The sequence below is a fragment of the Homalodisca vitripennis genome, chromosome 5 (assembly GCF_021130785.1).
Source record: "Homalodisca vitripennis isolate AUS2020 chromosome 5, UT_GWSS_2.1, whole genome shotgun sequence".
Taxonomy (NCBI): Eukaryota; Metazoa; Arthropoda; class Insecta; order Hemiptera; family Cicadellidae; genus Homalodisca; species Homalodisca vitripennis.
In genome coordinates, this window is record NC_060211.1 from 87,275,679 (window position 1) to 87,564,036 (window position 288,358).

General features: G+C 32.4%; 6 protein-coding genes across 13 annotated transcripts; 5 read left to right on the plus strand and 1 right to left on the minus strand.

Annotated features, from left to right (window-relative positions):
• The first annotated feature begins 213 nt into the window (after positions 1-213).
• Positions 214-108,631, plus strand: LOC124362473 (guanine nucleotide exchange factor DBS-like). 3 transcript variants are annotated; one of them, XM_046817006.1, is made up of 20 exons: positions 214-426; positions 2,138-2,271; positions 55,999-56,079; positions 59,526-59,640; positions 65,797-65,887; positions 70,920-71,033; positions 71,824-71,940; positions 73,150-73,430; positions 74,504-74,738; positions 76,592-76,786; positions 78,234-78,443; positions 84,541-84,807; positions 86,997-87,182; positions 89,898-90,086; positions 90,245-90,370; positions 91,596-91,793; positions 92,558-92,757; positions 95,352-95,523; positions 95,701-95,827; positions 101,973-108,631. In XM_046817006.1, the coding sequence occupies exons 2-20, from the start codon at positions 2,214-2,216 to the stop codon at positions 102,083-102,085; spliced, it is 3,075 nt and encodes a 1,024-aa protein (XP_046672962.1). In that variant the 5' UTR covers positions 214-426; positions 2,138-2,213; the 3' UTR covers positions 102,086-108,631. The 3 variants fall into 3 exon arrangements, with proteins under 3 accessions (XP_046672962.1, XP_046672963.1, XP_046672964.1); XM_046817007.1 differs by lacking the exon at positions 214-426 and having other exon boundaries at positions 1,998-2,271; XM_046817008.1 differs by lacking the exons at positions 214-426; positions 2,138-2,271 and adding an exon at positions 49,860-50,147.
• On the plus strand, positions 12,323-42,979 carry LOC124362474. Of its 2 annotated transcripts, none has more exons than XM_046817010.1 (7): positions 12,323-12,526; positions 14,978-15,088; positions 15,713-15,883; positions 26,200-26,471; positions 27,429-27,785; positions 35,230-35,405; positions 35,760-42,979. In XM_046817010.1, the coding sequence occupies exons 1-7, from the start codon at positions 12,485-12,487 to the stop codon at positions 36,026-36,028; spliced, it is 1,398 nt and encodes a 465-aa protein (XP_046672966.1). In that variant the 5' UTR covers positions 12,323-12,484; the 3' UTR covers positions 36,029-42,979. The 2 variants fall into 2 exon arrangements, with proteins under 2 accessions (XP_046672966.1, XP_046672965.1); XM_046817009.1 differs by lacking the exon at positions 12,323-12,526 and adding an exon at positions 12,610-12,808.
• Positions 108,632-127,429: 18,798 nt separating the features above from the next.
• Positions 127,430-181,149, plus strand: LOC124362475 (solute carrier organic anion transporter family member 74D-like). 2 transcript variants are annotated; one of them, XM_046817011.1, is made up of 14 exons: positions 127,430-127,582; positions 133,175-133,300; positions 135,933-136,099; positions 146,748-146,945; positions 148,374-148,559; positions 151,518-151,613; positions 152,706-152,819; positions 155,796-155,981; positions 158,754-158,943; positions 167,920-168,067; positions 169,324-169,484; positions 171,404-171,507; positions 175,806-175,892; positions 179,019-181,149. In XM_046817011.1, exons 2-14 carry the CDS (start codon positions 133,218-133,220, stop codon positions 179,447-179,449), a joined length of 2,151 nt encoding a protein of 716 aa, XP_046672967.1. In that variant the 5' UTR covers positions 127,430-127,582; positions 133,175-133,217; the 3' UTR covers positions 179,450-181,149. The 2 variants fall into 2 exon arrangements, with proteins under 2 accessions (XP_046672967.1, XP_046672968.1); XM_046817012.1 differs by lacking the exon at positions 127,430-127,582 and adding an exon at positions 133,046-133,098.
• On the minus strand, positions 162,920-192,170 carry LOC124362477 (protein ALP1-like). Of its 2 annotated transcripts, XM_046817014.1 has the most exons (3): positions 191,845-192,170; positions 165,402-165,636; positions 162,920-163,864 (listed from the first exon to the last, which is right to left on the minus strand). In XM_046817014.1, the coding sequence occupies exons 2-3, from the start codon at positions 165,593-165,595 to the stop codon at positions 162,970-162,972; spliced, it is 1,089 nt and encodes a 362-aa protein (XP_046672970.1). In that variant the 5' UTR covers positions 165,596-165,636; positions 191,845-192,170; the 3' UTR covers positions 162,920-162,969. The 2 variants fall into 2 exon arrangements, with proteins under 2 accessions (XP_046672970.1, XP_046672969.1); XM_046817013.1 differs by lacking the exon at positions 191,845-192,170 and having other exon boundaries at positions 165,402-166,405.
• Positions 192,171-192,224: 54 nt separating this feature from the next.
• Positions 192,225-239,552, plus strand: LOC124362478 (glycogenin-1-like). Its single transcript, XM_046817015.1, is given in 7 exon segments — positions 192,225-192,377; positions 216,922-217,057; positions 226,334-226,508; positions 231,556-231,630; positions 231,632-231,719; positions 233,519-233,645; positions 239,324-239,552. Coding segments are annotated over 7 exon segments (822 nt in total). The 5' UTR covers positions 192,225-192,370; the 3' UTR covers positions 239,538-239,552.
• A 3,859-nt stretch (positions 239,553-243,411) lies between these two features.
• On the plus strand, positions 243,412-277,420 carry LOC124362479 (glycogenin-1-like). Of its 3 annotated transcripts, XM_046817019.1 has the most exons (8): positions 243,412-243,587; positions 252,765-252,939; positions 257,970-258,132; positions 259,925-260,051; positions 264,669-264,849; positions 272,209-272,862; positions 275,063-275,368; positions 275,481-275,568. In XM_046817019.1, the coding sequence occupies exons 1-8, from the start codon at positions 243,427-243,429 to the stop codon at positions 275,484-275,486; spliced, it is 1,773 nt and encodes a 590-aa protein (XP_046672975.1). In that variant the 5' UTR covers positions 243,412-243,426; the 3' UTR covers positions 275,487-275,568. The 3 variants fall into 3 exon arrangements, with proteins under 3 accessions (XP_046672975.1, XP_046672973.1, XP_046672974.1); XM_046817017.1 differs by having other exon boundaries at positions 275,063-277,420; XM_046817018.1 differs by lacking the exon at positions 272,209-272,862 and having other exon boundaries at positions 275,063-277,420.
• The last annotated feature ends 10,938 nt before the right edge of the window (positions 277,421-288,358 follow it).

Consider the following 288,358-nt stretch of genomic DNA (forward strand, 5'->3'; position numbering starts at 1 on the left):
GGGACGTCGATCGTGAAGGTCCACAGGCGACTGGTGTGACATCGCATTGTGAAACGATCATACTTTCATCTCTGAAAGGCGTGTAATAGAGTCTAGATGTGGGAACGAGGGCAGGCCAGAAAACAGCTGCGGTGGCGGCTTGTCGCATCGAACAGCACTGTGAACCGTGCTTGTATTGACGTGGGTGGAGTGCGTGTGTTACCATGCGGCTGCGTGTGTCGTGTCGTGTCGTCTGCTAGTGTTAGTGTTACACCATGGCTGCGGATAGTGCCGGCCTACTACTATTACTAACAACAGTGCGTCAGTGAGTTAACACGGTGTTGTCAGTTGTCGTAGTAGTGGCTCGAACTGAACAGTTATTATTTTCGGTTTAGGGGAAGTGTATTTGAGTTTCGTTTTATAACCTCACACCAGCAATAAATACAGGTAGTTCATTTATCACGACCTGTATGACAGATTAGTCAACTTTTTTCGGTCTTGGGCCAATAGCAAATATATAAGAAAACCAACATTTTTTAAATTTACAGATGAGATTTAATTATTTGTAACTAAATGTTAAAACTTTATTAACAGGATTGTTGTGGCTTTAAGCTATCAACAATTTTATGTTACTAATTTAATTAATATTTTCTCAAACAAATCTCTGCTTATCAAACTTTAACTTATATAACACTACAATTTTTTCCCAATTTTAGTACACAATTATTAGAAACCCATTACACTTATTTCAGGACAATTAATTATTACTTATTTATTGATGTCAATTTAGTGCTTATTAAATAAAAGTATTGAAAAATACGTCTTAGAGAGTCAAGATAACTTAGAAAAGTAAAAAAGTGTAATAATTTATAAGAATTTCATGAATACACAATTTAAAAAAAAACTATATACAAACAACGTTTCATGTACTTTCTGCAATAAATAAAGATAATTTTATCTCCTACGTTTTAAAGTTTAAATCATTAATTTTTCAATTTTTGATCATACAAAGGCACTAAAACTGTCAAAAAACCAAATACCAAATAATAAAACTTTTTTGTGTTAAAACTATTTGGCAATAAAATATAGGAAAATGTCAGCTACATTTCTCAGAAGTCCTCATTATTGATGTGTTAAAAGATTTAAAAAGTTTCACATATCGTAACATACTACATACAAAAGACAAGACGAAACCTTATTTATAAATTTATCAATTCTTTTACATGTTGATCATTCACAGTCAAATATAGCAAGAATAATCTCAGTGAGAAACTCATTCATTGAGTTCCTAGCAATTTATTATTTTCAAAGTGCTTCTGGTCTTGTTCGAGGACTTGATAACTGTATGATAATTGAAGGGGTGAGTGCATGAAGGGGCTATGTAACAAAAAGTAAGTTTTGAGATATTTGGCCTCAAAGTTTTTTTTGTTGGAGGTTTTTAAGTGTACACTAAAGTGTCACATAGCCCTTTCTTCCATTTGGTAATGGCTTTAAATAGTTACATGACTCTTTCTTCAATTTGATATTGTTCATATTAGTGTACATGGCCCCTTCTGCATCTGGGTATCTAGCTCAATATAATTATTAGGCTTACCAGGACCTCACCAAAAGGTAGATTGACACATACCCCATTCTTCCATACTAATAACTCCAAATTTTCAAAAATGTTACATAGCCCCTTCATGCACTCACTCCTTCAATTATAAAACTATATATACCAATCAAATAATTTTTATTTCCATAAGATTTGGTTTACAGCAAAGGTCAAATACATTTTGTGCACGGTATACTTAAGTTAAAAATAAAATTGTTGGTAATGCATACAATTCTCTTAAAACTTACTTTTTATACATAATTTTGAAAAGATTTTTCAAGCTATTTGTAAATATTAGAAAGTTACAATAGATATTACGCTGATAAAACTTTTATATTTGGTTGACCAGTGAACACACAATGGTGAAAAGTATTTTGAAGATATGGAGAGGTCTTATTTATTTGAATCAATGGAGGTGACACATAAATTCTGCCTTCAAAACAAAACAAAAGTTAGTCATCAGCGTTTTGTACATTTTAATTTGCTAAAAGTAACATTGGTAAGATAGGCCTGCCAAGTCCCCTTATGGCACACTAAATCAATCCTTAAAATCTGTGTTTTTAGTTCAAACTCAGCCCTAGAACATAGTGACTGTGAGAACTGTTGGGATGTGTTGTGGTAAGAAGTGACCTATATAGTAATGGAAGCTCAAGATCAACACAGCAGTCAAGTCTCTCTGGCCGATGAAGCCACACCTGGTAAGTCCAAAACATCAACATAATTATCTTTTACAAATTTAGTTTTGAAGTTTCAATGGTTATGTTTACAATTGAAAGTTTACATTTTCCTCTTTGTAATGTCTCATCTAAGCTAGTTTCTTACAACTGTACGGGCTTATGAATACGATAAATACCGTAACTTAGCAAATCTCAATTAATAACAATTTCAAGATGGCAGCCATTTGAATTTGTACAGAATTTTGATCTCAACTATTTCACAACATAACTAAACATGACACATTTTAGATATTTAAGCAACTTTTTACACATTTATCAATATCTTTCAACAAGATGACAGCTGTTCGAAATTTGAAGTAGGAAAGGGTATATCTCAATTAGTTTGCATCGTAAAGTAAAATGGAAGTGTTTTAAATTCTCAGGTAATGTACAACAATGTTTGTTCTTATATTGATATCTCATATAGTTTCAACATAGCGGCAGAACTAAGTTTTGAGAAGTTTAGAATAATATTGCAGAAAAATGGGTGAATTTGATAGTTGCCATAATTTTGAACTGAACTAATCAAACTAATCTGTGTACAGATATAATACTTACATATGGCATGAATGATTTTGTTAGCAAGTCTGAACAAACTAATGTTTTGGCTAATTTTTGCAAAATTTATATGTACACTGTTTTAGAATATAGACATAAAATGACACATTTTATAGAGATTGTTATAGGGTTGTTCCCAAGAAATTTTAAACAAATTTTTTCTGATACATTTTTTACATCTCTTAATTTTTTGATATGGCACTTGTTCAAATTTTGAAAAATTAATGACTATGTACCGTTACAAACGGGGTGAATAGGAACACATTTTAACTTTGGATCTATTAAATAGGTAGTAAATTTAATAACAAATAAATCATACCATACTCATCTTTCCGGTCTTGCCTTCTCCTTTCAAAATATACATGGCTTTTGTATTTATACATTACAAAAAAAATAAAATATGGGTGTTCCTATTCACCCCATTAGGCGGGATGAATGGGAACAGACTTCGTTTTATATGTTTTTTTTTCGATTCACCAATGCGGTGAGAGAATGGAAACATAAGTTAATGGTTTGATGCATAATTTAAAGACTAACATTTTCTGCATAAAATTGTATTTTATTGTACAGTTCGAGGACTTTAGCTGCGCGCGTGACCTTGAATGTGTGGCGATAGGCGGGAGGGGTGGCGGGGTAGCATTATGCGCTGCGTCCCGAAAACATTTCCTGTGACTCATGGGTAAAACCCTCCTTTCAGGAATCGTATTGAGCCAAATAACTCATCCACACTCACTACAATCAGTCTGTTTTGTGACAGTGCTGATTTTTTATGGAATTAAATAATAAGAGAATACCAAATAATAGCAATAATAGGACTTATCCTTGTTTTTCAGTTGTTAAAGTGTTGTTTAACGTGTTTTTAAAAATAACATATTTGTCAATACTAATCTGCAAATCGAAATCGTGAGTTTAAAGTCGTTAAAGAGATTGTTGAGCCTTCATCTCAGCGGCTAGCACATAAACGCAACCCGCCACACAGATAGCGTTTATTTGTTGAAAGGGTAGTATTAGGACCCTACGAGCACAGCTAAATTTCTCCAACTGTACAAACGTGAGAAATGGCATAGAAAAAATCAATCGTTCAGTAAATTGAGAGTCCAGTCAAGTCATCTTCCTCAAAAAAAATAATGTTATTATATCGGGAAGATCCTAAAGCTGTGACAGGCAAATCAAGCTTCTTAACAACATCTATCTTTCTCACAAAAGATTCTTCCTCTGTAGGAACAAATTTCTTGGCAAAAGGAACTTTCTTAAAAAATTGACAAATGTAACCACCTTCTTCGTAGTCTTTAACTTTGCACACATACAACCTACACTTAACTTTGGTTTTTCCAAAGACTTTCACAACTACAAAATCTTTTGGAAATAACGTTAGTTGAGTGTTTAAGTTATCGGTATTAATATTCAATTGGTCATCACCCTCATCTGACTCAGAAATGCTAAAGTTGTCATCACTATCTTGGAGGGAGTAGTCAGATGAATCGTCTTCAGAGGATGGAGCTGAGATTTTCTTTTTTGTTGTCTTAGGAGCACCTTTTTTAAAGGCAACAGTACCGGTACTGGTACTTGGTTGGGATTGTGGGATTGTAGGTTCATCAAAATCTTTGGCAGTAACACTTTTACCAGCTGCAACTGAAATCTTAACCCTTTTTTTTTGTCTTTGGTAAATAGTTCAATAGTTCATTAAAGACATCATCAATCTCTTGAACGGGTGATTCAGAAGTGTTGGTTGCTTGGTTAGAGGTGTTAGTGAAGGATGTCTTTGGTAGCCTGTCAAGAACTTTTGTACGATCTAGAGGGCTGATTCCACATTTTTTAAAGCCAGCTAAGACATTCTCAGATTTACAGGTTTCGAACACCTTTTTCAATAAAGAGGGGAATTTGTCTTTTGGAATTGTCGCTTCTTATCTACCAGGCCCAATTTTCCACTCTTCAAGGATCTTCCGCCAAGACATCTTTAGAGGACGGAAAAAAGCCATGTCCAGTGGCTGAGTAAGATGAGTCGAGTTTTTGGGTAGAAAAATGAACTTGATATTATTATCTTCACATTTCTTTATCATGTCGAGTGATAAGTGGCTAGACAAGTTGTCACCAATAAGGTATTTTACTCCATCAAGGCATCTGAGATAAGGTATAGCTATAGTTTCAACCCAGTCAGAAAAGGTAAATAAATCAAACCATCCATTTTTAGTTCCATTGTATCTCGAATTGCATGGCCCTCCTTCCCTCCAGCTCTCATATAAATGCTGTGCCTTGTACACTATGTAGGGAGGTAATATAGTGCCATCACCACTAGCTGAAAACATGACTGAAGTGGATGCTTTTGTTGAATTTATTATTCTTTCTGGATATTTGTGACCTCTCCGGGTTATAACTTTTTTACGACCCGGGTCATCGGCCAGGTTTGTCTCGTCATAATTCAAAAGGTTTGATGCAGGTACATCCTTCAGCTCAGTTTGGAGGTTGTCAAAGTAATTGTTAATGACTTCTTCGGATATTTCCGCTCATGATCTCTTAATGTTTTGACAAAGCCTATGAGACAGCTCAGTTTTATAGCGTCGTAAAAATGAATGGACAAAGTCTTTGCCTGGGAGGTTGTTCTTAAATTTCTTCACATTCTTACCCTTCCGATTAAGAAAATCTTTTACTAAAAGTCTTAAAGTGAAAGAATCTATTGGGTAACCCCACTCACTGCAAATTTGGAGCCTATTTACAATTAATTTCTCTTCTTCACTTGATAGTACAGTTTGACCACCTTTTTTCTTGATAGTGTTGCCAAATTTTTTACGTCGAAACAGTACAGTTAAACTTATACCTGTAGTTTCTGCCGCCAGTCTTAAACTCATTCCATCATTTACCAATTGTAGGGCGTTTTTGATATCTTCTGGCAAGTAAGTTTTGTGTTTCATCAAACTCTGATATTTCCTCGGCATCCTTAAAATAAAAGAAGAGTTAGGTCTATCTACGATACCTAATTTATAAACACAAAACAAGAAAACATGAAAAAATAAAAGTTTTATGGAGTGGGGTGAATGGGAACATAACAAATCTCTGTTTCCATTCACCCCACTATTTGAAAAATGCTGTTGTTATGACAACAAAAATTTTTACAGTGGTAAATGATCTAAATTAATAGTTTTAACACATATGAATAATCTTATAGTTAATTATTAATAAAAAAAATAACAAAATGGTTGATATACGGATCTTAATTATGGTACTTACGTGAGAAGTTTAGAAAATAACAAAATATGAGGTTATTTTGTCATCTGCTTTCTTCATCACTACAAGGAGCTGCAGTGTTACCAACAGGCCAAACTTATTTTCCCCTGTAAATATCAGTATTACCCTAAAAGTAAACCAAATTTACCTAATGGGAATTTTGTTTTGTTCCTATTTGATAAAACATTGAACATTTCTTGAAGTTTTGTTTCTATTCACCCCACTGTTCCTATTCACCCCGTTTTACGGTATACATTATTAGGCATTGTAGATCAGAATGGAAAGTGTCATAAAATATTCAGGTCATATTCAGTGATGTTTGTCCTTGTGTAATTTTTTTATATCTGGAAGAGTCCTGCACCTTCCACTTAATCCTAAAAGGACCTTGGCATCTTTCTAACTTGTATTTAACCTCAAATCTTAGTCTTCTGTAAAATAAAATGATATTTGTGGATCCCTTTCTCTATTGTCCTTTGGGGTTTAAAAGATAAGCATTTAAGTATTTCTCCTGGTCATAAAGGCTTCTCTGATGCTTTTTCCCCTCTTTAGATTCTGCATTCATCAGTCTGTTCAGAGGGCCATGCCCTGTTAGCATCCCAAGTACTAGTTGTATATCCTCCTTTCTTAGATCTAGAAGTCTAGTCCAATCTTTAGCATGTAGAGAGATGTTTTTGATTGCTTGAGTTCTGAGTTTTGATCGCATATAAGTTTTTAGAGATCTGATCCTCATTTCCCAGGCATTTACTAGGGCTTTACTATCATAGAAGGATACATCACAACCCAGCTCTGACTCTTTTCAAAAGGCTTTCAGAGCCTATTTTGGCCAAGGCATCAGCTGTTTCATTCGCAGAAACGCTTTTATGAACCAGCACCCAACCAAGGACAACTTTGTTCCTCTTTACCAATTTCATTAGAGCATTCCTGCATTCCCATACTACTTTTGAGTCAAAAGAGCAGGTGTCAAGTGCCATTACGACACCCTTAGGTCCATTCTGTACGAGTCTTCTGGTACATGTTTCAATTGCCATTACTTTTAATTGAAACGCTGTGGCATATTTTTCTAAGAATACCACCCATATACACCAAATACCTTGAGTTTAGTTGTGAACCATCAATATGAAACTTCAGAACACCCTTGGTAGGGTAGATCTCCTTTGCACTCTATTTATCTCTAATTGTATGAAGACATTGCGTGTTTTACTAAAGGAGTATGTTCTTACCATAAACTCTGACACGTTTTTTAATCATTTTAGCTTCAGGAAACTTGTTTGTTATTGCCATGTGTCCTTTTGAGGAAGTTAACATTATAACTTTTATGCCCAGGAGCTTCATTGCACTTTTTGCAACTGCCTTGCTAAACTCCTGTCCCAAAGGACTGTGCCACAGTTGGACAGGAGGTCATTCCCCTAGTAATACACCAAGGCAACAGTAACCCTCCTTGCGGTTACCCATCCTGGACCTTAATTGTGGCTGTTTCCTCTCTGAGCTTTTCTCTAACTTGATGATTGTTTAAGAAGTTACTTCACAACATCTAGAGCAACTTCTTTCTTTTTCAGTTTTGCCTCCATGGAACTGTAAGCTATCCTGTTGAAACCTCTCACGGTGTCCATGAAGACACTAATTAGAGCTTCCTTTTTTAAGGTGTCTTCTTCTTCCACTAGACTATGGAGAGTGGTAGGAATTAACATTCCTTCGACATATACATGTTGAAATACTCTTTTAATTAAATTAAAAATTATAATTAGCATGCATTTGGATACTCAATTGTTACCTCAATCAAATAAATAATGGAATGAAGGAAAATAATTGAGGTAAAGGCAAAAACTCCTGTTTGGTTTGAAAAAATAGGTATGAAGACGTCCACGGAGGTGACTTTTTCTCCACATATATTAATATAAATATGTTATAAATAATAATTTTAGGTATTACATTCATGGTACCAAATATAATACAAGATTAGGTATCCAAATAAATAAAAAAAGTGCAAATGAGTTTCTTGCACCTTTTTTATTGCCTTGGGACCAGGAATGTGCCTGTAAGTTGATAATGACCCACATGTCAAATCATTCTTGAAATATTTTGCGGACAGTAGACTTCACTTAGTGTAATATTAACAAACAGAAAAAGAACATTTTATTCCACAATATGGGAGACATCTTGAGAGGTTTAATAAACTTTAACACCTTCACTATAACAAGAGTCATGTACCGATTTAAAACAGTCGGAATAGTAGTAATGTGCATGCACCGCAGATAAGTGTATCCAAAGGGGGTCTTGGGAGTTGTAACCTTCTCCCCATTGATGAAATATCCAAGGTATCTTTTAACTTGTGTTAAACTGAAATTATACTCGTATTAACCATGTATTTTATCTATAACAGCTGACATGTAGTACAACACAAAATACGCTCTTAGTATTTTTTCATATAGTATAGTAATGAACTAAATTAGTATAATGTAATCCATACTAGATTGTATGTTACGTTTTCTCAAATATTTTAGAAAAAAAGTTGGAGTAATTGATATTAATCTGAAGCTATTAAGATTAAAATATCTTTTTTTAGAATGGGAACAGCTTTTTTTAATAATTTGTTCAAAATCTGTTTGTTAATAATCTTCAAATTTGTTGTGGAGACGCCTTGAGCTATAAAGGATTTGGGCAAGAAAGTCAAGATAGGGAATAGCTCAAACCATATTCTTTCATAAGTAAAGGAGACAAGTAAAATAATCAGTTTCAATAATCTTTTTAAGAGAAATCAATGCATCCAGAGATTCAAAGAACTGGATTTCGTAGAAGAAAATTGATTTCAATATATTAATTAGTAATGAGAAATTTAACAAACTTGGATTGTTACTAATTGAATGGGGTATGGGAGGAAGAGGATTTAGATTTCAGTGTATCAGAGTCACTGTCGATAAAGTAATTTTGTAAACATTTCTTGGAGATCGTGTGTGATATCCCGTTCCGTTTCAATTCACCCACCTCACAGTTAGATGGAGAATTTTAAAGTGTTTTAGATTGCCCTCAAAGGGCTACAAATGACAACAATTGAGACCTTGGCATGGTCAGATTTTACTCTGGCAATAAATTGTTATGTTCAAACATCTTTAACTTTTAATAGTTCTTCAATTTTGGTGAGCCATTAATATAATAAGTTATATCTAAGCGTCTTGAATTTTTTGTCCGTTATTTCTATTTTTATGATTTAACAATTTTTGGCTTGTTATAAACTTATTGATTTGTAAATTAAAATGAAAGCACTGGTTTTCAACATCTGTTTCATCAAAAACACCAATCCAATATTCTTGTAGCTATATTTTCCGAAAGTTTTACAAGGATTTCCTAATAAAAATGTTTACTTTTATTTCTTTAGGTTCAGCATACTTGCTACTGAGAAACTACTAAATAAAAGGCATTCAGTACGAAACATCTGAGATTGGAGAGTATATAAATTTGTTATGTCAAAGATGTTTAAAAAATACTATCAACACTATACCCCCTCTATCAGATCTCAGGTTGATGCCTGTAATAGTTTGTCTTAAACTGTAACAAAAAAAAAAAAAACAGGAATCCAATATATTATTAGAGCCTTTGTTATGACGAGTAACATAGTATTAAAATCTCAAAACAAAACTGATAGATTTTTTGTCCATTTATATTCGTGTAACCTGCGTTCGTTTATTATTATGAAAGTTACCTGATCACTTACATGTCTTTGTAACGAACATTGTGTATGATAACCCAAATTAGATAACCAAAGTAACAAAAAAATCATGCTTTGTAAATATGTACGGTAACTAGAAGTTTTTATTTTCTATGTCTATTTTTTTGTTCATCACGATGGTGTCCCATGCATGTCATGTCATACATGGACATCAACTGCTCAGCTGTAAAAGAAACACGATTATTTTTTAAAATTATGATTAATTGTGTTATTGTTTATACAGTATGCTAAATATATCCTGTAAATAAATAAATATATATTGGCTTAAATACCAGTACCTTTAATCATGAATGTTATGATTTGAAATTAAAATACATTTAAATATACAATACTTATTTTTTAAATAGTAAAAATACATTCCCGTTCTCAAGCAAAAGACACATATTCTCATTTAATAATCTATAAATTCAGAGCAAAAGATAAAGGATGTAACTTGTAGTTCTTAAGATACAACAATATTCTAGAGCCTTTGTAAATCCATGTAAAATAATGTAGTTTTTTCATGTTGGGTGATAACCAACTGGACTTCAGTTATAACCGTTTTGAGGGGTACAAAATAAGAATAATACACTCTCAGAAGGCTCTCAAACTTAGAATTTCTAATATTATAGCATTTAAACATATTCCGGAGGAGTGTTCCCGGACCGTAACATGCCTGGAAGGTATGGAAAATACCCAAATTTCCCGGTAGTGCTAACCCTTCCATTAGGTCATCCTAGACACGCCTATGACATGATAGTAAATGTCCCTGTCCAATCCCAATTCAGTGAATGTTCCTTATCTGGCCAGAATATTGCTGAGGATACCCACTGGCTTTCAAGAGTGGGGGGTCCATTAGGACAGCAGTACTTATTACATGATTATAGAAATGCTTAACGTCACGTTTGGATAGTAGTAAGGTCAAGACCACTTTTCAGATGATTAGATGAATTATATATAAACAGGATGCCAGTGAGATAACACCTATGGCCGTGAAACTTAGTGAAGCCTCATATGTGACACGTGGTCTTGTATACTCCTTCCGTGTTGTATTGTTTTTAGATACAACAGGACGGGACAGGAATCGTTGCCTGTCCATTCCTGTGTATTTATTTTTAAAATAACCTGCAAGCTGTGTTGTTTGCAGGTTATCTTGTTAACAGTTCCAACATACAATAATATCAAATAGCTTTACTTATTGTAACTTCACTGGTGCGATAAACAACCGTATTATATTAAGCAACGTGTTAATTCAGGTATCACTTAAATAATACTGTGGTAGACTAACAGTCCTATATTATATTTATTCTATAATTTCAGTATAAAGAGTATTAATTTTGTTTGAATTTGGGAAAAGAAAAATGAAGATGAATGAAGAATAAGGAAAGGTAAGAAACTATAATATTTCAGACTTTATTAGTGTAAATTTCTTGGCTATTGATATGGCTGATTAGAGAATTTGTTTTAAAGAGCCACTACTGTTATATAACACTTAGCTTTGTGTAGAAAATAAGGTGTGAGATTATATATTTGTGTTAACAAAGTAAAACATTATTTTAATGTGGATTTAGTGGGTTTTTTGTGTGAATAGGTACAATTATATAAAATCAGTAGGTTTATTGCAATGTTACATTAGTTTTGCCTGCTAACTGAAATATTGCAATTTTATTTTTGATTTATTCAATCCCTAACCCCATTATGCTTGAAAAAATCATGAGCTAATATTAAAATAGTATCAGTTTAAATTTTGTTCTATATATAATTTTGCAATAAAAAGATCAGATAAATGTAATAGGAATAATGTAAATAATAAATTAACTTCAATGGACCAACACTGTTTATTTTGGAACTATTCAAGTTCTTAGATTACTGGCTTCTTAGATATCTACCATTTGATTTGTTTCATTATTTAAACAATACAATGGAATTTTTTTATTTTCTCAATAATTACTTAATAAAAATGTAGTGTTCACTTTGAAATAACAATGGTATTTCTTTCACTAACTGCATTTTCATTAAAGTAATTTATAATTCTGTTGTTTGAAATCTAAAACTAATTATTACCAGTAAATAGATAGGACAGGAAATTTCAACAATTAACCTCCTTTTGTGTGATCGTAGTTTATTTATGGCTTATAATTTCAGGTACAGTCAAAAAATGTTTACCAAACGATGTTTATAGTTTTCACCTGTCAGTAGAACCTACACTATGTAAAGCAAAACCAATGTCACATCAGGGTTACCCAATGAATGTCTCAGAAGTGGGACATTACTAAACTTAAAAGTTGAGACAATAAGGTAGACAATAATCATTTCAGTTTTTATGTATAAAAAATAGTTCCAGACATGTATATTGCATTTAGGTTTTCAGTTTAATCCTTTCCCTACCATTATGAAACACTATTTCATTATTTATATTAAAATATTTCTTTGTGGTGTTACTTTAAAATATTGATTTCTTTCCAATGTCGAATAATATAAAGTTTGAACATAATAGATTGTTTATCATTTAAATTTGCCGCTACATAACGATCGAACGAGCTATCGGTGACGTAATCGCCAACGGCGCAGCAGAAGTAAGTGAAAACGCCATGTTGTGTCTGTGTTTTAATGTGAATCTCTCTGTATTTTCACAGTTATTGCTAAATATATGAGAGTTTAACGTGCTTTGTTTGGTTAATTTTGAAACTTCTAAACATTATCTATGTAAATATGTCAGAATCAACAAATAATACGGTTCACTTTGTTAATAAGGTACGTAGAACTTTTATCATGAATCTGGTTCAATAGAGGTGAATTTTGCAATTCTTGCTGAGGCGAGCGGATATGAGCCTTGTTTCTTGCCTTTAAGGTTGATTATCGCTAGCTGATGTGATGTTAATTTCCTGTCTCTTCATTCAAAATAATCAAGTTTGGGTTAGGGAGAGAGGTTAAAAACGTTAGAAGGCAATTTGAATTACGGCATAACTCATTTGTTTTTAATCCATGTTAATTTTTATTTTCATCATTAAAAGATATTTACCTTTGACCTTTGAGGTGGGCCTAAAACTTATTTTCTGTAAAAGTATTATTTTTCTATAGGGCTTGAACCAAGAAACAGACTAGATCTTATAAGAAGCTTATTACAATGACTTCATAAATAATTTATTGAAAACAATTAACAGGAAATAGCTGATTAGTTTGCTAAATAGTATTAGATAAATTCATAAAACCTTCCTGCTAATTATCAGAAAATAACTGATTGAGTTTGCTACAATGGTATTCACAAATGAACTATGCAAGTTTGTTTATGCATTGACAGACACTTCAATTCATATAAATTATATTTTTGTATTCTCACACCAAAACAGTTAATTAAATTGTTTATGATTAATGAACATACAAAATGCTGTATATAACCTAGGGCAGGTGTACTGTATGCCGATATGTGGATAAAATCGTCCTAAAAAATTGGGCAAGCAGTCTTTCTTTCATTTTCTCAGGCAATAGTTTATCTGTTTGAAGTAGTAGGCTATACCTAACCTGCACTTGTAGTGGTATTTTGAGATTAAACTGCTTCGTTACAAAGTTTAGTAGAAAGAATACTTTCCTTAACATCTTCACTATGAGATATAAGGACAGCCAGAATAGTAGCTTGGTACTCCATTGCAGTTACTGTGTTAAACTACGAAATCTTTCTGACAATATTATTATATTACTAGGATCCGAAATATATGACAACTTTGGGATAATATCAAGGTGCATCCATCACAGTTTCCGTGTTAAACTATAAATAATATTTCTTTATCAATATTAGGCCTATAGCCTACATTACTTAATACCATTACTGTGGTCAAAAACATACATTGGCTTAAAGACAGTCAGGAACTAGATGTACCTGCCGCAGTCAACATGTTAACCTACAGTATGGATATTTTCTATACTCTCTCCCAGGAACGCTGCACATAAATGCACTTGGATATTAATTCAAGAACAATTTTTGTTTCACTATTCCTAATCTTTTTCTGAATGGCATGTGAAGACGCTCTAATTCTCATTTTAGATAAATTACAAGATAATGTGCTTGCAAAGTGTTTAAACAGATTTTGATGGCAGATAATGCTGTAAGTTAAGTTATCTATTTTAAATTACCTTCTCAGAAATTTGCATTACTGTATTTCAAATAACAATTTTATTTGATAATAACTATACCTATACAGCCATACAGCCTTGTAGTGAGACAATCTGCCTCCTGAATAGATTATAGGAAATTGACCATCATTAAACACTGTTACCTGTAAACCATGTATATACTTTTATTATCTGTAAAAACAATAAAGACACACATAGTATAGTAAAACAATAATGTGTGTATGATTATACAAATTATAAATAAAATAACAAATAATCTAATGAAAAGTTAGATTAGGTTTGTATCTTTAATGCAGAAAACCGATCTAGCACAGGTAAAAATCAACCCAAAACATCTTACAGTCAGATTTGTAACTACTTCTGACAAACAGTTTTTTTAAGCAGAAAATCTCAATGCTGGCATGGGACGAAGTGAGGATATAGCTTACTACTATTAGGATGATTAAGAATTAAAACTAATCAGTTTAGATAGATGTACATCATCTTAAGAGAATGGCATTATCTACTGGTAGAAATGTACACCACTGACTATTTTGCAGATGAATGAAACACTGCAGACTAATAATTTGTACTAAACAAAGTAGGTAATCACTTTTATTTTGTCTATACAATAGGCAGTATTTACTAAACAGTAAACATGTTACTAGGTTTATCCTAAGTAAGCCTATTTTATTTCTCACAAATGTCACCTACAGGCCTATTACTTTTTGTGTTAAGTAAATGGTTCATATGGCAATTTCCAAATTTCATCAAAATCGGATTATTTTAAAGAATCAATCTACAGTTGTTTTAATTGTGTGGAACACATATGTGAGATAAATCTGAGAACATTAATTTTGTTCTGTAAGTAAATGGTGCCTATACAAAAGTGATAGACACATTTGATCAATATTGAATTGGCTACATGTAGTCTGTAAAGTAAATGGTCCCAAAATGTACTGCTGTTCTTTATAATGAATCATACCATACATCATATGAACAAATACGAAGAAACTTCTATATTATTAGTAGTTGGTCAAAATAGTGATATTTTGTTGGTATAAAGTAAAAGCTTGACTACTTATGTTTGTCCAGGTTCCAAGAGTTGTAGATGAAGCAGAGAAAGAAGCAAGTGAAGTTTTACATTCACTTCTCTCTGTAGAAAGGATTGAGAAACCAGATAATTTACATAACATCCAGCATCAGGTTAGTTATTGACACAGTTATGTAGGTATGGCAAGTGTTTGTTCAACTGAACTTCTGAATTCCTATGAATGAATTTCAGTGTCATTTTCATGCTGAAATGTTTCCTAATGTCCAAGCAAGTGCTGGCAACCAGTTACAAAAAAATACTTCTTTAAGATTATGTTTTAATTCTCAGTAAGTTTTTAAATTTGTTTTATCTTTCAAAAAGATTTTGATTAACTATTTTTAAATGTTATTATTAATTGTACTTATAGACTACTATAATGTGGTAATTGTATCTTACTATTATTATTGTATCCTTTAGATAATGCTTCTTTGATAACATTATAAAAAAATCAGTATAAAGCCTAACATCTCATTAAAATTCATACAAAATCATAAATTTAATGTTTACATTTTGAGGAGTGAAAACCCCACAATCAATGCTTCTAGTATCAAAATATTAATGTTTTGCTACAAGCTTCTTGAACCGTTCATTTAGCGGTATTTAGATTTCTCAAGCAATTAGAGTACATAAATTATTTCACAGTTAAAAATAGATTGCTAACAACCCTAGTAGCTACTGTTATATTTATTTCTTTAGTAGTTATGATTGAATAAATTATTCCTGCTTTTACCTGACAGGTGGTTGTGCTGAACAGTAATGATGATAATATTCAGTGGGACAACGGAGGCCACTGCGGTGTGTACACACTTGATGGTGGCCACCACACCTACAGCCACACCGAGAACACAGTGGTGTGGGATAACACACTGACATTAGATGTGGAGACAACACCACCATCTGACCACTATGTAAATATCAACATATATATTATTATCAACATATCAATAGTAATTACACTGAGCTCGATGACCAGTGATAGTTATTAGGATCTGCGCATATCAATCACGAATCAAACCAGAAGAAAACAGTACTGTACGAAAAAGAGGTTTAACTAAATTAGTATTACAAAAACAGTCAGATTTATCTCAAGGTTCACATTTTTGTCATGCCTTGTAAATAGTAACTAATGTTTTTATTGGCTGGGCGTTAATGAAGCTTATCACTTGAAGGGCTAAATAAATTTCATTCCTGTCTGTCAGTCTGCACGATATCTCAAGAACAAACTAACATAACAGGGTGGCCACCTGATCACTTAAACCGGGAATTTAACGCACCAGGGAATAAGCCAGGCATCTTCATATAGAACCATGAAAATCTCAAAAACAATGTTTCGTCTAAGAACTTACAAAATCAAGATATAATTTGACAACCCCTTGAATCAGGAGTTTATTAATTCCAAAAATTGTATTTTATAAGACTTGATCCATGAAACTGTGAAATGAAGATCCGAGGTAGCCTCCATTAGTGTAATGGAGTTGTTTATTTTAGGTTAGTTATACCCCTATACATGTAATAATCCATTGAAACGATTAAAATTGGCTGACCAATCTTCTTAGTTTGGTCTGTAAACACTCATTCAGATTGCTCGTCAGATTACATAGGTTAAAACAAAACAAAATTCTGGTTCAGTTTTGATATCACAGATATACATTCTACCAGCTCCTTCTTATTGGATTCAGATGCTTAATTTATGAACAAACACTCCAATAATTAAGAAATTTTATTTTTGTGAGGCCTTTCGTATTCAATGAAGACATCATCAGACCCACAAAATACAGACAATTTAGCCTTAAATTAAAACACATGTCATTAAAATTACAAAGAGATAAAAAGACCAGGAAGTATGCCTACTGTATATGTAAAAATTAATATTTAATTAGATTTAAGGCAGTAACAATGAATTTTGGAAAGGTCCAGGATCATTATTTATTAAACTCAATTGTAGTAACAAAATAACGTAATGTAAAAATAATATTTTATTTAAAGTTTGTATTGTCTGTCTATGAGGCTGCCAATGCCTGTGTTTGTGCTGGTTCTGTAGGAGGATGTCAACAGTTCAGCGGTAAACTTACAGTTATTACACTAATTCATATACAGGGCCTTAGAAAATTCCTGCACGGCCATATAATTCCCGAATGATTAGAAGTAAAGCAATAAAACTTGGTAAATCATTACTGCATCTATAAATCTTCTTTTTGAAGAAACTACAATTGTATGTCGGGGAATGGCTCACAAGAAGTAAGAAGGAAATCTTAAATGAGAGCATATGTCGAGTATTACATCAAATTATAGGTCTTTATTAGTAGAGTACAATGCTGCAAATCCGACCTAAAAAGGTCCTCTCTTTAAGAAATCACTCTGGTTTAAATTTTGAAACATTTAAAATGTAGGTCTTGTTATAGATGGTTTAATATTTTTGTATAGGCTCAAGTTGAGACAGTTAAATTTAGTAAATTAATAGTTGACTTAAGAAATAGTTTTTAAAGTACTTAGTGACTCTTCCAATGGAGGATGGTCTACAAGGAGTTGGGCAAAAAGATTTAACATAAGCATAGCTAAATATGTACATTATTATAAAGGTGTTGTTTAGCAGATATGAACAATAAAAAGGAAAACCTGGTATCAGTTGCTATAATAGAAAGTTCTTATTTTTAGTTTGGGCTTTGGACTTTACGTGATGTACATCTTAGATTACACTTTAAAATGTTGTACCTCTTGAGATATGCTTACGTTACATTTTTTTGCAGAACCCCTTGTATAACATCCTCCATTGGATTTGTAGTTACTAACTATTTTAAAAACTATTTCTTAAGTCCAGTATTCGTTCATTAAGTTGAACTTTCACAATTTAAGCCAAGACATTAAACCATCTATCTGAACATGAGCTACATTGTAAATTTTTAACCCATTGAGGAAGCAATTACCGTAGCCTGTCTAGGACTGAATGTTTGAATTGATTTTGGCAAAAATGCATGCGTCCTAAAATATTAATACAGATAAATTAGTCAAATTTTCAGGACATTTTAGTCTTATTTGGTTGCTCTGCAATTGTGTTTGTTGCTTTCTCCAAATAATTTTTTATTTAATTTATTTATTATATATTTACAAATATTTTAGTAAGAAAAACAAAATATTTAAAAGCAACTGTCAATATTTTATTACTTTTTTGTTTTATCTGTCAATATTTTTTTATTCAAAATAGCACAATGTTTTTTTACGTGGAAAACCAATTTTATTGGATTACTTAACCCTTTTAGTGCCAAGCCAATTGAGCAAGTCACGTTGTATGACGCCAGAGTTACTGGTCCGGATCGTCCCTGTTGAGCGCCAGGCCTTTGATGCGGGGTATGTCGCAGAAGCGCCAGGCCAATTCAGCACTTTTTACTCGTGTACACATAAACGGTCATAGTTTTTGTATCTTTTGTGATAAAATTATGTTTTTTACTTTGTTTATTTCATTATTAGTAGGTGTATGTCTATGCATATGCACATTTAAGATACCTAGATTTAAAAGCATCGTTTTTATAAAATAAATGTGAAGTTTTTAAAATTATGTTTCAATTTTTTAATTTTTAAGTTACTAGAGTACATGGAAATTTTTTTACCTATGAAAATTTCTATATTATATTAAAGTACATGTATTTAGTAATGAGATGTGCAAGTTTGGAAAAATAACACTACAATTTCATAAATATATATATTTATTATAAAACAAAGTATAAAAACTACTCTTGCCATCAAAGGAATTGATCTCTTGGTTTTTGAATTTTATGAATTGTAGATAAATATGTTTTAATTATATTAATAAAACTTAACCTACAACATTTAAAACATAAGGTACTGTTTAAAATGATTTAGTAAATCTTATATGAAAAATTAAAATCCTTTAAAGTAAGAAGGAACATTAATATTGTGTACCTATAATAACGAGTACTTATAACCATGTAAAAAAAAATCTACTGTTATGAAAAACAAATGGTTTAATTGATAAAATAAGATTAAAAGAGTTATAAACTATAAAATATAATAATAAACTTAAACTAAAACAGACTATGTGCATCCTCCGGGTGCATCTCCACCACCTCTTCCTGTCAGCTTGTCAGCAGCCAGTGACTCAATGACCTCAACCATAACATCATAGCGAGTGAGAGGTTTCTGGATGTTTAATTTATATAAAACATGAGAATTCAGGACCATCCATCCAATAATGTTAAAAATATAATATAAAAAATAATGTAAAAACTTTTTTCCAGGGTTTGAGGTACTTACACTCGTCTAAATAAGTATATAATATTTGGTCGGTGGTGTTAATTCCACTCATCCCCATGTTATATTGATGTACGAGCATCGGCTTAGTTTTGATAATAAGTCTCCTGTTTCTGTTAACTGTATATCTAACAGTTTTTGCTTCACATTTGGTCGACATAACAATAAATTGTGATTTGTTGGAGCAGTAGGACATGTCGTGTGACAGCCAGTGCCACTGTCTTCTAAATAATGCAAATTTATTCACCATTTAAACTAAACACAGTAATGGAGATATAATAAATCAAGAATATTCTTGAAGCAAATATTGCTTTGCAACAACTACATTGATTTTATTAAAATTGGTTGGTAAATTGTCGTGCATTTAACGAAAATGTTGAGAGCCAATATAATGGCCCTCGGCGCTCAAGGTCTGACCCTGCCTGAGCCACCATATTGGCCCTTGGCGCTCCACCACCAACCTAGCTAGAGCCAATATATTGGCCCTTGGCGTTTCATGACTTGACCGGTAGGGCCAATATATTGGCCCTTGGCGCTAAAAGGGTTAATTATAAAGCATAGTAACAAAACAATGAAAATTCACTTACATTTTTCATTTTTGTATAATTTTACGACAAGCTCCTGAATTAGTTGTCTGGGAGATGTGATAAAATGGTTTGTTACATTCAATTGTTATTATTCAAATGATAATTAAAATAAATGATTTATATCTACTGTACAATGACCATTCATTTACTTTTTATAATTCACTTTTGTGTCAGTCTTTGATATCTCAATATCACTGTCCAAGTATCTGTCTACTTCTGAAGTATGCAAATTGTCTTGTTCCATGGAGTAGCGGAAGAACAAAATACTCATTCAACAACTACATACAGTTAAACACTATACATTGAGAACACAATACATAGAATGTAAGCAGAACATTGAATTGACGAAAATTGATCATATGGCAAAATGTAAACAAAGACAAACCAAATTATTATTTGTGGTACCAGTGTGCAAACATAACACATCAAAACAGAATAATTGCTTATAATGATGCATGAGGGCAAAAAACTGTGATCTAGTGAAAAAACAAACAAATATGTGACTGTTAACGTCTAGAAAGGGCACGAGTGCTGCTCGGGAAAGATTATTCAGTCCCGCTCGGCCACAACGAGTGACGTTCGGGCAATTTCCCCAATGGGTTAAACCAGGATAATTTTTTAAATAGTAAAGTTTTTGAGGTTGAATTTGCAGCATTGTATTCTGATAATAAATACCTTTAATTCAAAGTACTACTCAACCTATTCTCTCATTTATGATTTCCATTTGACTCCTTGCTGGTAAATAAATGTCAAAATCCTTCCTCTACATGTCAAAATGAATGGTAGTTTCTTCAATTTATAAGTGCAGTAATGATGTAGCAAGTGTTATTGCTTTACCTGTATTCATTCGGGAATTATCAAGCCTTTTTGGGACTTTTAACACCCTATATATACTCGCCTTTCGGCTACGCCCCCAGGCACCTAAGTGGGTTGTTAGCGAATTCGGGGATGAGAGGAATTGAGTATTGTTTGAATTTGGAGATGAGGTTTTCCAAATTTCATATTCACAGCTGTATCCGTTCTCGAGAATCATGTGGGTCGTAATGCTTCACTAATGCTCCGAAACCAAATGATGCGTGATGTTTAAAAATAATCAACGGATTACATAGGAAAATGTTACTGGGGGTTTAGACACACGTGGTTCTTTCTTTATGTAGTGTCTGTGAACATAAATAGAATTCACTCTGTCCCTGTTTACTATTGATGCTTCACTAACGCTTAGCTAGTTCCTGTGGGGCAATATAGCCTGTAATTGAACTATGTCTTGTTAACATAAAGTTAAAGTAAAATGCAAAAATTTCATGTTTTTGTAGAAATATCGTACTACACTAAACTTCACTGATGCTCAGCCGATTCCATGGAAGTACATATACCTTATCTGAACGAAATATTTTCAGCGTATCCACAGCTCATTTGGTTATCGAGATATCCTACCAAATACTGGGTGGCGCAAAAAGGATGGTCGGATTTTAAATAACTATAACTCCATCAGTTTTACAAATTAATTTTATTCAATTACGTAACTAAATGCTCCCAAGCACCCAATTACAAGAAATAACCTCCAAAATTCATGTACGGAAAATAACTTCCGGAAGATGGTGTCCTTCCTCGGTGATGCATTCCACAAGTCTTTCCTTGAAATTTTCCATCACTTTCACTACAGTTTCTTCTTGAATTGCCATAATTTCCGCACTGATTGCCTCCTTCAGATCAATTAAGTTTCGGGGCTTGTTTACGTAGACTTTTGACTTTAGGTATCCCCAAAGAAAAATATCACAGGCTGAGAGGTCAGGTGATCTAGCGGGCCAGTGGACATCTCCAAAACGCGAGATGATGTGGTGGGGGAACATCTGCCTTAAGACACACATGGAGTCATTGGCTGTGTGGGCCGTCGCCTCGTCCTGTTAAAACCAAATTCGATCTCGATTTACACGTAACTCTCGCAGTTTCGGCCCCAAAAAGCTACGTAGCATGTTAACGTAACGTTCCGAGTTCACAGTGACTGTAGCGTTGTTCTCCTCAAAAAAATAAGGACCAACAATCCCCAATTTTGACATTCCACACCAGACTGTTACTTTAGCACTATGAAGAGGCTTTTGGTGCAAATCTCTGGGATTAGTTGCTGCCCAATACCTACAGTTTTGTTTGTTGACATAGCCGTCTAAATGGAAATGGGCTTCATCTGACATTAAAAGCACAACATCATTATTAGAGTACAAAATGTCCAACATTGTTTCACAAAATCGTCTTCGGTGCTCAAAATCACGATCATAGAGCTTTTGCGTGATCATAATTTTGTATGGGTGAAACTGTAACTCACGGCTTAAAATGTGCTGCAACGAACGACGGCTGAGGCCTAAAGTTTGAGCACGACACCTGGTGGAACGACGCGGACTGTGAAGCACTGACGCTCTAACATTCTCAATGTTCTGTGGAGTAACTACCGTACGTGGACGTCCAGTAGATTTACCACTCATGACAGACCCTGTTGTCCGGAATGCAGTCACCCAACGTGATATGGATCTGCGATCTGGAATGGGTTCATCACGCGCTACACCAAAACGTTGTCGAAACAATCGTTGCACAGTAATAAAAGATTCATTATTTCTGAAAAACTGTTCCACAGCAAAAACACGATGCTCGACCGTCCACTGCGCCATCTCGTGGCAAACTGGGTGTAATGGCCGACTTGCAGACGGCCGGCAATGGTCCCCCTCCTCACCTTCCACTGGTACTACGCAGTTCAAATCCGACCATCCTTTTTGCGCCACCCAGTACATATAGACAGACCAGCATTTACCACCAGATGGGTTACATCGACATACCAAAAGTTATAAAAATCACTCTTTTACAGAGTAATACAAGGTCATTCCAGAACTGGATAGAATTGTTCAAATTGGTCTCATAAACATTTAAAACTCCTAAAATTGTCAATTCACAGGAAAGATTTTGCCATTGAGAGCGTTTTTGGGGCATACGAAATGATATACAACAAAAAGCTATTTGACCTTTTTATGCATATCTCATCATTGCCTAGTTTTAAACATTTTTTAATTTTAGCTAGGACCAACAGTCTGGCCGCTATCGACTCCAGGAAAAAAAATTCTCATGTCAAAATTACAAAATATTAACATTTATTAGCCAAATTATTGAAGATAGAGCAAGCAACCACTGTATCTTTTTAGTAGATCGCATTATTTTGTATAGAAATCAAATTTTTATTTTTAGCTACTGTTAAATTTTTGGCTGAAATGCAGCCCAGAATTACAATTTTCAAGTAAAACTTAAAAACAACTAAATGCATTTTCTGGCCAAACCATTGAGGATAGGGCAAAATGTTTCTAGACCTTTTTTTGTAGATCACGTGGTTTCTTATATCCCATTGATTATTTGTTTCGAGCTACAACCTACGGTTCGGCCGCTATCGAACCTGGAAGGTAAATTTTTGTATTGCTATGAAATAATATTGCTTGGGCTACTAAATGCTAAATACTATACATACACACAGTAAGGTAAGACTATTGATGAGTGAAATATATTTCTTTAACCAATACATATATTTCTTAGTTTAATTAGTGAAATATGCTGTAAAATATTACTTTGTAAAAATGTTGCTTTATGTATATTGCTTTAGTAATGGTTGTCAAAAATGCTGTTAAAGGTTATTGATTTTTTGCTTCAAACGTCACTGAAAGTCACTGATTTTCATTATACCTCATTAGTAGACAGTGAAATATATACCTACTAGCAGTTACTCGCGGCTGCACATGCATTTTGTAGGTTTGCACCTGTATGAGCACTTCTGGTTCAAGGGAATTATATTTCCGACGCCAATTTTGAGTTTGCTTTGTTGCCATGATCAAGAAAATACGTCAAAAGTTTATATTTATGTTCTTTGTAATTTACTTTGTTCTTAATATGTTTTGTTACAGTCTTGATTTTGTCCGTATACATAATTTGTCTTGTTTTGTGATCAAGAAAATATAAATCACAGATCAGAGAAGCCTACTTCTGTCAAATGTGAACTGAGATGGGGTTTTATATCATAAGATGGGTTTTTAAATTTATAGTAAATGTTAGATAGTAACTTTGTCTTTTATATCTAATACTTAATATTTGTTCAAATGTACAGTTAAAGTACATTAACAATGACACTACGCCTTTGTTTTTTTATAAACTGAAAAATATTTTTAGAGATCTAAAACCTTTAGAGCTATAATTGGTGTATTAGTTCAAAAGCACAGTTCAGCGAACTTCCATCTATCATAGTTCTTGCTGACTGCTTCTAATTGGAGTCAAATTCTGGCTATCTTATGTTTTAGGGCATTTTCTAAGGTAGATGACTCCTTACCTAATCGTTGAAATCTAAAACAGCTTTTAAACTCACTCTCTCTGAAACTCACTATAAATGTAAACAAATAGAAAATAATAAACAACAGAACAATTGATTACATTTGACAGGCTCAATTAATATTTCCCAACTTTAGAGACCAAGATAGCATTTTTTGCTACTTTAAATACTAGTGGAGCGTAGCCAAGAGGGACTTTCGAAATCAGAATAGGCCTATTTTTATCCTTGGGATCGTAAGAATGTCCATTAAAAATTTCAGTACAATCGGTTGAATAGTTTACACGTGAAAGCAAAACAAACAAATGCACTTTCATATTTATAATATTATCAGGATATATTTGATGTAAATGTAATATACTCTGGCAGCCCATTTTTATAATCTACCATTTCTAATATTTAAAAATTGACATTAAAGGATATGATTTGTAGTTTTAACAATATATCCGTTTCCCTGAACCTCTATATTGGTTGTGAATTCCTTTGGTTGTGTGATATTCTTAGGCTTGCTTTCCCTCAAAAGAACAATCAAAATGAAAAATAGAATACTAATGAACATTTCTTTTGTTTATTTTCTGTTTATACCGAACTCGCATTACATACCGGCAAAATTGTGATCTCGTACCGAAAGTTAATGCACTGCAGACCTCTCACCTGTAGTGCTAGACTGCAGTCTACCTCACAGAAGCGCATGTTGGCAATTATTTGTTTTCTCTATTTTCCCTAATTGTATACATTTATTTTCCAAACTCCACAGAAAAAAGTTATTAGTTATGCATGATGATATGTCCACAAATTGAAAGATACAGAGACATAGACAAAGGAGGTTAAAGTAGGTAGTAGCGTTGAATCGTCTCAATATGTTCTTATATACCACTAGCACCTAAATTTGCTAGTCCACAGTCCACCACAAGTTTGAGGCATTTTCTGCAAATACAGCTGGTTACGAAAAACCAACTCTGTTTCACTCAGCGTAAGGGTTAAATACTGTATTACAGCTATTTATATTTTGTTTGAAAATGGACTAGAGAATGGGAAATTTTTTTATCAGGAAAAACTGGGAATTTGAAAAAAGATTTTGAGTGGCCACCCTGTTATAGATTTGAACATTTTCAAGAGCTTCATATATTAATATTATATATAAATATTAAGTTAAATTATGACACAGTCACTCCATAGTATTTGGCTGATCATGGGTGAACATTTTTACATTTGTCTTATCAGTAACCATGATGACACGAAAAAATCACAGAATGAATAAATTTGTTAAAAAACTGAATATAATCACATACATTTTTAACACGTGACACAATAACGTTTGTAGCCTAATGAAATAAGCTATAGACTTTAAATTGCGCAAGTAAAGTCTGTTACACGACACATGGTGATAATCTATTCATTGTTTCCCAGGCCTTCAAACACATGCTTGTACTTGATCATGATTTGAGAAGATAGAATTTTCTGTTGAACATAACATTCTTGGAATATCTGATGAGGTTCAACTGCTTGCATGCTTCTGCTGACAACAAAGGGCAGTGGTCATGTTCCATCACTTTTAACACTAAATCTTGAACCTTGTTGTGTTGTGTGGGAATCTTGAAAGTGTAACTCTTATTTGAGATCCATCAAATACTCTAAGTACTGCTCTGTATTCACTAAGATTTAAAGATTTTTGACACCAATCAAAGTTTTGAGACCGACAGTGTTACAAGATGCACACTTGTGTCCAGCTGAAAACGGACGTACATCACTCCTCTATCTTTTCGGATGACTTTCAGAGTGGTAAATACTCCTACTCCATAATGGTTTTCTATTTTCAGAACAGCTTGGTCATCTACAGAGACTTGCTTGATTTTATGTTTGTAAAAAAAAAAACTTGTAAGTTTTATGTTTGAGTCAAATTGTTAACATTTTCAATAAAATAATGAACGCATTTAACTTTGTTTTAATAAATTCATTGTATAAACTTAATTTTGAACATTTTATCCAAAAAAATGAAACTAACTGAAACATCTATTTGTAGGTTGTACCAGAAGCTATACCTCAGCAAACACATATGCAGTCTGAATCACCTAAAAATCAAAGACTGAATAGTAACAAAACTGGTGTGAAGAAATCCAGTTATAAATGGCAGAAAAAGTCAGCAAAGCCTGCTGAGAGTACTCCAGAAAGTTCAGGAGAAGAAATTATTGTTGAAGGGGATGGCGCAAGTGATGTGAGACAAAGGTTCCGTATGGGCTGTGAATGTCAAGATGTCAGCTGCTTTCGTGGTCTCAATCCAGATAGCGTTTATAAGTAAGTACTTACACCATGAGCCTGAAATAGATAATTGCGAGTACTTGAAATTTTGAGTTGAAGCTGTTGAGATTCACCCAGTTATTATTACATGATGGATATTCAGAAATTTTTTCTAGTCTTGCCACAATCAGTTACAACAGTGGTGGTAGTGCTTCACACATTCACACAACAAAAAACTACAACACAAAGACTATTTAACAAGAAGTAATGGCCATGGAAGCACATACAAGTACAAAACTTGTGCACAAAAAGCCAACTTTTACCAAATAGCCGAGACATATTGCTATTGATTCATGGTTGTTTACCTAAGAACTAATGGAGCACTAAAAACATTTAGTTTTTTCATATGTTCTTGACCACATGTATTTTTTTAATCTTAATTCCTTATTTTTATATGAATTGATATTCTGGGTTATTCCTGTGATTCTTATGGAGTCTTCCTGCAAACCCATTTTTTTGTTACGGGTGTCAAGTCCTGAATAACTGTTGCACACTAACTATTTTGTTATGATATGCATTTGTATCACTGTCTACGTATTGTAATATTTGCTGCTGATCTACCTGTTTCTTTATTTTGCTTGCTAAAAATTTCTAATTAGTAGTGGTCCAGTGGGGACTGATGGAATAAACCAAATTTTAACGTTTGAATACGTTTGAATTTATTTGGTTCGCCAATTATTTTTAAGAGTTATAAAAACTTTAATCTTTACCCACACAAAACCCCTTCTTTGTAAGATTTTATAATGCTTTAGTTTGAATTTATCTGACTCCTTCCCTGGCAAGAAACATCTTAATTGTGATTATTGAAATTGGTTTTGCAGAATTTAATAAAAAATGTTGTTATAACACTTTAGAATGGCTTAGTTAGTTTTTTAATAAATTGTATGCCTTCATAAATAATATATATATAATTGAATTTGCATGTTCCTGACACTTGTTGTTTGTTGATGATAGGCATCGGTTGAACATTGCTGAATTAACCAAAGAGGAGCATGATATGTACCTGATGGGTGTAACAATGGCCTGCATGTCTGACCCTGGTGTGACAGTAAAACACAAGGAGCGACGAAGACTTCGTGCTCAATACGTGTACCAAGGCCGTCGGGTCTGTCTCTCCGCCTTCCTTTACCTGGAGAACTGTACCCTCTACCAGCTCAAGCGGATACGGAAACATGTTATGACTCATGGGGTCACCCCTAGAGTGCATGGTAACCACGGAAAGAAGCCACATAATGTTTTTTCACTAGAGACGTACAGGCGGGCAACAGACTTTCTCAAGGGATATATTGAACAGCATAATACAACCACTGGGTATGTTGTTTATCTTTTGTCTACCAGTGTATGTAATAATAATATAACAAACAAGAGAACCATTTGGAGAAATAATCTTGCATCTTCTTCTCTTTTCCTGTTTATAACAAGAAAACGCTCCTGTCCATTATCCATTTACACGCACTAGTTTTTGTCCATTTATCAACCTTCGAGAGTGGATCAGAGTTAAGTATTGGATATAAAAGACAAAATTATTATCTAACTTTAACTACAAATTTAAAGACAATTATAAAACCCTTCCTAGTTGTCTTTAAAAAATTAGGTTTCTTAGATCTGTGTTTATATTTTTTTATTCATGATCGGGAAATGCAGAATCAACTTATGGCACTGAAAATATCTTAGACCCTATATAAATTACATGGGCCGAAAATAATCACTTTTGATCGAAGTTGGTTTTTTTTGTATACATATTTTCTTTATCTTGGGGACAACAAGGCTGACTCAACTATATTACTCAAAATAGCTTAGACTGAAAGTGAATTTGAACAGCCGAGAAATGTCATTTATTTAAACTAGTGATGCATGATCTTATACATCCATATCCTGAAATAAGATCCAAGAACATTATAATAACTATTGCATCTCATAATAATGGACACTAAATTATCATATTTGTGCCTACTTCTGTTTGAAAAACATCATATAGCTTCATCATTTAATATCATAAATGCTTTGACAAAGAAGACTTTGCCCTTCGATTTTGATAATTTCATGTCAAGCTGCGGGTAACTGCTAGTATAATTAATTATAACTTTTAAATAAAGATTTTCACAATGACATCTTAGTTTCATTTGCACAAGGTAAGTAATAGTACATTTGATATTGATATAACTCAAAGAAATTACCTGAAATTAGGTTTAATTAAACACAATTGAGCTATGCCCTATATAAAACAAACAGTCAGGGTTACAGAAATTTCATAAAAATATTCAAGATAAACAAAACTATTCATTCAAAGGATAAAACATATAATAACAAATTAACATACAATCTATTACATTCTTCCCAGCTACTGTTTTAGTTTAATTTATAATCTGAGAGATAAGCTGAAAGATGTCTGACTCTTAAGCTCCTTCACTCTCAAGGAAGAGGTAGTTTATGACTGGAAATTTTGGTTCTGTCGTTGGGTAGGTGGGTCTGGTTGATCTCCAGTGGGATCTTCTCTAGCAGTAATGTCTTCTTCATTATGCCTTGGAGTAGGCATGTCTCGTGAGCCCTTTGATAAATCGTAGTCACCTGCAGGAGCTAAGTGTCTTGTTGATATTGTAGTTTTTTGACCATCAGGAAGACGAATGTAAGCATAATTACCGTTTCTAATTATCAACATTATGTCTTGCACTAAAGGGTTATATTTAGAGTTACGAATATGGTGCTTTATCAAACTATGGCCCAGATTTCATAATCCAAGTTTAGTGTTGATACTTCACTGCCAGATCGCCCAAGCATAAAATAATTACCGCTTTCTTTTTTATCAACATTATGTCTTGCACTAAAGGGTTATATTTTAGAGTTACGAATATGGTGCTATATCAAAACTGGCCCAGATTTCATAATCCAAGTTAGTGTTGATACTTCACTGCCAGATCGCCCAAGCATAATTACCGTTTTGTAATTATGGTTTGGGTGTGGGGGGGGGGCTTACAATTAACATTATGTCTTGCACTAAAGGGTTATATTTAGAGTTACGAATATGGTGCTTTATCAAAACTGGCCCAGATTTCATAATTCCAATTTAGTGTTGATACTTCACTGCCAAAAAAAAATAAAAAAAAAGAAAATGAAAAAAAAAAAAAGGGGGTAAAAAAAAAGATCGCCAAGCATAATTACCGTTTTCTAATTATCAACATTATGTCTTGCACTAAAGGGTTATATTTAGAGTTATGAAATATTGTGCTATCAAAACTGGCCCAGATTTCATAATCCAAGTTAGTGTTGATACTTCACTGCCAGATCGCCCAAGCATAATTACCGTTTCTAAATTATCAACATTATGTCTTGCACTAAATGGGTTATATTTAGAGTTTATGAATATGGTGCATATCAAAAACTGGCCCAGATTTCATAATCCAAGTTAGTGTTGATACTTCACTGCCAGATCGCCCAAGCATAATTACCGTTTCTAATTATCAACATTAATGTCTTGCACTAAAGGGTTATATTTAGAGTTACGAATATGGGGCTTTAATCAAAAACTGGCCCAGATTTCATAATCCAAGTTAGTGTTGATACTTCACTGCCCAGATCGCCCTAAGCATAATTACCGTATTTCTAATTATCAACATTATGTCTTGCACTAAAGGGTTATATTTTAGAGTTATGAATATGGTGCTATCAAAAACTGGCCCCAGATTTCATTAATTCCAAGTTAGTGTTGATACTTCACTGCCAGATCGCCCAAGCATAATTACCGTTTCCGTTATTATTATCAACATTATGTCTTGCACTAATAGGGTTATATTTAGAGTTAGACGAATATGGTGCTATCAAAAACAAAAACCTGGCACCAGATTAGTGTTCATAATCCAAGTTAGTGTTGATAACTTCACTCCCAGATCGCCCAAGCATAATTACCGTTTCTCTAATTATCAACATTATTCCTTTAGCACTAAAGGGGTTATATTTTAGAGTTACGAATATGGTGCTTTTTATCAACTGGCCCAACTGGCCCATGATTTAAGTGTTGTAATCCCATTTAGTAAGTGATTGATACTTCACTTGCCCAGATCAGCCCAAGGCATAATTACCGTTTCTAATTATCAACATTATGTCTTGCACTAAAGGGTTATAATTTAGAGTTATGAAATATGGTGCTATATCAAAACTGGCCCGCAGATTATCAATATCCAAGTTAGTGTTGATACTTCACTGCCAGATCGCCCAAAGCATAATTACCGTTTCTAAATTAACCTTTCAATTATCTATGTCCTTGCACTAAAGGGTTATATTTTAGGAGTTACTAATATGGTGCTATATCAAAACAGGCCCCAGATTTCATAATCCAAGATAGAATACTTTCACTGCCAGAGCATAATTACCGATCATCTTCAATGCAGCAAAAGGGTTGTTATTTTAGAATTTATGAGTTATGAATATGGGTGCTATCCTGCCCAGATGTTCATAATCCAAGTTAGTTGATAATTCACAGCCAGATCTCGCCCAAGCATTTAATTACCGATTTCTAATTTATCAACATTATGTCTTGCACTAAAGAGTTACGAATATGTGTGCTTTAAATCAAAACTGGCCCAAGATTTCATAATCCAAGTTATGTTGTTGAAACTTCACTGCCAATCGCCCAAGCATAAGTTACCGTTATGTCTTGCACTAAAGGTATAGGGTTAATATTATAAGTTACGAATATGGTGCTTTATCAAAACTGGCCCAGATTTCAATAAACCAAGTTTAGTGTTTGATATATTTCTACTGCCAGATCGCCCCCAAGCATTAACCAGTTTTCTAATTTCAACAACTATGTCTTGCACTAATAGTGCCTATCATGATTTCATAATCCAAAGTTAGTGTTGATACTTCACTGCCAGATCGCCCAAGCATAATTACCGCATTATGTCTTGCACTAAAGGTTAAAATTTTAGAGTTACGAATATGGTGCTTTATCAAAACTGGGCCCAGATTTTCATAATCCAAGTTAGTTGTTGATAACTTTTGGGGGCCTTCACGTGTCCAGATCGCCCCAAAGGCATAATTACCTGTTTCTAATTATCAACATTAATGTCTTGCACTAAAGGGTTATATTTAGAGTTATGAATATGGTGCTATCAAAACTGGCCCAGAATTTCATAATCCAAGTTAGTGTTGATACTTCACTGCCAGATCGCCCAGGATGTTCAAACATTCTCTCATGAGAAGTGCAGTTTGTGGAAGTACATAAGAGAGATCTCACTGCGGCGAAACTAATTCCTATTTAGAAATATCTAAATTCTTATTTTTGAGAGCCAGTTGTACAGTTTTTGCCAGGAAAACTGTTCCACACAATCCCATTACCTTGAAGATTTGTAAGGAGTGGTGTGACTAGTGGCAATTCCATTGCCAAATAAGTTCTCCTTTATGTCTTGTGACATAAATGAGGTTCCTCGATCAGAATGAATGAATGAATGCAGGTGTGCCAAATGCTGTAAATGGTCGCTTGAATTTTGATGTCACAGTTTCTGATCTGAGTAAGAAAATGCAATATACGAATCTTGAATACTCGTCTAAAATAGTAAGAATGTAGCGGTTTCTTAAAGATGTTGGCAAGGGCCCTATAAAGTCAACATCAAGTCATTCAAATGGAGTTCTTGATTTGACGAGTCTTCCTTTATTTGTACAAAATGTAGGTTTTACTTCTGCTCAAACTGTACAAGAAGATTTAAATTTCCTTATTTCTTCTAGGGTGTATGATAAATACTTACTCCTAACCCGGTGATACATTCGACTTTCACCTGGATGGCATAGTAAATTATGGAAACTTCTAAGCTGATCAAAGTTTTCATGAATACACTTTCATGAATAGACTGATAGAACTACAAATTCCGGCATGTGTTAAGGTGTCAGCAGCAACATTTTCTCAGCCAGGTCTATAAATTATGTCTTAGCTGTAAAATGAAAATTCAAGTCTCCATATCATGATCTTCTCATTTTTTATTTTACTAAGCAACTTTGAATGGAATATAAAAGAAACAGATTTCTGATCTGTAACCAACTTAAAAAGTCCCCCAAGTAAATAGTGTTGCCACTTCTGGACAGCCTCTATGATAGGATCTAGGCTTCTTTTTCTAGAGAACTATGTTTCAATGCACTTGAATTGAGACCTCTTGAAAAGAACGCTATTGGACGTCAATCTTGAGTGAGGGTTGCAGCTATATTGTAATATCAGAAGCATGCGTCTATACAGTAAATGGGCAAATAGGGAACATAGATGTGTTTTCAGCCTCTTTCTTAAGCTTCTTTAAAACAGAGATAGCCTTTGGTGTCAGGAGGAACCCATTCTTTGTAAGTGATTGGATTTTTTCTAAAAGTTTGGGTATGAATGAATGAGAAATGAGAAAACATGCCAATTGTTCACCAGAGAGAAGCAGTATTTGTATAAAGAGGGAGATTCTTTAGGGGCAGAAGACGATCCATGTCTGGTGTGATCACCCCATTACTGATTGAGTAACCCAAAAAATTAATTGTGGTCATTGAAAACGAACTTTCGGTTTTGTTAACAGTTGCATCATATTTGATGATTCTGTCCAGATTTTTATTGTGGTCTTACTGAGTCTTGCCAAATATTGTAATGTCATCTAGATAATCAAATGTATCGTTACGATTTTCAAGCTGAATTATTTCATATATGACAAGTTGGAATGCAGTAACACTGTTACTGACACCAAATGGGATCTTTTGAATAGATACAGTCATCCACATACTTCAAAAGCTGTATAATTTTTATCTTCTTCTTTAATTGGAATCTGATGATATGCTTTAAGTAGATTGTACTAAATATACAATAATTAACTACCTTTTTTACTATGTCTTCAATCTTTGAGAGTGGATAAGCATAAAGAAGAATGAACTTATTTATAGAAAGAGAGTTTATAGTTTAATAGCAGCTAAATATTTTTTTGTGTTCAAATACTTAGATAATTTAATACTGAGATTACAAGATGCAGCATTAGACTTACGAAGGGATCCTACTTTTGGAGTCATTCGACATACTCAATGGAGTGGCCTTTCTTACCACAAGCCTTGCATATGGCATTCCTGGATGGACAAATGTTCCTCTGGTGTCTGTCATAGCCGCAAAACTTATACATGAGAGCAGCGGCAGCAGTTATATGCATGCCGCTTCTGAGAGGTTCATCAGTTTCTTCACTTTTCTTGTTAGTTGTTATCTTGTTTATGTATACTGGTTGGCATTTGATACATATTAACATTATGCTGTGCTATTTCTAAGCAACACGTTTATTCATAAGCATCCTTTAGAGACAGATTAAAGTTTTCCAGAGGTCCTTGTCTAATTTGAGGCGATATTAGTCCATTTTGAAACATGTCTCAGATTCAGTCATCTCTATTTGTTTCAGTCAACACAAATTTGAGATGACACTCTTTACTCGGTGCTTTAAGTTCTTCTAAAACCTGATCAAATTTTCTCCAAGCTGCTTTTTCCGACTTAACAGTTTATAATGAGCAAATACTTCATTAACTGGTTTACAGTAGAGTTTTTGTAGACTAGTCAAAGCATAATTGAGAGTTAAACATTCACTTATGTGCACAAACACTGAAGGTGTAGCAAGATTTGTTAATAATTTTAGTTCTTTACCTCCATCAACTTTTGGCACTTCCAAAATGTCTTAAATGTTTTGTACCAAAGGTCCCAATCTTGGGAAAAAGTGAAGCTATTTGAATATACATTTTGTTTTTCAGACTTGAAGAGTTGTTCTGTTTTATAGTGTTTTGATATAGATATAACACAAAGCGTTTACTTGAAATTAGGTTTAATTAAACTCAATTGAGCTAGGCTCTGATAAAAAAACAAACGTAATCTGAGTTACAACAAAGTCATAAAAATATTCATGATAAACAAAACTGTTTATATAGAGAATATAACATATAACAAATTAACTATGATCTATTACAACTATGATCTATAATAACTATATATTACAACATTATTAGGTATTCATATAACTGGCAAGTTATAGCTTTCTCAAATTTATCTTTTTTGGGCATACATTAGAAAGTACCCAATATGAAGGTACATATGTAGAAACACCTCTGCAAAAATAACATTAAAAAGTAAGGAAGATGGATTGGGAGGAATCACTTAAGAGAGACGAACTCAAGTGGTTACCCATCTGATGTAGGTAATCATTGACAAATTGAGTATGAAATGGTGCATACAAAGAATTCTGAAATGACAAAAAGCAATTTCAGTGATGGTCTTGTTTCTTAACTTTTTGTAGTTTAATCAATTTTTTATTATGTTTATTTTTATAGTAAATCCTAATTTTGTTGTATATACAACTTCAAATTGTATTCATTATTCTTACTGCTCTACAACATATAGCCTCTATTTATTACTTAAATGGAATATTTACATTGACTCAAGGGCCTGTGTCATATTCATATATGTTTATGTGTGAACACCCATAAATAGTAAGACTTAGTGTATACATTAAGTCTTAAGAGTCTTATATAGTGAGAACATCATTTGGGAAATTGAATTGAATTAAATTTATTCACATAACTATATGTTACAATCAGTTGACAAAATTACTGGTCATATCATAAAACTAAATATGTCATAAGTTGATGTAATACAACACTTAAAAATAAAACTTACAGGAATCTAACATTAGATAAAATTTCAGACTATGTACAGAATTTTTCATCCCACAAAAATGTCACATCTATAAATTCAAAATTGTGTTTTTATTTCCAGGAACTGCAAAAACACAGTTATATTTCCACCAGAAATCAGTCGTAAAACAATTCACAATTTATACCAAGAGTACATGAAGACTTGTGCACCTGAAGAGAAAACTATGGGATACTCAACGTTTCGCCATTTCATGAAAGAACAATTCCCACATGTCAGATTCTGTAAAGTGGAATTAGGTATGTATTTGTGATAGAATTTTTTTGTATTTCAACTACAAATAATACATGTTTCAATTTTTTAGTAAAGATTTATTAATGTAACAGCTAATACTTTTGTACTATTTCTGTCAAATTTATACTTGAACAAAAACCAGATTTGTATGTTTTATTGAATACTGGTTACTATATGTAAACATTTTAATGCAATGAACTCTTTAAATATTATACTTCAAAGCCTGAATCCAACCATATCCTCTGTACCTAAAGTCCTAACTATTGTACTGTGAAATTATTATCATGATATACCTCCATATACATATCCAAGATTTTTCTTTGCTGCAATATGAAAATTGACTCTTTTTTATCTAACAGGATCCCAGATTTGTAACAATTCATCAAACGTAACATTGAAACATCGAGAGCCTCAGAGTCACCGAGGGACCAACACAGAGGCAGTGTCGATATCTGAGACAGTGGCGGTGATGCCTGCTCCTGTGACTACCATCCCCGTTCTGATACAGGAGCAGAGCAAGCCATCCCAGACATACATTGTCACCCCTGTGTCACAGCTGGTGCAACCCTACCCTACTGGAGCCATTACTGTCACTCCCATCACTAACTATGCATTCACTACGCTTTGAACTCCACACACAATTTCTTTTCTAATCTACTTCAATGTTCACCTAAAGTAGGTAGTCAAGAAAGGGTTCCAAAGTTTCTGGACTCGTATGGAGTTGGTTCCTATCTAAGACGTTAGTCTTTGAGGAATAATTTAAATGAGTGATTGAATAGTCTTTAAAACATTGTGATAAGGTAATCAAATAAAATATTTGATTAGTTGTTACCCCCGAATATGCCAGGAATATTTTACAGTATATTGGAACAAGGATTCATTAAATATAAGTAAAATGATTTCATTACTTAAGCACCTGTCTGTAAATAATTTCTGTTGCCCAAGGACACCAGTATTCTCTATATCTCATTTAAATTATTTATGTAATGCTTTAAAGAACAGAATATGTGTAATGAAAGTGTGTATTTACATTGGTAAAACATGAATAAAACTCTTTGAACATGACTTAAAATTGATGACACGCATCATGAAATCAAGTTCAAACGCTATGAAGAAAGGAAACTCCTAATCTCTAAGTTGGTTTAAAGGATTTTATATTTAAAAAATTTCATGTTTTTCTTCAAAGAATCTCATTCTAACTAAAAAGAGAAAAAGGTTAGATAGGTTTTACATTCACAAAAAAACCATACAAGCTCTGTGACACTTTGTATTATTTTTTATTATTACATTATTAAATAGTAGCATAAGAGGTAGCTTGAGTTTGAGCATGTGATGAGTTTAAACAATAATAGTCTATAATGGCCAGAATGCTCTATGATTTTTAATGAAATATAGTAAATATCATTAGTTTCACCAATGTAATAGAGACTTGAGTATTACTTTTTAACACTAAACTTTAGTATTTATTACATAAGTATTTTATTGCAGAAATTCTTATAATTCTGACTTGGTTTAAAGTATATTACTAAATTAATATAATAAACAAATTACACCTATATTTAAATATTTGAAAAATGATTCTCAGAAAGTTAAAATTCGTCATTTTCTACATAAACATTATATACAAAAGCAAACTAGAGATAAAGGTAAAGTTAATGGTGTAATACAGTATTCTATATAAAAATAAAATTGTTCAAATTCAAGTTCAATGCTATGACTGTCATAATTAATGAATTCAATAAGATTTTAGAAATAAAAGTAATGTTTATCATCCACTATTCATGAAAGATGAGTATATTTTAAAGTATTTCAATTCTTTGTTTAAAGTTTGTTATCGACGATGGAAGGTATGATTCTTGGTGCGGACCCAGAACCAGTAAACAAATCAGTTAATTTGAAAACAGTTAAAAGTCAACTAAGCATTCCAACCATCTGACCTTTTTACATAAATGTAGGGATAAAAATCTAATGCCTAAGGGTTTCTCTCACCCATTTACAGCAAGAAAGCCAGCAAAATAATTTCATATGCATCTAAATCCTTACTTAAAGAAAGAATTGCTCATCACCACCGGGAATAAAACATCCTCCCAACTAGTATTGAAGTTAAAACAAAAATCCTCACAAATTTAATTGGCATTGAATTTACTAACATCCTTCAGAGCATCCAAGATAGATGTAAAAAAGTTTCAGATTCAATTAAGAAAAAAATCTCTAAACTTGAAAAAATTAGACCAACAAAAAATTGATCTCTCAACAACAAAAATATAATACGGATGGTGAATTAAATTCAAGTTTTATTTTAGGATGTTTTCTTTTATTAGATACATTCTATTTTGAAATGCAAAAAAATGTTATTTTAAATTTGAAAAGGTATATACTGTAATTTTTTCACGTGGAACTTCTTGCAAGCGTAAATTTTACATCAGTACTTGTAATATTTTTTTTTGTTGAGAAAGTTTTATATGCACATTATTTAAAGTAGTATATTCTGAGAGACAGTTCATCAAACTAATTGCAGGAATTTTTGAGAAGATTGCCTATTGGAAGAAAAACAAAAATAATAAAAAGCAAGTGTTAGCAAATGCCTTTACACGACTTCTCCCGTCTAGGAAGTAGGTGCAATGTCTCACATGATAATAAAGGTTCTAAAGAGCTACGGAGATACTACAATGCAAGAGTATGATAATATCAATTCTTGTCACTGAATTTAAACTTTGGCTTTCCATTCTATTGTTTTTTTTTTTGTTTTTTTTTTTTTACTCAATGAATAAAAATATTTTATGTTAAAATCTCATGTGATTTTAGCTCAGTTTGTTTACAAATTTATTTATTCTGCTATTTTCTCTTTGCCATCATGATTACCCAAAAAACCTATTCAAAAATACCTGTTAATGCTCAGCCAAATACCATGGAATGACATGCACCATCGTCAAACTCAGTGTTGCCTGTATAGAATTGAAGCTTCATGCAAAGTTTCAAGTCAATAGATCAGGTTGTTTTTGAGATATCATGCATACAGGCAGACAGAAATGACATATTTTCAGCTTTTTGAGTAATATGTTTTGTTAACTCTCAGTTAATTATAAATAATAAAAAGTTGTCAGTAATCCTCTGAGCACCCTTTGTTAGTTATTTAAGAATAAACTGAGGACAGCTGAGTCTTAATGCAGATATTATGCAAAACAATTCATTAGAGAAATGCATACCAGTGTTTATTATTATTATTTGCGTTGGAAGTACATAAATAGGGAAAAGGATGATAGAAAGGGAATTGTTACTCATAAAACTGATCTCTCTTATTCCACCCAACATGTACACATGGGTGGTTTATGCAAATTTGAACATCCTTCCCAAGAATAGATGACCTTGTAGGGTCACTCATAGTCAAACAGAACAAGTTTAAAGATGCCTTTTCTTTCCTTATAATTTACTTTTGTTCAATTCTTTAGCTAAGGCATTAAAACCTAAAAAGCAAATTAAAATTTGAATTGAACTTTATTTTTCAAATACAGAATACAGAAATCTTTATTCGTATACATGGAGTACAGAATTGTGTCAATATAATTTAGTTGTACAATCAGGTATTTAAAAATTCTTCTAGGGTGTAATATGGTTTCTGCAGCAGCCAGGCCTTAAGTGCTGTCTTGAAGTACTTCTCATCTCTGCGTCTCTTGAGGTCCTCTGGAAGTTGATTGAAAAGTTTTCTCCCCATGTATGTAGGTTTCTTTTCAAATAGGGTCAGGTGGTGTGTGGGGAGGGCATAGTCATAGGCGTTTCTGGTGTCATAGCTGTGTGTGTCACCTAGCTGGTCAGGTTTCTGAGCTATTGTGAAGCAGATGGTCTCGCAGATGTAGAGTGAGACAGCTGTCAAGATCGCTAGTTCTCCAAATGCCTGATGGCATGAGCCTTGAGGAGTCTGTCCCGCAAGAATTCAAATTGCTTTCTTTTGTAGAACCAGAACCCGCTCCCTGTTTCTTACTGAGGAGTTGCCCCACACGAGTAGTCCGTACCTCAGATGAGGTTCAAAAAGAGAGAAGTATGCTGTCCTGGTAGTATCATTGTTACAAGTACTTTTTACGTATTCTTTTAAGGGCATAGATACTAGAATTGAGCTTGCTGCAAAGACCATCAATGTGTGAGTTCCAAGAGAGATTGTCATCTATTGTTATGCCGAGATACTTGGTTTCATTATCTTGGATTATTTCAGGTAAGCCATAGTAGTCATTGGTTCTTCGGCCTTTCCATATTAATTGTTGTATTTTGCTCTCATTAAGAACTAGGTCATTATGTTGGCAGTATTGCTTTGTCATATTCAGGGCTATAAATGAATTTATTTCAAGAGATTCTGTGTCATTTTTTGCAATAAGAAGAGCGGTGTCATCTGCATATAACATAGCTTGGGCCCAGTCAAGAAGATAGCTTGGTAGGTCATTTGTCAGCAATATGAAGAGCACTGGTCCAAGTATAGATCCCTGGGGTACACCTCTAGTGATTGGGAGTAAGGTTGATCTTGCTTTATGGGATGTGTTGTTTCTGGTATAATTTACTTCCACTAGTTGCTGTCGATCTTTCAGGTAGCTAGCAAGCCAGTCATGTGATGCTCCCCTAATGCCCATATTCCCTACTTTTTGGAGCAGTAGAGAGTGGTTTAGGCAATCAAAAGCCTTGCTGAAGTCTAGTAGCATGGCGGTTGCTGTTGTAACTTCTTCAAGTTTCTCGATAATAAACTCTGTCAATTGAACTATAGCCGTGGTGGTGGATCTTCCTCGTAAGAAGAAGCCATGCTGTTGAGGCGTCAAGATGGTTTGAGTAGTCAGATGTGCTGTCAATTGATTCAGAAAGATTTTTTCAATTACTTTTGATATCGTTGGAAGAATCGATATAAGTCTATAGTTTTCCACTGATGTTGTATTGCCTTTCTTGTGGTTAGGAAATACTTTTGCAAGTTTCAGTTTCATAGGAAAGACACCTTGTGAAAATGACAGGTTAATTATGTGACATAAGGGATTTGCCATTTCATCCTTACAGTGTTTTAGGAGTGTGGAAGAGACTTCATCGACACCTGCGGCTGGTTTTGATTTAAGGGATGTGAGTATATGAAGGACTTCTTCGGGTGTGGTTGAGAGAGGGATGAAGTCAGGTACATCGCCATAGTCTTTCCATGTTGTTAGCTGATTATTTATGGCCTGGTTAGCGTTACAGAGAGTGATGTCAGCTATTTTTGTAAAGTAATGGTTGAAGTGTTCAGTTATTTCCAAAGGGTCCTGGATCAGTTTTTCATTGATTATAAGTTTAAGTGGTTCGTCCTTTTTACTGTTATTGCATTTTTCGTAGTTAATAACCTCCCAAACAGCCCTTTGTTTGTTATGTGAGTTATTAATGAAGTCTGAGGTTGACTGTTTCCTCAGTTTTTTCAAGTAGAGGTCATAGTTCTTTTTTCTGATAGCTGTTTCTATTTTATCACCCTCACTGCCAGTTGTTAATTCCATTTCCAGGGATCTTAGAAAATGTTTTCTCAACCTTTCAGATTCTTTATTGGTTGCTTTGAATTTTGATTTTATTTTCGGGCGGGATTTTTTGTGTGGACATGTTGCATTAAGAGTTTGAATGAGTATTTCATAAAAATATTCATAGGATTCTTCCACAGAAGGGGAGTTATATACATTTTGCCATGTCTCTAAATGAAGCAGGTTTTTGAAGTAATCTAGGTTTTTCTGTGAGAAATGTCTATTGGTTAAAATGGGCAAAGGTAATTTTTTGTTCGGAATACTTAATAAATATTTAATACAGAAATCTAATTCTTTTTGGGATAGGCCTATAGTTCAGTTTCTACTAAGCTGCTGCAATTGGTGTTAATATGGGTTAAATAGTGCACATTAACAAGCTAATAGACAGGATTTGAACCTGCACTATCTCTAACTCAGATCCAAAATCCAACATCTTGGACTGCTTGGGCATTGGCACTCCCATGGATCTCTCAGTTCATCTTGTGGCAATGCAAAAAAGACCGAAGAAAGGATATTAATTTTTACAACTTGTATTTGGAAAGTAACGATAAAGATTTTTATTTATAGAGCAATTTAATTTTTAAATGATAATTTATATTGCAAAATGTTATTTTCAAGTAAGTTTTGTATTAAAAATGTACTTATACTTTTATCATGTATTTTTTAAATATCACTGAAGTATGCATCATACAAAATGGTAAAACTTGTTGGCTTCTATTTATTTGGCCTAAATTCTATTTATTTACTATCTAGTTACCAAATTACACAAAATCCCTCCTACTGTAATACCTGTAATTTCTTATTGAGTGGTACAATACAAATTTCCACTTTTTTATCTTAGAGAAATTTAATTAAATGGAGTGTAACTCGGTAACTAAAATAAATATTTAACCAAAATAGATTGTACCACCTTAGTTTAAGTATTTTCAGATCCAGTACATTTTAATTTAAAACTATTTATCTTCAAAATTGTATATTTTTGTTGTAAAGGACTTCAAAAATAATATAATAATGGTCAATTCCCATTCAAAATATTAGCTGGTTTTACTTAATTTACAATTTGACTTAAATTGTATTAATTAGATACTCTAAATTTATGAAATAAATGTAACTTTTTATAGGAAACTGATTATGTTAAATGTCAGTTTCTACAACAATTCTTTAATAGATGATACGTGCAATCTAATATCCATTTCTCAGCAGATATCGTTACCAATAATTTGCTAGAGAATTAAAAAAAGATAACCTTGTTAAAACATAAATATATAGATAAGTTAGGTTTTTTTATGAAATTGTTTTTTAACAATGTAATACCACATCATCATTCAGTGATCATAATTATTTAAATATAGATTTAATGTGATTGAAAGAAGTATAATTTAATAAATCCTATTTTTCCATTTTATTAGACGAGTCACACTTTTTAAAACAATCGACTGACAAGTGGACTTCTTTATAAAAAATAAATAAAACAAGATATGTGACCATACTTAAATAAAACAAAGTCCCAACATGTTCTTTAATATAACCAAGTGGTTGGGCCATTGACCAACCTTCAACCTTTGAATCCAATTTGAGGTTCGTAATAAGTGACAAAATACAATCAGAGAGAGCTGGTATCGATGGTATCTCATAAATTGTTGTTTTTTAATTACGCATGTTTGTTTGAGTAATTTATGTTAATAAGTTATGAATGACTAAATTTTCACTTATTGTAAGAACCATTGATAACCAAAACGCAAATCTATAGAGTACTTAAATTCCAACATCTATTATTTCTTATTCACCTACATGTGTATAACACATAATGTATGTACAACTGTTGTGTTATTTAGTTTTAATTATGTAAATTTAGAGAGTCAATATTTATAGTTTGTGTCATTTGTATATATATATATATTTCTGATGTGTACATTTATCTTGTCTTAATAATCAGGAGCTAATTATCCTGGTCTGTATTCAGATCCCAGAATGGCAAAGACAAAATGTTATCTGTGATAAATATTGTATTGTTAGAGATTTGAGTGTTAAAATTATCTAAGTTATCTCTTAAATAAAGTTTTATACCATTATTATTGATTAGTCATTTTACCTATTTTTCATCGACATGTAAGTTACCAAAAGTACCAGGTATTTTTCATCTTACATCTTACCTATTACAGGACTAAGTAATACTGACATGTACTTGTATACATTAATTTACTTTGGTCATTTTCAAAATATTAAAATATCGTTACCAATATCGTTAAACTTTTATGAACAGCTTAGGTTTGTACATAAAGTTGTAGTAATTAATAATATCCATGAATGTTTTAACATTGTTTTTAGATAAAGTCATTTTACCTTGATTTGAAGCAGAACAGCTTTCTGCTAGCTATCTGAATGAAATAAGTTCTTTTGATATTTGCACAAAAAGCAATCCTCTGCACCTCAGAAATACATGACTTAATACCAAGTTTAGTTTGAATCAACAAGTAATTATAGTGTTTACCATTTTTAACACAATGTTACTGTACAGCCTACTGTTTAAAACTTATATTGCCATACACAGAAAAACCTTAAGAGGTATAAAAAACACATAAGAACAAACATTACTGTAAATGACCTGAGAAATCGAAACCACTGTTTGGTTTTGCTCTATGATGCATAATTGAACTATAAATATTTCTTTTCCAAAGTTTGAATGGCCACCATTTTCAACCTTAAGAGGTATAAAAAATGTTTGAAAGTAAAAACTGTTTAAATTTATTTAATATTTTTCAAACATTTGTCATTTGAGTCTATATTAAGAAACAGTTAAGTATAGTTTTTACAGAAATCTAAATGGCTACCACCTTGAAACTTCGTATTGATAAAAACTGGTTAAATTCACCCAAGCCATGTGCAAATTCTGTCTCTGAACTAAATTTAATCTGAATTTATAAAGAATTATGATAGTTATTGTGTTTACATTTGTATACCACAATGCTGTATACTGCTCAAAACTTTCACAAGATATGAAAAACACACAAGGACAAACATTATTGCAAACAACCTGAGAATTCTAAAACGCTTTTTTGGTTTTGCTCTATAATTTATAACAACTAAGATACCAAAAAGCAGTCTGGGAATGTAAGAATGCTTTTTCATGGAAATGAAAAAGCAGACATCCTTGCCAAAAAGGGAGCGCAGTCCATAATGGTGTGGCCTGAGCCAGGTTGCGGGATAGCTTTCTCCAATAGCTCTTGTCAAAGATTGGGAAAAGAGGATAAGAAACATTAATTGGAGTAGAGCCTCCGGATTAAGACTATCCAAAATGTTTATCTCTCCTTACGATAAAGGGTGGGCAGCTCTCTTGGTTCAGAGTAAGGAGGATATGACTGTTATTACGAATGTTGACAGGACATGGCCCCCTAAGAAAACATCTTATGAGGGTGGGCCTTAGCCAGACTGACGAATGTAGACTCTGTGGAGAAGAGGAGGAATCAGCAGAGCATATTTGGATAGATTGTTCTGCCATCTTAGAAACTTTGAAAAGATTCCTGGGAGCATATCTCCTCAGCCCCAAGGACATTAGAGAACAGGAGCCCTCAAATCTGATCGGCTTTTGCATAAGCCTCGGACTTTGACGACACACATTTAAGTAAGGGAGGCACAAAGGTCCTTTTAGGACTAAGCACGTAGACAAACCATCCTTTACCCTCAGGACAAAAAAAAGATATCAAAAAAGGACAAGAATAAAAGTTGTTTATTAAAGCTTAATATGTTTAAAATATATGTTATTTTTAGTCTACATTAAGAAATACCTGAGTTAAAACTTTTGTACAAATGCGAAAGGCCGCCATCTTGAAATATTTTGTTGGTTCTGGTTGGTTTTTATGAATGGGTAACGAACTCATCTATGTACAATTACTGTCTCTTTAATAGGTTTAATCTGGGTCTCATAAAAATTAATCTCATTGTGCTCAAGGAGATTGTGTTCACAAGCTCGAGTTATATTCTATAAGCCCTTACATACATACATACATACATACATATATATATATATATATATATATATATATATATATATAAAATAATTTTCATTATGGTACTGAATGGATGAACGTTACCTAATTTACAACAAATACAATTTTGACTGCTAGTAGTACAGTTACACTAGAGTTGCGGAGTGGTGAGCACATAATAGTCTGAGGGTAATTGGCCCAAGGGTAAGTTCCGTCATGAAGGTGATTGAAATAGGCAGATTTCTATGAAATCTACTTCAAAAAAGTATGTTTAGAATTTTAACATTTGATGTATTGTTACAGTTAACAGTCATGTATTTGTATGTTTACCCCTGTAATAGTTATTATATTATAACAAGGTTCCTATTATTGCTCTTTTATTATTTTTTGTTATGTATTAAAATGTTTTAGATACATTTTTTTCTGTACAGACAATTCCCTCATCATTTTTACAAAAATCAATACATTTTTGTACCAAAACCACAATCCATCCAAATTATTAAAAAAAACTTCAAAAGAAGAAAGTAGCAACTAGATTAAAACAGATTAAAGTACTTATAATAGTGCATTTCTCATAGCTCCTGAAAGCTTTGAGTGATTGTAAATTTGACATCTTACACCAATGTTATAAATTTGGCAAATCTGTTATTTTTGTGTCTGTCTGGAGAAGGAGTAAACAGAAACAAGATCTAAATAATTTATATGTATGATCTCTTGGGCAATTTTTAAAATTTTCCATGTACTTTTCACTATCAGATTTTTTTTAAATACTTTGATACTATAAAAAAACTAATATAATTTATATATTTACTTATTACAACATGTGTATTTAACTTTTGTTTGATTGCTATGGGAAGAGGGGTTCAGAGCCCCCAAATTCTCCTTTATTAAAACCATTCTTTTATGTACAAGCACAGATCTCCATGAAACCACTTTTATTATATGGGAGTTCCCAAAATAAATATTTCCACAGCACAATTATTTTCACACTACACATTAAACATAATTCTCAGTTTCCAAACCACATGAGAGCTCTAGGTTATGAGATTGTTTGGTGTTCTTTCCAATTATATTTTATACTAGATAAAAAACAAATCTATAAATAATAAAGCATTTTCATGCAGATGTGGTTTATGACACTTAAAACTGTGTGTTGTTTAATACTTATCATGTTTGAACTCAAAAAAGTACACAGCAACAACCAGGTATTCCAGTGATCAATCTTAAAAAATGTATAGTAGATATCACCAATAACTAGAATAATAGATATCACCTATAATGTAGTGTAAGTGTGATATGTGATTCTTCAGTCTGGAAGATATTTAACAAGATTGTGCAATTACTAATAATATTTTTCTGAAAGAAGATTGGATAATATTTGGGGAATAACAGAGTATGTTGCATAATAAGTTCTCTTTAAAAACCCATCTGTCTAGAAAATATAAATGCTAGGAAACATCATGATTCCACTGTATTTCAACCAAAAATCTATGAGGTTTTTGTAGGCAGAGTACCTATTGTATATAGATTGTTCTAGAGCTGTCAAACCTAATAGAGAAAGTATAGATAAAATAAACAGTAACACATAATAAGAACGGAAGTGTTTCTAAAGCTTAAAATAATGCAAAAGGAGAAGAACTAAGTTGAATAAATATGTTATTATGTGACTACAGTTCTTCGACTTAGCTTTCAATTTCCATTATTAAAGGTTTACAACAACAGTCAGTACAAGATCTATCCACAGAAAACTCCAGACATTCCATATTCTCCTCAATCTTGAAGAAAAGAGATTTTTCAGTATTTACCTCTTGATAAATGTGGCACTAAAACAGAAAGTTTGACTCTGTTAATCATTTTAATTCAATACAGACAGTTTTATAATAATATTATGTACTTATGGTGGCAGTATATAAAAGATTAGTTTTATATGCAAATAAATAATGATAGGTTCTCTCCCACATCCTTAAATGATGATAAATCTAGAATGAGCCTTGTGGAACTCCTATTCAAGATTACTTCACTTACAAATGTTACTAGTCGTATTTTAGGTAATCAAGCTAATCAACTTAAGATATGACCCCTGATGCAAAATCTATGCATTTTATATAAACTAGTTAAAAGTTTTCAACATCACAAGCTTTAATATTATAAACTAAAAAAATATTATAAGTATGCTTAGTATTCGCTTTCTTTCTTGAAGAGTGTAACTACAGTATATTTTAACAGAATTGAAGATAATAATTAAAACAGATTTTTACTATTCAATTCCAAACTGTTAAAGACATAAATAGTTGTTTGTGTTGTTCGCGTGAAACAGGAAGGTGAGAAACCTAACAGGTAAGGTTGGGGGGCAGGGTCCATTATCCTATCCGTCGTGTTGAAGATTGCAAAAAATCTGATACTAAGTGAGCCTCACCCGCTCTAACAATCATCCTCCGCAGTAAACAAAACCTTCCTTAGTCTTTCTTTGATATTGACAAACTAAAAATAGCTGCCTTTTTAGATAACAGCCAATAACAGATTACCACTATGATTATTTTCACTAAAGACGCAGCATACAACTTTAAAGTTGCAAGAAGCTTGTTTTGTTTGCCCTTTCAAACTAAGTTATTACACAGATGTAATCTTGTTGATATCAACAAAAAATGCTCTAAGCCGTTTTCAAGATTTTTAGAACTATTAAGACCTTTTCATTGGTAGCTGGTTGATTAAACTCTCAGAATAATTCATATTGATAATGAAATCAACAATAAAGTGCACATCTAAAATGTTATTTCATTGGCCATAAACATGTCAGCAGTTCATTATAAGATTCAGTTTGTCGTAAACTAAACTCAATAATTTTTAGGAATAAAAAGTATTTTCAGATTTTTAGGTGAAAGAGTTTTGTAGCATCTTAAATGACCTAGATTGTGTTCTCTCAATAGATGCAATAGTCTACTTTGGAATGATATGTAGAAATTTGTTTTGGTGCAACTGTTTGCAAGATAAAAATATGTTTCTTTCCCTCTATACTATTTTACAATATAAACATACAAATTTTCTATACGTATGAAAACAACACATGAGCACAGTCTTATGAAAATCAATTACACAATAACTTCATAGAATTAAACTTTAAAAAAATGTTAATCTGGTGGCAGACTGTTGAATTTGTTCCTAGAGCGGGAAACACTTTCTTCCAAGTTCACCGGTTCTTCGTACCACAGGTGCCTGTGCATGCCATGTGACATGAGCCTAAGGTTGTATTGGACTGACATATCTGACGATCGGATTCGGCTGTACGATGGGCACAGGATGATGCGCGATACTACCGTAACCCGCTGACGAGTATCTTGATGGCCTGATGGTGTAAACGGTACTGGAAATATATTTGGGAAATTTGTCAGTAGTAAATCATGCAAAAATTGTAGTGTAACATCGGAATTTTTTTGGTTATACTATCTTAATTAAACCAAAAATTCCATAACTAATTCTTAAAAATAACGATTGAGCCGGGCCCCTTTCGTGTGCGGGTTCTCTAGGTCCAGCAGCCCTTCCCAGTGCCTAGGCCTCTAGGGTCCTTGATGAGTTGACTACTCCCTGATCAGCTCTTACTCGGATTATTCCGCCGCAGAGTAGTCTTCCTCATCTCTCTGGTGCGGCAGTGAATGGCCGTGATTCTGAAAAGTAATGTTTTACAAGCAAACATTCCATATTTTGAATTTTTGACCTCCCACTAAAAAAGCTAGTCGTATTTTTGCTACAACGAAATATATTGTAGAATCTCAGTTGTGACTGATCTATAATTTTCTTACAATTTTCATGTAATTGTTTGCATGTTAGTTGCATAAGCTGTATGTGCGCTTATCCAGCCCTCGAAAAACTGAACAACTAACAACAACTATTTTATAGCATTCAACATTTCACTGTACAAGTCCCACAAAACCTGGTGAGGTTAACCAAGGGAAACATTTCTTGGATTAATTATTATAGAGAGGAAGAAACTGATTTTACATTGATTGGTCACGAAAATTAAACAAAAAGTTGTGGTATTTGGAGTGTGTGCGTGTTTTACTCAGTACATTGTTAACTAATACCATGAGTCACGAGTTTTAAAATTGGAATGCCAGATATATATATAAGCATTAATGTTTGTTACATCACATTACAGTTGTTTGAAATGATATAATATATATTTATTCTAATAATATATGTTTAGTTCTCTTAATAGTCAAGGGTTTTGTTTAAACCAAAGGCTCACTATTTTGGGTCTGTACTAGTGATTGGAGAATCGAATACTTAAAAGAATCGAATGCGGTGTATTCAAAAGCACCCTTATGTATTCGAATACTTTATCTGCGTTGAGTATTTATAACAGCCAAGTCTAGACCTGTCTTACTTCCTTCCCGTAATCTATTGTTTCTGGGTCATTTGGAATTGACCTGCCAAAAAGGTCGGAAAATCCTTTGCCTTTTTATGCCTCCTACAAACATGTCATACTCATGATTTATGAACTTCAGAAAAAATATGTGTTTACTTGCTACTTCAGTCCCGTCTGAAAGATTCTTTTCTACTGCAGGTTTTATCACCAATGATCGTAGAAATACATAGTAGCCAAAAACCTCAATTTTATTTGGTTTTTATACAACAACATGAAATAAACATTAATTTTTGTTTGTCTTTGTTGTTTACAATGTATTTATCAATTATCGTTGTACAGCTCTTGAATATTTTATTTTAATACTATTGGTACAATCGAATGAATACTGTAGGTTTGAATTCGATTCTTCTAAAGAAATTGTATTCGTTTTAAAAGTATTCAAATTCAATTTGAAGTATACGAATATGCGAATACCCGGGCTGTATTCGAATACTACTCGATTCTGTGTTCGATTCTTTCATCACTAGTCTGTACACAGATGGTATTGACATTTACTTTTTTTAGCAGATCGCCAAGAACAGACGAGAATCAGCTGTTTGGAAAAACAAACCGTTGAGCTCAAAAATGTCGGTTGTCAATAATAAAATAATACGTCGTGTAAACACAAACGCTAAACAGTAATATTTTGTTTCTTTACAGTGTTGTTTTGTTTTTTAATTATGTTTATTTATTGTTGAGTCAGTGAATTGTAGATTCGTTGTGTAAATGAACAATCGGCAGTTTTCTGGTTCGTACGTTATGAATTAGTATTGTATAATAAGTTTATCTTGAAGACAAGTAAATTCTTGAATATCCTACTACAATACTGATATCAAGAATCCTACTTGAAAAGTAAGTAATTGTAACGTAAATATATTCTTGTATACTTAGCCAAAGTATGCTACAAAATTATATTATATGTTTGTATAACCAAACTTTAATATTTTAGCCATTCAAGGAATTTCTATAAAATATCATGACCAGTATAATATGTTTTTAAAAATAATACTGAATTTGCTATTTATATACATAAAAACACATAAATAATGTAAGTTCTTAATAGTTTAGTAAAGTGTCAACTATTTAAATTTAGGCCAAATTATTTTAATTTCTACTTATACTTTTGATTTCCCAACCCTAATACACAGGGGCATGTGGGATATAGGAACTCTCCCTTTAAATCATAGAAAGAGGTAGACTATTTATTAACCACTTATCACAGCACCGTCTCGTGGCGGCCGACACTGTACCAAAACACTGATCACGAGACAGTACTGTGATGCCGACATACGTTATACAATATTTGTTTAAACGTAAGGGCTCAAATAATAAAGTGTATGTATTAAAATTAAACTAAAGAACATGTACTAGCCTATACATATAAATATGTATTAACCCCATAAAAACATGAGCATGATCGGCATGTTGATAAAAAATGTTTTTTTATAGACCAAGCAGATGTAGTACAATAATAAGATAATGTGTGTGTACTAGCGGCTATATCAATTTGTGATGTGTGTACTCTGGCTGTTGCTTGGTCAAGTACAACAGCGCACTGTTACTGGCTGTTGCTAGATCAAGTAGTGAATTCTTAGAATATGTATCCTCTTGACGTAGTTGTTGATTTATGATAGGTCGCTTGACGTTTGTTTGAAGGAAGCTCGTCTGAGCGTAGCCTATAGGAATGAACGGTACTTTGGGATTATACCGACCACACCAGTATGAAGAACACAAAAATATAAATTTATAGAAACAAATGTGATAGAACGAAAAAACAACTCTTTAATTACAAAATTACAAACTTACAAGCATTTCCAGGTATTGTGATCAGTATTTTTGTCGCTGTTATCTTATCTTTCTCGAGAATCCCGATTACAGTAGGCCGCGCGGCATCACATGATTTGCACGGTACATAATTGCCTTTCCATTACAATTCAATTTATATTTCTGATCAGACCCTTTAGAATTTGATATTTAACTGATAGGTACTATCTCGAGGGATGTTTTTCTTTCGTTGACATCAGCGGCGGCTTCGGCAGCACCTTCGGCCGGAGGCACTCGCAATTTGGGTGGCGGAGTGTGATCAAGAATAAAAACAAGTTTTGAGTGTTTTTTCAATAAAGAGTTTAGTTTTAGTTTGGTAATGTTTGTTTTTATTGAATTTTTGTGTTTGGAGAAATGTAGAGGTAAAACACGGAAGTACAACAAAGTGATGCACCAGCTGAACGGGCGGCGAGACTCTGCAATCATGTTATCTACTAGACCGCTCGACTTTGACCTCTGTCTGAGGATGGGGAGGGGTTTGCGATAAGACAATTCCTGTTTTATATTGATGAAATATTGTTCTACGCTAATCTAGTAATCAGTAGAAGCATAATGTCAAATAACGATTCATGTCTGGGTGTGGTCGGTATAATCCCAAAGTACCGAATGAACTTTCACTGAGTGACACAGCAATGTTACCATATTTCTGGAACGCCACAGACGTTTCTACTAGTCAGTTTGCACAAGTTATTTGGGTGTTTTCGTTTTGTTTTTTATTTTTGGTATAGTGGTCTACCCATGTTTTTAGCTGTGGAAAGTGTTCAGTGTTAGTGTTAGTGTGTAGCATGAGTGAAAAAAGAAAATGGCGTGTGATATCTCTGGTAGAAAAAATGAAAGCACTGAAACGTTTAGACAATGGTGAGACAATTAAGTTAAAACGGTAGCTGCAGATCTAGAAGATAGTGAAGTGACTGTTGGTGATTGGAGACGGAACCGACAAAACACTGAGAAATTTGTTAGTAAAAGTGTTTGTGTGGGTAGCGGTTTTTTGCGGAAAACAATGAAGAAAGTCGAATATGAGCTGACATCAGAACCCTTGTTTTTATGGTTTACTCAAATGCGGATTTGGGCAGCCCTATAACGGGCGTAATACTACAAGTGAAGACAATAGAATTTCATAAAAAGATGACAGTTTTACAGCCAGCGATAGATGGTTAGACATGTGGAAAAATTGGCATGGTATTAGACAAGTTAATATTGTTGGTGAAAAATTATCGGCAGATTCTTCAAAATTTCAAAATAAATTGGCAGGAATTGTTTTGAAGTCAAGTATAACATCTGACCAAATATTTAACTGCGATGAGACTGGGCTCAATTTTCGTATGCTGCTGACTAAAACTTTGGCGGCTAAATCTGAAAAATTCCCTCCAGGATTTAAGAAGAGCAAAGAGCTTGTTTCAATCTTAACTTGCTCCAATTCATCAGGAACATTTAAACTGAGAACTCTACTGATTGGAAAGGCCCACAAACCCAGGGCTTTTAAACACATCAATGTTAACTATTTGGCCACTATGTACCGAGACCAAAATAGTGCATGGATGAACAGTCAGATATTTATGGAATGGTTTTATTCATTCCCTATTGTCAAGGCATTAAACAAAAATAGACAGCTTCCCCGAAAACCAATCCTATTGATGGACAACGCACCTTCATACTCCGATGAGGACAAGCTTTGTAGTGGTGATATTAGTCATGTTTTAACCCTCTAATGTGACCTCGCTACTACAAATCAATCAGTTTTTGAGACCATGAATAAAAACTACAGACATAGAATTCTTCAAACGCTTATTTCATGTCTAGACAATGGGACGAGTGTTGTAGAATCTCTGAAAAAAAAAACAGTTAAAGATGCAGTTTTTTTGGATTGCAGCGCCATAGGGCGAAGTTAAAAAATTCAACACTACGAAAATCGTTGAGAAAACTTTTTAACTTGCTAAAGCTTAAAGAAAATGAATGTATCAGTTGAGGACAATGAAAGCCTATCTGAATTAGCGCAACTAGCTAATCAGCTTACTTGTGATCAGCAAATAGAAAATGAACATATCTGTGTGTGGTGCAATGAAGATGTTCAAATGGAACTTCGTGATGACGCAATTGTGCACATTGACAACTATCCGCAAGAACCTGACAATGATGATATCACCCCTGAAGTGTCTCATTCCAATGGACTGAAGGCAATCGAAGCTGCCATTACCTACATCTAACATAAAGAGGAGTCCACACCACTTGAACTCCTAACACTGCACCAGTGGTGCTACTTTGCGGGAACCAAAAGGGGAAAGAGGTTAGCACAAAAGTCAATCAAAGACTTTTTCACAGCTTAAAGATTTTTTTACATTTTCTATATTACTGTATATTATATAACAACTATCCCACTAATATTATAAATGCAAAAGTTTGAATATTTGGATGTTTGGAGGCATGTCCTCGAATCACGCTGAAACTGCTATACGGATTATGCTGAAATTTGGAACAGGTATAGCTTTTGGTCTGAATTAACACTTAGAGTGCTTTTTACCACCCATAACACATTCATTTCACCAAATAAAGTCGATTTCAAATTGAAAAATTAGTTTGTTTACATTCGAATATTATGATATTGGAGTGTTTTACGTTGGATCCGGCAGATTGCTATAAATTGAACTGATACTTAACAGCTGTTAACACTTTCAGCTGAAGTTCATCAAAGAGGCAGAAACATGTGTTTACATTTAAATTTTAGTAAATATTGAATTATTGTAAAGTGCTTAATCAGTAGTGTAATGCAGATTGCAAATACGAAGTTATTTAATTTTAAAATTAGATTGCGCCAATGATCAATAATCCTTCTAATACAATAGAAATGCTATTTATACGCTGTTATAACAACTACCTTATTGCATAAAGCTGTGAATGTAAGCTTGAATTTAGGTCATTCTTGATGGATGTTTTTGGTCTGTGCCAGATCTTCCAACTTGATCTCAACTTGGAAAAGTACTGATCATAAATGACCCTTGCCACAGAGCAGGCTTCAGGTGAAAAAAGAAAACCATTCCTCAACATAGTATCCATATTCAAGCTCAGACTATGTAAACGTTCTTAAAGATTAAATTTAACTTTTTTTGTATAATATGTAATGTATACCCCTACATCACATAATAACAATTATAGTAAATAAGGATAGAGGATTACAATGCTTCATGTTATGTTTTTGAAATAGTTTCTTTTTGGTTATTTCGTCACACTTGTAATCATCTAAAATTTTATAAAAAATTGCTAAATTTAATATATTTTAATTTTAAAAGAAAGTGAAGTTGCATATTCTGTAATATATTAATAAGATAGGGACAAAGGTTTACATTGTTTTATTTATTATTAGGTAAATTCTTCTTACACTTACAGTATTGTCATCTCAAATGTTGTTAAACACGTTTTTTTTTGTAATATATTTCAATAGTAAAAAATTTTCATTTGATATAATCACGTATTACAAATAGTGTATTACATTAGACAGAGGATTATATTATTTCTTCATTTTTTTGGTTATTTCATCTTTACGACACATGGTTTTTTCGTCTGTAATTTAACATGTTTGTTCTGTAATGTATTTCAATAGGCTATTAAAGAAATTGAAGTTATATTAGTTATAGAGCATTACCAAATTTAGATTTTACTGATAGGTACTATCTCTAAGTATTTCTCTTTTTGTTTGTTGCTAATATCGGGGGCTGTCCCACACTCTTAGCTAGCTGGATGCATTAATGTTAGTCCATTCAACTAAATACTAGTTTTTTGTTTTTTATTTTTAGAATAAAAAAGAATTTTCAGCTTTCCTATGTACCTCCATGTGCTTTGGGGACCGGATTACAGTTCCTTTTTATACTTCCCAAACAGCTTGAGAAGTCAATATCGGTGAAACACAACGTGTCCGTACATGATGTTTGTGCGGTTCAATTTGTCACTGTTTAATATTGTATCTTATTAGTTGAAATGAACATTTAGTATTTAGTCCTAGACTTCTAAGAATACCAACTTACTTTATTAATGCCTTAAAAGACTAATTTTTGTTTATCTCACCCAATTATTCATATTATTTATTTACAAAACTTTAAATCACTAACATCAATTAGATATAGTAGTTAAATAAATAAAAAATAGAAAAAATATGTAATATTATTGTATACCTTGTGGACTCCTTGTAGAAACTCTTAAAGTAAGGTATAAGACGGATGTTCAAGTAGCCAGCTGCTTAGCCTCTTCTTAAATGACTTGCTCGTTAAGTCCTTGATGTCACTGAGAGGTTGTTATGCAGCGTTGCTCCATTGTAAGAAGGCTTCTTTTCTGTCTGGGTCAGTCTGTGGATGAGTAGGTTGTAGTTTGAACCATACTGTGTGCTGTAGTTGTGAGCGGTGTATTGTGCATGGAGGTGTAAATCAGCTGCATGCAAGATCGATAACTGTTCTATGTATAGTGATGTGTACTATGTTACTGATTTTCTGTATCACTGAACGATGGCAAATGTCCGAAAAAAATCCTGTTTCCTTCACAATTCTTCCTTCGTAAAAAATAAACTTCAAAAAAAGTATAGCAATGTAGCCTTCATTTTGTAGCTCACATTAATCCTTAAAAATATCAGACTTTTATTGATAAATCAATTCAAATACCGTCTGTTTATATTCAGAATACCGCAAACGATATGTCATTCTGCATTTCAATAGATTCAATAACCTGTAGAGAATAGTTTAATTTTAGAACTATGGATGAAATTAGATCCAGGAGTCTCCAGATTGTGTGATAAATAATAGTGTAAACAAAAAATCAATGTTTTTCTGTTCATTATTGTGTATTGGAGTCTTTAGTACTATGTAGTACAACTGAAAGTATTGTTGGTTTGTTCTAGTGGAACCATCATCAGAGGAGAATGAAGTTTCAGTCAGTGATGTCGCAGATTTACTGCACCAACAGTATGCCATCATAACAGGTAAACATTGAAATATGTTGATTTTATATAATTTAATCCTTGAATTATTAGGTATTTAACAATAAACCCTTGTGCTCATGAATATTTTGCATTCAGCACACTCACTTTATAGCTTTGCATAACATTTTCATCTTAATTATTTCTTAGTTGGATATTCCCATATTTTCATTTAATTGTCATATATATTTGAACTTCAGCTACAAATGGGAGTACGGTAAAAGTTTGTTTTTTGACGTGTCAACATTTACTGTATCAGGTAATGTTATTTACTTTTAACTTCAGTAAGGTGTAAGTTAATCGATTTGATTCCATATTAGAACATTTTATCACTTTACTTGTAATATTAGTATTTTAGAATTCTTAACTTGGTGAAAGTGGAGTCAATCCAGATCGTGAGTATGCACGTTTGGACTCAGGTAATGTAAATATCTCTGTAAAAATCATGTCAAGTCAAATAATATGTCATATCATGCCATGTGATATCCTGCACCTGTGACATCCTTTGCAAGAAAGGAATTCCACATAGACAAGCTCCTCCCACACATCACATTGTGTCGGCCGATGGGGCTGTGTAGGAAGATAGATGGGGCTTTATTCCTTTACTGTAACCTTGCCGTGCTGTCTTTAGAAACAAAGACATGATAAAACTGTAATTAATATCAGTAATGTTTTATAAACTTTTGAATGCGTATTGGGAAGTATTGTAGTGGTGTGACAGGTATTTTGGACTTTTTTAGTTAATTAAGATATGAATTTTAAACATTGTACGTTACTGATTGTTCATTTTTTCTAAAATAATTTTATATTTATACCTTTTTATTGTACATACCCATCACATAAAAAACTTTCAGTGTATTAGGTTAGTTTTAAAGTATAATATAGAATAAACTTTTATAACATGAATTTATATAATTTCATAGGAAATAGTAATAGGGCAGTTTAGTATTCATTGTTTCCTTAACTAAGCAGTACCTTCAAGAAATAAACTGCAACATCATTTGCTACGAATAATACGTTCCTCATATCCCAATTCTATATCAGACTCTAACTCAAAACATTAGGCTTAAGATTCAAGATTCAAGATCTTAACAATATGGGTATTAATGTACAGTTCAATCCTTACTACTTGATTATGAAATTATTGTATACCAAATATAGCAATCATATTGTTTATCTTATGAAACATTAATGGAATAAATGGCTTCTTATTTAGTTACAATTGGAGAAAGAAAACAAGTAAAACTTTCGAGTAATGACAAGAAGTTGTAGAAATTAAGTACAGATCAGTCAAGATAGTGTCAATCTTATCACATAACTCATAAAATCTTATCTAAATTGTTTTGAATAATTGGTTGTTATTCACTTTATTGTCAGGATAACACTGTTAACTTTTGTTACTTGCAACAGTGAAAACATTAAAAGCAACTGAAAGCTATCAATTTGTGACAAGAGTGAAATTGCCAGGAAGGAACTTGAAATATCTCGTATAGTCTTTTCTGATTGCCTAAATATTACATCCAAAGACAGATAATATTAGAAATACTGTATACAGTTATAATAAATTAAAATGTTTTAAATGACAAAATCAGTAATTATGTGCTGCTGTCCCAATGATTTTATATGAATATTGTTTTAAAAAGGGTGTTTAAGATTATCAGACAAATAATATGTTTCTTTCCCTACAATCTGTCAATTTTGTAGCCTTAGTTTAGTGCAATGGTTTTATTTATTTATCTGTGGTACACGTACCCCTGCATTGCAGAGATTAAAGGGTTAAGCCGAGGGCTTCACAATCACATAGGGTGAGGACCTAAAGTTAGTCGATGTTTAGAGTTGACTCAAACAAATATTGGACCATTGGGGAAGCATTTTTAAAAAGCTCAAAGGTAGTCTTAAACCATTTCTAGGGTTAATAATAAAGTTTATTTGTCAAGAAGGGGTACACAACATTTTTACTTTTCAAAGAGGGTATAGATTTTGAAAAAGTTTGAGAATACCTGAGTTAGAGCATTGCGTGTAATATTTTTAATTAATTAAATCATGATTAGGCAAATGGAAAATAGAAGCCATAGTTCAATCATAGCTTTTGCATTTACATTTGGACATAATAAACATATTTTTTGTTTAGATTCCTTGACTATTTGTCTTAGTACAGGGATGCTACAGGTCAGGGAAATCAGGGAAGTCAGGGAAAAGTCAGGGAAAAAAAACAGGACTGGAAATCAGGGAAAAGTCAGGGAATCCAGTCTCAAGTCAGGGAAAAGTCAGGGAATTTCGACGTTGGTAAGGGAAAAATATAAAATCCCTTTACACAAATAAACTTACTGCCGCCATTAAGTCAATCTTTTTGTACGTATTAAACTGTGTTCACTTTATTTTTTGCTTTTTTATATTTGCCACCCTGTTAGCCTCAACACCGCTTTTTTCCACCCATTAATTGCCAAAAACCCTGGGGATTGCGTCGAAAAAAGTCAGGGAAAAATGAAAAATTTGGTCTGGAAATCAGGGAAAAGTCAGGGAATTTCATTATTGGACTCCTGTAGCACCCCTGTAGTATCTTACTGAAGCAGTTAAAACTATTATTTTTGTTATAGACTTGAACTCAGAATCTAGAGCTTAATTAATTGCAAGTGAAAAACATAATCAACTAAATACTTGCTTCTTCAACACACTCTTCATTAGGCTTTTCATCAGAAATGGGAAACATTTGCCAATGGGAGGTTGACAAATATTTGGCCATTGGACGTTGGAGTGTAAGGTGTAGGGGTAATGTGTGTTGCAATTTCAATTTTATGTTTGTTTCGTATCAGCTAGGTAAAGTTTATTGATCTAATTAATTTTAGCTTATAACTACGTATAATTGATTACCATCACCAATTGTTCATTGCCTAATAGAGAAATATTTAATGTTTGATTTTAATTCTAAAAGTAACTAAAAATATTTATGTGCATAGGGTTTCTTCAATTTAATAAAATAATTGGAAAATGGTGGGAACATTTATTTTAAACTGCAATAATAAATAACATTGTACACTTAAAATCTCAATATAATTAATTTAAAACAATTTTGTTTTTGAAAAGCAATTAAGATTATTTAAAACTTATATTTCTGAAAAATTATTCGTATTTTTGGGTTGAATGATTATTTTAACATACCATGACCAATAAATATAATTTATTTGTTTTGCTATGTATATACCTTTCTTGTATTTATTTAACTAATTGAAAAATTAAATTTTCTTCATTCTTCTCGTTTAATAATTTGACAATCTTTTTATAACTTAAAAATGAGTTGATGTTAGTAAGTTGATATTTTTTGTCGATTTTAATATGTTCAGCAGTTGTGTTAATTTTAGTTGTCTTTGTTGTTTGTTTGTTGTTTATTTCTTTGATGTTTTGTTGGTTTGCCAGTTGAGTTGGGTTGAGACCAAATGTAATGTTTACAGGAGGCAAATCACAGGAAGGGTTTCCCTTGATCAGTCTACCAGATCAGGGTAACTTTGCCAATCTGAGCGATGCAGATTATCAAAAGCTGGTGTTATACCTGACGTCAGTGCCTTCGTAAGTGACTCTGCCACTGCCACTACGCTTGCCGCACTCGCACCTTATCCGTTGGTAGCACAACCGAGCAACAATAGCCTACTGCCACTGATCATGTCACTTGTGCTTGTTAGTTACTGACCGAACCTCATCATAAGTGTACATTGTCGAACAACATTAATTCCTTTTACCATTTTGGATCCACCCAAGGGATTCAAAACGTTTTAAAATGCATATTTTGGCCTTTTTGTAACAGAGATGTTTTAGTTGTACTCACTTTAATATGTGTTAAGTTAACACATTGAATGTGTTTTTGTTTTCATTATGATTTTGGCACATTCCCTATTTGGCAAGGACTTGTGGCCTGTAATTTTGTTTGAGTTGTATAGACTTACTTTATTCACAATTGTACATAGCGATATCTTTCCTATTTTATACTATTTATTTTATTTATTTATTGGATATCTAAGTTTATTTCTTATATTACAAATAAAATACGTAACTTTAAAAAGTAACAATATTTATGTATTATTTATTCAATATGATCTCTAACTCAAATTATAATGATAAGCCATAAAATAAATCTAACTGCACTATTAAAAAAATATATGGTTATAACATACCGATTCTGTTTCATAAACCAAGTTTATTGAATTATGGGTGACATAGTTTCTTTCAAATTTCAACTTTCAAATTTTTTAAGTATCATTTAAGTTTAAATGTAAAAATCTTAATTTTGTATCATAAATCAGTGTTATCTTTAACTCCAATATTAATTATTATCAAATTAATTTAACTGCATTATTGTTATTTATCATAACATTTTTCAAAAGCCGGTTTTGCTTAATAGCAAAATAAATTATTGTTCAATTTTTGTATAATGTTTCTTTCAGAGTTTTATATTATCTTTAAGCCTAAATTTCTTTTTTATCTTACAAGTAAATTATTAGACATATGATAAGTTTCAATACAGTAATTTTGTAACACATTGTAATTTCATGCTATTTGTTTGAAAAAACAAATTACTTGAGTTGCAAAAACTATGCCTGGCCCAAATATTTTATCATATATAATTTGATGTGACATGAAGTGTAGATTACATTAGTAATATAATTGGTAGGTTATTTGTTTTTGAAAAAAAAATTTCCATCAAGATAAATTGAATTTTTTTAATTACAGTATGTACTGTTTTGTTTTTTTTACTTCAGAACTCTCTTTAGTTAGTGTTTTTACTCCATAATGATCTCAAAAGTTTTCTGATTATGAGTAGTACATCTTTAGTTGGAATAATCACACAGAAATGTTTGTAAGTGTTAAATCACTTGCATTAAAAAGATTATTTTCTATGTTTCTGCAAAAACCTTCAAAAACAAAATTATGTAAACTCTAAAATCTTCTTATAAAAAAATACATTTGTTCCAATATTTTAGTTTTTAAACATTTTTACAAAAATCTTGAAATTAGGTTAAAAGCAACATTTACAGTTTTTTTGCATTTATTCGGCAATAATGTGTTTTGTAAGCTGTAAGAAATTTTGAAGTGAATTAATTTATTACATAAAATATTTGTAATAATGGAAATACTAAGAAAAGTACTGAATCTGCCCATTTCAAATGTTTTATTTCTAACCCTAAGATAATATAGAAATGATTTTTAATTTTTTTTTTCCCAAACCGAAAGCTATGTTTTTAATATAATCAGTAAGGAATTAGTTTATCTAAACAGTGTCAGTATCGTCCAAACATAGGTAGTAGTAAAAATACAGATTTATAAAACAAAGTAATTATTTCATATAAAAATCAATATAACAGTCCGTAATATGTTTTTATTTTGAAGTTTATTAAGCAGTACAGAATTTTGTAATAAAAAAGGTTGTACGATTGTAGAATTCAGTCAAGGGACAAAGAATTATTGAGCAATAAACCATGATACAATATATACTATGATAAAAGGCATATACTATGATAATTATGTATCAACAAATTCCAATCTAAAAATACTAAATAATGTATGTGGTTGCAATTTTTTAAATACAAGTTTGGTATGGAAATTTAAAAAAAAAAAAAAAAAAAAAAAAAAAAAAAAAAAAAACGCTACAATATGCAAGTGTTATTTTTTTACATTTCTATTTACATTAGAGCTGCAATTGTTTATTGCTTGCCAGTTAGAGTTTCAATTGTAAGCATTTACAAAAAAGGTTGTAAACTAAAAGTAGTACATGAGAAGCAATTAGTTGTAGAAATGCAAAGAAAGACATTTTGTTTTACTATTGATTATAATAAAGAATTAATTTTATGTTATATCTTTGCAAACCAACTGATTTAAAATTGTGTTCTTTTTACATTCTGGACCAATGTAATTTGTGGAGAAAATGTTTTTCTTCCATTGAGCAAAAATTTGGATTATGAACATTCCCAAAGAAGGCCATAAAACAAAAAAATGCTTGAACAATTGTTGCATTTAAATATTGGGTGTTCCAGAATAAAGTGCAGATTTTTCTCGTGGAAATAGATGATACCCGAAAAATAGACAGGAACCATGAATCACATACACCGCTAGAAAGAAAATACTCTGTAAACATTCTGGCCGAGCTGTCCTGAATGCCTTTTACATCTAAAATGATCCTACCACTCAACTACACTCTGTTTTGGGCTGGGGTTTTCATACTACCCCAAAAACATATCTAGCAGTGTCTTTTCTTGGATGAAAATGCTTCCAGTGCACTGACCCACCACAATCAATCCAGCAACCTGCAATCTTTGTTCAAGTAGTCACAGACTGCTTGAGCGAAATGTGCTGTCTCACGATCATTTCCTCCTGAGGACATCCCAAGGAAATGAGATCAGGCAAAACATCTCGTAAAAAATTTAAGTAATCCTGACCATTTAGGCAGGGTGGAAGAATTAGTACTATCAAAGTTCTATCAGTCAATTACGAATTCCACCAGTTCAATCGTTTATTGAGAATATACCTCAAATTTAGACTCAGACCATTGGGATTTTCCTCTGTCCAAATGTAGCTGGCTATTTCTGGAGTTTAAAATAGAAGTTTCTGGAATATAATGTATGTATTACCATGCTTATCTTTATTTTATTTTGTAACCAATCATGATTCCTTTACATGTGTGAATTACTAAAATGAAAAGTTTTATTTCATGTTAAATAGTCTTTACAGACCCTTTGGAAAAGAAATTATCATGCATTTGCCCTGATTATCCTATCATTGTATTTGATTAATGGCCTATCTCAATGGTGTTATCTCAAAGTATTCATTTCTATCTAGCGATATTATAATGCATATACGACTCATGGTTTCTACCTAAAAATGTATGCTTAGGATATCATCTACTACCACATGAAAAACCTGCTTTATTTTGAAACACCCTGAATAGCATTGTTTTGAAGTTTGTAGCTCTTTTGCTTCATTAGATAATATTCTTTTTTCATTGTATTTTATTTGCTATTTTCTTCCTAAATAATAATTAGGTACATAACTAATTTTAATACTAAATATTAAAACATCCATTAACAACGCTAAAATTAAGTAAGGTGATACAAATATTGGTGCAAAATCTAGGGCTAAATTTACAATTTATCTAACACACACTGATAGGTGTTGGAAATTAAACACTACTATATTAGTTTTTTATATGAAGTTCAGTTAAAAAAACACTTTTGGTTTAAAAAATTAGGTAGCCCAGATCTTTCTAAATAATAATAAATTTTCTGTAACTAATTTCATAATTATAGCATTAGCAAATACTGACTGGATGAAACCCAGGAAGTTTTACACCAACACACATGCAGGTACTACACACAATCTAGTACACCGACCTACTACTTACTTTGTGCACCTCCCCCCCAATTAAACCCAGATATTTAAATTCGTAATTTTATCCCAAAGTGATTGGAATATATAGATTATAAACATCATAACAAGATAAATGATACCAAACAATGTATAATACACTGCAATAGTCGTAGAATATTGTTTAGTCTTGAATCTAAGATGTGAATTAATAACCTGGGATGCAAAGCTGCAGGGACTGGCACACCCTCTGCGCTTGTGAGTGTGTTTGGGTGCGCACGTGCAAGGCAACTACCTGGTCCCTTCAGCCGCAATCCCTGAGTATTAATACTGTACACATTTTTTTTTAAATAAAACACTTAAAGTGAGAACTTTTTAAAATTGTTATATTTCATTAAAATGTGACTTGCTTGTTCAAGTTCCAATTTGCTTGTTGCAGAGCTATCACAGCTATTAACAGAACTATCTATACCAATATCATCACACCAAGGGATTCAAAATATGTACATTTTCTTTCCCTTCAATCATTTTTATATATCTGCAATATGAAAAATTGCAGCTCGTTTAGGGATCAAACGTGTAATATCTATTTATTAATTATATTACAACAATTTTATTTTAATATTTTTAATACCTGCACATTTTCACTGAACACAATGAACAAGTAGCAACCTTAAAATAAAATACAAAATATTTTGTTTATCTGAATGAAAACATAATACAATAAATATTCTGTCATTATAAATTATTTGTTGGATTATTGCAATTTTATTGTATAAAAAGTTAATAATGGAATGTAGTATCCCTTTTATGATTTTCAATAGGACATAAAATGAATTAAATTTATACTTGATAACAGTTTTTGGAGTTACCATGATTTCACACCCTAAGAGTTGTTAGTAGTTAGTTAGATATCTTTACCAGTGTACAGAAAATATAAAGATGAAAGATCTGACTCTGGTGTTTGCCAATGAATAGGTTATGACAGGTGTGCTGTGAGATGTAATCATGAGAAACATTTTAAATCTGTCCTTTAATTTATTTTCGGGACATATTTGGGGGAAGAGTTTTATGTATCTGTTACAGTACAAGAACGAAAATTCTTTTTAAATCCATCTCAAAACTTACTGAAGTGAACGTTACCATACAAAGTATGCTTGTAGACTTCATAATCATACATATACTTACAGATACGTGAACATGTACTATGTACAATACACTCAGACAACATACTTGAATTTGAGATTATCAATCCAAAAATCGGATGTTTACTTTTTAAAGCTTTGGAAAAAGTATAAAATTCACTACCAAACTCACAGTGAATTTCAGTCAGTGTGTGCTTCATTTCCTGTAATTGAATACACACATTGATTTTGATAAAGTCAAGATATAAGGTCATCAGGCCTAAAACATAAAAATATATAACAAATTTTGAATTAACTTAATAATTTTAAATTTTATTTTTAGTGCAATATCATTGGTTTTCTCCTTAGTGTGAAAATGTACTCAATATTTGGTAAATGTTAAAAAGTTCAGGTATTAGGACAAAAAATTCAAATATATTAATTACGTACTAAGAGTTTAAACCAAATTTAAAGTTTTTAAACATACATAAATGGAATGCCTAATTAGTTATATTTATTAAATTTTAAAATAAACTTACTCCTAAAAAAACATGATTGGTGTTTCCAAGGTTTAAAAATATAAAAAGTATTCCCAATCTGGATTTTTTTTATTTGGAATGGTCTTGATTTTTTTAAATGTTATAAGTTGCAATAAATTATTATAAAAGCCTAAGAAAACAAAAAATATCATTTGTTGTTTTAAAATTTTAACTCTTTTCAAGTACTACTTATATAAATTTAATATAAAATCAGAGACTTTTTGTTACAAAAATTGAAAATGTCCTCAGTTTTTTTCAAATCAATAAGTTATTGTTACTAAAGCCTAAAATGGAAAAAAATATTCTTAATAATTCTGTTGTTTTATTGATATATTTTTTTCTTTCGAATAAAGTTAAATGATCCATTTACTAATCATAAATCTGTAGTACAATGTTTGTAGATGGACAGCTAGGATCCACTGATTTAAAACAATCATAATTCTATAAAAATTAATACATTTAGTTGTACAGTACATTACTTCTTAATAAATGGCTTTATGGTAGTTAAACCAAATGATTAACAATACGACATATACAGTTAGTCTAGTTCTACCATTAGCATTACGTAGTGCTCATTTCTTCACAAATATATTTTGCATAGTTGTTGTATTCCCCTTTGGCTAGAATAACATGAAGAAATTTACTTTAGACTAATATACTGTAATGTGTTTTACCTCAGTTTTGCACCATGTTTTTTTTTGCTTCAGGATGCAAGAAGCGGACATGGGCTTTGTGCTTGTTGTTGACCGCAGAAACGACAAATGGAGTTCTGTTAAAACTACTCTTCTTAAAATATCTGTAAGTTGTTTGTTTATAGACAATTTATGATTAGTTTTTCTTTTATCTTGGCTTTGAGCTATACAGGGAATTGTACTGCAGTAAAATGTACAGAGGACATTTAATCCAGGAATCAGCAGAACCTGATGTTTGGCGACAGCTGTAGCTCTGCTGTAATGTACAGGATTCTGTGAAAGGGAAATATTCAGTTCTGGGTCAGTGAAGCCTTTGGTTTTTGTGGATGAGGCTTTATTAGTGTCATCCACGTACCATCAGTTGGAGTATTTTCTCCTATTTATTTTCTCCCTCATTATTTACAATCTTGGAGTTGGAAAGGGTTTTATTGGTATCATGGTACCACTTCAAGGGATTGGAGTTTGATTTAGTAACTGTTAGTTCCTTGTGGGGGCAGGGCGTAAATACTTGTATCTACAGTGTAGTAGTCTCTACAGTGACAATTCAGGATGTGGGCTTGCAAATGTGACCTACAAAAGTTGTCATTCTGTGTATTTCATATAAAAGGTCTATTTTCCTTGTCATGCAATATCTTTCCTTTTTCTTGCTTATTCTCTTGTCCAAACTTCTTTCTAGCATGAAATTGGGCGGATCACTTATATTCCCCTCCTCAAGTATAGTAGATCCAGAAAGTGGACTACAACATCAGGTAAATTGTTTCATTAGCAGGTATTATTTTTTCAGCAATGTAATCACTATATTATGTTTCACTACATTTCCTCCTTTTCCTCTTGTCCAAATTTCTTCTGTGCACAATATTAAGTGGGGCATTTATTGGCCCTTCCCCAAATATAGTAGATCCAGGAGGTAAAACCCATCAGCAGGTAAAGTTGTTTAGTTTCCGTTTTTCTTATTAAGTTAATATCTTCTCTCTTTAAGAGTTTTGCACTGTTGAAGCTTCTAGAAGACTCTCGGGGTCTGAGGGGATTTCTTCTATTTTTTATCAGTTTGCTAATAGGGCTTATACAGGAGGACACTCCTTTATCCACAACCTGGAAGTTGATACCTTGGCTACTGAGTGCAACATTGTGTAATATTGGGAATGTGTTATCAGTCGCCTACAGTAAATTTATCAATAATAAAATTGTAATCCTTTTGGTGTTGGTAGGTAGAGAGCATGCCACCGGAACTATTGAAAGAAGTTCCATAAGCACACTCCATGCCAAATGGCACTTTATATACTCTACATTTTCCATGGAAATGTATTGGTTTCAGTCTTATATGGTAGTCAGAGTGTTTTACTTTAATTCAATATTACTCTTTGTAACCACCAAAAATATAATATTAATATTGATTGCTTGATTTTTTTATGTTTTCAATAGTTACATATTTTTTGTATGTTAGTAACTGATATATTATAGCTTAATGCTACTTTAGTTAGTCACATTATTGCCTTATAAATTTAAATAAAAATTAAAAGAAAAATGTCTTAAATGTTGTCATGTAATTAATTGAACATGATGTTTACAAAAACTAGCGATGGAGTGTCTTTTTATGTAGTAAGTATAAAATCCAAATAATTATGGCATGGAAGATCCTGTTTTCGATTATGCAATGTAATGGTAATAGATAGGAATATAGTTTGCCTTATAGGCATAACTATTCTCTTGAGGATAACAATCTTTTATTATAAAATACTATATAATACAATTTTAGAAATTTTTTAACGTTCTGAGATCAAGTAAACCAAGAAGTCCGTTCTTACTGATAAATATTCTATATAACTTTGTTATTTTCCATCCATTTTAATTTTTTTTACTAGATTTGAGGGTTTACTCTCTTGTTGATACTTGTACAAATGGTAATTACAAAGTAACCATCCATATTTGAGGTGCCACATTTGTTTTTGACTTGACTGAATAAACTATCTTAACCCTTTTAACCCCGACGTCCATAAAAATGGCGTCAACTCCTGACGTCCGTATAGTGCGGACGTGCACTTTTTATTACTTTACTGGCCACCTATTTCACCAAATGCTTTGAAATTTCACAGACTTGTGCACAAAGATATTTTGCATCGAAATATATTAGTTTGTAATGGTTTGACTTCGTATTTTGTCAGTCTGTGACAGAGCAATTGCAGTTCGTCTCGACTGACTGCTCACGCTTGTTGCAGACAGCTGTATATCACGTGGTTGTGAATATTCCGTTTTCTTCACAGTTTTAGGTTAAAGCAGTGTAAAGTACGGCAGTTAAAGTTTAGTTTATTATTTGTTTGATTTAAAAATGAGTAAAAGACATCGTTCAAAGTCTCCCGTAAGTGAAAACACACTTAATTAGTAACCTAGTTGCAAATGGTGTAGATGTGACGACGATTTGAGTGATGGATATCTTGAAAACATATTGTTTTATCTTGAAAATATTGTTTTAAAACTTTTTTTAAACTTAGATTATGAACAGTTTTAGTTATTTTGTCAGAAATAACTTTGGTTTTATGTTTATTTTAAGTACTGTGAATTTCAAAGGTCTTGTTACATTGCCTTGCCCAGAAATGGCAAAAAGAAAAATTTACACGGCTTTACAAAAATTGATGTTACTCCACTTGTAAATAAGGTAGACCTATAATTTTTGTTTCCTTTTATTAAGGATTAGATATATCATAAAGTAAATGGGTATTTTTGTGTCAAATATTTTTTTATCTATATTTTTTCCATGATCAAACTTGAAATTTTTTCATTTTTATTTATTTGTTATATACTGTATGTATGTAAAAAAATTACTTTCAAAATAATAATTTTATTTTTATATTTCTGTAAGCTACATGTATAAAGAAGTAAAACAAAAAAATAATTACCTAAATATCTTAAAAAATAACTGAGTTATGAATTTTTTACAAAACCCTTACATTTTGTCTGAAAATGGCTTGGGATTTCTGGCACATCACTTGATTTAATGGCCGGGGTTAAAAGGGTTAAAAATCTACAAGTTTAGAATACACCCAATTTAACAGACCTATTCGTTACTATGCGTAATTTTTTAATCGGGGGCCAAAAGGTCAAATACGTTAAAAGTGATCAATTTTTTTGAAGTTTGATACATCGGCTTGTAACACATGTTCATCCTTGTGAGAAGGATTATATTGATATAGTTACTGAACGGGAAGTCCTGTTTTGAATTTTATCAACTCGATAGTATAGAGTACAACACGATAGCCTTTATAACTATTCCAATAAACAGGAACAACAGTTTTTTATTTGATACCATATAGGACACAATTAAATTAGCCATTTTCCAAATAGAAAAAGGTGAGATAATTTGACAAAATGATTGGTGTTGGTCTAAAGTTTAAGTTAAGTTAATAATTTCAGCATTCTCTCAAAATAAATAAATTTAAAACTCTAAGTAGAAAATAATGTTAACAAAAATTCATAATTTCTATTTTATCCAAGTTGCTATGTTTGCATAACCTTGGGTTATTTTGATTTTGAGAACTACATATTGAAACTATCATCGAACTCTATTGTCTACAGTGTATACAAACAAGGTAGGAGTATTCCACACCACATGACGCATAATGCGTTTTGTTGAGGTTGTAGTCAAGTGACAGACAGACAAAAATTAATGACGACAAACCTCCGTCATTCTCAGGATTACTTATCAACGGATAATTCTCTTCGAGAAGTGATCAAGTAAAATAAATTTTTTATCACTTTACTGGAATTATAGACATTTAAAGTAAAAAATTCAGGCAATTGTGGAATCAGGCACAAATAAAAACTGCTGAAGATAAACATTGGAATGTTTTGCTGTATGTATGTGACTTAAACCTTTGATTGTATAATTTATTTTTATTTCCTATATTTACATTTATAGATAGATAATATATTAATAATTAGACGGTTAGAATATTTGTTCAAACCTGACACCTATTCCAATTAGAATAGAGTGGTTTTTATTATGTTTTATGTTATCAAAGAAGAACAATAATTTTATTATTCTTTTAATTATATAACAAAATTTTAAGCTAATAGCCCAGGTCACATAAAGTGCCCTTGCTAAGCATTGAAGTTTATTATTCAATCCATAGTAATTCACACACGAAAAAAATTTTGAATTGTTTATTTATTTGAAACTTATTAGTATAACATTATATGCATATTTTTTCATTCAGAATTTAATCAAATAACTGTGCTAAACTTAACACTAACAAAGACTCGGTGAGATTTGCGTTGTAAAACATTTTTTCTGGTTATGATAGAGTCAGGAACGGACACATTACTTACAGAGTGAAGGTAGGAAGGAACAGATGGAGTGGCAGAAGGGATAAGGGGATAAGGACTGTCAATGAGACTGCCGTTGGTGGGGGAGGAGTGAGTGTGCTCATGCACCCACGAGCAGCATCGCAGGAAACAAATTGAAAAACTGAAGGCGCGAGGTGTCTTAAAAGAAATCAACAAAGAGTCTATAGGAATACGTTTTTACAATTAAATAATGCCAGATTTTAGATATGATTCTCCCATAGAGGTTGACATTTTTTAAATTAAAGTTAATATTTTTTTTGTAGTATTTTATACAAGTTGAAAAAATAACTTGTGTTGTTTAAAATAAAAAAATATGTCAATCCCTCAAGTCATATATCACATAACTACTGTAAGTAATAGTTTGAAATCTTTATCTTGAGCAGTTTTCTATTTGTGTAGTGATGTTTTTTTTCTGTATTTAGGAAGAAAATCTTGAAGGGTTGCAACTATAATATTTTAAAAATTTACTGAACATAAAATCAATTGCACCATATTAAGTGATTTTTTTTAATATTTCTAAAACAAAAAAGCATTCCATCATACTTTATTAACTACTATTAATAATAAAAAACATAAAAATCTTTAACATACAATTACAAATACAGTTTTTTCTTGAAAAGTGTTATAATTTTAATTTTGTTTTAATTTTATACTGAAGATTGTATTCCTCAAACAGAATTTTGAAGTAAAGACCAATAATTTCGAACTACAGATGTCCAACATTTTAAAATTTTAGATCTATAAAATTACTTACTGCTGATCACTGTGAAGTAAAAAATAATTTGATTTTTTTCCAGAGTTTTTTCCCAGGAGTTTTAAACGTGGCTTATGTTGTCCGGCCATCAGGGTTTTTTCAGAAGGCCATATCTGAAGTTAGCAATAAGTTGTTCAAAGAGGAATTCAAATTTAAGGTGAGTTCCGTTTGTTAACTAATGAGCTATAAGAATATAAACTTTTGGTGTATCCTTGTGCAGTAATCTACATCCTGCCAGTTATCTCAGCTACCATTACAGATTACACTTTTGACCACTTCCTTACAGATGTCCACTTGACACAAGTCCTTACTAAGTGTTCTGTGTACTCATAACTTAGTAAAAATGTAGTGTTTTTGGTTTAATGTTAAAAATAATCTTATTTAGGAAGCAAAAATTATTTTTGTAGAAAGTTAGAAACTCAATACAATATCAATGTTGTTATCTTCTACTAATGATTATTTCTGAACATGAAGTGCTCAGTGATTCAAAAGTAATCTTGAAATGGATGGTTTTAACATTATTAACTCATTGACTGACTCTCACTAAAACATTAATTTATTCCTTGCCCATTATAGAGGATTTAAAAATAAATGATTGTAACAAGGAAATAATTGAACATTAAACACTTTAACAGTATAATTTAATTTAATTTCAAACACAATTTTATTGTTTTTATGTTAAATTTAACGATATTTAAGTTTTATTTATTATTTCCATGTACAAATCGTTTACAGTCAATGTTAATTAAACAAAACAAAATATGATAAAAAGTTGAACTAAAGTCAATAGTAATGAAATCTTTGAAGAGAAAAGACATGGATAAATAAGTAAACAATTTAGTTATCAAGTTTAATTCATGAGCATGAGGATCAATATAAATAACAAGATATGGCACAAGATTGCCTGAACATGTTGCCGATTCTACACAGCTGACGGTGTGTTGAAGGTGGTAGTGTGCAGCTGTGTGGAAGATCTCCATCAGTACGTGGACAAGACTGAATTGACCACCGATTTGGACGGAACCATGCCTTACAGCCATTCACATTGGATACAGCAGCGCATCGTGAGTAGTCTCAAGAAATCTATCAAAACTTTTAGTTTTCTGTCTAACTTTAGGTTTTCATTAAATGGTTGCTTGCCTTGAAGCAACAGTCAGGAATGGACCAAATATGCTGTTAAAATAAAGAACTGTTTAAAGGCCAGGATAGTTTTGCGTGAAGGATTCTTTTTAATCTTTTTGTATTTTCTAAAGGTCTCAAGGGCATATTGCAAACCCTGGAAGCATTAGGGCCTTTTCATATTTACTAAGAAAAATCTTTTAATGTTCTAATAATGTGTCTATTGACAAAAAAAAAAAAAAAAAAAAAAAAAAAAAAAAAAAAAAAAAAAAAAAAAAATGAAACCTGGGAAAAGTAAAAAAAAAATTTAAATATGGAAAAATCTTGGAAACTGAGAGAATTTTGTGATAAACCAGAAAAATTAGCTTGTTATACTTGTAATATAGTCTAAGAGCTAGTGGTCGGCTACCTGTATGTATTTGATGAGACCTGGGTTTTTATACAGTGAGGCCCCTATGCCCACTGTACATGAGATGGGGAGTCACTAAGCTCCAGGTGGCCGACTTGGCGGGCGCTCAGGTAAGACAGGTATCAATTTTTGGCCAATTTCATAAGTATTTGATGACGTCTGCCTTTTTGTAATTTGAAAAAATATTATTATTATCGGAAAATAACAATGGCAGACCATTATCGCGCGGATTTCATTGCGGCAGACTATTTTGAAAGTGCTAAAAAAAAATAATATTTTGAAAGTAATTGACGAGATCTGCCATTGATATATTTTATTTATTAGGGTCTTAAAAACTTATATTGATCATGGCAGACGTCTATATAGCGGACATACTTTAATAGAAAAGAAAATCTTAGCTACTATTCGGTCAGATGTATGCATAGACCTCTTAAACTATCTTCCTTTTTTCCCCTATGGATTACTATTGTACTCATTCTAGCCTATAATATTGTCTTGTATTGTTACTAGCATTCGCATAATTCAGGTTTTATACCTGAGAGGGCCAAATTGTATCCCCACGCTGACGGAGGTTTTTGACCGGAAGTATTAAAAAGAATTTTGTACTTTGCAAGTACAGAATTGCCATCCTACAACAGCAAAATTGCATTAGTACAATGCATTACATACAAATTCTGTTGAAGTGACTTTGATAGAGGTAATTGTAATTTTCAAGCCATAATCTGATTGGCTTAATGTGTTGCAGGCGCTGGAGCAGTTCTCTTGCCAGACACGGGCTGTGTCACTGTCGTTGGACGACTTTACACGGCGGCTGCGTGAGAGTGCGGTAGAGCTGGGAGGAGGAGGTACACTGGAGGTAGCGCAGGCCCTGCTGGTAGCACAGGGTGGCGAGTATACCCGACTGAAGGAGGAGATATTGCTTGCAGCCAAGCGAGGGGAATCATTGCTGGGAGATATTAGACAACGGTTGAGCCAGACACCCACAAAGGAACCATCGTCACTCGCCAACATCACTGCTGTTGAGAGGTACTGCATATTGTTTTCAAGTATTTCAGAAGCATTATGAACACTGGAATGAGGTCTAAATTCATTACTTTCTACTGTTGACAAGTTAATTTATTAATAGCCCAGTTTTATTTATAGATGATCTGAAGGCTCTGTTAGTGCCCACTTCACCACATTATTTCAGATGATTATTTTGTAGTTTGCATGGATCGAGATTTAAACCTGAAGCTATAAGCATAGTTACCAGGAACATTAATTGTCCAATAACCATGCAGAGAACCATTACATGCTCAGAGATAGGCTCCTAAATCACAATCTTCAAAACAATTTCTCAAATGTGAAAAATTGTTAAGTGGAGGATTAATAATTGTGCTTTTAACCCTTTGAGTGCTGAATTTTAATTGCTATGCACACATAATTAAAAGCAGTTGGAGTAAACATACAAACAAAAATTAATTTTATGTTAAATTTAATGATGCTACAAAATTCCCTAGAATATAAGAACCTTAACATATACAAACACAGTGTGTCAAACAAGCATTCAGACTGAGCTATGAATTGACAACACAGTAGGACTGGTTGGATTGAGAAGAGGGTGGCAGGAGGGATGGCGGTGGGGGACCGAATGTACTGGTCTTGATAGGAGAAAGTGAGTGAATCACAAAAGGGGGCAACAGCCAAACAAGTAAGACTTCATCCACCATCATTTTATACAATTACACACTAAATGACAGGATTATCCGTCAAACGCTCATTCAGCAGTGCGGATATATATATGCTCACTGCTCGTAAGGAAAAACTTTTTTTGCTCATATTCCCATCATACACTCTTGAAGGGTTAATATACCAAAATTATGAAAATGACACAACAAAACAGAAGTATTATGAGACTTCCAATATAAATCCTGATAATCCAATATTATAAAACTTCAAAAGAATTTGTTATATTTACATAATAAATATTTTCTCATATGGCTAAACCTTATTTATATGGGTCCTATTGATTTTTTGTACAGATGTTTCTTCCATTTCTATCCAATAAGAAAAAAATTAATGGAACCGTTCATCAAACTTAAGCTTGTGACCTCCCTCAGGCTGCTGGTCCAGCTGGAGGAGACAGAGAGGACTTTTGATGAGTTCTGGCAGCAACACTCTGCCCGCCTCCACCAGTATTTGGAGCTCAAAACATTTGAGCAGGACTTCAAGGCCATCCAGTGTGCGCTGGACCGTCACCTTAAGACTGTTAGTGAGCTGACTGAAGTTGGTGAGACAGTGGATAGAGTGGACACACTTATCAGGGATCTTGTTGCATTCCAGAAACTCTGTGTGGTAAGTGAAAATGTGTGTAACTCTCTATGCATTTATGATTGTTGTGTATGATGTCAGGTTTGCAATTCCAACTATGATCAAGCATGATCATTTAATGGAAATCATTTGCATTAAATTAATCAATTTTAGTAAAATAAATTTAAATGACATTTGATTTAAAAACACTTATATAAATTGGTCTATGATCACCGTTCTAAATAAACTGTTTTACTGTTCTTTATGGTGTCTAATAAATGAGATGTAACCACACATATGACAAAATTTGAAACCTTCAACGGATTCAAGAAAAGTGTATTTTTAAAAGTTGCTTGGAACTTCTTTAACATTTCTTAAAACATAATTCTTGGTCTAGTAATGAAACAGTTGAGATAAAAATTGCACAAATTCAATTAATCTAAAGCCACCATCTGGAATTTTTTTAGTTGAGGCTTGCAACAGATCTATCCAATTTATGTGTAATTACTTTCTCCTTATCAAGTTTATTTTAATCGATAAAAAATTGCAGCAGTTATCATATTTACAAGCTTGTGTTATCTTGCACAAGGTCAACATTCTATGACATATGTACAAAATGTTTTATATATGGTAGTTTTGGGTTTTGAAGACCTTTATTGGAAATTCTGTTTTTAGATTAATTGAAATAGACATATTTTCATGAAATCTGCCTAAAACAGTTAAAAATTATAAAATAAACATAAGACCCTGAAGGAGCAGCCTGTTCTGACTTCACCTGTTTCTTCACATCTTGTAGCAGTTGTAAATGATTTAAATATTACTCTGGTTTATTTGTGTGCTTGAAAACATAATTTCAACATGTCTTGTATGAAACAAATTGATAGAGAATGATAGTAACACAGTCCATGTGATAAGTGATTTGTGCTGTAGAGGTGAGAACTGTAGCGAACACTAACTAATTGGTCTGTGGCTGTTGTGACAGCTATTTATCCTTCACATCTGACAGGCTGTTTTTATACTTGCGTGTTGTGTATGAAGTATGAAATTTTTTGTTCATCATTTTTTTTCTGGTAATGTTGTGTTTGAATATTAGTGTTAAGCAATTATTAATTTAAAGATATTACCTATACTCCTGAATTGTGCCACCTAGCCCTAATCTAGCATATCTTTTTAAATTTTTATGGACTCCGCTTTTTTAAATAATTTTATATAGAAGATTTATTTTATCCAATTGTCTAATTGTCATAAGAGCTCCTGGATTTGAGTTGTACAAGTTTTTTTTGTTGTATAATGGAAGCAAATGTTTTGAATTAACAGTAACAATTCATGTTTTGCAAATTTTATGGCAAATAAAATATATTTCTATTATTTCTTCGTATATATGATTGTTTATACCAACTAGACTCTTCTAAAACTAATCAAATGACAGAATGTTAAGCTTTAAGAATTAATTCAAGATAAATTGTAGAGTAATTTATTATGTACTAATATAAAATTACTTGTTAAAAAACTTTGTTATTATATTAATTCAACAAAGTACTGTTGAAAATGTCTTGTTGAAAAACTAGGAATACTGAATAACATGTGTGTCTGTAATTGGGATTCTGTTCACTTAATAATCTTTTTGTTCACATTGCAATCTAGAGACTATCTAATTTTTATAATGGTAGATTAGGGTTTAAGGAACTGATGAATGATGAGGAGCAAGGAGATTGTAAAGAGCTTTCTGCAAATTTAAACTTAAGGCAGTGCAGCACATGTTAAATTTGATTTAATTATAGAGCTACAAGCAGAATTTCACCCTTGTCAAAAGATTGTATTTTTCTTGTAGCCGGTTTGGGATGCTGATAATGAGATTAAATTAACTTAATAGCAATGCATAATGTGCTGTTATACAGAGTGAGGTAGAAAGAGCGGAGGAACTGGTTAGCAGTGGAGAGCGGATGTTACGTGGGCGTCACTACCTCCACCTTGACTGTGTGGCTCCCAAGTGTGAGGAGCTACAGAGGATGAGTGTGACCTTGGCAGACAGGTTGCAGCGGAGGTCAGAGTTCCTGGCCAAATGTCGAGAACTGCAGGAGAGCATCGATAAGGTAAGCTCCACTACACACTTTATAGACTGTGCACAGAGCTCAGGTGCAGGTTATGTCTTGTTTAAACATATCCCTGCCTGCTCATCCTCTAACTGGTAGGGACTGGTGTTTTTTGTTCTCTTAGGACAAGAAGCGTAGAAAATTGCATCTAGACCTATAAGGACCTCTGCGCTACTTCCAGAGTGACAAGATATTTTGGTTGGGTTAGGAGTAGGGGCCATCTCCTGTCGAGATTCATGAGGAAAAGTTTAGGGCACTAATCTCAAGTCATATCCCCTCGAAAGAAGGAGAAGCCAGCTCTGAAACAGCCTCTCCAGTCAAAGCAGGCAGGGGGTGGCACACCCTGATGTCTACGCTGGCAAGAATCTTTGAATGTTACGGAACAAACACCCCACCAATCCCAACAGTCATCTCCCATAGTAGACTAGAGGGTTAGTAATCCTATCGAATTATCCTTGCGCCCCAGATTCTCAACATTTGTGGTTAGTGATGTGCCGCTCCTGGATATCTGACGGTAATATACCAGCCACAAGTGTACCTTCCTGGGGAAGGGACTGGTTGCTAGAGTGGTTATTGAGTACATAATAGAGTACTTTCATTTTGATATCTTTATTGATCATGTTTGAATGCGTTAAAAGTGTTCTAATATTGTATTCCTCATTTTTGTATCTTACTATCCACCAATTTTGACATTTCTTCAATCGAAGAGGATTTCAATTCAGTACCACACTTGAGTAAATTCAACACGTTTATGATAACAACTAATTTCCGGACTTTAGTTTTTATGTCGTTTTTCAATAATAATGCCAATGAACTATAATAGAGTTTTTAACATTTAACATCTAAGTATAATGAGAAAAGAATGTAGATAAAATGTTTGCACAAAAAATTATTTCAATAAGTTTTGTCAATGTTTCTCCATGTAACACAAGGGGTACCTAAAAAATTAAGCAATTGTGCACCTGACACGGGGACATGGGGTAGTCTGAGGTATTATTTAAGCATGGTGTCAAATTTAATGAACCACCAAGGCAGGCAAAGAATAAAAACTCAATAAGGAAATGGCAACATATACTCCATCGGTATGACACGCTTTATGAAAGTATACAACAACAGTTGTGTAAGATCCCGTGTATCCTACTTGATACATGCCTTTGTGAATGTGTTAAAAACTTTATTTTTCCAAATATTCAAAAAAGTTACATTTGCTCCAAGTGTAATTTTTATTTTTCCAAATATTACAAGGTAGATAAAATAAACCACATTTTTGGTACTTGTCGTAGAAGTATATGGGTATCATTTTTGCATCAAAATATTTAGTCCAGTTTCCATTGACTGTTTTAAAAAGTGTAATGGAGTAATATGGTTTCTCTTTTTTCTCTTTTATAACTTGACTTTTTGACTGTAGAGAAAAAATGATGGAAATGTTATCTGTTGGTGTATCCAGGCCAATAAGTGGTGTACTCAGGGTATTGACCTGCTGGCCTCCCAACACATAGAGAAGTGCTCATGCAGTGCAGAGAGTGCGGAGGCTGCATTAGCAGAGCTAGAAGCGTTCATGGCCAGCGCCTCTCAGTTCAAAGTGAGCAGTCCACGCCAGTTTCATGTCCTCTTCCAAGACTCCATCACACCAGAGACCAAGGCTTTGGTCACACAGGTCAGTCAACATAGAGAAGTGCTCATCAATCAGAGTGTACTCTTGTTGAGTATGAGTACTTTGTCTCATATTTGTACATAACTTGACATTTAGTGTTTTAAGAAATAAATAAACACATTCATGTGCTAGCAGACCGTTATGAGAAATGTTCTGTAAATGCTTACTTTAAACACCAAAATTTATCATAATTGTATTTTATTTAACATTATAGGCTATTTCTACATTGAAAGTTCAAGAAAATTCTGTGCAGAGCTTGCATACAACATGCTTTTAAATATTTATATCATCCAAGACTCGATCACATGCATGTGCCATGTTGTTTTCTAGTCTTGGAAGTCCTTTGTCAATACCACCTAGAATATAAAATCTGAGTGGTCTGAGTGGTTATCATTGTCTGTAAGCCTCATACAGATATAAGTTTGTATTTTCAATAAAATCTTTATACTTTGCAGCTTGAGTGTCTTGAAATTTACAATAGACAATATACAATATGCTTTATTCATAATCTTTGAGATTAGAATGGTGTCATTACATAGGTATACAAATAATATAAAATTGTATTAATTCAGGTCGGTTGAAAAGGTGTTGATTCATCATTTCTCCTCCAGTCCAGGAATTCCTCAATGGAGTAGTAAGGGCGGTAAAGAAGCCAGGTAGTCAGTTTTCTTCTGAGCTGCTGTTGTCTTGTGGTGTTTTTGGCCTCTTGTGGTAGGATGTTTAGAAATTTTGTTCCGGCATATGTGGGTTGTTTTTCAAAGAGGGTCAGTCGATGGGTGGGAAGTGTATAATTTTGAGCCGCCCTTGTGTTGTAGGAATGTACATCAGCCCCTCTTATCAGGTTTTGTTGACTGGCATAAATAACTGCTTCTAGGATGTACAGAGCTACTGCAGTCAGTAATTTTAGCTGTTTAAAGGCATCTCTACAGGATTCCTGGGGTCCTAATCCTGTTAATATACGGACTGCTTTTTTCTGTAGCACGAGTACCCTTTGCATGTTAATATTGGAGGAACTTCCCCATACATTTATCCCGTATTTGAGGTGGCTTTCAAACAGAGCAAAGTAAGCACATCTTACAACTTCCGCACTGGCAATCTGTTTTAGTCTTCTTAGTACATACAATGCCGAGCTAAGTTTTCCACATAATTGGTCAACCAGGTCGTTCCAGGAGAGAGTTTCATCTATGACTACTCCAAGGTAATTCACACTATCCACCCTTTCGGCCTCCGGCAGTTCCAGTACTTCATCTTTTCTTCTTCTTAATACTAGTTGCTGGGTCTTGGTATTGTTTAGTACTAGGTCATTTGCTTGACAATACTCTATTGCCAGATTTATTGTTATATAGGACTCTATTTCCAATTGTGATGGGTGTGTATTTTTTAGTAGGAGGACGTATCATCAGCATACATTTGCAAAGAGCAGTAGTTTGTAATATATTCAGGGAAATCACTGACAAAGATGATATAGAGAATAGGGCCCAGTACTGATCTTTGTGGGATGCCTCTGTCAACTGGCAATGCTTTGGAGACAGTTCTTTTTGTTACTCCATTATTTAAAGTTTTTATTTTGACTGCCTGAGTTCTGCCTGTTAAGTAACTCCTGAACCAATCTGCTGATGTTCCTCTGATCCCTTGGTCTTCTAGTTTTTTGAGTAGCAAGTCGTGACTCAAACAATCAAAAGCCTTAGTGAAGTCCAGGAATATTGCAGTTGTTGTATTTCCCACGTCTAAAGCTGACATTAGATATTCAGAAATGCTTGCCAGAGCTGTTGTCGTAGATTTTCCCTCAACAAAACCATGTTGATTGCTTGGTAGCAGGTTGTTTTTATTGAGATGGCCTAGAAGACGTAACAGTACAATTTTCTCAATAATTTTGGATACTACAGGGAGCAAGGAGATTGGCTGATAGTTACTGTTTTGAGTTGGGTCTCCTTTTTTAAACTTTGGATAGACTTTTGCTGATTTTAATTTTGATGGAAAAATGCCTTGTGCAAATGATTTATTGATTATGTCTGTTAGTGGGCATATTAGTGGCTCAATGCAGGTTTTTATCAGTTTTGTTGAAACTTCATCAAAGCCAGTTGCATTTTTTGATTTGATTTGCATTATGGTTGTTCTCACTTCATTTTGAGTTGTCGGCCAAAGAGCAAGTGTGCCATTTATTTTCAGCCTGGGAGGCGGTTTAACAGGCATTCCATCATAGACAGCTTGAGCAAGTGTGTTGTTGGCAATACTTCCAAAAAATTCATTGAGTTGTTCTGCTACTATCATGGGGTCTGATGTCAATGTACCATCGTTTTTAAGTTTTATTGGTTCATTTGTACACTTACTTTTGCACCTCTCTTGATTTATAACATTCCATATAGCTCTGCTTTTGTTGTCAGCATCATTAATGAACTTGGATGTCAGATGTTTTCTTTGGGCCTTGAGGTAAAGGTCATAGATCCTCTTCTTTCTGTTGCAATAGCTTTGTTTTCTTCTGTACCAGTTAGCAGGTATTCTTCTTGAGCTATAAGAAATTGTTCACGCTTGTATTTTGTTTCTTGGTCATATTTAATCCGTTGTCTTTTTTTCTTCTTAATGAGGGTATGGGTATAAGGGCATGCCACAAGTCCATGTTGTATGTCATGATTTCTAAAAATTTATTATAGGAGACTTCTGCTGATGTAGAGCCAAGTACGTCATTCCATCCTTCTTTTTTCAACAGATTATTAAGAAGTGCCAGGTTTCTGTCAGTGAGATGTCTGTTGTGTATAATTTGGTCAGATATATAGTTTTTAGAGTTTTTAGTTTCACAAGTTGTCCTGTGTGGTCAGAGATAAAAGGTGTTGATAACGGTAACTATTGGTTCGCAAGGAAGCTGATTAGAGCAGACCATATCAATGGAAGTTGCACTGTGTGTGGTAACTCGTGTAGGTGGTAGGTTAAGTCTTGTGATGTTGTGAGACTTAAGTGTGTCTTGGAGTTTTTTGTTGTTTCCGCTGGTCTCAAGACAGTCAATATTGATGTCACCCATAATTACAGTTGGGCTATTCCATGTACGTATAGAGTCAAGGGTGGTTGATAAAATCTCTAATGCTTCGTCAAAATTGTTATTAGGTCTGTAGATTCCAACAATGTAGAAAGAAGTTTTTCCAATTAATTTTATTGCAGACAGCTCACAGACAAGTTCTTGACTGTATTTATTTCCTCCCAGACCGGTTGCATAGTTTTTAATATAATCTTTCACCAAAATTGCTACTTCTCCTTTTTGGTGGTGTACTCGACAAAAACTTTCAATGGGTGTGTAGCCCTGTAGGCAAGTAGTTTCTAAATTTGTCTTTTTGAGCCCATGTTCTGTGATGATTACAATGTCTGGATTAGTAGTGCTGAGGAAGTGGTTCATTATGTCAATTTTATTGGACAACCGGTCAGCATTTTGATGAAAGATTGTTAATTCTGCATTTTCTCTTGTATAGATGGAGTTTTGAGTTTGTTGTCTTGCTCTTTCTGTTGTGGTGTGGTTTTTAGAGGTACGTCTAAAAAATGGTTGATCTCATTAGGGCTTTCAATGGCGTTTTTTGGGTAAGTAATAATACTGTCTGTTGTCCTCCTGGTACTTGGAGTACTGGTAACTACTAGGGCTGGAATTGAGGTCCCTTCAAACATTGGGGTTTTAGCGTGACTTAATGAGGCTGATGGTTTTTGGTGTTGAATGATGTCTTTGTAGTAATCTATATACTTCTTGTAAAAGTTATCTAAAGATTCTTGATCTTATATTTTGGCTGTCATAGGTGGAAGTCTCTCTTTTGGAGTAAGTTTTTTACTGGGAGTTTGGCTGTCTCTCCCTCTCATATCTGGGATCAGTTTTTTAGAAGGAGTTTGGCTGTCTCTCCTGGTCATAATCGGGTTCAGTTTTTTTAGAGGGAGTTTGGCTGTCTCTCCCAGTTATAATCGGGTTCAGTTTGTTTAGAAGGAGTTTGACTGTCTCTCCCGGTCATAATCAAGTTCAGTTTTTTAGGAGGAGTTTGGCTGTCTCTCCTGTTCACGGCCTGGTTTAGTTTTTTAATTTCGCCTGTCAAAATGTCAGTGCTTTTTTTTGTAGTATGTACCAGTGACATACACAGTGTTATGTTTTCTTCTACACCATCTATCAGTTGCTCATTGGTGGAATTACTGTGGACAGAAGTGCTATGTAACAGGATGTCAGGTGAAAGATTACTTTTGACATTGTTGAGGAAAATTGATATACATGATTTAATTTTTTCCTCTTGGTTTTTAAGTTTTATTGACACGAGATCATAATCTGCCCTCAAGGTCATAAGGTAGTTATCTTTGTCCTCCATTTCTCTTTTTAAATTTTCCTCAATGGAGAACAGATTTTCTATTTTAGATTTAAGGGAAGTAATGTCGTTTTCAGACTTAAGAGATTTTTCTTTCAGCTCTCTTTTTATATCTCTAAGAGTACTATTTGATATAAGCTTATAACTCTCTGCTTGATGGATGATTTCCTCTTTTAGAGATATTTCCTGGTTTAGTTTTCTGTTGAGATGCTGGACTTCGAGTTGTAGTTCTTGGATTCGATCTTGTTGGGTATAGACAGTCTCTTCAGAGAGTCTAAGAACATCTTCCAGGTCTTCCGAATTTTGTAAGGCAGTTTTAAATCTGCATACTACAGTTAACAGTCTCGCATTTTCATCCTGTTTAAGTTCATCATTTTCTTGAATTAGAAAGCTGCCGGCCTCAGCAGCTAGTGCTAGGGATGTTTCTAGGTCCTGTTCTCCTTGTTGGTCAAGATTTTTTATTTTCTTTTGTACTTCAATTAAGTTTTCACTGCCTAAGCAAGATTTATTGTGTGGAGAAGAGTTTTCTTTGTTGTAAAACCTCTCTGAAGCACTTCCTATTTTACAGTCGCTACAAACCCAAGATTCAACCTCTATCTTCGACATTTTTGTTATTTTATTTCCAGAAAGGTTGACACATGCTGAATGGTACCACATATGGCAGTGTCTTGTGCATAGTATTCCTGAGTATTTGACACCAATATTACATGTGCCACAAGGATATTTAGCTGGTGGCATTTTATGGTGTGGATGTTTTATAATATTTACAATTTACATTACATTTATTTTTACAAAAAAGTTGTCAACAGGGTAAATTTGGTTTAAATAAAAATTTTGATTGATTTAAGGATATCAATGTTCTTGTCAGAATTACAACTGGCATAACAAAGTATACAGTTGGTAGAAATGTTGATGTGAGGTAGGTCAGAATTGAGTGTTGAAAGCAAGATGTTTACTCAGCAGGTGTCGGGTCAACACTCCCGTCTGGTGAAACACTTGGTGATTGTTATTCACTTTGTGTGGCTTGATATATTGTATGTGTCTTGAGTTCTGATTGTTGTTCAGCTGTATAGAATTAGGTAATTTCTTAACTAATTTAAAATTATAAAGTAAATTACCTCTTGATATATCTTAGGGAATTTCTTGAGGTATACAGTAGAAAAAATATATTTATATTGGGTTTTCAAAAATTTTCAGATTGTTTAGCATTTATTCCAGTGAAGTAAATTTTGTTGTTTATTGCACGGTAAGAACAACCAATGTAGAGCTGTTAGTCAGTAGGCAGTTGTTTATGTGGGGACAGTTGAGGTAGGCTCTGTAGGTATGTGAGCCACCAATGCAGTGTCAGTGCAGGTGTCTGTCTGTCTGCAGCTGTGCTACTCTGGTGATGGTGTAGCTCAGGTGTCGAGTGTTGCAATAATACAATATGAAACAGTTCTCTTGTCTTGTATGAGAAATTGTGATTTTTATCTTTTACAGAGTTCTTGGTAAGTAATTGTTATTATATACTTATGGAACAGACTTACAGTTGTTACTTGCAAATGATGTGAGTATAGTTGTGAATATTTGTTGGTTAAAACACTACTAATACTACACTTTTTTAAGAGGTCACTTTCACTTAAATGTTACTTGTCGGCCATCTTGGGTTCGGTAAGGATTACCTAGTAATAGATTTACAACCAAACACCTACAATATATTTTTATACTTTATATCGCTCTCAAAGAATTAGGATTCAGTTTGAGAGAATAGCAACTAAAGTCCAGCTCTGGATGTGCAGGTGTTACAGAGGATAGACGATGTGACGACAATGTGTGACAAGCGACTGAGCAGCCTGCGGCGGTTAGCGCAGAAGCCTCCGCGCCCGGTCCAGACAGTGACACCGGAGCCACAGGCCCCAGCTCCGCTTAAGAAGGTTCCCTTGCCAGCTCCAGCTCTCTCTGAGGGTGGAGTAGTCGACACCATGCGCTCCAAGCGTAACCATGTGCTCACAGAACTCCTAGACACTGAGAGAATATATGTGTCTGAGCTTGGATCCATTCTTACAGTAAGTAGTTGTTCTCTCTGCATAATATAATACTTACGAGGTGTGTTCAAAAAGTATCGCGAATTTTGTGTATTTTCAAATTATTGATTTATTCGTGAATATCTATTTTGTCCCCTTCAAAGTAATCCCCCTGGGATATTATACACTTGTTCCAACGTTTTTTTCCAATCTTCGAAGCACTTCAAAAAATCATTTTTTTGTATCTTGTTCAGCTCCTCCTTCGATGCCGTCTCTATCTTGTCAATCGTGGCATAGCGTCGTCCTTTCATGGGCCTCTTCAGTTTCGGGAACAAGAAAAAGTCACAGGGGGCCAGATCTAGGGAATACGGTGGTGCGGTATCATTAGTGTGTTGTTTTTGGCCAAGAAGTCACGTACAAGCAGCGATGTGTGAGCAGGGGCGTTATCGTGGTGCAAAAGCCAATTTTTGTTTTTCCATAAATTCGGGCGTTTCTGGTGGATTGCTTCGCGCAAATTGCGCATAACTTGCAGGTAATATTCCTTATTCACCGTTCTACCTTGTGGCAAGAACTCATGATGCACCACGTCCCTGCAATCGAATCAGAATCAGAATCATTTTATTGTTGTCCAACAATTGCAAAATTGTATTGACAAGTCAAATATTGTAAAGAAGAAAACTTTAAGAAAAACTTTCACATTCGACCGAACTTGGCGTGCTTTTTTCGGTCTTGGTGCGTGCGGCAGCTTCCATTGAGATGATTGGGCTTTGGTTTCCACGTCATAACCATAAACCCACGATTCGTCACCAGTTATGACCCTCTGGAGCAAATTCGGGTCGTCGCGGACAGATTCCAACATCTCATTAGCAATGTTCATGCGATGCTGTTTTTGATCGAAATTGAGCAATTTTGGTACGAATTTTGTGGCGACCCATCTCATGCCCAAATTATCAATTAAAATCCAATGGCACGAGCCAATCGATATGCCTAGGTCCTCGGCAAATTCTCTAACGGTGATTCGACGATTGGCCAATATCATTTTCTTCACTTCATAAATTTTTTCGTTTATTGTTGAAGTGCTTGGGCGTCCGGCACGCTCTTCGTCGTTCACATCTTCTCGCCCTTCTGAAAACATTTTGTACCACCGATAAACGTTGCTTTTATCCAAAGTAGCTTCTCCGTATGCCACTGTCAACATTCGGAATGCATCCGCGCACTTAATTTAGTTTTTCACACAAAATTTAATACAGGTTCTTTGTTCCATTTTTTTGAAAAGGTAAAAATTGAAGACGAACCAAAACACGTGCAAGCAAAGCAGTTGTCAACAATTAACTGAACATTCAAAATGGCCGAAATTGTCAACATAAGTGAGAGACATATGTACCAACATAACGCCACAAAAAAAAAAATCGAAATTCGAATATACGCAACCCGCGAAAATTCAAAATTCGCGATACTTTTTGAACACACCGTATTTATATTATTTCACACGAACAAAAATATAATTAAAAAAGTATCACCTAAAAGTTATTAAACCTTTTACGTTCCATTTTGGCTTCAAAAGTAAAATAAACTATATTGAAAATTAAATGGACAGGATTATTTTCAGGTTATTTATAAAAGCTTCTGTTGAAATTGAAACAAATAAATTCCTTTATTATCATTTAACAACTTTTCTGAGTTGCTGTGCACAGTTATAAACAATTCTACGTACAGCAAAAATAGCAGGTCTGTAGATAACCTTTATGCATCACTGTGCATACTTAAAATGTTAAAGATAATTGAATTGTCCCCACGTGAGAGATTGTCAGTGATCAAAGGCAAGTGAAAGTCAAAATATCTTTATTACATGATCATTAAGAACAGTAGTTTGTCAGATTATAATACAAAGTTATAATACAATCATAATATAATAGTTGTGAGTTAAAAGTTGATGTCTAAATGTTGAACGTCATGTGGTTCTTGCATTTGCAGATTCCAGAAACTCTTCTATAGTGTAGACAGGTTTCTTAAGCAGAAATTCTCTCAGCAAGTTCTTCAGTCTGTCGCCTGTCAGGTTTCGGAGGAAGTCTGGAAGGAGGTTTTTAAATTTTCAGTCTATGTATAATGGCTTTTTTTCAAAGAGGGCTGTTCTGTGTTACATTTTTTGACCGCATGTATTTTGCATATACTAGGTGACAGAGTTGTAAACTTGACTCATGTACTTGATTGTCGGTAATGAAATATTGCAGGGCTACAAGTACACCATGAGCCAGGAGGACATGAAGCCTCTGCTGCCAGCAGGTCTGGAGGGCAAGGCTGATATCCTTTTCGGTAACTTGGAGGAGCTCTACAGGTTCCATGGAGAGGTTTTTCTTCAGGACCTGGAGAACTGTATATCCACAACAGAGCTTGTAGCTCTCTGCTTCACACACAGGGTTAGTCAAATTCACAGAATCGTTAACTTTGAACTTGTATGAAATTGTTGTGTAATAATCCAAGTGACATTGTTTTCTTCCACTACTTTTTTTTAAGGTAATTTAATAGAACATTTCTTTAAGCTGCATAGTGATAGTGATTGTTTTGTGGCAGTGTCTGATAGCACAAGCAGCTTTCGGCTCTAGTGGACTGATTATATGACCAACTGCAGTTTTAAACATCGATGTTGAGAATAGGACTGTTGAGAGTGGCAAACGTTTAACCTCAATTCAAGAAAGCTCAGCCAGTATATTCACACAGTTAATTACATACTCATCAGCACAGTTTCTAAAGTTGGTAACTTGTCTGTCCATACTAATCAAATCTTGTGTCTTTTGGGTTGTAATTAACCAACATAAAACTGGACAATCTTTACTATAAATTAACATATATAGTTCTAAAATACATGTAATATATTAGGTAGATAGTGATGGGCAAATCCAGAATGTTTCAACCTCAAGTCTGATTCTGAATCTTCAAAAATCAATTCTCAATTTTGACATTTCTAATCCTAATTGCTCTTTTTAGCCTAAGTGTTACTTAAACAAATATATCACCAATCCAATTTCTGCCATTCTTAAAAATTTGGAGACCGTCTGATTGCTTGAAAAGTAATCCAAACATACCACTATTTTAAAGGGATTTGCACAGGTTTAGGGAAATGGATATATTTTAAGAACTAAGTTAAATACTCTATCTTCTACTTTCAGTTGATAGATTATAATATGGGCTACGATAAAATGTCTTTAATCTGCAAAAAAATATGGGCATATGTATCACTTATAAAAAGTAATATTAAACTAAACATTTTTGAAAAATTTCAAACTAATCACTAGCCATGATAAAAATATCAAACTATAAACATAATATATTTTATAAGGAAAATATTTATACAACTACAATAGTCAAATGAAAACTTAACCATTTCTGGTTGGTGCCCATTGAGCAGCTGACGTCCACTCATAGACGCAGCAGATGTGCGGCTTTGCACAATCATAGTTATAGAAATTCGAACTAGAAGCAAAATATTGACAAAAACATGATAATTTGTTAATTTAGTGATCCATTTATATTTTTTAATATACAAAGTAAGACAAAAGCACATTTTAGTGATCGGTAATTTGCATATTGCGTCAGCTGCTGTTCTTGAATATATGCAGCAGACTCACAGTGGAGCACGTCGTAAATACAGAACTGTTGGCAATATATTATTTACAATACTCAGATAGTTTGTTAATTATTAGGGTAAAGTACATCAGAACCATGTATTTGGTAATTTGAGGACTTGTGGTGAAGCATGTATTTAAATATAGAACTGCAAGCAAAAATTATTTACTAAACTAGGATAACTTGTTAATTAGGTTATTTATTTATGATTTTTCAAACACAAGAATCAATTTGGTGGATTTGAGATTTGGGATTTGGCTTCGACACATTACTAATGCTAGATGTTTATAAGAATTCACTATTACACAATGTTACCCTGATACACACATAAAATCACTTTAAATACAAACGATCACTGCCATAATTTCAGAATACATCCCAATGCATGACAAGTAAATTTTTTTGACAATGCATGATTTGATTAGGATAATATGATTTTGGACATTTACCTTCATTATATATTACAAAAAATATAACACTACATATCAAGGACTGAAATCTATTCTCATTTTCAAGTGTCAAAAGAACGCAGATACGTAAACATGCATAACAATTTAAAAACTGTGCCAATGATCTGTTATTTAGAAAATCAAGTAATATTTTAATGATATATTGATATTGATCAATAACATGAAGTCTGGACTGTTGAGAATGAACCCAAGCGATACCATTCCACATAATCAAGAACACTAAACAACATCTCACTCACACTAGCGAAGGTGGAAGACTGATAAGAAAATCAATGTCAGCATTTCCTGTGGTATCGCGGCGTGCCATTGAAAGAAAGAGAACATAAAGGTAATTGTCGAGAGGGGGCGGGGTTAAGGTCAGCTGTCTCTGGCCTTATGGTTTGGTCCTGGACTCAATGTTATGGTGTGTGTAAAATATTATTGGCTGAAATTTTTTTGATTTTTTAATTCTTTTAGGTCATATTTAATTTGTTTGTTTATATTGTTAGCCAAAGTAGCCTAACTTCAAAATAAGGTTGACTTTGCTGTTGATTTGATGATATGTATAAGGCCTCAATAAATTTTTGTTTGAAAATTTTTCCTTGCAGTGTATTATGTTGGTTTCATTCCCTTTCATGGGATAATTTCAGACCAACAGTGTTGAGCAATTTTAGACTTTTCTACTAGCCCTTTTTTCATATTCTCTTTATGTTCTTTAAAAACACGTTTAGTAATCATTTTGTTTTGCGTATGTATTCCCAATTATAAGAATATTTTATATTGTACATACAGTTTTTTTTTTTAATTGTATGTGCCATTGTTTGTTTGGTTTTTATGAGATTTTGCCTAAGAATGTTTTGTGCATATTAAACAGAATTAACCTATGTAATGTTATCTAAATGGTGATTTTGTAGTTGCCTATCCTTTACTTGTTAGAGTTACAATCAGACAAATAAAGAACAACTTCATATGACTTACATAATTCATCTTTCTCTATCCTTTGGGTGATTTCCTACTTGTTATTATAATTTACAAAGTGATTTTTCTATTGGTTCACAGAGAGAATCTTTCTATCGGCTATACAGTTACTATTGCCAGAACAACCCGAGATCAGAACGATTGAGGGCCTCTCTTGGTGACAACACATTCTTTGTCACATGTCAGCGGAAACTGGGACACAAGCTACCTCTTGCTGCCTACTTGCTCAAACCTGTCCAGAGAATAACCAAGTATCAGCTCTTATTGAAGGTAAGGAACTGTCTTGATAAAGTATTTTCTGTTGGTTTTAAGGTTATGCTGATTTGGTTCATTACCGTTATGGGTGTAATTTCATAACTAGGATAGAGCTTGTTAATATTTTTCTTCTTGTCATGACTTCATTGTACTAATACCAAGTGTATATACAGGACTTGCTACATTACAGTGAGGGCCAAAAGTGGTGTGGGGAGTTACAGGAGGCTCTGGACTGTATGTTGGTGGTACTAAAATGCGTTAACGACAGCATGCACCAAATAGCTATCACTGGATATTGGGTAAGTTCTTATTCTATTTGTACATATCCAGTCATTTTGAGAGCTAAGGATAAATTCATAGTAACTGCAGGCTACAAATATAATAAAACTCTCTAATTTGAAAAAGCATTAAACAATCACCTTATTTTAACATTATACATAATACAAACATCAAGTAACATGAAAAAAATGTCAAATATCTGGTTTTCAAATTAAAAACCTTATATTATCCAAGTTCTAGTATACAAGCGGCAAGTAGTACCTGAATTCTTCTTTTACACTTGTTTACAAGGGCTTGCCAGAAATTAGATTACATTTCACTCTGTAGCCACTAGGGGTGGGACTATTGCTGCCATATTTTATGTCAAGGCATTTCTCAGTTCATTGGCTATATAGCTGTGCTAATGGAGGATATTGTCGCTTGTTGTTTTACAATAGCAGCTTAAAGTGTGTGACACAATTGAAAATCTCACGCGTTGTGAAGTTTGGTTGATAATGTGGATTTGTTGGCCAAGCACAATAAGCCAACTGACATTTATCACCAACTCTGTGAAGTTTATGGGAACGATGTGATTACTGAAGGTGGAGTGTGTCAGTGGTGCATTGGGTTTAAAAATGGCCGAACTAGTATGCATGATAATGAACGAAGTGGGCGGTTAAGCATTGTGACTTGTCTCTAAAGTCAATGAGAAGATTAAAAGAGACTGCTGATTCAAAATAACAGAACTCTCTCTTAGTTTCCCTCAAATTTCAAAGAGTTTGTTACACAAAATAGTTACACAGAAGTTAGGTTACCATACACAAAATACTTATGCAGAAGTTTGGTTGCCATACATTTTGTGTAAGGTGGGTACAGACCACACATGGCAAATTGGATTGAGAAGTCCTGGATACTTTTAAGTGGAAGGTGTATACATATCCGGCGTACATATGGGGCGTGGCACCCAGCGACTACCACCTGTTTCCAACAATGAAGACCTGGCTTTTAATACTAGCGCTTAGATGACAATATGGAACTGCAGGAGGGTGTGACTACCTGGTTGATTTCTCAAGCGGTAGAATTTTATAGCGCTGGAATTTCAAAATTAGTTCACCGCTATGGCAAGTGCCTAAATTTATATGGTGACTATGTTAAATAAATAGTGTTTTAGTGTCACTTTCAAATGTATATAATACAATTTTTTATATATAATAAAATTTTAGTATTATATGTATATCTTAGTAAGGAATGGTTACTCGACTGCAGGGGGAACTTTCTGAGCTGGGTGAGTTACTGATGCAAGGAAGTTTCTCGGTATCACCAGAGAGCAAGAAGGACAGATTACGTGATCTCAGGCTCAAGCCCATGCAGAGACACATCTTTCTCTACCAGAAGGCTTTGTTGTTCTGCAAGAAGTCAGCAGCTCATAACAAAGCTACCTATCATTTCAAGCGGATACTCAAGGTATGTCTGCACCTGAGTGTAGCCTTTAGCAAATAAAATTCGTTCAAACTTTTTAATTTTCTTTAAAAATTGTTCCAAAAGCGTTTCATAAAATATAAATATTAGAACAACTAATATATTAAAAAAATATATGATAAAAAATTGGGTTACTCTGGTACACTTCATTATTAATAGTTCTATTAATTGTGATCTCAACAATTTGTGTCTATGTTGTGTTAGCAATAGGTTTTTCCGCTGCTACTGTGGCAGAAATTCTTTCGTGAAGATCGGTAATGATTTTTAGGATAAATTCAGCTCTAAAACCTATGGTTTTGAATTTCTTATTTTTGTTTTTAATTTGACGGCTATGCGATCAAGTAAATGTGCTAATCAGTTACCACCTTCTAGAGTGGTATGATAGCTGTAACAAGGAGGAACATGCTCTGCATTGACATTTACTCAATCATCCCACACTAAATTAATTAAAAGGACCCTTTCTATAGTTGTATTAGAATTAGTTTTGATGTTACACTCAATGGTAAATCTTCAAATCATTTCTGGAAATAAATCAGCACTACCAACCGCCTGAATAGAACTTTGTATTTGCTTATCATGGATAGAATGATTTGAAATTTCATGACAGTTCATAGCTTATTTATTAATTTTTACATTTAAGAAGTTTTTTAAACACTAAATTTATCCATCTCCTATTTTCATATGACAGTATTAGATGCTACTATCAATGGTTGATACTTTTAGCCAGAAGAAAGATTTGTCTTTTATAGATGTCCCAGGTGGGTCTTACAGAGACGGTAAAAGGTGACGGGAAGTCATTTGAGGTATGGTTGCAAGGAAGACAAGAGGTATACATCATCCAAGCTGCAACCACGCAGCAGAAGTCTCTCTGGGTTGAGCAGATCAAGAAACTTCTGTTGGACCAACTGACTGAGCTCAAAATTAAACAGTTCAACAAATCTCAGCACATGTAAGTGTACTTTGGTTTTCACTGTTATTTAGGTAATCAAAATTTCAATTTGCTCCTAATTTTGTCAGGGTCATTCAGATACCAAAAAGTACCTGAATTTACATAACCATAAAATGGCTGTGGAGCTATTGTGTAGCAGCTCAATATCACCTTCAACAGCCGTGGAGCTATAAAGTAGTCATTTTGGCAGCCTTTGTTACAAATCAACATTTCATTGTGAAATACTGCTCCAAATGCAAAGTAATGCTTATCAATCGAAAGATAATTAAATGAACTTGTTATTTTAATTTTACAACCTCGTAATTTCAATTATTACAGTAAAAACTATTTACTATGTTCTCAAACATGAGAGTTTGTATGCCGCCAGCTGACGTTTACATAATAAAAAAAAATCACAGCTGGATTGCTTTTTAGATGATGACCAACCATACTGTACCAATGGAAAGCTCAAACCAAGCACTATATCATGCATGTTGTAAGTTATTGACTAGAATAAACTGTTTTCAAGTTATGAATTTCTTATTTTACTTCTGCAATCAGTATTTTAGTATATTTCTAAATTGCCATAAGAGTTACAAAAGTTTTTCTATCTAAAGTAGTTATTTTTTTATGTAATTTATAAGTTATCAAGTCAAATGCCATCATATGCAACTCGAGCTGGAGTTGCTCTAATTGGCTTGAACAAACTAGTTAGTTGTGTATTAGATTGCTGTTGTTTCTGCAAAACAAAGCCAAACTTAAGCTTTATAATTGAGTGAGTCGCCATTTCTTGAATGATCGGTTCGCGTCTGCTATATTCTCGGTGAAGGTGTATTGTAATTTTCACACATTAGAACCACTGGCCTGTGCGAGGATCTTTACAAATAGAATAGGGGGGAAAGTCGGTACAGAACAAGGTCAATGGATCTGATAAAAAGTTCCATGGTCACAGACAGGATTTGAACCTGTACTATCTCTAACTGACATCCAAAGTATAACGTTTTAGGCCACTCAACCATCTGTATTCTCAACAATATAGTACAATAATCTATATATATAAAAAATGAAACTGTTCGTGTGTAACAGCATCACTCACAAACGGCTGGACGGATTCGCCTAATTTTTTTTTTAATTTGTTCGTCTTGATCTGTAGAAGGTTATAGGATACTTTTTATCCCTTTCCCGATTCAGGATTCCGCCCCACTGGTTACAGAAATACCCGTAAGAAATGCATTGCAGCAAACATATGTTATTAAGTGAAAGAGTCTTTTCAAATTTTTAATCAGCTGTTCTTTGTAAACATATATAATGCGACAAAAAATATATTTATATATAAATTTCTTTACACTTATAGTTTTAAAGCATAGAGTAAGCTTAAGAGAAACGACAAATTTTGTTTAAACTGTTTCTGCAATCATAATATATAAAAATGAATGTTTGTGTGTTTGTCCTTTATAGACTCAGAAACTATTGGACCGATCACTATGAAAATTTGTATTTTTTCTATGTAGAAGGTTTATACGCAATGCCCATTGATGTAACTAACCACCAGGCTGTACTGCAAGATATAAAAGTTATCAAAGCGCCTGCACATTATAAACTGCAATTACAACACAGTAGTTACGTATATTAAAATATCCAAACACTATTTGAAGGCAAAGAAATATACGGGCAAAGCTTAAGAGACACGTGCGAAGCCGCGGGAAACAGCTAGTGTTTATTATAATACAGTTCAATAAATTGAAGTAATTTGTGCACAGCTTGAAATATTAGTTTTAATACTATTTGCATATTACTGTGAATAGATTACTACTTTTTACACACCAGGTGTTTCAAGCTTTTTGCACTCTGAATAAATCTTAGAAACTATAAAAGATACAGTGGTACTGTATGAAATTTAGTGACTATAAAAGATACAGTGGTACTGTATGAAATTTAGTGGTAGAGAGAGCTTGATAGCACGAATTTCGTCTCTTTAATAAAAGCATTTTTCATTACATTTCTTTCATTCAGCAAAGATTAAATTAACAAGTTTTATGTAATAGCAAGACCAACAAATTAATTTGGGTAAGTTAATTATTGGTTGCATTGTTTACTCGCTTTGCTCAAAACATTCTTTTTGGTCAAAATTTTCAAACTGTGCTCTCTTACAACCTATAATAGAACATTTTTTACATGGAATCTGTATCAATTTCCTTCTACTTTTTAAATATTAAAATGAACAATATTTCAAGGCCAGCAAGCAGCAGGTGTAGGGTTTAAGTCAATTTTTAAAATGGCAGTAACCATTTTTTTTACTCAATCAAGAGAACGTAGATTTTTACTGATTAAAAAATTCTCCATAAATGTTATACATACTTGTGGGTTTCGTCAAATAAGTCATAAAAACCCATTTTTTATAGTTGCTTGGAGAGAATTTTTATCCTACTATTCTGATAAATAAATTCTGGTAAATCTTTCTGATATTTCACTGCACACAGTTTTGGAATCAGCTGTTTAGTAGAGCAGAAATTATCTGACAGGGTCAATGATTTTTAGACTGACGACAATGTAGCTTGATCCTCAGACTACACCAATAGTTATTGTTGTACAACTTTGTCCGTATGTGTGTGCAGGCCGCTGAGACTGACCAGCTCATTGGACAGTTCCCAGGTTGTGATGCCACGCACTTTGAGTGCAGAGGATTCGATGCCTCACAGTCCAGCCCTCAGTCAGCCAGCAGACGACGATGTAGCCTGGTCCTCGGACTACACCAACAGTGAAGAAGACGAGCCAGTCACTGAACATGTGAGTTATTCTGTAATTCTGTTGTGACACTGTTCTTTCCTGCATACTACACTTTGACTTCTTACACATTTGAGTTTACAACAAAATTAAGATTTCAGACATTCAAGATGTGAAATCTCAGAATAAGGATGGACTGCTTGCTTGATCTAATGGCTTGATCTTGACTTGTGATGGTAGGGAGGCAGATTCACAGCACTGGCCGACTACTGCGCTGTGGGCCACAGTGAAGTGAACATGCGAGAAGGGGATACTGTGGAGCTACTCAAAGAGGGCTGTGCTGGCTGGTGGTACATCAAACATGTTGGTGAGTCACTTGGAATCTGATATCCAGAATAATTCAAATTCTTCTAATAGCCTTTTATCAGGATAGTAACAAGGACTAACAATAAAATTATAAGTTATTCCACTGATAATGAAAATGCATACAAATACTACCCATACTTCAATAATTTTGAAGTTGTTAATTTATCTATGATCAAGTTTGCAGTAGAGCTGTTCTTCATTGGATTGGTATTTTTTCAAATTAAATATTTATCAGTTCAAGTCATTATTAAACAAATATAGAAATTATGTAATAACGAATGAAAATAATTAAATAATAAACCAATACAACATAGTATCAAAGGACCCAACAGAATGTAACGAAGCTAAAAATGCTGAAAATTCTTTGTTTGAAGGTTATTTTTGACGATGGAAGGATTGTGAAGGAAACAGGATTTTTCCGGACATTTGCCATCGTTCAGTGAAACAAGAAAACAGTGACACTACGTTTCGAGATCTGCAATCTGATCTCTTCTTCAGGTATGAAACCAACCAATCCAAAGTTAGTTCATTACATATTTTGGTACTTACTGAAAACTGTAATATTGTTTAACTTTCACAGTATAATAAATTTGTTTCAACCTGTTTATTCTGTTTTTCTCATTGCCATCTTGGTTATTCTTAAGACCAATGTTAGAATTCCTTGGACTAAGAGGAATATATTTACCAAGTTTTAAGTCTTCATGCAATATCTTTATGTAATGTTCTAATTAACTGAGGCATTATTGGATTCAATATAGTGGCTCTCATGTCTCTCTTCATTTTTTACATTTCTTAGCAATATGTTACTAAAGCGTTGTGGCACGCCTAAGTCAGGAATCACAACCTACATGTTGTTTGTCAACTTCACTAACACTAAAGACATGCACTTAATACAAAACTATATAGTATCAAACGGATCGGATATTTGTAATAAACCAATGCGGAATCACAATATGGTTTTAAGAAGTTCATCTCGCATGAACCAATAATAACGAAAGGGCCCATTCCTGTCCCCCTTCCCTTGTATTTACGCCATCTTGTTTTAGCCAGCCGTCACGATTACCATTGGCTAGTCCCTCTGGTCAGTCGTAGGTGGTTAGTAGACGAGTGAAGACGTATTGTGACCTGTATTCCGTAGTTTAGTTTTATTGATTGGTGTTTTGTATAGTTTTGTATTAAGTGCATGTCTTTAGTGTTAGTGAAGTTGACAAACAACATGTAGGTTGTGATTCCTGACTTAGGCGTGCCACAACGCTTTAGTAAGATTTGTTTATTTTAACCTAGTTTGTAATTATATATTATGTTAGTTCTTTACCTGAAGAAGAGATCAGATTGCAGATCTCGAAACGTAGTGTTACTGTTTTCTTGTTTCACTGAACAATGGCAAATGTCCGGAAAAATCCTGTTTCCTTCAATGCTAAAAATGTTCAATCTTTTATGAAACCAACCAATCCAAAGTTAGTTCATCACATATGTTGGTACTTACTGAAAACTGTAATATTGTTAACTTTCACAGTATAATAAATTTGTTTCAACCTGTTTATTCTGTTTTTCTCATTGCCATCTTGGTTATTCTTAAGACCAATGTTAGAATTCCTTGAAAAAGCCTATGAAAGTTCTTAGTTTCTAGAACTCGTGACCTGTGATGATAGCTTTCAGTTTGTAAAGAAACCTGGCTTCAGAAATCTCAAGACATTTAATCTGAGCTGCAAATCTCTTGGAGCTCCAGGCCTCAGTTAACTCCAAGCATCTGGAAGCTTTTGTCCTATGGGTGGTGTTAAACTCTTATACTTCCAAGTTTCAGTTAGCTCCAAGCATCTGGAAGCTTTTGTCCTATGGGTGGTGTTAAACCCTTATACTTCCAAGTTTCAGTTAGCTCCAAGCATTTAGCAGTTTTTTTCCATTGACAGCTCCTAATTTCTGGTAGCTCCAGACCTCTGTTAACTCTAAGCATCTCTGTAAATTGAAGGTTTTTCCTTTCGGGAGCTGATAACCTCTTGGTTTCTGGTAGCTCCTGACTTTCGAGAATAACCTACCTATTTGTTTTCCTGGCCTATGGGAACTATTAATGTATGGGTGCATCCGGCCACTGCAACCCCCAGTCTCTGAGAGCTGTGTGCCTCTAGGAACTCTGAACCATTCCAGGATAGTTATGTGAAAACAACACTAACTCTAGAGCTCCATATGCTTTGCTCTAAAGTTCATAATAACATTTTTCAGTTAAAAGTAATATTTTCACAAAATATTTAAATGTAAATTTTGATTATAATGTACAGAGTTAAAATTCTTGCAAGACAATAGACAGTCCTCCTTATTTTCATATTGATTAAAAACAGAGATAGCGCTAACACATTATTTATAATTAAAATTTGAAAAATTCGTAGAAACTTATATTAATCATTGATGATAGTGTGAAAGTCCTCCAGTCACAACAACTTATTAAAATATTCTAATATTTCTTTTATACCATGAGCTGTAGTACTGTTGATGTTGAAGTGCCAGACTGTTACTGAGTCCTTTCTCTTTCATTTCCTTTTACTAATATTAATCCCATAGACAGCTTTACTTTTGTTTCCTGTCTCAGCTGTACTCAAACCTAAAAATGTTTAAAACGTCTTTTAGTTGTGCAATTAGGCTTTTCATTTCACAATTTATTTAAAGCTTGCTGAGCTGTCCAGTGTGATCTGAGAGCCCACTAGTGTCAACTTTGTCCAAGTCCAAATCAGTGCATACTACATCTATTGAAGTAGCAGTGATTGAGGTTATCCTAGTTGAAGGCTAAGGAATCCTTGCGACGTTGAAAGTTGCAAGCATTTCAATTACTACATTGTTTTCTCTTGATTGTGTCTGCAGTAAGCAACAATTAGAACATGAAAGAAGAAGGATTTTTCTGGACATTTGCTTTTATTCAGAAAAAAACCAGTAACACTATGTTTTGAAATCTGCAATCTGATCGCTTCCTCAGGTGAATACATAACCTAACACATAACTACAGTACAATCGAGGTTAAAATAAAAATATCGTACCAGAGTGCTGTGACACGCATAAGTCAGAAACCACAAAAGCCATGTTGTGTATCTACTCTATGCACACTAACTCTAAACATCTACTTAATGAAACTAAACACTAATTATTAAAACTGAACTACAGAAATTTATGTCACTGAACGATGGCAAATATCCAAAAAAATCCTATTTTCTTCACAATCCTTCCATTGTTAAAAACTTGAAACAAAGAATTCAAACATAGTTGTTTAAAAGGACATTATTCAGTGTTGAGAAATTTATGCAAAGCTATGTCTGGCTTATTTATGTTCAAAAATTTGTTTAACCTATCAATCTTGTTGCTATATCTGTGTATATTCTGGTAAAATACTACTAATTTATTTACCATTTTCGATTTGAGATTATTTTGTATCTGGTTTGTATTATTGCACTTTGATCTAAAAAGTTATCAGCAATACATTGTGTATTGGAGGAAGTGAAGATGAGTTCTTGAGATAAGGGAGTCGTCTCATGGATGCCTTGTCCATACAAAGTGATATTTGCAGATGAACTTGCCATTGTTATGTGAACTTTGTATTCATCTATGTATCGGTTTAAAAAAACCTTAAGACCTTCTCCCTCCTCTTGAATTTTTGTTCCAAGGCATTCGTCTAGAACATCTGGACGTGGAGCTCTATCACCTTGGTTCAATAGATGTTATATAAATGTTTTCAATTAAAATTGTTTTCAATATATGGTTTATGCATAATCTATACCCCAATAATGGATTCATAAGAAGGTCATGGTAGTGAAATTTGTACTGTATTTTGCCCTATGTCTACAGTTCATTGGCTTAAAAGTATTATAGAACTATCCTTGGTTTATTTATTTATTCTTAACGGATTACACGTTGTCTCAATAATTAGCCATAAAAAAGCAATCTCAAGAGGGTAGGATTACCTACAGCTACTTAAAATAAAAATAATTGAATGAAAACAATAATAACAATTTTGCCATACTGGCAGTCACATTAAGCAAAGAGAGCATCTATACTGTAATATTAGAACAGAACAAAACAAAACTAGAAAATTTTCAACAATAAAGAAAATAAATTAGTATTCAATACACTAAAAGATAATAATACAATAGTAACAATAATATAAAGTACCTATAAATATATATTGTATGTGTATTTATCACACAATATAATGATAACATTACAATAATATAATAACAATTAACAGCAAAAATTATAGCAGAAACAACTGATTAACAATATAAGAATAAAACAGCAGCAGCAGTAGAATAACAGTAACAAGTTAAAAAAATATATATAATATAAAACCATAAGGTCCAATAAATCCATAGGACTAGTAAGATAGTAATGTTGGAACTTGAGCTCAGCCTTTTGCCTTAAATAGAGCTGAGAAACTAATTCAGGTTAACATTCATTCTTTAGAATGTTCATATTAGTTTAACCCTTTTACTGCCGACGTGCGCGATTGCGCACGCTGCCGTTTGTGCGAAAATCGCCAACGTGCGCTATAAAAGCCGTCTCGTATTTGTTTTATACTGGTTTTCAATGTTGTCCAAATGCATCGAAATTCAGCTGTGTTATTCATTACTATATGGACAACACACAGAAAACAGGTTTTATAATCTATGGAAGCCATTTTTGTTACTGAACTTCTTTGGTTATAACTCGAGTTTGGTTTGATGAGGTTATGGTCGATCTCATTAGTTGTGAGTTCCACTTGTGTTGTTTCGTGTTTTACACTTTATTTGACATTTATATTTGTAAATCTACATATTTTTACGATTAATAAAATGAGTACTGGAGGGAAGAGGAAGAGAACCAGGACTGTCTGCAAAAACTGTAAAAAAGGTGTTCATCCCACAAGTTTTGGGGAACACAAGTGCTAATCAGCAGGCCTATGAACCTAAAAATGTATATATATTTTTGTAAATATTGATCAAAGTGTCTTTTAACTTTAATTTTCTATTATGTATTATATTTTCATATCAATGGACAGTGATTTATGTATTATAAAGTGATGTATGTATTATAAAGCGATATAGTGTAAAGTTATGTATCAATAAACGTGTTATCTTGAAATTCGAGGATATTGCACCAATTTCAAAAATTCATCACAGCTTCAGTATTTTTCAAGGTATGTTCCTAAAACTTTTTGGGAATGTTTATATATAATTACTATACAATAAAAAATTATAATTATGGTGGTGGTTTAATATTTAAATATAGTTGTTAAAGTGCAAACTCAAAAAATAATTTTTATTTATTTAAAATTTTTGTTTCATGACATAATATATATATTTTTTAAGGACAGAAAATGTTTAAATTATTTTTTGTAGCAAATTACAACTTATAAGGAAAAAAACAAGATAAAGTTTATCAATTTATGATAAAAAATAATGAATCCATGATGTTTTTAAAAAATCATTACATTTTAGTCAATTTCAGCCCGGCATTTTTCAACAAACTAAAAAAAAGGTGTCCGGCAGTAAAAGGGTTAATAAACATCCATATACACCTAGGGTGCCAAGACGGCCGTTTAGAAAACTAACAAGCTCTAACTAAACAGAGCTCTAGAGATCCTCCCCCCTGGATAATGTGTTCAAAAATAATTCTCATAAATGTTTATGACTATTTTGATTTAAAATTGTCAAAACTTTTCACTAACCATGAGAAGTTTGGTTAGATGTGCGAAAATGTCTTTGGCTTGAGAGTTCTTTAACTAAAAGAGGCTCAGTAATTAACTATCATAGCTTTTAATAAAAATTCATGCAACTGTAGTACCTCTAGGTAGCTGTGTAAAAAATTAATTTTATTCTAGGATTCCAAAGGTGCTTGAGAACTATCTTCGGATAACATTTATTCTATAGAATATATGTATAAATTTAGTTTAAAACCTATGTTAACATAAGCCATTTAGATTACTCGTAAGGACATTTTTGACACTGAAGCTACAACCCCTTTGTTCTATTAAATTGTAGAATGTCCTTGCCAATATTCTTTAAGCTTTGTTTCTTAGATTGAAGTTTCCACAAACACAGTAGGCCTACAATAGATGTTAAATTTACCTTTTATAAAAAATCTTCCTAAAAACTATGGATAAATTAGAGAACATTCTTTATTTGCAGGTGGAGGGGGAGAGGAGGGTTGGGTTCCCGCAGCATACCTGGAACACTGTTCTCGCAAGACCTCCCGCAGCAGTCAGTCTGTCAGCAGTCAGGTGTCTGTCAGTACTGAGTAAACATAACGTTTTACTGACAATTGTTTCTGTTCTATTATGTCAAGTTAATGTTTTCATTAGAACGTTATTGTACAGTAGTTTCTTTGATTTTAATTTTGTAATTTTCTTTTAACTTTACATGTGTATAGTGTATATTAGAATTATTGTTATTATTTTATTTATAATATTTTATGAAAAGTGAATATGAAATTATTCAATTGTCCTTTATTTCCAGACTGATATTTTAATGTGTTAAGTTTAACTGTTGTTCTCAATGAACTATTTAAAGTTTGTTTTAAAACCTCTATACAACATATGCAGTACGTGTAATTTTACTATTACCAAATGCGTTATCATTAGTTTTTTTTTCAAGTGTGATACTAAATCACCAGTTTTATAGCTGTGTGCTCTTAAGTGCTTATTGGAGATAATAACCTTGCCAATTTGACAATAACTTTATTGCCACTTTATTGTTGGCATTTTCTTCTTACCATTCCAGATTAGTGCTGGTACGCAGTATACAAAATATTCATACATTTTTACTTTTAGTCTAATAGTGTAACATTTTTGTGTTTTTAATGTCAATTACTATACACATAGTAGTTATGTATCTGTAAGCACAGGTAGCTAAAACTATGGATTCTGCATTATACCAAACATAAATAAAAAGAATTACTCAGTATAAATGTTACAGTAACTAATACAGTATAAAAGTTGTAAGTAATAAGTATCATGCAGTTAAATGAATTCAAAATAATTTTGTGGTTCATTGTTATACTTTTGTATGTACAGTGGACAGACCCTTTTAACTCATTGACTGTGGCAAACGCCTTATGGCACTTAATCACTGTGAGAGTAGTCGTTCTCTCACTCAGTATAGACCAGCAGTGAAAGTGTTAACTCGGTTCTCAGGGCGGTAAAATGAATCTCATTGACCCTGTGTAGTGCTCCATTACCCCATTCTGTTAACATTAATGGTACTGAGAGATTGTTGGAAGACAGCAACAACAGAGATTATGGCACACAAAGCAATTTTGTAACTAAAGGTGCCAGAAACTGTGACAAGAAAAACATTGAGAGCCTGTAGTCATGTAGGAGCAATGGCTTACTCAGATGAAAATTGTCTATTTTGAGTAAAAAGAAAATAACATTTTTATGTCATAAAGTAGACAGTACAGTATAGTTTATAAATTTTGTTTTTTGTTGTATGAAAATATTTTAAAGCTGTCTTTTACAAACATTCTCCGGTTATAAAAGATTTTCACATTTATATCTGATCAGTTGCAGATTTGCCTGGACCAGCTTAATGAAGTTCTAATGTATTGAATTATTAGAATTAGAATTAGAATTATTCGGGTTTTTATGACACCAAAATTGCAATCAGTTTACTTTTATGAGTTAAAATCATTATCAATCATTATTGCTTTTCATTTTGATTTTTATATTCAAATTTTTCATGTTTTGTGAACTGGGAAACTTCTAATACATTGATGCCTAGTTTTCAAATCATGAGTAAATAAAAACCACAATTTATCAAATGTTATTGAAACATTTAGGGTCCATTTCAAAAGCTTTGAGAGAATCAGACAATTGTTCACATGAGGTGTCTTTTTGCTCACTTGTAAGGTCCTTGAGCACCATTGTTTAATAAACTTTCCTCGTGTCATAATGTTCATGCAAAATCTGTTGAACTGTTTCTCTGTTCAATTCTTACAATCCCTGGTTTATGTTCACATAGGACAAGAATATAAGGAAATCACTTTTTGCACTTAGTTCTAAAAGGTGCTTATTATCTCGTGAACCACACTAATAGTCAATCGACAGTCTTTTGGTATTAAATCTAAAATAATTTTAATATTTTTATTCGTTATTGACATCAAGGGCCACCATGGATATTTAATCATTTAACCCATTGAGAAAGTATTTATTGAGGCCTCTGCAGGGCATGTAGCAGCAATTAAAATGGGCAAAAATGTAAGACTTTGGTTAAAATATAAACAAAATTCATAAAAGATAGATCAATAATTTTTTTTAACTATGTCTTTACAATAAAATCTGTATTGAATAAACTAAATTATATAAGTGTAATAAAAGTATTAATGAAAAATGTTAATTTTGTACAAATTGTTATATAAATGTTTAAAAACAAACGTTTCTATTATTTTTAGTTATTTTCTAACTAACTTCAAATATACTTTACCTAAAATATTAGATCTATAAAAATGTTCATCTTTATATTTAAAATAATTAGCACAAAAATAAAATAAAGGAAATATAAGTAATGTTTTTTATGATTTTGCTGGACATATATTTCTTAAATTTATTCTTTCCTAGGAAATTCAGATAATTCTACTCACTGTACACAAAATTAGTTTACAAATAATAAAACATACTGTACAATTGTAAAATAATCTAAATAACCTTCATTATGAAGTTCAAGTTCTTCATCCTCGTACAACTGTGAATTGGCAAACAGTTATTGAGCATGAGAAATATTTACGTCAAATGCTTTCATCACTATCTCTGATATCAAAATTGCACTTTTAATCACTGTCTAATATTAAAGCAACAAATCAACACACCTTAACCTCGCATGTGGTAGCTGACAATCGGAAACAATGTCAAAGCACAGCTGGTCTATTCAGTGCTGCCAGTGACAAAACGAAAATAAAATGCAATTTCCTTTTAGTAAAAGACCAGTGAAGACAATAGCAACAATACCTAGTGGATATTTCCAGAACTAGAACAGCCCATAAGATAAAGAATGGCTAAACCTAGACTACATAACCATCTCGTAGCTCGGCATTCATCCTAGAATGCTTGGTATGTAACCAGCTCGTATGTCTACCCCAATGGGTAAAACCACTCAAAAACTTGAGTATGTAATAAACATTCATTACCTTACACTTTTTTAACAAATAATGTGCATCTGTATCGGATTTTGCAAGTTCCACAGAAAATGTCACATTAATCATTGCTCTTTCAATATGTAAAGCATTTTTCCAATAGAAAACTGATACACAGTCTGACTGAGTGTCTACGAGTAGCCAGATAGCGGTAATGGAAAAAGGAGTTTGTCCTGGTTATTTCTTAGCTAGGCCTTGTTTGTATTTATTGATTGATGTCTCATTTATGCAAATCTCAGTGAAAATTGTAAAACCTATAACTAAATGCAGTAGATAACTTTTACTAGACCAAAGTCCTCTTTTGTGCATATGACATAGTGCAAGAAAAAATATATAATGGAATATAAAGTTGTTAGAAATTGTGTTGTATGTTTAATATTGTTTATCTTAATGTAAGTCAAACATATACGTGTTAAAATAGTCAACTAATCAGTTTTGTAACTACACCTCATCACTGAATACGATCCCCTACAACATAAACGTAGCTCCATACCTCCTGTATCTTTGTTTAATTGTCATTTATACTTAGCATAAACAATAATGTTATACATTTTACTATTCTGAACCATTTTATTTGTGAGTGTTCCCCAAAATATTAATGTCACAAAGTTTTCAAGGAAAATTTTTCTTTTACAGAAAGTACGATTTTTTTATGATAAAATTCCCTACAAAACAGTATTTTGAGGAACACTGCATATATTTTATACTTTTCATTTAATAATATTACTTTAGAATACCTCATTAGTGTGAATAGTATTAATAAAAATTATTTGTATCTCGTGTAAACCATGTACATTTAAAAATGGGCACAGAAATAAAAAAAATTATTGTACATATTTAAAAGCTGATATTGTGTTAAAAAAAGTTGGCTGTGAGATATCCTATACCTATCCAATTTCTTCTTTGCATTGTCCACAATGTAGTCATGTGCATGTGTTAATTATGTTATAAATAAAATAATTCTGATTAAAGTGCCAAAATGTACCAAGATAAATGACAATTTTGAAGAGTTTTCATTTATTATCAAATAGTATTTAGCAAGCGGAAAAATAAGCAAAGTTACATCTTGACTAATAAACTTATTATTATTACCTAATTTAGATAATAATATATTAATTAATTAAATAGTATCATACAGTTTAGTTCTACAACAATGAATTGACTACTAGTGTTGCCAATTTTATATATATATATATACTTAATGCTTAAAGAGTAGAACAAGTATGAAAGGTAAGGTATTACATTAATATTATGAATATCTATGGTAGTTAATATATCTAAATGTAACATGACTATTGTGTACATATTTCAAGACATACATTAACGGATGGAACAAAATAACATCCCTCCTGCTACCATTCTTTCATTTGTTTCATGAGTAACATCTGTCTTCAGTTATATTTATTAGACTACTGATTTTTTGTAACTATTTTTTATTTTATACCCTCTTCCAAAATGGGGGAGCAACTCAAACTTTTGAAGTATCCATCTTATGCAAATTAAAGAATGCAAAATAGTAAACTCAACAATTTAAAAAAAATGAAAATGACCATTTAAACTTATAAATTTAATTGTTTTTTAATAGTACATAATAAAGGTTTTACAATCAAATCACATTGTATTTATGGGACAACATAAAGTATTATTAAGTGGTTCCTGGCTTCATTTTTCAGTTTGATGGGTCACAAGATGGAGTTAATATATCAATACTTTAATTAGTACTCCCCTACAATTTTAATTAATCTAAAATAATTTAAATAAACCGTCTTCAGTTTTCTACATGGAGCTTTTTGTTTATTTGCACTAATCAATGTTCACTGTATTAAGACAACAAGGGAATATTTTTTTTTTGCTTACAAAACTCTAAACTTGTAATTAACCACTATGCTGCATGTGGGCCAGATGCAGTTTAATTTGTAAATAATACTGGTTTTTGTGTTTGCATTCTACTTTGGTGGGTCCCAAAATATGTAGAAGTTGCTATTTGAAAGTTTTGAGTGAGGGATTTATTAAAAAAATAACTTATTTACTAGTCTTATGAATATCTCCCAAAGGCTTAGATATTTTAAAATTGTTGTTATGTCTTGAAATTATTGCCATAGACAATTAAAATATAAACAGCAGTAAAATTAAAAATTTTAATATTTCATGTCTTTTACATTACTAGTTGTATAATAGCTCTCTAATATATATTATAGTTATGAGTGAGATTTTTATAAGTTAAAAAGTATTTTTTACAATCATGTAATAAAAAATATTCTTCAGTTATTGTCACATATTGTAAGCGATGTTACTTATCAAATAAAGCACTTTTTATTTTATATCTATAAAATACAATTTTGATCTTGTTTTGGTTTTTATTTTTTTTCATCCAGAATAGTAAACTCTTAAATTAAACTATACACCAATCCTAAATAACATGTAATGTAAACCATTACTTGAACTTGAATTTGTTGTGTTAAGTTATATATAAAGAATTCTGTGATTTTTGTTTTGCCCTAGCGTTTTATGATAAAATAAGTTACTAAAAATTTTCTAGGAAAATAAGTTACTAAAAATTTGCTAGAAAATCTGTCAAGTTAAATTGTTGTACAATTATACAATAAATAGTGAACACATGAGAAATATTGTTAATTTATTGTATATTGCACTGTTTGTTATGTTTGTTGCATTCATAACTGGTGTGCATTTATATATTTCCATGTTGTTACTATTTCTTAGTGTAAATTTCCAGAAAAGGAACATTTAGAAAAGGGCTTCCTTGGCTTTCAGAAGTGCATATAAATTTGCATTCTATGTCTTGTACATATATTACATGTTTTTACATGAATTTTAATATTTTTATAAAAGTATGCATAAGATGTGTCTCAAGGATAAGTAATGCCTTGCACATATTAATGGTAATTTTGTTATAAATTTCATCAGTCCACATTTTTTGTTCTTTATAAGGTCTAGGAAAAGTCTATTACTATTCTTCTTTAAAAGCTTTGTCTTCTTATCCAAATACTAGATAAATGTGGTTTCTATATCTTTATGTTCTGCTCACTGTTAAAAAAAATAGTAGAAAATTTCAATAACAGAAATATCTTATTTATTATTATATTGGAGTACTGAGGCAAGACATTTTAGTCTAATAAATTTCATTACTGAAAAAGACTTGTGACAAAAGAAAATTTTGAAAATTTGTATTAAAGTTTTCCTATGTATTTAAATATAATGAACAAAATTCTTTTGTTCAAAATTTTAATTTACATGTAATGTAAAACTGCAATTAAAAATAGGAATCCAAACAACACAACCATTCAAAACTTATCAGAACTATCTGGTATTATGGGAAAAAATTGTTATATTTAAGAGGGGAAGTATCGGGTATGTGAAGGGAGAAAGTTTGTGCCAGATTCTGGCACTATTTATTCTTTACGAGTTGATGACTTGTTGGGAAGTTGTGTGTAGAGGTTCAGGGAACACCCACAGGAAACAAATAAAACTGATCAACGTTCTAGAAATGTCAAACAACCATTGGCAAATGGTGTTTATGAGAATTCAAAACAATGTTCAAACGTTCTATTGTTGTATAAATGTGATCATTTTAGTGTTTTCTAAATTTTTTTTTTAGTTTTGCATTAACTTATATTTGTAATGAGTAGAATAACATTATACATCAAAGGAAAAAAAATAAACTTATAGTAAAGTTGTATTTTTACAGCTTTTTTTAAATTTTGTTGGGCTAATTAATTAAAATGAGTGGACATAGTTAAATTAAATCAATATTTTCCATTAGTTACAATTGTTTTTGAGAAAATGTTCTATAAACTTCCAAGGAATCAATAATAAAAGTACTACTAACTTTTACCTCGTTAAACTAGATTCTAAAATGTTCAAGGCTTTACTTTTTATGAAAAAAAAAATAGTAAACTTAAAAAGTACAATTTCCATTCCAGTTTGAACTGCCAAGATTGCTCTGACTAATATATGATGTGTTTTGTAAATATGTTTGTGTAGCTCATAGTGGACAGTTGTGCTGAACCCAATCATAACTTTACCGCTTACTACAGCTTATTCGTTATTTCTACTGTTGAATTATTTTGTAAAAGTTTCACAATGTGTTATTGTGTAAAATTAGCTATACATCAGAAGTATTGTGCTATAACTCATAGGTAGTTCCTACTGATTGTGCAATATTTTATTTGTTGTTCTGTGGATGTTGGTGTGTGTGTATTTTGTCAGTTGTACTTTTAATGTAAAGTGTTGAAACTATTGTTGCTGGTTTTATAGTTTAAAGTTTATTTATTTAATATTTTACTTTATTAATCACTCTGTCTTGAGTATTTGTCGGTTAACAAGTGAGAACTTAATTTCTTTTTTTTTCTTTTCTTTTTAACTTTAAACTTTTTTTTTTGGTACCCGGTGATGAGCCTAAAAACAAAAAAAAATCACTATGGTTCAAATGCCTGTTGGGTTAACTGATGATCTAAGGCACTAATTCCCAGACCCCAATGCAGGGACCGGTGGCATGGTGATGCAGACTCCAGAACCACTCTTGACACTTGTGTTTTGTGGTCTTCTGCAGTTATGTGAGGTCACAATATGTAATACAACCATAATACACCCCTGTTATTGTCTGGCCTTTTTTCCAAGTAGTCGATGAAAATGATATCCTGTGCATCCCAGAAGACTAGCCATCACCTTGCCTGCCGATTTCACTGTCTTTACATTCTTTGGCAACCATTCACCCTCAAATATTCACTGTTGTGACTGCTTTTTATCTCTGGAGTGTAATAGTGAATCCATATTTCATCGACAAAAATACTTGTAGGATTGTGATGCAGGATCGCCAAAATAGCCTCAGAGTCGACCACACAATTGTTCTTATTGTCCTCGGTTAGCAAACACGGTACCCATATTTCAGAATTATTTTAACTAACAATTTTTTATGCAAAATTAAATTGACTGAACCTTGTGATATCCCTGTAGCCTCACTATTTCTCGCACTGTAATTCGTCGATCATTCAAAATTATTTGACATTTTTTAAACACTTCCTCTGGTCATCCCGATCAATGTTCATCATTGTAGATGAACGGCCACCTTTAAACCCATTTACCCAATTGTAAAATGTTGAAAACACAAGAGCTGATGTGCCATGAAATGCATCCAACTCAGATTTGATTTCTTTCAGCGTTAAGCCTTACTAATAAAAATATTTTATCATCGATCAAAACTCACTTTTCTCCATTATTATAAACAAAGAAAAGTTGTTCACTTCAGTTGTCAGTAGCAACGAAATTACGTGATGAATCGAACTGAAATTTTGACAGCTGTCTAGTCAATAATGCTGCTTATGAACAACATTTTTTTATCAATCTTACAAGCACCATCTCTAGCATTTTTTAAGGACTTATTGAACGACCCTTGTTTATAACTCTACCAGGTCAAGACACACATTTTATATTTTCTTTCTTAACTTTTAAAGAAAACTGATCTGTGATCATTCGTTTATGTGACAGTACAGAACATGACCATGAAATCAAGTTTTATTGTGTAAATCTACAGTAAATAAGTCATAACAAAATCGAAAAATTAAAGAAATAACAATGTACAAAATATCACTTCTTAACCGACAAAATAATGCACTATTTCATTCACTCTTGAATAAAAAGTATTCAGTTTGTATTTCATTTTCATGGAAACATTCTAAAACTAAACATTCACTTCTCTTTCTGTCATATATAAAATTATAACAGGAATTAATTGAATATAAATTATTATAAGTAGAAATGTGTTATACATTTAGCGAATAGCTATTATAAAAAATTCAATTTTAGAGATGTTCTAACATCTCTATTTGTTCATATTTTCCTTGGTAAAATTAGATGTTGGATTATTTTAAAATGTGACTACTTTTACTAGCTACTTTCCTCTCAATCTATGGACATCTTTAATCAAGGGCTTCCTATTGTAGGAAAAGACTGGACAGTAGGTGTTCTACTCAAGCTCATGTTAGATAATAATCGTTATAACGTATATGTGGAGTAATTGTACAGGTAGGGCAATCATAAACTATGTCTACACTCATACTAGAAATATTTAAATTTGATAATTTGATACAATTTATAATGTAATGTGAACACTGTTACCTCTTTACTCTTTAACTAATGTTACACGTATAGTAAAGCTAAGCCATGATCATCACTCTCCTGTAACTTGTTTTCATTTATTTCTTTCAATGGATTCAGCTGTACAAGAATAAAATACAGTAGTATGTCCAGGTTTTTCAGAGAACTCCAAAGGAGTGCACGTTTTTACTTAAATTTTGATTTAGTGACCATTAAATGAAAGAATGCTATCACTGAACGCCATAAATTAAAGTATTTATTATATACTGTATTAAGATGAATGTCTTTAGGAAAACAGAAATTTCTTTGAAAAATTTTTCATTTTATAGGGGTTACTTGGAACAAAACACAAAACTTTGACTCTTGAATAAAGAGTTGATATTTTTGCAATTTTACTTTGTTAATTGATCAAAAATACCATATTTACAGATTGAGGCAAAAAGTATGGATATATTAGCATTTGTCAGCTGCATCTAGAAAAACAAAACTCAGTATACCTTTGTAGAGTGTAAACCTACTTGTTATATTTATAATTTTTTTAATTTTTCAAAATCTCCCATATTAGGAACAAGTTAACATTTTTTTAAATAAAGCCAATTCAATGGCACCATTGGAATGCTAATTTTGTAATGGCATTTTAGTGCCTAGGAATTTATATCATTTTTGTGGTTTTGCTAGTTTTACAAACAATTGCTTTAGTTCTGTAGGAGATACAGTTATGAACTTATGAATTACATTTGAACTGTTTAAATTCGTTATAAATAAAAAAACGTTTGTATACTATTACATACATATGATATACTCTCTTACTCCCAGGGCCATTTATATCGGAGGTGATATTTAGCCGCACCAACAAAGCTCCTCCATCTTGAACGGTCCTCTGCATCTTCCTCTGAAGCGCCCACCTTCTCCATATCAGCCTTCACCTGGTTCCACCATCTCACTTTCGGTCTCCCACGGGGTCGTCTTCCTTCTGGGTTACCGTACATTACCCTCCTCAGTTTGCATTCCTCTTCTCTTCTCAAAACATGGCCTGCTCAACGGAGTCTTCTGCACTTTATTTCTCCTATTACATCCGTACTATTGTAGAGCTCCCTGATTTCTCTACTATGTTTTCTTCTCCATACCCCTTGTTCATATGATGGCCCATAAATTTTACATAAAATTCTATTCTCGAAAACTAGAAGCTTTTTCTCATATGATATAAGCCATGCAAAATATATAACGTATATATAAGTATAGATGTCGCATTGAAAACATGTTTTGATTATGTTTCTTATTCATAATAACCTATATGAACAATATTTAGCTCTGATTGATATGAAGATGTCAATGTCATACTGATACAGATATTAGCATCTTTGTGATTGTCACAATTTGAATGATAATTTGTTTATAAAGACATTTTGTTTCATAAAGACATTTAGAAGAGAAAATACAACCAAATTTTAAATTGTTCTTATAATGAAAGATTTTGGAGAAACATGTAAAATTGTTGATTGCCAAAAAGTGCAGTTTTATACCCAACAAAGATGTATAAAATTAGTTTTTCTGTGTGCAGCTGTTAAAATGTCAACAAAGTTATGAACACTTTTAAAATAGTGATTTGAAGATAATCATAACTAATAAACAGATTTTAATACAAATTTCGTCTTGAATTAATAATTACAAATTTAAAAAAGAAGCAATTACAATAATGTTTAAAGCAATAACGTGTAATGTCAATAAATTTTTGTTTGTTAAACATTGGTATTGGTATTAGGTAACTGTGTGGTTTTATATCTTAGCCTGTCAAACAAAAGTTAAAATTTATTTGAAATTAGCTTTGTATTTAAACCACATAAATCATGGTTGTTTCTTTTATTAAAGGTACAGTTGCAGTATTTTTGCTAAAGTATGATATATTATTTCTAAGTATTATTTCAAAGAACAAACATGATGTTATTTTTATTTGCAAATATATCATGTAATTATTTTGCTGAGCTTGTGTGAAAGTATTGAAATTATATTATTTAAATGCCAGTGAGTGTTTTTTTTTTTTTTTTTACCTCCAAAGCTCCATTTAAATTACTATATTTGTTATTTTCTCAAAACAAGTAACTAACTAATAATTTTAAATGCAACATTTTTTAAATTTCAAAAACAGATGCAAGAATTTTACTGAAGGAGAAGTTCTTCCTTATTGGAGATTGCTATTGTATCATAGAAATTTTACAACTAACAACTATTTAATTGTAAATAAATAAACTGATAATAAATTAACTGTGTTGCTAAAACATTAAATTATTACAATTTAAAATACAAAACTAAATTGAATCGTAAAATATAATTTTATTTTATACTTTTGGACATTATGTAACTTCACTTTTACAATGCTTTTACTAAAATGTTAAAAAAAGGTTCGTAACAATTGAAATTTCTACATATTTGTGATTCCCACTGTTATATTTTCTGCTATCTTTTACAAAATTCTCCCAATAAGAATTAGCTATTTTAGTTACCAACATAGTATCGCTTAAGCCCCAGAAAAAATGAAAGGGGTTCTATTGTAATTATATAGACCAGATATGATTAAGGCTGCTTTAAAACTTCATATATATTATTGAAAGCAGCCCACACTCTGTGGATTTTGTTGTATGTGCAGAGAGCACTAGACACTCTAGACTGCATTTTTCAATGGATTCTTTCAGTATTTGGAAAACCTCTTCTGAATTATTGTTGATGTGTGATAACCAGTGAAATAGAATTAAAACAAGCCTGTCTACTGATTGCTGAGATATTCACATGTTTAATCATTGCCATTTGTCTTTTTTATACTTGTATAAATAAACTGTACAAATACAATGTGCTCAATTTGAGGTGGAATGCAATGGAACAGTGTTCTGGTACCTCCCTCTAAACAATAAGCACTTTTGGTTTGCGATGAAAACTTTTCCCTGCATCTCAGAAATGCATAAAAACACTATTGCAAGACTTCATATTTGCAAACTTTTCCCCAGATCCCCCTTTCTTCTGGAAGGTATTGAATATATCTCCTAGACTCCCAGGAAGTTATGGTTCTGCTATGTCTAATTATAGAAAATGAGCACTGTAAATACCTAACAGTTCTAAATGATAAAGATTAATGAGCTAAAAAGTACCTGCTCTGTCAGGATTCGTACTTGGATCTCTTGTGTAGCAGATGAATATGATGTAAACACCACAGAGTCTTTACATTTTGTTCATAAATAATTTTTTATTTGGTTTATCATGTCACTCATGTGTTACTGTAAAAATGTATTATTCATTAAATTTGTATATTTTCCACTTGTAACAATTTAATTAGTGTTACAAATAACATAAAAACTTTCCCAATATTGTTTATAAAATCATGATAAAATGATCACAATTAGGGGTTAAGGCCTACAACACATCAAAGTCATTTGTACCATATATTTCACTCCTATTGTAAAATAAATAATATTTAGAAAAACCAATAATTTTTAATGGACCAAAATTGACAATAAATTTCAATGAATAAAATATAACTAATTATTTAGAAGCTAAATGTAAACCTGAGCCAGTCAACAATAAAAATCAGACGCAAAATTGTTGAGCGTTGGAATGTTCAGCTGATTTGTCATATATTTGATTCCAGTTGTAAACAGCTAAGAAAAACAAACACTGAGTGTAGATACAAATATAGAATGAAATGCTCTGGTAACGCAGAAACTACTTGAAATAGTTTCAATTGAAGTCACTTTATTGCACAAGCATAATGGTCTGCATCATAACGTGAAATTGCAAGAAACCACAGCAGCGCTGCTATTTAGTCAGCAGAGATCGTAATGCTGAAATCATGTTTGATGGCTAAACAGGGTTGTTTATGATGCAGAAAAAGCGTTTGAAGCCAAGAGTTAATATATAAGCGTAACATATTATATTTTGAAGTCACTCTTATTGTATCAGTGCTTCTAAGCTGTTAAACAATAAATTTAATTATGTATTTAATTGTAACAGATGTTAACTTTGTTTATAAAAATAATTCGTTATGCACTTACTAGTAAATAATAGTTTAATTCTAGTGACAAACTTGGCTAATTTTGACCATTAAAATTGTTGGCTGCAGCTATTCTTGTATCAGCAGTTATTGGCATTCTGTTGTAAGACTCAAAATAAAACTATCATAATACAACATCTACTGGCCCATGCCAAAGCTACTTTTATTGAAGCTACTGTTGATTAATTTATTGGAGGGATATTTATTTATTTAGTTGGTTAAAAGATGTTCAGTGTTATCTTCAAATTCCCAAGTTTAATTGTTAAGAAAGCTTATGTAATTTCATGTAATTTACCCCATTCAATATCTTTTTGGGAATTGTTTTGCACAAAATAAGAATATCCAGTAATTATCTGATCATGTAAATATCATTTGTCAATGACTGTTTTGAATTCTTGACTAATTTTGTGTGACATCTAAACATAATTACAAATCTAAAAAATAAAATGCTAAATAGCTAAACCAATTAATTTTACTAATTTTTAAATCTAATTTTTTTGAAGTCCAAGGAAGGTTTCCTTGAAGAGAAAAATTTTAAAATTTAATTGGGATATGTTTTTAATTGAGGAAAATAAAAATACTCTAGAAACATAATCCAAATTTAGATGAAACCATACAGCTGTTGATGCTCTCAGGTGAAGTTTACCAAAGAGGCTGGACATTTGTTTACATTTAAATGTTATAAAATATTTAGTATACAATGCTTGATCACTTGTGTATGTAAATATCATAGACAGAGTTATTACTAACTGTTATTACAGACTCCGCCAGTGAAGAAATGAAACCATTTAATGCATTGGAAATACTGTTTAAACACTATTATAACTATTATAAAATCCCACTTTAAGATACCACTCTATTGGCGGCCATCTTGATTTTAGCCCCATAAGAACAATGTTAAAACTTGTGCTCTTTCACGACCTTATTTTAACTCTAAGTTTTGCTAAATATCTCATTTATTTTTACAAGTTCTAGACAGTCATAGGTGCGTGCTATTTTGATACAAACGATACCGAAAAGCGTAACTGTAATGAGAGAAATGAAATACCTTTTAAGAAACAAAAGATCTTAAATAGTAAAATTACAACAGTAATTTGCTACTGCCATTACTTACTATTATCGGCCCTCATTATGAACAAAAGTAAATAATACACGATTAGAGTCAACCACGTAAGCTATTAGAACAATGTTAACATAAAATGAATCATTCAATATCAGCCTTGAATGAGACGGCCGCGGCCGGTAAATTTTATTACCATTGTGGAAGTGTAGCATCTGCATTGTCCACCCACTACGGGTTGCAGATTAGGTCGCCTCCGTGAAAAAATTAGGTTCGAGTCTTAAGATAAACTGTATGCCTTCTGTTATAGTTGCAGTATCAAAACAAAACTTAACTGTATTAAGTTGTTCAGCTACGACAATTTTCAGTTTAAAACGAGTTTAAATGTAGCTTAAATATATCTATCAATGGGCGAGGAGGTTACAGCCCCCAAATACTTCCTCCGTATAAGTCTATTCCGTGGAAATATTCACAGCTTTGTTTATCATTAGCTAGTTCAGTGGTTTACCCACCAACCAAAGTAAAAAGTAAAACGTTAAATAATAATTGTATACCATCGTTTTTGTTCAATAATGTTTTAATTCTGGTCAAATGTGTGTTCAAAAATGTAAAGTGCCTATTACTGTTTTTTTGTCAGAAAAATACACTTTCAGCGTATTTTAAGCCTGATCTGTCGGGTGTATCGTTATCTCGGTACAGGCCGAGAAACGCCGCAACAGATTGAATCGGGTGGCATTCAAAATTTTTCTGGGTTGAGGCCCGGCCGCACCGCACAACACTCTCGTTTTGGTCTGAAAATGGAAAAAACCAAAATTTTCTTAATTACCAAAAATAACAAATGTTCTACACTTGTTATCTAAATGATGTACCGTCAAAACATTTTAACTGTTTAAATGCAATTATTCCAGTTTTATGTTGTATACAAGTTTGGAAAATCAGACATATGTCGGAAATACCAAACGGTGCATTTTTACTCGTCGACTTAGTACTTCAGTACTTTGTGTTGGATATTACAATTTTGCTCGAACTCTCTCCCTTACTTACAACTGTAGCTATATATAAGATATGAATAATACACAGTATTTATTTTACAGTGGTTTAGAAGTTTATAAATTAATTTGACATACACGGCAATAATGTGTAATACTGGAATTAAAAACTCATTACATATCTTTATCTTCAACATCGCAAACGTGCGCTAAAGTGAGCCTAAGGTAACTATGTTCATTAGGATATGTACATACAAAAAACGGGAAATTCCAGCTGCGGTAATCTGTGGCCTTGGTGGATTTATCTTTAGATAACTTTAGATACCTATCAGCTCTAACTGAAACGTCACCGTACAAAGATCGATTGCAATAAATCGATTTGACTGGATAACTCATTTAAATTTGGTTAGTTATTTTGTTAATTTGAGTCAGTGATTAGCTATAAAAGAAAATAGTGACAAATCTTCAGTGCTCTTCTGTAAATTAATTTGTGACTTTTAGAAGGTGATTGTGATGTACACAAATTATGCAATAAATCCAGCCGTGCAACGAAAAGCTAACCTCAAAGGATAGAAAGGTTACTTGCTCCAATATAAAGTAAAAAATTCCTCCGTCACTCTAATAGAACATGACAAGAAGTGGGTCGAAATAGAGAACTTTTCAATAATCATAAAAATGTATTTAAAACACATATTTTATCATAGAGCTCGGGTGCTGCATAAGTCGGTTGGCCGAGTAAACCTTTCGGGGCGTGTAAGCAAAATAAACAGGTTCTTGATACCGTTTCAGAGGAATTGATAACGTTCGCACATATAACATTAAAAGAAAGGAATATTTGTTTTAAAATAATAAGTTAAAAAGCATTGGCACTCCTTGCCAACGTAGGTCTAACACAAAACTATTACAGTTTACTCGTAGATTCATCCGATGAAATAGGAATTAACATTCATCCTACCTAGGATAAAGTTTTAAAAAGGAAAGAATAATTTTATTCACGTGGTATTTAAATTTATAAACTTTTTCTGGAGTGCCTTTACAATCGATGCTTGACCATATTATCGATTCCTTTTTTCACTGTCTCACAAATTAATAATCACAAATTAAATAAATTAGTAGTAATAATTAATATCGTGGTTTCCTCCACGATAAGTTTATCCCCCGAAACAAACTAGGAGTGTAAAAATTGGATCATCGAAAATGTTTACATGCGTAGCCTACGCAATTGATGCCAGTATGTTTCTAACATCTTTTCTAAACTCTGCGGACGCAGTGGGACAGCAATTTTCGCCGAATTCTGGCATTGGAGACCTTGCCCACAGTGACCACATTCGCCTGTGGCTGTAGGCTTTCGATCCAGAGGCTTCTAATAACGAAGACATCGGCGAACTTCCATGCTGAAGTTGCCGCCTCCATCTCCAAGCTGCGTCTTCGGAAAGCTGCTGGTCCCGATAATCTTGGTTTTGCAGCTCTTAAACGGCTCCCGGATTTGGCGTTGCATTGTGTTAATGCGATCTTGAAAACCTGTATCTCTCTTGGACACTTTCCGACATATGTACGAGTATGTGTGTATGTGAATAGCTCATACTTATTCCCAAAGCTGGCAAGGACCTGGTTCAACCTGACAACTACAGGCCGATTTCCCTAATCTCGACCTTCTCTAAGGTTTTAGAACGGTTTATACTAGCCAGGTTCTCTGAGGACCACCATCAGAAACGCAGTGATCAGTACGGTCTTCGTCGGGGTACTCTACCACGCTCCATCTGGCAAGGATTGTCACTACTCTTGTTGACATAACCGCCTGTTCACACTGCAGTTAGCCTGGATATTAGTAAGGCTATTGACAGGGTGTGGCACGAAGGTCTCCTATACAAGTTGGTCCAGAGTCCTCTCCCGCGAAAGTTGTTCCGACTGCTCCGCTCCTTCCTAACTGGACGCCGCTTCTCGGTCTCTGTAGGGACCACATCCTCCGTACGACCAGTAACTGCTGATATGCCACAGGAATCGGTTCTTGGGCTGATCCTCTTTCTGCGGTATATCAATGACATGCCTCTCTCGTCAATGATCTCCGCTGCCCTCTACAGTTCCGCTGCTCAATCCTGCATTGACATGCAGCGCCAAATTGATTGATCTGTTCTCCACGTGGTTCACTTGATAGAGAATCAAGAACAACACGGACAAATGTTAGTCGATCTGCTTCACCTGGAAGGACTATGGTCCGGTTCTTCCGGAAGTCCTGACTATCCAAGGGTGACAGACTCCGATAGACTCGTCGACAAGGTACCTCGGGATGGTGTTGATAAGGCGGCTCTCGACAAAGGTTACTGCAACCCTCAGGATCCTGACTGGCCTGTCGGCTTTCATGTCTCTTGCTCCACTCTTCACCGCTTGCCACCTCCACCAAGCTGCTCCTTTACACCTCGATCATCCATCATATACGCCAGCCCTGTGTGGTACAACCAGCTGGCCGCTATCCCCAGGAAACAACAGCTCGAATCATTCTAACAGGTTTGTTCTTTTCCTATTTGGAAGCCCTTGGTTTGTTCGGAAGACTTTCATGATGCGCCCCCTTGGCATCCCGATGCTGGGGGACAACATCAAAACGAAGCTCGGAACGTCTTTGACTCTGCTGATTCCTCGTTGTGGGATCACATCAGGGACTGTGTCTTTCCGCCGACTACATGCATCTTCTTCATTGTTCATCTACTTGTTAGCGATTTGACACCACTGACTGTGACTTCAGCACTGCACCATTCCCACCCAGCACTAAAGTGTATGCTGTAGTACAATGATGCTTTGCTCTCCAGCAGTCATTGGAACATGTTTTCATAAGAAGCTCTGAAGGGAACCACCCCGTCTTCCACAATTCAGTTCCGTTATCATATTTAACAAAAATTACTTGTAAAATATGTTGCTAAGCGCTAATCTCGAGAAGGGCAGGACAAACCTGGTTAATTCTTTTTCTTATAATCGTTTAATGTCACAGAAAGTTTATATGAAGAGAAAGACCGGAACAGTTTCCTAAAATAATTATTTCGAATAATTAATTCGAAAAAAACAATCATAATATTTACCTTTTATAATCCAAATGTAACTCACACTAAACAGCTGATGATATTTCCAGCTTAAGTTCATCAGAAAGGCACTACACGCTTTACGTCTGGATTACTCCAGTGGTAAATGTAAAACATCACTAATTCATTGGAACTACTATTAAAAACTGTTATAAAACCCACCTAAATAAAAAAAGCTGTGAATGTTTGCATATATGGTGCTCGAAACTGGTTGGCTTCCTTTACATTGTGATATGGAATTTCCACAACGGCTTAAGGAAAAACAGAGACATGAACATTAACAGGCCTCAACGTCATTCTTTCCCAGACTGCAATAGCACAATAAGACATCTATAATAACGCAAAACCTATTACATACAGTTACTTGAAATGTCACATGATCTTAGTAAGGATTTCCTCACATGCCGGAAGTAAATGCTTCTTCATTAGGACAAGGCGAACCCAACTATAGAACTGATATCTTAGACCGAAAGTAAATTACATGAGTCGGAAGTAGGCACTTTTGACAGAAGTAGACTTATCAGGCCTACGTATACAATATACGCATTTTCTTCATCGGGACTAGAACGAAAATCAAACAATGATAGTGAAAATATCTTAGACCGGAACTGGATTACAGGAGCTGGAAATCAAACATGTTTTGCGGAACAAAGGCAAAGTCAATCGTGACATTGGATATATCGTTAATTTGAACCAGAAAAACTCTTATACGCGCAAAACATATTACAAGAGCAGTTATTAACAATTTCCCTTCTGAAATTAGCCTCTGATCCCGATAACCATCTACACTGAAATAATATGTAGCCTACCTACTTCGTGGTGCTTACTTACGTTTGAAAAATATCAGAGGGCTCCTATGACATCTAATCCAAAATAATTTAAATAATTATATAGGTTTTCATTTCAGAGTTACAATTAAGTTTTATTAACTTTAACACTATCAAATTGTTCTTCATAATTGTCATTGCTAAAGTTTTAAGTTACATTTATAGCCCACCCTTGTCTGAGAATCATATTATTTTTTATAAACTGTTTTGCTTGGCCACTCTCCGAATACTCAGTCACATAATGTGGATTTCCGGACATTTACCATTGTTCAGTTATACCAAACATCAGTAACATCTATCTGTCTTACTGAATGATGACAAATGTCCGAAAGATACCCGCCAACATCTTAACCTTTCCATCGTCAAAGACTAACTACTTAGTACTATGTATAATATTAGTTTTATATCGTGTAAATTTGATCAAAGACATATTTTACTGATATTTCACCTCCATGAATGAGAATATTTGAACAAGCTAAGACCTATATTCCTTTTTGCAACATATCTGAGCACACAGGTCTCCCCGAGTCAATAACAACGTAACGAAGTAGTACGATGTTGCGGTAGTTGCAGTCGGTGAGTAGCCGCGCCCTCGCACCAGCTGCTTTTAATCACAGTCTTGGTTATCCTTCGTTGCTCGCGCAAACAAAGACATACAGGTCTTTCGGCAACATATCTGAGCACATAGGTCTCACGAGTAATAACAACGTAACGAAGTAATACGACGTTGCAGCAGAATCAGTGAGTGGGTAGCCGTGCCCTCGCCCCAGCTGCGTTTCATCACTTAATCTCGGCCATCCTTTGTTACGTGCGCGCACAAAGACGTATAGGTGTTTCTGCAACATATCTGAGCACATAGGTCTCACTGAGTAATAACAACGTAACGAAGTAGTACGATGTTGCGGCAGTTGCAGTCGGTGAGTAGCTACGCCCTCGCACTAGCTGCTTTTAATCACAGTCTTGGTTATCCCTAGTTGCTTGCACACACATACCTATATGCCTTTCTGTAACATATCTGAGCACACGGGTCTCCCCGTGTCGATAAAAAAGTAACGAAGTAGTACGATGTTGCGGCAGTTGCAGTCGGTGAGTAGCTACGCTCTCGCACCAGCTGCTTTTAATCACAGTCTTGGTTATCCCTAGTTGCTTGCACACACATACCTATATGCCTTTCTGTAACATATCTGAGCACACGGGTCTCCCCGAGTCGATAAAAAAGTAACGAAGTAGTACGATGTTGCGGCAGTTGCAGTCGGTGAGTAGCTACGCTCTCGCACCAGCTGCTTTTAATCACAGTCTTGGTTATCCCTAGTTGCTTGCACACACATACCTATATGCCTTTCTGCAACATATCTGAGCACACGGGTCTCCCCGAGTCAATAAAAACGTAACGAAGTAGTACGATGTTGCGGCAGTTGCAGTCGGTGAGTAGCTACGCCCTCGCACTAGCTGCTTTTAATCACAGTCTCGGTTATCCCTAGCTGCTTGCACACACAGACCTATATGCCTTTCTGCTACATATCTGAGCACATAGGTCTCCCCGAGTCAATAACAACGTAACGAAGTAGTACGACGTTGCAGCAGTTGCAGTGAGTGGGTAGCCGTGCCCTCGCCCCAGCTGCGTTTCATCACTTAATCTCGGCCATCCTTTGTTACGTGCGCGCACAAAGACGTATAGGTGTTTCTGCAACATATCTGAGCACACGGGTCTCCCCGAGTCAATGAGAACCTAACGAAGTAGTACGACGTTGCAGCAGAAGCAGTGAGTGGGTAGCCGTGCCCTCGCACTAGCTGCTTTTAATCACAGTCTCGGTTATCCCTAGCTGCTTGCACACACAGACCTATATGCCTTTCTGCAACATATCTGAGCACATAGGTCTCACCGAGTAATAACAACGTAACGAAGTAGTACGACGTTGCAGCAGAATCAGTGAGTGGGTAGCCGTGCCCTTGCACCAGCTGCTTTTAATTACAGTCTTGGTTATCCCTAGTTGCTTGCACACACATACCTATATGCTTTTCTGCAACATATCTGAGCACACGGGTCTCCCCGAGTCAATAAAAACGTAACGAAGTAGTACGATGTTGCGGCAGTTGCAGTCGGTGAGTAGCTACGCCCTCGCACTAGCTGCTTTTAATCACAGTCTTGGTTATCCCTAGCTGCTTGCACACACAGACCTATATGCCTTTCTGCAACATATCTGAGCACATAGGTCTCACCGAGTAATAACAACGTAACGAAGTAGTACGATGTTGCGGCAGTTGCAGTCGGTGAGTAGCTACGCCCTCGCACTAGCTGCTTTTAATCACAGTCTCGGTTATCCCTAGCTGCTTGCACACACAGACCTATATGCCTTTCTGCAACATATCTGAGCACATAGGTCTCACCGAGTAATAACAACGTAACGAAGTAGTACGATGTTGCGGCAGTTGCAGTCGGTGAGTAGCTACGCCCTCGCACTAGCTGCTTTTAATCACAGTCTCGGTTATCCCTAGCTGCTTGCACACACAGACTTATATGCCTTTCTGCAACATATCTGAGCACATAGGTCTCACCGAGTAATAACAACGTAACGAAGTAGTACGACGTTGCAGCAGAATCAGTGAGTGGGTAGCCGTGCCCTCGCACTAGCTGCTTTTAATCACAGTCTTGGTTATCCCTATTTGCTTGCACACACATACCTATATGCCTTTCTGCAACATGTCTGAGCACATGGGTCGCTCCGAGTCAATGACAACGTAACGAAGTAGTACGACGTTGCAGCAGTTGCAGTGAGTGGGTAGCCGCGCCCTCGCCCCAGCTGCTCTTAATCACTTAATCTCGGTTATCCCTCGTCGCTCGCGCGCTCTGCCTGTCTACTTGTTTGCCATGCCAAGCACGTCTTGTAGGCGACATATTAACCATATACTTGAATACATAAAGTGAAGTATTTTCACTCACATACATATCATTCCAGGTACTGTACCGGTGCTCGTGTACGTTTTATTATATCTGCAATTTTCCGAAATCAAATAGCTAAAAATGATATATTGAATTTAAAATTCAGACATGATGCGGTGTATTGCATGATAAACCTCTTACAATGAAGGAATCAAACTAATTACGCTTTGGCTTGAATGAAATAAGACTTTATTAGTACTTCCAAAATATCAAAAAATATGTTTTCTTAACGCATATTTTGTTTCTTACAAAATAAAAATGTGCACATGACATGTGTATGAGACATGTTTCAAAAATACAAAACTGAATTTTGTTGTAGCCTACCATTGCAAGCTAATCAATTTCAGTGAAGTCGAAAGGCAACCGTAACCGTTTACGTAAGGTTCCTGGTAATTCTGAGTGTAGTTTAAAAATTTAATGTAGTGTAAAATCTCACAACCCTCAGTCACGTCAAAGGCACAGAATACAATCAGCCTAGCGAGCATCTTATATATTTTCATCTGCTAGAACACGACAGCGTATTTAATAACAGTTTTCATCGCTAGGAGTAAAAGTTGCTGTTTTCGGTGCGCAATCGTGTTTTACGAACGAGGTGAAGACGATATCAAGCGTACAATTTAGCGCCTTCAGACAATTTTAGCGCCGTGCGATGAAAAACTTATTATACGGGAACAAAATTACTTTAATTTAATTTTTGTTACATAACAACTCAGCATAGTAATACTGTCTAGTTTACATATAAAAAGGCTGTTTTTGTATATTTATTAATATTTTTTGTCTGTTTACTGAAACAATAACAAAGTCTGAAGTGAACGCAATTAAAAATGTTGCCGATCTTTCAGATCTATATTATAAGGTAACGACGTTATGGACAAATTTAAACATAAAAACAGCTGCGCAGTAAGTTAAAAAAATAAATTTAAAAGTCATACACAGCCCTATAAAATTAATATTTCCATAATATCTAAAAAAATGTTTCATAACGAATACGTATTGTTACGTAATATGTAACAATCATTTATCTGTATCTGAGCCGTTGAAATTGAATGAGAAATTTCAATTATGGTCCAGTTCAAGTGCTATCTGTATAACTAAGAAACTGAATGTAATTAAATTTCAACTAACGAAACTACGCACTACAATCGCACAGTCAATTCGTCTGCCCCGCCCTGGAGTTGCGCTCATTTTCGGTAACTGACCAAAGACCACTATTAACGTTCAGTACAAGCCAGTTTCTAGTTTACTAGAAATGCAGATATAGACATAATTTGTAAAAGCTATTGAATTGTAAATTAACTTCTTTTCATGTTTATTTTATTCCTTGTCAAACTCGTATTGCTCAAATTAAAAGTGCAGTAGTGCTGTTGGTATCTAAATAGGATGTCCAAACCTTGGACTACACTAATTAGTTACCTAATGTAATATTTGCATATACATCTACCAACAAATAACTGTCGTATTAATTATTAAAACCTTTAACAGTGATCAAGTACTTATATATACGAGAAGAGAAACTACGACATTCGGTTGATAGTGAGAGGAATGAGTCACATTCACGCACAGGCGGGTATACGGCTGCCAGTCCCAGTGGGGTTCCCAAACCAGTGCCCAAGTGGGCCAAAAGTGCGCCATTTAATGCTTGGCGTATTTAATGCATCCATTTAATGGCATATTTCCCATTTAATATGACTGAGAGTTGCATCACATTGAAATAAACATTTTCCGCGTATGATTTGCAAGGCGATTCTTTTAATATTCAACACAAGTTTCAAACCATAATTATCCTAAATGAATAAATTTTTGATACTTGTATAGTTTATAACAGATTAGAAGTGTAAAAATGGAACTCACAATGAAATATAGACAATATCTTTTATTTCATACAGCTTCCATTTATACAGGGTAATAAATAAAGCCATCATATGGATTCGTGTCAATCACTGTGCAAAAAACTACTGCATTAAAATAATAAACTTATTGTAATGTAAAGATGTTATTGGAGCTATCGGTATCCAAATTCTTAACTGTTCTAGAATTTTGGTTTTATAGAAATAGTGAAATAAATTCAAGTTGTTGTAAAATAATTCAGTAAGGTCAGGATATATATTACTATCCAAAACGTACAATTTCAATGGCAAACATAAATCTTTAAATTACAGATTTTATTAAAACATTATATTTCATGTATAGTATAAACATATCCCTTATATATTATTTTATATAAACTCTAAAATTAAATAAACAACTTAAATATTACCAACTAAAATGTGCAATATGATTCAATTAGCACATTTAAAATCCAATTATTTTTAATCTAATCCTGAAAAATATTGATTTAGAATACACAAAATTTGCTTTGAAAAAGTGTTTAGGTCTTTATTAGAAGAATTCCAAAAGGTTTTATTTTTAGTTTGTTTTGTTACAGAATTCTAAAATTACAGTATATATGTATATATTATATAGTACACTTCTTTTTGTATAAATTTTAATTACTTTTTAATATATGAACAGGACAAAAACAAAATTTTCAACACAAGCTTTAGAATATTGTTTTATGTACCAAGAGGAGCTTGAAATTAAATGCAACCAATTGTCTATCTCTTTTCCTTTACTGCCTGTCTTATAAGATTGTAAAAATGTTTAAGAAATAATAAAAGTCGTGTAATTACAAACATTTTGACAACTAGATCATAAAAAGCGGTCAGTAAATAATGTATATACAAGCTTTTGTTATTCTTTAAAGTTTCATAACCTTGTTAATTTGTATGGTATCAAGCTCCAAAAACTTCATCCACCCACTATTTTAAAACATAATATAGAAATATAATATTAATTTTTCTCTTGATTTGAGATTGTAAGAAATAATTGTGGAAAATTTGAGTTTTTTTATCATTATTCAGGTTTTGAAATAAAAACTAAAAAAACAGGTACGTACAGACACAGACTGTAAATAATGTGTCTATAAAATGAATAGAGATGGACCATTGGTTTTGTTTAATTTTTAGCTCTTCTTGGTCCATGGAAAAATATCCTAAAGTATGTGTGTAGAGAGTTTTGTTACACCCTGTATACATAATTTGATATTGTAGACATTTTATAATTCGTTTTATTTGTTCATAATTTTCCATTAATTTGTTATTAATTTTGATAACTGTTATTTACATCTTAATGTGAAAGGATAGAAATGTAAATGCCAAAAAATTAAATTAATCATAATTATTTGTTATTGTGTTGATTAATATTGTTAACGATTCTAATGAACATTAATGCACAAGAATATTCATTATTTGTTATTAATACTGAATCTCAAAATTGTCTGCAAATAATATAATACAGTAATTAAGATGTATTAAACTATTATGAATCTGAGTTGTCACTGTCAGAGATAGGAAGTAGAAGTAGGGCAGAGAGGTGTAGAAAGTGGCAAGGCAAGGCAAGGCAGACCAGCCAGCAGAACAGTCTGTGAGTGTGTACTGTGTAGACAACACATTGTGCAAGCCGTGCTGTGATGGTAATGAGGCCTTCACACCAGTCAGTGTCAGTGTAACCTGTAACATGGCTTCCACCTCAGGTAACATAACCTATATCTCCTAGCAACTTGTTGATGCTACTACACCAATCTAGTATGTCCTCAGTTTGGCTACTTACTGTTGTTTACAACCTTATGGGTTGGTAGGGAATCTCTACTGATAATAAATGTTGTCAGCCAAGTGATAATTGATTATAATCACCAGTGTTTTTAATTAAAACTTGGTATCTATCATATCTTATTGTCAAAAGCTTAGTTTGTTTATCAGCTTGGTGGAGTTGAATCAAGTGTTCAGTGCCCAGTTCTGTTGCCAACCTATTAAAATAGCAGTACCCAGAGATAACAGTTGACAAAAGTATTCAGTAGCACCACTTTGTTGCTATTTTAATACACAGAGATCCTTCAATTTTTGACAATCCAAAGTTTTACATCAATAAATCAACTAAAAAAACTGCCATGTTATGAATTTATGTTACAGTACCTTACACTTTTTATCAAATAGTACAATTTAAAATGGACTGGTATTTCATAATTCTTGAAATAATGAGATATTTACTTTTTTAAATTTTATAAGTATACAAACACTTTTACATTTTCAAACAAAAATATCACAAAACCTTATTATATTTATTTGGTAGATTAAGTGAACAGGAAATAGCTATTATAAAAACTGTGGATTGATAGTCCTGCAAGTTTATAACATCTATAAAAATGTAACTGTGCTATAAGGAAAATAACATGTAGGAATAACCTGGGCTCCATGCCTACTCTACATTTGAATGTTGCAATGAAACTACAGTGATACAAACATACCACTTTAGATTTTGTAAGCTCACCTGTTCTAATTTCAGTTCAGTTTACATTGCTGCTTCTATATTAGTGTCACTTTGTATCAAGGTTTTGTATCAAGTTCATGTCTAATATCAATTTATTTATGCCTTCTTGCTGTTTTTATCTAATTATTTAATGTTACTGTTATATTTTTATTCCAATACCTGAAATAATTATTGTCTTAATACAAGAAGTCCTGAAAATTGTTACAAATATTTTTCATTTTACATTTTTATTTGCTATTAATTCTAGACGTTTTGCTTCAATAACTTCTTATAAAGTACAGTATATATTTTTGTGCATTTTAGTTCTATAAGCAAGAAATTTAATACATATGGTTTTATTTTGATTTAATACATTTATATGAGTTATATAATCCTGAATAGTTGTAAGATTGACAAAAACAATGATTTCAATTTAATTTAATTAAGTACCTAGTAATTGTAGAATAATATCATTAGTATATAAATTTATTTTACTTTTGCATTTCAAATGAGGAAATATAAAATTATAATTGGTTCCAAAATTTAACCAGACTCGTAAGAATGGACTTTTTTAAGATTATTAACATTTAGATAATTAAATTAGGTACACAACATTATGAAGTAACTATATTGTCTGTTCAGTATAATTTGAAAATTGTACTGTTTTTATACCTATTTCGTATTATATACATTGTCCAATGCTTTACCTATTACTTATTCATAATTTCCAAGTAATTCAGTTAATTATTGATTTATAGAACTCATTACATGTATAGTGGATTTTCCTTCTCTGAAACCACATTCACAAATAAGTTTGTTTTGTTCAAGGTATTCAATAAAATTGATTATTCACAATTCATTCATAGAGTTTATGAAAAGAGGATATAAGAGAAAATGGTCTTATAATTAATTTCATTTTCAGAATCACCCAATTTAAAAAGAAGTTATATTTTTGATGTTTTAAACTGTACAGTAATGGAAAAATCCCAGAAATAGTACACAAGTTAATGTTGAGATGAGTCAACATTTTGTTAAAAATATTTTGTAGCAAGCTTTATTATTGACATTAGAATTTCATCAATACTAGTTGTATATTTCTTATCAAATGATATCAGTAAGTTAGTCATGCCATTCTCAGATATGAGATTTTGGAGTAAAGGTCAGTTTTGTTTGATATGAATATTTACCATTATAATTAGAACTAATTGGAGAGTGATTTAACTTTCAACGTACTAGTATTTATTAAAGACTGCAAAACATGCTGGATATTATCAATCACCGTATGATTATGACAACCAGTGGCGTAGCTAGGATTTGAGTTTGGAGAGCCAATCCCATCAATGGGAAAGGGTTACATTATAGGCACTTTTAAAAAGTGTAAAAGTATTTGATGCCAATCCACCCTGTGAGTTTTGCTGCCTGAATAATGCTTATTTGTTGCATAAGTATTCAATTTTTATAAATACGCTTTTGAAGGAATAAAAATTCCATACTGATACAATAATAGGATTTCGATGTTTGTCATTGTTTGTTATAAAAATAGAACATTACATTTAAAATATTTTAATCTATCCACTTCTTCAGGTTTAAAGAATCTGAGAAATAAGTTATGTAAGCTCAAATCAATAACCCAGCAAACGCTCGCTTTGGCAATGAAGTCAACAAAGTAAAAAATTGGCTACAAAACAAATTTTTTTCTAAATATTCAATTATTCATACCTGAGGTTACAGGGTGGTTGAGAGCACGAACCAATGATTACACAATACAATCAGTACTACGTAATACAGTCACTCTATACAATACAGTCACACTACACAATTCATGCTGTAAACAATGGCAATCAATTTTCGAACATGTTCAGACATCTCATCTCAATTAGAGTTTGATTCCTAGAAAAACAAATACTTTTTGTGAATTAATCTTTATTGTATATATTAAATAATTAACAATGAATGGTTTAATAGGTCTTCCTCGCTTAACTATTATTTTCCTTGTTTTAGTAGTTTGAATCCATTCTTTAAATGTTGTATACAAGTTGTGATTCACATCTATAATACATCCCAAAAAATAAAAATAAGAGTAAAACTGTCTAAAAAATAGGGTAGTTCTAGCTATTGTTCTAGCTCAGGTAGTTGTAACCAAACAACAATTACAGGTTGCTGGACCTTCATATTGTTTTTCATGCCGACCTTGACCGTACCTAATATATAATAACAGATATAGGCTGAATAGTCAAGGAGCTGATTCACAACTTGTTTGTTTTGAAACCAATAAAGAAATTTCCTCGAAGAAAAAATTGAATATTAGCCGATATAATTGTGCTGGAGGTTAAAATCAGAGGTGTCAAAAGGGTTAAAAACATGAAATAATAATTTTTTTGAGATAATATTTTTATTAGTTTGACACTCATAAAACCAACCGTCAGACATATTAATAAATGTTTAAATCAGCATCAATTATCCATATACAGACTCGTAAAATGACAATTTTTAGTCTCTTCATCTAATTTTGATCATAATATAGCTACTAATCTTGTGTCTGATGGTCAAATTTAAATGTATCAAGATTGTAAAAATATAAAATAAGAAAAATTATTGTTTTATATTTTTAACCCTTTTAATAATCTTCCATTTTGACCACCACAAAAACTAACATGGCTGAAAATGTATTTTCTTCTAAGGAAATATTCTTTTATCGATTTCAAGAAAAACAAGGTTGTGTGCTTATTCAATATAAATTGAATATCTGCTCCTAGATTGGGCGGAACCAGACACTGGCACATTCTAAGAATGTGGGCTATTTATTAACTGAATCATCAGATTTTTTTTGTTAGGAATGTTTACTACCTCATAAGAACATGAATAATGCAATGTTATCATGGATGAGGCTGTCACATGTGTGAGACATCATAGAGTCATGATGATGAGTGTACAAATCATTAACAGAACATAACTTAATTTCCATTCAGTTTGTGCAATAAATATATCATATTGGTTATTGTTCCTTTATTTTTGTTTCTTTCTTAATTACTAACTATTAAGAAGACTAACTAATTAATTATTGACTTAATTTCATGTGAAACACACAAACCAATACTTTAAGTTGTGGTAATACAACCTAAGTTTGAAGTAGCCAATGCAAGCTTCATCTTTAACATACTAATTATTGGTTGATTGGAAATCTCCACAATTCAGATAAATCAGATTATTATTCCTCTATATTTGTTTCTGTCCTCTTAATTACTATCACTATTTGTGAAGACTAACAACTACTAATTATTGGTTGATTGGACATCTCCACAAATTCAGATAAATCAGTTTATTATTCTTTTATGTTTATTTCTGTCCTCTTGTGTTTTTGTGGAGACTATAGTTTTTGGAAATATTCCTCAGCACATCTGTGCTGGCAAGACATAATGGATTAATTTCATTCCAAGTTTTGATTTTCTGGCAAATGCTGCAATAATTGTGTATATTATGCTGTTTCCATCAGATATGTATTATTAAAATTACATATCAATAACATCCATCAAAGCAAATTTTGATGCACTGGTGAGTTTTAGGAGATCTTATGGTTAACCATGATGAAAACAAGAAAATAGCTGAATAAATACCTTTTTAAACAAAATAAGGGCAATCATATGAGATTTTAACAAGTGAGACTTTTATTCATAGGCTAAAAAGAAAGTATAGTAGACTGGAGTAAATTTTAAAAGTCAGTGACATTTGACTTCGCACACTCTTATACTGTAGTACCCTTGCTAGCTTACCGGAATGTTCAGTTGAACCCTGCTATAAAACCTAACTTACTGAACAGAAGTGTTAATATATCACGTGGCAAGATATCTCGAAAAAGATTTAATCTGTAAACATTTGTTTTCTGTATGGTTGTATGTATATCTGTCTATCTGTCCACAGGATATCAAGAGAATGAATTGAACTATATAGATCTGAAATTTTACGTGCAACTTTAGCAAAGCATGTTATGCGATACGTGGTGTAGTTAGCGTACTTTTACCTTATATGAAAGTGGATTAAAGCGTAATAATCTTTAATGTATCAACATTTCATGATTTTACCATTCCCCTTATAGCATAAAGACCACGGAAAGTTTTACTAATTACAAAATCCACATGCTCATCATTGTTGAAGCCCGGAAACTTTGCATCCTGCACTTGATTCAATATCTCATCTTGTAAAAATATTGTGGGCATAAATTTATATCAATATGTATTGACTGGTTTAAGTAGTAACAAACATGTGACATTGTCAGTACATCAAACTATGCACTATCTATAGTTAGCAACTCACTACCTAGCCATTACCTAGATATTTGACTAAAAGCTTCAATTATAGCACCATTTAAATACTTATTTATAGAATAGTACTTTTTGTACTATTATCCTTGAAAAGTTGAATTCATTAACTGAACTATACAAATAATAGGACACTATTGATAAGGATTTCTGAAATGGAGAAAGAATTTCATAGAAAAATATAATGGTAGTATACATATGTATAGTTTATTAGCATTGATCAATAGCAGGTGATGTAATGCGTAATTTTGTATAGAGTACGTACAATTTATACCTGTAGTCAATACTGACAGGTAACATTATCAGGCCAAATCCATGATGAAGTGAATCACCAGATAGGCCATGAGCTGATAAGCACTCCCTTCTGTGATAACAGGAGAGCCAGTTTGGATTGACGGAGTGAGAGTGTTGTGTGCTGTGTATTCAGGTGAGTCTGGGCGTGTTTCTGACTGTACATATGCTCGGCCTGTACCTGGAGACTCAAGTTGAAATGTTTGTTGCAGACAAGAGACGACGAAGTGAACGACGAGTGGCAGTGAGCAGTGAATGGGAGTGATCAGACCACAACCCTTGCGCTCCTCCAACGACACAGTGTACAGGATGACGACTGAACAAGACATCGACTGCGGGTAATCCTTTTGTTGCTCGTATTTGCTGTTATTTCTACTGAGAGGATTGAAACTAACGTATTAAAGTACACAAAACTTTATCTAAGGCCATGTTAACTTTGCTCACCAATCTTAAACTTCCTGAGCTGTTTTTCTTTTCACTTTGGATAAGAAGCTGAATAAACACCTCATTGTACTTAGTTCTAAAAGGATCTGTGAGCTTGCTTCTGGAGTGCAGGCTATTCAGGATGTGTTAGTTTAAAGATAGGGACCACCTCCTGAGGATCCCTTGAAGAGAGATAGAGGGCTCTCAATCTCATGTCTCAGTCATTTCACCTTATTATATCCAAATATACTAAGAAAGGTCTGAATACTGTGTAAATTTATATTCATTTTTTGTAGAATATTGTCTTCAAATCACTTTTAAGTTATATTATTTGTTTGGTTTATTTAAAAAAATATATATGAATGATGTTGAAAATTTTACAAAAGTAACATAACAGTTTTTAATTATTACTTAATAAAAAGGATTTGTTCCTACATCACCCATAAATATAATATACAATCTATTGACATCTTAAAAATAATTATTATCTTACATACATTTATAGTACCATAGTTAAAATGTAGTTTTAGTTATTTCAAAATCAGGTTCAATAACGATAGACACAAATGTATTAAATTGTGATAAAAAACACAAGATAAATCATTGCAGTAATTACATCCTTCTTGTGTGGGAAACACAGGCAACATGGAAGGTCAGTATGGGAAGAGTCAGAGAGGTAACAATTGTCGAGTCAATTCCCATGAAACCAGAAACATCTGGAATGGGCCAGAATTTAACAATTAGTTGCTCTGTATTTTCACATAAATTCCAAAAGTGGATGTTAAGATGTAATGTCAGCGTACATTTGACACTTGCTACTTGTAGACACTGAACTAACTACCCAGTTAACATCAAGTTACTTTTACGTCTGTGTACACAAGTGATTAGACAGTTCACTTAGTGTACATGATCAAAAGTACTTTGTATTCAGTCACAGCTGTTAAAAATGATTTATTTTTAGCATCATACATCACAGTTTGTATTCAATTTTATTTTTAGTCCGTTCTTCTAAAACTTCTGTTTTTTGATAATGTAACAACTATGAGAACAGTAAAATTATTTGTTAACTAAAAACTATTGAAAGATCATATAAATTCTCTTGTTTATTCCTAAACTATCTACTAGGCTTGAGATCAGCCAATTGCAATGGCTGTCATGACATAATTTGTTATGTATTTGCCAATTGCAATCCATAATCCTTAGACTCCAAACCACCATACTTTAACAACCGATCTATATACTGTGTAAGGACTTATGTAACATGATGCGAATTTGTAACACGAAACTATTGTAGTTATTAATTGATTCAAAGTAAACTTAGTGTTGAAATAATACCGCCACATACTTTAGATAGATTCACTAGCCAGCCTTATTCAATAACACTTTTTAAGATTGCCATTCCCATTTGTGCAAAACTTTTATCTCAGTTACCAAAACAAAAGTATGGATATATTTATCAAAGAAAGTAATATATATTTTTTTATGAACTTACAATGATATGTTTTTTTATTTACAAAACAATACTCAAGATTTTTAAATGTTATGTTAATTATTTTAATATACATTAACTAACAAAAGGTTGTGTTTTTGTCAAAATAAAACAATTGTAATCTTAAAAAGGTTTCAAAACAAATTAATTAACAGCATTTCTTAATTTTAATGTATAATATCCTGCTCATTCTAAGTGTTCACTTTTATTTAACATGTTCAACATACACATATAAGTATCTAAAACTTTTAATAAATTTGGGAATATGGTAGACGAATCTCAAAGCAAAATTTTAAAATGTTTAGAATTCTTAGATAATTTACTAAAACTTTTTTTGTGTTTCGAAAAATTCAAGTTGTGAAAAATGTCAGTAGTATATCAGCCGTATGACTGAACCGATAACTACAATTATTGGTTAGTCTAACCAATTCAGACAGAACTTGTTATAGGAATAGTACTTACATATTATTAACTTGTACATGTTGATTAGCTAGCCAATTATACTAAATTGTATACCTTTAATGTTTTCAAGATGGTGGCCTTTCAAAGTTTGAAAGAGAATTGTTACATCTCTTACTTATTAGGTATTTTAGAGCAGAACTGAAAAGGATTTTATAATACTTAAGTTTTTTATCAACTTTTGTTCTTATAAGTTTTTTAATGTTTCATGTCAGATTACAGTTCAGTACTAAGGTAAGGCTTAAAGCTATTGAAAAAATGAAGTCCGATACATATTCTCTGGACAGAAATAGAAGTGTAAACTTCAAGTTGTCTAAACGTTCAATAGTTTATCTTTTTTTAATGCAGTGTGTGTGGTTTTACTTGTGACATGTAGATTTGTAGGTTTGAGTTCTGTAACTGAGATTTATTTTTAAACTGTAATTTAATTAATCTATTTTAATTTTCATGCAATATATAATGGAATGGCTTAATCACGTCAGAAATAAATAGTAAAACTGAATATAATTTTCTTTAATACAACTTTTATTAGTTTGAATTAATATATTAATGAAATAGACATGTTCTCTACTCTATAAAACCTCTTGTCATTGTTCTAGATGCACCTGTAATGGTTACAAACTGTTCCAAGGGCTGCAAAGGTTCGCCAAGCCTTCTGTTTTCGTGGCAGTGCTCATCACCTTTGCTCTGGTTCTTGGAGCTATACAAGGGTTCTTCAACGTCCATTACACGACCAACTCAATCAATGCCTCATTTGGCCTTGTCGGTGAGATTCTCTAACTACTTCAGAAACTACACATATGAGAGCCATCCAGAAAGTGCACTTGTTTAGTAGTGCAAGAAGTACTGTAATGAGAAATGATCTCCATTTTCATATCACTGTGCTCATTAATTTAGTTCTTTGTTTAAAGTTTGTTTCTGATGATGGATGATTTGAAAGGGTAATAGGATTCTGGACATTTCCCACCATTATATGTTACAAAATGTAATTTAGTCTGTCTGTCACTTGTGTGATACAAAGCATCATACTGCAGTTATAACCTCAAAATCATGAGTGCCACCTTGTGATTTCATTCTTATCTTGCTAGTTTATTTCAAGAAGCTTGGTACAACCATTACTTCTGAAGTCTTCTGTGAATCTTTAAAGAGCAATCCAAAACGAGATCATGATCTTCTCACATTTGATATGTTCCTAGTGATTTTAATTTATTCAAATGGAGAAGTAACGTTTGCATCCTAGCAGTTCACCAATGATAAAAAACTTCTAAACATTGTGACAGGTTGGAAGATACTCGTATCTGTGCAGAAGGTATTTTGAAAATGATATGACAAATGTTTGAATCCGTATGGAAATTATATGGGACTTTTGTTTAATATCTACTTTTAAGTTTTATACATTAAAATAGTTGTTTTGTTTTTATTTTAAAAAAAGTTTACATTCTGGATGGCTCTTGTATCAAGACAAATGAATGCCTGAGCAACTATGTACCAAGATACGAGTACTATTACACAAATTAACATTAAACTCACTTAAAAGCTAACTAAATATTGACAATTTTTTGCTTTTACAAAAAGTTTTGAATCTTTGAAAGTATTTGACAACATGTATAAATTTTTAGTTTTTAATATTTTTTGTTGACTTTAGCGCTTAAAATAGGAAATGTTCATTCCAAAATTTACATTCAAATGTATCCCTTTAACATTACACCGAAATATGCTAAAATAAAAAATCTTGTACATGACTATAAGTCCTGTAAATAGTGATGTGAGGTTAGCCGGTTCTAATATGTAAGGAAATAAAATGAAACTGAGTAAATGTATTGTATACTCTATTTTATTCTATACTCATAGGAGGCACATAAAGAGTTACAGATAGTTTGTTGTAGACGTTAAAAATTATTAATTTGTACTAAACTTACCATAATTATATTTTAAAATGTCAACATTTCAATGTTAATTTTTGTGCTTAGCATAAATAGCAGGAATTACAGAAGGCAGGATGTTGGCTGAAAAGACTTTATTAAGGAAATGTTCTCAATATATCTGTTATTTACATTTTTGTTTTTTACTACAATGGACATCTACTGGATTTTGGCCAATATGGAAACAAAACATGTATTCCATCCTATTTTTTATTTATTCTAATCGGTTATCAAATTACACTTAGCCCAAACAAGCTCAATTTATTATTTTTATTTTTCAACATATAATTTATTATTATATGTTTTCACAAAGATAACCTTCATGAAGAAGTAATTATTCTTAAGATGTCATAAATTTATTTTATTGCACAACATCACAAATCACTGTAGGTATTGTAACCTAAACTTAGACAGTTGCGTGTATACTAGCCTTGCGTCTCACTAGGTCTTATCTAGTAGAACAAATAAAATGTAATGTTCCACAGGTAGATAAGATGTGGTAGTGGTGTAGAACAAATCTGTGCTTGAATTTCTTCAGTTAAGCCATCATTTAGCGTCTTGCTTACTCATAGCCATTGCTAACTAAGACCATTATAGTTGTAGAATTACCAACAATCGTTGGAGGTATTGTAACGGAAGCTTACACAGTTGTGTGTGTACTAGCCTTGGGTCTCCCTAGGTCTTATCTAGTAGAATAAATAAAATGTAATGTTTCACAGGTAGATAAGATGTGGAGAGTAGTTGGTGTACTGAACAAATCTGTGCTTGACTTTCTTCAGTTTAAGCATCATTTAGCGTCTTGCTTACTCATTGTCATTGCTAACTATAGATAAACCGCTTGCAAAGAAACCTGTGCAGAAGCAAATATCTGAGCAGCCACGTGCAGGAGGGCCTCCCTCCAGTGGTGGGGAGTGGGACAAGCATTTCCTTGTCTCTGTTTGATCAGCTGTGTGGATCATGTCTCGTGCCTTCTTTTTACACTGCAGCTACTTAGCTATTCTATAGGCATATTGTATTTTTGTATGTAGGCCTATACAAGCGTAAAATATTAATTGAAAAGACTAATATACCCAAAGACATATCTGGGAAGTTTGTGTTTTAATGTGAGGTTAGCTGCTAAGTGGCAGTGGCCAGGTCAGCGGACGAGTGCCGAACAGTGGTGGGGATACTGGGAGAGGGCGGCATCACAGCAGTGGAGGGGTATATTACCCTACCCTCCGTGAACTAAAAGCGCCCAGTATCTTTTTGAAAGATGTTTACCTATAAGACCTTTATAGTTGTAGAATTACCAAAAATCACTGGAGGTATTGTAACTGAAGCTTACACAGTTGTGTTTGTGTGTGTGTGCATGCGTGCTTGGCTTGCGTTTCACTTGGTCTTATCTAGTAAAACAAATAAAATGTAATATTCCACAGCTAGATAAGATGTGGAGAGTAGTTGTTGTCATGAACAAATCTATGTGTGGCTTATATCAGCTAAGCACCATTTAGCTGTCCTGCTTACTCATTGTAATTTCTAAATGGGACTTTATTAGTTGTAGAATCTGTTCATTTATAAATGACTACAAACTTTGGTATTATACTGATTTGTCATAAAATGTGTATATTGTAACTAACTGTTACTACAAAAATTACTCCTCCCATTAATAATATCTTATAGCTTTAGGTTTTTAAATATCTGTGTAGCTTAAAAAAACAAAGAATATTATTTCTCTTGGAAAAGGTGTGTCCACCCACGTTGAGAAATAAAGCTAATTTAATGGATTTAGATAGAGTTAATGGTTTTTCTAACAATGCACACAACTTTAAGCTATAATTATAGCTTATACACTTTTTTAAGTTTTATGAATAAACTCAATTTCAAATAAGGAAGTAACAAAACATCAAAATTGAAGACATGTCATTATTTATTGAGAAACTAAATTTTAAATGTATAAATTTAAATATATTTTCAACACCATAAGTACAGCTGTAATCCTACAAATGTTCTGAGAAAGTACAAAACTAAATTTATATTACATCTAAAGTTTGAATGTAATTAACTGTAATATTATAAAAATGTTACATACTACGAGGGGTATTAGAAAAGTAAGGTTCCCTATGCCGCCGAGACAGAATGCGATATGTTGGGAGAAATCTGGCAACACTGTCTTACTCATCAGTTGTCCCTCTCTCTATCCATACCACTCGCGCCTCGCTACGTCCAACAGTGCCGGCCCAGCTGACTTCGAAGATGGAGCTCCCTATCGTTGTTACCGCCAGATGCGAACTCGTGCTGTGATACGTTTTTTAAATGCAAAACAGATTTCACCTATTGAAATTTATCGTCAGTTAATCGAAGTTTATGGGGAAAACTGCATATCTGTTCAACACATTCGGAAATGGTGTAGAGAATTCAGTGAAATTCACGATGAAAACCGAAGTGGACGCCCTTCAGTTTCAGATGGAGTTGTTGAAAAAGTTGAGACAATATTGCTTGAAGATCGGAGAATCACCATTCACAGGAACAACAGTAAACTCTGACAGATTTTGCGACACATTAAGAAAACTGAGACGCGCGATCCAGAACCGCCGGAGAGGAAGATTGTCCAGTGGTGTGAGGCTTCTCCATGACAACGCTCGACCTCATGTCTCACGTCAAACTCAAGAACTGCTGACAAATTTTGGCTGGACTGTTGTGACCCATCCCCCCTACAGCCCAGACCTAGCCCCAAGTGATTATCACTTATTCCCAAAATTAAAGGAACACTTAGGTGGCCAACGCTTCAGTACCGATGATGAAGTCAAGGAAGAGGTTACTCGATTCCTCAAAGGATTGGCGGCCGAATTCTACAACATGGGGATAGAAAAGTTGGAGCATCGTCTACAAAAGTGTTTGGACGGAAACGGTGATTATGTGGAAAAATAGCTTAACTTTTAAGTTTTAAATTGATGTATAACACTAAGTAGGTATATAGAGCAGTCTATTAAAAAATCATGGGAACCTTATATTTATAATACCCCTCGTATTTATGTCTATTATATAGATACTTTTAAGTCCAGCTTAGGCCTTACTCAATCTATTATAGTGAAAATTAAGTCAATCAGTGAATGTTATGAAATAATACTTATATAATTTATTTTTAATGAAATAAATAACATAAAATATACCCATTTCACATTATGAAAACACATTGAATAAAATACATTTTTTTTGAAAGGGTACAAATCCAATACAATATTTAACTTACTTAGTTGTAATACTTAAAACTTACATTTTCTAAGAAATAATACAATAAGAAACGTAAATTCCAAAAAAATAAGTAGGGCCTTAAAAAGTATTGCCTGTGTTGAGGTTCCTTCTCTTAAAGTGAACATTAATAATTATACTAGCAAATACTAGATAACCCCGAATCAACCACTATACTTCACATAGACTGTGCACCACTATCAGGAGGAGAGGAAGTTTTCCAAGGCACCGGTGAAGAACATTTCCAACCTAACATAAAAGAAAAGCTCTGCTGCTCCACCCCCAAAACACAAGGGTTAACTGTGAGCAGTACCGGCCTAGCAAACAACTCATTAAAAGAAGAATTGGAGCACAGTCTCACTGAAAACAAATCTTTTGCAAATGACACTCATACTATCGTGGAGAAAATACAAAATCTAGTAAATCCTGAGGAAGCCAATCTCAATTTGTCTTTATCTCTTGCAGCTGAGGCAGGTAGTGTCCTTCTACAGGAGAATACAAAGCTAAAAGCAGAAAACAATAAGCTGCTTGAAAAATGCATGAGACTCGAGGCGGAGCTGGCAGATACTTCAGAAAAGACAGAGAAAATGGAGCTAACTGAAGAAAAATATAGAAGCAAAATCGAGAATTTACACCAAGAACTGGCAAAGTTACAGAGCCAGCTAGACAAAGAGAGAAATAACCAAACAAAGCTCCAAGAATTTTTTGAAGAACAAGACAACAACCAACGCAAACTTATTGACAATCTAGAGAAAACAATTTTTAACTTAGAAAAAACTATAAAAGAACTCACTTCCAAATCGGAGTCAATAAAATCAGTAATCCCTCAAGCTACCAATCGGGACGTTGGTATTCAAACATGCTCACATACAGGAGAGACTCTCTTACCATTGATAACAATTACCGAATTGACTGCCCTTAAAAGAAGGCAACATGAAACAGAGTGTGAAATACAAAAATTAAAAGAACAAGTTGGGAAAACTTGCTCTCAAACCCCAAATCCCCACAAAATGACATCACATCTAAGTCAGAAAAATAACTGCTCTAAATTTAATGTATCAAAAAAAATCTCCAAAAACAAAAAGAAGACTCAGTTCAGTGTAGCATTGCAAGTTGCCAAATGCAAGGAGGCTGCAACACTCCAAGGACAGGACTCAAGAAAACAACCAGGGCGACAAGCCTCTGAAACGAGTCCTCTGACGACACCAACATCAGCAATGCCTGGCCTTAAAATAACTTCACCTTCCACATCTTCCCATAAGATCTCAAGATCACCACCAGCTTTAGCAAAAATCAGAAAAGAAGGAGAAAGTATCGAGGAGTTCTTCAACCGTCACATTGATGAGTACAAGGACAATATTAACATTTATAAAGACAATGTAAAAAAATACGGCAAACCCTCTGTATTATGTGAAACTGCCACCTCATATATGCCTAACCAGTCTCCTACACAACCAGGACCTCAGACTCAAACCTCTTCACAGGATGCGACCCACCAACTTGACTCTTTTTTAGAAAAAACCAAAATCAAGTCCACAAGGACATAGCTGAGCCGAAATTAGCAACAGCACAAGAACTAAAAATAAATCAAAATCCCCAAAATATAAATTCTTCCAAACCTAGGAATAAGCACCAGAAACTTATGATTGCACACCAAAATATTGATGGCCTTCAGAACAAAACCGACAGACTTGCTCATTTTCTCCACAACAACAAACCAGACTTACTAATACTTACTGAGCATGGCTTAAACAACGAAAAGCTGGAGAGCACTAGAATCCTTGGCTACAGACTTATAGGCAGCTTTAATAGACAACAACACAGAAAAGGTGGAGTGGCTGTCTTTGCAAACTTAAACCTTAAAAATAAAATTACAGTAATATCCTTATCAGGAACCACATCAGAACTTATATGTGAAACCATCCTTCTAAAAACTGAGATGAAACAAGGATTCTTGCACCTTTTAGGTTTATACAGGCCACCTAGTAGCAACTTGGAAGAAGCATTAGATATTTTATCATCTGAATTGGACAAAATAACATCTTTTAAAAACCCGGTACTCGTAATAGGGGATGTCAATGTAGACAACCTGGTGGCAAGCAACGACAGAAGAAACTTGGACGATATGATTCACGGCTATGGACTGAGCAGACTTCACCTACCCCCTACAAGAATAACCAGTCACAGCAAGACTTCTATAGATTTCATATGCACAAACATTAACGAAACTGAAATATCAACCAGAGTGCTAAAAACAGGCCTCTCAGATCACACTGCCCAGTTATGCTTTATCTCTACAAACATGACAAGCCCCACGCAGACACAATCATACAAAAGACAATTTAACACAAGAACCGTGGAAGAACTGAGGTATAATCTACAAGCACAGGACTGGTCACAAGTTATGCTCACAGACAATGTGGATGCTGCTTATAAAGCGTTTCATGGGATCCTCCAATCTGCAATGAACATAGCCTGCCCTCTCAAAATAGTAAAACATAAAAGAAATCCCACCAAGGATATATGGGATGATGAAAGCCAGGCGCTAAAAAATGCATACTTAGAAGCACTAAATCGAGAACACATTACGGGCCATCCTGACGACAAAAAAGAAACAGCCCAAAGGAAAAAATCCTACGATTTAAAACTAAAAACACTAAGAAAACAGCTTAACTCCTCCTACATTGAAAGATCTGACAACAAATCAAAAGCCATGTGGAAAGTGATTAATAATGAAAGAAAAGAGAGATCAGAAAAAACTCAACTTGAACGCTTAAACATACAGGACTACGCATCAGACTCTCCAATAGACATTGCCAATTACTTAAATAGCTTCTTTGCTACAATTGCTGACAGAACACTTGATACCAAAGGAAATGAACAACGAACAACACACACAATAGAACCAAATTACATACCCCAAATACCAAGACTAATTTTCCAGGAGACAAATGAAATAGAAGTCGGAGACATCATAGACACCTTAAAATCAAAAACATCAACAGGAGACGATGAAATATCTTCTAAATTGGTCAAACAATGCAAACATGAAATTATCACTCCACTAACAACTATTATAAACAAATCACTTTTACAAGGGACTTTTCCCAGCGGGTTGAAACTCGCAAAAATTTATCCAAAATATAAGACTGGAGCAACTGACGAAGCCACCAGTTATCGGCCAATCTCACTTATCTCCACTTTTTCCAAAATCCTGGAGCGAGTAGTGCTAACTAGACTACTGGACCATCTCAAACAGCACCACCTTCTTACTCCGAGACAACATGGTTTTGTAAAAGACAGATCTACAGCAACAGCACTGGTCCAACTAATTGAAACCATCATTGATAAATTGGAAGCAGGATATATAGCCACAAGTATACTTTTGGACTTTACCAAGGCCTTCGATTGTCTAGACCACAAGCTCATTACAAAAAAACTGCAAACTCTGGGAATCATTGACAAAGAAATAGACTGGTTCAAGAGCTACCTCAGCAATAGGACACAGATTGTGGAAATTACTTACACTACACACAACACAGTCAAAAAAGTAAAATCTGAACCACTACCAGTAAGCAGAGGAGTGCCGCAAGGCTCTGTTCTTGGACCTGTCTTGTATATCCTTCTGACTAGCGACTTTCCAGAATACCTTCAAAACTATTGTGAAATGGTAATGTACGCTGATGATACAGCCCTTATTGTAGCAAACAAAAACAAAGATCAACTAGACATTGACTCCTTTGTAGCTTTCAATATGGCTAAACAATATTGCAACCTAAATGATTTGGTTTTAAATGAATCAAAAACCCAACAACTAATTTTTACAGCTACTCAAAATAACTATCATGGTCTCCCAGAAGTAACTACAATAGAATTCGGAAAATATTTAGGACTCACCTTGGACCGAAATTTATCTTGGGAACCACACATCAACCAGCTCTGTCAAAAACTAAATAGCAGTCTTTACGCAATAAGGAGAATTGCACAAATCAGCAACACTGATGTAGCTATGACAGCATACTACTCGTTGTTTGAATCTCACTTGAGATACGGCCTGATAGCCTGGGGAGGCACGACAATCTCAAATCTCCAAAGGGTGCTGGTTCTACAAAAAAGGACAATTAGAGCTCTAAAAGGACTAGGACCACTTGACACATGCCGAACAGCCTTCAAAGAACTGAGAATTCTGACTGTAGTAGGACTCTACATCCAAGAGACAATCCTCTATACAATCAAATCAGGGCAAGCAAGGACTGGAGACAGACACTCCTATAAAACCAGACACAGGAGCAACTTTCTCCTAAATCAACATCATCTCAGCTTATTTGAGAGGAAACCTTCTTATCGAGGAGCAATGTTCTTCAACATTCTACCTGAATCCCTAAGAAGACTGCCAGAAAAGAACTTCAAAGCCTCCTTGAGAAACTGGCTACTGGAGCGACCAATTTACACAATCCAAGAATTTGTTCAATGTAGAACACACAATTTTTGACAAACAATAACTCATACACCAATTGTAACATAAACATGACTTTTGCCCTGTTCTCCAAGAATATGTGCAATAAAGAATATTCTATTCTATTCTATTCTAATAAAATTGCACAAAATCAATGTATTTACAGATGTTTAACAAAAATATGTATAAATAAAAATCTATGTTAATCTATGTAAATTAAAAACTAATTTAAAAAGCTTACAGTTATGCACGTACATATTAATATTAACAAATATGGTTTTATATCATAACAATTAATATATAATAATTAAATAATAAAGGCCACACCTTTCAAAATTCTCAAAATATATAATTTTTCATACTTGTAAAATATGAAAAATACTTGTTCTCATGATGCAAAAGCCAATTTTACAGTTCCACAGAAAATCATTTTTATTTTTTAATATTCAGCAGATTAGATAATACAACGATTTTACTGAGCGATTTTTTACTATAAAAATGAAACATTTTGTAATGAACATCAAATCTAGTTTTAGAACAGGCATTAATTCAATCATGTATGATAATACTTATAACTTTTTAATAAAGAAACAAGCTAACTTATGTTGCTTTAGATTTGAGTACGGTTACTACCACACATTCATTCATTCTTTACACAGTTTGAGAATCAGCTATTTTGTATTTTACTGCCACTAAAACAGACCATAAATGTGTCCAAGTGAGATTTAGTTTCCACATGATTGATGGGTGTTCAGTGTTTCCTCATCCTTATCATCACAGTTTCCAGCATCTTTATCTAAAAAGATTGCACTACATTGCTCATAATTTATCAATAAGTGTGACATATCCTCTACCTATGTCTGCTTCCAGCCAACTCTCAATGTTGATATCAACATCTGAACAACCTTCATTACGCCATAGCCTCTGTCACGGTTTTATAGGGCTGCTGTAAGATGCCCTCAAGATTTTGAAGCTATATAGCCTACAAAACAGTTTAAAAATTAATTTGTTTTAGAATTTACTCTACATTGTTTTTTTTTTTTTTTATTCAATAGCTAGCAAGTATATCATGTGGTTGCTTAACATTCTTAAGAACACACTGTTCCATCGACTTTATCTCTGCAGTTACATCAGGTTGTAAGTACTTTATTGTGATGTCTCTTTTAATATTTATGTCTCTATAAATATTTCACCACACTAGAGACATAAGACTTGTGGAACATGTCTAAAAACTACACTGTCCATCCATGCACTTCTTTGGGATTGATAGCTAACTGATAATGGCACACAATTTACTATTCTGTGCTCAGATTTTATCGATTTCCCTATTAAAAGAACAAAAAATGAATGTTTGTCTAACATTTTGGGCTAACATTTCTAAGCTTTTTGCCGATTTATCAATTTTCATGGCCAGTGTTTGCTTGCTAAAATTATGTAAAATAAAGTGTTTTCACCACCGTTATAAATTTGATCTACTGATCTGCAATAGAAAAAAAGAACTGGTGTTTTCATATTTACTTCCCCCTTTAGCCCGAATTGGCATTACCTTGAATTGATGTTGACAATAAACAGTAACCAGCTGAAATTTACTGTGCAATACAGGAATCAAATTAAGGAGTACTTGATTCTATTTATATATCCTTTTCTTTTAACACTGGTTGATAATTTAGAATAATGTTGTAATCTAAATGATCTGGAAACAAATAATTCATATTTATTGAATCTATCCATACTTACTACAGTGAAAATCCAATGATTTAAGTTTTCCGATAATGTTGAATGAGGCAACTAATACATAGCTTTTGCAGAATGGCTCATGTTGGGCTCACAGGTGATCCAAGGACTGATCATTGTACCGATCGCGTACGCCGGAGGCCGTAGACACCGTCCTGTCTGGCTTGCTGCTTTGGGCGGCTTTCTTGTCATTTCGTGCTTCATTTTTGGAAGCATAATTTTGGCAGAATATGAAAACACTGAAGTGGTCACTACCTACAGTTTAAAGCAAGGTGAGTTTCTTGTAATTGGTATCGTTTGGTAACCTCATGTTGAATAGTTGAGAAATTTTTACAAGAAGTGTTGTTATGTGTATGTCTATTTTCACCAAATAGTGGGTTTACAAACTGCTTTGTATAAGTTACTGTTTCAAAAATATATAATCCGTTAACTTTCAAAATACCAAGATTCACAAGAAGACATTATACTGAACATTTATCTAACAAACTGTACATATTCCTTATTTTTATTGTAATAAAATTCTGTCTAAATTTCCCTTTGTGATACTCTCTTATATGTACTAAAGCTGTAGATTAGATGAGAACTACCATGGAATAATATATTTTTATGATAAATATTGGGTTTAGTAACTGAACCATCAATGAATGATTTAATATCATCTTTACAATATTTCTATTAACATATCAATTAATTGCTAATACTAAGAATTTTAAGTATGGTAAACAAATTAAAAGTACAGGGCAACATATCAGTATTCCTGAGGATCTGGTCATGAATGATGAAGCATTGAGAATTGAAATTTTAAAGGAAAATATTAAAAAGATTATTCTTCCTGTATTTAAACAATCATTCTTTCCATATTTGGATGATAATTCTGCCCATATTTAGAATTTGTACCTAGTCAGGATAACCAATCAATGCATTATCTTTTCATCTGGTATTGTCATAATTGTTGTTGTTATAATTAACATTTAAAAAAGGTTTATTTTTAATTTTATTGACTACTATATCATAAATATATACATTAATGATAATTGGGATTCCAGATTTTACAAAAATAGGTTTACTACTCCATAACCATTTTTATAAGAATACTTCATCCATTCTTTTATAATTACCATATATAATTATTATATCTAAAAATAGATTGAATGAAAAATGTAAAATATGCAGATTTTCTATAATTATAAAAATTTTAAAGATTATTTTAGTTGTAGGATATTGCAGCCAATGTCACAAGTAAAATCTAAGTTTTGTAGTTCACACATGTTAGATTCCTAAAAAAATTGTACAAGAAAGTCATGTTTTACATTATTCACCATTTAATCACCTTAAGCTAAATAACATGTGTCATCTTTTATATTAATAGAAAAAAAATCAATTTGATAAAAACTAAATTTATCCAAAGGTAATAGTCAATTAGGATAATTTAAAAAGTTGATCAAACTGCTCAGCAAACTATTAATTCCATATTAGCCTTAAAGTGATTTAAAATTTTAGTTTTTAATATATCCACAGAATAATAAATCTTTTTAATAGTTTGTAGTACATATACTTCCTGTAACTGTGGTTTTAGTAATTTGTTTCTAATAGTTAAGTACATTACTTTTATGGTGTCATTCTATGAACAGTATACATCTTCATAAATAAAGAAATATTAATTGAATTGAACTAATGAATGAATTGACACATTGATGCAGACCCAACTCTATGTGTGAAGTATACTGAGCGTGTGGTACAATATAAGGAGAACCAGGACTGGACAACGCTAACTGCGGTGTACCTGCTGAGCCTCAGTCTTGGTCTCGCCAATATCTGCTTCTTCGCTTTCGCTATCACTTACCTGGATGACAATGTAGACTCTGTCAACAGCCCCGGCATCATTGGTTAAGTACATCCAATTCTTCATTACTGTTGAAAACTGTTATCTCAGACTTGTATAAGTTACTTCTATATCAACAGCTTTATTTTTTGTTGTTGTTAAATATGTTAAGTACCTTTGTTCTCAGTAGAAGAGCTTGCAGTCCCTCAGGCGAAAGCAAGTTGCATTGTATAAAATGCAATTTAGTTTTTCTTGAAATCAGTTTTGGATTTTTCCCAACGAAAAGCAGTTTACCATTAGTTCCACTAGTTAGTAAGTCCATACTCATATAACTATAACTTATATTCTTAAACTTTAAAGTATATACATTGCAAGGTCTCTTACCTTCTGTGGGTTTATGCAGCATGTATGTGTACAGTGTGCCTGTTTTGTGCAGTATTATGGTTTGTTCTCATCCTGACCAATTTGGATAATAAGGTACATACTTGAGATTTTTTTATGAACAACGTTTCTTCCGTGGCTTGCCTTTGGCGAATTCACCGCTATACTTTTATTGGTTTTTAATTTTTTGTACTTGCTTAAACTTATGCTTTGAGGTTTTTGATCACCTGAAGTTATTGAGGATAGATTCCAATCACTGAAACTTAGTGTCCTAATTTTGTAACATTTAACAATGTCAAATGTCTGAAATCCGATTATCTCTTCTTCTCCAGGTATCAAATTCTAAAATGAGGTTAAATATTTTTTTAAAGTAAGCAATTCATGTACGTAGCGATGAACAAAACAAAGTCAAAGTTAACACAAAGAAGTTGTACATAAAACAAGTAAAAGTGTATACCGTACGTGAATCTACCAATTCAAGGAAGAAAATTAAAATCACGACAACACAGATGTACTGCTGAAACACATGATGTACACACCATATCTACCAAGTTAAGAAAGTGCCTTCCTAACCTTTAACCTCCTTCTGTAATCATTTAAATTTTTGTTGGCAGACCATTTTCAAATATCAGCAAGGGTATTTTTTTAAAGTTACAAAATATATAAAATACCATGTCATGTTTTGCACAGTAATTTTTTAATTTAAAAATACTTAAATATTTTTAATCTGTTTATAACATTTTCAAAATAAACAATATAAGTAGGAGGGAACTATGTATTAAAAATGTGGTCATTTTTAGAAAATAAAGTCTGAGGTCGCCATTAACTGGCAACTTTTATGTAGTTTCTAAAAAAGTTTGTTGCATTATGTAGAAGCACAGAACAGTTAAAGTTAAAAATAATATAGGGCGCATAAAACAGAAAAAAATATTTTAAGTATTTTTCTGGTAATATCGTTGTTGCTAAGAAAACATATCACGTTGTGTGTAGAATCTTGGAGCATTGGAGCATATGATTCCGAAAGGCCTTGCGCAAAAATAAAAGTTATATATTGGAAAATGTTTTATTCATTTATATGAGTGATAGTAAATAAATATCACGTTGTATTCCCAAAAACATTAGAACTTACAAAATTAAGAACATTACTGATATAACAGTGTATCGAAGGGCCCAACGGAACATAACAAAAGTCTAATCAACCAATCCAACAAATCAACCAAATTCATCTTGTTTGTTACTATGTCATATGATAAAATATCATATGATTGTATTCAGTTTGTTTACAATTTTGTGTATTTTGCAATTTTATCATTGCTCATTTCCATCATGGTTACCTATAAGTCTAATGTAAAAACATTTAAATTTTATCTTTACCTTCATGTTTGACCTTTTTTTCCCAATGATTCTTCACTCATGTTTGTAAGTTTATATTCCTCGCTATAACTAATACAAGAGTGAGTGCACGTTCACTAGGCAGATAGCCGTCAATTACCAAAATGAGGTGGTCTTCATGAGGTGGATAACTATTGATTACTGAAATGAGGCAGTCTTCACTAGTTGGGTAACCACTAATTATCAGAATGAGGGTTAGAGGAAAACTAGTAAAATTAATAAGTGAACAATACAGCACTTATTAAGATCGTTTCAGTGATATCCCAAACTCTAAGGTCCTAAAAATTTTGATTTTATTCATTTCCACCATTACCAACCACAAACAGTGGATGTTATTTAATACTTTAAAAGTTAAAAATTGTACAAGAAAGTTTTCCAATAATAAGCCATGCAAGCCAAAATTTGACAGAATTTTAGTGTATATATCTGGACCAGAATGAAACTTGTTATAATATTGTTAGCTTTATTTAAAGTTTGTTTTTCACTCTATTGGGATGAAAGACATGTATCTTAGCTAAAGAACTGTAATTAAATTATTTAATCCTGGGTCTTTGAAGCCCTGTTCTTGACTCCTAGTTTGTAAATAGAATATCAATAAGGTTTGTAGCTAACAAAATGTATATTTTAACTTGAAAATATGTAATAAATTTATACGAGGAACAGTTTGGATTTCTGTTAATATGGACATCTTAACATATTGTTCCATTATTACTTATCTCAACTATAGAATACTAACAAGTATTTTCTTATCAGAGTAAATGATTTGAGAATAAAATATTTTTCCTGTAAAATTAAAATTATAGTACCTCGTCCACATTTGTTCATTTTGTGAGTACACAGACACAAGCAAACTATCCAGTATAGTGTTGACTGTGTTTGTTAAGTACATACTGGTCACATTAGATAGTGGTTACTGTTATGCATTTTAAGGTTGTTATTCTCCTAATAATGATTGTCTATTTTAACAATTTTGAAATCGCAAAAATATTTCTGAGAACTGTTTCTAATTTTTTGAAGCTATTCCCAAGATCTCAGATTTTGAATATTTTAGCCACTGCTATGCGTATCATGTGACATAGTAACAAACATAATTAAGTTACTTAGCGTAGGTACTATTTACTTTATAAATCAGAGATGTTAAGGTTTTTTAATTTACTGAACAAGACTTTTGAATTTATATTAATTTTTGTATATAGATAGTGTGGTAGGAGCTGAGGATAATTATACTAACAGTTTTGTGCACTATCAGGTATTGTGCTGGGTTTGCAACAGCTGGGGCCGCTGCTTGGCATGATGCTGGCCTGGCTCTGCTCTACCACCGTCGTCACTGGTATCCTCTGGATAGGTATTATCACGTGTTCTTTTCTCTTTTACATTGATTTTACTAATTTGAAATCGTTAAGTGTCAATATTAAAATAGTGTCATAATTAAAAATACCTAATTTTACATATTTTTGGTCATATTTATAAAAGTGTTCTTGTCAGGAATTTTTACAGGGTGTAAAATGGGCAGGTAACCAGTAAATCATTCAGTGCTGTCTTCAGTGCTTAGCCTGTCTTTGATTACAGCTCTAGTGGAAGGTGGTTAAGAGCTCCCTCTCGATGTATGATGGTTTCTTCTCATACAAAGTTAGGTGGTGGTTTGGTAGGTTGTAGAGATCTCCATGTCTTGTGTTGTGATTGTGTATGCGTTTATTTCTTGTTAAATCTTTACCATTAACATATAGGATGTACAATGAAGCAACTGTAAGAATTCTTAGATCCTTGAAATCTTCTCTACGGCTAGGTACAGCTCTAGGTATTGAAGTTCAGCCAAGACTCTAATAGCTTTTTTTAATTCGGTATTCTTTTAAGGTTTTGTGCTGATGTATCACCCCGAACAGCTAATCCATATTTCAGATGTGATTGAAAAAGTGAGAAATATGCTATTTTTGCTGTTTTTTGTTTGTTTGCTTAATGATTTTATTTTTTTTTTATGACATACAGACTTGTATTGAATATTTTGCTGAGGTTATCAAGACGCATTGTCCAGATCATGTCCTGATCTATTCTAGTACCCAGAAATGTTGCTTCTGTTTCCATCTTACCATCTGAGATGAATAGTACTTTAGCTACTTTTTTCTTGAATGCTATTTGGCTGGTTTTTGATGGATTTACCACCAGGTCAGTTCCATGACAGAACTCATACGCTGTGTTAAGAGCTATGTAACGCGCTGCTGCTAGTGTTTCTTCTGATTTCCCATGCAACAGCAGAGTGGTGTCAACTGTATACATCAGGGAGGTAAAGCCACCTTGTATATGTAAGGGCATATAATTTATAAATAAAATACATCTACACTATCCATAATATCTTATCACCATTCCATTGTCTTTTCTAAATTATAACATTTTCTCTGATAAATTAAACTGTATTTTATTACTTGTTGTGTTTGTGCAGTTCTGGGCGTTGTGATGCTTGTGGTCTCCGTCATACTTGGTTTGTTCCCTCGTAGCCTACTGGATAACCAGGGTGGTCTTGCCTCCAACAATATCTACTATACAAAGAATAAAGGTACATTTTTGTGTTTACTATGGTTTGTTATATTCTTGAAGCTCTCTTCTTATTGGAAATTAGTTATTAATATAAAACAAACACTTCAATAATGTAGGCTTTTTATTTCTGTGAGGCCTTTTGTAGTTATGTGGGTCTGATGATGTGTTCATCAAGTACGAAAGGCCTCACAAAAATAAAAACCTATATTATTGGAGTGTTTGATTTATATGGTTTGTTTTTGAGTAAATTTACATATATCAAATGTAGAAGGTACATATTTCCTTATTTTATGGTACAGTACCTTACATAAAATTTTTCTTTTACAACTGCCTTAACCCTGGAACTGGCCATAATTTTTCCCAAAATGGCAGGCACTTTTTGGTGATTTTGTAAGGGTTTTGTATTTTAATCACTGCTCATCTATTTATTAAGATACAAACATTTTAAAAACATCAATGTCTTTAGAAATAAATGCAGTTTCCCAAAAAAATATTAAAGATTGAATCATTTAATTTATTTTTATTTTTTTACATATTAACGTAAAAATATTAGTAAAGAATAAATTTTTCTCAAAATGTATAGCACCCTCTCAGGTAATATGAAAGTTTTTAGAATAATTCTAAAATATACAAAAGTTTGCTTATTTACCTTAATTACAAATTACAAAAACAATATTTAGGTAAAAGAAGTTTATTGGTACTTTTGGATAATATATCTACAAAAACTACAAAATCTGAAAAAAGTTTGTATAGCACTATTATGTATACCATTGTGACATTTTGGAATCTATTGAATGAACAAATATTTTTTTCTAAGAGATAAATATATTTAGAAGAGAAAAATATGATATTTATAGAAGTTTACATTGTATAAGATATTTTTATATGGCAACAAAATTTTTTTCTATTTTTACAAAAGTCAAAATTGTGAAATAAATGCCTAACTTTTTTAGCTAACAATTTTCTTTTCATCCAAATATTATTTATAAAGATAGAACGTTTATTGAAGTTTACAAAAATGTACAACAATGTATTTTTATCTCTATTATTTTTTTGTTAAAAAAATAAAACAAGCGATGGTCATAGAAATAAAACGCTAATACCTTCAGAAAAAGTAAAAAAAATTACTTTTATAATAAATACCTTTGCATAAATTTAAACCAAAACTTTATTTTAATTAAAATTAAATTTTCTACAAAATAATAAAACACTGAACCTACGTGAACATAGGCTTATTTTCAGTTTCACAAAAATCCAACCTATTCGCTAAAACTTAACCTAACCTCTACATTTTTCACTTCACTAATAAAAAAAAAACAATAAACAAACTTTTATTTATACACACTAAATAACGAAAAGTCTAAAATATCTAAATAAATAGCAAGCAATACACTAATAATGGCAATGACGTAATAACAACAAAGAAATCAACACGGCAACCACGCGATGCGTTGTTCTTCTCTACTGGCTGAGTCGGTGATTACGCAACAGAACAAAAATAAAATACTAGTTCATAGTCTTCGTTGTCTATTATACTGTTGCTTAGAGCAATTCTTCTTCTTTGTTTTGATATGATTTTCACTATTTCCAGACAACGATAAAGTAACAAAAATAACAAAATTTAATGAAGCTATTTTCGACGCATTAGACATTTTAGGATTTTACAAAACACAAGCTTTTCAAACGCTTATTTTATAAACATTTATTTTCCTACTGGCTATTGAAAAAATGTTTCTGAAAGCCAAGAATACACTGTTTTCAATGACGACACTTACGATCGTGTAGAACGTAAACTCACGATAGGGAATTTTTACAAACATACAGTAATTTTAGCGTGTACGGAAATGACGCAAACAAATGGCAAGCGGAAATGTGAACATCCAAGTTTAGAATTTTATAATGAAAGATTTAACTTAACTATAGAGTGTTTTATGATATAATATGAAACCTTGAATCTTTATCTTTAGATTTACGTATGTTTTACTTCAAACAAAGTAAAAATAGACTTGCTGTGAGAGATCATATTACGACATAGTTAATGCGTCGAAAATAGCTTAGTGCCATTTTGAAACTGTAGTTAATGCATCGATAATCGCTTAAAGCCAGTTGTAGGGTTAATGGGAAACTCCTGACTTATTGTTTTCAAATTTTGTATTCAATCCCTACTTTAATAACCTAAGATTAAAGTATAGAAATACTGATAAAATAAGTTATACTAAGAGTGTTCACTGACAACATATTGAACACTTACAATTAAATAAATTTCCACACACGGGATAGATGGATAAACTAATGACTCCTCTAGTTCTCAAGTTCATTTTATCCTGCTCAGTCAATTTCACCTACTAAATTTTTATGAAAATCTCTTTCCCATGCTTCATGGCCTGAAGTGAACATGGGAACTCTAACTTATGGGTTTTCTCATATTCCCAGCCGGGTCTAAAAGTAAAACTTTGTACATCTTAAGTAGTAATTAAGATACTGTGTGATCTGGCTGTGTGCTGTAATTTCCAACATTGTCAATGATTTCTATAAATTCAAACGACAAATAAAGATTATTATTATTATACTTGGCTTGATGAAAGACAAGTCCCTGCACTGATACACTGATGTTGCCTGCTCTATTGGATCTATTCAAAGTTACTTGAAGACCTCACTGTGACTTCACAAAGAGAATCAGTAAAATCTACAAAATTTTGCTAATCATTCTTAATTTCAAAGCCAACTTTCAACGCCAGAATACTCTAAATAGCATCTATAGTAAGAATAAAAAATTTGAACAATAAATCACTCTGCCATTCCTTATAAATTTGAAATAACACCGTTAGTAGCATGCATAAATACAGCCTTTTCCTTAAAGTCAATGTCCACTAGGAATATAACTGAATAGGTTTAAGAACCATATTAGAGAACAAAGGTTTCAACTGATTTGTCATGATACTGTGAGAAAACATTTTACTTAACTCTTTGTTGTTTATTGAATTATTCTTTGCAGGATTCATCGGATCGTTTTTAAGAGTAATAACCAACAAAATCTTCTTGCTGATAACATTTGGACTAACACTGGCCTACACTGCCATCTGGAATTTCCGCTATTTGCTGACTCGCTACGAGGAATCTGTGTACTACGCCTCACAAGCCAATGGCTTTGATGATCCATGGACCACTCGTCAGATAATCAGTAAGTTCCATCCACTTCTTTTAGCAAGTGCATTAGCATGGATCAAAATAAAACTTTCTTGTTCTATTTCTTTTAGTAATGTAAACTTTTAAAATTAGAACTTTCTGGAGTATGAAATATTTGTTATTGTAGTATATAGGCAGCTAAGTTAATCATTCTAAAAGAATTACTTTCATAGGGGTTCCTACATACCTCCTAGCTGGAGTTACAGTAGCTTACACCTGTCCCTCTATCTTTCCCTCATGAAAATCACACATGAAGGCTTTCAACTTGAAATTTAATTTCCTCAAAAGTAACACTTCATAGCCAAATGTTTTTAAAGGAGAGGCCGATCCCCTATTAAGCTTTATTGTGTCCTTCGTGGGCCACTAGCCTGTACCAACATCTTGTCAAACAGAAAAAGGAGGAGAGTCATTAGAGTATAAAGTCAATTGTACTTATTAAAGTGCTAACGACCAAAGATAATATTTGAAACTGCGCTATCTCTAACTCAGATCCAAAGTCCAACGGCTTTTAGCGAACGACCATTGCCTTTCTTATTCCTTCTGAAGTACAAGTGAATACATTCTAATGTTTTTTCCACATGTGTGATTTATTTATTGTTTCCATTAAATTCTTGTTTAGAACTTACACCATGGCATTAATTAAGCATTTCAACAGTCTCTTATTATATTATTAAAAGAAGCCCCAATTTCAGTGTCTTCTTGAATATTTTATTAAGTTAGCTTATTTATGTATTTGGTGGCTGGGTCTTATCACAGATCCAGTGTTCAAATTAAACTTCAAGAATCAAGAATTTTTATTGTCTTTAAACACATTGTGCAATTGACAAAGTCAGATTTACAATTAACATTTTCATAATATAAATATAAATCTGTGTCTAAAGGACAGTTGCCAAATACTCTGTAGTTGCCTATAAGGTGATAACAGGTAATAATGAAGTTATAATGATTAAATAAATATATAAATAATCTAATCTATACTAAAACTATAATAACAATAACACATACACACACTTAATACATAAACAGAAATAAATAAAATAAAAGACAATATATCAATGTATTTAAAAATGTATAGTGCTAGTATCACAGGCTAAAAACCTATCAACAGAATGAAATACATTCTCTTTTAACCAGCTTTCCACTACTATTTTAAATCTTTTTATAGGTACAGACCAAGCTGTTTCCGGTAATTATTTAAATAGCTTAATTTTCATATATATGTGGCAGCTTTTACTGTTTTTAAGTTTGACAGCTGGTAAATCTAGAATATGTTTTTTTTCTGGTAAAATAACTATGAATTTCCTTTCTAGTTAAAAAAATTACACAATGACTTCAGTTAGTTTTCTTCACATTCCTTATTGTTTCCATATTCAGCACTACTAAATTTTATATTGAATAATAATCCTTATTACACGCCATATGTAACATTTTATTTATACAATGGTCAAAGTAAAACTAAATACATTATAAACATGTTACGTCTAAGAACAGACAATAAATTAAATAAACACTCACATGTCTAAAACAATTCTATCTAAGCAGAAAGAACCTCACTTACAGAATAAAAAGCTTGCTTGGACATGTACACATTTTTTAAATAATTTAAATTATGACATATACAATAAAATATGATTCATGATACTTTTTCTTTCTTTTTGAGATGAAGCAATAGTTTTGGGTCATAATATAATTTTGAATTTTTGAGAATAGACAACCTATATCTATCTAATGTCGTCTATATTGTCACTGTAAAAGTGGAGTAAGGCTAAAAATAAATCCATTTTTGGTCAATAAAAATTAAGTTATAGTAGAAGACAGGAAAGTGTAAGGGTGCCACTTTTCCATACAAGCTCTTTGTAATTAATTGTCAAACCTTTTCAATCCCTTACAATCCTCAAAGACCTCTAGTAAAGAACACAAATTCTGTTAGATAAAGTGGTTACCTAAAATAATTTCCCAAAAACACAGCCTTTACTCAAAAAGCCGCTAAAGTAGTACTGCACCATATCAACTGAACTATCACTCTGTATAGTTAATTTACTGTTTAGATAATTATTACATAACAAATTGACATACCTGAAAATTTATTGTAAGATAAGCTGTGATAGTCCACTGTAAATGGTAGATAACCTATCTCTGTAACATTCATATCGTACCTGCTCCATTATCTTTAATTTTAGAATGTCAAACATATTTGTTGACTGTTATCAAACAAACCTTTCCTCTTTTATACTGTAATTTCTATTGTAATTCATTTTGTAACTAGATATATTATTAGTTAATGCTTTATAACATAACATGTTGCTTAAAGTGTTTGGCTGAACATTTTAAAATCTATAACATTATATATACTTTGTCCAGAGAGTAAAATCTAATCATTGTAGCTTTAACACTGTACTAGATTTGATTAAAAAATGTATAGCCTTTAATATATTACAAGTTAAATTATATTTAATAATTAAACATGTCATCACACTCTGTTCTTCTTCATTATCTCTATGTATTCAACTTATTCAAGTGCATGTATAGTTGTAAAATCTACTTTTTAGTATGTTGCAGCAGTTTATAGTTATCAAATTAAACTTTTGTTCCTATCCAACATTTTCTTCTCCTCCTTTCTGTGATTTGTTAAAAACGTTTGAAATGTCATGTTAAATTCTTATTTTTATTCTGAGCTAGAATTCAAAAATGGTCTACAAACTGATTTTCAATTGAATAATGTTGTAAAGTCTAGAATATTGTTTATTAATGTATCACGTTCTTCCAGCCTTTTTGAGGCCAGTCCTGGCTGGTGCAGCTATCATAGCGGCTGGTATCATCGTTTTCCGTTCTGAGCCTACTCCCACCAAACTGTCTATCTGGACCACTGGTGGATTCTTCTTCTGTGCTGCCGCATTTGCTGCCAACATCTTCCTCAGTTGCTCCAACATCCACATCATCACTGAGAGCAATAGTAGGTCAGTCACTTGGTCAATTTCAGCCCAAAGGTATTTTTCAAATACCACACTTATCTTTGGTGATAATTCTTTGCTCTATGTTGTTTGCTACAATAGCATTTGTTCATAGGAATGATCTCGGACTGGCCAGAAGTATTAATTTAGATTTATTGCAGGCTTTTGTCCTTACAACAACATCGAGGCAGTAGTTAGAGCTCCAGGATGTTTAAAAAATGGCTTATTTTTATAGCCTGATATAGCCTCAGTAGTTGTGGTATGTGGACTCTGGGATAGATATAGTAAATACAGGTTTAATACAATATTTTGGCTCTGCAATAAGATAATTCAAATTTTGTTAAAGTTAAACTTCCGATAGTGTCTTAACACTCCTTATTATTTAAATATTGAACAGTACAGAATGGCATTTGCATGTTAGCCATCTCTATCTAATTGATGGACTCCTTGTATATGTCAAACAAACAATAACTAAGTTATGAGTTTGATTTAAGTATCTCTTGGTGTCAGTTTACTAGTTTATTTCCAGGCCATATGTAACCTGTATAATAAATAAATAAATAACCTGCATATGTCAGTGGAAAAGCATTACTTGTTTTGCCTGGTCATGTAATAATACAGAAAATGTAAACCAATTGGCATCATCTAGGCTATTGATATTCTCCAAAACATGACAAACATAGACGTGTTTTTATTCTGCTATGTAAAGCGCAATTCTTCTGTATTACACTGTCATAATCTGTTTGGCCAAATTCAGTAAAACATGCAACAAAACATTCAAGTTACAGTTATAAGCTTCACTATACAGCCAAACCCTTAGGCAGATATGCACCATCATCAAACTCTATCTTGCCTATGTAAAAATTTTAAATCTATAGTTCAATTAATTTTGAGATATCTTACAGACAAAAACACACAACAGATGTACAGACAGATAGATAACAATAAAATATTGTCAGTTCCTTAGGCGATAGGCTTTGCTAAAACCAGTATCATAACTATCTTTTGCTTGAGAAACAAACCAACCACTAATCATCTAGAATTGTTCAACTGTTCAGCATAATAGCTTCAAATGAGAGCAAGAGGACTTCAATAAGAGTCTATTAGTTTTTCCTGAAATATTAGACTTGGGAAGGAATATCGGTTTTAGCAAAGCATATGTGCTATCTAAGGAGCAGCTCTATGATGTTGATAAAGACCATTCCATTTGTGGTGATAAAAAAGGTTTTATAAAGAGAGCAAGAGGACTTCAATAAAAGTCTATTAATGTTTCCTGAAATGTTAGACTTGGGGAGGAATATAGATTTTAGCAAAACATTTGTGTTATCTAAGGAGCAGCTCAATGATGTTGATAAAGACCTTTCCATTTGTGGTGATAAAGAAAGGTTTGATAAAGGCTCTTTGGTAATAATGGAGAGGGGAGAGTTGTGGCCACTTTAACTCATCATGCCTACTTTTCTTCATTACTCCAACCTATTTTCATTGTGATGTAATTCCATTGCTCAGAGTTTGTTAACCGTCATACATTCATATAGTAATTTGATGTATACATAATTTATAAGTCTAAAATGCTAATACCCTTGGCAAAATATCTGCATAGGTAGAGAGATCTAACCACCATATGTATTTAGCTCAATTATCTATTTATTCACAGTATTAAAGTATGAAAGATCTGTTGTATTGAGTAAAAGTTTATTATTAAATCAACCCACAAAAATAATCTTCTGGCATCCCTACCTCTGTCCCTAGTTTGCTTGAGGATTTTGAACAACAGGTTAGGTGCAATTTTAAGAAAAAGTCGATCATATCCATACTATGATTGAAGAGGAAAGAAATTGCAGTTACTACAATCTGTAGAAATTGAATCTGCAGTATAAAAAAATTGCATACAATTTTTTAGGAACTGGAATCTTGATTCTTGTTGATTGTTTCATAATTTGACAGACCAATGAAATGCTGAGTATGCAAGAATCATCCTACAAACACTCCAAATGTTCAATGTTTGGTCATCATGAGATCATTTCTTGATTATCACTGATGACATGACTTACATACCATTTTCTGATGTTCCAATATGAAAAAAGTGTGGTTGAAGATGAGCAAAGTAATGGTGAAAACATAATGATTAATGAAGAAAGTAATGTACGCTGTATTTTATAGGACACTGGACTAGTGAAGGCTATAATGTTGAAATGACAGAGAACTATTACAGGAAGTTCAAGTTGTGGGCAATGACAGGGTTAGCTGTTTGTTTTATTAATCCTGTTTCACTTGTCAAGACTATATTAGACAATACACTGTATTAAAGACTGTGAATGGAAAGAAGATCCATTATACATGGTATGTCTGTCATGTTTGGTTAGTCACCTTCTCCCTCGTCACTCTTTATAATACTGAGATCTATGTAGACATTGACAAAGTTAGCTATTTTATCTATCCTGTTCTGCTCATGTTTGCTAGACGATTATGTATTGAAATAAAGACTGCTAGTGAAAACACAGCTTATTGTTCATGTCTGTACACACCAACCATATTTGTCTCTAATTTCTCCTTCTAACACTGTTTAAATACTACCAAATATGTTGGCAAAGACAAACCTAGTTTCATAAATTCTTCCTTTATCATGCCTACTATACTGCCATGCTTCTAAACGGATAGTTCTTGAAACACAATAAGCTCCAGCCTACCAGGGTCAGTGAAAATTATGCACCTATGGATAAATGGAAGGAACAAAGATATATTATTAGTAATGAACCATGGGGACTGGAAATGAGTTACAGAGTTGCTTTGTGTAAATATAGTGCCTGTAGGGGGATCCTCGCATGAGTGTTCTCTTATGGACAGAGTACAGATGCCTATTTTTCAACCCATCAGTTCAGTGAACATGAGAAAATGAAATCGAACTCCAAGCACAGTTCCCTTTTCACAGGGACCTATCTGTCAAGAACTACTTGTTTAATTAGATACCACAAGGCTCCAGTCCAAAACATTGATTTAGTGGAAGTAAATAAATTAGTGACATAGACCTGCTTATAACTGCTGTTGATTATGTACAACCACTGCTTGACCAAGGGCAAGTTCTATACTAAAAGGGCCAGCTCCATATTATCAGCAAGGGAAAGGGAGATTCCAAAAAGGGCCATTATCTGCATATAGACCTCTCTGTCACAAGTTAGGGTGAGCTTTGCGATGTCTTTGGGAAAGCTCAGCATAGGAACCACATCATTTGTATCAGCTGTTCATAGTGACCACCAACATTGCTGGTTAGTGTGAAACGTCTTTAATCCAGTCAGGTGGAATAATACGGTGTAACCTTACAAAGCCATTACTGTGTTTCTTCTTACCTATTGAAGATTCTTCACTACTATCTCAGGTGACTTAATCATGAATATGAAAGTCATGGAAGGAAATCACGTAAGATGCAGCACAGGGCCCAATCCTAGGACAAGACCTATAGAATTTTCTTATGACAGAATCCTCTGAGAGGAAATACCTGAAGAAGCTTCCTTGTGGGATATGCTGACGATCTCACAATATTTTTTACTGCAAAGATCGATTGACAAGATATAATGGTTCCTTGATGAGACATGATGAGAGTGCTGATATGGATATCAGTAGACTTGGTCTAAGGGTAAAAACATAGTGGAGCGGCGAGGCTAGAGTGTAGCGGAGAAGGGAGCTGAGAGGGTTGAAAAGAATACATGCAGTTAGATGCGTTGAATCATAGTGGAGCGGAGAGGTGCGCTGGTTCAAGTCTCGACACGCTAGCCTCTCCTCTCAGATATTGATACCCGATTTCTTTGCTCGAGGGTTCAGTCGAGCCTCGTTGGTCAAATCGACAATAAGTGCAGCTGTTATGGATACTGAAACATTTATTTTATCAGTGCGTGAACGCAGTGCTGTCTGGGACCAACAACAATCCAGCCACCATAATAGATTCATTCTCGATCGTATGTGGAAGGAAATAGGCCAAGAAAACAACTTTACAGGTACGAGAAATTCATTTATTAGAACACAAACAAAACATTAAAATTATTGCTCATTGTCTTTCTTAAATTTGATGGGGTTTTCCTGGAAATATGCCTTGAATGTATCACGTAAAAGCATTGCTGCAGTTAGGTGTCGGCCCCTTCGTCTTGGCACAGGTTCGGTATAGCCTCGAGTCTTTTCACCAGGTATTACCTCGCTCAAATGTCTTTCAAATCCTTCTCTGTCAATTATTGTATTTTGAAGAACACAAACAGCTTTAACTATGTGATCGGCAGTCTCGTGTTTAGCTTCAATACTCTTTGAGAGTATTCTCCATTTTGAATACAATATTCCGAATGTACACTCAATTGTTTTTCTCGCCCTTGAGTGCCGAAAGTTGTATGCAGTTTTTTCCATCGTTAGGTTGTCAGCTGGGTAAGGTGTTAATAATCGAAGGGACAGAGGATAAGCTTCATCGCCTAGAAAAACCAAAGATGTTTTGACGTATGTCCCTGGTAAATAACTATCATCTGGAATATTTAGCTGATTATTTTTAATTTTTAAGTACATATCTGAAGCTGCTAGTGTTGCTCCATCGTTCTGTTTACCGAATCCTCCAACATCGATCATAGAAAATCTGTACTGAGCGTCACAAACACCTTGTAATGCTATTGAATAAAACTTTTTGTAGTTGTAGAACATCGTTCCAGAATGTGGAGGGGAAATAATTCTAACGTGTTTGACATCTATGCATCCAATACAATTTGGGAAATTCCAAATATTGTAGAACTCTTGGCTGGTGCGAAGAAACGTATCTGACGTAGGTACAAGCATGTGTATTGGTTGCAAAACATTCCATAGTTGTTTCTCAGTTTCGATTACTATTTTGCTTACTGTTGAAGCTCCAATTCTAAATGTGAATGATAGGCTTCTAAAAGATGCGCCGGTAGCCAGATATCTGAAATTAAGAACACTATAACAGTTAAGGGTTTATATCTAAATTTTTACTAAATAACAGAAAGTAACAACCCTATTCCTCGCTACATTCACCAAGGGTGTCTGCAGAAATTTTTCCCAGAGGGGGCAAAGCCTACCGGAGGGTTTGGGAGGTACAGTATAGATTACATCCTTCAAGAAAGCGGGGTCTAAGGGCCCTCTCCTTACATTAGAGTTATATTTAATTTAGTAAACACACTGAATTATTAATTCATTATTTTATTTCAGTGAAAGAAGCACAAAAGAAGTGGAAGGGACTTCGTGATTACTACAGAAGTGAGTTCCGAAAAACGCAAAAAGAGAGATCAGGCCAGGGAGCAGATACTGTTTACAAACCAAATTGGCCTTACTTTATGAGTTTGGATTTTTTGAGAGGACAATTTCAGGCAAGACCCTCCAGTGGAAATATAACATTGAGTGAATACCGCTCTGAAAAGAGGAAAGCAGTTCAAACCGAAATTACAGAGGTGAGTGATAATAATCCTGATTCGCCTGATAATGAGGAAGACGAGCACAATGTAACTGATGATACACTGATGAATGACAATACCCCATCAGTAGCAACCACTACTGTTAACAATGAAACCCAAGCGTTTACTCATACTAATGACTTTCGAAAAAGAACGGGTAGGCAAGATTACATACAACAGTTAGTGCAGCTTGAAGAAAAAAAACTTTCAATGCTACAAGAAAAAAAAAGAAAACAAGAAGTGGACAAGGAACAAAAAAAGGATGACGAAGACTTCAAGTTTTTCGAAAGTCTAAGCCCCCATCTTAAGTTGATTACTGGAGTGAATAAATTAATGTTTCGTAATGATGTTCAAAATTTAGTCATGAAATACGCATACGGTAGTGGGTATGTCGACTCTTCATCACGTTCTACCCCTTTGTCTAGTCATGGTTCTGTGACTAGCCCTTGTACACCAATCTCGATCGATGAGAACTCGTACACTTTGCTTAACATTGGAAATATGCCTGGTGCTGAGTCTAGTGTTCATATGTGGAGTGGCAATCCAAACTAATTATTTGTTTGTCTTTTTAAAACTTAATTGTCAATTAATTGCAGTTAATAAATTGATTCGTTTTTATCTGTATTTTATTTAACTATAATTACTGTACCTACCAACATGAATGGTCTAATAAATATGCAATTATTCTATTCTCAATAAATTCCTAATATTAACGATTAGTATAAATTACTAGACACGTGTTAACCAGTACCCTTACACAGAATACGATTATACACATAAAGGTGAAAAGTATTTTAATTGATTTAAATTTTAATACTGTAAATCAATATTTTATTACTTTAACGTATTTCATTTAAATAAATAAATAAATAAATATATATATATATATATATATATATATATATATATATATATATATATACATATATTAAATATTACGTTTACTTTAATGTGGAGTTGTATCGTTAAGATTTTGGAAAAAACACCCTGATTAGCAAATGCATAATAAATTTGCATAATAAAACTTACCTGAGTGTAATAAGTAGCTTCTCGTCACATTCAATCGGCTGCTTTACAAAATTTGTATATTTGACCTCCATATGAGGAGAAATTAAGTTCAATATATATTCAAAGGTACTGTAATCCATTCTGGTGTACTGGAAAAATCTATCTGGATATTTCTTCAACTGGGGAAACAGATGGTGGTACTCTCCAAATTCCATACGCTGCCTATTTACAGGGTGCACTGCACAACTTCTATTACCTAAAACAATCATTTTCAGTGCACTATTCTCATACAACACAAAATCGTCATCACTGTCTGAAGACATATTGAAAAGTGAACAACTGAAGCCTCTTGATTCACCGCGTTGATCGCCGCCGTACTATGTGCATGTGAAGCACCGCTAGCATCGGGGGTCAAAACCCTCTCAGCTACCTTCTCCGCTACACCCTAGCCTCGCTGCTCCACTATGTTTTTACCCTAACTCTTGTAGTTAAGTAGACAGAAATCATCCTTCTCACTAGACAAAGTTAGACACCTTTCATAAGTAAAAATCAAGATATAAGTAGACATGGTAATATAGCAAATCAAAGAGCACCATGAAGAATCTTGGCAAGAAGCTTGATTACCAAGCTTACATTTGGAAGCATACTCGTATTTCTGATGAAACAAGCATGGCAGCAGGAATCACTATCATTAATAACTTCACTGTTGGTCTATACTGAAAGATCTTGAGTAGTCTCATCATAGATCATACCCTAAGATGTCTACTATAGAATACGACTCAGCTGTCCTATTGATTATGAGAGTTATTCAAACTGAACTACTAATTTTTAGAGAAAACATGTTTATGAGGGAAACAGGACATGAACTTTTTTAGAATATACATCATGGAGAATTAGGCTGGACAAAAGTGATGGTAAAAAGATATAAGAGATTGTTTGACAGCTATAATAGTGGGTGGAGCAAGAGCATGGAAATGAGAATTTTTACCTTACTCAGTCCTCAACAAGCCATAACACTTTTTAAAGGATACTACTTCAACTTCAGAAATTTGGAGTGTTCTTTCAGAGATTCGATTTAGAGCATGAAAATACCTACCAACATCTTCTGCAACAAAAGAAAGAAAACCAAGATGGTAATTGACCAACTTTTGGCAGGCTATCATCTGAATATTATCTCTAACAGACAGGCTTAGATCATTGTCTTTATATAGAGAGAGTGCGGGAAGTCAAGAATGCAGGAAAAAGGTAATGTGACATCAATGTCACCTATCCGGATAAGACTAATTGTAGTATGAATCTTCTAAGGCTTTAGTAGGTATCTTCAAGTAATACAGACAAAATTTCTATATCTAAGCTTGTTGGGCTTCTATTTGGTGATAGTACCTTCTCTAGGGCGAGTGTAGGCAGCACATTAATATTTGCTCCATACAAATATTGCCAACATCTATGAGGGGAGAAAAATATCTTCTAAATATTTTGTTTCACTTGTACAAACTAGATACGAGACAATGTTTACAAATATGGTTTATCACTATTTGAAACCAAATCAAGCTCAAATGTTTAGTAACTGCTGATATTTATTTAAAAATAACTATCTATCCATTTTCTATCATTAAGCCTAATAGTTATGTTTTAAAGTATTACGAGTCTACAGTAAACTTTTATTACCGCAATACCATGGTCTGATATCTGCCGGATAGTGAAAACACCAGATTATTGGAAGGCCATCAATAAAAATGCTTCAAATGTACAAAATGTGTGTTTTAATACACCGAACAATATTAAAAATGACTATTACAGTACTTGTGTACTAAATTAAAATGAAAGGCATTAAAACATTTTCTTTAACATTATTTTTACTTATGTAATAATAATCAGTTTTTATCAGTGCTGTGCCACACTAGAAGTAAACATAACCTTAACTTATGGTGTGGTTGGTCTATTTCATTGTAGTAGTAAAATATTATTCTTCTGAAACAGAGTTAAGGTTTTATGTTTTCATTTACACTGAGACATATTTCACTTATTGTGTCGAAATATAAATTAAGCACAAACTACAACACTAAGCACAGTAGCAATAACACGTATAACACTGGCACTGATAACATGAATAGCTGGTAAATCACAAGACAACTGAGTGATCGTTGGTTGTTTGTTAACACAGTGTTCAGTAACGTGTCTCAACTTGAATCCCCCACTCCACACCCATCAAAATACGCCGGATTACTGTAGTGTCGAACTGGCGCAGTGCCGGATTATAGAGGGGCTACTATTACAGTATAGTATAGTATAGTATATTATACCATGTCAACTATTATACTATAAACATAATAATAATGGTGTAAAATTTAACCTTCAAAACTAAAAATGCATCTTCAGCTTGACATTTTGAGGTAAAAGCCTCACATTAAATCTACTTCTATTAACTACACAAGGTTAGCTGTTTAACAGATCCTCCTTGTCACGCCAGCTGTACTACTGCTACGTATCGTGGTAGTGATAATGTTAGCTGTTTTACAAGTCCTGTTCCACTTTGCAGGCTAGACTTGACGATGTACTGCAATAAAGACTGCCAGTGCAAGGAGGACCTAGCATTCACTCCTGTGTACGCCAGCCAAGCTCGTCTCGTTTATTATTCTCCTTGTCACGCCGGCTGTACTACTGCCACGTATCATGGTAGTGATAAGGTTAGCTGTTTTACAAGTCCTGTTCTATTTTCGCAAATTTAACTTACTGCAGTAAATAATGAATACATTAATTATTATTGTTCATGTTCGATGAATTATTGATGTAAAACCCTCTGGCAGCCAACACTTATCTTACTGAATACTACAACAGCACTTATCTGATATTCAAAGTAGGTACTAAATAATAGTCAATTAAATAAATTGTACACAATAAAATGTCAATTTTTCTCGATGATATTTTTATCAAATCTGCACAATTGCGATTCAAGTTATTCATCTTTCATCGCTAGTGTGACGTAATATCCATAATGTGCAGCAGCCAGCAGAGCTGAGGGATAATTATTGAACCAAGCAAGGACTATTTTAATCTGGCAATTACACTAGCAGAGCCTGGCTTTGAGGTTCTGTATTCAGCTACGATTCATTTGAATATATTGTATCACTTCCTTTTAAACTTTGTTTTTTATTTTATGTATTTCTTAATTTTCTCTTCCACAATTTACCACCATGTGAAATGTGTTGTCCTGGCTTTAAGACCTTTGAGTCCATATGTAAATCCGACTCTGATAATAACTTATTTACACTATGGCAGTTCACACAAATTTTGTTAAACTGTAAGACAGTGCATAATTTTATGTAATTTATTTTACTCTTTTAGTAACATTATTTCGTGTTATGAATTGTTTGTGTGGGTTTTGTTTTACAACCACACAGCATGATTTGATACAAATAAATTATTGACAGGCTGGCATTTCCCCACATGACAATGGTTTGATCAGTGTATAGTTTCCCCTTAGATATTCTTCTCATTAGTTACATTTTTTTATCAATCAAAAACTTAGTTTTGCTCAATCTATTGTTATTGGTCAACCATCTTTCAAAATTCGAATGGTACAAAATTATATAAATCAGTCCCAGCTGATACAAAATTTGGGACGCATAACAAGTAAGTTTATCAGTATTCCAATTATTGTACATTTTCACTATTTAGATCAATATATATGTATGTACCTGTATGTATATGATATGAGGATGCAGTCAAATAAATTGTACTAATCTTTAATAATACATTAGAAGTATCTCAAGTTTTATTCAGCTTTAGGAATACTCACTTTTTTCCCACGAAGGAATTTGTACATAATAGCCGATTTAAAATCAATCACCTAACAAAAATCTCCTGTGATGACAAGTATCCTTCAGTGATCACTGCAGGATAACAGTTTCTACCTAATCCCACACACATTTGCCTGTTACAGGTGTACAAGAACTGTTCTTGTGTGCCAACAGAGTCTGTGGTGAGCGGAGTGTATGATGCAGGCTCGTGCCAACTGTATGGAATAGTGTTTGAATGTCTCACCGTCATTGTAGCTGTTCTTGCAGCATCAACTGTCATTGGTCTCCTCATGCTTTTGTTCAGGTAGTTTCTATCATAGCATTATTATCGTTGGAAATTATAAAAATCTTAACTAAATCCATAAATGACATATCTATCTTAGCAAACAGTTTGAAACCTATTTCTCTTCTGTTTATTTTTTATAAAAGAAAATACTTCAGAAAATTTTTTTAATATTATTTCTTCACTTCAATTTGAATTTTTTCATCACTATACTATTTAAATATTATAAAACAATCTTGTTGTGAAAAAATGTATAAAAGAGTATTTTTACAATTGATATTTCTAGCCCAAGGGAAAAGTATATCCTAAAACACAAGCTTCATAGATAAATAAAAGATCTATAGATTAGGAGTTAAAATTTTAAAAATCAAATGATTTATAGTAAATATATCTACAAGCAAAGCTGTAAGTTAGTATGCTTTAGGCATTACACCTTATTTATAAATCACTTTCTTGTAGGTTTTTTTTTCTAAAAAGATTTAAAATCTCAAACAACTATGATTTATCTTTATATCACTTGTTGTTTTCAAAGTATTAAAAAAAAATGTTGATAACCCCATGCATTTGTTTAAATATGCTACATATTTTGCTAAAATTTCAATCTGGTTTTTGAAAATTTCTTAGTACTTGTGCTAGCATTGTTAACTTATTTAACTATTTCATTAATGCAAAAGATATTAAAAAATAAAATTATTAATAAGGGTTGATAATTCACAGGCATCACTTGGTTCCTTTTTTTCAGAGAGGTGTGCCAAAAGGGTCTATGCTGTTCAATTGTATACTTCTGGTTTTCCCGGTTATATACAAAACTGCACTCTTCATTATATGTTGGATTGTCAGCTGTACGATGAACCTGGCTTATTAATAAGAATTTGTATATAATTAATTTTTACCTTAGGTATAGCAGTATCTGGTCAGTTAATGGCCTTCAGTTGAATGTCAGAGCACATCTACACTGTACTTCACAGTTTTGTAACTAGGACTTGGCTTTTGGGGAGGATGAATCTGGTTGAAGACTGAAGAGCATGCAACACCCGGAGGGAGGTGGTTACAGAATAGATTGAAATAAATTGAATTGATCTTATTCCAAGTTAAACATGTAACTGCTGTATTTAAAGCCAGTTATGTTACTGTTACACACATATTTTTCAATGTTATGTATAACACCCCCCTCCTTAGTTATGCCAATGGTCCTTCATCCTGCTGCCCAAACCGATGAAGGGGTAAAATTTCTTGAGCATCACTTGTTACATGAAGATTCTTTGAGTCATGCTGGTCGAAGATCTCATTTCTCTGATTACGGATCAATGAGATCCGTAATCAATGTGCTTTAAAAGATTACGGAGATCGCATAAATGTAAAAGTTTATTATCAGAGTTCCCTAGATTGCAGCAGATGCTATCCTTTATTTTATCAGTTCTTTGGTATCGTTATCTGCTTATGAAAGCAGCATCCTGAAGTAAGACATATTATAAATATAAATATTATAAAATACTACCTTAGATTTTGTATTTAAACTAAACAAGTACGGTCAAGAGTAAAAATCTCCTTGAACATGTTAAAATAAATCTGACACCTGTTATATTAAAAAAAAAAGATAAAAAGAAATCCCATTCATATAAATTATGTTCATTAAAGTTTTATTTGCATTAGTTCTTTGATAGTTTGTCTTTTTAATGTAGTATCATATCATTTTATTGTTATTTATTTTAAATATTTATGTAGTAATATCTTTAATTTCATTTTTGTTTCAGTTCCTAGCTAATTAAGAGATGTAAGTTGTGAAAATCTGAGAAACATTTGAAATAAACAATATATATTTATTTATGTAGCCTTAAGTTTTATAGCCTTTGGAATACAATTATTCCTGAAACGAATTCCTCATTAACACAAACTTCAGATTTTTGTGACACACTGTTTAATGGATATGTCACTTGCAGGGTGGTTCTCAACTGTGACAAGCCAATGATGATTGCTCTACACCTGACAATTGTCACTCAGCTGGCCACTATTCCTGGTCGTCAACTCTTCCTCTTTGTTGCCAGTAAGTATGCATTTTACACTATTGTTCAATCAACAGTTAGATTCTTTGGTATATTTGATAAAATTTAGACCACTAGATTAGTGATGACTGGAATTTTCATTCTGAGTCATGCCCAATCTTCAATAGTGTGCCCCAGGGATCTGTTCTGGGACCTCTGCTATATCTTCTGATGTTAATGATCTGTCTAATACTGCTCTAAGTTTATTCAAGTCAATATTCAGTATCTATATGTAACTTTGCCAATGATAATACAAATTTGATCTTCAGCTACAAGGATATAACTCCCTTCCTGAAATGTTTGGAATCACATGCTTATTTTCTGACAATAAGCTTTCTCTTGACTTAAAAGAGATTCATGTAATTAAAGTTTTCCTGCAAACATTAATAGACACATCAAATGTCCACTTCATTTGTTAAAATATTCTCAATTGCAGAATGTCTACAAAATTTCTGGGAACACATGTGGATTTTGATTTGAAATGTATTCTCATATTAGTAGATTGACAAATCAACTTAACTAATTTATTTCTGCTCTGAGATGCCTTTACAGTTTTGCTACCTCGGAATTCCTTTCTCTAGGATATCGGGATTGTGATTCAAGGCTTAATTTTGGGATATTACTTTGTTTAATAGAATATTTGTTCTCCAGATGAGGTGGGGGTTAAAAAGACTTGGCAGTTACAGGGAGCTTTTCCAGACCGCTGGCACCCTCACACTTGCCTGTCTTTTACTACACCATAACTTATGTTTTTATTTCATTGAAAATTACATATAAATTGGATAAAATTCCATTAATTTACTAATTTATACAAGGTACGAGTATGCCATACCATTTGATTCATAACAGGCTTCTCTGAAACACACATTCAGGCTGTAGACACAGACATTCAGATGAAAAGACATTTTTACAGCAAGTGATAGACTGCTTAGCCAAATTTCATAGAGGGACGTGCACATCAAGAAACACAATGCCTAAGTAGGAATGACGTTACTTGAAAAAATTCAAGTCCATAGCTGAATTTATTCTTGAGATATCCAGTGGAAAACAGATACACAAGGAAATAAATAGATAGAAGATGAATTGTGGGAGAATCTTGAGTGAAAGGTAAACAAAATATATAAAATTTCAAGTTTATTGCTCAAATTATTCTTGAGATATTGCAATGTGTTATAGGCTTTTCTGACCCGCAGCTAAATCCCATGGGTAGACACGCATCATCCCTGAACTCTATCTTGCCTATATATAAATAAGGTGATACAATGAAGTATGATGGATCCATTAACATGTAACATGGTTGCCATCACGGTTGCCCGTAAGATCAATGTATGTTTGTTAACGCTCAGATGCATGTGACAGTGACATGTACCATCATCAAATCCAATGTTTTGTGTAAACATTATAGTCCATAGATCAGTTCATTCTTGAAATATCAGGACAGACTGACAGAAACTTATTGTTCTAGCCTCTTGAGTGTTACTTCGCTAATACTCAGCCGAAAAACAAAACTGTCTTCTATTACTGTACAAAAAATAATTTTAACTTAAAGTTCTACCTATGACTATCTGTCAGATACTCATGGCTGTGTGCTTTTTAGTGTTAGTCTTCTTTTTAAAATGCTATTAAAGTTATATTTAAGTGATTGAAAAGGTTAATCCTATTGCAAGTTAAGGGGATTTTAAAATCAAGGACAATAAATTATGAGGTACCAAACTCCAGAGAACCGGTTCAACCCAGTAAAAAAATCCACCCCAAGGCCTATAGGAAATAGCCAAGAGGTAGCAGTTGTCTTCGGCCCTCAGCCGCCTTTATTTGTGCTTCTTCCTTCAGATGCTCTCTTAAACTCTTTACTTAGTTATAGTAATTAGCTGTCGTTAGCTTAGGCAGAATTGACAAGAAAGAAATAGTCTTGAATCTTTATAGATCTATCTTTAAACATTTGGTAGTATATCATATACAGTTCTCTTAGCAAAATTAAACTCATTAGATATAAAAGGTAAAAAGACTGGTTTGAATCAATTCAACAAACTAACAGGCCACAATATGTTGAAATTTCACCCAGGTTAAATAATCAGATCGTAAAATATGTTCCTTTTTTTCGGATGCACTTTTTATTTCATATTTGAAAGGTTATTGTACTAATTGAATTGGTTCTGTCAAACCAAATCTGTTCACATGTTGATGACTCTGACTTGTGTTTGTTTCCTAAAAAACTGTAAGGGTTTAGGATTAATCTCTTTCTTAAAAAATGCAAAAAATATAGGAAGCATTTTTATATTCACAGTTCTAACCAGATCATTTTTTCAATGGAACAAAACAAATCTAAATTTGTACAAACAATTGCATGGGTCTAGATGAAATAGATCAAATTAAATACATAACATTTTTATACATTCTGATTGACAGTATTCCTAGTTAGGACAACCACTTAGACAGGAAAGTTGGAAGAACTATATTCCAGCTTTTGTGTTTTGAAAAGAAAAGTAATACTCTGTTGCACTGACATCTTATAGCGATTTTCTATGTAATGTTAAGTCTAGATGATTTTCCATAATACTCTGCTGGGGCTGTCTGCAACTGGTTATGTTCAGATTCTATAAGATGGCATTATCTGGAATTGAGATAAGAACTGTTAAGTTTAAATATTTCTGTAAAATGTTGCCTTTCTTAAGTGCCCTTGGCTATAGTTAAAATTTCCATTTAAAAAATTATCAAATTCAAAATATATAGTTTTAGTATTTTAATTTTTGTAAAAATAATTACAATTTTTACAGACTATTAAAATGACTCAGCAATACTAATTATACGAGGGCTGTTCAGAAAGTAACCTCCGGTTGGTCACAGTGCGGGTAGTGGAGGGGAGTAGCGCGCCATCTGTGCATTCACGCACTAAGCAGGTCAGTCGGCATCAAGCTGTAGTCAAGTGAACATCGTACCTGCGCTAGTTTAGTTTTTGTGGCAGTTTGAAATGTGTGCTGCAATAGAAAATACCGCCAAATGTGAAGTGCGTGCTGTTATACGGTTTTTTACAGCCAAAGGATACTCTGCAGCAGCTATTCATCGTGAGCTTTGTGCCGTGTACGGACCACAAGTTATGAGTGAAGGAGTTGTCCGTGAATGGGTACGTTTATTTAAAAGTGGACGAGAAAACGTTCATGATGAAGAGAGGAGTGGTAGACCATCCTTGGTGACTGACGAACTCGTTCAGACAGTTGATGCAAAAGTTCGTGAAAATCGACGTTTCACAATGGCGGAGTTGTCTACTGATTTTCCACAGATTTCTAAGACTCTTTTGTACGAGATAGTGACAGCAAGATTGGGTTACCGTAAGTTATGTGCACGATGGGTGCCCAAAATTCTTACCGACCACCACAAAACTCAAAGAATGGCCTCTGCATTAGACTTTCTGTCACGTTATGCGGACGAAGGAGAACCATTGTTAAACAGAATCGTGACCGGTGACGAAACCTGGATTAAGTACGTAAACCCTGAGACAAAAGAACAATCAAAGATGTGGGCACATTCAGATTCGCCTACCAAACCAAAAAAAGCCCGGCAAGATTTTTCTGCCAGAAAACTGATGGCAACGGTGTTTTGGGATGCCAAAGGGGTGTTGTTGGTTGAATTCATGGAACGTGGGACGACCATTAATCAAGACGTGTACTGTGAAACACTAAAAACATTACGACGGGCTATACAGAACAAACGCCGTGGTATGCTGACTTCCGATATCGTTTTTTTGCACGATAACGCCCGTCCTCACTCTGCTTGCAGAACAACAGCCCTTCTTAAGTCCTTCAAGTGGGACGTTTTCAACCATCCACCTTACAGCCCAGATCTGGCGCCAAGCGACTATCACCTCTTCATGCATATGAAGAAATGGCTCGGGTCCCAGCGGTTTGATGACGACGAAGAGCTCAAAGATGCGGTCACAGGCTGGCTCAAGGCACAGGCGGGTGATTTTTATGCAGAAGGAATTTCAAAGCTTGTGAAGAGATACGATAAGTGCCTCAATCGTGATGGAGACTATGTCGAAAAATAGTGCAAAGATGTAGTTGTAAGATGTATATATTAAAATATTTTTACTTAACTTGGTGTATTTTTTTCAATCGACCGGAGGTTACTTTCTGAACAGCCCTCGTAACAACAAAGTGTTTATTATTATTATTATTAATCCAAATCGCCACTATATTCTTCTACAACATAAGATTACCACTACTCATCCCTGAGGTTTGCGGAGTTCTGGAATATTTCATCATGATATTAACATTTATATTTATGTTGGATTTCTTTGTTTCAGGGTGGTCATGTATTGTCTCAGGTACCGACGAGTGTAGACTACATGAGGCGCAGCCATTCGTTACTTACATCAATCTCACCACAATCTGTTAGTAAAACTGTTAGCTATAATTTGTGACAATCATCATAACAACATACACATATTCAATACATTCCGTGCATTCAACAGTTATTAAACCCAATAACAGATTCAGTTTTATCCAGTTCAAATTAAGAGTACAACATTGTTATTCATTTAAGATAGCCATTTAAGTTGACCACAATTCAGGACTAAATAAAGTATTGAAATAGAATGATTTTTCGAATTCAATTTTAAAAATAAAATGTTACACATCGACAATTTTTAGATTCCACCAGCAATTCTAATCTCACAAGAGCAACTTTACAGAAAAAACTGATATACTGATGGACAATGTAGCCTTGATGGACAATGTAGCCTTACCTCAGTATTACTTTTATAAATTGGCAATAAAGTTGAATATTCTCAATAATTAAAACTCTATGTAGATAACAACTGCTATAGCTTTAGTTCAGGAACTGGGAACTAACTTGCATTATGGAAGCACATAGCCTAGTTTTTCATGAAATCAATTGAGGAATTTCTTCTAAGAAAGAAATTGATTGTCAGCCGACTTCATTTTGGTGAGGGTCGAAATAGTAGGGTATCCAAAGGGTTACAAATACTAAACAAAGATCTTTCTTTCAGCATTAAAATAATATTTTGTAGCATTTAAATACTTAAAACTAACCGCAAGACATGTCAATAATAGTTCTATCAACAGGCTAGAAGGCAATGAGACTTAAAGTCACTATTCAGGTTACTTATTTGGTTGGTTAAATCTGATTTATTTTTATTTTCACATCACACAATTGGTTTTAAATGTTCAAGCTAGTAAAATGTGATTTAAGAAGGAGTTTTAATAGTTTTATCCCTTTTGATTCCTTAAAATTTTGACCCCTACCAAAACTATTACAGCTTATATCGATTTCGTTTTTAGGTTACTTGGTTCTGACTGAATATCAAAATGATTTTCTACAATTGGCCATTCTGGATCATCTATTACTTGTGTTATTTGTAATTGACAGACCAAAGATTGTTTGCAATTATTTAATTATGTATGCAAACAACACAACTGATATTTTAAAAGCCAATACTTTCAATGAACTAAAATCATAGTGAACTGTACTCTGACTTCATTATCTAAACGGTTTGAAAAAAATGAACTTAAACTTTGGATGAGGAAAAACTTAATTGGTAAATATTTACTCACTGTAATCCAATGGACAAATTTTCAATGTCAAACATTGTGTCTTTCACATAATATAAATCAAAATTAAATCCAGCTAACTTAAATAACAGTTGTAAGAATCATATATGCTTTAAAAACTCAAATAATAATTTCTCATGCGTATTGCCCTGTAATTTATAAGGATTTGAACTTTTTGATATCGTATAGTTGTATACACAGTTAGTTTTTATGGTTCAGGATAAATTTGTTGTACACAATAGATAGCATTCGCGGCAGTTTGTGACACTTTTTGGATTTTTGTGATTAGCAGCTAGCTAGCTCTTCTTATCTTTTCTCATATATTTCTACTCAAGACCTTGATATCCTATTAGTCTTTAGCTCACTTTGTTTTTTAAATAATTAAAATGTTGTCCCCTGCACCCATTTTGACTTTATTTCCTGAGATAAACATTTTAGTTTGTGAATACAATCACAAATTCGTAATTAATTCAAGTTCCATACTGGATGTTGTTCTTTTAAGACACATTTTCTTTTGAAATGCAAACATTTTTTTATTTATATGCCTAAAATGTGGCAAATTGTTCATGCAAAATCTCATGTGTAATGTAAATTTTATATCAAATTAAACAGTACTTGTCGTATGTTTTCATAGATAAATTTTATATGAGATTATTTAAAGTAACCTATTCTGAGAGACATTTATTCAAACTAATCATAGAATGTTTTCCAAAACAATTGAAGGAAAATCACACAAACATTAAAACTAAGCAAATTACCTTTGCACGATCTCTTACATCGAAGAAGTGCATAAGATCTCTCACGTGTTAAGAATAAATTAGCATCTTGGAAGTCTTCAATAATATTAACAGATTTTTCATATTGGTTTGGTTAATCTTCTGGAGTTCTTTTGGAGAATATCTCTGCTATTATGACTACTACTTGAAAGATCATCTTTATATAAGAAAGAGCTTATTAATACAGTATTTATCAAGTACAGAAACTTGGTACTAAGGTTGTACTGTACTGTGACTTTATTTGTGTTTCAAAATATTGTCTGATATTGGAATCATCGTATTACTTTTTTATTACTATTTTTTGTAGAATCAGCAGTTTAGCTTTATGAACAAAACATTCTAAAAGTTATTAGGGATTTGAAACTTGGTCCGGACCAGTTGTATAATGCTGACAAAAGTGGACTTTTTGGAGGCTTTTACCTAAAAAAAAAACTTGTACATAAGGCTGAAGGTTATTGCTCCAGGCTGATAAATTTCGAAAGGAAGAATGTCATTTATGCCATGTGCTAACTTTTTTTATTTTAAGACTATTGTACATCTTTATAGTAAGAATTGACTTTTTGAGTAACAATACATTCTATTATGTAATTTAAATGTGTTTTTCAATTGAACTCCAGTAATCCGGATTTTTTACTAATCCGACACATTTCTGGTCTGAATTATTGATGATTATTGAGGAACTACTGTATACAAATTTAGTTTCTAGTATTTGTTAATTTATTATTTTCTGTCATTAAATAAGTAGTAACTAATATTGTTTGTGAGAATGCACTAATTAACTGTGACTGTTTTGTTAAACTTGCGTATTATTCTTACACAATGAATTCTATGACATAATCTTCAGTGATCAAGTTATTTATAAAATCATATCCACTTCCACTGTATTGTTAGTACCAATGACAATTATACTCTAGACAAACCATAGAATGCGTAAATAGACTGTGGACCACAACCGTAGAAAAACTCTATTGAGTAAATTGACAATATTCTCAAGTTTATGAAAATAGTCATCTACACAATCTGTCATATGTTGTAAACTGGAGTGATCTTGTTCATGTGGGTGCAGCCTACACTGTCAGTCATCAGTGTTTAGTAAAAACTTGCATTCTCTGAAATATTATGTTACATTTATGCGGCAAAGAGGTTGATTGAGTTATGAAATATTTTCAGTATTCTTACTTCTATCTGTGGGCGTTTTTTCCGTGACGAGCTTCATCGTTCGCAATGTGGTGTTGTACGGTGAGGACGACAGATCGCCTACACATGCAGCCGCTATGACAGAGCTACGGGAGTTCCGTGCAAAGAATTCTAATGGAAAAGGGAGACGTCACTCGTTCCATGGAGAGGACCAGAAGCTACTGGACACTGCGGGGGTGCCTCCAGTAGTAGTGAAGAGGACACCGTCCATCACGGTACCGGTCGATGGGGAACACCGCCTGTCCACTTATGAAGGCCAGATGCAGAAAGCTGCGTCATATAGTGATGAGCTGAACAAACTGCTACAGGCACCTCCGGCACCAGGACCGGGCGGGAACACACTACAGGTGCCGTCTCCAGGAGTGACAGTGAGACGAGAGGGCATGCTCACCACACTACTGTGAGTTTGCTCTCTCTCTCTCCCTCATCTAGTTCTCAGTAGTCATACAGAGAGAGCTTTCCTGTTCGCTAAAGAATCAAAGTTATGTGCATTTTAGTATTACGAACATTCAACCGAGTTAGACCTTTAATATTACTTATGACGTGACAATGTTAAAGTTAATTTTAAAATACTTGTAAATTTGTCTATCCATTATAGTAAGATTTTATAAATCAAAGGATTTTCCGTATAAAATATCAGTTGCCAATCACTGTCTCTGTGACAATAAAATTTTTTTCTTAGATAATATTTGTCACATTGCTCACCACCGTAATAGTAAACTAATAATAACCATATCAATGTAACAATGGTTAAGGAAGCATTTACACTATTGTAATGGTTCTGTAAATTTCTTTAGACATTTTTGGTTCAAATGTAAAACAAAATGTTAGATATAATTCAATTAAATATAATTAATTGAATTAAATACACCAATTAAATATAATTCAATATGTACCAATAAAAGTTTCATAGTAATTCTTAATATCATGAATGTCTTGTTTTTTTTTACAAAACAATTCTAATACAATTGAGAAAAATTCATTTCTTCTTTAGATTAATAATTATTTTAATTGCTGTATACGATATATTTATAAACTTTATAATATTTATATAGGAACTATTTATGATCTTCATTATCATTATGTTACACTTAACTTTGAGTTAAACATCACTTATTTAAAAAATCATTTGTCGCATGTGGATTGGAGACTGGACTTGTATAATTTCTCAAAAACATCAGCAAACATTTAATAACTTGTATACATAAAACATAAAAAGTTGTAACCAAGTATTTTAAAGTATAATATCACATTTTTAATATCAAGAAAGTATAAGATTTTTTCATTAATCTTAAAATACCAATTAAAAGTTCAAATTTTAAGTAGTAGTAGAATATATTCAATATGTATGCCACATTTAAACATTAATTAATTATTTTGTCAGTATTGATGAATTAATTGTAATTAAAGTAAATATTGAGTAGTCCATTCAATATCATAACAGTACATTTAGTATCATATAAAAAAAATTAAATAGCTCGGTAAAACAGTACAGAACGTAAACGAAACCATCAGGTGAACTGATCACTAAACACAATTTTCACCCATCAGTTAAGGAGAAGGCACTGAAATTTAGCTAGAAAAATTAATGGTGAATGCCACCAGTCCCTAAAAGAATTAGCGTGAACCTTTTAAAGTAATCAGAGACTATAACCAAAGCAGGTTAGTTCAACCTGGCAAATTAAATGTAAAATAAAACTTTATATTTGTATTTATATTTAAAATAACTTTCATTTACACAAAAAAGTGAAATCAGTATTTATAACAAGTATTGATTTTTATTGTAATCTTTGAAAGATGTTTAGCTCTAATCATTTCTTTCATCTTTTTGTTAATCAGTTCATACATGACATTGTGAATTTAATAAAATCAAAAACCGTTACCATTGTGTTCATAGTTATATACTGTAATTTACCATTACAATAACATTACATAAAAACTAAGACTTAAGTTAAGTTTTTATGTTGTTTTTATTTTACATGTTAAGATTTTTATATTCTATTTTTGTTGGACTTTAGTAGTTATGAAACATTTAATGTTTTACACAAACGTGTTTATTGTAATTTCAAGTACCTGCTAAATATAAAAAGTAGTTTATTATTGATTTTAATTCATCCTTTTTCCAAGTATATTATTAGTAGAAATTCATCTATACAGTTGTAAGGATATTTTTCTTTTTACATTTTTCTTATAATAATATGAAAGAAGTACTGTGGTAGTAAAAAATAAATTTTGATTTTGAGTAGAAATATTTGTTTTGGGACATTTTACACCTCCCCCAACTTAAAAGTGTTTATGTAAGCTTCAGCTGTGACCAAACTAACAAACCAGTTTTGACGAAATTTGACATGTGTTTATATCAGTATCAAAACTTTTTCTATGTAATTTTTCTTTACTCATAAAATTAAAATTTCTAAAAAGTAGTCTGCTCCAATAGTTTTTAGTTTTCATTATTAAATGTGTAAAAAATGGCAAAAAGTAAATTTTTCTGAATGTTTTTATTGAAAATTAATAAAAGATTAAATTTATGAATGGAATTTAATACTTAATTGAAGTTAATACTTCAAAAAAATATCATTTGCAGGAGTAAGAGTACAAAACAAATTTGAAAGAAAGTCAACAACTCTGTATTCTTTGTAATCGTCTGTAATTTTTTTCAAAAATCAGCACTCCACATTTTAGTTTTATGGATTGTGTTTTATACTTATACTATTTTTAGTGACAATAATTTACATTTTCTTATACATTTTATTAGGAACTGACAAATAAATTTTCTCCAATAAATAACAAAGACTTGCAGAAAAATTATATCAAAAATTATGAAAACCAATGAAGCCATCAAATTTCATTTCAAATCTTATAAACCTTTTATTGTGACATGAATTAATACTTAGTGTAATGTGTTCAAATTTTTGGGAAGGGCTGGACTAAGCTGCAGTTATAGGACATACTTTTTCAGAAGTTACAAGCCCCAATAGTAAATAGTCTATAAACTCAAACAGGGTCTGGCCTAAGTTTATTAATAATTGATAGTGGGCCTATTGAGAGTAACAAAGTGCCTTTTAGACTTTTGTATATAAACCTACAGTCAGTCAGAAATAAACTGAATGATTTATCTCACCTACTTAATGATCTTAAGTGTAGGGTGGCTCTTATCAATGAGTTGCTCACCCCTCGTGAAGAGAATCTATGTCCCTGACGGTTTTGAGTGACTTTCCATGTACTTTTGACAGTATGGAAATGGTGGAATTGGAAAACTGATCCAGGACATCTATTACAAGGTAGTGAATATTCAACATCTTTGTATTTGTTCTCTACTTGAAGCAGCAGCTGTTAAACTGAACTGTTAATTTCCTTACATTGGACTGCTGATTCAGACTGTTTTAATGTTTTTAACATCACTTTAGTATTTAGTTTGCTTAATACTGTCAATAAATAGCCCTAACAAATTGACACTTGGTGCCAAGTTTAATATTTATTTGGAGAAGAAAATTATGAAATGAAGAATTAACCTAACGACAGTTTAAGAACAATTGGTATAAGAAACTGGTGCAGACGTTAATTCAGTTAAGAAAAAATTGACAGTCTATGAGCACAATACAGATGAGAGAAAAAAATGCTGAGGCAAAGTGAGGTTTGGGCATGGACAAAAACAAAAAAACTCTGATGGGATTTAAGTTTTAAAAAACTCTATCAAATATCGTACCTTGACAATCCATGTCCATGTATAGAAACGAATAGTTAGCATCCACAAGTGCCATTAACACTATACTGAAGTGTCTTTTGTAGTTAAAACACTGCATTCCACTATTCTCTGGGGAAAGCTACACAATGTTTGCCATCAAGTGCTCCTAGGCAGTGATCAAATTGTCATTTATTTCTGTATTCATTTGCAACTGCAATCCATTTTTTAGCAGAAGCCGATGCCTTTATATAATCAGACCCATTGTCATAACAAATCTATTCACTAATACAATACAGACCTGCTGATTTATACACTCTGTTTGGATATTTTAAACAAATACATAATAGGCACCACTCTCCAAAAATCTCAAAGTAACTGCTATTCAATCTTTCGCATTTATTGATTCTCAAAAATTCATATTCTGCTTACAAATTTACCTATTAATATTTTTAGCAATTCAAAACCTGAGTTCAACATTCGAGTAAAGTTGAAGAATAGGTCCGAAATATCTGTCAAGTCCGCTCTGAATTCTTCACCACTATATTCCTGTCATCTTTTTAATAACCATCTTTGCTGCCAACAATGACGCTGTTGATGGCTGATAACCGTACATGCAGCATAAACAACAGTACAGGCAAGTAAATGCTGATGCGCTCCAACATCCATTATGGCTGACAACACTGAATCGACAGTGAACGTCATAATTTGTTTGGCAAACGTTAAAATAAATGTTCATAGAACATTTTTTTCAACAAATGTGTGAGTGAGTAAATATTATTCATTACATGATCCTCAAGATCAGTTTCAAATACAATTTAATAAAACAAGAAAAAACATATAATAAAGTTTAAGTCCATAATGGTTAAGTGGCGCAGTTGCTGTATACCAATACATTCACACTGGTGTATCTTGTGAGCATGATTTCAGATCTTTCTTCAGCTTCCTGCATCCCATATTCTTCAATTTGTTTGGAAGAATATTGAATAATATAGATCCAGCATATATAGGCTTGGTTTCAGAGAGTTAATCTGTGTATTGGTATAGTGAAGTCCTTAGCATCCCTTGTGTTGTATGTGTGAGTGTCTTGGTGTTGAACACTGTGAGATATAGCTGTTATAATGCATTCCATAATATAACTGCTTACAGCTATTAATAGTTTCCTCTCTCTGAACACTTTCTTACAGCTCTCCCTATAATCCAGGCCAGCTATAATCCTCACAGCCCTCTTCTGAAGAATGAGCATCTGCTGAAGATTTTCTTTTGTTGATATACCTCAGACAACAATCCCATACCTCAAATGGCTTTCAAATCAGGCTTTTATTGTGATATCAGTGATATAGGCTTTTATTGTGGCTTTATTGATGCTAATAGCTCTATTTCTTTTGAGTGCATACAGTGCTGAGTTTAGTCTAAGACATAATCTATCAATGTGATTTTGCCATGAAGTTTTGTTATCAATAATACTAATTTGGTAATTTGTTGAGGTAACATATTTGGAGACTTGTTAGATCTAAATTTTATCCCTCTTCTTTCATAATCACAACTATATATGAGCTTATTTCTAGATTTGCCACTGTTATTAACAGTTAAAAGCATAGAGCCATGAACATACATTATCAAGTTGCTGTAGGAATTTAGAATATATGGGAGATTTTTAATAAATAAAATAAACAATACATGACCTGAGATTGATCCTTGTGGAATATGACAATTCATTGGTAGTACTTCATGTCTTGAAGTTGTAATGATTCTTATGATTTCTGGGACACCACAATAACCTTCAGTCTGCCCTTCAGGTAAACAGAAATCTATGAAAGAGCTGTATCTTTTATTCCTAGACTCAAGATATAGTTTTTCTAAGACCATGTCATGGCTCTAGACAATCAAATGCTTTACTGAGTTCAAGCTGTGAATTGTGTTTCCAAATTCAATGTTATTCACTATGTGTATATAAAGTTCAACTATTACTCTTATATATGAGTGTCTTGATAAAACCAAGCTGCTTCTCTGATAAGAGGTTGTTTCACTGTAAATGATTAAACAATCTAACAAGCATGATTTTCTCAATGATTTAGGAATCACTTGAAATTACTCATATTAAGGAAGATATTACAAAGATTAAAAATGACTTTACTGCCTCAGTGGACATGTGTTTCAATAAAATTAAAGGACTGTGAAGATTCTGTGGGGTGGTAACTCGAAGAGGATTACTGAATGTGAAACTCTTATTGACAGCTTGAGAAGTGAGAACATTGCCGTTGAAGGAATCTTTGGTTGGTTTGAAGAGGAGGGTTGCTGCGGCCGGCGAACAATACTCGAGGAGCAACTGCCTAGAGATCACTGGAGTGCCAGAGGCCCGAAATGAAGACATATTTGAAGTCGTGAAACGGGTAGCAAAAGCTGTAAACTTCAACTTGGAGTATTCCATGATTGATTTCTTGCCCACAGGCTCGCAAAGAACCCAAACAAGCCTGAGTCCTCCACGCGGCATTATTGTAAAATTTTGCCGTCGCGTTGATATGGAGGAGATGCGTCAACGAGCCAAGGTGAAGAAATGGGTCAATGCAGGAGATCTGGGCTACCAGAGCGACAACAAGATCTTCATCAACCTGTCTCTGTCGAGGGGACAGTCCCGGATTCTCTGGAACGAGGTGAGAAAGTTCAAGGATGACAACAACTTCAAGTTCGCCTGGATAACCAACTCTGGTAAAATCTTTCTTCGCAAGATAGAGGGTCACGCACCGTTTCTGGTCTCGGAGGTCTCGGATTTGGATAAACTCAAGTAAAGTAAGACTTATGAACCTATTAAAAAATGAATTTACATTGCCTGTACTTAGTTGTGAGGAGTTTGCTGGGATCTATTACATATTTATTATTTTTAAGTGTTTTTTATGTCTCTTTGGTTTATCTTTAGAACATTGTTCAAGGTTAGTTATTATAATTTATAACTGTGTGGCTTTTATTTAACGTAGATAATGGTATTAGATAAAATATTGCATGTTTACTATCAAAATGTTAGGGGGTTACGATCAAAAACTGCTGATTTTCGTTTGAATATTCTTAGTAAGGACTGGGACATAATAGCTTTGACTGAAACTTGGTTAAATAGCTCAGTTTACAATGCAGAACTGTTTCCCGACGGCTATCAAGTATACCGTAGGGACCGGTGTCAGCTGCAAACAGGAAAGTCAAGGGGGGGAGGAGTGCTTATAGCAATCTCCAATAGTATATAAAAGTACAAAGACTTTATAATTTGGAAAATAGTGGAGAAAACTTATGGTTAAGATTAGAGTTGTTGAATAAGTCAACAATTATTTTATGTAATGTATACTTTCCTCCTAACTCACCTTTAAAGTCGATTACTGTTCCTTTTTTTTGAAAAGTTAGATTCATTCAAGCTAAAAAAAAGAAAAGATTTTAGTGCTCGGAGATTTTAATCAACCAATTTCTGGGGTTAACTATAAGTTAGAACTAGGTAATGCAGTATGTAGGCAATTATTGTTCTTTATGAAAACATTCAATTTGAATTTGCTTAATAACGTCACAAATAGCAATGGAAAAACTTTAGACTTAGTGTTATCAGATATTATAGGTTTAATTGTAGAAGTAGATTCTTGTCCTGTTGTCAATGTAGATAAGCATCACCCCTCCGCTAGACATTACTTTCAATTACTCAATTCAAAATTGTAATTCAATTAATCTTAATAATTCTAATTTATTTAACTTTAAAAGAGCAGATTTTTTTCCAGATCTATAATTATTTAAAAGATACAGATTGGTCTAATTTATTAAATATTTTAAATGTTAATGAAGCTGTAAATATTTCTATAACATTTTTTTAAAATAATATTATCAGTCAGTGTGTGCCGCATTATTGTAAATCAAAATCGTAAATACCCTCCTTGGTTTGATCAACACTTAATTAGTTTAATCAGACGAAAAAAATATTATAAGACGTAAATACTTAAAGTACAGGTTTCCCTGAAATTCAAAATGAGTTATAAGGAAATAAGAAGCAAAATCAAAATAGATATTAAGAAAGCATTTGAAAATCACATTAAACACGTAAGAGAGCAATCTTAAGTCAAATCCTAAAGCTTTTTGGAATGAAATCAACAAATTGAGAGTTGTAGATAGCATACCGGCTGTTATGAGACTGGATGGGGTGGAAGGTGGAGGGGCCCGCACAGATAGCAGAGAAGTTTGCCCAATACTTTAGCTCGGTGTATGGACACTGTCAGCTGGACGGTGAGGAGTTGTGGCGTCGTGCGCTCCGCTCCCCGGTGATGCCGGGGTGTACCGACTATGACACTTGGTTCCGTCACACGCAGTGAGGTGCAGCAGGCTCTTCTTGAATTAAAACCGAAAACTTCTGTTGGCCCAGATGGCCTGCCCCCTTACATTTTTCAAGGCATGTTCTGAACTGTTGGTTACTCCTTTGCTTCACATATTTAATATTTCTATTTTATATTCAGAATTTCCTGAAGTTTGGAAACGTTCAAAAGTTACTCCTATTTTCAAGAAAGGTCAAAGATCGGAAATAAGGAATTTTAGGCCCATTTCAATCCTGTCAGCACCTGCCAAGGTATTCGAGTCCATATTTTGTATAACAGATTGTTTTATCACGTAAAAAGCTTTATAACTCCTCATCAGCATGGGTTTCTTCCCTGGTCGATCCATAACTTCAAACTTGCTAAGCTTTTCTGACTTTTGTACTTCAAACTATCGATTTTGGTGGCCAAGTAGACGTCATTTATACGGATTTTCGAAAAAGCATTTGATAAAGGTAGACCATTTTGGCATTACTTTCTAGACTGAACTACTTTGGGTTGTCTCTTCATCATTGATACAATTATTCTCATCTTATTTATCCAAAAGAACTCAATATGTGTCATATAATGGGGCACTATCTTTTGATTTCCATCCAGAGTCTGGAGTCCCTCAAGGGTCAAATTTAGGACCACTCCTATTTATTGTATTTATTGACAACATAACCTCATCAATAAAAAAATTGTAATTTTTTGCTGTATGCGGACGATTTAAAAATATTCAAAAGTATCAATAATATTTGTGACTGTGAGGAGTTACAAGATGACTTGGATAATCTTTTTCAATGGAGTTTGCAACAATTTAAAATTCAACATCAATAAGTGTTCAATTATGCGGATTTTCTAGAAAGTCTGAGCAAAATATTATTCGTTTAGATTATGAAATGGGAGGGAGGAACAAAATTAGTGTCTAATAATTCCATTAAAGACCTAGGCATTATATTCGATGAGAAATTTTCTTTTGCAGATCACGTAGTTTCAGTTTGTAAGTCTTCCTTTTCCATTTTTAGGTTTCATACGCAGATCTAGTAACTTCTTAAAAAAATACTGACGTAATAAAGCTTCTTTACTGCTCTTTAGTAAGATCTAGATTGGAGTTTTGGATCTGTCATCTGAACCCATCTTACGCATATCAGTCTGACTTAATAGAGAATGTCCCAAAAGAAATTTCTGAGGTTTTTGTATTATAAAGAGTTTAATCACTACACAACAGTCGTTCCATATCCAGAATTGTTTATCATTGTTCGGTATTGACTCCCTGGGTAAAAAGAAGACGGGTGGCTATGTTGGTGTGCCTGTATAAGCTGGTGGGCGGTGTGCTCGACACTCGGCTCTGCTGTCTAAACTACAATTCAGTGTCCCTCGGCTGAATTCAAGAAGTCGTCTGTTGTTTTCGCCTCGTTTACTCTCGTACCAATCTGGCGGCTAACTCTCCGTTAAATGTAATGATTCGTTTGCATAACTCACTCCCAATCAATGTTGATATTTTTGGCAACTCATTAGACCAATTTATTCAGGGTGTTTCACTCAGTATTAATTAGTTTGGTTTTTGTATTATCGTTATTTAACTGTTATATATTAAGTCTTGTTATTGTTGTTGTTACTTATTTATTTGTTACAGATATCTATCGTTATTTGTCGTCAACTATTACTATTTATTATTTTACATTATCCATACACATTTTATTACATTGCTTGTTGTTGATTTAAATGTTATACTTCTCAGCTGTAAACTATAGTCTACTTGTTTGTCATTGTCTTGAGAGCGCTTGAAGATGAACTTTTAAATTGTTATTTTTAGTATTTATCCTCTATTTAGTATATTTAGTATTACTTTAATGCTTCATTGTAATTGGGCAATGCCTGTAAATGTAAGCATTTCTTCAATAAACGAAATAAATAAATAAAATAAATAAATCAACGAAATTGGTCTGTAATTTACAATTAAGTCTTTACTGGAATTTTTATGTATAGGAATAACTTTAGCTCTTTTCATTCTAGATGGGAAGGTGCCATGAAGTAGAGGTAGTTGTTTAATATGCAGGAGAGTTGTGTATTGCCACTTTATGTTTACAAAATTTTAGTATTCTTGAAGATATTTCATCCAAACTAGAAGAGGATTTTGGTTTCAAGGAGTCTATTATTTTAATAATTTCTTTAATTGATGTAGGTTCCATTGAGGTAAGTGGGGTTTGACTGAAAGATATTTATGAGGTAATGCTATCAGTTTAAACAATAATTGGTTCTGTTTTACGGTATTTTTTAGCAATTGTTGAGAAGAATTGGTTAAAGAGATTGGCAATTTCTATAGAGTCTTCTATCTTTGATCTTCATAAGCAATGAAGCTAAAGTCTGAAATTTCTTCCTTGTGATACATAATGTTTCAGACAACCTTGTTTTTGTTGGTGGAGTTATTTATATAAGAAGCTCACACCCACTTCATGTTTCGTTTGTCTTCCTTTCTGCCATGGAGATAATATCTTGCATTTGCTTTAAGGAACTTATTCTTTAAGCTGATAACTTCATTGCCATATTTTTTCAAATTCTTTTTGTGACTAATTCCTCTGAATGTCTTGATCGGACAAGTAAGGTTCAAGTAGTAAGTCATTATGCTCATATATGACTTATTGTAAGCATCTTCCACATTTTCTTGCAGGAATACATCAACCAATATTCTATATCCAAACATTGTTTGAGAATTGACAGGAGTTGTCAGGTAACACAATTGACCAAGGTGGTTGCTTATACCAGTGTCTATAATTTTTACTTCACATTAATTAATTTCAGTGTTGGTACAAACAGTGTCAATGGAATCAATGGATCTTTGGTTTCTAAATATTCTGGTAGGTGGAAGTTGGAGTCTTATCATATTACTGTATATGAGAACAGGAGTTTTTAAAAAATTATTGTCTCTCTGTTTGGTTTTAAAATGTCAATATTTACATCTCCTATAAAAATAATATGCTATATGTTGGTAGGGGCTCCAGAACCTTATGGAGCCTTTGTTCAACAAACAATATTATGTTTGGTGAACATGTTCTTCACAAATGTTCACCCAGTTTGGTGTAAAATGTTTATAACATTTACTATCAAGAAATGTTTTTCAGATTTTAAAATAGTAAATAAAATTGCAAATACATGATAATTGCAAATATATGATAGTTTTAATTACACGATTAATATCATCCATAATTTAAAAGTCAAGCACAAAATATAATGTAAATACGAATACTAAGAAATATAGCAACAGAAAAATTGAACATACATTACAAAAGGAGTTAACTAGTATTGCAATTTAGGACTAATTATTAGTCATTAATGTAGCTAGTTTTTGATATCATGATAATTAGTTAAATATACAAATAACACACATAAACACATAACAGTTCCCATTTTCTTTGGAAACACTATACCAGGTGTCTTAAAAGTCCTCCCCCCCATTAACCCTTTTATGAATAAAGATGGAGTGATTTACTTTAGATGTTGTTTATATGACCAACTGAGGATTTTTTTATGTATGAAAATTTTTTACTCAAAATGGGGTATTCACAGTTTAAATTACATTTAAAGTTATTGTAAGGGAGATAAAACATTCACTGGCTTAAAAAAAAATTCAAAATTAAAAAAATTCGGCTTAAAAATTCAGAACTTAAAACACAAAATCACAAGTTATTACAAGAAACAACAAACACCAACAACCATGATTAACACAGCATTTATTACGTTTGGTTTTGTCTGACCGAAGCCCGTTAGGAAGTCCTAGGAATACCAATAGCTGGCTTTGCCATGTCACTCTTATTGTATGTGAGATACATTAAGACCACTTTAACACAGTAATTTTGGACTGAATGTGTCTCACATACTAACTGGTAAACAATAAGAGATAATTTTGATAAGAGATATTTATTGAAAAGAAATTAGACTATTGCCATTTATACAAATTAAGTGATGTAAATAAAAGTATTTTGACAGATATTTTTGGTCTTCCAATAATATGATAGTTTGGTTATTTAAACACATGTGATAGAAACGACCAAATACAAAATAATTAAATTGTAAAAAGAAAGGGCTCTATGGTGTAGTGATAGCGCACTCACCCGGCAAGCGAGAAATTCGTGTTCTAGTCTTGGTGGAGCAAGTACCTTTTGTGATTCACAATAACTATCCCAAAAAATCCAAACAAGTTGAAACTTGGTACAAAAATTGATCTTTGAAACTAATCTATCTCGGTCAAGTTCATTGTTTATCTTGATACGCCACTTCATTTCAACGTGGCGGCCGTTAAATCTTAAAAAAATTCACAGCTCTATTATTCAAGAATCTAGAGAAAAAACAAAAAGTGTTTAGAAAGCTTATAAGATTTACTACAAATTTGTAGTACCTATGCAATTATTTGGTATCTCGAAAGAATTTCAAGATACTAAATACAAGAAAACCCCATAAGAACTCTTCTATCACCAAATACTGGTGATAGGAATTCAGAAATATGTTCAAACTAGGTGCAAAGATCGATCTAATAAATACCTCGTCTAAGCTCGTTTGACAACTTCTTGCGCCATTTCTTTTCATTATGGCGGCCATTTAAACCGTTTTAAGAATTTACAACTTTGTTATTTATGAACCTAGAGAAAAAACTAAAACAGGTCAGTAATGTTTATAACATTTCCTAAATGTTTTGTTATAAATATGGGTTTAGTATCTCGAACGGTTTTCGATATATTGAGTACGTTTAAATCCCATGAGAATAAATTACACTAAAATATATATAGGTTGTTACAAAACCTACCTTCTTCCGACTGAACCGGAGGGACTATTGCAACATTTTATAACTAATCGTTTCTTTAATTTGTCTCACACATTTTTTAATCCCTTTACTTTATACTTGGATCATTACTGTTATCATACGCTTGAATAAAACAGGATGCATATCAGCCATATTGAGGCAGTGACGCCACAAGTTAGGTACATTTAAAATTTTAACCCAAACTCAGCGTTCTGATTTATCAGTGCTGATTAAACAAAAGTGGACAACGAAGCTTTCGTCAGCGAAACCGAGAAGATAAAGAAAGACAAGACTGTCGTGTATTGCAGTGCAGCGCAACGGTATGCGACACACCTACTCACGCACGCGCAGGAGCGAACGCCCGCGCATGCTTGTCTGTCTGTGAGGGGGGACGGTGAAGGGGGAATCCAACTCCAGTGTTATTATACTCACTGTGGTCTCGCTGCCCAAGTAGCGAAGTCGTCAGTGATTAGTGCTTGTAAGCGACCCATGTTGTAGGACTGCTGCGTCGCACACGAACATATACGACATGGGAGGTAATTCTAACCTCACTTTTTAATTTTAGCTAAATAACGCATGCCAGTAATGTAAGAGAAATATTTTTATTGATTGATTGGTATCACAGTCCATATTATACAAGTTTGTATTAGCATTAGAATGTGTGTGTAACACGATTGCCGGCTAAGAAATTCAAGACGTAACAAACAACGGCGGCGTCCTTGCTCCGTGACCTTCTTATCGTGGTCCTTCAAAACATGATAAAACCGGCGTCGTGAATGAAATTGTATCGAGGGGAATAAGAGTTATGTTTTCTTCAATTATCTTAATCTGTTCAACTTTTATTTCAAACAAGTAGCCTTTCGAAGAATATTTATTGACTGAGGAAATGTAGCCAACATGTACGCACAAAAAGCAATTATAAATTACCCACGTGTGTTAGTTACACATTAAAAATTTTCCAAAATTATTACACGAAGAAAGCGAATAATATTATGAAGTGTGAATTTCAACAAAAAAGAATAAAGCTAAGATAACAATTGTCTTTGGAATAAAGTATTAGAAATCAGCAAACTTGAATTAAGACAAGTAACGTTGACATTTATGGGAATGAATTCAATTAAATTATTTTTATTCTGTACAATATGACACAAATAAAACAAATATGAATGAATACTAATTTATAATTATCAATTATATCTAATGACAAATAAGTATTTCTATTTTTCAAGCACATAATAATATTGCACTTATGAAATAATTCATATGCTTCTTGTGTGCATGAAGACTCACTATTTATCTATCTATTTAAAAACACTTTATACAAAGAGTAGAACAGCAGAAAATACAAGAACACTGCACCCCTTACATACACAAATGTATGGATCACATCCATATGTGTGTAACAAATGAAATTGTAAATGAGCAATTTAGCCTGAATATCACAATTTTAAATGTAAGGCAATTTTTTAAATTGTAATATTATTACACTAATTAGTTTTTAAGCAAGTGTCGATGCAGATGTGGGTTACAAGTTTTAACAATCTACAAAAATATAAATGTTGAGCATTCCATATAAATCGTGATGTTTTTTAAAATAACTGAGATATTATATAAAACAATATACATTTTTCATAATATACTAATTTTTATCTAGTTTTATAAATACTTTCAAAAATAAAAACAAATTTAAAATTTTATTGACCAGTATTTCTACTATTTGATGTATTGAACAATTGTATCAGAGTTAGACTTGTAGTGTATGCATTATTAATTATCATTTATGGATGTAATTGAAACGTTTTATTAAAAGTAACAGACTCTCAAAATATATTTCTTTCACAGACCTAAAAAACAATCTTTGAAACGAAAAACATAATAACTTATTGTTAAAAAAATCTTCAATATTCTTGAACAGGAAAGTGTTTCATAAGTTATTTAGTTTAATTTCAATTTGTATGTTGAATTTTGTAAGAATTGATCTTTCAGGTTGTCTATATTGGATTTTGTCTAAAAATAAAATTTAATATTTAAAGAGAGTTTTAATAGAGGAGAAGTTTGTGCCTCTCACAATGTGTTACACATAGAACAAATTTGAATAATTTTTTCAGTAAATTTTAAGAAACTATAGGTGTTTTTGCAAAACATGAGCATTTGAATAAAAAGTCTGTAAAAAGATTTTAGAAATAAAAAATACCTAGATTTTATCAGCTACATCTACAAATAACATATAATATCAAATGTTTTGGCCGTCATATATTCATATACGTATGGATAGACTAGACATATTTGCAAAGTTCACCTTTCTTTGCTTGGATGATTCTTAAATGTATATCTGCACTGAACATAAAAAATCAAATAATTGGATTATTATTCTAATAAAATATGCATTGTAAAGAAAATAAAAATAAATATTAAAATATTGTTTTGAAATTATTTTAAAATTTTTTGTAGTGATAGTAGACGCTGAATTTCAAGATAATAAAACTAATAGAATGACTAAAAGTAATAAAAGTATTAAAAATAATAATTATCATTTACTAGCATAACACAGTTACTTCAGCTATGTAACGTACACATGGAATAAACTTTTCTATTTTTACATATTAGACACTGTATTTTGTTGTATTTACACTACCATAATTCTGAAATGTCTACTAGTATATCATTGTTTGAATCTTCATGGGTTTCATTGTATTCTTAAATAAAATAAAAATTAGTTTCTTTTCAAACAAAATTGTAAGTAGACATAGTTTATACAATTTTTAACCTTCTAATAAGTTTGTACGTGGTAAAAACTAATTCTAAATAGATCGAGGTTTGTGTTAATCTCTTTAGGACAAAAACATGATTACATTTGTGAAGCCAAATAATTATTTATTAAAGGTCTATCAGGGTCTTCTTCAAATTGTGTCACCGTCTGTCTGTGTAAGAAAGGTTCTAAAGACTTGAAATTTGATACCAAGAGGGACCTCTTGGCCCAAGGAATAACTCTATTGATTTTAGGGATCAGAAGGGCACAATAAAGGGTAAAAATAAAATCGTAACATATTTTATTTTTTATGGGTAACCATGATGACAATTATAAAATCACAGAGTAAGCAAACTGAGTACTAGAACTGTATACTTATATGCCATTCTGATATGTGATGAAGTTGGATTGGTTGGTACGACTTCCATTACTTCTGCAGGTCCTTAAATACTCTGTTGTGTGTTTATTGTTCTTCAAAATTCTTCAAATTAAAGTTATAATATTACTGAAATGTTCTCTGGAATTTAAATTACATATCTGACAATCATCCTAACAAAATTTTAACCAAATTGTTGATAAAATCCAAAATCTTATGAATAAGCATTTTTAGTAAGATTCATTCTGTTATACTTAAATAATAAAGAGTACACTTATGAAATGTAGTAAAAATTTGTAGATGATTTTTGGACAAAATTAATTTTTAGGTGAAAATCAAAGTTTAATGAATTTATATAACTATTTGTTCAAAACTGGCTGATCCCTATATAAGTATTCACACCACACGGACAGACATTTCCTAAGTTCCTTATACTGTGTATATAAGAGGAGGATTCTAAAACATTTATTTCCACTTAAAACTATAATTTTATGTTTAATATCATGTAACTTTTTTCCTTAAACTGTCATTGTGGAGAAATTAAAAGTACAGTCCAACAAAAATATTAGCACAGGCTTATACATATTTGTATTCATATTTATAGGTTCAGATTTGTATTGAAAAGCTAATTTGTATGAATTAGGAGATGTGCAGGAAATTTTTTCTATTTCTATATAAATACTCGTATATAGAAGACTCTCAAGGACGTAGCCAGTGAGGAAATCTAAGGGGTCTGGACCTCCCAAATTTTCCATTTTTTAAATTACATTTTTATTAAATGATTATTATTATTTAAATAATTCAGTTTTACTGACATGTACTGCTGAAAAATCGTTCTCAACAAAGAAACGGGTCAAAAACTCTTTTAGGAACAAAATGGGGCTTACTCTCTGTCCACTATGGGAAAATATCAGTTGTCTGCACCCCCCAAAATGTTTCCCTGGCTACATTCTTGATGACACTACACCAAATTAAGAACATATAAAATTTGAGATGTTATATTTCCTATGCAAATATTAATTATTTCATGCATGTTAGGATCACATGGTCAGATTGAAATAGCATATATATATTTGTAAATACTCGATTTTTCACTTTAAAACAGATATTTCAACCTTGAGTATTTACAAAAAGTTATGATAATTCAAACATGCACCGTGGATCAAATTTGTGTGTTTCAAAATGGTTTCTATATCTACAAAGAACCTTTTGATTTTTTCCTTTGAATCTATTTTCTCATCTACAAAGCAAAGTTTTTGTTAAAAGGTTCCATTAATTTTGCTAAATTCTGTAGTTATTAAGTTTTTTTTTTTTAAACCCATGTCTGCATTTAGATTTCATGTAGGAATACAATTGGAATCATGATGACTCATACTATGTCATATCCTAATTTCAAAACTGGTGGTTTTAATTTCCTTCCTTGGCAGGAAGATAGATTTCCTATGAGGTTTTTATTCTGCCATATTAAATTGAAGATGCACTCAAATCTTTGAAGATAATTTGTACATGCTTTTAGTATAACAATTCTATAATAGTTGGTATGATAATCTTTTGTAGAAGCTCCACTTCCTTGAAACTTCATAGTAGGATTCAAATACAGTAATTATAAGTATGCAAGTGTAAATCATATATATATGCTCTATATGGATCATAACCTAGATAGAAATGCTGTATGAATATAAAAGTTAATATTAGACCATTTCAGTTAACCTACATCATAAGTAAAACAGGAAAGTATGTTCACGAATTTTACGTATTATGAAGCACTATATTCATTATTTTAGGAATGGATTGCTTTCAGGATATGTAATTCCAGGTTTGGTTGCATTCAGAAATAATGGTTGTAACAGATGACGTATTAACTTGTGTTCTTGTACAGTATCAGTTACTTTTATAAAGCCACAACTTAGAAACTATAAAATATTAAAAAGGTACAAGCCCACATTACATTGCATATGTACATTAGGGTATGGATGGGACGTACTTACAAGGTAATAAGTATATTATTCCTGAAATGGTTAAATAAACACTTTATCAATGAATGTGAATAGAGGAAATTTGTACCCCTTTGGAATGCAATATTTAGGCACTTTTTACTGATTGATCATCAAACCCTAAGGAGGAATGTAAAGCACAAAAGTCCTTATTTCATGTAGTATCTTTATATAGATATGTATACATTGGGTTTTAGTCTAAATATAGCTATTTTTTCAATATTTTAGTTATTTATTTTGTTTTATTCATTCCTACTTTACTATCAATACATGCATAAATAGAAATATGATTAGACTTATAATAGTGTATAGCTAATTAAAAAATCACTATAAATTTGTACGTAATTAATTGACTATTCATACTTAACAAAACAAAAAACAAATAATCCTGACTCATTCGGAAGAAGTAGGTAGATTTTGTGACAACTGAAATATTAATAATTTATTTCATAACCATACAAGTATTTAGTATCTAAAAAACTATTTGAGATACAACAAAATTGTTTATTATAAAATATTTAGAAAATGTAGTATCGAGAACTCTCTTAATTTTTTCTCGAGGTCCTTAAATAACGGAAGTGTGAAAAGTTTTAAAGTTATGACTGACATATTGGAATGAAATGTACCAAGCAGGCCAACGAACTTGGCTGAGATATTTATAAGATACATTTTTAGTAAAGTTTTGTACCAAGTTTCAACTTGTTTGGGCTTTTTTTGTTCAGTTATCATATCCACAAGCCGTGTTATAAGCCATATATGTAAACTTTGCAATAGGAATTGGTGGTTTTGGGTTCTGGGAGCCACGTTCAGTGAAGAAGAAATTTTCTTTAAGTACTTCCATGAGGATAATCACAATACGCTGATTGTTACACAAACTTCACCTAAAATAAAGTATTAGGGATATTAAAACAGTAGTAAATTATATGCAAGAAATAGTTATGTATGAATCAATTATTTTTAGGATCATAATTCTCAAAGATTACTATTGAAGCTAAATCATAATCATATATCATATCAAATATTGAAACACAAATATATTAAAATAATGTGTGAAAATTAAGTTATTATCTCTTATAAATGGTCAGGAAATTCTGCATAGTATATAAGAGATAATAACTTAATGTTCATACATCATGATTTAGAGTCTATTAATACTAACAACATGAATAATGAAAATAGCATTTCACCTCTTTCAGTTAATTATTACAATCATTAACTGTACATTTGATGTAATAAAAAAAATACATTACTATTTACAATAAAATTGTACTACATTTTTCGATTACTTCCTTTTAATTTGATATGATTTGGATATTCAGAATTCTTATTCATGTGTATGTGTACAATACTACTGTACTAGAGATAATACAATAATTTCAATTGAACCAAAGTAGACTAAATTATATTATCAAATACAATTTTAATTGGTCCCATATCAAGTAGTGTTGTAGATCATTTACAATGTCATGGTTCACTAACTACTGTAATTGTAAATTTTACCCTGACTTGTCACATTATCAAACACAATTATCACATACAAACCTTGTAGTGCCAACAGCTTATCTAACAAGTTGATTTTTGACAAGTCCATATCAACAGTGTCTGACTGACTTGTCACATAAAATTACTATCGAACTATTTCGTAATACAAGTCCAAATTCAGTGCTATGATTCATCAATACCTGCACTGGCCTTGTGATAAGTTCAGTTATCAGTAAATAAGTGACTTATCAACACACAGAGATATCACTTCACTAGTTCCATGAAATCATATTAACTTCACCAGTTTATTTCTAGTTCAGGTAAATGTTTCACTTCACACACAATTAACAATAAATTGTTGTCCCTTACAACTGCCTTGATATTTGGCCAATTGGAACCAAACCATTTTAGGCTATTTATTTTATGTACAGCTTTGCCAAATGTACAAAAATTAAAAGTACAGTTTTACATGCTTCTTAGCTGTTAAATTTACATTATATTTTTATATAATAATATAATTTTTCATCAAAATCTCTACAAATTTTAAATTAAAATAAATACAAGGTTACACGTGGAAAAATTACATACTCTACTCAAAAAGTCTGAAAAGCAAAAACTTCTGCAACCAAAAATAAAGAAGTATATAGTTTAAGGTTTAGTAGTGTTCATTTGGGACAAGACCCAAGGTTGTCTAAATACAGCTTCTCCTATATCACCCACATTCAGAGTTACTCCACTTTTCTGCGTTTTATTCCAAACTTACACCAGTGTTGTACTCACCTGAAATTTGAACTAATTAAAAAAAATTACAATATAATTATTTATAACTGATACTAGAGTCATATAAGTATTTTCACATAACATTATTACCTAATTACTAGAGTACAACAATTATTGTTAAATTATAACCTACATAAGTTATAATTATTTACTGTAAATAATTTTATTTTGAAGATATTATACAGACTTACAACAAAACCTCCTATTACTTCCATATTGGGAAATTACTACAGTATTGAAACATATAATTTCTTTACGAATAAACGCATATGGGATGCCACTTCAAAAAGAACTTGGGTACAATTCTAATTCTACAAAAACATGCCATTCGTATTATATTACATTTAGGGAGGCTAGAATCTGTAGAAGTACATTAAAACATTCAAATATAAATGTTTACAGTAGTTATGTTTATCAATCAACATTGTATGGAAGATTTTATTCAAAATCTATCTCATTAATTATAGATTCCTTCCCACTATTAAAACACACAATATAACCAAAAATTACAATTCTTAATTATAGACTCAGAGTTTTATGAGAAATAAACTCTTATTGATTATCTTTCAATATTGAAAATATGGAAACACTCAAAACACATTTTAACGCTTTTTAAAAGTACATAGTAGATATACTGTATTCAGTTGAGAAATATTTTGTTAATTTGGTTGTATAAAATGTATAAATAATTTTATTTTTTGTGATATATTAAACTAGTGTTTATATTTTACTCTAGATCTGACACCATTCTTATTGTATGTATATAATGAAATGAATAAAAACTTCATTATTTCATTGATATATTTTATACACATCAAAATACAGTTTTGATGTAATTTTAATGTAATTATGTTAAATCAATGCGTGAAATTTTACATGTTCAATATTGAACTAAGAAGAGGCAATGTGTATAAGTAGAGTTGGGCATAAGGCACATGGTGTCCTAGGTTAAGTCAAAAATAGCTTTTATCTTAAGAGGTCTCAACTCCCCTCCTCAAGTGAAGTGGACAACATTCCAGCTCCCAGCTACTCTTCTCCCAGTCATGTCTGGAATGGTCCATTCTATATATAAGATAGACTAGACTTAATCCTTCTAGTCTTCTTTTAATCCTAATCTCCCATCTTAGGGACCATTTGCAGACAACATGATCTTGACACACTCATTATTTTAAAGCTAATATCTTACAATATTAATAAATTTAATAATTTAAAACGCACATAACATATGTTTTTGTAAGAATGCCATTAAATATGTTGCATTTGTAAAACATACCTTCCTTAAACTTTTGAAACTTTTTGTAAATAATTAAATTTTTAAAAACAACATATACACTTAAAAAAACACTCACAGACACACTTAACACTTTTTATATTAATAAATTATTCTTTTCTGACATTTAGACTTATAAATTTCTGAAATATATTGTAACACTTTATACCAGACATCAACTTTAAGAGAAAGCCAGCTGAAGTAAAATGACCTTGACTTCCTTCCAATGAGAACAATGTTAAAAGTCATGCAGTTTTATGCTCTTATTTTTTATTGTAGCATTGTTGAAGATGTCTTGTTTTAATTACATAATTATAATACATATCCAAACACTTTCTTTCTATATTTTCCATCATTTGAAAGATATTTAAAAAGTATACACTTTACAAAAAAAAAGATTAAAAAGTGTTTGGATGTGTATTAGTTATATATTTAAAATGTGACATCTCCCATTGTGCTACAATAAAATATAAGGGCATAACACTGCATGAGATTTAATATTGTTCTTATGGGAAGAATCTCAAGGTCATTTTACAACAGCTTTTTTGATATTGATTTCTGGTAAAAAAGTGTTACTATGTACTTCAGGAATTTATAAGTTTAAATGTCAGAAAAGAATCATTTATCAATAAATGGAGTTTGAAGTGTGTTTGTGTGTGTGTTTTTATGTATATGTTGTTTTTAAACATTTAATTATGTACAAAACGTGTTTAAAAAGTTCTATGAGTTTAAAATGTATATTATAATAATGTAAAATTTGGTGTCTTTACTGTTATTTGTAATGCAAGACACAGACAAATTATATAACTTTTAATCATAATTTGAAATGACCTGCTATTTTAATTTTTTTATATATACAGACAGATGCACATAACATTAACGTTTTATGACACATCTTTATAGGGTTTTCTTTGTTATACATTTTTTTTCAGATAATTCATCATAATTTTGAATCACTGTAAGTTTTTAATTTTAATTTGCTAAATTAATAAAAATAATTAGTGCAGCAACTAATGTTATATTTTTACTTTACCAATATGGTTTTAACTGTTAATTTTATGTTTCATATGTACATCTGAAAGCCAATCATTTTTCTCCATAGGAAGTTATGATATTTTGTAAACTCACACAGTTATTGTATGTTCTAAATTACCACTATTGGTCAGGGACAAAATTATTTTATTTTCTGGAGTTTGTAATCTGCTCAATATTTAAACCATTAAATGTTTGTTTCCTGAAAACTTATCGTTTTAATCAGCAATTACTCATTGTTTTTTATTTAATACTAATTAAGTAAATAATACAGTACTATTGTTACCATACAATTACTTTTTGTTATGTTCTTGAATGGTTTATTATTTTATATAATTATACTATTTTAAGAAGATGCCTTATACATGTTAAAATCAATAGGCTTTAGTCATAACAAGGCAATTACGAAATTAGTGAGGTGTGCTTATAATGACAAGTAATTTATCAAAGTTCCTTGCTCTACTGGAGGATGAACCTATTAATTAATATGTAATGAATGCCATTTTACTGTACTGAATGCGCTTAATGATGAGAGCAATTTACAGATTCAATGTACTGTACTATAAAATGAGAACAGTGCTGTTGACCTTTGAAGGAAACAATCCTTGCCTTAATAAACTGAGCCTGAGGCAAGACGCCAGCCTGTTAACCTTGCAAATGTTAAATGGGTGTTGGCGAATGTAGCTCGTGTATTCATGTAGGCACAAGTAGGAAGTACACTAAAATTGCATCTGAGCTCTTGAGCCCTGCTGTTGGGGGGCTGAGCCAAGGCCAGACTATAATATAACCAGAGTACTGCCCTCCAACACCAGTCGCTATGTCACACTATCCATCTGATATCAATTGATATGGAGACAAACGTCCAGCCTGTTAACCTTGCAGATGTTAAATGGGTGTTGGCAAATGTAGCTTGTGTATTCATGTAGGCACCAGTAGGAAGTACACTAAAATTGCATCTGAGCTCTTGAGCCCTGCTGTTGGGGGGCTGAGCCAAGGCCAGACTATAATATAACCAGAGTACTGCCCTCCAACACCAGTCGCTATGTCACACTATCCATCTGATATCAATTGATATGGAGACAAACGTCCAGCCTGTTAACCTTGCAGATGTTAAATGGGTGTTGGCGAATGTAGCTCGTGTATTCATGTAGGCACAAGTAGGAAGTACACTAAAATTGCATCTGAGCTCTTGAGCCCTGCTGTTGGGGGGCTGAGCCAAGGCCAGACTATAATATAACCAGAGTACTGCCCTCCAACACCAGTCGCTATGTCACACTATCCATCTGATATCAATTGATATGGAGACAAACGTCCAGCCTGTTAACCTTGCAGATGTTAAATGGGTGTTAGCAAATGTAGCTTGTGTATTCATGTAGGCACCAGTAGGAAGTACACTAAAATTGCATCTGAGCTCTTGAGCCCTGCTGTTGGGGGGCTGAGCCAAGGCCAGACTATAATATAACCAGAGTACTGCCCTCCAACACCAGTCGCTATGTCACACTATCCATCTGATATCAATTGATATGGAGACAAACGTCCAGCCTGTTAACCTTGCAGATGTTAAATGGGTGTTGGCGAATGTAGCTCGTGTATTCATGTAGGCACAAGTAGGAAGTACACTAAAATTGCATCTGAGCTCTTGAGCCCTGCTGTTGGGGGGCTGAGCCAAGGCCAGACTATAATATAACCAGAGTACTGCCCTCCAACACCAGTCGCTATGTCACACTATCCATCTGATATCAATTGATATGGAGACAAACGTCCAGCCTGTTAACCTTGCAGATGTTAAATGGGTGTTGGTGAATGTAGCTTGTGTATTCATGTAGGCACCAGTAGGAAGTACACTAAAATTGCATCTGAGCTCTTGAGCCCTGCTGTTGGAGGGCTGAGCCAAGGCCAGACTATAATATAACCAGAGTACTGCCCTCCAACACCAGTCGCTATGTCACACTATCCATCCGATATCAATTGATGTGGAGACAAACGTCCAGCCTGTTAACCTTGCAGATGTTAAATGGGTGTTGGTGAATGTAGCTTGTGTATTCATGTAGGCACCAGTAGGAAGTACACTAAAATTACATATGAGCTCTTGAGCACTGATGTTGGAAACGTCCAGATTTTTAACCTTGCAGATGTTAGATGGTTGGAAAATGTAGCTCATATATTCAAGTAGGACTGTGTGGGGAATGCACTAGATTGCATCTGTCATTTTGAACTCCTACTATTCTGATAAATGAATGAAAAACATACATTTATTACATAATTGAAAACATCAATTGTTATGTCCTTTATTATACAATAGACTGAGAGAGTTATCAATAGATACAAGGTATGAAACAGGGAAAACCAACTTGTTATAGCAGATGGTAAATGGGTCATTGGACTTTCGCTTTATTGCACTTAATTTTTGGCTTTGGTGTAAAGCTGGTTGATATAGAGCATGACTATCTTCTACCTTTATGTAGATGTTTTGAGAATCATTCCACAAGATTGTGGGCTTTTAAATTAAAAACCAATAGGTGAAATCTTTGTTTTTTATTTGTGTTGATCTTATCTTGTTTGTTGTATTGAAGTGAGGTCTTCAAACAACTCCTAATCAGGTAGAGAAAATGGTGGCAGCACAGAGACTTGTCTTTAATGCATCAGGATGAGCTTTTAATCTATAAATGTTGTATTTAATCAGTTGTTGTAGCTTGCAAAATTAAGAATAAGGTAGTTACAGCCCTTACGTTCTCCTTAAGGAGTTCCTTATCAGCTTTCTTCTTCCTAGAGAGAGATGTGTTCTTGCCCAAATATCTTGGTCTTCTAAATTTGCTATACTGAACAATAGAAAAATCTACTAACTGAGCTGTGATAAATACAAGCTAATATCAAACTCTACATTCTCACGGTAAGGTTCGCATAACCAAGTGGGAGAGAAGGCCTCGATAAACCGGTGATGTCTTGCCTGCCAATTAAAGCACCATCGAAATCCTCTCATGGAGACATCACATGTTCTCTAAATCCATTTGGCACTCCTCTGCCGAAATTGCACAAAGTGACAAAGTGTCTAAAGTTGTAATTTTAAATTTCCTCAACCTCAAAGATGCTTCTAACAAAATAATTAGAACTGAGACTTTTTCATTGCAAGCATTGTCAAATCAATGTTTACGTGTATGGAGTACGTTAGTTAATCTGAGGCACTCAGTCAAGATCTTTTTAAGATATCTGACTACCATTAAAGTGGTGTTGATAGGTTGATAGTAGAATGGCTGAATGGAATCAAATTTTTGCCAATAGAAATAGTACAACATATTTCAGCTAGTGTGTTCTTAAGCACACAACAGACTATGAGTTGAGTGGCATATGATTACAGTATAGGAAAACGCGTTAAATTTTCAAAGTACAAAATGTGCACCATTGTAACAGATTGGTTTTTATAGTATTTTTAATTAGGAATAAAAAAAGTTTCTTATGAAGGCCAAGTTTTATTTATCACATTTATTACCAAACCAGATAACATAATAATACTTCTATTGATAACAAGTTTCAAAGTGTAATTTTAACATTTATACAGTTATCTTGTTTGTAGTGAAATATAATTTGTTCTGCAGTTTTATCAGTAGTTGCCTATAAATATCAATGTTACTTTGAGCCTTGCAGATCCATCACTCTCATTCTACGTAAGTATAGGCTATAGTACAAGTCATGTTTTTAAGAGCAATACGCAACTTGTACTGAAAAAATAGAATCTAACTTTGCTGATAGATTTGTAACACTAACACCTAATACAAAGGAAGGTGGCTAAAATAGACCTTATTTCTCAATAAAAATGTCTAGTAAAATTAATTAATATTAATAGTAATAAATCTTTATACTTTGTAGCATAAAGACTGGAGGATGTAACAATAACACTGGTGTTATAAAGTTTGTTACTATTTGAGTTAGTTTTTTTTTAAGAGTTTTGCTGTGTGGAACATAATACATTTGGAACATTACAAATTACTTTAAAATATCTTTTTATCATGGAAACAACTGAAGCGAACTGTAATATTTCAGATGTTCAATTTAGAAAATATTTTAATTAAAAATGTATTTTCTTGTATAGTTTTATTTGATGTTCTATTAATCATAACTGTTATAGTAACGCAATACATTTTTTATTGGGTTAACTTTTTTACACTTAAGAAATATGTTTTTGCCTCAATCCTATAAGATATCTGTCCTCAAAAAATGTAAAATGGAATAAACCATTTTTGATAATTTCACAAGCAAGTATAGGCATTTAAAGTAACAAGCTAGGAGTAGGCTACTCCATATCATGAGTCATATAACAGACTATAGCTGCATGCCAAATGTTGTTTATAGCTACATATGTTACTATGTTATATGTTAAAATGTCATTTTATTGTATTGAGTTGATTTAAAAATTTATTTATTTTGTGATGTTCTTGTTGCCATCATGGTTACCCATAAGACTAATGTAAAAATGTTTACTAATGCTCAGCCACATCCTATGGAGTTACATGCACCATGATCAAATGTGATGTTGTCTACATAGAAATGAAGCTTCAAGCAAAATTTCAAGTGTATAGGTCGTTTGCTTTAGAGATACCATGCAGACAGACGGACAGAAATGAAATCTTTCCAACCATTTGATTAATATGCTTTTTTAATGCACAGCCAATAATTTAGGCCATCTTGAAATAGGGCACAGAAACACTACTGAATATAAAGATATGACATTTTTATAGTATGTATATGAAAAATTTTTGAAAGAAATGGCATATTTTATTTCAGAAAACACGTAATTTCTTCATTTATATTTAATTAAAAACACTACTTGTTATTTTAAAGCTATATTACATTTTATAGTTTTATTTACCACTGAGATATTTAATTTAAAGTGTTATTCCCTTAACATAATTAATTTATGTAGATAGTGCATAAAGTTTTATCCTTGTCTTTTACTATTTTTCACCAATTGGCAAAAAATTGCCCAAAATAACTGCATTCAATGCACAATTCCTTGTGAAGTAATCAAATGTATGTACTATTTTTACTGTCTTTAGGGAAAGTATCTTAAGAGCTGACTGTAGTAAAATGACCTTGAGAGTTTTTTCCCATAAGAACAAGTTAAACCCCATACAGTTTTACACCCTTAGTTTTGGTTTTAGAATTATGGGAAATGTCTAATTTTCTAATAATTCTCTGCCTCACTAATAGGACTGATATTTAATGGTAGGTAAGAATGGAGTTGATATGTTCAGTACAGAGGCCAACAATATGTTTTTGATTGTAAATGTTTGTTAGTTTTTGAGGTGGAAGAGGTGAATGTAATAAAATGAGATATATTTATTGTCACATAAAATAATACATATTGATAAAAAAAACAAGAGTGTAATTAATAATAATTATACTATCGTCTTATTCCTCCAATAGTATTCACTCGTTCAGAAGTTGTTCTTGAATCAAACTGAAGGTCAGTTTTTGAATGGTAAGATGAAGAACTGTTACGCTGTAAGTATGGACCAGACCTGCCAGAATATGATACTAGAGGACAGGAAGACTCAGGCAAGTGGAACACCCTCTCTGTCATTGCCACTGCTCAGTCTGCTCCCCTCCCTCCCCTCACCAACACTCACTAGACTGCTACACAGTTCCATCACTGAAATATTCAGAACTTTTTAATTTTAGTTTGAACTCTAAGAATAGGCCAACCTCGGTTATCTTGGAGTTTTTATGTGAATAATTAATTTATTGATTAGTTTTAGATTTTGATATATGCTATTATAAAATGTTGTTAATATTAGAGCCTAATGTGTGTTCAATAATAGATACATTAAATAATGAAAAAGTCAACCAGTCTGCGTGTTAAGGTTGTTGAATTAGAAATAAATGAAATAAATATCATGCAAGTAAAAATACTGAGTATTTAATTCTATCCTTTGATTTTGAACAATTATATTATTAATTAACAGTCAATACTTTTAATATTTTTTTAAATAGCAGGTGATGAGAGTCCTTGTCTGTTTATTTAGAATCAAATTGTTAGACAGTATAGAAATAGCTTGAATACCCTAATTTTTAAAATTTATAATTGGTCTTTTCAGATATTTTTAAGAGAACTGACTGATTTGTACTGCATTTGATTGATTTATTTTATTTATGTAAAAAAAATAATTCTAGTTTTGAAGCAATAGGTAATACAATATCAGAGTTGAGTAGCTGTTTTTGTATTTATAACAAAAAGTGTCAATATTTTGGAAACCATGCAACTTTACCAATATATTGGTTATTGGGGTTAATAACCTGACGTTTTCCCCTATATATAAGAAATAACTTAAAACATGTTTAATCCTTCATTTAAATAAGTTGGCTTACATATTTATCTAAGAAATTTTATATATATATATATATATATATATATACATACATACATACATACACATGAGTGTCCTTGATATCCATAAACTAAGCTGAATTTCATAAACAGAAATTAACATACTCGTATTTTGACATTTTGTCAAAAACATAGTAAATGAAAAAAGACAATCATAATGCAATCTTGATCTTGCAATCTTATTCTAATTCTGTATTTTATATAATGTTTTAGTCTGCTATTTTTTAATGTTAACAAACATCTACAAAGGGAATGACTTTTAAAACTTCCAATTCTACAATGTGCTTAATTCAAATCTTTATTTAGTTATCTCAATATTCTACAATACTAATTTTTAAATGAATTTAAATCTTATCTTTTTAAATCTCTTCCAACTTAAGCTTTAACAATTTGTCTACTTGTTTATTTTTTAAAAGAACTTTATTTAATAAGGAAAGTTTCAAATTAAATGTAAAGAATGTAGACTCTATCAAAATCGACCATTTGATTTGTTAGGTCCAAATAAGTAAGAAATTCCATAAATGGCCCGATCTTGTTTAGTTTACTGTTTGTCCATCAGTTTGCGTTTTTAAGAAAAAAATTATACCTTTAAAGGTATGAAGTTAAAACTTTGCAAAATGTTTAGTCTAATTTAGACCTGTTTATAAAAAGTATCAGAATCTGTCAATTTATGTAATTTCACTATTGTATATTTTTCTGATTGTTATTGAGACTGTGTTATTGAGTAACTAGTAATAACATTACTGAACTATAAGAAAACATCTATAACATCAGTTGTTTTCAATTAAATGCAATAACCAACTGAAAATGTAAGTAATGTACGGTAAGTTACTTGATTTTCCTTTGTATTCGACTCATTTAAAGTAAATAATACAATAATAAAAAATGGTGTAAACTAACTATTAGACCTACATGATTAATAATTGGTATTTGGTTACAATACACAAATAAATAAAACCTAATTTAAATATCATTTTGACAAAAAAACAACTACTGCATCAATCAGCAGTTAAACAACATTAATAACTCGATTTTTGTATTTAAGTGAAGGATAGCACTCATTTTATGCACTGGAGGAGAAAAAGTGTTGATTGATTAAAACCTTCATGGTATTTCACTGATCTTGTAAATTTGTCATACAATTATCCATTATGAGTTGTAATATAATTGTATATCAAATAATATGTTGATTAAAATCTGAAAATAAATTAAAACCTACCAAGTGAAAGATTTAATTAAAGAATGAAAAATCTTTACAAATTTACCAAAATTTAATAATTTTTGAAATTATTCTACTATATTCCTCATCTTTTCTGTCATAATATTAATTATGTTTTCTTAAATATAGAAAAAAATATATTTATAATTAGAAAATTATAACTTGTTAATTAAATTATTACTTATAATATCATAAAGATATGAAATCACATTATTACTTTTAATATCGTTTGCAATATATTTTCATGTTAAATAATCTTAACTTTTCAATAAAATTAGTATATACATACTTTAATGTATTGATAGTTTTGTTGTTACAAAGATAATTTTTAATGTTAATTCCTCAGGAAACAGGATTTTTCTGGACATTTGCCACCGTTCAGTGATACAAAAAAATCAGTAACTCTAGTCCATCCATCGTCAAAAACAAACTTCAAACAAAGAATTAATTTCCTCAATCTAAACTTTTAATGAATTATATTGAATTTTTTCCAATTGCACTTTTTACAGCAAAATATTTAACATGTGTTAACATTTTTATGTATTTAAGATATTTCTTACATAAACATAATTTAAAATTTATACTAATTATGCATCTTTTATTAATTGTTTTCCTTCATCAAAACAATTATAACCAGTGCTCGGTTTGAGGTGGAATGGTGCTGCATTGGCATTCTGGTACATCTGAATAAAATAAACACTTTTGGTATGTGCGGGAAACTTTCCCCTATATCTAACAAATGTATAGAAAGTTTGTTTGGAAACCTGTTATTATCAAAATTTTCAGGGAAGGGCCTCTTTTTCTTCTAGTACGTACTCTCCCAGGGGCATTCCACAACCTAGTTCTAGAAATTGAGTAGGGGAAAGGGGGGTACCTTTGAACACTTTTTTGAAAAAAATATTTTTGTATTTTTTTAAATTAATTATTTTGATAAACAAGCATGGGGACATTGATCTTTAGACTATTATGCAACAAATTACTTAAATTAATGTTAATAATCTTCAAAATATCTAGGCTAAAAAAAAAAAAAATTAAAGTTCACTGCATGTTGTTCAAATGTACCCCACTAAAGGGGTACATTTGAACAAGCCTGGGGTAGGTTTGAACAAGGACGGGGTGGATTTGAACATTGGATAATTAGTAAAGAAAAACTAAGGAAATACACAAAAACATTTTTATTCATAGTGTGCACTAATCAAAGGTACATTACAGATTGTGTAAACAAAATTTAGGTTCAACTTCTACTTTTTTAACATTGAGTATTTTGATCGAATTCTCCTTTTACACTTGTCGTCGATGAGAAAAGGGTCCATTTCCAATCAAAGGTACTGGCCCGTAAAAAAGATATTTATTTTCTATCACTTGAACATCATCATGTTTTGGCCACTCATATGAATCTCCAAGTCCTTCTTTCAAAAACTTAATTTTAGAAAATCCTTCATCCGGGAAATCAACCACCCTTCCTAAATACCAACTTATATCATAAAATACAGCATAGTATTTTTCAAGCATCGGACATATTTTTACTTGTTTAGACAGGTTAGGCCTATCGAAGTTTGTCATCTTCTTCAGAGCTCTCCACCCAGTCTGATTCTCCACTTTCCATATAAATTGGGTCAGGATCGTCACAGTCAGACTCGTATGAAATAGATTTATGCTTATTTGTTTTTTTCTTCTTTGTTATGTCCTGATTTTTTGTTTTTTTCTGGTAAATCTAATTTTCTTTTTGCCTTTATGTCACGCTGCTTCCTTAGTTCTTCTTTTTTCTGTTTTTCTAAAAGCTTTCTTTTAATTTCTTCTTCCAAACCGAATGTTTTTTCTGGAGTGGCCGAATTATTTTCGATTTTCCTGGTTCTCCTTCCTTTTTTACATTCTACTGAAGATTTTGCCTGCAGCTGGGGATAAGGCCTAACAACCTCTGGACTAGGAGACACTGCTACGGTTTTGTTTAAAATCCCATCATTTAGGCTTTCATTTTCAATTGATGTTGGAACCTGTAAGGTCTAGCATTAGATGTACCTTGGCTGTAATTTTCATTTTCGCGTCCTAGATTAGAAGATTTCGTAGTGTCAGGTGTAGGCGTACTAGAGTTATCATCGCTTCAGAAAATGGGAAATCTTCATCAGTAAACACAGTTGTAGAATATGGCCATATTCCACACTCCTCAAATCCTTTTAAGATATTCTTCCTTGTAAATGCTAAATTAAAAAGCTTTTGATGCCAACCCAGCTAAATCATGAATTTGAGAGTTTTAGATCCGGGGTTGTTTGTTAGCCAGTTATTTTGAACTGTGGCTAAGTTTTGTTTAAATGGTCCTAAAATTGAAACATCTAGAGGTTGGACACGATGGCTACAATGAGGAGGTATTGTCACAATACCAAATACCATTATCTCTTGCGTATAATATTGCATCCAGAGTGCAATGGGATTCGTGGTTGTCGAGAATCAACAAAACTGGTGATTTCTTTTGAGCAGTGGCTGTACTTCACAAAGTGCTCCAGCACTTTGAGGAACAAAGGCATTAGTGATCCACCCACTAGTAGGGGAGTTAACAAGTCCTAAGCTTCCACTGATAGCACCTACCATTAAACTGTCATGTAGTCTAGCTCGGGGAAATATGAAAACTGGAGGAAATGGTATTGCCTGCCGCATTAACAGTAGCAACCATTGTAATAAGGCTGCCTCTCTTTCTCCAGACACAACTTGGCCTACTTGTTTTAGTGCCTTTTTTAGCTACAACATTTGGGGCTTGCACGACAGTTTTAATCCCAGTTTCATCAAGATTGTAAATGTCACTCGGAGAAAATTTGTGTTTTTTTGTAAACATCATCTAAGTTTTTTTGAAATTCTTCAATGTTTTTCCGATTGAAACCTAATGTTCTAGCTAAAGCTTGTGTTTTCAGGTTTTCTCCAGTGATAAATCTTTATGTCTTTTCATAAAACCTTTCAACCAATCTAAACCAGCTGTTTTATTATCTTCCCATTTTTTTGGACATCGGCCCAATTTTTCTGCATACTGAAATGCAAGAGCTCTAATGATTTTGTACGTGAGACCATAGTTCATCGCAGAAACATGTAATAATATAATTCTTCTAGCATTTTTTTCTTCTTGAGCTGAAAATACTTGGTTAGAAGTGTACTTGCTATTTAAATGTGTACTTGCGGGTGCTGAAGGGACTCGGATATCAGTGTGTCAGATGGTAAATTTGTCTTTAGAAGAGCCTTTGCTTTTTTTATTCGATAGAATAACATGGTATGAACCAAGCCAAACGATTCTGCTGCTTGACGTATTGGGACGTTTTTTTCCAAAACAAGCTTAACAGCTTCCTCCACATCTCGCTCATTTATCTCTGGGCCCACTTTTTTCTTGATGTAGTTTCTAACCATTGTAACCTGAAACAATACAAAGTGAGTTATTACCTAAACATAATGTAAGTTAGTAATTTATTGTTTTAGTAGGCCAAGGCCTACAATGTAAGATCAAATTAGGTTTGTTTCAATATTAGGCTGCTAATATCAAATTTTTTTTAATGAAGAGATTTAAGACGTAAGACAACTTGTGTGTGTTTTAATGTAAGAAAAAGTACTAGATTTATAAAATATAAACATGGAACTAATACAAAAAATAGGCCTCATGCTTATTCTATCTTGATGATAGCCTACCATTATATGTTCTAGGTTTAAAAACAATTCTCTTAATATTTTATAATTTCCAGTAAAAAATAAAATAAATAAATTGTTTTAACTTGTACAAATGCTAATAAATAACCTAAAAAAATTCGGCTTTCTTATATTTTACCTTTTTTTACAAAACCAGTAACTTTTATGAATAATTTTAGAATGTTCAAATGTACCCCCCCAATGTTTGTTCAAATGTACCCCACATGTCACAGTAGAAGAAACTGATTTTTTTTCTTAGTTAGTTGAACAGATTATCTTATGTTATTATATTCAAAAAATTGCTCAATAAATGTACTTACCTTAGAATATAAAGGTTGGTCAATTCTTCAATTCTTTCTTCCGCTGACAGTCCTTACAACTCAAAACTCAAAAGTTTACAAAATGTGGCTAAAACCTAACCTATCTGGCACTGAATACAAAGGTTAAAAGAAATGGAGGGAAACAGGTGTACTAGGTCATACAGATGAGAAGAAGAAGTAGAAAAAAAAATCAGGGCAGTTAGCTCATCAAATGGCGGGAAATTTAAACTTGTTCAAATGTGCCCCCAGTTTCAAAGGTACCCCCCTCTCCCCTACTAAATATAACAATACATTTATTATAATAAATTATTTAACTAAATATAAGATGAGTAGATTCTCACTCATATGAATAAAGAGAATGCAAAAATATAGATTCTGAATTCTTAAAATCATTTCTCGTATGTTTATTGTAGTAATGTGTATTTGCTAGATATGAAACAAATGAATAGAAATTTGTAAAGATCCATGTTAAACTAAAAATTGTATAAAAAATAAAATAAAAAAATATATTGAAATAAATTGGAAATTTATGCTTACAAATAATGATAAAAAAATGTTAGCATACAGACACATTAGTGTTTAAAAATAAAGAATATATTGCAATTTGAAAGGAACATGATATAAAACTATTCACATTTAAAATTAAGAAAAATCTAACAATACAGAAAGACATAATAGAACTCCAATGTTTTTATAAATATATTTTTTTAATCAAACATAATTTCAAAAGGAATGATGGATATTTTTCTGAAAAGTGTTAGATCTGATAATAATACGTTTCAGCATAGTAAACATAAAACCTAATTATCTAGAAAAAATTCCAGAAAGAGAATTATTACAAGCAATATTTAAAATGTAGTCCATCAAAAACAAATATATAATAAAATGATGTAACTGAACTAGAACATATTACCAATAAAAGATATACGAGGGTAATTCGGAAAGTAAGGTCCGTTTTTTTTATTTAAAAAAAACCACAACAGATTTTTTTCAAAAAAATTGTTTTATTTGATTCCTGACATCAATCACTATTTTTCTACATAATTTCCACTTTTGTTCAAACACTTGTCATAACGATCTACAAGTTTTTGAATCCCGGTGTCATAGAAGTCGGCCGCCTGCGACGATAACCAGTCTTGTTAACCACTTTAACCGGTGACGTCGAGTGACGCCACTCCATTGACTGGTGTTTTGTTTCTGGGGTTATGTGGGAAACCCATGTCTCGTCACCCGTCACAATGTGGTCTAAAAGGTTATCACCTTCCTGATGTTATTGGATCAAAAATTCAAGAGCAATACCCATTCTTCTTTTTTTGTGTTCCTCAGTAAGCAGCCTGGGAACCCCACGTGAGCAAAATTTGCAAAAATCCATAATTTCAGAAACAAGTTTAAACAATGTGCTCACGTTTGGAAATTCTATTGCTAATGAAGAAACAGTGAATCGCCGATCTTCACGAATGTTTTCATCAACGGCTTTCACCAAATCTTCGGTGATCACTGACGGCCGACCAGATCGTGGTTCGTCATGGACATTTTCCCGTCCATCTTTAAAAGCTCTCACCCACTTTCGCACTTTGCTGTCACTCATTGCATTTGGACCGTACACTTCATTTATCTGTCGATGAATATCCGCTGTTGAAACGTTCTTTGCTGTCAAAAACCGTATCACAGACCGTATTTCACAGTCGGCGGGACGTTCAATAGTTTTTAAACATTTTAAAAAGCCACAGAAAACAGCAGACTACAACGATTTCACTGCAAATGGCGTCGTTCTGCACGCAATGCATGCCGGGAGTCAGGGCGCATGCGCATTTCGCTGCTCGCTTACTGTTAGTCTGGTTAACGCGAATCGGACCTTACTTTCCGAATTACCCTCGTATATTTAAATCAATGTAAAATAGTTAATCTAGAGAAATATTTTAAATCCATCAAGGTTTAATTAGATCAATGTAATATAAAAGATTTAAACAATGTAAGAATTACTGAAAATTTTTCTGGAATATGAACTAAAAGAAGGCGATTTTAGAATTAAAACTAGTTTTATTTTCATTTTGTAAATGGAACTCCAAATAAATGTACAATAAGGGTTCAGTAGATACATTTTTACAGACATTTTTAATATGTTTAATTGGAATCTTTCACTTTTGGAACTATCTGCTAGTTAGCCATTTCATCAGGGCCGTCATCAGCTTCTTTCCTTTTCTTCCCTCATAGTCTTCATCAACTCCGGTAGGAGGTTGAATAACAAATCATCTTACAAAAATATAAAGTGTTATGTAGGCTTTTCATGCATGCAACACAGTGAATTGCAACTTTAAAATTCTTTCAGAAACTGCAATGAAATAAATAATAACAAATCTAACAAAAAGTCTTTCATCTCTGATATGGATAAAGTGGTTGATGTTCCAGTTGATATGCTGCTGTTGGATAACACTCTGTTCAATGATACAAAAAGAATGATACAATAAAACTGTACACAATAGGGAATGGTGTGCCAAAGTGTTAACTGAAGTACTGACCTGGCTAACACTGTTGGCTACCATTGTACACCAGACCTTGCCAATATGGAATTTCGTTTTACTCTGAGTAATACAAGGCGAACGTTAAAGATGTTAATGTTCTTGTAGATAAGATGGTGTTGGATATGCAGGTTGACATTGATACAAAATCATTACTTTATGTTATTACTCTGGAGTAATTCCAGTGGAGCCTAAGAAGTTTTCATGTGGCAAAAAAAGTAGTTAGAAGTATAAAAGGTCTGAGGGATAGAGATTCATTTCGAGCTATAAACTATTCCTTAGCTTAAAATACTCACACTACCCTAGATGGCCAAGATCTGTTAGATATGTAAGATATGCTAGATTAAGTAAAACCCAAGAGTCTTTTAGTTTTGTTTAAAAAAGATTTTTTAATAAATTGCCTTTAAACTTAAGGAACCTTCCAGTTTAACATGTTTTAAACGAAAATTAAAAATTGGTCGATTAGTAGCTCTAAACCATTCCTGTTCCAAAGTTTATATAAGTATATATATAATGTAGCTATAAAAATAACTGACCCAAAAAAGAACAAACAGGATAAAACTTGGTACAAAAATTGATCTTATAATATCTTATTCAGTTCGCTGGCCAGTTTGGTAAGCTATTTGATTTCAAAATGGCGGCCGTTGAAACTTCAAAGTTATTTATGGACATAAATAGAGTGAGGAAAAAAATGCAGTGCTCTGCAAGGCTTGTAATTTTTTAAACTTATTGTAATGAACAATTGCTTTGTACCTCAAATAGTTTTCAAGATATTGATTACATGACAATCCATAAGGAATAAATTATTAATATTACAGCTATCTCAAAATCTACCTCCTTCTTCTGACTGAACCGGAAAGACTATTGACTTGATGTTAAGAATAATGATTTTTTATTATAAAAAATTATATTTATAGTTGTTACATTTATTTTAGTAAATATTAGGTAAAGAAAATGAAAAGTATGTCACTTCCTTCAGTCATAATTCAAGTATTATGTCCTTGTTTTATGAATTTGTTCTAGACAAAAAATGAGTTTCCATTTTTGTGGTAAAATAAAGATATGAAATTCGAATAAGTTTGGTTTTAATGCTTGAGTGTAAATATTGTCAAATCACTGTTTTAGTTCCTTGTGAATCAACCTGCTGCATTTTTCCACTCTCTCTGGCAAAAACAAAAACAGGCAAAACTACTTTCTCATCTGCTACCTCTTGTGCATCACTATGAGACTTTCATCTCTTGTTCTATTTATTCCACATGAACAAAAGCTGCAATGTTATATATTTTTCTTCTTGCAGGATTTGCCTGGGTCACTCTGGCTACCAATGACTCCTACTCTCTGGGAGCGTTGGTGCTGGCTCACTCTCTGCGGAGAGTAAACACAGCTCACCAGCTGGTAGTACTCATCACGCCAGGAGTCACAGAGGCTATGAAGTAAGTCTCCATTACAAATTATATAACAACAGAACTTCAAAACAATACAGCTGGCATCTGAATTTATACATAAAACCTTATAAAAAGACAAAAATATATTTGTACAAGAGATGTTGCCAAAACCGAATCTAAGCCATGCCATCAATATCCCCATGTGTACAGGATGGTGAGAGAATAAAACATCAACTGTGGTGTTGAGCTCAGATATATTTAGACAACTTTCAAGTTTTTGTCTTGAATGAGAGTGATTTGCTGTGATAGATTTCCATACAGGTGGCAACACTAACCAAGTGTTAAGTGTTGATTTCCAATACTGTTTGTTGTAAGACCACATAGATTTTTATTTTTTATTACTTTTACATCATATTTAAAACACTGGCAGACAATTGTTTTATATATTGAACCTACATTGTGTCAAGATAACAACATTTAATTTAGTGAAGTTTAATACAAAGTTTTTAATAGATATGAAATTTTAGTATTAAAAATCTTATTACTTAAGTACTAATTAAGTATAATAGGCAACTTTAAAAAGACTCTAAATAAAAATTAAGCATTATTTTCGGGTAATGCACTGACTGATGTGGATCAACTTAGCAAAAGATAAATTAGACTGTTTTGTTTTATCATAGTTGCTTTTATTCATATCTATTAAGTTAATTAATTTCAAAACATTTGGTTTTGAATTTAGTTTAGATAATTGGATAATCAAACACTAATTAACACCTTCATTAACATACATAGAAGGGAATTTTTATTCATTTTGAAAGCACATTTTAAGAAGAAATAATAATAGTTTTGCTGTTTATTTCAAGTGTGCACACTCAGTAGATCCCTGGTTCTAGGAATCAACTCGGAAACTTTTATCCCAATTGTCAGCTAAATGTATCTTAATTACGTATTTTGAGGTAGTCTAAATGAGGAATAGTAAAGGTGATTTTAATGAGTGAACATTTAAAGAGACCACCAAGGATGAGAAGCACAGCCTATAATTACCTGGTAGCAATTTGCTTCTTTCATAGAAGAAAATAACGCATGTTGAAATTGCATTTGTAAATTGATTAGAACTACCAAGTCTAAGGAAAATATTATTGCTGAAATTAATGAACATATTTAACACTTTCTCCTATATATTTCATGGGTTTAATTGTAGTTTTTAATCTTATTCATACAAAACTGTAATCAATATTAACAACTGAAACAAAGGGAGAATTGTCTTGAAACTGAATCTTCTTAGCCTTCTAGTTGTTTTAAACATTTCCATTTGTCTTCTGCATCAATCGAGTTCTACTTTTACTATACTTACCAAACTTGAGTACTCCGTATGGTCATCCACAACTCTAAACTGTTTAAATTTCCTACGAGTAGAACAATCCTGCTTAAGCAAAGGATGTCAAGTTGGCTAAAAACTGCTTAGGATATCTGAAACATTTTTTTCCTTTTCATGGATCCCTCATAGATGTAATAGTTATGAGATAAAGGGTGGGAGTATAAACCCAAATAATTCTCAGATGGAAATTAGTAATATTCAAAGTTGATTATTCTTTAGCCAACTAACACCATGGATGGATATCTCAAGAAGAGGATGATCACCCAAGTTCAACAATACAAGAGCAGAGATTGACTTATTCACAGTTTTTTAAGTACGAGGTCTAGGACATTTTGATCTTGATCAAGATAATACAGTTTTAAATAATTAATGAATCTTAAAAGAAAACTGTTTATCCTGGATTAAGAACTACTCCCAGTATTAAAGGAATACTCATTCCAGCCATAGACTGGAGCATTAAAATCATCCATCTTCAAGATGTTATATTTCATTAAGTCTATATTACCTAAGACAAATGTCAAGACCATTACAATAAATTAAAGAGAAGGAATTGAAATAAAACAAAATGTTCCTTTTTCTAGGTATAGATACTTTCCCTGATTGTTTCCCAAATAGTTTCAGGGAAATCTTGCAGATCAGGTCTTCGGAAATAATACATTTTTGTCACCCCCCCGTTAGTACAGGTGACAAACTTGTATATTTTCTGTTAGCTCTGTAAACAAACAATTAGATTCAAGATCTTTATTGGCCACTAAATAACATTTTCAGTTATAATAGGCTTCTTCATGGAAAAACATTTGATATAAAAACTAATTTATATGCCTAATTTTGTTACATTAACCAGGTGTATTTTGTAACAGATCAAACATGTTGCACTTCATGTACTCGTCAACAGAGTAAAAAGCTTTTGTCTTAAACCAAGTTGAAAGCCTTAATTCTTAAACTTATTAATTGGTAGTTCTCTTAAAGCTAATGGTAGTTTGTTGAATAATTTAGTTTGTTGGGAGTTGTAACTATTATAGGTCCGAGTTAGTCTTACTCGAAGTGCTACAAGATTATATCGAAACCTAGTGTTGTAATCATGTACTAACTCATGAGAGATAAAGGTGTTGATATTTTCTGTAACAAACATTATATTCTGATATATGTAAATACAAGCAAGAGTCATTATTTTAAAATTACAAAAAGACTGTTTGCAAAACTCTTGATTATAAAGATCCGCCATTAACCTGATTGCCTTTTTTTGCCACCAGAAAACTTTTTTGGAGGCACCAGAGTTGCCCCATAGACGGATACCATAACAAAGGTGTATATGGAACAGTCCAAAGTAGTAGGTCATTAACATTACTTCAAAATTAACACAGTACTCCACATGTGGCCTCCAGCTAAGTTTACTGTCAAGTACAGTCCCCAAGAGCTTAACAGGTTTAATGTAGTTATCCTCTAAATCTCAATTATTATTGCATGTAAAAATTATGATTTTGAGTCTTATTTTCATTTATAATAAGGTTGTTGGCTGAATACCAATATTTAGCTTGTTGAAGAGCATTAATTAATTGTACATTAAGTTGCCACACATTCACATTAGAACAAAGAAGAGTTGTATCGTCTGCATAAAGTACAGACATGGATGAAACATTAACATGAAAATTATTAATAAAGACTAAAAACAAAAAAGGACCAAGTACAGAACCTTAGGGAACACCTGCTACTATCTTCTGATATTGTGACGAAACATTGTTTACAGTTACCATTTGCATTATTATCTGGGATAAAGGAAGCAGACAACAGAACAATTCTTGAACCTGCCTAAGATGAAAATTTCTCACTATGTTTGTTCTGCAAATCATGGATATTTTGATATTGAATGGCTGTAATCCATGCTTACTAACAACTGTACTGATTTTATTATTGTAGTAGAGGTGTTGTCTCTCTATTTGTTACTCTTTAGGCTGGTCTTGTGCCTGGAGGTACCAACAACCCTTCCTAACCACAATAAATCATGACAGACATTCACAATAGTCATTGTTCAGAGATTCAACTGGCATATCTATGAGGCCACAAGTTCAACTGTACTATCAACATTGCTAACAATTCATGAAGAACCTTAAATATTAATGGTTCATTAACAGCAATGTCTGCTATGATGCAGACTTTGACTACATTTAAGAACTTAAAGATCCCAAATAAACTGTTGGGGAGGACGAGAGACAGCTTCAGATTTTTAAACAAAGGGGCAAGATAGAGTTTGATGATGGTTCTTGGCTCACCATTGGATTTGGTTTCATCCATTAGTAAGTGTATAAGTAAGGATGATATAAAAATGTATTGGCTTTTTGTATATTTTGTTTATTTATCAAAGAATCTTGGTAAAAGTCTTCTGTCTGTCGGTGAGCCTTTTTTCCACTGAAAATCTGAAGTACAAATTGAGCTATGAACTGGTGTACAATAAGTTCTAGTTAGTTTTTCTGGTATTTTGCTATGTATAGTTACAATACAATGTAATGATATGTTATCTACCCTTATGTAATACTTCAGCTTATATTAAAACAATAAAAAGATTTTTCTAACATGTATCTTAGTTTTAAAAGGAAAAGAACTGAGAAAAACAATAGTAGTGCAAAAAATTATAAATACCCAGGATTAATACTATCGCTCATTTCAATTTAAGACACCAAATGATTATGTTCCAATCCCAGTATGCTCAACATTTCATAAAAACAAAACGTGTTGTATAAAGCTCAGAAACTAAAAATACCCTTGTTTAGGATATTTAAATGACCAATGCCCAATTTATATTTAGCTAGCCCACATTAATAATTATATTAGTAAACATTATTTTATTAAAATATTGATTATGAGATAAACCAAAGAATAAAGGTTGAAATAATTTGAAAGTTAAATAATGTATAGTTGATATGACACAATACATTGAAAAATTTGTAGAAGAGAGTGGAACCTAAAAGTCTAAATATGAGTAATACATGCTCTGGACACATGTTACCTTAGTTGTAAAAATATATTTTTCACAATTTCGCCTACTAAAATGCTGCTTTATATTTTGTTTTTATGCTGGACTAGTAGTGGTGTTTTCAGAACTCATTAATCTCTAGAAGTAAATCACCTAATGAATTATGTGGAAAATATCAATATTTCTTAGTTAAAATTTATATTCCTTCCAAATAACACGGGTAATGTTACTGAAAAACAGGTAATAAAGTAATAAATTAAAAACCTCTGTGTACGGCCAAAAACGTTTTTATGTGACCATTGAATATGTCATATTTTATTACAAACAGAAACCTCTCTACACATTGCTTTGTATTTTAACTTATTTTATAAACTTTTTTGTTGAAATTAAAAGAATTCTCACTATATAAATCTTTAAAAAACTCAAAAAATGTTATTATATTAATATTATAATATAAAAAATTAAATTAATAAAAAGGTATATTATATATATTTTCTTAATAATAATTTGTTGAAAGTCGTTAAAAATGGCTCACAAGAAATATAAAAAATTATTATATTTCAGTACCATATATTATAGTATAAGTTTTTGAGTATATTTAAGAAAAAGTGCTAAGATTATTTTGTTAACATATTTATTTGAGAATAAAATAATATATTAAAAAAGATTTTAGATTTGTTGCCCTTATATACAATATTACTACTTAATTTACTTTATTTCTAAAAAAAGGTAAATTAAAACTGAAAAACACAAATACTTGGCAGTTTTTTAGCAATGACCCACAAGTCTAAGTCTGCTTGTTCGTAATTTAGTCCACAAATAGAACACTGGAAAGCAAATTTACAACTGACGTCAGTCTTGGTTTCTGAAACTGCGCAGTCCGAGGACTACGCAACACTTTTGGCTGCGTCTCTATAATAACCCAACCATGATAGAATGGAATCCGAGATTAAATTTATCATCTCCTGGAGATATTTTCCAACATCCAGTACTAGCTGCATAAATTTAAATGAACATTGAAGTAATGAAAACCACAACATTGAAATGAAGTATATTTTAGTATTAATTTTACAGTCGGAGAAGCAGGAAAGCAGAATGAGATTAGGATGACCGAGGAAATTGGCATTAACTTTGCTGCAAGAAACAGTCGGGTGGGTTGTGTTGTTTATAAAACCGATTTAACTGTGAGACATAAATAAAACTACATAGAAACTGAAGATACATGTGCCTGTGCCAATAAACAAACATCGGAATCCTCACAGTCAGTGTTCGCCCAACCGATGGCTGCTTGCCATTCAGTCGTAATGTTGACAAGAAGTATTTAAGCGACCACAAAAGGGTACTTCATCAAATGGTTCCCTTCAACATAGTAATTGTACTGTTGAAAACAGAATCGCTTGTCATATCATTGTAAAAGATAAAAGAGGACTAATAAATAGTGAACAAATAACTCTGTACGTTTTAATTTGGTTCACAAAACTGATATAGCAAGATCTCCGAGGGAAATATTTATTTTATTTTTATATATGTGTATGGCCATGTGATAATATCATGGTTTTTTATTGCTTACTTAGTACTGTATTTTAAATTTTTTACTATAAGGAAGCTATGAAATAAAATTGATTCTTGACCTAGATTGGATGTATTATAATATGTAATTAAGACTTATCTTACAATCCAAATTTGATTGATCAGTGATTGATTTTAAGGCATCTTCTTATCATTCAAGTGAGTTTTAGTCATAAAATTGTCATGATCAAGATTTATTTAACTGAAAACTACTCTAAAAACAAATATTTACAAATACATGTATTTTGTTATTGACAACTTATTAGTTGCCAATAAAATGACACATTTTAAGATTTAATAAAAAATTTTTTAAAGACAAGCACAATAGTTGACAAGCGTTTTAGCATTTTTTTTATATCAGAATGAACAAAAAATACCAGCCAGCATCATCCAGAGAGCATATGCAAAATGTCTAATTCTGTTGTTAGGTAGTAAAAGCAGACAAAATGTACATTAAGTTGTTTTAACTTAATTTATTATATTTTAACTGTGAGTGGCTCTTATTTATTTGTAAATTTTCAATTTTTTGTAAGATCTTTAGTTCCATATTGAATGTTTCAATTGGATCATGACTATGATATAAATATAACAAACTGGAACAGGAGAAATAAACCCAAAGGTGCCCTAAGGAGCTAAATCATTCACTAGTAAAATAAATTTGGATTGGTAAAGTAAGCCTTATATATGAGATATAAACATTTGGTTCTAAGCCAATGAAATAGCTAAATTAGCCACATATCTATTTTAGCCTGGCAGAATAATATTTTCTTTCAAATTATAACTGGACTCAACATTACTTCCATATTTTGTCACTTGAATTTTATGTGACATATATTTCTTCATGGCCATTTTTATAAAACCTTGGAGAGACTTACAACGTTTATAGTAGTATTTTCTTTGATATTTTTAGAATTAGTGACTTATTTTTGAATTGCTCAACAAAATTAGATTTTTGTAACAGTCAGGAGGATGTCAGAAATTTTTTGTTTTTGATTAATATTAATTTAACAGACATTTTTATGCTAATATTTTTTGGGTCAACTCCATTAACTTTAACCTTGTTTTTGATGATGAAAGGATTGTGAATATAACAGGATTTATTTAAGTCATTTGCCACCGTTCAATGATACAAGAAATATTAGTAACACGAGCTTAGAGTTTATTAGACTTCTCAATTTTGAAATGGTTCTTATGTTTACATTGGCTGAGCTGGTGAAAGCAAAGAAATGTAATGCAGGACGTGTACTTTAGTGATGACTTGTGTTGCTGACGAGTTTGATCAAACCCATTCCAAACGTTATTATAGTTTGGTTGTAATAATATAACTATGTAACCTAAATAATAAGATTTGTTTTAAGAAAATTATATTATAGTACATAAACTGAAAACATCAATTACATTCCAAAAATTATTTGCATTCATAAGAAGTTTCACCAATAAAAGTTTTATAACGTCATCTGCACTCAACATGTTAAGAATTTGTTCTTGTGTATTCTATTTTATGCTTAATAAAAGACAAAAGTTTAGTAACTTGTTTACAGCCCAACAAAACTGAAACAAACAAATGTTCTCCAAACCAATTCTCCAATTCTCTCTCCCATCCACGTTTCTCTAGCAATTTGCTCCCTGTGGAAGGCGGCCCTTAACCCAGCCTCGTTACCTCTGCCAGATAGTCTAAAAGTACAGCCAGATTACACTTGATACTCCCAGACCACAAATAGCTTCACACGTTTGCACTCGCTAACTTACTTTCTCACCAAACCATAAAGCCATTAAAATAAAAAAATACCACTTTTTACCCCTGTTGTGCAACTCAAATTAAAAATCATTTCAAACCCGAACAGGTATGATAAATGTATTTTGGTTGATCTCAGGTAATGAAGCCATTAGGATTTAGCAAAAATTATCCAAACAAGTGCAGATTTTCCTAAAAGAATTTTAAGTATTTTTTTAATTTTGTTTTTTATTGCGAACAGCTATGCAATAGCCAAGTATAAGTTCAAAACAATATTTACAATAATTATGAATTATATTATGTAAATAGGTAATTTATAGTATAGTAAAAAATAGTAAAAAACAAATGCTGTGTTAAAATATAATACTAATATAATCAATTAGTAGAAACAGAATTGTATTGTTATAAAATTTTCAATGGAATAATTGTTGATCAAGACAAAATTCTTTTAAGATGATTTTAAAGTCTGTAAGTCAATATTTTTCTTTATACTACTTTACCAATTTGCATTCAGTGTTAACATCTACAGTATATAGTAATTACATGGTATAGCGTACCTTTTATATCCATAACAAATCATGAAATACAAAATATAATACTGTATTTCTATCATAAAGTTATTCCTCAGTGAAGTTTAAGTATTTTTATTAATTTAATAACAAACCGTATGAAGAATTCCCCAAAATGTACATTCATTTACAAAGCTAAAAATAATTTTATTTAGTTTGTTAACAAATATTACATTGGTACTTGCTTTTACTAAAACGTTTGAACTAAGTACTTTTTATTGCAGAATTCCAAGATGCCATCTAGATTTCCTGCCTCTCTCATTCTAAAAATTTATGGGTCTAAAATGATATGTCTGTCCCTGTAAATTTGATGTTATTGTACTCAAGATTTTATACTCTCTGGCCATCTTTCTGTTAATAGAAAGTAGATAATAGACAAGTTCTTTATTTACATAATCTTGGAGGTTGGTAATGCATCATGTGGTTACAATAATGGTTAATTATTAAAAATATTGTCTTTTTTGTGTACTCATCCATTGAGTAAAAAGGTCTCTTTATCAGCCAGTCAGTCAGTCGCCTCTTTAGTTGTTGTGCAGGTGTGTTCTTCAGTTCTGGCAGCAGGTTGAACAACTTCGCTCCAGCATATGTTGGCTTTTTTAAGTGATGGGATTGTAGGACAAAGTTGGAGGCATGTCTCATATTATGGTGGTGTATGTCTTGATGTCTTGGTTATAGATGAGTAAAGACTGTGTGTAGGATAACTTCTTGTATATACAGTGCCACCACCGTTAGAATTTAAAGTTGGGTAAATGCTGTTCTGCCGCTTTCTCTGTATCCAAGACTCGCAAGACATCTAACAGCACATTTTTGTTGTATCAGGACTCTTTCTAAATTTGCAGAAGTTGTTGCACCCCATGATGCTATGCCATATCTTATGTGAGACTCAAAAAAGGTGAATTAGGCAGTTTTTGTTACCTTTGGAATACAAACTTGATCGAGTCTACGCAGAAGATAGGTTCCCGAACAGGGTTTCCTGCACAGCTGATCTACATGTGGCTTCCACGATAGATTGGAGTCAATTACAATGCCAAGGTACTTTGTATTAGGTTTAATATCATATAGATCAAATTACTTTTAGATTAAAGCAACATCATGTTTACAGGACTCAGCTGAGCGCAGTATTCAATATTGTCAAGTTGGTAGATGTATTGGATTCAAAAGATGCCGACAACCTCGCACTGCTTGCCCGACCCGAGCTGGGTATCACCTTCACCAAACTGCACTGCTGGCGACTCACACAGTTCGACAAGTGTGTCTTCCTAGACGCTGACACTCTTGTAAGTTATTGTTTACCACCCAGTAAGCATAGGACTCCTTGTGATTTGTATTAGGATACTAAAAATTGGTACTATTTAGTTGTGATTCATATATTTCTAAACCATATCTCAAAATTCTGATACTTGAGATCTATCTACTTCTAATGGCAGAAAGCAAAATAATACCTCTTACAGTATTTCATTGTATTTTTTATTTTGACTTATCATTAATTGTAATTTGTCAATTACTTTCTAAATATTTTGAAATGCAATAATACCTTTATCTCAAACATCACTTAGGTTATGAGAGTTAAATAATTTTGATATTATTATAAAATATTAACATTTCTCAGGTCTTAACCAACTGATTCCATAATTTTCCATATCTATTTGTTTTTGAAATCAGCTTATCTATTTTGAATTAAACTGTAATAATCTATATAAATAATAATCAATGGACTTGGTATTTATCCAAACATTTCGTTAACTAGCTCTATTGAGATACAGTAGGTGACAACATGATGAATACAGCCTGCCCCCAATAGCATGTGTCATCTATATATTAAGCACGTGATATTTTGGTGTTTACTATTTAAAAATTTGGTCTTTTTTCTTATCCGTTTTTTTATTACAATAATCATTTAAAAAATACTACTTTTTGGATAAGTCAAGTGTAAATATCCTTTAACTTAAAGAAGAGTGGTTGTGCTGTCTAAGACCATCAGAAAGTTCATTGATATTTAATAGTATTGATTAGAACTCAATCCAATCAGCAAAAATGTTAACTTGAATGTAGTTAAATAGTGATTACAACTTGTTAATCAACATGTTATTATACACATAGAAAAGTGACAAAATTCAAAGTTTTACTACTTGAAAAAAGTAAAAAATAACAAATATTAGAATTTCTTGAAAATATAAAAATTTTAACATGTCACAGAAAAAAAATTGTATTACTGACTGTAGGAAGTGGTTCAAATAGTTTTCAATGGATATTCAAACTTAATTATCCATTGGAGTATGAGTTGGAGGAATTTTACTGGGATAGGGAAGCATTTTTGACAAAGATTAGCTATAGGAAATTATTAATCACCCAATATATTTTTATAAATTTGTTTACATGTGCTTAAAATATTGCATAGAAAATAAACAATGAATAACCCATTTTAATATTGAATCATTTCAACTAATTTGCAACAAGATTAGAAAGAAAGCATATTCATTGTATTACATGGCTTTTCCCAGAGTTGTAAAGCGTGAAGAAGTAATATAAATCGCCCAAAGCAGTCACAGCAGCTGCTGCTATTTTTCAGGAGGCTGAGATCTTAGCAAGGCTCTTTGTATTATATTTACTTAATCTAGTGCAACATGTGCGTCCTTGAGGTTCCTCGTTAGATTCGGGACGGTATAGTGTTGACGGGTTATTCTTAGCCGAGCAGTAGAAGTGCTCTCACGCAGTTGGTCGGCTGCCACGGTCGCATTGTTGACACCCGAAACTCGTTCTAATTCACAGAGCGCTCTTTCAGATTGCGTACCTGATTAAGCTTTAACAGATAACAACCATTTGCCAAAGAGGCCTGTGGTCCTGCCAACTGCTAATGACCATTCCCTATCGCAAAGCTAAGGACAAAACTGGGTGTGTACCATCATTCAGCTCGGATCCATGTGTTCAATGTTTTTGCCATCCATTTCTGTCCCTACAAATTGAAATCAATTACGTTTTATCATGCACAAAAGTCATTTTCATGATTTTTAATGAAATTTTTACTTTACAATTACTAACCAATAAAACAATTTCAAAACTTGTTCATAGTTACTTACATATGTTTCATAAAACCAAGTAGGAATCAATTTTTTAAAAAATTACAAACTCTCTTCAAAGGATTATTTTATTGTGGTCAATTTCGTATTTCCTACAAAACTGAGATGTTCTCCAAATGTAATTTAATTCTTTACAAATTAAATATTTTGTTCCAGTATAATTAAAAATATTACATGCTGTAAAATTTCAATTAAAACCAAGTGCATGCATTAAAACGTATTAGTTAATAACCTAGCTAGATTTTTTATAACGTATAATTACCGAATCAAATTTTTTGCTGAAATCAGTGGCTCTTAAGCAATTTTGTACATAAAGAACAATTTTTTATATATTTTAATACATGCTAGAACATGAGATGTTGCGCTCATTTTTAGAGTTTTTAGTCATGCACAAAAAAGTACTAAGGCAAATTCGATTTAAAAATTAAATTTATTAACTTAGTTCTAAATTAAACATAATATTGCACTAAAACTTTTAGACGTTCATAAATTTAGTTTTTTTTAATTCAGAGTTAAAATAGCTTAAAAAGATGTCATAATAATTTGAATTAAGTTTAGGATCCTAAATTCATAAAAAACACATGAAGTAAATGTTAATCATAATATAAAGATTATTAACTATTTTCATTTTATGAAGAGTTAAGTAATTAGAACATTACTACAGTTATGAAAAATAAATCAAATATTTTTAAATATTTTTTTAGTAAAATTTTGATATATTTTTAAGATGAGGGCGGTACTGGTGATTTACTCAGATTAATTACCACCTAACTCCCAAAAATCTCTAAGTATACAGTGTCCAGCTCTGGAACAAGCTAAGCCTGGAAGAGAATGACCAGAGGCTACTGATGAAAGCCATGAGCTATATACTTGATTATTAGAATAAATAAATACTAAATCACTAAACCTCCAGACTCTAGCACTGCTTCAGGTGTGATTCCAACTTGATCATAAACTACGGGAGGTTTCAGTCTCTGAGAGCTCTCAACCTCTTGAAGCGTTAAAAAAAGTCTTTTAAAACCTTTTGGTCTCTGGACATTACTGGCTTCTGGAAAATGTCAGTTCTCAGAAGTTCTCAAACTCTATGAGACTTTTGCTTCTGAGAGTTCACAACCTATGGGAGATTCTGCCCTCTGAAATATTCCAGGAGGTAGGCATCAAGTCAGATCTCTTTATTTATACTTAGTACAGATTTGTACAGTTAGTAGTATAAAAATTTAAATTAACCTTAGTTTAGCCTTAATGCCTTTGTACTTTATTTCAAAAATGCTTTGTATACTTATAGATTCTTCAACTTGCTTTTCATAGTAATCAAATCAATAAATTCGTTAAAGTTTTAAGGCAAAAATATTGGTGACTTTTCAAGACCCTCACCTCCAAAACTCACATTGTACGAAGTCTTTTTTTTCTTTTATTGTTTATAAGAAGCCTCCACGCATTTATATTTTTTGTACATTATACATATATAGATCTATATATAAATATAAATAAGAATAAGTATATGTTTATTGTCATAAAGCTTACACAAGCCAACACAAGTCATGTATAAAATATGAAAACTAGGTTTGTATGAAATGTATAATTTGTATGCATATGAAATTGTAAGTTTGAAATGTATATGAAATACGTAGTTCCTTTTGCGAGGAAAAAATTTTTAATTGTGTTTTTGAAAGAAATGAAGTTTATTATTGTTAATGCTAGCTTAATTAATGAGTGTCAAACTTGTCCAAAGAATACAAAGGTAGGCTTAATAGGTATTCTTTAAGCCATTTTATATGTTGAAAATTGATTCTTTCCTTTTTTTATGCAATCTGGTAAAAAATTTATTAATTTTGCTCCCATATATGATATTTTTTTAAAGTTCTAGACTATGCTGAGGCAATTTTGTTTTTACCTCATCTGGAATAAATATGAATATCACTATATATTTTTATATCACAGGCCTTTCATAAATCCTTGAAAATGCCACCCCGTATTTATTTACTGTCATTTGAATCAATTATTGATTCTGTAAATAAATGCAGTTACAACAACTTTTCCTCAACATAATCCATTTTGTTCCAAATAAAAACGGTTGTTTAAGTCTTAAGTGTTCAGCTAATCGATCATCCATGGCTTTTCCAAACATTTTTGAAATAGATGGGAGGAGTAATACAGGTTGGTTATTTATATTATAATATCAGTTATATTTCTTTTTTTAAGACCTAGAATTATTTTAGAAAATTTAAATTCTTCTGGAAAAATGTCTGTTACAAAATAATAGTATGTCAAATGTACTCATATAAAAGGTTTAACTAACTATGTCTTTGGCTTCTTTTTTTAATTCATGGCTCTCATCTTACCCGCTTGAAAATTTATTCTTCAAGCATTCAGGTATTTTAGTTTTTTCAGATTCGTGTACTGGAAAATAAAAAAGTTGGAAATATATTTAAATTGTAAAAATGGTTCAATAAGTTATTTTGTTTCCCAACTATGAGAGTTCAGCCTCTTGGATCTCTCATAGTTATGAGAGATAAATGCTTATGGCATTTTTCACTCTCTTGAATCACCTGACCTCTAGAACTTCCAAGCTTTTGGGAACTCTGGAAGTCACTGAATTCTTGAAGCTCTACGTGTCTGAAAATTCCCACCCTCTGCAACTCCCAGATTCTTACAGACGTTGACTTCTGGAAATTATCAACTTCTGGAAGATTCCAACCTGTAGAAAGAACCTCTTGGTCTTTGGGAATTCCCCACCACCGAGTTTTCAATCTCTTACAGTTTCCAGCTTTTAAAAGTACCGTATCCAAATTCTGGTATACTCCTGTGATTAGGAGCTTCTCTCTACTAAAAGATGTCTGCTGAAATTTCCTGAACTTTAGGAGCTTTTGTTTTCTAGTAGTCTCCATCATGTATGAGTTCTTGGCCTTTGAGAAATACAAGCCTCTGAGTTCTTCTACTTTCCTGGAGATTTGATACTTAGAGCTCTTAGCCACTAAGACCTTCCCGTTTTTAGAATCTTTGCCTTCTGAGAAATTCACTCTCTAGAATCCTTGGCCTTAGGGAGGTCCCATCCTCTCTGATAGTTTCCGACCTCTTGACTCTCCAGCCTTCTGATATATTTTATATTGTATTAATTGCTGAACAGTTGCAGATCTCTGGGTGTCTGCCAAGGGACAGGGTAAACAAAATCTACATACAAAACCACACTAAAATTCCTAATAAATTTAATGGATCTCCATTGTTAAGTGATTGTTTTGTCTGTCAGGTGTTGCAGAATAGTGATGAGCTGTTTGAGAGGGAAGAATTGTCAGCTGCACCAGACGCAGGTTGGCCTGACTGTTTTCAACTCTGGAGTATTTGTCTATAAACCTAGTGATGAAACGTACAAAGCCCTCATTGAATTTGCTTTGATTCATGGCAGCTTTGATGGTAAGGTCATTTTCATTTAGTTTTAGTCAATTTTTACGTTGGTTAATAATTATTTTCTATAAAATTTAACTTCAATTAAAAAAAGATTTGTATTACCTATAATATTAAGTTTTAGTACAGAAGATGAATATAAAGTAATAATTTCCTTCTGGTAGCCAATATATAAAATAAACGTATTGTGCAAGATGAGATGTAATACATTTAAACAAAATGTTTATGCTCTTAAAAAATTTTAAAATTTATATCATTTGTTAGTAGTTATGTAAGTTTCAAAGAAATTTAATTCATTGGAATTTTGAGGTGTGTAATTTGGATTTAGGATAGTAAAATTAATTGGTCTTACTATGACTTTATATCTGATTATGTTGTAAAGTTGTGGTCATATTTTTATAGAAAATGTAATAAGAATTAAAGACAAATCTGCTTCTAGATTATATTTTGGACAGAATATAAATTAATAACAAGTTCAGTTTGGAAATTTTAGGATAAGTTGTAAATTAATAAGTTTATTAGCTGCCACTTGTTTGTGCATTTTTTGGTTGATTTTACCTTTTTACAAATAATAAATAATTTTAGTATGGTTGGAAGGAAAATTCTAAGTGTACTCATAGCACTAATTTTGTACAAAATTAATATTTGGATCATTACATAATGTCTTGTGGGTACTTAGATTTTACGCAAAGAAACTAACTTGTCGTGCAACTCTGGTTGATTTATGAATTGTTGTTGCCAAGATGAAAATAACTCTGGTGACATTTCAAGACCCTCACCTCCAAAACTCACATTTGTCTTGCTACTATGTCAACTCCTTCATTGCTACGAAGTGTTGTGTCCCTTAACCCTAGAAGTGGCAGTCAGAACTTTTGTAGGTGTGTTTGAACGATTTTTTTCCTTTGTGCAAAGGTCTATTAAATTGTTTATTGATTGCACATAGTATGCTAAAACCCTAGGATGTTACATATATATATTTCAATTTGTATATTCAATAGATTACAAATCTTACACAACAAAAATGTTTAGAATACATTTTTTTAATAGTCACTCTTCAAAAAGAAGAAGAATCCTGCTTTTAAAATGTCAAATTAGATGGCCATAAAAATCGTAAAATATTGTTCTAATTAAATTCCAAGATATGTAAAGTCATTTGTTTCTATAGAAACACTTTTCTTTTTTTGCTTTTTGAAATGTTCATATTAGTTTTTTTTACTATGTTGATATTAATTGAAACATAACAAAATTACCAAAAATCTCACTTTTATTAGGGTTGAATACTCATATTGTGTTTTCAGTTCCAAAAAACGCTGAAAAAGTATTAAATTCAACAGATAATATAAACTTTCATCAAAACCTTTTGAATCAAACTTAAAATATTCTCTTCATAATCCAAAACATGTGTAAAACTACTAAAATTTCACTTTTTCAAGCCTACAAAATTATGACTTTGGTTGGAACATTTTTGTTGTAAAACAAAAATAAATGTTAATAACAATAAATTTTAGTTCATTTATTTTGTTTTTTGTGAAAGTTTATAACAAAACATATGTCCACCATACTGTAACCCAAGGGCATTACAGTAATTGTTTCATTTTTGTCACTGACAAATGCCTATGACAAATTACAATGCAGTAACTTGATCAGTATGTTATTATGAGCTTTGTACCACCAGATCACAAACAAACAAAACAAATATACAGAAGGTTATGTTCCTTGTTTTGATACAAGGACAGTTTCAATATATAACTTACTCAACACTATGTACTTTACGTTACATCTAGTTCATACCTGAATGATATGTGTAGGAGGTGATCAAGGCTTACTAAATCTATTCTTCAGTGACTGGCCTACTAAGGATATCAAGAAACATCTTCCTTTCGTCTACAACATGTGTTCTACAGCCACATATTCCTATTTGCCAGCATTCAAACAGTAAGCAATGAACAGTAGTATTATGATTGGTTTTGACAGTTGTTTCTCTTATACTACTGATAATTAATGATATTTATTATAAAAGGAATTCAAATTTTTTATCTCAAAGACTGATAAATTTTGATTTAATTCAAAAGTTACATATGCTTATCAGTCCTAAAATATTTAAGTTTTACTGAAATTGTTGGAGCTATTCGATCAAATATCATGGAACGTTGAAGAGAAACTCGGGTAATTTCATGGGTGCTATAAAGAATTGTTTTGGTCTCTGACTTCAGAAACCACTGTTCTTTAAACTTGTATCTTTTAGTGGTTGTGACTTTATTTCAGGAGTGCTTAGAATGTCATTTAAAAAGAATACACCCATCGTGTCTATGCTTTTCAACATGAAATTGTCTGCGAAGATGCGGGTTAAATGTATTTAATCTAAAAAACCATTACCTAAGGAAAAATGTATTATTTGTTATGACAATCTTCCATTTCAACATCCAAAACACCAGTGAGGCTGACAATTTATTTTCAATACTGTGGAACATTCCTCTATTAATTTCAAGAGTAACTATTTTGTGCTTATACAAAATTAACTACCAGTTTATTAGCTCCTAGAATAATGGTTTCACTACAAATATTTCGTCAGTATGAGGCATGAAAATACTGATTTCGTGTACTAGTGATAGCAAAGATGATGTATATTTTATGTTAATTTTTTTGCTGAAAATAAACTATATTACCGGTATTAAATTAATGAAAATCTATTCTGACATGACAAGCATTGCCAGAGGAGTACCACAAGGGTCAGTACTGGGGCCGGTACTGTTTCTCCTCCTAACAAACGATCTTCCAGACTACCTAAAGGAATACTGTGAAACAACAATGTATGCAGATGACACAGTCCTCACCATAGCAAATAAATCCATTCAAACCCTGAAAAGAACTACTGACACTGCTTTTAGTTACACAAAACAATATTGCCTAAGAAATGACCTTGCCCTTAATGAGAAAAAAACAATACAGCTAATTTTCACCACAAAAAACAAAGAATTACCTCTACCAATCCCTGGAACTGCAGCTCAGGATACAGTCAAATACCTCCTGGGCATTACAATGGATTCAAAGATCACATGGAAAGCACACATAGAATTACTTTGTAAAAAAACTCTCTTCAAGCACTTATGTAATAAGAAGGGTAAAACACACAAGCAATCTGGAAACTGCAAAGATAGCCTATTATGCACTATTTGAATCTCATCTCAGGTACGGAATTGTGACCTGGGGCGGAACATCTGCTTACCAACCTGCAAAGAATCCTAAAACTTCAAAAAAGGGCAATAAGATGTCTAGCAGGCCTAAACTACCTCGAAAGCTGTCGTGATGCCTTCAAGGAACTCAAGATCCTGACGGCCCCAGCGCTCTACATGCAAGAGGCAATCATGCATGCTGTTCTCACCAATCAAACCCGACAAAGAGACATACACAACCAAAATACACGCCATGCTTCAGATTTTGCTCTACCGCCTCACCATCTAACACTATTTACAAGCAAGCCTTCCTATAAGGGAGCCTTGCTCTACAATCAACTACCAGTCCACCTCAGAGAAAAAAACCAGAACGCCACCTCAAGAAACATCTCACAGTCTGGCTCCAGGAGCGACCTTTCTACTCTATTCAAGAATTTTTAAATCCTGTAACTCTCAACTATTAACATTCTTTAACTATCTCATGTTTTGACGCATTGTACTGTTCTCTATGAATATGTGAAATAAAGAAAATTGTCTATTGCCTATTGTCTATTGATAATGCTACATGAGTACAAATACTCAAAAACAGTAGTATCTACTATTATTCTTATACACCTGACGCTGAGGCAAGTTGTCAAGATACTGATTAACTTACACAATTTATTTTACGTCAGGAGCAAGTTTTTACTGTTCTGTGCTGAGGAATATTAAGTTTACATTTATTTCGTGTAGAGTGGGAGTGAATTAAAGTCTTGTCTGCTGGAAAACAGATGTAGATTAGTTTCAGTAAATATTAATGATAGATGTAAAGGTTAATGAATGTCAGAATTTTAAGTTGCATAAACAAAGTTTGGCAGTGATTCGAAGGGTCGGCTTTACCAAGTGTTCTTACCTTTTTTTGGATTAGCAGAATTTTTGAAATTGTAGTGTAAACACCCCATAAAATCAAACCATATGTAACGTGTGATTGAAATAATCCAAAGTAAATCATCCTCAAATACTCCACCAAGTTGATTACCAACTTCCCTAATAAGTCACCATCATATTTTCCAATTTAGACTTCTAATATATTTGCCCTAGTAAAGAATGTTGTGTACTAAAGCCTATGAACTTCAGTCAGTTAGCAAGAATCAAGAATCAAGAAATTTATTGCAACATAACATCCACAGTTATACAACTATACATGTTGTGTGAACAGGTTGCTTGTCAATAATACATACTATATGGTAAAAACAGTTTGTACAACATTTCATACATTAACAATGTATTTGCCAAATTCACTAAAAACTACACAAGCTGCAGATTATCCTGCAAGAATTCAGAAATATTATAATAGGCCTTATTAATTAGTAAGCTTTTCACTGATTTTTTAAAACTGAACACTGTTAGCTGCTTTACATGTAGAGGTAATTTGTTGTAAAATTTAATTCCCATATAATTTGGAGAGCTTTCAAATAATGTTAATTTGTGAAGAGGAAATTGCAGTTTGTCTTTAAAACGGGTGCCATACTGATGTTCATGATGAATTATATTTTCTGAATTCAGGCGATTATGAATAAATATTAAACAGCTATAGATATACAATGATGGAATGGTCAATATTTTCATATCTCTAAAAATATCTTTACATGAATCTCTCTGATTCAAAAATAGCATGGTTCTAATATATCTCTTTTGAGCTTTAAAAACAGAGAAAATACCTGAACTACATCCCCACACTTGGATCCCATATTGTGCCAATGAACAAAAGCAAGCATAATAAACTATGAGCCTAGTCTTAATATCAACCAGCTCTCTCAATGTGTACATTTGGTAGCAAGCTGAGCTCAGTTTTTTATTTAGCAGTTCTATGTGTGGTCTCCAAGAAAGATTCTTATCAATAACTAGCCCCAAAAAACTTAGTGGTATTTACTGTAACAATCACTGAGTTCTTAAAATCTATATTAAAATTGGACATAGCCTTATTTTGTACAGTCTGAAATTTTACAATTTGTGTCTTATCACTGTTTAATGCGAGCCCATTACAAGTAAACCATTTTTCTAAGTCTATTAGGGAATTAATTATTTCTAATTTTAAATCTTGCTCCCTGTTACATTTTACCAGAGATGTTGTGTCATCAGCATACAAAATCAGGTCATTTCCAATATTATGTGGCATGTCATTTATAAAGATAATGAACAACAAAGGGCCCAGAATGGACCCCTGTGGTTACACCAGCACATATATTCACCCATGATGATGTACTTTTTATGCCATTATTGTTGATTAGCGTTCTTTGCTTTCTACCATGAAGAAAAGATTGAAACCATGCTAAAGAGTTGCCCAAAATCCCATAAAATTTTAGTTTACTAACAAGTAAAGAATGATTTACACAGTCAAAGGCCTTGGAGAGGTCACAGAATACACCATCAGTACTCTGTGACCCATCCAAAGCCCCCAGGATCTGCTCAACCATATTAGAGGCAGCCTCAACTGTACTGTGGCCAGATCGAAAACCATACTGACTTTTACACAGAAAACTATTACTCTCTAGGTAGTTACATAACTGTTTGTGTGCTATTTTTTCAAAGACTGGAGATACTGGATAGGATGGAGACTGGTCTGTAATTGTTTGGATCCTATTTTTCACCTTTTTTAAAAACTGGTTTTACATCTGCATATTTCAGTTGGATGGGAAATTCACCAGACATGAATGATTGGTTAATAATCAAAGCCAGAGGATATGAGATGTACATTGCAGTAGCTTTGAGCACTCCCACTGGGATCTCATCCCATGCTACAGACTTCGTGTCTCTCAGACTCATTATGACACTATAAACCTCTTGAGCACTAACACACTTAAATACAAATGAGGCTTGTTTATTACAAGAAACGTTACTTAGTAGCTGAACAGCTGAATTGATCTGTGGTTTGGCACCAATATTCTTAGTTATATTTACAAACATTGTATTGAAATAATGTGCAATTTGCTTAGCATCTGTATACATTTCATCTTGTACCTTGAGATTCATGCAGTCAGATTTTTTAATTGTATTCATACCTAATTCAGTTTTTATCACATTCCACACAGCTTTGCTTTTTATTTTCAGAATCTTTGATATATTTACAATTATACATTCCTTTAGCAGCAGAACAAACTTTTTTTAAATATTTTTTATAATCTTTTACATATTTCTTAAAATTTACATCATTGCTATATTTTGCCATTTTGTGAAGAGCCCTTTTTTTCTTACTTGACACAATTATCCCATTCGTAACCCATTTCTTATTTTTAAATGCACTTTGGGAACCACATTTAAATTTGACAGATGTATAAGGAAAAAGAAACTTCAAAACATGTTTTAAAAACTATCGAGAAACCTATTAAAATTCTCTTGTGCTGTGCTAAACTCACAAAATTTCCATGAACTCTTACTAACAGAGCCTACCATACAAGCCATATTCTGAGTTGAAAAAATTCTTTTTCTTATCGAAAAGTGTTGTGTACTGACAAGTCATTTCTGTATTCAATAGACATCAACAAAGCCCTATGATCAGACAATCCTAGTTCAATATTTAACAAACTTACTTTCATTAACTCTCTTATTAGTGGTAATGTTATCTATACAAGATCTAGATTCTTTCGTCACTCTGGTTGGCATTTTAAAATTATTTACAAAACCATATGCAGACAATAAATTAATAAACCTATTTCTTATATTGTAATTTCTACAGGACTCCAAAGTGTCAATATTGAAGTCTGACATAATATAGATCTTCTTCCTTTTAGATTCCTTTTTAAGTGCCCTAAAGTTAGACTTAAGTATGCTATAAGTGGACTACCTAAAGCATACTGAACTTCTTCAGTCACCGTATCATACTTATTTAGCTCACTAAGGGTTAACCATCAAATCTAACTGCCCTTTGAAGGCGATGTTATGTAAGAGATTTCAGCTCATAGCAATGCTTTACTCAAAAATAGTTTAGTCCTTGAACATTTCTTTCCCCAATAAATTTGCCCATTCAAGTGATTCTTCCTTCCCACGTTCACTGTTGTAACCTTATCTCCCATTATAATTCAGTACTAAATTGTTAGAGCCTAAATACAAATTTGTTCAAAAGAAATATATTTGGGTAGTTGTTCTATTATAAAACTAGATTCTAATCATTTTCTTTTAATGTACAAAATCCTTTGTTCCAGGCTTATCATTACAAGAGCCAATTTTTACAGCATATTCAAGCACAGCATACCTCAGCATTATGATTGACTGCTGAATCCTCAGCTCCCCCACCAGATCACCAACATGTTACTGACTGTACCTCTGTTTCCTTCGCACAACTTATAGTTGAAACTTTTTGGGTCTGCGAAGGGAATATTTTTGTAGCATGGAGTAAGGCTTCACAATTATCGTTTTCGGCAGTTCTGGTGGGATATCTTCTGACCTATAATTTTTGTCCAGATACGGCCAAGGATTGAAGATCATCCACTTTATTGGTACTGCGAAGCCTTGGCTGCAACCGTTCAACACAGAGACAGGCTTGGCAAGTGTATCCGGCGTATCACAGAACATCACACAGTTCGTTCAGCTCTGGTGGGATCTCTTCTGTACCAGCGTACATCCTAGCCTTTCCACGGAAATGGTAAGCCTCCCATTCCTATTCATAGCTCACTGAATTTACATAACTGTACCACTCTTCAAGTGTCCATCTTATTCCCCATTATCTTGCACGAACCCCTTGAAAACTGTATAAAGCACAGTTGTAAAAACAGTGTTGCTATTAAATTTTCCAAACTATCTTCCTGATTACTTGTTTCACATATTTTTGTTTAACTGCTTATTTTAAATACCAATTCAACTGTATTTTGTGTTATGTTTTTAAAACAGTTTCTAAATAATTAATATTTCTTAAACTATAAGCCTATAATTCATATTTTAAGTCTGCTGTTGTGAGTCAAACTTTGTAATGCCTTAACCCACTGGTGCTTTAATATTTCTGCACCTAACCTACATAGTCAGATTCTGTTATACATGACAAATGCAGTAATTTATATCAATTGCCTGTTAAATTTTATAATTTTATTTGAATTTTAATGCCTGAAATATTTAAACTTATGAAATATGCTCTTATTTTTAAGGATCTTATTTATTAAACAAATTTGTTAAACATAAACAAAACAAAAAAGAATCAACTGTTTATTACGTCCAATTTGAAAGCAACTGATTATATATTTTAACTCTACATTTATTTGCATTGTACATTTTATGTTGGTTGGCAGACTAATTCATCTATCACCTATATTTTTGTTTTATCAGCTGTCTTCAATTTTATTTCTCTGTTTTTGTTCAATAACCATTTTCTGTCCATGTAATTGGAAGAAGGTACTTTTTGTTCACCAATCTTATATATAGTCTTTCTGTTACATTTTGATAAGTAATAACATCATATAAATCAATAAGGTCTTAAAGTAATATTCTCTTATTGTACTGATTTACAATGATTCCATGGTATGAAGTTTTGAATCTCCTGGTTACTACAGAACAGTCATGTAATATTTTGCTTATCATTTAAAAATTGAATTTGTTGCTACAAATAGAACAAAACTGATAATCAATTCAGTTTGTGTCAGTTCATCACAAAATTAATGTTCTTCAATAATTGTATTGACAATAGTAATAAGGTTATAAATGGGTATAATGTAACCTTAACTGTTCTATAGACATTAAAAATTCTTTGTAATATCTTTTAATGTTTTTTGTGCTTTCAAAAAGGACATTAGTAAGGTAATTTTAAATTAATAAAGTTCAGAACAATACCAAGAGTACTTACAGTAATGTAATGATTATTTCGTTTTCTAGACAATAATTTATTTATTTATTTAATTTGCAAGATTTCTTCGTTTTGAATCTAAAACTTACAAATAAATGAAGTAGTTTTTATTAAACAATGTATTTTAATGTGAGAAAATTTTATCAAAATTAATGTGTTCTGTATCTTTAATGTTTGACATAAAAGGTTGAAAGTTAAAAAATAATTTTTAATATGCAATTATTTGGCATGCAACTACTATAATATGTACTTTATTATTAAGAGAACTAAGAAACTTGTTACTTCCATACCAACTAGTTTTTTATGACCAATACTTGATTTTCATTTTACATGATAACTTTAAAAACATATTGGGCTTAAGAACAGAAATCTGCACGTTTTCTAAATAAGCTTTGAAAACTAACAGAATTACTGCTGGAAGAGGTGTGCAAGTATTTTTTTGAAGTCAATGAAAATTTTAATTGATTATTATTATTAACTAATTAAATATCTTTAGAAAATAAGCTCAGAACCCAATTGAAAAATCTTATTGATCTCCCTGAGAATTCGAGCCCCCCCCCCACCCCCCCCCCCCCCCACCCCCCCCCCCCCCCACCCCCCCCCCCCCCCACCCCCCCCCCCCCCCACCCCCCCCCCCCCCCACCCCCCCCCCCAAAAAAGCCACAGAAAACAGCAGACTACAACGATTTCACTGCAAATGGCGTCGTTCTGCACGCAATGCATGCCGGGAGTCAGGGCGCATGCGCATTTCGCTGCTCGCTTACTGTTAGTCTGGTTAACGCGAATCGGACCTTACTTTCCGAATTACCCTCGTATATTTAAATCAATGTAAAATAGTTAATCTAGAGAAATATTTTAAATCCATCAAGGTTTAATTAGATCAATGTAATATAAAAGATTTAAACAATGTAAGAATTACTGAAAATTTCTCTGGAATATGAACTAAAAGAAGGCGATTTTAGAATTAAAACTAGTTTTATTTTCATTTGTAAATGGAACTCCAAATAAATGTACAATAAGGGTTCAGTAGATACATTTTTACAGACATTTTTAATATGTTTAATTGGAATCTTTCACTTTTGGAACTATCTGCTAGTTAGCCATTTCATCAGGGCCGTCATCAGCTTCTTTCCTTTTCTTCCCTCATAGTCTTCATCAACTCCGGTAGGAGGTTGAATAACAAATCATCTTACAAAAATATAAAGTGTTATGTAGGCTTTTTCATGCATGCAACACAGTGAATTGCAGCTTTAAAATTCTTTCAGAAACTGCAATGAAATAAATAATAACAAATCTAACAAAAAGTCTTTCATCTCTGATATGGATAAAGTGGTTGATGTTCCAGTTGATATGCTGCTGTTGGATAACACTCTGTTCAATGATACAAAAAGAATGATACAATAAAACTGTAACACAATAGGGAATGGTGTGCCAAAGTGTTAACTGAAGTACTGACCTGGCTAACACTGTTGGCTACTATTGTACACCAGACCTTGCCAATATGGAATTTCGTTTTACTCTGAGTAATACAAGGCGAACGTTAAAGATGTTAATGTTCTTGTAGATAAGATGGTGTTGGATATGCAGGTTGACATTGATACAAAATCATTACTTTATGTTATTACTCTGGAGTAATTCCAGTGGAGCCTAAGAAGTTTTCATGTGGCAAAAAAAGTAGTTAGAAGTATAAAAGGTCTGAGGGATAGAGATTCATTTCGAGCTATAAACTATTCCTTAGCTTAAAATACTCACACTACCCTAGATGGCCAAGATCTGTTAGATATGTAAGATATGCTAGATTAAGTAAAACCCAAGAGTCTTTTAGTTTTGTTTAAAAAAGATTTTTTTAATAAATTGCCTTTAAACTTAAGGAACCTTCCAGTTTAACATGTTTTAAACGAAAATTAAAAATTGGTCGATTAGTAGCTCTAAAACCATTCCTGTTCCAAAGTTTATATAAGTATATATACAATGTAGCTATATAAAAATAACTGACCCAAAAAAGAACAAACAGGATAAAACTTGGTACAAAAATTGATCTTATAATATCTTATTCAGTTCGCTGGCCAGTTTGGTAAGCTATTTGATTTCAAAATGGCGGCCGTTGAAACTTCAAAGTTATTTATGGACATAAATAGAGTGAGGAAAAAATGCAGTGCTCTGCAAGGCTTGTAATTTTTTTAAACTTATTGTAATGAACAATTTCTTTGTACCTCAAATAGTTTTCAAGATATTGATTACATGACAATCCATAAGGAATAAATTATTAATATTACAGCTATCTCAAAATCTACCTCCTTCTTCTGACTGAACCGGAAAGACTATTGACTTGATGTTAAGAATAATGATTTTTTTATTATAAAAAATTATATTTATAGTTGTTACATTTATTTTAGTAAATATTAGGTAAAGAAAATGAAAAGTATGTCACTTCCTTCAGTCATAATTCAAGTATTATGTCCTTGTTTTATGAATTTGTTCTAGACAAAAAATGAGTTTCCATTTTTGTGGTAAAATAAAGATATGAAATTCGAATAAGTTTGGTTTTAATGCTTGAGTGTAAATATTGTCAAATTACTGTTTTAGTTCCTTGTGAATCAACCTGCTGCATTTTTCCACTCTCTCTGGCAAAAAACAAAAACAGGCAAAACTACTTTCTCATCTGCTACCTCTTGTGCATCACTATGAGACTTTCATCTCTTGTTCTATTTATTCCACATGAACAAAAGCTGCAATGTTATATATTTTTCTTCTTGCAGGATTTGCCTGGGTCACTCTGGCTACCAATGACTCCTACTCTCTGGGAGCGTTGGTGCTGGCTCACTCTCTGCGGAGAGTAAACACAGCTCACCAGCTGGTAGTACTCATCACGCCAGGAGTCACAGAGGCTATGAAGTAAGTCTCCATTATAAATTATATAACAACAGAACTTCAAAACAATACAGCTGGCATCTGAATTTATACATAAAACCTTATAAAAAGACAAAAATATTTGTACAAGAGATGTTGCCAAAACCGAATCTAAGCCATGCCATCAATATCCCCATGTGTACAGGATGGTGAGAGAATAAAACATCAATTGTGGTGTTGAGCTCAGATATATTTAGACAACTTTCAAGTTTTTGTCTTGAATGAGAGTGATTTGTCGTGATAGATTTCCATACAGGTGGCAACACTAACCAAGTGTTAAGTGTTGATTTCCAATACTGTTTGTTGTAAGACCACATAGATTTTTATTTTTTATTACTTTTACATCATATTTAAAAACACTGGCAGACAATTGTTTTATATATTGAACCTACATTGTGTCAAGATAACAACATTTAATTTAGTGAAGTTTAATACAAAGTTTTTAATAGATATGAAATTTTAGTATTAAAAATCTTATTATTATTAATTAAGTATAATAGGCAACTTTAAAAAGACTCTAAATAAAAATTAAGCATTATTTTCGGGTAATGCACTGACTGATGTGGATCAACTTAGCAAAAGATAAATTAGACTGTTTTGTTTTATCATAGTTGCTTTTATTCATATCTATTAAGTTAATTAATTTCAAAAACATTTGGTTTTGAATTTAGTTTAGATAATTGGATAATCAAACACTAATTAACACCTTCATTAACATACATAGAAGGGAATTTTTATTCATTTTGAAAGCACATTTTAAGAAGAAATAATAATAGTTTTGCTGTTTATTTCAAGTGTTAACACTCAGTAGATCCCTGGTTCTAGGAATCAACTCGGAAACTTTTATCCCAATTGTCAGCTAAATGTATCTTAATTACGTATTTTGAGGTAGTCTAAATGAGGAATAGTAAAGGTGATTTTAATGAGTGAACATTTAAAGAGACCACCAAGGATGAGAAGCACAGCCTATAATTACCTGGTAGCAATTTGCTTCTTTCATAGAAGAAAATAACGCATGTTGAAAATTGCATTTGTAAATTGATTAGAACTACCAAGTCTAAGGAAAATATTATTGCTGAAATTAATGAACATATTTAACACTTTCTCCTATATATTTCATGGGTTTAATTGTAGTTTTTAATCTTATTCATACAAAACTGTAATCAGTATTAACAACTGAAACAAAGGGAGAATTGTCTTGAAACTGAATCTTCTTAGCCTTCTAGTTGTTTTAAACATTTCCATTTGTCTCCTGCATCAATCGAGTTCTACTTTTACTATACTTACCAAACTTGAGTACTCCGTATGGTCATCCACAACTCTAAACTGTTTAAATTTCCTACAAGTAGAACAATCCTGCTTAAGCAAAGGATGTCAAGTTGGCTAAAAACTGCTTAGGATATCTGAAACATTTTTTTCCTTTTCATGGATCCCTCGTAGATGTAATAGTTATGAGATAAAGGGTGGGAGTATAAACCCAAATAATTCTCAGATGGAAATTAGTAATATTCAAAGTTGATTATTCTTTAGCCAACTAACACCATGGATGGATATCTCAAGAAGAGGATGATCACCCAAGTTCAACAATACAAGAGCAGAGATTGACTTATTCACAGTTTTTTAAGTACGAGGTCTAGGACATTTTGATCTTGATCAAGGTAATACAGTTTTAAATAATTAATGAATCTTAAAATAAAACTGTTTATCCTGGATTAAGAACTACTCCCAGTATTAAAGGAATACTCATTCCAGCCATAGACTGGAGCATTAAAATCAGACTGGAGCATCCATCTTCAAGATGTTATATTTCATTAAGTCTATATTACCTAAGACAAATGTCAAGACCATTACAATAAATTAAAGAGAAGGAATTGAAATAAAACAAAATGTTCCTTTTTCTAGGTATAGATACTTTCCCTGATTGTTTCCCAAATAGTTTCAGGGAAATCTTGCAGATCAGGTCTTCGGAAATAATATATTTTTGTCACCCCGTTAGTACAGGTGACAAACTTGTATATTTTCTTTTAGCTCTGTAAACAAACAATTAGATTCAAGATCTTTATTGGCCACTAAACAACATTTTCAGTTATGTAATAGGCTTCTTCATGGAAAAACATTTGACATAAAAACTAATTTATATGCCTAATTTCGTTACATTAACCAGGTGTATTTTGTAACAGATCAAACATGTTGCACTTCATGTACTCGTCAACCGAGTAAAATGCTTTTGTCTTAAACCAAGATGAAATCCTTAATTCTTAAACTTATTAATTGGTAGTTCTCTTAAAGCTAATGGTAGTTTGTTGAATAATCTAGTTTGTTGGGAGTTGTAACTATTATAGGTCCGAGTTAGTCTTACTCGAAGTGCTACAAGATTATATCGAAACCTAGTGTTGTAATCATGTACTAACTCATGAGAGATAAAGGTGTTGATATTTTCTCTAACAAACATTTTAAATACAAGCAAGAGTCATTATTTTAAAATTACAAAAAGACTGTTTGCAGGACTCTTGATTATAAAGATCCGCCATTAACCTGATTGCCTTTTTTTGCCACTAGAAACACTTTTTTGGAGGTACCAGAGTTGCCCCATAGACGGGTACCATAAAAAAGGTGTATATGGAACAGTCCAAAGTACTGTAGGTCATTAACAATACTTTGGCAAAATTAACACAGTACTACATGTGGCCTCCAGCTTAGTTTACTGTCAAGTTCAGTCCCCAAGAGCTTAACAGGTTTAATGCAGTTATCCTCTAAATCTCAATTATTATTGCATGTAAAAATTATGATTTTGAGTCTTATTTTCATTTATAATAAGCTTGTTGGCTGAATACCAAACTTTAGCTTGTTGAAGAGCATTAATTAATTGTGCATTAAGTTGCCACACATTCACATTAGAACAAAGAAGAGTTGTATCGTCTGCATAAAGTACAGACATGGATGAAACATTAACATGAAAATTATTAATAAAGACTAAAAACAAAAAAAGGACCAAGTACAGAACCTTAGGGAACACCTGCTACTATCTTCTGATATCGTCACAAAACATTGTTTACAGTTACCATTTGCATTATTATCTGGGATAAAGGAAGCAGACAACAGAACAATTCTTGAACCTGCCTAAGATGAAAATTTCTCACTATGTTTGTTCTGCAAATCATGGATATTTTGATATTGAATGGCTGTAATCCACGCTCACTAACAATTGTTCCCTCCTCTGATTTTATTATTTTAGTAGAGGTGTTGTCCCTCTCTTTGTTACTCTTTAGGCTGATCTTGTGCCTGGTGGTACCCTTCAGGAACAACCCTTCCTAACAAATTCCTTCCTACAATAAATAATGACAAACATTCACAATATAAGTCCTTGTTCAGAGATTCTACTGGAATATCTATGGCTACAAGTTCAAATGTACTCTCAACATTGCTAACAATTCATCAGATTTTTAAACAAAGAGGCTAAATAGAGTTTGATGATGGTTCTTGGCTCACCATTGGATTTGGTTTCATCCATTAGTAAGTGTATAAGTCAAGATGATATCTTAAAAATGGATTGGCTTTTTGTATATTTTGGTTAGTTATCAGAGAATCTTGGTAAAAGTCTTCTGTCTGTCGGTGAGCCTTTTTTCCACTGAAAATCTGAAGTACAAATTGAGCTATGAACGGGTATACAATAAGTTCTAGTTAGTTTTTCTGGTATTTTGGTATGTATAGTTACAATACAATGTAATGATATGTTATCTACCCTTATGTAATACTTCAGCTTATATTAAAACAATAAAAAGATTTTTCTAACATGTATCTTAGTTTTAAAAAGAAAAGAACTGAGAAAAACAATATAGTGCAAAAAATTATAAATACCCAGGATTAATACTATCGCTCATTTCAATTTAAGACACAAAATGATTATGTTCCAATCCCAGTATGCTCAACATTTCATAAAAACAAAACGTGTTGTATAAAGCTCAGAAACTAAAAATACCCTTGTTTAGGGTATTTAAATGACCAATGCCCAATTTATATTTAGCTAGCCCACATTAATAATTATATTAGTAAACATTATTTTATTAAAATATTGATTATGAGATAAACCAAAGAATAAAGGTTGAAATAATTTGAAAGTTAAATAATGTATAGTTGATATGACACAATACATTGAAAAATTTGTAGAAGAGAGTGGAACCTAAAAGTCTAAATATGAGTAATACATGCTCTGGACATATGTTACCTTAGTTGTAAAAATATATTTTTCACAATTTCGCCTACTAAAATGCTGCTTTATATTTTGTTTTTTATGCTGGACTAGTAGTGGTGTTTTCAGAACTCATTAATCTCTAGAAGTAAATCACCTAATGAATTATGTGGAAAATATCAATATTTCTTAGTTAAAATTTATATTCCTTCCAAATAACACGGGTAATGTTACTGAAAAACAGGTAATAAAGTAATAAATAAAAACCTCTGTGTACGGCCAAAAACGTTTTTATGTGACCATTGAATATGTCATATTTTATTAGAAACAGAAACCTCTCTACACATTGCTTTGTATTTTAACTTATTTTATAAACTTTTTTATTGAAATTAAGAGAATTCTCACTGTATAAATCTTTGAAAAAATCAAAAAATATTATTATATTAATATTATAATATAAAAAATTAAATTAATAAAAAGGTATATTATATATATTTTCTTAATAATAATTTGTTGAAAGTCGTTAAAAATGGCTCACAAGAAATATACAAAATTAGTATATTTCAGTACCATATATTATAGTATAAGTTTTTGAGTATATTTAAGAAAAAAGTGCTAAGATTATTTTGTTAACATATTTATTTGAGAATAAAATAATACATTAAAAAAGATTTTATATTGGTTGCCCTTATATACAATATTATTACTTAATTTACTTTATTTCTAAAAAAAGTTAAATTAAAACTGAAAAACACAAATACTTGGCAGTTTTTTAGCAATGACCCACAAGTCTAAGTCTGCTTGTTCGTAATTTAGTCCACAAATAGAACACTGGAAAGCAAATTTACAACTGACGTCAGTCTTGGTTTCTGAAACTGCGCAGTCCGAGGACTACGCAACACTTTTGGCTGCGTCTCTATAATAACCCAACCATGATAGAATGGAATCCGAGATTAAATTTATCATCTCCTGGAGATATTTTCCAACATCCAGTACTAGCTGCATAAATTTAAATGAACATTGAAGTATTGAAAACCACAACATTGAAATGAAGTATATTTTAGTATTAATTTTACAGTCGGAGAAGCAGGAAAGCAGAATGAGATTAGGATGACCGAGGAAATTGGCATTAACTTTGCTGCAAGAAACAGTCGGGTGGGTTGTGTTGTTTATAAAACCGATTTAACTGTGAGACATAAATAAAACTACATAGAAACTGAAGATACATGTGCCTGTGCCAATAAACAAACATCGGAATCCTCACAGTCAGTGTTCGCCCAACCGATGGCTGCTTGCCATTCAGTCGTAATGTTGACAAGAAGTATTTAAGCGACCACAAAAGGGTACTTCATCAAATGGTTCCCTTCAACATAGTAATTGTGCTGTTGAAAACAAAATCGCTTGTCATATCATTGTAAAAGATAAAAGAGGACTAATAAATAGTGAACAAATAACTCTGTACGTTTTAATTTGGTTCACAAAACTGATATAGCAAGATCTCCGAGGGAAATATTTATTTTATTTTTATATATGTGTATGGTCATGTGATAATATCATGGTTTTTTATTGCTTACTTAGTACTGTATTTTAAATTTTTTACTATAAGGAAGCTATGAAATAAAATTGATTCTTGAACTAGATTGGATGTATTATGATATGTAATTAAGACCTATCTTACAATCCAAATTTGATTGATCAGTGATTGATTTTAAGGCATCTTCTTATCATTCAAGTGAGTTTTAGTCATAAAATTGTCATGATCAAGATTTATTTAACTGAAAACTACTCTAAAAACAAATATTTACAAATACATGTATTTTGTTATTGACATTTTATTAGTTGCCAATAAAATGACACACTTTAAGATTTAATAAAAAATTTTTTTAAAGACAAGCACAATAGTTGAAGCATTTTAGCATTTTTTTTATATCAGAATGAACAAAAAATACCAGCCAGCATCATCCAGAGAGCATACGCAAAATGTCTAATTCTGTTGTTAGGTAGTAAAAGCAGACAAAATGTACATTAAGTTGTTTTAACTTAATTTATTATATTTTAACTGTGAGTGGCTCTTATTTATTTGTAAATTTTCAATTTTTTGTAAGATCTTTAGTTCCATATTGAATGTTTCAATTCGATCATGACTATGATATAAATATAACAAACTGGAACAGGAGAAATAAACCCAAAGGTGCCCTAAGGAGCTAAATCATTCCCTAGTAAAATAAATTTGGATTGGTAAAGTAAGCCTTATATACGAGATATAAACATTTGGTTCTAAGCCAATGAAATAGCTAAATTAGCCACATATCTATTTTAGCCTGGCAGAATAATATTTTCTTTCAAATTATAACTGGACTCAACATTACTTCCATATTTTGTCACTTGAATTTTATGTGACATATATTGCTTCATAGCCATTTTTATAAAACCTTGGAGAGACTTACAACGTTTATAGTAGTATTTTCTTTGATATTTTTAGAATTAGTGACTTATTTTTGAATTGCTCAACAAAATTAGATTTTGTAACAGTCAGGAGGATGTCAGAAATTTTTTGTTTTTGATTAATATTAATTTAACAGTCATTTTTATGCTAATTTTTTGGGTCAACTCCATTAACTTTAACGTTGTTTTTGATGATGAAAGGATTGTGAATATAACAGGAATTATTTAAGTCATTTGCCACCGTTCAATGATACAAGAAATTAGTAACACGAGCTTAGAGTTTATTAGACTTCTCAGTTTTGAAATGGTTCTTATGTTTACATTGGCTGAGCTGGTGAAAGCAAAGAAATGTAATGCAGGACGTGTACTTTAGTGATGACTTGTGTTGCTGACAAGTTTGATCAAACCCATTCCAAACGTTATTATGGTTTGGTTGTAATAATATAACTATGTAACCTAAATAATAAGATTTGTTTTAAGAAAATTATATTATAGTACATAAACTGAAAACATCAATTACATTCCAAAAATTATTTGCATTCATAAGAAGTTTCACCAATAAAAGTTTTATAACGTCATCTGCACTCAACATGTTAAGAATTTGTTTCTTGTGTATTCTATTTTATGCTTAATAAAAGACAAAAGTTTAGTAACTTGTTTACAGCCCAACAAAACTGAAACAAACAAATGTTCTCCAAACCAATTCTCCAATTCTCTCTCCCATCCACGTTTCTCTAGCAATTTGCTCCCTGTGGAAGGCGGCCCTTAACCCAGCCTCGTTACCTCTGCCAGATAGTCTAAAAGTACAGCCAGATTACACTTGATACTCCCAGACCACAAATAGCTTCACATGTTTGCACTCGCTAACTTACTTTCTCACCAAACCATAAAGCCATTAAAATAAAAAAATACCACTTTTTACCTGTTGTGCAACTCAAATTAAAAATCATTTCAAACCCGAACAGGTATGATAAATGTATTTTGGTTGATCTCAGGTAATGAAGCCATTAGGATTTAGCAAAAATTATCCAAACAAGTGCAGATTTTCCTAAAAGAATTTTAAGTATTTTTTTAATTTTGTTTTTTATTGCGAACAGCTATGCAATAGCCAAGTATAAGTTCAAAACAATATTTACAATAATTATGAATTATATTATGTAAATAGGTAATTTATAGTATAGTAAAAAATAGTAAAAAAACAAATGCTGTGTTAAAATATAATACTAATATAATCAATTAGTAGAAACAGAATTGTATTGTTATAAAATTTTCAATGGAATAATTGTTGATCAAGACAAAATTCTTTTAAGATGATTTTAAAGTCTGTAAGTCAATATTTTTCTTTATACTACTTTACCAATTTGCATTCAGTGTTAACATCTACAGTATATAGTAATTACATGGTATAGCGTACCTTTTATATCCATAACAAATCATGAAATACAAAATATAATACTGTATTTCTATCATAAAGTTATTCCTCAGTGAAGTTTAAGTATTTTTATTAATTTAATAACAAACCGTATGAAGAATTCCCCAAAATGTACATTCATTTACAAAGCTAAAAATAATTTTATTTAGTTTGTTAACAAATATTACATTGGTACTTGCTTTTACTAAAACGTTTGAACTAAGTACTTTTTATTGCAGAATTCCAAGATGCCATCTAGATTTCCTGCCTCTCTCATTCTAAAAATTTATGGGTCTAAAATGATATGTCTGTCCCTGTAAATTTGATGTTATTGTACTCAAGATTTTATACTCTCTGGCCATCTTTCTGTTAATAGAAAGTAGATAATAGACAAGTTCTTTATTTACATAATCTTGGAGGTTGGTAATGCATCATGTGGTTACAATAATGGTTAATTATTAAAAATATTGTTTTTTTTGTGTACTCATCCATTGAGTAAAAAGGTCTCTTTATCAGCCAGTCAGTCAGTCGCCTTTTTAGTTGTTGTGCAGGTGTGTTCTTCAGTTCTGGCAGCAGGTTGAACAACTTCGCTCCAGCATATGTTGGCTTTTTTAAGTGATGGGATTGTAGGACAAAGTTGGAGGCATGTCTCATATTATGGTGGTGTATGTCTTGATGTCTTGGTTATAGATGAGTAAAGACTGTGTGTAGGATAACTTCTTGTATATACAGTGCCACCACCGTTAGAATTTAAAGTTGGGTAAATGCTGTTCTGCCGCTTTCTCTGTATCCAAGACTCGCAAGACATCTAACAGCACGTTTTTGTTGTATCAGGACTCTTTCTAAATTTGCAGAAGTTGTTGCACCCCATGATGCTATGCCATATCTTATGTGAGACTCAAAAAAGGTGAATTAGGCAGTTTTTGTTACCTTTGGAATACAAACTTGATCGAGTCTACGCAGAAGATAGGTTCCCGAACAGGGTTTCCTGCACAGCTGATCTAAATGTGGCTTCCACGATAGATTGGAGTCAATTACAATGCCAAGGTACTTTGTATTAGGTTTAATATCATATAGATCAAATTACTTTTAGATTAAAGCAACATCATGTTTACAGGACTCAGCTGAGCGCAGTATTCAATATTGTCAAGTTGGTAGATGTATTGGACTCAAAAGATGCCGACAACCTCGCACTGCTTGCCCGACCCGAGCTGGGTATCACCTTCACCAAACTGCACTGCTGGCGACTCACACAGTTCGACAAGTGTGTCTTCCTAGACGCTGACACTCTTGTAAGTTATTGTTTACCACCCAGTAAGCATAGGACTCCTTGTGATTTGTATTAGGATACTAAAAATTGGTACTATTTAGTTGTGATTCATATATTTCTAAACCATATCTCAAAATTCTGATACTTGAGATCTATCTACTTCTAATGGCAGAAAGCAAAATAATACCTCTTACAGTATTTCATTGTATTTTTTATTTTGACTTATCATTAATTGTAATTTGTCAATTACTTTCTAAATATTTTGAAATGCAATAATACCTTTATCTCAAACATCACTTAGGTTATGAGAGTTAAATAATTTTGATATTATTATAAAATATTAACATTTCTCAGGTCTTAACCAACTGATTCCATAATTTTCCATATCTATTTGTTTTTGAAATCAGCTTATCTATTTTGAATTAAACTGTAATAATCTATATAAATAATAATCAATGGACTTGGTATTTATCCAAACATTTCGTTAACTAGCTCTATTGAGATACAGTAGGTGACAACATGATGAATACAGCCTGCCCCCAATAGCATGTGTCATCTATATATTAAGCACGTGATATTTTGGTGTTTACTATTTAAAAATTTGGTCTTTTTTCTTATCCGTTTTTTTATTACAATAATCATTTAAAAATACTACTTTTTGGATAAGTCAAGTGTAAATATCCTTTAACTTAAAGAAGAGTGGTTGTGCTGTCTAAGACCATCAGAAAGTTCATTGATATTTAATAGTATTGATTAGAACTCAATCCAATCAGCAAAAATGTTAACTTGAATGTAGTTAAATAGTGATTACAACTTGTTAATCAACATGTTATTATACACATAGAAAAGTGACAAAATTCAAAGTTTTACTACTTGAAAAAAGTAAAAAATAACAAATATTAGAATTTCTTGAAAATATAAAAATTTTAACATGTCACAGAAAAAAAATTGTATTACTGACTGTAGGAAGTGGTTCAAATAGTTTTCAATGGATATTCAAACTTAATTATCCATTGGAGTATGAGTTGGAGGAATTTTACTGGGATAGGGAAGCATTTTTGACAAAGATTAGCTATAGGAAATTATTAATCACCCAATATATTTTTATAAATTTGTTTACATGTGCTTAAAATATTGCATAGAAAATAAACAATGAATAACCCATTTTAATATTGAATCATTTCAACTAATTTGCAACAAGATTAGAAAGAAAGCATATTCATTGTATTACATGGCTTTTCCCAGAGTTGTAAAGCGTGAAGAAGTAATATAAATCGCCCAAAGCAGTCACAGCAGCTGCTGCTATTTTTCAGGAGGCTGAGATCTTAGCAAGGCTCTTTGTATTATATTTACTTAATCTAGTGCAACATGTGCGTCCTTGAGGTTCCTCGTTAGATTCGGGACGGTATAGTGTTGACGGGTTATTCTTAGCCGAGCAGTAGAAGTGCTCTCACGCAGTTGGTCGGCTGCCACGGTCGCATTGTTGACACCCGAAACTCGTTCTAATTCACAGAGCGCTCTTTCAGATTGCGTACCTGATTAAGCTTTAACAGATAACAACCATTTGCCAAAGAGGCCTGTGGTCCTGCCAACTGCTAATGACCATTCCCTATCGCAAAGCTAAGGACAAAACTGGGTGTGTACCATCATTCAGCTCGGATCCATGTGTTCAATGTTTTTGCCATCCATTTCTGTCCCTACAAATTGAAATCAATTACGTTTTATCATGCACAAAAGTCATTTTCATGATTTTTAATGAAATTTTTACTTTACAATTACTAACCAATAAAACAATTTCAAAACTTGTTCATAGTTACTTACATATGTTTCATAAAACCAAGTAGGAATCAATTTTTAAAAATTACAAACTCTCTTCAAAGGATTATTTTATTGTGGTCAATTTCGTATTTCCTACAAAACTGAGATGTTCTCCAAATGTAATTTAATTCTTTACAAATAAATATTTTGTTCCAGTATAATTAAAAATATTACATGCTGTAAAATTTCAATTAAAACCAAGTGCATGCATTAAAACGTATTAGTTAATAACCTAGCTAGATTTTTTATAACGTATAATTACCGAATCAAATTTTTTGCTGAAATCAGTGGCTCTTAAGCAATTTTGTACATAAAGAACAATTTTTTATATATTTTAATACATGCTAGAACATGAGATGTTGCGCTCATTTTTAGAGTTTTTAGTCATGCACAAAAAAGTACTAAGGCAAATTCGATTTAAAAATTAAATTTATTAACTTAGTTCTAAATTAAACATAATATTGCACTAAAACTTTTAGACGTTCATAAATTTAGTTTTTTTTAATTCAGAGTTAAAATAGCTTAAAAAGATGTCATGATAATTTGAATTAAGTTAGGATCCTAAATTCATAAAAAACACATGAAGTAAATGTTAATCATAATATAAAGATTATTAACTATTTTCATTTTATGAAGAGTTAAGTAATTAGAACATTACTACAGTTATGAAAAATAAATCAAATATTTTTAAATATTTTTTTAGTAAAATTTTGATATATTTTTAAGATGAGGGCGGCGGTACTGGTGATTTACTCAGATTAATTACCACCTAACTCCCAAAAATCTCTAAGTATACAGTGTCCAGCTCTGGAACAAGCTAAGCCTGGAAGAGAATGACCAGAGGCTACTGATGAAAGCCATGAGCTATATACTTGATTATTAGAATAAATAAATACTAAATCACTAAACCTCCAGACTCTAGCACTGCTTCAGGTGTGATTCCAACTTGATCATAAACTACGGGAGGTTTCAGTCTCTGAGAGCTCTCAACCTCTTGAAGCGTTAAAAAAAGTCTTTTAAAACCTTTTGGTCTCTGGACATTACTGGCTTCTGGAAAATGTCAGTTCTCAGAAGTTCTCAAACTCTGTGAGACTTTTGCTTCTGAGAGTTCACAACCTATGGGAGATTCTGCCCTCTGAAATATTCCAGGAGGTAGGCATCAAGTCAGATCTCTTTATTTATACTTAGTACAGATTTGTACAGTTAGTAGTATAAAAATTTAAATTAACCTTAGTTTAGCCTTAATGCCTTTGTACTTTATTTCAAAAATGCTTTGTATACTTATAGATTCTTCAACTTGCTTTTCATAGTAATCAAATCAATAAATTCGTTAAAGTTTTAAGGCAAAAATATTGGTGACTTTTCAAGACCCTCACCTCCAAAACTCACATTGTACGAAGTCTTTTTTTTCTTTTATTGTTATAAGAAGCCTCCACGCATTTATATTTTTTGTACATTATACATATATAGATCTATATATAAATATAAATAAGAATAAGTATATGTTTATTGTCATAAAGCTTACACAAGCCAACACAAGTCATGTATAAAATATGAAAACTAGGTTTGTATGAAATGTATAATTTGTATGCATATGAAATTGTAAGTTTGAAATGTATATGAAATAGTTCCTTTTGCGAGGAAAAAATTTTTAATTGTGTTTTTGAAAGAAATGAAGTTTATTATTGTTAATGCTAGCTTAATTAATGAGTGTCAAACTTGTCCAAAGAATACAAAGGTAGGCTTAATAGGTATTCTTTAAGCCATTTTATATGTTGAAAATTGATTCTTTCCTTTTTTTATGCAATCTGGTAAAAAATTTATTAATTTTGCTCCCATATATGATATTTTTTTAAAGTTCTAGACTATGCTGAGGCAATTTTGTTTTTACCTCATCTGGAATAAATATGAATATCACTATATATTTTTATATCACAGGCCTTTCATAAATCCTTGAAAATGCCACCCCGTATTTATTTACTGTCATTTGAATCAATTATTGATTCTGTAAATGCAGTTACAACAACTTTTCCTCAACATAATCCATTTTGTTCCAAATAAAAACGGTTGTTTAAGTCTTAAGTGTTCAGCTAATCGATCATCCATGGCTTTTCCAAACATTTTTGAAATAGATGGGAGGAGTAATACAGGTTGGTTATTTATATTATAATATCAGTTATATTTCTTTTTTTAAGACCTAGAATTATTTTAGAAAATTTAAATTCTTCTGGAAAAATGTCTGTTACAAAATAATAGTATGTCAAATGTACTCATATAAAAGGTTTAACTAACTATGTCTTTGGCTTCTTTTTTTAATTCATGGCTCTCATCTTACCCGCTTGAAAATTTATTCTTCAAGCATTCAGGTATTTTAGTTTTTTCAGATTCGTGTACTGGAAAATAAAAAGTTGGAAATATATTTAAATTGTAAAAATGGTTCAATAAGTTATTTTGTTTCCCAACTATGAGAGTTCAGCCTCTTGGATCTCTCATAGTTATGAGAGATAAATGCTTATGGCATTTTTCACTCTCTTGAATCACCTGACCTCTAGAACTTCCAAGCTTTTGGGAACTCTGGAAGTCACTGAATTCTTGAAGCTCTACGTGTCTGAAAATTCCCACCCTCTGCAACTCCCAGATTCTTACAGACGTTGACTTCTGGAAATTATCAACTTCTGGAAGATTCCAACCTGTAGAAAGAACCTCTTGGTCTTTGGGAATTCCCCACCACCGAGTTTTCAATCTCTTACAGTTTCCAGCTTTTACAATTATCCAAATTCTGGTATACTCCTGTGATTAGGAGCTTCTCTCTACTAAAAGATGTCTGCTGAAATTTCCTGAACTTTAGGAGCTTTTGTTTTCTAGTAGTCTCCATCATGTATGAGTTCTTGGCCTTTGAGAAATACAAGCCTCTGAGTTCTTCTACTTTCCTGGAGATTTGATACTTAGAGCTCTTAGCCACTAAGACCTTCCCGTTTTTAGAATCTTTGCCTTCTGAGAAATTCACTCTCTAGAATCCTTGGCCTTAGGGAGGTCCCATCCTCTCTGATAGTTTCCGACCTCTTGACTCTCCAGCCTTCTGATATATTTTATATTGTATTAATTGCTGAACAGTTGCAGATCTCTGGGTGTCTGCCAAGGGACAGGGTAAACAAAATCTACATACAAAACCACACTAAAATTCCTAATAAATTTAATGGATCTCCATTGTTAAGTGATTGTTTTGTCTGTCAGGTGTTGCAGAATAGTGATGAGCTGTTTGAGAGGGAAGAATTGTCAGCTGCACCAGACGCAGGTTGGCCTGACTGTTTCAACTCTGGAGTATTTGTCTATAAACCTAGTGATGAAACGTACAAAGCCCTCATTGAATTTGCTTTGATTCATGGCAGCTTTGATGGTAAGGTCATTTTCATTTAGTTTTAGTCAATTTTTACGTTGGTTAATAATTATTTTCTATAAAATTTAACTTCAATTAAAAAAAGATTTGTATTACCTATAATATTAAGTTTTAGTACAGAAGATGAATATAAAGTAATAATTTCCTTCTGGTAGCCAATATATAAAATAAACGTATTGTGCAAGATGAGATGTAATACATTTAAACAAAATGTTTATGCTCTTAAAAATTTAAAATTTATATCATTTGTTAGTAGTTATGTAAGTTTCAAAGAAATTTAATTCATTGGAATTTTGAGGTGTGTAATTTGGATTTAGGATAGTAAAATTAATTGGTCTTACTATGACTTTATATCTGATTATGTTGTAAAGTTGTGGTCATATTTTTATAGAAAATGTAATAAGAATTAAAGACAAATCTGCTTCTAGATTATATTTTGGACAGAATATAAATTAATAACAAGTTCAGTTTGGAAATTTTAGGATAAGTTGTAAATTAATAAGTTTATTAGCTGCCACTTGTTTGTGCATTTTTTGGTTGATTTTACCTTTTTACAAATAATAAATAATTTTAGTATGGTTGGAAGGAAAATTCTAAGTGTACTCATAGCACTAATTTTGTACAAAATTAATATTTGGATCATTACATAATGTCTTGTGGGTACTTAGATTTTACGCAAAGAAACTAACTTGTCGTGCAACTCTGGTTGATTTATGAATTGTTGTTGCCAAGATGAAAATAACTCTGGTGACATTTCAAGACCCTCACCTCCAAAACTCACATTTGTCTTGCTACTATGTCAACTCCTTCATTGCTACGAAGTGTTGTGTCCCTTAACCCTAGAAGTGGCAGTCAGTACTTTTGTAGGTGTGTTGAACGATTTTTTCCTTTGTGCAAAGGTCTATTAAATTGTTTATTGATTGCACATAGTATGCTAAAACCCTAGGATGTTACATATATATTTCAATTTGTATATTCAATAGATTACAAATCTTACACAACAAAAATGTTTAGAATACATTTTTTTAATAGTCACTCTTCAAAAAGAAGAAGAATCCTGCTTTTAAAATGTCAAATTAGATGGCCATAAAAATCGTAAAATATTGTTCTAATTAAATTCCAAGATATGTAAAGTCATTTGTTTCTATAGAAACACTTTCTTTTTTTGCTTTTTGAAATGTTCATATTAGTTTTTTTTACTATGTTGATATTAATTGAAACATAACAAAATTACCAAAAATCTCACTTTTATTAGGGTTGAATACTCATATTGTGTTTTCAGTTCCAAAAAAACGCTGAAAAAGTATTAAATTCAACAGATAATATAAACTTTCAACAAAACCTTTTGAATCAAACTTAAAATATTCTCTTCATAATCCAAAACATGTGTAAAACTACTAAAATTTCACTTTTTCAAGCCTACAAAATTATGACTTTGGTTGGAACATTTTTGTTGTAAAACAAAAATAAATGTTAATAACAATAAATTTTAGTTCATTTATTTTGTTTTTTGTGAAAGTTTATAACAAACATATGTCCACCATACTGTAACCCAAGGGCATTACAGTATTGTTTCATTTTTGTCACTGACAAATGCCTATGACAAATTACAATGCAGTAACTTGATCAGTATGTTATTATGAGCTTTGTACCACCAGATCACAAACAAACAAAACAAATATACAGAAGGTTATGTTCCTTGTTTTGATACAAGGGACAGTTTCAATATATAACTTACTCAACACTATGTACTTTACGTTACATCTAGTTCATACCTGAATGATATGTGTAGGAGGTGATCAAGGCTTACTAAATCTATTCTTCAGTGACTGGCCTACTAAGGATATCAAGAAACATCTTCCTTTCGTCTACAACATGTGTTCTACAGCCACATATTCCTATTTGCCAGCATTCAAACAGTAAGCAATGAACAGTAGTATTATGATTGGTTTTGACAGTTGTTTCTCTTATACTACTGATAATTAATGATATTTATTATAAAAGGAATTCAAATTTTTTATCTCAAAGACTGATAAATTTTGATTTAATTCAAAAGTTACATATGCTTATCAGTCCTAAAATATTTAAGTTTTACTGAAATTGTTGGAGCTATTCGATCAAATATCATGGAACGTTGAAGAGAAACTCGGGTAATTTCATGGGTGCTATAAAGAATTGTTTTGGTCTCTGACTTCAGAAACACTGTTCTTTAAACTTGTATCTTTTAGTGGTTGTGACTTTATTTCAGGAGTGCTTAGAATGTCATTTAAAAAGAATACACCCATCGTGTCTATGCTTTTCAACATGAAATTGTCTGCGAAGATGCGGGTTAAATGTATTTAATCTAAAAAGCATTACCTAAGGAAAAATGTATTATTTGTTATGACAATCTTCCATTTCAACATCCAAAACACCAGTGAGGCTGACAATTATTTTCAATACTGTGGAACATTCCTCTAATAATTTCAAGAGTAACTATTTTGTGCTTATACAAAATTAACTACCAGTTTATTAGCTCCTAGAATAATGGTTTCACTACAAATATTTCGTCAGTATGAGGCATGAAAATACTGATTTCGTGTACTAGTGATAGCAAAGATGATGTATATTTTATGTTAATTTTTTTGCTGAAAATAAACTATATTACCGGTATTACATTAATGATAATGCCACATGAGTACAAATACTCAAAAACAGTAGTATCTACTATTATTCTTATACACCTGACGCTGAGGCAAGTTGTCAAGATACTGATTAACTTACACAATTTATTTTACGTCAGGAGCAAGTTTTTACTGTTCTGTGCTGAGGAATATTAAGTTTACATTTATTTCGTGTAGAGTGGGAGTGAATTAAAGTCTTGTCTGCTGGAAAACAGATGTAGATTAGTTTCAGTAAATATTAATGATAGATGTAAAGGTTAATGAATGTCAGAATTTTAAGTTGCATAAACAAAGTTTGGCAGTGATTCGAAGGGTCGGCTTTACCAAGTGTTCTTACCTTTTTTTGGATTAGCAGAATTTTTGAAATTGTAGTGTAAACACCCCATAAAATCAAACCATATGTAACGTGTGATTGAAATAATCCAAAGTAAATCATCCTCAAATACTCCACCAAGTTGATTACCAACTTCCCTAATAAGTCACCATCATATTTTCCAATTTAGACTTCTAATATATTTGCCCTAGTAAAGAATGTTGTGTACTAAAGCCTATGAACTTCAGTCAGTTAGCAAGAATCAAGAATCAAGAAATTTATTGCAACATAACATCCACAGTTATACAACTATACATGTTGTGTGAACAGGTTGCTTGTCAATAATACATACTATATGGTAAAAACAGTTTGTACAACATTTCATACATTAACAATGTATTTGCCAAATTCACTAAAACTACACAAGCTGCAGATTATCCTGCAAGAATTCAGAAATATTATAATAGGCCTTATTAATTAGTAAGCTTTTCACTGATTTTTTAAAACTGAACACTGTTAGCTGCTTTACATGTAGAGGTAATTTGTTGTAAAATTTAATTCCCATATAATTTGGAGAGCTTTCAAATAATGTTAATTTGTGAAGAGGAAATTGCAGTTTGTCTTTAAAACGGGTGCCATACTGATGTTCATGATGAATTATATTTTCTGAATTCAGGCGATTATGAATAAATATTAAACAGCTATAGATATACAATGATGGAATGGTCAATATTTTCATATCTCTAAAAATATCTTTACATGAATTTCTCTGATTCAAAAATAGCATGGTTCTAATATATCTCTTTTGAGCTTTAAAAACAGAGAAAATACCTGAACTACATCCCCACACTTGGATCCCATATTGTGCCAATGAACAAAAGCAAGCATAATAAACTATGAGCCTAGTCTTAATATCAACCAGCTCTCTCAATGTGTACATTTGGTAGCAAGCTGAGCTCAGTTTTTTATTTAGCAGTTCTATGTGTGGTCTCCAAGAAAGATTCTTAACAATAACTAGCCCCAAAAACTTAGTGGTATTTACTGTAACAATCACTGAGTTCTTAAAATCTATATTAAAATTGGACATAGCCTTATTTTGTACAGTCTGAAATTTTACAATTTGTGTCTTATCACTGTTTAATGCGAGCCCATTACAAGTAAACCATTTTTCTAAGTCTATTAGGGAATTAATTATTTCTAATTTTAAATCTTGCTCCCTGTTACATTTTACCAGAGATGTTGTGTCATCAGCATACAAAATCAGGTCATTTCCAATATTATGTGGCATGTCATTTATAAAGATAATGAACAACAAAGGGCCCAGAATGGACCCCTGTGGTACACCAGCACATATATTCACCCATGATGATGTACTTTTTATGCCATTATTGTTGATTAGCGTTCTTTGCTTTCTACCATGAAGAAAAGATTGAAACCATGCTAAAGAGTTGCCCAAAATCCCATAAAATTTTAGTTTACTAACAAGTAAAGAATGATTTACACAGTCAAAGGCCTTGGAGAGGTCACAGAATACACCATCAGTACTCTGTGACCCATCCAAAGCCCCCAGGATCTGCTCAACCATATTAGAGGCAGCCTCAACTGTACTGTGGCCAGATCGAAAACCATACTGACTTTTACACAGAAAACTATTACTCTCTAGGTAGTTACATAACTGTTTGTGTGCTATTTTTTCAAAGACTGGAGATACTGGATAGGATGGAGACTGGTCTGTAATTGTTTGGATCCTATTTTTCACCTTTTTTAAAAACTGGTTTTACATCTGCATATTTCAGTTGGATGGGAAATTCACCAGACATGAATGATTGGTTAATAATCAAAGCCAGAGGATATGAGATGTACATTGCAGTAGCTTTGAGCACTCCCACTGGGATCTCATCCCATGCTACAGACTTCGTGTCTCTCAGACTCATTATGACACTATAAACCTCTTGAGCACTAACACACTTAAATACAAATGAGGCTTGTTTATTACAAGAAACGTTACTTAGTAGCTGAACAGCTGAATTGATCTGTGGTTTGGCACCAATATTCTTAGTTATATTTACAAACATTGTATTGAAATAATGTGCAATTTGCTTAGCATCTGTATACATTTCATCTTGTACCTTGAGATTCATGCAGTCAGATTTTTTAATTGTATTCATACCTAATTCAGTTTTTATCACATTCCACACAGCTTTGCTTTTATTTTCAGAATCTTTGATATATTTACAATTATACATTCCTTTAGCAGCAGAACAAACTTTTTTTTAAATATTTTTATAATCTTTTACATATTTCTTAAAATTTACATCATTGCTATATTTTGCCATTTTGTGAAGAGCCCTTTTTTTCTTACTTGACACAATTATCCCATTCGTAACCCATTTCTTATTTTTAAATGCACTTTGGGAACCACATTTAAATTTGACAGATGTATAAGGAAAAGAAACTTCAAAACATGTTTTAAAACTATCGAGAAACCTATTAAAATTCTCTTGTGCTGTGCTAAACTCACAAAATTTCCATGAACTCTTACTAACAGAGCCTACCATACAAGCCATATTCTGAGTTGAAAAAATTCTTTTTCTTATCGAAAAGTGTTGTGCTGACAAGTCATTTCTGTATTCAATAGACATCAACAAAGCCCTATGATCAGACAATCCTAGTTCAATATTTAACAACTTACTTTCATTAACTCTCTTATTAGTGGTAATGTTATCTATACAAGATCTAGATTCTTTCGTCACTCTGGTTGGCATTTTAAAATTATTTACAAAACCATATGCAGACAATAAATTAATAAACCTATTTCTTATATTGTAATTTCTACAGGACTCCAAAGTGTCAATATTGAAGTCTGACATAATATAGATCTTCTTCCTTTTAGATTCCTTTTTAAGTGCCCTAAAGTTAGACTTAAGTATGCTATAAGTGGACTACCTAAAGCATACTGAACTTCTTCAGTCACCGTATCATACTTATTTAGCTCACTAAGGGTTAACCATCAAATCTAACTGCCCTTTGAAGGCGATGTTATGTAAGAGATTTCAGCTCATAGCAATGCTTTACTCAAAAATAGTTTAGTCCTTGAACATTTCTTTCCCCAATAAATTTGCCCATTCAAGTGATTCTTCCTTCCCACGTTCACTGTTGTAACCTTATCTCCCATTATAATTCAGTACTAAATTGTTAGAGCCTAAATACAAATTGTTCAAAAGAAATATATTTGGGTAGTTGTTCTATTATAAAACTAGATTCTAATCATTTTCTTTTAATGTACAAAATCCTTTGTTCCAGGCTTATCATTACAAGAGCCAATTTTACAGCATATTCAAGCACAGCATACCTCAGCATTATGATTGACTGCTGAATCCTCAGCTCCCCCACCAGATCACCAACATGTTACTGACTGTACCTCTGTTTCCTTCGCACAACTTATAGTTGAAACTTTTTGGGTCTGCGAAGGGAATATTTTTGTAGCATGGAGTAAGGCTTCACAATTATCGTTTTCGGCAGTTCTGGTGGGATATCTTCTGACCTATAATTTTGTCCAGATACGGCCAAGGATTGAAGATCATCCACTTTATTGGTACTGCGAAGCCTTGGCTGCAACCGTTCAACACAGAGACAGGCTTGGCAAGTGTATCCGGCGTATCACAGAACATCACACAGTTCGTTCAGCTCTGGTGGGATCTCTTCTGTACCAGCGTACATCCTAGCCTTTCCACGGAAATGGTAAGCCTCCCATTCCTATTCATAGCTCACTGAATTTACATAACTGTACCACTCTTCAAGTGTCCATCTTATTCCCCATTATCTTGCACGAACCCCTTGAAAACTGTATAAAGCACAGTTGTAAAAACAGTGTTGCTATTAAATTTTCCAAACTATCTTCCTGATTACTTGTTTCACATATTTTTGTTTAACTGCTTATTTTAAATACCAATTCAACTGTATTTTGTGTTATGTTTTAAAACAGTTTCTAAATAATTAATATTTCTTAAACTATAAGCCTATAATTCATATTTTAAGTCTGCTGTTGTGAGTCAAACTTTGTAATGCCTTAACCCACTGGTGCTTTAATATTTCTGCACCTAACCTACATAGTCAGATTCTGTTATACATGACAAATGCAGTAATTTATATCAATTGCCTGTTAAATTTTATAATTTTATTTGAATTTTAATGCCTGAAATATTTAAACTTATGAAATATGCTCTTATTTTTAAGGATCTTATTTATTAAACAAATTTGTTAAACATAAACAAACAAAAAAGAATCAACTGTTTATTACGTCCAATTTGAAAGCAACTGATTATATTTTAACTCTACATTTATTTGCATTGTACATTTTATGTTGGTTGGCAGACTAATTCATCTATCACCTATATTTTTGTTTTATCAGCTGTCTTCAATTTTATTTCTCTGTTTTTGTTCAATAACCATTTTCTGTCCATGTAATTGGAAGAAGGTACTTTTTGTTCACCAATCTTATATATAGTCTTTCTGTTACATTTTGATAAGTAATAACATCATATAAATCAATAAGGTCTTAAAGTAATATTCTCTTATTGTACTGATTTACAATGATTCCATGGTATGAAGTTTTGAATCTCCTGGTTACTACAGAACAGTCATGTAATATTTTGCTTATCATTTAAAAATTGAATTTGTTGCTACAAATAGAACAAACTGATAATCAATTCAGTTGTGTCAGTTCATCACAAAATTAATGTTCTTCAATAATTGTATTGACAATAGTAATAAGGTTATAAATGGGTATAATGTAACCTTAACTGTTCTATAGACATTAAAAATTCTTTGTAATATCTTTTAATGTTTTTTGTGCTTTCAAAAAGGACATTAGTAAGGTAATTTTAAATTAATAAAGTTCAGAACAATACCAAGAGTACTTACAGTAATGTAATGATTATTTCGTTTTCTAGACAATAATTTATTTATTTATTTAATTTGCAAGATTTCTTCGTTTTGAATCTAAAACTTACAAATAAATGAAGTAGTTTTTATTAAACAATGTATTTTAATGTGAGAAAATTTTATCAAAATTAATGTGTTCTGTATCTTTAATGTTTGACATAAAAGGTTGAAAGTTAAAAAATAATTTTTAATATGCAATTATTTGGCATGCAACTACTATAATATGTACTTTATTATTAAGAGAACTAAGAAACTTGTTACTTCCATACCAACTAGTTTTTTATGACCAATACTTGATTTTCATTTTACATGATAACTTTAAAAACATATTGGGCTTAAGAACAGAAATCTGCACGTTTTCTAAATAAGCTTTGAAAACTAACAGAATTACTGCTGGAAGAGGTGTGCAAGTATTTTTTTGAAGTCAATGAAAATTTAATTGATTATTATTATTAACTAATTAAATATCTTTAGAAAATAAGCTCAGAACCCAATTGAAAAATCTTATTGATCTCCCTGAGAATTCGAGCCAGTAATCTCTCTGTTAGAGAGCCACAGGCTTAACCTCTATGCTACAGTGAATGTCAAAAATAAAAACTTCAAGAACTTAATGTTTTCGGAGAGCAAATTGAGTTATACTTATATTAATATAATTTTTTGTTCAGAGAATCAGCCACGTTATTGGCCATTGCAATCATTGTAGATCGGCATTTATCTCACAGTAACAAAACTTTATGAAAATAAGAAATAATATGGGAAAGTAGAATATGAACAAAAGATGGAACAACAAATGCTATGAATGATTTACTCCAATCAAAACTCTCCTTTTCATTTTTATCTTAACTCTGTTCTGTAGGCTGAGGCTATAATGGAAATGTAAGTTTTCTCTAGTGATTTATTCCATAGTAAAGTCCTTGTGACTGTTTTTTATAATTCTTTAATCCGATTCTACTATTTGAGAATAAAATTTCTATATTTTATTTAAATGCCTCATTTTCTCTCAGCATTAATTTCCTCAAGTTCTATTGTTTAACCCTACGGTACATTATATCCCCACTACCTAATGTTAAGATCCTCACACAGGCTAGGCCACGAGGACAGGTATAATAAGGTTTAAAAGGGATCAACCTCCCCTTAAAAATAAAATTATAAATAATTTACTATTTAACTTAGTTTAAAATTAAAGTACTCGTAGTAGAGTCTGTTTAACCTAAATAAATCCACAGCTATGCTCTGACAAATTTTGTTAATTCAACAAAAATGTATCAAATTAAAGCTTTACACACTTGCTGTCAGGTCATACTTGACATGAACGCAGCAAATAGTGTTTTCATGCACACAAAAATCCTTTAGTCTGTTATTTTATGGTGCCAAATTAATTGTTTCATAATTATTTCCTCTTTTTGAATAGCAAGTATGATTTGACTTTTCCAAAAACTGAAGTTGTATTTGATCTAAAATTATAACAGATCAAATAATTAAATACGTAAATAATAATTAAAATGATTTTTTTAAATATATGTCTAAGTATTTTAGTAATGTCCTTGTCAAAAATCATGATTTTTCATTTTATTGCTTCATGTCATAATATTAATATATAATCCGTTAATTCAAATAGTAAACATCTTAATTTAAGTAAAATCTATTTTCTGTTAAAACTAAATAACAGTAAAATTTGCAGATTAATTTTAAGTACTTTAAGAATTTATCCACCAAATTAAATGTCTAGCCCAAAAGTTAGCCCTTTAGTTTGAACTTTTTAAAAGAATAAATTTGTTTAATTTGAAAGGGTAGGGCAATGAATAATTTTAGAAAAGAATATTGAGCTCCTTGTTCATAGATTTTAGGCAATGTACAGAATATTGCAATATGATTTGCCTAAGGAGATAAAATTTTTGAAGACTATAATTATTATCTAGCAAATAGGGATATCTTAAAAAAAATGTTAAAACTTCAAAAATATAAATACATGGAAGTTACACAATTACATGATTCGTGGTAGTTTTAAGCGGCTCATTATCTTGACAATACTTTGTTGAAGCCTAAATACTTTTTCTGAATTTGTAGAATTGCTTCGAAACACCATCCATATTTTACATTGTACAGTGAGTTTCACTTGTGCACCAAGTTAGAGACTTATTACCGCATACAAAGACGATGTACTTGCACACCTCTAACAATCGGTCACAAAGCTGCTGTGTGTTCTCTCTCTTGTGTGCTATGTTTGTTGTAATATTTGCTGTGTGTAACTTGTGAGCTTAACAGGTATATACCCAGGTTGGACAGGAACATACCCAGACGGGTCAGGTTTGAGAGACCAACACGGTATGTACAAATATATGTGATACGTAATTGTAGTTAGATACCACTTTATCAGCAACTTTGTCACACTCACCAGTACCTACAGGATGCAATATCGTGAAACCACGGATTATTTCCTCATCACGATTTATAAACATGGTTACGCTCATTGATTTATTTAGCAGTGTCCAATGTGTGAAACAGTCAAATAACTGAATTATGCAATGTCTAGTTTTAAATATTTCACTACAATGCACATTAAGTTTTCTTAATAAGCACTATTTTTTACAGTTGTATACTCTATAGATACATGGAAAATAACAGTTAATTAATTTGAATTAAAATGATAGTTGTGAAGTCATTATTGTGCAGTGTCTGTCCAATTAAACAGCAAACATCGGTCTGACTGTCGCTTGAGGTTTCCCTATGTTGTGGTACATACATTTTAGCAAAACTTTACTGAAGATAAATATCTTCAATTACTGACATAATGAGGGTTGTGTATGGTAAGCATTGAAGAAAACATGTTTAAATGAATTAATTACTTCAATTACCGAGATGTTTCAATCTCCCCCTCACCCCTCCATGGAGAGGGTAAATGTTTTTCAAGTAATGGTGCAACTTGTACTTGACAAATTTTTAGGAAAATATCCATAGTCACTATCTAAAGAAAAGTCTACCCCAAACTGAGTTTAAATTTATAACAACAAAAGGAAAGTTGAGAAACACTAAATGTATTGCACAGTAAAAATTTCATATACAAATAATTTTAGACTCCTAGAGACTTTTAATAACAGCTCTCATTATATCAGTCATTCTCATAATTTTTTCCCCAAATTACATAAAACTGTATAGAATTGTTACTTTAAAGTTTTCTCCAATCCTAACTTTAAAGACCAGATAATAATTATGCACAGCAGAAAGTATTACAAATCTTACTGTTAACATTAAAACAATATTGATGGATATCAGGCTGCATGCAAAATCTATACATCACTCTGTATGACCAACACCATATTATATTTATACAGAATTTGTAATAGAGCTGCATAGGACATGACAATCCATCTTCACGTAGAATGTGTGCAATATTCTAAACTCAACTTAATGTTTATTGTTTGATCCAGTTTTGTTTAATGTTGAGTCCATGGGTGAATCCAATACAGAAATTGTATCATATATTTGTTAAGCATAAATAATTCCATTCCAAAATTTACTAAATATAAAGTCCTGTTGAAAGAAAATGAAATACTCTATTTCAGTTATTTAACGATGCAGTTTTAAAAAATATATTTTTTGTTGGTGCACCAAATTAATGATATTTAATTATGTTCAATTTAATCTAAAATTCAAATTCATCCAACCAGAGTACCGTATAAATGCAGCAAATGATGTGAAGATTTTTCCAATTGTGGAATCAGGTTGATCCAATTATAGAATCTCCCAGCTTTGCCAAGTGTGTCTGTCTGAGCTTTTTATGGAAGATGACGAAGGCAGTTTCAGCAGCATTGAATGGATAAGGCAGTCACTGTCTCACAGACATATGCGTTTTTATTGAACTTGGTTCCATTCAAATAAAATCAACTCATTTACAATACGGACATTATATTTCTAATAAGTTTGAAAACTTTGGGTTTAGTTTGTTCTTTTAAAACTGGGCTATTTGCCAAGCTCTTCAATACCAAACAATATAAATATTAATAAGTATTTTATATTAAAAATTATATGTATATCTTAATCTTAAAACATCTCATCACATTAAATTAAACATTGTATATATTTAAATTACAAATTAGTTCAAGGTTCATATTCAATTTAGTATTTATTTGTGAAGTTCTTTAAAAATTTGATCTATGTAAGTATATTTATATTGAATTTCTTCAGAGAGAAGTTATATATAAAAATAATGTTTATTTTATATTTTCAAGTGTTTTTAATTTGTGTTAATTTTTTAAATTTATAAATATTAGTGTATATTAATAGAATATTAAGATGAAACATTATTTTGTCAGTATTTTTATGAACATACTGAGATAATACAAAATATAAACACCAGCTCAATAAATTTGGGTGAAAATTATTAATTTAGAAGATTTGTTAATCATAATCATAATCATAAGAAGAAATTATTAATCATAAGAATGGCTCAGAAGCAGTCTTGATACACAACAGAATGTCAGTCACCTCAATGACTATCACTGTCACAAGTTGACACTTATTTTAAATTTGAAGAAACATGTCAATAAAAGAACTAAATATGAATTTTCAAAATAGTAATCAGATAATTATAGCAAGAAAAAAAAACGTAAATTTTACGCTATGAAATGGATGATATACATTGCCAGTATATCACTTGTGCATTCCAGCTGGCAAATAAATTACAAAATAATCTATAGAATTGTTTAAGTTTCATAGTGGAATCGAACCCAATAAGGCTAACTGTACAGCCAGTGGTGATGGTAAGGATTTGGTAGTCCTCCACTAGGTTCTTCGTGTCCTCCCTCTTACAAAAATGTACGGTGGGACCCCAATACCTGCGGGATCTTTCCGCACCACAGACTATTGTCACCACAGATGCTTGTGTAATATCATATCTTTAATTATTTTTTATTGTAAAAACTCTTGGAAAACTTTGTTACAATGTTTGATTACAATTTCAAATAGCTTTCCAAAGTAGTAATTTATGATTTGGCGTTTTCTTTTTGGGTTTGGAAATATAAACTAAAAATGAAATTTGAATCATAACTTTGAAAAAGAAATTATAGTAGGAAAAACAATTCATAAGAACGAGTAATAATAAAAAAAAAGATTATCATATCAGAGAATTATAATGTAAAACGTATCAGCGCGTCGAGAATGAGGTCTCACTAAAACAGCAACACAATCTAGGCAGCTGGTGTTATAAATTGATGTAATATAAAATGTCATGAGGGTCCACATTCTAGCCAGTATCAAATAATGTAGTAAAAATGAACAAAACATGATAGCACAGCACTTTACCTTCTCTGCATGATCTGGATCTACAGAGTTGTAGTTTACTAATTAGATGAACAACTGTTTCTTTAACTCTTCATACTTTTATACAAATTAGTATCGTTTTTTAACACTTGTTCCAAATGACATGACCAAGTATTTGTTAAGAAAATAAGTATACAAGTCACGATATAAAAAAAAAAACTACATCCATGTTATTATAACAAGACTGTTGTTAACAAGGCAGGGTGTGACTGTGGTGGCACATTGTCATCAAATGTGTCACTATTATAAATAGTTACCAACACTGCAATAATATTATTAGATAACCTGTTTTCAGTGAAAGTTAAGATTACACCAACAAAATACAAAATTGGTTTATTTTTCCAAAGTGCTATACATTTTAGTGTAATGTCATTGAAGAATTATTATCTTAACCCTACAAGATTTTAGATGATTCAAATATTCCTGATATTTTACTGTTAAACAACTTTTTATATTACACAATTTCTTGCTTTTCGTATTGCATGGCAGTTGTTAGAACGCTTTGGGTTTTAAGGTGGCCTTATACACAGTAGTTTAGAATAAAGCTTATTCATGACATCAAGTTGGGAATTGTCAAGTATGCAAAAGTTTGGTGATTACGATTGTGATGTCACTGTCTCAGTAATCGTATTGCATGGTTGGGTCTCGTGTCTTCTGTCAACCATCCAGACATAATCATGTACTGGGGTTTGCTCATGTATCATCTCACTAACACCTGGGTTTTTGATAAATCATCTTCTGTGGCTGTTCATGGTGGGCCTGTCCTTTGGTGTTTATGTTCATCTGTCTGTCTCTCTCTCTCTCTCTTACACTTCTAACTCTGCACTGTTTGCACAGACTCGGCACCGTCTCAGTAGCAGCTATGTCTTCCTGAATTCCACTCCTCCAATCTCATCTGAGCCGATATGTCCAGTGATTGAGACAAACTATTATGGACCCAGGCCACCCACACCTCCCTTACCTTCTTACGTAGAACCACTCTTTCATACGGAAGAGTCCTACACTTATTTCGATCCCTGGGATGACTTTGTTGAGCAAAACAATCCCGGCTCTGAGCCTTACCAAAACTACAACCATGTTGCATCGAGTGAAAATCACTCAGATTTCAGTGACGGACAGTTTACAGGACATGAAAACGAATACAGGGACTTCTGTGAACCTCACCATTCTCATCATAATTCTCATGATCACAGTGAATTGCACAATCATTCTCATCACACAAACTATTCTATGGAAAGTGAAGTGAAGCAGGCTTTGAGCTGCTCCAATATTTCTGTTGGTGGTGGTGAAGGAGATTTAGGCATGTGGAATAGGCCTTCAAGACGAGATAGTTTTTCGCAGCCAGAACGCAGTGTCAGTGCTCCAGAAATAAGATTGGCAGATTCCGTAGTACCCCAGACCTCGCATGAACCCCCAGCACTACCCCCGCCTCATTGTCAGCATAGTTCTGTAGACAACCAACCCCAAGAGCACTCACTTCCACAGTCTGATGTAAGTAACTAGGACCGTCGTCATCTAAGTAAACCTCTCTGATTATGTTGGAAACTGCAAACTCTTATGACTATGTTACTCTATGGAATTTTATATTGCATAAAATAATTTAAACACGGGTTTATTTCTGTTTTGAAACTGTTTAATGTCATAATAAATATTTGTTAGGTATCAACTAACTTAATTAAAGTATCAAGAATTTTGATTAATTAAAGTATCTTCTTAACTTTGAGTAATTAAAGTATCTGATTAATGTCATAATAAATATTTGTTAGGTATCAACTAACTTAATTAAATTATCAAGAATTTTGATTAATTAAAGTATCTTCTTAACTTTCATTAATTAAAGTATCTTCTTAACTTTGATTAATTAAAGTATCTGATTAATAAAAAATAAAACTATAATAATAAAATAAATAATAATAAAGATTACAATTAATTATAAAATAGTGTAATATTTTCCAGTAAAATTAACAAAAGAAACACAGAATAAATTAACACAACTTTGTAGCATAAATTAAAATAAACTCACTAATACACGTGTTAATACATAAATCATCCAAAGTAAAAACCTTTTTATATAATACATAAGCAAATCTAAAAAACATATACACAAGTGCCTGATGGCTACTAAAAAACCTAGTCAATGACAGAAAAGACTGTTTGTATACTATAACAGAATTAAGTACATACTTCCTGCACTTCATCTGACTTCCTATGAGGAAAAAAATCCAAATCTGCAACAGATCAAAATAAACATTAGAGATAATAGATTAGGTAGCTCTTAAAGTATTTGCAACTCTTCATATTTTAGCATGCACATAAATTCCTATAGTAGCTTTAATTACAACACTATCATTTAGTTGTACAGTGGAATAAATGACGAGGTTGAGACAAGTGAGCGACCAAGACTAGCCTGAATGGAGGTCTGGTAAAGGTGTGCATGATATAAAGTCTCACTGCCAAACACATCAATATTGTCTTATCCTTTCTAGTTGAAATTTATTGAATGTATTATCAGAAATTATTCAAGAGGGAACACTTGTTAGCTACCGGGCACTCATCTGAGGCTCCGCTTTTAACATGGGGTGACATTTTAAAATTGTGTTCTAAATAGAAAGTCTTCTTGAATCCTTAAATGTTCCACTATAGAAACTTAGATTTGTGTATTAACGCTAATGAATTGTAAAAAATACGATTCTGTTATTACTGATGATTTATAATCAGTATGGATTTGCCATAAGAAACTATATATTAAACATAAATAATAATAAACCATTTGTATTAACAGATCATTGTATTTTTAACAAATCATTAGCATTGAGACACTAAAATGTAAGTTTCCATTGTGAATTTATAAATTTGTAAATTCATTTGTAAATTATAGTCCAAAGCCAAATGATCCCCAGATGCACGGTTGGCAGCTCACTAGTGTGCTATCAATTTATAGTATAATATACTACAAGTACTTAAATATTGATTTAAATAAATAATAATATATAATGTTTGTCTTAAGAATGAAAAAAGTTTGATTAGACTTTGCACAAAATTGTTTCACAATATGGACATTTTATCTTTGAATTAGAAATAAGGTAATATTGTCAGGAGATGAGTTAAACATTTTTTGCTATAACATAATTGTGAGTGAATCCATGGCTCACAACATTTCTAAAATACACCATAGTTATATCATGTTACTTGCTGCTAAAAGGGTCTTCTTATTCTAAAATGAGGTCTGTGGATTGTTTGAAATTAATTCATCTCAACTAAAAATGCTCACAGTTCACCTGGTTTGTTTACATTCAGCAGTTGGCATTTTATTGTTTTGTTATGATTGTTAACTGTTTTGTTTTTTCATTTAGAGCCTATAGTATGTTTTGTAAAATGATATTATTGATTTCATTATAGAAGTACTACAATTCCGTGTGAGTAATGCGGTCCTGTTATCATTCATTTATTACATACACATTATATACTTGGTTCAAAATTAAGAAAATTACTATTTTCTACCTGAAGATAAAATACCAAGAGTATTACTTTTTATTCTTTTTTGTAAATACTAGAATTTTATTTGAAAAAAGATGTATGTAACATTTATTAAATCCTCATAGCAATGACTTTCTATGATTTTATAATTAAGTAAAATTAAGAGAAACAATTTTTTCAAATCTAAATGTGATAGACTTTTGTTTGATTACAGGCCGGTCTGGCTGGGGCATTAGCATCAGTTACATTGGGGGCTCCTCTTTCTGCCGAGCAAACAGCCCTGGAAGAACATCTAAGGCGCCAGGGCTGGGAGCAGGGCAACATCGATTATATGGGAAAAGATTCATTTGCCAACATTTGGCAAAAAATATGTGATACTTTGGCAAGTGTTCCACGACAGATTCCAGCAGAGGAGACCCCTGCTCCAGTAGCCCCTGTAGCTGCGCCAGTTTACGTGTCTTCAGTCGAGATTTCTCCGACTGGGCCAATAGATACGAGTCCACCTGCCAGTTATGCCCCCGTAAGTGCCCCTAAACCAACTGTCGTAGCTTCTGACAATGAAGTTGCTTCCAAAGCAACAGAACCAGCAGAAGCTGTGACTGTTGTCCCTGAATTAAAATCTTCCGTTGCAGAATTAATTTCTACCGAATCTACTGTCGTCCCTTCAGCATCATTAGATTCATCAGCACAGACCTCTACACCTGTTCCGGCAATCAACAGTGAAACTCCAGCAGTTGCAGCTCTTCCACAAGAAACACTAGAAACAGCGGTTAAAACTAGCATCAGTCCTGATCCAATTGAATCAGTGCCTTTGGTTCAAACTGAAACTCCATCTGTTGCTTCAGCACCTGATACATCTCTTGCTCCTCTTGCACCTATAGCTACACCTACTCCTCCTCAATCTGTTCTTTCTACAAAAGAACTTCCCACTGATCCTACAGCAGAAACTGCAACTCCTGTTCTTCCAGCAAATGACAATCTGGTATCATCACAAGTTTCTGTAGTCAGTGAGGCTCCAGCACCAATCACTTCTGATCAAATCCCAACTCAAATCCAAGCAGTTCAAGGAGAAACAACCACAGTAGCTCAACCACCAATTACATCTCCAGCCCCTGTAGAAGTTCCTTTACTTCCAGACACTACTGTTCCACCAGTCTCAGCTCCTATAGAAATTCCATTACCCGTTCAACCTTTGTCTGAAACTCCTGTTCTTCCTGCATCAAAAGAGGATCCATCCATATCAGTTAAAGAACCTGTAATACCAAGCGCCCCATTAGAAACAGCAATACAGCCTCAAGCTACTGTTGTATCACCTCTAACAGAAACATCGACTCCTGTTCCACCCGTAGAAGTAAAAGCCCCTAACTCCCAATCCACAATAGAAATTCCTGCACCCACCTCTCCAGTTCCCGTTGCTGCAGAAACAACAGTTATTACAACACCTGAAGCAACTGTACCTGCAATACCTGAAAGTATTACTCAAGTATCACAAGAAAAACCATCTGAACCATCAGTTGAGACTCCTAAGGCTCTTCCAGGTGAAGAAAAAGTCACTGAATCTTTGACACCAGTGCAACCAGTGATCGAACCTACTCCCCCAACTTCCCCTTCAGCAGTGCCTACAGAAACTACTAAAACTCCAGTTGAAGCACAACAAAAAACCCCCATCACATCTCATCCGTTAGACTCAACCCTTGTACAACCGGATACTCCTACAGTGACAGAACCAACTCCACCAACTTCTCCCCCTACTGCTCCTGTGGAATCTCCTCTTGCAACAAAGCTAAAGGTAGACTCTGAATTGCCAGCAACACCCCCAGTAGGGTCCAGTGCACAACCCAGTCTTGTTGCATCTACAGAGGAGCCTCCTGTTCCACCAAAGAGGAAAGGAGGTGCAAAGGCAAATCAAGATGGCAAAAACCAAAAAAGTGGTAAACAGTCAAAAGGGAAAAAATAAAATTATACCTACACATTTTAAATGTCAAATGTTGAGTTGCTTTGAAGTGTACATGTGTATTATTAATACCTCTAACATGTTGAAATAATAAAACCCCAAATTTGTTATTAACAAAATAATATGCTTTTAATTTCTGCAGGAATGCACAGACATTTTTTCTAGTCACGTCTATTTTAAGATTTAGGAGTGTTGATAAGTTCATAGGTGCCAATGGCTTATTCTGAATTTTTTAAATATACAAAAGTTATAATATATTCTACTTATAAACTATTTATGTAATATTAAAAACAGGGAATAGAAAATGGACACTTTATGGCTAACTTTTACTAGAAGCTGATGCTTTTAGAAATTCCTTTCAATCTGAGAATTCTTAGATTTTGTCATGATGAGCTACTACTGTATGTTGAAAATTCTAAATGCTGAAGACAATATACTTGTATAAAATTTCCTAAGGAAATGAATTTACTTTAAGTCCTTTTAATGTAATTTTTTGTATTCAATTATTGTTATACAAAGATAAATATAGTTTTGATAACTAATGTTAAACATGATCATTGATTTAGAATAGTTTGTCACGTTGTACAATGTGTAAAAATAAATTATTTGGAAACAAAACTGATTTCTTACTAAGCCTGTCGCAGAAAAATATAAGAAACCTTACAATGCATTGAAGTTTCTAAGTAAAGTTAAGTAATGTAATGTAAGTAATGTATTAAAAATACTATATCTTTTGAACCAGTTAAGATAAAGTTTTGAAACTGAGTTATTAACCTCTTATTGAAAATAAAATATTAACAAAATCCTGATACCCATTTCAAAATGGTGGATGTTAGTCGGTTTTGAGTTATTTTGATTAAATAATTTAAACGAATTTTCATCGCTAAAGGTCCGTCTGAATTAGCAGTGACGAATATTCATTGTCAAAGTAGACATGTACAGTTATTTAAGTTTTAGGTATTAAAGGCCACATAAATGATTTTTATTTTATATATTCTGGTAGAGCATTAACTATAATAACAATTTATTGTTCTTATTTCAATTATTGTACATCGGATATCGTTCTCAATGGACAGTTGACGTGAACGTGATACTTGTCAGCCATTTTGTTGCGCCATCCATATTGTTGTGAAACCATAAATAAGTGCCAGATTTTCTGTTTAGAGTTACAAAGCCAATAGGATTTGTGGAAAAATGTATTTTTTTAGTGTTTTAATGTTGTTATTACTGTAGTTTAGCTCTCTTAGATTATAGTTTTAGTTGTTTATTATTGGTAAAACCTGACAGCCCGTGTAGCAGACGTGATATTGTAGTAAGTGTCCTGTCAAAATTGTGTGAGACAGACAGAGAAGTTGTTCTTCCACCTGGTGATGTCCTTCGCCCTGCTCATGAACTCGTGAAAATCCCCAACTTGAACCATCGCTTGTATGCCATATGTGAGTAAAATCTCGAAAAGAAAACCAATGTCTTTTGCCCTGGATGTAATTGTGGAGTTCACCCTAAGTCCTACCATCTGCTCAAACACTATGCCAGACCAGTTTCACAGGGAGGCCGCAAATGCAAGGTGGAATCCAGTGACTCTTAATGAAAGATAGAATTTTTTAAATTTTGTACATATGTAAATAAGGTACGATTCAAATTTAGTATTTCATTTTATTTCTGTTTTAACTATCAAACATCCTAAGTTGTTTGATAGTTAAAACAGTACTATATATCATATAAGTATAAATGCAGTCATAATATTATGTTTACCTATGAAATATATTATTTCTTTAGAGATCAACCTATTAAAAAAAAAACTTTAACAAATAAGTTGTGATGTAAAAGTTAGAATAACTGTATATTTTTGGAATCGGCACAAAATTTAGAATAAGTTATATACTTACAGTCTTTATGAAAAACTTATTGCTAAGCAGTTAAACAACTGAATATTTACAAAAATAATTGCAAAAAGGTTATTTTTTTAATTAATTTGTTTTGACTGACAGTTATGATAAGGCATTCGTTATATAAAACATCTGCGTGATTTTTTAAATAGAGCCACCACTGCCAGTTCTAGGGTTAAATCCAACCAAGGTGATGAGTGACACAATGAATCACATCACTATTTGCACCATTAAAGGAGCCGAATAGATCTCTGATGAATAAATGATGCTCATAAAAAAAAAGAATGGACGGTAAGATAAGAAGTAAATATATCGTATGGTTTCAGTTACAGATACCTAATGCTGCTTCATTTACTGTATGAAGATGTGCTAGCCCCTGTGGAAAAGTACGCAAAGGACAGTCTTCAACTATATGACGTTCTGTCTAGATTTCATCTTCACAGTTGCAGGACTCAATGGGAGCATGACCCCACCTAAATTTCCAAGAACCACTACTACCCACGTCAGTGTGAAATCTATTCAACAAAGTCCACGTTCTCTGAAGGAGTTACACACCACCTGACACATCAAACGCATCCTAATATATTATCCAGGTGTTTTTGTGTGAAAATTCATTCATGTTCAGGCGGCTGGCAGTATGTAGGGGAGGATTTTTGGACTTCAGCCGACCTCTTTCATGTGGGAGATCCTGTACGATAGGCAATTCGGGGTTTGACAAAATCTTGTCATACTCTCTTAGTAAAGCCTCATTGAGGTGTGTAGCAGGAGGTGTGATATTACTAAGTACTGTGAGCCAAGGAGATTGAGTAGGAGTCAGAGTGATGTGTTTCAGCCAGGTAAGTAGCGTTTGTAAATTTGTAAAAGGTTGAAAATGTATATAGGGTCCAGGAATCAGCAAATAATGCTTTATAAATATTAATCTGAACAACAGCAACAGTAGTTAATTCCGGCCTTTTTTGGAATTAATGAAGAAAGGTCAGGTATTCAAAATTGTATTACTGTGTTATGTAAGATATTACATGGAAAAATGAGAACGATAATACCATATTATGGAGGTTATTACTGAATGTGCTAATCTCCAAATTTTCATTGCACTTTGATTTATAAACTCAATCCTAAGTTAAGAAAAGTTAATGACTATTATTTGAAATGGAGGTACATGTTTAAAATTGGTTTAGAGTAAAAAAATGTGTTCAACTCTCTCTAAAACTTTCCCTTTAACAAAAAAAAACCGTCTAACCAAAGAGTTAATAAAGTATATTCAATTATTTATTTGGTTAAAAACTACAGATTAAATGACATGAAGTGACTACACATTGACGCTTTATAAAAGTACATACTTACCCAGAAATGCAATTTTGATTTCAAAGTTAGTTCAAGTTAGTTGTTCAGTTACTTTCTTTTACACAATTTACTATACACATCATAGATCTGTTATTGATTACATCTAAATTTATATGGTGTCTTAATTTTTATAGTATTAAATTTATGTTCTATGGTTGAGCTATAGTAGTTCATACACTGATGACTTGGCCTTGTAATTTGTCAGATCATGTTGTCAGAAGGTAAAAAAATAAAAATATACAATCTGCAAATAAATTAATTAGCTCAAAGCATAAAACTTACACATTTTAAATAGACATCATCACTAGAGTGGTTGAATTTCATTTTCATATCTTTAAATTTTTGTGTAACTTGTAATAAGCTTACATATAAGTTGTTTTCATGCTTCATGACCCATCTACAATTTTTAATTAACTTGTTCTTAGAAAAATGTATCTACTTACATGCTAAATTCCCCACTATCATCACAACTGCATGCAGATGAAAATTTATAAAACTACATTTTTGTTTCTGTCTGTGAAATGTGTATAAAATTATAAAAAATATAATCAGTAGGTATGAATGTAAATAATATTGACATAATTTTGATGAACCTTATTTATTATACTGCTTGGTAAAAAGTACTAATTTTTGAAGCAAAATACTCCTTATATATGACAAAATATTGATAGCTTGACAGAATGTGTTAAAGCATTCTTTCTCTACACAAGGCTGATGCTTTACTATTAGTAGTATTCTTACCTGAATATTAATTTTAGTAGGCTAGGAGACTCATTTCCATATCAATGATGAGTGGCCAAACAATCTTCATAAAATAACAGCAGCCACCAATGGAAAGACACAAATAAGTGTCATTATTTAGCATCTGAAAAAGTACACAGATGTTCAGTGAGAGAACTCTTTTTATAGGAGACCTATTTAACAGTAATTTACTAAAGCTGTTGAAAAGTCTAGGGGTAAAGAAAATGTCCTCTAGTTATTGTTTGACCCTTTGCACTCATATAGCTAGCACCATTCCTTTGTCGCAACTCTGTCATGTTTAGTAATTTTCTTTGTACTCTGAGGTCTGATACCCAGCACAGTTAGTCCACTAAAGATGAATCTTTCTTACCATTTGTCTACAACAGTTGGCCATTCAATTTTTGCTATATTCTATGCTGATACATATGACAAGTAGGCTATATACAATAACTAACAAAAAGCTATAACTCCATAACAAAAATAAACTCGTAGAACATAAATAGTAGAAAAGCACCAATAGAACAACAAGCAATAATCTGAATATGGTCTTAAAAACCTAGTGTAATACTGTGTAACACAATGATAAGTCTCACTAACCGCTTTTAGGTTAAGCAATGTTTTCTCCACAGCTATATGGTGCAGACTGGAGAAAGGGTCTCTGACCAGGGGTCAACATGGTGGGAAGGGTACTGAGAAGAATGGAGAAATGGCAGTAGCTTATTGTGCTCAAACTGAAAGAAAAAAATTTCTTTTAAGGTCTCACCGATCGGTAGTTTGGGTTGAGAGTTAAAATGAATGCACAATTTACAAGCAATATTCATGTAATTCAAATATTTGTGTAAAAAGAATTGTGAATGTTTGTTTGAATGTAATAATAGTTTCTCCCGAAAGCAGGATTAGTTTCTACTAGAAGATGGTGGAGTTGGCTTCACCTATCAATTGTGAAAGCTGTAGTTTTGCTTATACCTCTTCCATTGGCCTTGTGGGTTCGTTGGATAAAACATACTATAAGGATGGCACTAGGATGTGTTCGTTGGATGGCACAAGGATGTGAGTTGCCCATGCCTGTTGCAGCTACAGTAATTTAATGTACTTAATAATGCACTGGTTGCCCAAGACTACAGCATAACAAATGATCTGGTATTTTAACGAGATGACAACTCAACTCATCCTAGGAGGACTCAATGCAGAAATATTCGGCCCGCCCAATATTCAGTTCATCGACTCAACCAAATGCTTGAGTGTAATTTTCTATACTTGTCTCTCATGGAACCTGCATGTAGACTCACTGTATCTTAAACAAGGTTAAGTCTTTTTTTTAATTCAAAAGAGAACTCTGTATGAAAAACACAGAGAAAATGTCTTGCAATGCCTTGTTTGAATCACACCTCAAATATAGCGACATACTTTGGGGTGGATCACGGTTTTTTACCTATAGATAGATGTATGAGGTTATGCTCTATGCCTCTTGACAAAACTTGACCAGAAAGATGGATATCAAGACCACCAAATAAGATTTACCAGGTACTTCAACATCCCTGCCCACCGAACTGCACTCTACACAAGGAAGGCAACCTGCGCTGATGCCAGGCATCTCAATCTACGTCTTGTAAGCACCATAAATATTTCAGAAAGAAATTTTGGGAATTTGCTGTGAAACTGGTTGTTAGAGGATAGTTATGGTATTGAGTGGCTTGAGCAAGCCCCTGCTCTTGGAGAAAATGAGTTTTATTGTAATAATAACCAAATCTTATTTTAATCCATTTTTGAACCACTATGTTCTGCATGTCACGAATAAAAACCTCTATATTCTACATATAAAGTACAATTTAGTTTTTTTTAATCTGGTACGCAATCAATTTAAATATTTTATTATATTATATAGAAGTTTCTCCAGTAAATGCTTTTTACTTAAAAATACTTACATGTTTAAAGTATAAATTTTGTATTGGCTTTGTGAAGTAATCAATTTTATCAAAACAAAAATTAACTAACAAAAATCCTAACCTAATATAGGAATACTTACACAGGCTGAACAAACTGGTATATATGTGCAGGTGTATACAGAATATGTATGTGTAAACCAATATTATAATTTATTTCTTCTGCCTTTAGGATATTGAATTCAAAGTATTGAAGAAAAATTGTTAGTGTTTCTTAAAATTTTTGTGGATTTTGACTAAAACTGATAACACCATTTGCTCCTACTGATGTCCCCTGAGATAAAACCTAATTTGGTATACAATACACAGCATATGAAAATCATTGCAATGTTACAATAGTAAAAATGTCTACTTACCAGAATGCTGCAGGGTTCACCAGCTGACTGGTCAAAGATGCCAAAAGAAAGTGTAGGACTTGTAGGATTATGAAAGAAATTACTTGGAGAGGGACCAACCACTTCTTCATATGGGAGAATATATTCTGAGGGGTGATTAATACTCGAAGAATATCCAGAGGTGGAGAAGGTGTTTAATTGATTAACAGCATGGCTTGGCACAGCATGGTTGCATGGAAGGTTGAGGTCTGAAATCTGTGAAAAGTTCACTTTTTGATGGTTTGGATGTAGTTTATATGTGGCAGAATTTTGTGTCTTCCACTTCAAGGCTCTGTGCAACGGCCGAGCCAGGAGAACTTCAACCTCTACACCATCAATGACTGTACCTGCATCACAAAAGCTTTAATTTTTCAAAAGTAACATACTAATTTCAAGGAAAAAATAGTACCTAAAACAATAAAATAAACCTATACACCTATACGCTGTGATAGAACCGACAAAACGTTACAACACATTATCGCACAGATTGACAGACTACTTTTTTACCCCAAAATCAATAGTTTTTTCTTGGACTATTTATATACACACATATATAGTGTGAAATTAATGTTCAATGATTTCAGTCTATATTCACCAGGAAGTAAATTGATACTGACTAACCATACACACACTGATCACCCATCATCTGGTCATAGTAAATCCTATATTAAAATTCTCATTGTTTATAAACTTAAGAGTCCATCTAGAAATATAAAATTTATAAATTTGATTATTTTATTATAAAAATAATATAAATACAGAAGAATCATATATAGGTGGAATCTGCAACCATTGGAAATATAATGATTAAGTTTTCACATTATTTGTATTAACATGTCAATTTTTTAATTGTCTTTTTCATTCTTATATTGGGGGAAAATTCTATAACTCTATCAAGCCCTCTGTACGATTCAACCTTAAAGAAGTATCTAAATGAAAATGTCTAAAAGCATTGGTTGAGAAAAACTAAGCATTGTAAAATCTTTACTTCTGAAAAGTCGAAATAACTTTTTATAGAAAAATTATTTTTGTGATTATAGATTGAATTATTATCATAAACACAATATATATGACTACCAATATACTGGCAAAATATTACTAATATATAAAGTTAGGATTTTTTTGAATTTCGTCAAATTTTAAACTAGCGACTAAGAAAACTTCATTAGGATAATTGTTTACACAGTTACTTTGCAAGTGTTTGTTAAGGACAGATTTTGAGATGTAATACTTCTGTGTGGGTGAGGTGTGTCTTGTTTTCTTGTGTCATCAATCTCCATGAAAAAATATCTGAATGAAATAAATTATTTGCTGAGTGGTAGTGAATTTATATCTGTGTGTTATTTCTGTTTGTCTGCCTGTTCACATATCTTGAGAAAGAACTGACCTATAGACTTCAAATCTGACATGAAGCCAATTTCCATTTAGGAAACATCGAGTTCGATAATGGTGCATGTCACTCCATGGGATGAGACTTGAGCATTAGTGACTTTTTTACTGGACTTATGGGTAACCATGATGGCAATGAGAACATTGCAGAATAAATCTGTTAATAAACTGAGTACAATCATACAACATTGCACCAAGTAACATATATAGCCTGATTATCTGCAAGACATCTAGAAAAATATTTAATCTCCAGACTTTAATAAATATTACAGTTTTATAAGGATTTTAAAATTTGGTTACATAATTATAAATTCAAGTTAACATTGAAACTTGTGTAATTTGTGAAAATAGAAGTTGGTCAGTATACTGGCATTTGTTTAGAATTTTGATTAATCAGTCACTAAGGGAATGTCAGTAATAGAAATTTAATCTTTTTAATAAATATAAACTTTATAGGGATTTAAATATGTTTTCCCATTGGCTACAATAATTATATTTTTATTAAAAGTTAAACTTGTATAATTAGTAAAACATAAAAATTTGTAAAATTATTAACAGATATAATAATTAATTGTTATTGCAAGGGTTAGCAATACAGTTACTGATTGTGTAGATTAATGAACAGGTATAGGATTTCCCCAGCTCTGAATAAAATATCATTGTAAGTTTTTCTTTGATAACAAATTTTGTTAATTTTGGTAATATTCGGTCTTTTTAGTTTAATCCAAACACCAATTTGAAACTTTTTCTGATATCTATAACCTCTGGGAAGTATAAATTTAATTTTTTCATTTCAATATTCTGGAATTTTTATTTAATAGTTTAAATAATTAAGAAATTAGATTTAAAATCACAAATATGTTAAATAAGGCCCAGCACTAACATAATTTGTTGATTTTGTTTTGCTATGCAAGAGGTGCCATTTATTTGTGAATCTTTTGTATTATTTATTAAGTGGCTCACCTGTGCTGAAAAGGATTATTTAAAAAAGACATTCCCATCAAGGACTTCCTTGTTAGAAGCAATAATTTTCGTTATAATTATACATGTGAATAATTAAATTTAAGTATCCCCATTTGCTTATCCTTCATCTGAGACTAATGGTAAGGATTATTACTTTGAAATTGTTTTCCTCCAACTTCAAGTTGTCGTACAACTAAACAATTAATTCATCTTTTCTTCTATGGGCAACCGAAGAGAGAACTCTTTGGAGATCTCTAAATTTCTCATGAAAAATTCCACTTACAGGTTCTGAGCTTTAAATTTTTGTTTCTATCAGAAAATAAAAATTAACAGTGTTCCAGGTCACTGGGTGATGAAGTTAACCTGAATGATCTTGTGATATTGTAGACTATGTATCTTTACCAACAATGTGTAGGTAGAGGATGATATTTTTTACGTGAATCTCTCTAGACTGTTTTATAATTTGTTATCTTTTTTGCTGGGCATTTACAAAAAATATCACTTAAGTGGCTGGAAAAAATTGTATTTCAGTATGTCTGCCTGTCTATCTGTGATAATGACTCGATTATGAATTGACATTTAGAATGAAGCTCTCTATTTCTATATAACAACATCAAACTCGATGATAGTGTATGTCACACTTCACACGGTTTAGCTGAGCATTAACAAAGTTTTACTTTGGATAATTAGCTGGGTCTCACTCATCCATTAACATTTGAAATCATAAATTTAAAATGATTCATACTTACCATCCAATTGTTTAAGAGCAGCCATTGTTGCTTTCCTAGTAGTAAAATGGACGAACGCATAGTCACGACTCTTCTTGACGTCATTTAAATTGACCTCACTTCCAATGGCATCTGAGACTACCTTTCTGATGTGTTCACACGTGGTCTTCAACCTCAAACCGCGGATGAAAACTTTCTTCACCTGCAATATAATATTTATGTCATTGATACAAAGACTGGAGTAGATATGATTGTTGTCAACACTTAGAATTTAAAAACAAGCATAAAACTGTTATTTACAAATCACAATCCCATGTCTTGAACTTGGTTTTAGTAAAGTTCTAGGCAGAACACAATGTGTGTAAATGCTAGGTGAAATGTCACTGTACAGTAATCACTATATTTTGAAATAAAAGATATGCTGTTAAATCCTTATTACATTTATTGTATCTTTGGATGACACATTAAGTAGGAAAAATCACTTCTAAAACCACAAAACAATTAAGCATGCTAGATGATGGAAACTAGAATCTCACAGTTCCAGTAAGCTAGGACGGTACAACACCCTAGTAACAAATACAACTTTTTAAAGAAATTATGGAATTGTTGGCATAATTAAATTTCTAAACTGACAACATGGACATCCCTTCCTTTCTCTACGGACTTAACTATCAACATTATGTAAGTTGGACATTTATGAATGAGTTTAATCCATGTGGCAACATTTATTAAACTAATTGTAAAGATTTAAACTAATTTTTTATGACAAAAAGTTATACTTCACACAACAATACAAAGTTGAGTTTTAGAAATAAAACATATTTTTTCATAAAATTTCAAAGTAAAATTTATAAAAGTTTTACCTATATTTACCAGATCTAATGGTATATTTTCCATAACTATCAAAATCTGTACAAGAAGTACAGAGGACAATAATATAGCAATGTAAATAAGTGATTGGTTATACCTAAATGTGTTAATGTTGTGGAAACAAAGAAAGTAATGACATTGGATAAAGAACAAAATAATTTTTAAATAGGTAGTCTGGAGCTGTACTGATAGCTATCATTGTCCTAAACTTTACTTGTTTTATTACTCATCACTATTACTCAGTCAGATGACAATGATCCCTAAGGGATAATAGACTCTTTGCCATTGCACAAACTAACAGTTTGTCACCATAACCCTCCTGTGAGTAATCAATTGTTTTCAAGGAGTGGAAAACTTCTTTTTTTTGTTTTAACTTTTTTCTTGGCAGTGTATAGTAAGTGCATCACAATACCATCAGGCTGATGTATCTAAATTGATATATATGCTAAATAATATATATAAAATATATTATCTAAACATAGCAAATGTGACAAAGATTTTAATATCATCCTTTGCATTTGGCAATTTTACTTTTTCATTCGTAAATTATTTATGGCCATTGTAATTTACTCCGGTTTTAGCATTTTTTGTTCCATAGTTGGTTTTGCCTTACTTCCTGAAGAAATATATAGGCTATATAATTATGTTCATACATACATAGGTCTGAGAAGCATTCTTATGTCAAAAGACAACTAAGATGGGTTTGATAACAGTCTTTAAATTTATAGTAAAAGTTACAGTGTAACTTTGTATTTTATATCTTATACTTAATATATGCCAAAATGTACAGTTAAAAGTATATTTTAGCCAAAACTTTTACTTTCTTATCTGAATATTACTACTCTGTGCTCAACCGCGGTTGCAGAAAAGGTTGTAACAAGAAATATAGTTTCTGTCAAACTTACTCTATGCTTTAACACTGAAAATGTAAACAAATTGAAAATGGTGGTTAAATTAACTAAACATACGGTTGTTCTGTCATAAAACAAAAGTATACACAAACAGTTGATTACATTTTACAGGGTCTTTACTTAATATTTTGCAATGTTAGAGATAAAGATGGGATTTTTTGTTACTTTAGTGACCAGTGGGGCATAGACTGGAGGGATTTTTTGACATAAAAATTAATTTATATTCATACCAGGGACTTTAAGAATGTCCAAATATCAAATACCAGTACAATCAGTTGAATATTTTGTGTGAAAACAAACAAACAACAAACTTTTGTATTATTAGGATATTCAAATCAAAAGTTTAAACTTTACAAGAAAAACTAAAAAAGCATATTTTAATGAGTAGGCTATTAATTAATTCTTTA

What these genes read in the sequence shown, in the direction of transcription:
- LOC124362473 (XM_046817006.1), top strand. Translation starts at nt 2,214, where the DNA reads ATGGAAGCTCAAGATCAACACAGCAGTCAAGTCTCTCTGGCCGATGAA. An exon ending in ATTGGATACAGCAGCGCATC is followed by an intron (nt 71,941 to 73,149) that starts GTGAGTAGTCTC and finishes AATGTGTTGCAG; the next exon opens with GCGCTGGAGCAGTTCTCTTG. An exon ending in AGTATCAGCTCTTATTGAAG is followed by an intron (nt 90,087 to 90,244) that starts GTAAGGAACTGT and finishes GTGTATATACAG; the next exon opens with GACTTGCTACATTACAGTGA.
- LOC124362474 (XM_046817009.1), top strand. Translation starts at nt 12,758, where the DNA reads ATGTTAATTTTTATTTTCATCATTAAAAGATATTTACCTTTGACCTTT. An exon ending in TACATAACATCCAGCATCAG is followed by an intron (nt 15,089 to 15,712) that starts GTTAGTTATTGA and finishes TTTACCTGACAG; the next exon opens with GTGGTTGTGCTGAACAGTAA. An exon ending in CAGCATAATACAACCACTGG is followed by an intron (nt 27,786 to 35,229) that starts GTATGTTGTTTA and finishes TTTTATTTCCAG; the next exon opens with GAACTGCAAAAACACAGTTA.
- LOC124362475 (XM_046817011.1), top strand. Translation starts at nt 133,218, where the DNA reads ATGGGAGTGATCAGACCACAACCCTTGCGCTCCTCCAACGACACAGTG. An exon ending in CTCCTCATGCTTTTGTTCAG is followed by an intron (nt 169,485 to 171,403) that starts GTAGTTTCTATC and finishes TGTCACTTGCAG; the next exon opens with GGTGGTTCTCAACTGTGACA. An exon ending in ACTCTTCCTCTTTGTTGCCA is followed by an intron (nt 171,508 to 175,805) that starts GTAAGTATGCAT and finishes TCTTTGTTTCAG; the next exon opens with GGTGGTCATGTATTGTCTCA.
- LOC124362477 (XM_046817013.1), bottom strand. Translation starts at nt 165,703, where the DNA reads ATGTCTTCAGACAGTGATGACGATTTTGTGTTGTATGAGAATAGTGCA. An exon ending in AAGCTACTTATTACACTCAG is followed by an intron (nt 163,865 to 165,401) that starts GTAAGTTTTATT and finishes TCTTAATTTCAG; the next exon opens with ATATCTGGCTACCGGCGCAT.
- LOC124362479 (XM_046817017.1), top strand. Translation starts at nt 243,427, where the DNA reads ATGTTATATATTTTTCTTCTTGCAGGATTTGCCTGGGTCACTCTGGCT. An exon ending in TCCTAGACGCTGACACTCTT is followed by an intron (nt 252,940 to 257,969) that starts GTAAGTTATTGT and finishes TTTGTCTGTCAG; the next exon opens with GTGTTGCAGAATAGTGATGA. An exon ending in CTAGCCTTTCCACGGAAATG is followed by an intron (nt 264,850 to 272,208) that starts GTAAGCCTCCCA and finishes CTGTTTGCACAG; the next exon opens with ACTCGGCACCGTCTCAGTAG.